Source organism: Hippocampus bargibanti, linkage group LG18, assembly GCF_051943395.1.
Source record: "Hippocampus bargibanti isolate YZ-2025 linkage group LG18, ASM5194339v1, whole genome shotgun sequence".
Lineage (NCBI taxonomy): Eukaryota > Metazoa > Chordata > Actinopteri > Syngnathiformes > Syngnathidae > Hippocampus > Hippocampus bargibanti.
In genome coordinates this window covers 3,120,128-3,367,508 of record NC_142751.1, presented here as the reverse complement: position 1 = coordinate 3,367,508, position 247,381 = coordinate 3,120,128, and the positions used below count along the sequence as shown (strand labels likewise).

The window sequence follows — 247,381 nt, the reverse complement described above, 5'->3', positions numbered from 1 at the left end:
CAATTTCTGCATGGCTACGAACAGGCCTGTCACCTCTTCGCTCACCTTACAAATCAGCCGATTTTCACTCTTACCCGATGTACTTTTGTAAGTTTGTCATCGGGGGGTCAAAGGTCACGCTGAATGATGTCCGCCAACGATCACATGGACAAAAAGATCCTCTGGATTGACTTTGTGTCTTCCGTGCAGGCGAGCGGCAGGTAAGCATTCCAGGAAAGGTAAGCTAACAAAGCTAGCAAAATGTTGCTAAGGTACGCCAGAGGAAAATGGGCGTCGCCGGCCAAGTGGTCCTTTTTTTTCCTCAACTCAATTTCGTTTTTTTTTTTTTTTTTTTGCGAGGAGAAAGTGCCCCCCCCACGCTTAATTTCACTTTGACCGACATCCTTTTCATCATGCGTACAACCTTTAGAGTCAATAAACTGCAGTGTGTTAGGCACATTGCAGGTGTGTGTGTGTGTGGTCTCATAGTGGTGGTGGAGAGGGTTGAAGGGGGGGGGGGTCTTGAAAGCGGCTTTCGTCGGGTTAATATGTGCTTTCCATCTTTTGCACAAGTGGCTCTTGAGGATTTTTTCCCCATTTTGTTCTCGAAATTCCCCACCCCACCCCCTCGACTCTGTGCCCCTCCCCCATTTTATGAAATTACAAGCACTTGAAAAGATCTAATGTGCTCTTAATTGTCTCATGCCGGCCACCGAGGGGGAAGCGGAAGGCCCGTTCCGACTGGGGTACTTCACCGCCCCCCCAGACCACCCCACCCACCTCCCCTTAATGTGTTTCGTATTAACAATGGTGGCTTCCCCACAACGTCAAGCGATCCGTCTTTTTCTCATCTGGGCTAGGCTAACGTTTGCAAAGGCATGTTTGTGAACGCTGTTAATGATGAACTCTGTGGCCCCACCCCAAAAAATGGTCTTTTGCAGGTGGTCGTAATCCTCATTGACTGTGAAAAGCGAAAATACTGTAATCGGAAATGAAGAGAAAAAAATGAGCAAGTCTCAATTCTGGCAGGCAGAACAGCATCGCGCACGGGCTAAAAGGGGAAGCATCCAAATGCTAAGAAGTGTGTGCGTGAGTGTGCATGTGGAGCTGGTCTTGGGTGGGGCGAAGGGGGGGGGGGGTCACAGAGCATCCAAGCGTCTTCCCTAAATGTTTCCAATTGAGCTCTAATGCAGTCGCCCTATGTTTGTTTTCCCAAAAATAAGCGCCCGACCTGCACGATCTTCGCCAAGGTCCATCAAAGCAAACACGTCCCAGCGGAGGGGATGATGGCCTCCCCCCCTGCGCGCACCAACACGGCCACGCTACGTCACGACGCAGCATCGTCTCATTTCAGTCGCTGGTTTCCCATTTTGCCTAACCGCGCCACCTCCAATTCGCGAATTCCAGTTTTCACTGAGGGTTGGGGGCTACAAGCGGCCTGCAAACAGCCTCGCCGCCGGTGGGCGAGACCAGATCAGGGGAGCCAAATTGAAACCAGAAGGACTGGCAGGACCACCGCGTTACTTGCCAGAAGCCACACGGCGAGAACGCGTGTGAAGCGGGCCACTGCTGGATAAACACGCCCCCCCCACCTGCCTGTGCCCCATTACACCGTCATTTTGCCGACGGTAACTGGACGCCAATCAAACGGGCCTGCCTGTATGCTAGCAGACGCCTGCTAATGTGTTTATTTTCCAAATTGGAGGAAATGAGGACACAGGGGGGCCATTGGGGGGGGCAGCTTCACGACATCACAGCGCAGTAAATTCGAATGTGCAATCCATCGGCATTTCCCTTGACAACACGTAGGACGCTTGCAATTGCGCCCTTGTGTTTGTTCAGCTTTTGTCGGGGAGAAGGAGATGTTAAAAAAGAAGCCTTGTGTTGTTTTAGAGGGGGGTGGGCAGGGGAGGCTATTCTCTGAATGCCTGACGGATGTGGCCCAGTAACTCAAAACGAGATGATCCTGGATTATGTTCGAGACTCTGTCAAGTTTTTGATGAGCCCGCAAGAAAAGCTCGGGGGCCGTTGTGCTTTTTGGTCGCAGCTTGGAATTGAAGCGGATTTACGTGGGACAGGAGATGTGAAATAATCTCTTTTGGTCAATGGATGCTGCAACTTCATGTTTGCTTTCAACATTTAGCTCGTAGCAGATGTGCATATTTCACACTGATGTCCCCGATCCACTGGTGAAAAGGACGGTTTGATCCTGTCTTTCATCTAAAACTGTTTCAGACAACAAGGAGGGGGCAGAAAGTGTCTTTTGTGTTGTGTCCCATTATTTTTTGTAGTTGTTGTTTTGACTTCAAGATGGCTGTTGGGAGAGTGGCTGCCTTTACAGCAGCTCCTGTATTTTGTATTGGATGTACAAGTGGTGTTTTCTTGTGTATCTGCTTGCGTTTAACCCACCATTCATCTGGAAACGTTGACTCGCGTTACGGAGGCTTACCAAAAGATCAAATCTGCTTTTTGGGGACTCAACTCAAAGCTAACGTGACCTTAGCGACGCGTGTAAGTCATCTTCACTCCCTCCCCCCCAAAACTCCCCGAGAGGTTCCAAAGGTGCAGTCGGCGGTTTGGCGGCGCCATCTTGTCAACTCAATTCAGTCAAGGCAGCAAATGAAAAGGTCGTCAACGCAAGGTCATGGGACGGCGACGGACCAACGGGTTGACTCGTTGCGTCGGGTTGGCCTTGGAAGTCCAAGACGACACGAGTCTCCGCTGATGTGGGTGTGGAAAGCTCATAATGTCGGTTGAAATATGTCGGTTAAAAGCGCTTTGGAGTCACGTCGATGACTTTTCCAGACTCGACAAGCACTCCAGAAGTTAGCGTGTCACTACACGCGCGCCACCCGCACATCTCGTAAAATAGGAATTATATAGTGTGGCGGAAACCCCGGTGGTCGGTGTCACGCACATTTGTCGCACATGCACGCTGAGGTTTGGCACGCCGCCCTACCAGGCGGCGAACCTTGCAAGATTCTATTTCCAACAGACCGCAACTATTGGATGTCCAACAGAGGGAGACGCATTTAGCTCGCTGTCACGCTAAATCGTTCAACAGATCCAAGGACCAAACTTTGCCTGCTAAAAATGAGCGAGTCTAGTGACCAGTTAGCATGCGTGGCCAGCACCAAATGGGTACGCATAACGAGCTAAAACTTAGCATGAGGTGCCCAGTTACCACTTGAGTAAATGAGCGGTGAGTAAACACGACAGCTGACCGGTCTTGGCTAAATGGCCACTTACATAGCATGGAAGCTAACCAATTCGCGGTTAAGATGCTAGTTACAAAAAAAGCAACAACGCTAGATAGCACGTGAGGCTAGCGAACAGTCAGCGGTGACATCAACAAGTGAGTTCAAACGTGAGGCGACATGACGTCACTCAGCATTTATGTGAACGATTCTCCAATTAGCAACATGGCGGGAGACTCTCAACATGCTAACTGCTACAGTATATAGCCTCCAGGTTAATGTTCACTGCTGTTTGAAGGAATATTCAGAATACATGTGTAATATTGCTTCGAAGCCCCCCCCCCCCTTGCGCCGACATCATCCCATTCCGCCCCCCGCCAAGCCCAATCGGCCTCCGCGATGTCACCGCTGTTCCATCTTTTCGCACGGCGTTGGCGACGTTAGCGACTAAATGTCCATTGTGCCGCCTTGTAATCCGTCTTGCGAAAGGGGGCAATCGTCAGCGATGAGCCCCAGCGCCGATTGGGGTGGGGGGGACGTCTGTCAAGGCCTCATTAAACGCCATCAGAGCCGAGCCACCCACACCAGCGGGACCTACGACCTTTCACCCCTGACACTCGCAACTTTGCTCCAATTGGGGCGGGTTGGCTCATCTTTGGGCAAGAAGACAAAAGAGGGACACGGGGGGAGTAACTACCCACCAAAAACTCAAAATAAATCCAGATCAATCATTGTGGTGATGTCATTGAGAAATGGAAAATCCATTTTTACAATAATGCATTTCATTTATAATCAAGGTCACTTTACAGTCACACGATCAGCCACACGCGCTAGTGTTCACTCAACCCGAAAGTAACTCCAATGGATAGAAAATTAGCTAGCTAGTTAATAAATAAGTAATAGCTAGCTAGCCGTCCGTCCGGCCGGACTTTATTATACACTACAGTTTATTTCTTTCATTACAATCCAATAGCACATTTATTCTTATATAAAATAATATGTGTAGTTTTAAGGCTTATTTAGCAGAAATATATGTTTGATGGGGATCTGGGAACGGATTATTCTCATTTTATTGGTTTCTTATGGGAAATAAATGTTTGGCAGACGAACGTTTCGCCTTACACACACTTTCTGGGAACCAATTAAGTTCGTGAGCTGAGGTATCACTGTAGTTCCATTCTGGGATAGTTTAAAAAAAATCCTATTTACATTCATGGATTAAAAAAAATACAGCACAATTGTCATTTTTTTGTTGGGGGGGCAGGGGGCATTTAAATCGATCTTTTGAAATGGCCCAGCGCGGGCGGAGACTCACCGAGGGACCACCCATCTGTTACACATGTTCAACAGAAACTTTTTTCATTTGGTGAGGAGTGGTGGTGGGGGGGGGTAATATCTTGCAGATGGGGCTGGGGGGGTCTGAGGTTTGGGCAGGGTACGCATCATGGAGGGGTCTTCAATATACTACGCTGCTCAAGCGGTCATTTCGGCCCGCTCATTAAGCACCTGGGAAAGGCGGGGGGTGTCAGCTTTGGCTGAGTTTGGGGTGTTTAATCAGGGCAAAATCAAACAGAGGCAGAGCAGAAAAAAAATGGGGCCGGGGATGTCACGTTGACTTTTTGAAGGGCAAAATGAGCCGTCGCTTGAAAACGAGATGGCCAATATGCTTTCAGGAGACTTTTTTGCTGGCTCAAGTCATGAGCAACACAGCCAACAAACCTCATATGCCAAAGTGCCTTCACTCCAGGTGCTCGAGTTACCCCCCCCCCCCTAAAAAAGCCAAACAATCTTGGGGCAAGGTCGTTTTGGAAGGGAAATAACTCCAAAGCTTCAAATGCCAAATAGTACAAGTGAGTTTTAAAGAGACGATTTTTAAAGATGGCCACCAAGGGGGCTTCAATGTTCAGTGGCTCCATGCCCTCTGAGCCTCCGTTTAGGTTTTGGCACATCGAATCATGTCTGGTCAGCAGACCTGAGGTGCCCGGACAGTCTTTAGGGGTGGAGGAGCTCTGAGGCCATTTCAAGATTTGAAAACAAATCCATCCTGTGTTCTTCCATCACCGTTTGGTTTGGGGTTTCCACCACAAAAATGGACAAAATCCAACTTCAACGGACAGTTAGGACGACAGGAAAAAAAATCATTGGCACCGCCCTACCCACTCTCGAGGACTTGCACACTCCAAGAATCGAAACATGGGTGCGGAAATTCCTAATGGACCCTCCGCACCCTGCCCACCACCTTTTCCAGCGACTCCCCAAATCCAGCAGACACTTAAACAGCTTCTTCCCCGGTCACCATTGTCATGATCTGGTTGGTGACGGGTGGCGCTGTCGGCCCCGCCTGCACCTGCACAGGTGCTGGTCGTCCCGATCAGTGGCGGACTGCCACGTTCGGATTGGCGACCAATGGGTAGCGACGTCAGCCCTGCCTGCAGCCTCGCAGGTGCGGGTCGTTTTAATCAATGACACTTAAAAGGAATCCCGGCACGACCATCCGGTGTCGGTTCATTGTTTGTTGCATGCTTTGTCTGCAATTGCATGCATTGTATGCTGTGCATGTGTTTGTTTTACCTTGGTGGACTTTTACACTTGGTTTTTTGATACTTTTTTCTGTTCAGATCATTTTGATGTTTCACATTTTGTTCCTGCTGACCTTTATTTTAATACAATTTGTCAAACAACCTCCGGCTCCCTCTTGCCTGCTTTTTGGGATTCGCACCCGCCATCACCACCTTGCAAAAGCGTGACAACCATTAACTCTCTATACAGTCACCCAAATAATGATAATAATAAGAATAAGAATAATAAGAATACATTTCATTTCTAAGCGCTTTTCAAAACTCTTAAGGACTCTTTACAGTCACAGGATATTTTTTCTGTGGGTGAGCAGCGGCAGCCACACGCACCAGCGTTCACTCAACCCGGAAGTAACAAAAACATTTAATAGAACTGTATAGTGCCTCCATTTTGCTCAATTTTTCTTTTGATGATACTAGTGCAGCGTGTTCTACATACTTGGCTAATATAGATGATTCTGATTCTGATTCTGAAATAAGAACATTTTGAAAATAATTCTAAAAAAGTAACTGATTGGGAGGCCAGAGTATGAGTGATATGCTCCCTCTTACGAGTACCAGTCAAGAGGTGAGCAGCAGCCAAAAAAGATCTTGTATGTCTGTTCCGGAGATTTGGTAAATTTACAAAAGAGTTCTCCTATTGGCAGGTCAAATTTGAGAGGTCTTATACCAGTGTCTGAAACTCATGAGAAAAGGTTAGCGGACACCAGGGCAGACAACTTAATTTATGGTAAATATCCCTTGCTGAAGATTTTGCACAATGCAATGTTTGCGTTGCGTTGTCTGCTACAAGCCACGTGAACCCCTCTTTCCACGATGTTTATAATAATAATAATAATAATAATAATAATAATAATAATAATAATAATAATAATAATATAGTAAAGTCTCGTTTTATCGATATTCTCGGGAGTCAAAAAAAATGTCGATATAACCGTACTATCGATATATCCGTCCTGCACCGAACTGCATTAAAGGGGGGGGGGGGGGAACGTAAATGGGGGGATCTTTGATATGGCATGTAATTTTATCATTGGGTTCATGCGTATCTAGCATGCTTTTTGTACAGTAGTGAAGTGAAAAATAAACATACACATAAAATAAAAACGTCTTTACACTTTTTTAATGACTATTTCCTTTCAAAAATGTATGTACAAACATGAAAAACAGTGATTGTTGCAAGCGATAAAGATCTCTGAATACAACACAATTAAATACATATATAGAAAACGAAAACTGCAACGTTTACATTACTTACATTGTTGAAGTATTCTGCGGCACGTCGAACTCTTTCGCGATGGAGGATTTGCTCTTGTTGGATTCTCCTCGACAACCACTATTGCCTTGTACTTCGTTCCAAGGTCACAATTTTTACGTTTCTTTTTGGTTTAAATTGGTGTTGAACAACAGTACTTTTTTATTGTGCTCGCGTATGACAGTTCAAAACACGGAAGCTGGTAGAAAATGGCATCTGCTACACTGCGCAAGCTGCTCCCGTGCCTTCGCAGTGTAGCAGATGCCATTTTCTACCACGTGACCAGTCACGTGAACAAGCCACGTGTCACGTCACTTGAGGCTCGAGGGCTGGGCTCGAGTGACGAAAGGAAAGCGGGGAGTGCGGATCCAAAATACACGGCGAGACAGATAGTCGTGAACAAAAGTCTTTACTGAGGCACGCATGAAAAAATGACAGCAGGATGAGGTGAGTGAAGGAGATCGGTGACAGCTGATCTGACGGCACGGAAGTAGCAGGGTAGCTTCCAGAATACTCCAACGGCGACTGTCTAGCGCGATCGGTAGATATAGTCAGAAGGCACAATCAAGGGAATGACAATCAGCTGTGGGGACCCAGGTGCGTGATGATGGGAGGGACCGTCTCCCCGGGAGCAGCGGAGGAGGTGACAGGAGGGGCGGGGCGCGCCCAGGACGGCGACGAGATGTGACAGTGCCCCCCCCTCAACGGACGCCTCTTGGCGGCCCACCAGGTTTGGAGGGGTGAGCCGCATGGAACGCCCGGATGAGAGACGGGTCGAGGATCCAAGCACGTGGGACCCACTGTCGTTCCTCCGGTCCATAGCCCTCCCAGTCGACCAGGTACTGCACTCCTCTGCCCATGCGCCTGGAGTCCAGTATCTCCCGCACGGTGTAGACCGGTCCGTCGGCCAACATCCGGGGGGGAGGTGGGGGGTGGGCGTGGGGGCTAAGGAGCAGGTTTCCACTGGCTTGAGGAGGGAAACGTGGAAAACGGGGTGGATCCTCATGGTGGGTGGCAGCCGGAGCCTCACCGAGACTGGGCTGAGGATGGCCTCGATGGGGAAGGGACCCGTGAAGCGTGGGCCCAGCTTGGCTGAAGAACCTGCCAGCCTAAGGTCCCTCGTCGACAGCCACACCTCCTGCCCGACCTGGTAGTTGGGTGCCTGTCTCCGGTGACGGTCCGCCACCCGCTGGTTCCGGGATGCGGTGCGTGTCAGGGCGTCCCTGGTCTCCTTCCAGACTCGGTGGGCCCGTCTGAGGTGATGTTCAATAGACGGGACCTCCACCTGGCCCTCCTGAGTGGGAAACAAGGGCGGCTGATAGCCACAGGCGGACATAAATGGGGACCGACCTGTGGCTGCGGAGACCAGGGAGTTGTGGGCGTACTCCACCCAGGGTAGGTGCAGGGCCCACGACGCCGGGTTGTGGAGGCACACGCACCGGAGGGCCGCCTCCAGGTCCTGGTTCTTCCTCTCCGTCTCTCCGTTGGTCTGGGGATGGTATCCAGACGACAGGCTCGCCGACGCCCCTAGGGACCGACAGAAACGTTTCCATACCTTGGACACGAACTGCGGTCCCCGGTCCGACACGATGTCCGTCGGAATCCCGTGGAGACGGACGACGTGGTTAACCAGGAGTTGAGCCGTCTCGATGGCGGACGGCAACCTGGCTAACGGGATGAAGTGGGCCGACTTGGAGAATCGGTCCACAACGGTAAGGACGACCGTCTTGCCACGGGAGGGGGGGAGGCCTGTCACGAAGTCGACGGAGATGTGGGACCAGGGTCTGGACGGTACCGGTAGCGGCCGGAGGAGTCCTGCCCGGGGCTGATGGGAGGCTTTCCCACAGGCACAGGTCGGGCAGGCCTTCACGAAGAGGGTGATGTCCCTCCGGAACCCCGGCCACCAGAATCGTTGGGCGATGAGTTGGATCGTCCTGTTGACCCCTGGGTGACAGGCAATCCTGGAGGTGTGCCCCCAGACGAGCACCTCCGTGCGAAGAGGGGGGGGGGACGAACAGGCGATCCTTCGGACAGCCCCTGGGGATGGGGGTCGTCCCCTGGGCTTGCTGGACTTTTCTCTCAACCTCCCACCTCAGGGCACCCAGGATGCGCTGGGCCGGCAGAATGTTGGTGGTGGTCTCCTCCTTTTCTGCCGGCTCATGGATGCGGGATAGGGCATCGGGCTTGGTGTTCTGTGACCCTGGGCAGTAGGAGAGAGAAAAGTTAAAACGGGTGAGAAAGAGTGACCATCGGGCCTGACGGGAGTTCAGTCTCTTGGCCGACCGGATGGCCGCCAGGTTCTTATGGTCAGTGAAGACGGTGAAGGGGTGTTTCGCTCCCTCAAGCCAGTGTCTCCATTCCTGCAGGGCCAGGACGACCGCCAGCAGTTCCCGGTTGCCGACGTCGTAGTTGGCCTCAGCGGGGCTGAGCCGGCGGGAGAAGAAGGCGCATGGGCGTAGCTTCTGGTCTGTGGGAGAACGCTGGGACAAGACGGCCCCTACTCCGGACACGGATGCGTCAACCTCGACCGTGAACGGGAGATCCGGGTCGGGATGACGCAGAACAGGGGGATTGGTGAAGGCTAGACGGAGGCGATTGAATGCCCCCTCAGCATCGGGCGTCCACCTGAAGGGAATCTTGGTGGACGTGAGGTTAGTGAGGGGGAGTGCCTTCTGACTATACCCGCGTATGAAGCGGCGGTAGAAGTTGGCAAACCCCAAAAATCGCTGAAGCTGTTTCCGCGTCTTTGGGATCGGCCATTCCACCACCGCTTTGGTTTTAGTGGGGTCGGCCCTGAGCTGCCCCCGCTCCACGATGAACCCTAGGAAGGACAGAGAGCGGACATGGAACTCACACTTCTCTGCCTTCACGTAGAGCCGGTTTTGCAGGAGCCGCGCCAGGACCCGTCGGACGTGTTGCCGGTGCTCCTCTGCGGAACGAGAAAAGATGAGAATATCGTCAAGATAAACAAAAACAAAAACATTGAGGAAGTCCCTGAGCACATCATTGATCAAATTTTGGAAGACGGCGGGCGCGTTCGTGAGTCCGAACGGCATCACCAGATATTCAAAATGTCCTAACGGTGTCTTAAATGCAGTTTTCCATTCATGCCCCTCCCGGATGCGGACCAAGTGGTACGTGCTACGGAGGTCTAATTTGGAAAAAATGGTTGCTGATTGAAGGGGCGTGAAGGCTGAGTCCATGAGGGGGAGGGGGTATTTGTTACGGATGGTGATGTCGTTCAGACTCCGATAATCGACACACGGACGCAGGGTTCCGTCCTTCTTGTCAATAAAGAAGAACCCTGCGCCCAGCGGAGACCGTGACGGTCGAATGAGTTCCGCCGCGAGGGAGGAGTCTATGTAAGTGCTCAGGGCCTCCCGTTCCGGTTGTGAGATGTGGAAAAGTCTGGAGTCCGGTAATGGAGCCCCTGGCACAGTCATACGGTCGGTGGGGCGGCAGGGATTGGGCGTTGTCCTTGCTGAACACCTCCCGCAGGTCGTGGTAGCAGTGTGGCACGCCCTTTAGGCAGATGGCCTCAGGCGGTCCACCGCGGGAGGCGTCTCGCCCTGCCGTAGCCGACCGTAGGCAGTTGGCGTAGCAGTAGGGGCTCCAGCCCTGAATGGTGGGACCCTCCCAGGAGATTGACGGGTCGTGGGTATTGAGCCAGGGGAGACCCAATACCAACGGCGCATTCCGGGAGGGCATAACTAAAAATTGGCGGTGCTCGACGTGGTTCCCCGCGACCCGGAGTTTGAGCGGGGCCGTGAGGTGGGTGACTCGGGCTAACAGTCTGCCGTCCAGGTCGACCATCTCCTTTGGGGGGTGGAGATCGATCAGCTGGCAGCCCAACGAGTCCGCCAGCTGGGGGTCAATGATGTACCCGTCGGCCCCCGAGTCCACTAGGGCCCGCACGGTTTGGGAGCTGGACGGGCCGATTAATTCGCTGTCCAGCTCCAACCGCGTAACGGGGGTCGTGGATTTGACCTCCAGAGGTCGCTGTGGTCGCCGTCTTGACGGGGACTTGCGTGGACCTGAGGTCTTCGCCTGGGGGCCTTGGGTGCGACGAGCCCCGGGGGTAGTGTGGTCGTTCCTTCCCCCGAGGATCATGGGTTCGGGGGATTCCTCCAGGCGCCGCACACGCTCGCCGCCAGGTGTGGTAGACCTGGACCGGCTTCGGGGCTCGTCGAGGCGCCGACCGCGCTGCTCCCTCTGTCGCTCTCGAAGTCGGTGATCCAGGCCGATGACTATGGCAACCAGGTCGTCGAAGGTGGTGCCAGTGTCGCGGGTAGCCAACTCGTCCTTGAGATCGGTGTTCAATCCGCGACGAAACACCCCCCTCAACGCTCGGTCGCCGTAGCCTCTGCCAGCGGCCTGGATGCGGAAGTCGACGGCGTATTCCGCGGCTGAACGGGCCCCTTGGACGCAGTCCAGTAATCTCCCCTCAGCTTCGGACTCCGTCACCGGATGATGGAAAACCCGGCGTAACTCGGCGACGAAGTCCGTGTACGAGGTGCGCAGCTCCGGTCGGGACTCGGGTCTCGGCTTCTCCCGTGAGCAGGCTGGTGATGAAGGCTACCTTCGCCTCATCGCTAACGCAGGCGTATGGGTGTTGCTCAAACACGAGTGTGCACTGCATTAAAAACTGAGCGCAGCGCCCGGTTTCGCCTGCGTAGCGGGAGGGTAGAGGAAATTGAGGAGCGTGCCTACTCACGGGCGGGGAAGGCTTGGCCGTGAGCGCGGAAATGCGTGCCTCAGCCGCCTCGAAGCGTTGAGCCAGCATGGTGGTAATTTGGCTGATTTCCGCGATGGCTCGGGCCAGCTGGCTCGAACGCTCCGTTTGCTCGGTGAGGGCGGCGAGAAATCTATCTTCGCCGGCGGGATCCATAGTTGGTCGGAGTATTATGTCACGTCACTTGAGGCTCGAGGGCTGGGCTCGAGTGACGAAAGGAAAGCGGGGAGTGCGGATCCAAAATACACGGCGAGACAGATAGTCGTGAACAAAAGTCTTTACTGAGGCACGCATGAAAAAATGACAGCAGGATGAGGTGATCTGACGGCACGGAAGTAGCAGGGTAGCTTCCAGAATACTCCGACGGCGACTGTCTAGCGCGATCGGTAGATATAGTCAGAAGGCATAATCAAGGGAATGACAATCAGCTGTGGGGACCCAGGTGCGTGATGATGGGAGGGGCCGTCTCCCCGGGAGCAGCGGAGGAGGTGACAGGAGGGGCGGGGAGCGCCCAGGACGGCGACGAGATGTGACACCACGTGACCAAAGGCGCGACCGATACAGATTTTGATAATGGTGGTACTGTATAGAAACCCCTAAGCAAATATCGATTCACCTTAAGTATCTTTTGTATCGATATAAACATAGCAAAATGGCCGGCGGGAGATGAAAAAGAGCACCGTAGTAATTACGGATTACGATAACGTAATAACCATGAATCGTACTAAACGGAACTAATTATACATAAAAAGACTAGAAATGTGCACGAGAAATGAAAATAGTATCGTAACAAGCAGTATTATCAATATAACCAATATCGATATAACGAGACTTTACTGTAATAATAATAATAATAAGTAGGCGAAAACTCGGCAGCTGGAAGGACTTTACAGAAAGACCGGCCTCACCACCCACCAGGACATGTACACAGCTCACCTCACCCACTACAAGGACTCTATCACACGCGCAAAATCGGAATACTATTCTGGACTGATTGATGCTAACAGTGGGAATTCACGGACTCTGTTTTCCCTATACAACAAAATCATTCACCCCCCTATCTCTCTCCCCCCACACTTTCACTCCTCAGACACCTGCAACGCACTACTTCTGTTTTTCACTGAAAAGATCAACAAGATCCACCAGCACCTCGGCTCCTCTGTATCCCCCCTCCCCCAACCTTCCTACTCCCTATCAACTGCTGTCGTCTTTTGAACTCCCTCATCCCTCCTTACTTTCTGACCTCATCACCAAGTCCAAGAATTCCACCTGTCAACTTGACCCCCTCCCTACTGTCCTCATCAAATCTTGTCTACCTGCTCTCCTCCCTTTTATTTCAGCTATTATTCACTCCTCACTGTCCACTGGAATTGTTCCTGTCCCTCTTAAAACCGCAGCTGTAACACCAATCCTGAAAAAACTTGGTTCAGATCCCAATGATTTCAATAACCTACGTCCAATTTCGCATCTTCCATTTATCGCTAAAATTCTCGAAAAAACCGTCGCCTGTCAACTCCACTCTCACCTCACTCACAATAACCTCTACGAACAATTCCAGTCTGGTTTCCGTCCCCGCCACAGCACTGAATCAGCCCTCATAAAAATCACGAACGACCTTCTCATAGCAGCAGATACCGGCTCCCTCTCTATTCTCATCCTTCTTGATCTATCTGCGGCCTTTGACACCATTTCTCACCCCATCCTGCTCAACCGACTCTCCACTCTAGGCGTGACACACACCCCACTTAGTTGGTTTCACTCCTACCTCACTGGCCGCTCACAGTTTATCCAAATTACCTCATTCACTTCACGGTCCTCCCCTGTGTCTTCTGGTGTGACCCAAGGTTCTGTCCTGGGGCCCCTTCTCTTTATTATATACCTTCTTCCCCTTGGTGATATCTTCCGCAAATTTGGAATTCATTTTCACTGCTTCGCGGATGACACCCAGCTCTACCTCTCCACTAAACCCGACGCCTCTCTTCCACCTGCATCCCTTACACTTTGCCTCTCAGAAATCAAATCCTGGTTTTCTCATAACTTTCTCAAACTAAACAGCGAAAAAACTGAACTTCTCCTTGTCGGTACAAAATCCACCCTTCACAAAGCTAACAGTTTCTCTCTCACCATTGACAATTCTACCGTGTCCCCCGCCCTTCAGGTTAAGAGCCTGGGTGTCATCCTTGATAGCACACTATCTTTTCACTCGCACATAAATAACATAACCCGGTCTGCATATTTTCACCTCCGCAATATCAATCGTCTCCGTCCCTCTCTCACCCCTCACACCACTGCTATCCTCGTCCACAGTCTCGTCACCTCCCGCATCGATTATTGTAATTCACTTCTTTTCGGGGTCAATCAAAAATGTCTCCATAAACTCCAACTAGTCCAAAATTCCTCAGCCCGGATCATCACAAAAACCCCCTCATTTCACCACATCACTCCTGTCCTCCAACAGCTCCACTGGCTCCCTGTTAAACTCCGTATTGAATTCAAGATACTTCTGTTTACATTTAAAGCCATCCATAACCTTGCCCCCCCTATCTGTCTGACCTAATTCAAATCTCCGTTCCTTCTCGGGCCCTCAGATCCTCTTCCTCCCTCCACCTCTACACGCCCTCTGCCCGTCTCACAACGATGGGGTGCAGAGCTTTCAGCCGCTCCGCTCCTAAACTCTGGAACTCACTTCCACCCAACATCCGTAACATTGGTTCCCTTCCTACTTTCAAATCTTACCTGAAAACCCATCTGTTTAAACTTGCTTACATGGTCTAATTTATTATGCTGTTTTATCATTTATTGTTTTATGCATGATTTTACAGTTTGTGTGCTGTGTTTGTTGTAAAGTGTCCTTGAGTGTTCAGAAAGGCGCTTGTAAATTAAATGTATTATTATTATTATTATTATTATTATTATTATTATTATTATTATTATTATTATTATTATTATTATTATTTCTAAGCGCCTTTCAAAACTCTCAAGGACACTTCACAGTCACGGTATAATGTATGTTTACGTTTTGTAGCGTCATAAATTTTGTTAGCTTCTTATGAATCTTTCCTCTGGGTATGAGTTTCTGGGCGTCAACTTTGGAAAATGATATGCAAATGCACGACCTTGTAACACTCGGGAAAGTCCGAAGCAGGAAGCAGGCTTCTGATTGGCTGCCGTGCCAAGTATGCAAATGGCCAAACAAATCGGTTTGTTTTCTTCCTTCAGCGATAGGTATTCTGTATAACCCGGATCCTTTCACAAAACGGTTCGTACAGCCAACAACCACACACGGTCATGCTAAAACACGAAGACTTTCATTCATCAAAACCGAAAATGAAAGGTATAAGCCAGGGGTGGGCAAACTCTTTGATTCGCGGGCCACAATGGGTTCTAAAATTTGACAGAGGCCAGGAGCATTTGGAGGGAGTGTTTGGGCCGGATATACTAAAGCATTAAATGTAGTGTGTGCAAACCTCATAGCACAGGAAGAACACTACAACCCAATTGATTAACTGTCTTTCAAATGTGAAAAATAGCCCTTATCAGTTAATAATTTTGTCTCAAGGAATATACAAGATATGGCATTTACATACTATTTCGCAGATACTGGGAAGAGGAAATGTAAATAGATTAAAATCAAAGTCAAAGTCAAAGTCAGCTTTATTGTCAAATATGCGAAGATGCATGACATACAGCACAGATGAAATGACTGTCCTCTCTGACCCAGCATGCAAGGCACTTATAATGACTTTAACAAACATAATAAACATGAAAACGCCAATTTTCCGGGAGAGGAGAGCCGCTGCGTGTTCACGCGCCGCCATCTTGGGAAAAAACAAAACAAAAAACACATAATATGACAACATAAAGACACAGAGTGATTCATTATTCAGGACTTGCTGCCCCTTTGCTTGCCTCTTTGTCATGACATGAAGCAGTTCTAGATGAAAGAGGAGAGGATCAAAGCATCCATTTCAGCAGTGGATCAGGGACGTCATGGTGGAATTTGCACGTCTACTACAAGCTAAATGTTGAAAGCAAACACGAAGCTGTAGCATCCATTGACGAAAAGACATTGTCTCACATCTCCTGTCCCACATAAATCCGCTTCAATTCCAAGCCGTGACAATTCCACATATGCATCGGCGCTCTGCGCTGACGCTCCTTTCTTCTTATCGCGGGCTACTCAAGCCATCCAACCGCAGACTGACCAACAGCACCGACCTTTCCGTTGAACAAAGCGGGGCTGTGAAGATGCTGCCCATTACAGGCGCAAAAAAAGCACAATGGCCCCTTTGGTGTCCAGCGATGACAGTCGAATGGCACCGGACATTCCTCCATTCGAAAAGAGTACTGGCATATTCATGCTGCCGAAAAGGCGCAACACCTCAGCAGCCTTGATGATTGTCGTGGCCAAATATGCTGAAAAACAATCCGTATCCATTCCATACGACGCACAACAACACAAAGTGACAAAAGAAAACACAATAACATGACAAAAACAACAAAAAAAGCAAGGCTCATGAGAGCACTTACTGACGGCTGCCTACTCAGGCGCCATCTTGGAAAAAAAAACATATGCACTGTGATTCATCAAGATTGCGTCTGTTTTTAACAAGTTTCAATCGAACTTGCAAAGTTAAAGAAATCAACATTTATTGAAAAATGTAATCACTTTCAACATTCAAAACATATTATTACACAACTAAATACTCAAGCTCAATAATATCTACTTGTGTTAAACTCAGCAAAATCATGGATGGATTGTCCTGACCGCGCGCTCTGCAAACTCGCCACGGATGCCCTCGCCTTCACGTGCTAACAGTACACGTGTATCGTTGCCAAGCACACAGACACATAGGCTGCATTAAATATTCTACTTGCAGCTGAAATTTGCATTATTGGCACGGCAGCCAATCAGAAGCCTGCTTCGTGCTTCCGGACTTTCCCAAGCGTTATAAGGTTGTGCATTGGCATATCATTTTCCAAAGTAGATGCACAGAACCTCAGCCCCAGAAGAAAGATTCAAAAGAAGCTAATAAAATTTATGACGCTACAAAACGTAAACATATATTATACCGTGACTGTTAAGTGTTCTGGAGAGTTTTGAAAGGCGCTTAGTCGCTTGCAGGAGAGAACACAACGCAAACATTGTATGACAACTGGAGCAAAATCTACAGCAAGGGATATTTACTGTAAATTAAGCAGGGGAGCATTTGTGGAAGGTATATCCTTAATTTAAAAAATCCTTTATACTTTGCAAAAATGTTTTTTATTGCGATTTTACTGCTAATTGTGTTTCAAGTTGTGAAAAATGGGGCAGGCAACTTTATGGCCCGGCAGGCAACTTTTTGGATTTGTCTGCCCTGGTGTGCGCTAACTTTTTCTCATGGGTTTCAGACACTGTTTTTACTATAATTTGGACAAGTTCGGCAGGCCGGATAAAAAGCCTATGTGGCCCACGTGCCGTAGTTTGCCCATGTCTGGCATAAACTTACAAATGATCGCACTCGCTGACAACTGTTGTGTTTACTTGGCTATCAGACTCCTGGAAGTTAGCGACCGATCACGTGATCATGACAAACGATGTCACGCTGGCATCACATATCACTCTCGGGAAAGTCCAGAAGCAGAAAGCAGGCTTCTGATTGGCTGCCGTGCCGAGTATGCAAATTGACAAATGAACCGAAATTTCCAAATTTCCAAAACGAACAAAGATGTATTTATTCCGATTTTGAAATTTTTGTTCAAACGTTTGCTTTATTTCATAAAGCAAACGTTTGATTTGAAAAAAAATCTTATTTTTTTGTTGTACGCCAAAGTAAAAGTTGCACGCCCCGGGCACCCGGGCAGTCTTTATTTCAGACACTGCTTATGCAAAATAGAGGCAGCCTTGAGTAAATGGGCAAATGCCAGCGCCACCTGTTGAGCTGGCATGCACATGCTTGATTTTTTTAAACATTTTTTTTAAATAGAGGGCCGACTGCTTGCCTGCCGGTGTGACCCGCTCAAGTGAGTTTTTGCCAATGATGGCGTGAGAGGTGTGGACAGCGGCGAAGTCGAGCGAGCGCGCAACTTAAAGGCCGCCGTCAAGACGCGTCACCTCCCGGCTGAAAGGCTGGCCAGGTCGCCGGGGTTAATTCCCCCTTTCGCTCCGAGTTTCAATCAACTCCTGACTCGCATTGAGATGAAAGCTGCCCGGGGACTCCCGCCCCGGACCCGGCCCAATCGCCCGCCGACCCCGGCGGATTATCGCATGCGGGACCTCCGTCGCGACGGACAAACTCAAAAGAAAAACAAGAATTACACTTAATTGCTTGTGTCCAAACACCACTTTTTCAAGACCCCTCCCTCGCCGGCTCCTTTCGTGAGCTGGAATGAAAGGGACACCCCGTCCCCAAATCGGCAGACCCCTTCACCCACCACTCCCACCCCCCACCCCGGCCTCACACGCTCACTAGACCCCCCTGCCCCCACCCTGTTTTGACAGCTGGGCAGCCAAACATAATTTGTGACAGCTGAACTCAAACGTCTTCAACCGCAACAGCGACAGAGAAGAGCAAGGGAGGCAAGGAGGAGGGGGCGGGTGGTCTTGGCAAGTTGGCTTTTATAATAATAATAATAATAATAATAATAATAATAATAATAATACATTTCATTTTTAAGCGCCTTTCAAAACTCTCAAGGTTACTTTACAGTCACAGGATACGTTTTTCTGTGGGTGAGCAGCAGCAGCCACACGCGCCAGCGTTCACTCAACCCGGAAGTAACTCCAATAGAATAGTAAGACAAATAGATAGAAAGCTAGCTAGCAAGCCAATAGATAGCTAATAGCTAGCCAGCTAGATAGCTAGCCAGCCAGCCAGCCAGATAGCTATTGTACGGTATTACAGAAAAAACAAAGAGAATTGACTTAGCACAATATTTCTTACTAATGTCGACATAAACAAAAGTCAAAAGAACAAAAAAAAAAAATAAATAACAATATGACAACACAAAGACACAGGGTACTTCATTCTTCAGCACTTTCTGTACCCTCTTTGCATGTGACATGACAAAAGAGAGGATCAAAGCGTCATTTTCAGCAGTGGATCAGGGATGTCATGGTAGAATGTGCACGTCTACTACAAGCTAAATGTTTAAAGCAAACACGCAGCTAAACGGACGAAGCGATCCCCATGTGATGGCCTCAAAGCAAAATGGCCGACCGGCCCCATCTATCCAGGCGTGGCTTCTTCACACTTTTGCTTTCCAATTTCAGCATTTTCAACCCGCCCAAAAAAATCCGAGAAAGGGGGGTGAACCGTAATCTGAAAGTTCATTTGCGGCATGTTGTTATACAAAAGCTGTTGTGTGTGTATGTGTGCGTGTGTGTGTGTGTGTGTGTGTGCGTGTGTGTGTGTGTGTGTATGTGCTCTCGTTTATCTGTGGTTATGGGGACAAAAACCTGTTTACACAGTCACTTCCTGGGGACCATTTGACGTATGGGGACAAAAAACCTGGTCCCCATAAAGAAAACATAAAAAAAACGTTTCAGAAATGGTGGTCCCCAGAAGTGATGATCCGAAAAGTGGTCCCCAGAAAGCATAAAAACGCATATATGTGTGTGTGTGTGTGTGTGTGTGTGTGTGTGTGTGTGTGTGTGTGATGTGTGAATCGATTGGGGCTCCGGATGGTGAACATGGTGTCATGGCGCCTTTGACGCATTGGGTTAATTTGCTGCTCCCATAGCGGGCGACCTTTGAACCTCTGGACGGGCGGAATCATGTAATTCCGAGGAGCGGGAGTTCACGGGTCGCCACGGAGATTCGGCCTATCAGGGCCTGAACCTCAAAAAAAAAAAAAAAAAAACAGGACCACATGTGCTGCTAAAGACATTTCGAAATCAAAGCATGTGGCAATTTTCTCTCCTTTCTCATTTTTTTCTTTTCACTCTCTTTTCTTCTTTCTCCTCAGTGCGGCCTGTATTCAATCAAGTTCCAACAGACATCTTCTCCTCCCTCAAATTGGCAGCGACTCGAGTTTTCCCACAGGTCGAATATTTAGACAAAATGTGGCCATTTTGCCTGAGTTTTTCACAATAAGAGCAGTCGGGGAAGCAGTCATCAGTTGCAATTCATTACAAAGTGCTTCAAGTCAACAGAGAAGAATAATCTTATGGCATTTTAGATTTAGTCAAAGACTAAAAAACAGTCAAAATCTCCACATTTTAACAATATTTTAATTAGAAACAAATACAGATATTGATATGAATGACCCCACTTGCTTCTGGGAATGAAACGAAAGCGAAACTAATCAAGGTAAATCCAATCCAATCAAAAATATAATTGCATGTTGAGACCCCCACTGAAAAGTTATTAATATATAAATGTTTTCCAAATATAAGGGACACCACATAGCCGGCTGGCTGGCTATTTAGATAGCTATCTATTAGCTATATAGATATCTAGATAGCTGGCTATCTATGTGGTATCTATTAACTATCTATTAGCTAGCTGGCTAGCTTTCTATTTTGAGTAACTTCCGGGTTGAGTGAACGCTGGCGCGTGCGGCTACCGCTGCTCACCCACAGAAAAAACGATCCCGTGACTGTAAAGTGACCTTGAGAATTTTGAAAGGCACTTATAAATGAAATGTATAATTATTATTGTAATGTATTTGCTATCTATTCGCTATCTAGCTAGCTAGCTGGCTATCCAGCTCGCTATCTATTTGCTGTCTAGCTGGTTAACTAAATGGCTAGCTGGCTATTACTTCCGGGTTGAGTGAACGTTGGCGCATGTGGCTGCCACTGCTCACCGACAGAAAAACTGATCCTGTGACTGTAAAATGACTGTTTTGAAAGGCGCTTATAAATGAAATGTATTATTATTATTATTATTATTATTATTATTATTATTATTATTATTATTATTATTATTTATTATTATTATTATTATTATTAGTGGTAGTAGTAGTAGTAATATTAGTAGTAACTGGCGGGTATATTGTCATTGGTTGCCATGACAACAAAATATAATTTATTTGGACTTGTTCTGTAAAAGTGTTTAACGTTTCTATGCGAACCTTTATATGTGTATTTTTCTTAAAATCGTCTTCAATACTTTATAATGTTTTGTCATTATCACTTCCTCTTCCGTGTCTTGAGTTTCGATGTACGATAGTCATCGCTAGAGACAGAACGCGAGTAACTGCTAGAGAGAGAGAACGACAGTCTAAAGTCTACGTCAAAGTTTATCTACTTTCGGTTAATAAGGTGCACATGGTACGTTATTAATTTGCTTATTTGCTGTATGTCTTGTCGAACTTATTGTAATGTTAATTGTCGTTTTTAAATGTCCTTTATAGTTTTCACGGTGTTCCAGGTGTTCCAAGTGTTCCACAAAAAAGTTGTGACATCACTAGTGTTCCACAATAAACATTGTGATATCAGTACGAAGCGTCATCCTTGACCGGGGCGGATATATTATTATTATTATTATTATTATTATTATTATTATTATTATTATTATTATTATTATTATTATTAATATTATTATTATTATTATTATTATTATCATTATTATTATTATTTAATCCAAATCTGACCCAGGAGGTGGTGATGGTGACGTCACACGCGATGTTACACGGGTGTCAACAAGGTTGTCTTTCCTTGGTGTCACCCCGCCGGAAACCATTTGGGCCCGAAACGGTATATGACGTCATATGACGTCCCTAAATATAAATAACCAGGCTGTTTTTGAAAGGCTGCAAGATTGCCGGGACGGGGTCCTAAAAACCAAGCACACACTTTCTTTCTTTCCCCTCCGCGATCTTATCCCCTTTTGTGCACGCGCACGTGTCAAATGAAGGGCGACACCGGACAAGACGTGCAGGAAAAAAAGTTACGTCGCGTCTATGGGTGTTTTTTTTAAGTCAAATGTGAAAATGGTCATTTTAAGTTTGGAGTCAAGTGGTCCAAAACTACCTGCGAGTCTTTCCTTATTTACGATTTATCAAAGTCAAAGTCCAAGTCAAAGTCAGCTTTATTGTCAAATATGTTAATATGCATGACATATAGTATATTTATATTTTTGTGCTGGAAAATAATTCTGCTCCGATAATGTATATATGAAAAAAGGTCTTTTTTCGTCGCGTCTCTTCGTTGAAGAGCAAGAGCAATTCTTCACAATGACGATCGCTAAAAGACGTCATTCTTTCTTCACGCTTATATGGTTAGTCTGCTGCACTGTTCCGAATAGTCGTCATTGGATTGATTTCTATATTAAAATGAGAAAGCAAAAAATAACATTTTTTGTGCAAACAGAATTAAATTTAATTGCGATTGCTGAAGATTGAAAGACTCTGTGTCTTTGTGTTGTCATAGCTGTTATTTAGTTTTTTTACTTTATATTACTTCCGGATTGAGTGAAGCAGGCGCGTGTGACTGCTGCTGCGCACCCGCAGAAAAAAAATATCCTGTGACTATAAAGTGTCCTTGAGAGTCTTGAAAGGCGCTTATAAATGAAATGTATTATTATTATTATTATTATTATTAAATTATATCATATTCGAAAACAGGGTCGTCGTTTGCACGCTGGATACAATTGCACAAATCACATTAATGATTATTTAGACTACAATCCAAAGGATAAATATCTGACATATATTGTTGACTCTGTGTGTGTGTGTGTGTGTGTGTGTGTGTGTGTGTGTGTGTGTGTGTGTGTGTGTGTGTGTGTGTGTGTGTGTGTGTGTGTGTGTGTGTGTGTGTCCGCGCGCGTGTGTGTACCTCCATGCTCGTCCCACTCCAAGTTTCCGATATAGGACAATAACTTTCTCCTCCAAGCGAACAAATATTATTGAACCCGACCAGCCAATAATAAACTGAAAAATAAAAATATATTAAAAAACAAATAAAGTAAACGAGTTTTGTTTGGTTATTTGTTTGCAGGGAAGGCGATTGAAAGGCCTATTTCAAGTCAGCTTTCAACATCAGTATTAAAAAAACAAAAAGCAATGAAGTCCTTTTTTGGAAATACAATTTGTGAGTGAGGGACGGGGGCGAATTGAAGGGGAAATGAGTGGGAAAAAAACGTTACGCCGTGCACAGTGCTAGGGGGGTTGCTTTCAATTGCTTTCGAGTATTATGACAACGTGACGTGACAGGATCCTAAATTTTCTTCTGTGGGGATGTACAACGAAAATACGGGCTAAACAAACAGTGTTAACTATTTGGAGGTCGGCAACGGTGCATTTGGTGCAGCGACGAACACATGTGTTCGCATCCCAGAGCGTCCATTTTCAAGGCGGAAACAGAAGAAGCGCGGATTGCTCGCTCGACACTTTGAAGCTGCTCCGAGTGCAACTGCAACAACTGCGAGAGCTACAAGAATTAGTTAGCGCCCGTCGAAAAACAAAGATGTTCACAAACAAATACGTGCTTACTTCTACACATCCATCAAGAACATCGCTAGCATGTGGAAAACTGTTGCTTCTGCCCGTGATGACCGTGGCTATCAACTAAATGTGTCATCATGACAAATATTCCCCAAATAAAGTCGAGGCGTTTTCAAAAAATACATAAAATAAAAACGTAGCTTTTACAACGAAGTACACAAACGCGATAAAAGAAACGGATACCGGTTAAAAAAAAAAAACAAAGCAAAAAATTAATGACAGCCGATCGGTTCAAACCGGATGCTTATCAAAAGCCACAAAAAACGAGAGACAAATCGAAACAAACCTAGTTTGATGTAGAACCACATTGCGCCACAAGGTGCCGCGGCAGCACTGAGGCCTCGTGGAAGCGGTGCAACAAAAATATGCGCGATAAAAGAAGATAAAGGCTCCGCCTACAATGTCCACCCTTGTCCCCGAGACTTCACCTGTATTGACACACCTGCACTTCACGATCGCCTATTTATTTTTTTAAATATTGTGAGATGAAAATTGTTTTGTTATAAACGCGTTGTACATATTTTCAATTCAATCGCAGGAATTATTTTCGGGACGTCTACTTTAGATTGAATCGCTTAACGTTATTTGCGGGCGCCATTTGTTGTTGCAGCTTGATCCACAGCGCGTGCGCTTCTTCCGGTTCCGTTTCCGGCCGTGTTAGCATGAAGCCACAACACTTGAAATGCAAGGACGAAGGACTGCTTTCAATTTTCAAAGTGCTTTTACGACGCGCACGTGTTTTGGAAAACGTTCGCTGCACTTAGAGGACAAAGCGTCGCGAGGGCCCTCTCTCTCTTCCCCTTCAACGCACAATCGCTATCGAGCGATGCCGGCCTGGCACGTCAAGCGACTTGATCACGCAACGCGCCGGCAAGGCGCCCCGGACCTCTACAAATTCCACGCGTGCTCCATTTGCTGCCGGATCTCAACAAATGACGAATGCAAACGACCATCTGCTCTCTGCATGACGCAAGTAGGCGGCCGCCATGGAGTGACATGGAAACACGATGATTACCTGTGCACCATCACACCTACACATACAGTTTACGAACTTAATTGGTGTATAATTGTGTATCTCAAAAGAAACCATTAAAATGAGAATAATCCGTTCCCAGGTCCCCATAAAACATAATTTTTCTACTTTCTAATTTTCTAAGCCTTAAAACTACACAAAATATACCTTATTTTATGTATAATGAATGTGCTACGGTATTATAATGAAAGAAATAAATTGTACTGTATAATAAAGTGGTTTTATTTACCTTTGTGATGGTCATTGATGGCTTGATGGAATGGCGTGGCCAGTTTCATCAGCATAAACACTTGATGAGGAACGTAGCCTTTTTTCACCATCTTGAGGAATGATCCCTTGGAGGTGCTTTCTCTGCGATCATTTTACCTTTTTCCTCATCAATTGTGTTCTGTTTAGCTGGGTTGATAGCTTTTTGCATCAAGTGTACAGATGGCTTGTGCAGGTTATTTGTGGAACTCGATTGATGTAATATTTTAACCTTCCAGTCTACACTCTGCTTTTGAATTATCAAAGTTGAAACGAGTCCAAATTTCACTGTTTTCCATCCATTTTCTCACCATTTCACTTTTGTTTATTTTGTTTCAAGCTCTGTCGTCTCCCTTTGTGTGTGTGTGTGTTTTCTCATTCTCTCTGTCATCTGCCTGTCTCTTTAATGTTTAACCCCCCCCCCCACCTCACTGCTGCGTTCTTGACCAATCACGTGACTTGAACCAAAGACTGGGGCCAGAGAGTAGAAGACCCAAACAGTCGGCTACCATTTTCTTGTTAGGGCAACAGGCTCGTTCGTTAACAGCACATCACTCATTGTGGCAGCTCCGTTTGCATCCCAAAAATAGTTCATATGCAAAGGTAAATTTTTCATAAATTTAACGTTTGTCAACCGAAAAGTTCGTAAAGCCAATGGGTTCGTAAACCGAGGTATCACTGTATACCTAAAAAGTGCACCAAATTCGGTATCAAAAGATGTGATTTGGGTTTCTTGGGCATGTCAATTAAGAAGTAATTCCAATTGATCAAACACAGCGAAAAAACAAAAAAAATGGTCTGAAAGGATGAAGCAAAATAGCTGACTTTGTGTGTGTTTTCAGATGGGACTACTTGAGCCACTCATGGCCTTCTCCTGTTCGATCCTGTTGGCGACACTAAAGGGCAGGGAAAGCCGACTCGAACATCACCCCGGCTGCGCATTGGACATGCGGAACGGTGCTGTCTCTGTGACATCTTTTTCTTTCCAAGTTTTCAGAGGCATTGATCTGGGTGGGTGCGTGTGGCGGTCAGCCCCGCCCCCCTCCAGACAAGCTCACTTACCGTGACGAAATGGTATGTGACACGGCTCTGTGAAGACGGCACGGAAAGGGTCTGCCTCCCCCTTCCCCTGGGAAGATGAGGCGTTGGCGGCGGACCGGAAGCCAGCTCCACATTGGCCCATTTTGTCTCGGCAAGGATGCAGGCCGGATCGGCACGGTTTTGGTCGGTTGCCGGGGTGGCAGATACTCTGTCACTCGATTCAGCGCTCCCTTGGATACTGACGCAGACCGCCGGCTTGCTTCTTTTGTTTCTGTCGAACGGCCATTTTGGGAGAATCGCTCTGCAGCTAGGACGTTGATCTTTACTCGGTTGCTTTTAGGACCAAAACGTGACCCGGTGACGCCGGTATTTCCACCACCGCACCAGCGGAGCGTCACAAATAGTTGCACTAATTTCTCTCGGCGGACGGAGCCTCGCCAATCTTTGGGGAACAAAAAGTCGAACCAAAAACTTGAAATAAAGGACACCAAAGTAAATATTCATCATATATTTTTATATATTCATATATTACACATTTAACACAGGCACAGTGAGAATTCATGACAAATAAGTGGCTAGCGTTTTGAGAACAAAAACTATTAAAATGTTTAACAATCATTGACACAAATTTGCTGAAAAAAATCATCTTAAATACAAACACAAAGAAAATGTGGCCAAAGATGGAGGCTCTTTTTTGTTGTTCAGGACGAGCAAGAACCAGCTTGCTAAAATTAGCCATTCACAACATGGACACTTCAAAAGGTTGATTTCAGATTTCTTTTTTTTTTTTGTCCACGGCAAAAAAAGCTAATCAAAATACAAATATCACGTGACACCAAGGAGCGTCCATTTTAAGTGTTAGGAGAAAATGGCTGAATAATCATTTTGTTGTTGTTTAAAGGACATCTTTCTTTTGGCATCCAAACAAGAAGCGGTGCTATCGATCAAGCGCTTTTTTGTCTCTACTGACAAGGGCACACATTGTTCCCAAAAAATGGGAAAAAATGTTTTGGTGAAAGGCTCCGAGTGAAAATTTTAAAGCATTTTTACAGTTGTTTAAAAAGAGCCCTGAAACCCTAAGGCCCGTTTAAAAAAAACAAAAAGGAGGTCGGTGCATTGTGGGTGGGGGCACTGAAGTCCAGACTGGCTGGCTTTTTTTCCCTTTTCTCTCTTTTTGTGCTACGAGAGCGACTCTCTTCATGGCACGCCATCCACACGTCATTCAAGAACAACAAAATGGTGGCAAAGGTTAATATAGATACAGTGACAGTTGTGAAGGGCGTAGGGGGTGGTGCTACGATTGTTGGCCTTTTTCTGATTTCAAAACTGCCTCTTTCATTCTTTTTTTTGTTGCGCTTAACAGTGTTTGGTACTCAGTGCTGCCTTTTTGTGGTGATTCCCGGCCCGTCCCGGCCCACTTTGGATGAAAGTGACCTTGAAAGTGTTCCTCAGCAATCGGCCATGTAGCGACCTGAAGGCAAACAAAGATCAGGCACAACAATGGTGACAAATCAGGGCGGGGTCTTTGCGCCTTGCCGTTGACGCCGCCATTGGAAAAGCGCTACTCTGCCATCACATACAACTTAGGACAGGTGTTTTTTTTGGTTTCTACAAGGAACTGTAGTGGCTGAGAAAAACTTAGCAAAAGGAGCCATTTTGTCTGGGTGGGCTCTCCGTCATTCAGCCGTCATCTGTACTTCTTTGAAGGTGGCCTATGTTTCTGCTCCCCCAACCTTATAATAATCATAATAAATTTCATTTATAAGCGCCTTTCAAAACTCTCAAGGTCACTTAACAGTCACAGGATCAGTTTTTCTGTGGGTGAGCAGCGGCGGTCACACGCGCCATCGTTCGCTCAACCCGGAAGTAACTCAAGAAGCTCGAAAGCTAGCTAGCTCATAGACGGCTAATAGCTAGTGCTCACTCAGTTGGGCAGGTGGTCAGTTTATTAGCTTTTGGTGGATCCATCAGGTTGTTGGCTAGTAAGTTGGACAGTCAGGTCGTTAGCTATTGATTGACCGGTTAGTTAGAAATACACTCAGCGAGCTTGGTTTTTACAAGCAGTTTGTTAGCTTGTGTCAGAGATGTTCGGTCGGACAAAACTCTCAAGGTCACTTTACAGTCACAGGATTTTGAAGGAGTTTTTGAACGCCGCTTATAAATGAAATGAATTATTATTATAGATATCTAGCTAGAAAATAGATCACTAGCTATCTAGATAGCTCATATGTTTCCTGACGCAAATAGCTATCTAGCTAGCTATATAGCTAATAGATACCTAGAGCCTCAGGACATATCAGTGCAGAGGTCTGGCACCTGGCCCACCTCTGTCCATTAGGGATATATAGGACAAGGGTTACTGGCAGTGACGTGCAGTCAGGGGAGGCAGGTGAGGCCGTGCCTCATCTGTCATCATAGAAATATCAAATGAAAAAATAAATTAAACAGTTATATTTATTTAGTGATTTGTACTTTAAAGTTCTTTTCCATTTAACCACCATTTTTGGATTTTTTTTTTTTCAAAATCGCTGAATTTTCACATTTACCGTTTAAATACTAAGTGGAGATGAGCGGTGAGGCAGCAGCCGGCTGAGCCTCACCATGGATTGCGCAATGACTATGCTAAGTGTGCTGGCTTGCTCTGCAGTGAGACCGCATTGTTGTCCCTCTGCATATCGCTTTTAAAGTGTTCAAACACTTTTAGTATATGAACTAAATTTCTAGTTCAGCTGGTGTATATAATGTATAAGTCACTTTACATGATAAACACTGTCCTACAGTGTTTATTATATTTTTATCAAAACTGTGCATAGGTGAGGCACACAGTTTTCCTGCCTCATGAGAGGGGGCGCTGGTGATTCCAGGAATTCGTCTTGCCTCTTCGGCTGCAGAATAATAGAATTAGTGAGCAAGCTACAGTAATTATTTATTACTTATTTTCAGAATGGAGGATTACATATCTGAAAGAAATAGAGACTTAAAACTGAAGAAAGATAAGGAAGGCTTCTACAAAGAAGGTATAGATGCCTTTCTTCAGAAGGAGCGACTTCATTTATAAGTAAAGGTAACACGATTATAAAGTTTTTTTAATTCTTTTCTTCTATGCTACAGTTTATATAAAGAATGCTGACATGACATTTTAAACAAAACATGTTAACTGTTGCCAATCAAATGGTGAATAAACTACTCTGTAGAGTTCATATGTTTGTAAATCTGACTGTGATGACATCAGTGCCTCACCAGCCATGAACCTCACCGCACGTCACTGGTTACTAGCACAACTTGAGTTCGCTGAGAAGCTCTTCGGATGAGGAGCAAAATATCCGACACCTTCAAAGTAAAGTCCAGATGACGGCTGAAGAAAGCTTTTCCTTGATAAGGGAGCCATGGAGAAGTCAACGGCAGGGTCCTCCTACAGAAGCTTTAGCTCAAACGCGGAGGGACATTTGCCAATGCTGGCCAAGGAAGCAAAATGGCGTCTTTCTTTTGGGGGCAACGTATGAGAAGTGGGCCAGGCCTTACCAGTGGCAAATCTCTTCTTGCTGAGCGACAGCCGGTAGGCGGCGCCCTGCAGCTCCACTTCTACGCCCGAAAGGGTCCCGCCCTCGCTCACAAACTGCACCGCCAGCGTGGACGGGGTCGACGGGCCGTCCGACAATTGGAACTTGGCGCGGAGGGAGCCGGCGCCTGCTCAAAAGCCACGCAAAAATCGGCACGCTCCAAAAAAAAGCCTCCGGATGACTTTTCGGCGCATGGAACCAGGTCGGAAAGGGCAAAACCCACCTTGGTTCTCAGACTTTTCCGAAATGTCGCTCAGCTTCCAAAGACATTTATTCAGCTCGCCGTTCCTGAAAGCAAAACGGGAAAATCTGGCTGGAAATGTTCAACAATGAGGCAAACCAAAACATGTTTTTGGGGACCCGCTGATATTTGTGGGCCCGGAAAATGACAGGATGATGGCAAAGACCCAAGATGGCGGCCGGGATTTGCTGCGATTGCGCGTCTGCTGTACCCACCAGAGGGCGACGGGCAGCGACTGCATGGCGGTGACGCCGCCGTCCACGGGCACCAGGATCTGCAGGCTGCCCAGCGGGCTCGGCGCTGCCATGGACTCCGGGTTGTAGCGGTAGTCCACGCGCAGGTCCGTGGAGTCCGCCGCGCACTTCCAGTACACGGCGAGGTTCAGCGGCGTGGAGCGGATGCCGTCCGACCGCACCTGGGGGAGTCGGGGGGTGGGGGGGGGGGGGGGGGGGGATTTGGTGCGCCTGAGGGAAGTCGCTTGAAAAAAAGGTGGGCAGGGTGCCCTCCGCACCGTGCCCACCACCTTTTCCAGTCTGATTTTCCATGCTCTTATCTTGATTTTCGCAGTGTGCAAGTCCTCGATTTTCTTTCGCAATCCGCCATTTGATGTCGGATTTTGTCCATTTCACCCCCCCCCCCCCCCTCGCAACTTTTGAGACTCGTTCAAGTCAAGTGCAGCAAGGCAACTGACCTGATACTTGAGGACGTCCACATTGAAGTAGGAGGCGGTGGGGTTTTGCTCCAAGGCCTTGCGTAGGAAGGCGGTCAGCGCTTGCATGTTGAACCAGAAGTGCCGGCACTCTGAGTCGCCCTGGGACGGATCGCTGGGTGACAGGAGAAACGCAAGGCGCCGTCAGAACGCCCAGCTCACGTGCGTCCCCATTCAAGACTTTCAGTCACTGCTAACAAACGGGCGCCATCTTACCTGAAGAGCAGCTGCTGGTTGGGGAGGATCTGCTGCAGCCGGCTGCTGTTCTTCAACTTGAAGGTGAGACCGGCGGGGGAGGGGTTGCCCGTGAACACCTTGATGATGCCCGAGGGGAAAGACAGCGTCATGTCGCCCGTGATCTTCACGATGCACCTGGATGGGAGGGTGAAAAAAAGGGTCCATTTTGAATATCCACGAGCAATATTAGAAATTAAGACAAAATGGCTGGGAAAGACACTCACTTGTCGGGGTCGGCGCCTTTGAAGTAGGCATTGACTGCCTCGGTCAAGGCCACGGCCACGGGCAGAGCATCTTGGGACGCCAGCGTCACCGGGCTGGGGCCGCGGGACGTGCCTGGGCGACAACCACAGCGTCAGGGGAGGGGGCGACCGGCGCCGGCCCGTCTGGGAAGGAAGGACGGCGGTACTCTCTTCAAAATGGCGTCAGCGCTCCTTACCCAAAGTGGGAGTGTTGGCGGCGCCCAGGGAGGCGTTGGAGGACAGTGACGACGAGCTCTCGGCGCGGGCCAGCGGTGCGGCAGGAGGCGGGCTGGCGCCGGGCGCCTTGGGCGGACTAAAGGGTCTCGCCTGGAGAATGGGGAGGGGCACAGAGGACGTCATCACGAGCCTTTGAAGCCTTTTGGTTTGGACTCACAATTTGGTGGATGCCACCGAGTTTTCCCAGGGGCGCTTTGGGCCGGGAGGAGGGACGGGGCGGCGGCACCAGCGCGCCCGCCGTCAGAGGGGTGCTGGGCCGCTCGGCCGCTACGGACGCGCACGCCGGATGCGAGGAAGCGGCGCTCAGGAACGGGCCGAGCGGATCCAGCGACAGGAGGTCGTTGTTGCTCAGTCTGGACATGAGGGGGGGTGGACATAGGGTGGGCAATAAAAACAGACATTTTTGAACATTTCAACTCATTTAGTGCATTCTAAAGAATTCATTTCAATAGCGAGGCGATGCAAAAGTTCTTGGCCATTTTTAGACTGAGCATGATCTGTTGCCCCCCCATGGAAGGTAAGTAAAAAAAAACAACTGCATTTAAAATTACAAAAAAAAAAAAAAAAAACGTTTCCTTGTTAAAATGATGCGTCACGCATTCTTTTTAATAAACAAGCAGCTCCTTTTTTGTGCCATTTGGGCTTCCTTCGCTGGCCACCGTCTTCCTCTTCTCTATCACAGAGTAAATTTATGAGTAAATTGAGACATGATTAGCTTGCTATCTAGCTAGGTGGCTATCTATTTGCTATCTGGCTGGCTATACAGCTAGCTGGCTAGCTGTCTATTTACACCAGGGGTGTCAAAATCTGGCCCTCGTGGGCCACCATCCTCCATGTTTTCAAAGTCTCCCTGTTGCAACGCACCTGATTCAAGGGTACAGGCTCAATGGACACACCTGATTATAATGATCAGGTCATCAGCAAGCTCTGCGGAAGTCTGACATGAGCCTGTTCCCTTGAATCCGGTGAGTTGGAATAGGGAGACTTCGTCTGTGTAAGCTCTCAGTCGTACAGGAGTGGTCCATCGATGAGAAGGTTTCTTCAGCCGTCATCTGTACAAAAACTTTTGTACAGATGACGGCTGAAGAAACCTTCTCATCAATAGGGAGACTTGGAAAACATGTAGGACGGCGGCCCTCGAGGACCAGAGCTTGACACCCCTGATCTATACGCTATCATTTCCTCTTCCTTTCATAACTTTGCTGCTGTGTTACCAGTGAACGCTGGTGCGAATGGCTGCCGCTGCTCACCCGCACAAAAAAAGTTCTTATCCCGTGACTGTAAAGTGACCTTGAAAGGCACCTAGAAATAAAATGTATTATTATTATTATTATTCCCAAAGCTACGGGTCTCACGTCGCGCCTCTGGTGGTCAGGTGTGTGCATTGGACGGTGCAGATCAGCAGATCAGGGAGTGCAATACCTTTCTAGCAGACTCTGCAATGATCTCTTCTTGCGCAAGGCATTTTTTTTCGGGGGGGGGCATGACGGGACATGAATAAAGACTAATCTCTCCGCTTATTCTTTTCCTTTCGGCTTTTCCCTTCAAGGGGTCACCACAGCGAATCAGTGTCCTCCGTCTTCAGAGGTTTGATCCGCATGTTTGTTTAGGCCAAGCTTTTACGTCGGATGCCCTTCCTGACACAACCCTCTGTATTTATCCGGGCTTGGGACCGGCACAAGAAGACTTATGTCCTTTTGTGGCTACAGAACAAGCAACTCACTCAGTAAAAGGCTCCCAAACACAAAATGGTCATCGGCGCAGCAACATTCAAAAAAGCAAAAACTATACTCACCATTTGATTAATCTAATCTAATGAAATTCCTTAAAGGACAACCGACGCCTCCGGACAAGTTGTGTCCATAATTTGTGAAATCACTTCAAATGACTTCTACTGAACGTATTTTACAAAGATTCCACGGCATATAGCTATAATTTACATTTTAAAACTTGCACTGAATATTCAGGAAGTCTTGTTTTCGAGTTGATGACGATGCCTGACGTGACGTCACGTCTGGAACGCCCCTGACCGAGAAAGCGACACACAATGCATTTTTTTGCACTTTGTTTGGTCTTAACCCCCCCCGCCCCCGTCCTGAACTCACTCGTATGAAGAAGTCGGAAGTCGCGCTTTGACCAGCTCATCACCTGCGAGGGGGGAAAACAACAAGCATCATCCCAAGCAATGTCAAGAAAGTAAGAGCAAAAGAAATACTCACTGGATTGGTTCCTCCGCATTTGGCCCTGAAAAAAGAAAAGAAAAAAACTGCAGTCAATAAAAGAAGGAAAAGAATAAAAGAGATAGACAAACACAGACTGGCTGAAATACCGCTGCCATCTTTTCCCTTTTGGACAAGAAAAAACTGGACCTTATTGGACTTGAAAATAATTCATTTCGGCAATGGAAAGCAAATGGTCCGCATTTTTTACATGCCAGGCCTTCATTGCCATTTTTGGTGATAAGTGGGGGTGTGCGACATCCCACGCAGGCAATGTTGATTCCCTTGCAAACGTTCCAAAATATCATTGATGCTCTCCAACTTTTTGGATTGGGTCCTTCCTCCTCTTGTCCGTCCACTTTGCACTACAGTACAGTGATACCTCAGCTCACGAACTTAATTGGTTCCCAGAAAGTGTGTGTAAGGCGGAAAGTTCATCTTCTAAACATTTATTTCCCATAAGAAGCCATTAAAATGAGAATAATCAGTTCCCAGTTCCCCATAAAACCTAATTTTCCACGAAATAAGCATAAAAACTACTCAAAATATACCTTATGTAGAATAAATGTGCTTCTCTACTGTCATGAAAGAAATATACAGTACTATATAATAAAGTCAGTTTATTTACCTTTGTGATGGTCGTTGATGTAGTTGCCTTGTGATGATATCCGAGTGACGTTGCCGTGCGTTCTCTGCGATAATACCCTCACTCACAGTCTCCCCTGCTAGCTGTTTTCCATTAAACCAAATCAACAGAAGTTTTTCAACCTCTTCTATTGCCTGAGCCCGTTGCTTAGACAACACAGAAACACCCTGAGCCACACCTAGCAATGGTCGACTTAGCGTACTGGTACTGGGATGCTAAATCACACAAACGCACACCTCGTTGGTGTTTTTCGATGATCTCCTTCTTCTGATCGACCGTCATTTTCTTTTGTGTCCTCTTTTGCTTAACACTAGCCTGTGGTGGGCTCTTTTTCGCTCCCATAATACCATAGGTACTCCACTCGAAAACAAACCACTTCCGCACTCAAAGAAAGGGGTTGTGGAAAACTAGTTCGCCAGCCACCGCGGCGCTGTGTGGTTTGGTTCGTCTGCCGAAAACTAGTTCGTCAGCTGAGACTATATGCTCCCGAATTTAATGTTCGTGAGGCGAAACGTTCGTGAGCTAAAGTGTTTGTAAGCTGAGGTATCACTGTACAATCCAGGCCAAAACAATACCTATTGATTGATATTGCACTTTCAATAATAGCTCAAGCTGGAACAAAGCGCTGAACAAAACAGCTGACAAATTTTAAGTCTGAAAATGTGTGTCTACATTTGATTGGCTCACGCGAGTCACAAGCAGCAACGAGCCGTGATCGTGTGGTCGTCTGCACGTGTACGTGAAAGAAACGACAAAACCAGTCATAAAACGCCGCTAAGTGGCAAATGGCTTCAATTATGGCTCCCCTCAGTGACCACACACACACACACACGTAGAAATTGAAAAATAGGCGTCAGCAGAGCCACACAGGAGGGGGTCGAGGGGGCTCATTTCAATAATTGACACCAGATGACTCAATGGTGTCAAAGATGATGGATGTCATTTCATGAGGAAACCTCCTGTCAATCGCAACAGGAAATGACACACTTGGGAAGGAAAAGAATTTCGCCATGCCGGCGACGGAGCCCAGAAAAGCCGCGTCCAGCCCGCTCACTCCCAAGTGGCAAAGACAACAGAGGACAAAAAAGACGGGTAAAAAAAAAAAAAAGACTGGAGTGCTGTTCCAAGACGCACACGCCAAGTGGCTTCAATATTTGATGACTGCTTACTTTCGGAATGCGCGCGCATATGACAACATCTGCTATAAGTGCACGTATGTAAAGTGATACCTCAGTTTACGAACTTAATTAGTTCCCAGAAAGTGTAAGGTGAAAAGTTCGTCTTCCAAACATTTATTTCCCATACGAAACCATTAAAATGAGAATAATCCATTCCCACATCCCCATAAAACATAATGTTCGACGAAATAATCCTTAAAACTACACAAAATCTTTCCAGCAACTCATGTATTTTGTTTTTCTACTTTCATTGCTTTCATAACTTTGCCGCTGTGAAATGTACATTTCTCCACTGCGAGACTAATAAAGGCAAATCCAAATCCAAAATATACCTTATTTCAGTGCCTGAAATAACGTTCCGGGGCATGCAACTTTTACGTTGGGCATACAACTTACGAAACGTCTCCGCCCGGGTGGCCGACAACTTTTTCAAGAACAAAAGAAACATTTTTTTTTCCATTTCGGTTCGTGTTGTTTTGCCCAACAACACCGCTCAGGCAAAATTTTAGATGTTAATTTGTTATTTGTCATTTGGATGATACCCCCCCAAAAAGGCCCCCAAGTACGATATCATGACTGGATGCTGCCATGATTATTTGAAGATAAAGGCCATTTTTGTCTGAGCTAATTGCAGAAATTTGACATTGGTAAGTGAAAAACTGGAAATTGGGGGGGCGACTTTCTGCCATTGTCCAACGATGGAAATGTCTCTTTTTTTGTCTGATTTTGGAGACAGGAGTTGAAAATCCCCAAGTCAAGGTGAGATGGATCCTGGAAAATGTATGTAAACACTGTATTTAACTTGCCGTTAAGTCGCCACGGGGGCTGGTGGGGTCGGGAGGGTTCAGGGGGGGGGGGGCTAATGCAATGGCGTAAATCCTCATGCGAGTCACGAGCTAATGCTCAGGCTCTCGCTAAGTATAAAAATAAATGCCCAGAAAGGAGGCCAGGAATGTCGGTGGTGCTCAAGCGTGACCAAAAACCGTCCCCCGCTGCCCTCTAGTGTTGCAGGGTGGGAGCATTTTTGCCCCCCTTCCAAAAAGGCTTTTGGACAGCCACTTACTGAGTTTGCCGGCGACAGGACGATGTTGCCCACGGAGGCCTTGAGCTCGTCGATGGCGGCGCGGTTCAGCTGGCGCGCGGCGTCCTCGGGTTGCACCGGCTTGATCTCCACGTGGAACCTGCGAGGCTCCTCCTCGTCCTCCGAGTCACTGGACGAGTAGAAGGAATTCTCTTTGCCATGTACATCCCCGTCCCATTAAGGAGTCCGCAACGGCAAAAAGCGAAAGGCGCCCAAATGACCTCGGACGCGGCGCTCAAAGGATATCGTTCTCCAGGGACGGGGGACGGATGCAGAAGCCCTCGTCGTCCACGCGCGGGACGTTCTGCAAAAAAAAGGAAAACACTTCAAATATGGCGCCTCAGCGGCAAAGGCGTGCGTACACGTGCGTGTTGGCTTGCTTACAGCGTTCTGAATGTCGATGGCCCCGTAGTATCCGGGGGGGGCGCCGTTGGCAGTGTTCTACCGGCATCAACAAAGACAAGTGGAATGAATGAATGAGCAAATGTGCAAAACAAACAAGAGGGAGGGAGGGTGGGAGGGGGGGAGTCACACGTTCGAGTAGTAAGACGCCTCCCCCATCGCTTGACACGGCCAGCGACAACAACACGCCGCCATCACGCCGACTAGGCCGTTTACTCACACTTTCTGCCTCCGTCGATTCCCTGCAAGACCAAAAAAGGGACACGGCAGCATGACAAAACACTCAGAGAACATTGCACGGCACATGACCCACCCCTCCCCTTTTTTTGGGTATTTGTACAAATTATTCGTGAAGTAAAACTTTTGGATGACCCCCCAAAATATGCCTGAATAGACATGATGGTGAACAATTTGCAACGGCGACGATAGGAGGGAGCCATTTTGTAGCTTCCGATGACAGACTTGATTGACAAGGGCGATGACGGCGCGATCTCCAAAGTGTGCCGGCTAAGGAGCCCCCCCCCTACCTTTATGTGAAATGCCCTCGTTTTGAATCAGGCAATTCAATGCTAGAATCGAAGGCTTGAAATAAAAAAATTAAAGAAAAACAACAAACGTATTTTCCAGTGTATTCAATGAATGACAAAGGTTTTCCAAATACAGGTAACATCCGGGTTATGACCGGCGCGCTTTACGACCACTCGTACTTAAAGGACAACCGACGTCTCCAGACAAGTTGTGTCCATAATTTGTATGATGGTTTCAAATGACTTCTACTGAGCGTATTTTACAAAGATTCCACCGCATATAGCTATATTTTACGTTTTAAGACTCGCGCTGAATATTCCGGAAGTCTTGTTTTTGAGTTGGTGACGATTCCTCACCTTACGTCACTGAAAGGACATACCTTGCATCACCTCAATGCATTTTGCAATACTTTGTTTGGTCTGAAAACTTCGTGTTGATGGCGAAATTAGAAGGAAAACACATGAATAACGCGATGGTGAATCCTTCTGTGTGGCACCGAGCATCTATTTGATATTCACTGACAAAAATTGTAAGGAATTAATGAGCCCGTTTCCACGGAGCTTTCCATGGAGCTTTGTCGCCCTCTTCTGCCTCTTTTCGGTGCTACACCCCCCTCCCCAGATGACACACATTCGGTGCTACATTTCCCCCCTCAAAATGACAAAGAATAAATTCTTGAATCGATTGCATGTATGCTTTCCTCTTCAGAACTGTGTGAATCATATTCATAACTGGATGAGTAACAAGAAAGCACATTCACTGAATCTGAAGCCATTGTTTTGATTCTCGAGCAAGGCAAGACATCTCGCCGTGACACCACGAACATGGGGGCGGGACCTTCTGAAACTGGCCACTTCCGATTTCAAATTGAAGTACTTTTTAGACACTAAGTCATTGTTATTGGTGTTTTGCATTTGACTAAAAATATCATCATATCATACTGCGTGTTTTGGGTATTTTAGATGCTATAAAACGTTTAGGAAACAAAAAAGTGACGTCGGTTGTCCCTTAAGACCACGACCACCAGACCCCCTTTTTTCGTTCTACGCCTGGCACCGCTCCGCGCACTACAATTTTAGCCAACCAGCATGTTACACACTCGCACATCAATCGACCGGGTGACTACACTCAATACAGTAGTTATACAGTATAGATACGGTTGGCAACATCTCCTGTAGTACTGTACACTGCTTTTTTCCGAGCGTGTGTGTCGGGCGACCTCTTCTGGCCGTTAGCATGGAGAGCCATTTTTCAACAGCTGTATTATTTATATGTAAGTGTTTTCTTTAACCCACTATATCAAATCTAAATATAAATCGATAACATGAAATTTAAAATGATAAAAACGACACTAAAAGGTAAGTATAAAATGTATAAATGAACTGTACAGTAAACAGTTTTGTCTACATTACAAGTACAGTTATACAGTAATAAAAATCGCTAATACGAAATATAAAATGACACTAGAAGTGATAAAATTTATAAATGAACTGTAAACAGTTTGGTATATAATAGTATCCAATAGAAAACGTTGCTTAATAACAACAGATTGACATCATATACTATCCTGTCGTGTAAATGTCAAGTCGGCCATTTTGAAGAGATTTCGACTTAGGACCGTTTGACTTATGATCGTTTTGTTGGAACGGAACCCGGTCGTAACTTGGATGTTACCTGTATAATATATCAATCCATATTTTTTTTCCAAATATAAGGCACATCACATTGTAAGATACTACAGGAGAGGCTGGGGTTGTGCAATACTTCTTCTAAGTGGGGGGTCACTGGCTGCTGAAAGTTATTGTGAGACTGATTGTGGCTCAAATGACTTCTCATATAAGGCACAGGGTCATTTGAAGCAAATTTTGGGTGTGCCTTATACACCAGAAAATACGGTAATGTGCTTGTGCGGCTTTTGGTGTTTGGAGACGCCTTTTGTGGGCTTCAACGCGGCACATGGAGCGACACGCGGTTTCTCGTTCCAAGTACTTACGTGGAGTCGGCGTCTTTGTCTTTCCGGCGTCCCGGGATGCCAAATGGCTTTCTCCTTCTGGCTTTGGTACCTTTGGGCGAAACCAAACAAAAGCGGATTCAACCATTTGTTGACACTGAGGATGGAGGAGAGATGGGAAGCCAAGCGCCCACTCGCTACCTTCGGCGGCGACGGCGGTGTTGCACTCCTCAAACTCGATGGGCCCTGATGAGACAACATCAAATTGATGATGGCCACGCTGATTGATGAATAACTAGTTTTCAAATTTTAAGTCAAGAATAATGACTGTTATTGTGGTTTACATACGACAATTTGAAATTTTGGTTTGGACATTAGCAGGAATCATGAAATTTCACACGTATGATTTCCTTTCACAGCCTGAATAAAATGATGTGGCGGGCCAGATTTGGCCCCCTGGCCTTAACTTTGACACATGTGATGTCAGGGAGTAGCCAGCTATCTGAATAGAAAGAGAGCTTGTAAGCTCGCTCGCTAGCTAGCCAGCTCAATAGATGAGCATTGGAATTTCTCAAGTTTGATTCACTTTCACGGGCCGAATAGAACAATGTGGCGGGCCAGATTAGCCGCCCGGGCTTTGACTTTGACACCTGTGATTTAAAGATTAGCTAGCTCAGTCGCTAGCTAGCTCGATAGGTGAGCATGGAATTTCCCAAGTGTTTATAAAAAAAAGATCACCTGAAAGTAAAGTGCACATATGGCAGTAGAAAAGTGAAAGTCAAGCGCCGAGGTCTTTGGGCATGACAGTCATCAAAGCGGCTAGCGCAAGCGGTGACGGCCGGCGGCGGCATGATATGCTAATGTGCTTTGACCTGAAGAGAACAAAAACCGCCACATCGGCTACATTAGCCACGTCGGTGGCGGGCGGGCTAGCAAGCAAGCGGCTTCCTCCGGGGCCAGTGGGGCGGGGCCACCACGGATGCATTGTTTGGCGTGCGCCGGCGCCCCCGCGTGAAGCGCAGGCAAGCGGCGAGTCACGAGAGGCGCCCCCCGTCACGCCAAGTCGAGTGGATAAAGGACACCCATGACCCATCCACTCGACTGTGCTCTATCGGCCCTGAACCGCACGCACGCACGCAGAGGTTGGCTGCACCTAGCTACTCCACTAGCCCCCCCCCCCCCTGCCCCTCTGTGATGCCAATCAAAAGACAATTGGCATCCAAGAAGAGGTCATCACACGGGATCGGACCAAACCAAACCTCCGATGTCATTAGAAGGGGAAAAAAAGTCAGGCGTGTGCGTTTAAGCATCCCTGAAGCCGACGCGTCTTTATGGAGGGGAAGATGTTTCCTTTCTTTTGGATTGGGGCAAGCAGTCATGCGTGAGTAGCGGATCCCCCCCCCCCCCATTTTTTTCCCTTGCCGTGGCACCGAGTTTGCGTGTCTGGCCCACCGCCAGTTGACAGCTCAGCTGGATATCGTTGAACACTCCAAACGCAAGCCCCCTCGCTCCTCTCAGCGTGTCACTTTGGGATCGTTTCCGCAATAAAAAGTTGATTCAACCTCGGTGGCGCGCTCACTAAAGCGAAAACACGGTTGGGGGGATTGAAAGACAGTGATACCTCAGCTTACAAATTTAATTTGTTCCTAGAAAGTGTGTGTAAGGCGAAAAGTTCATCTGCCAAACATTTATTTCCCAAAAGAAAGCATTAAAATGAGAATAATCCGTTCCCAGGTCCACATAAAACATAATTTTTTACTAACTAAGCCTTAAAACTACACAAAATATACCATATTTTATGTATAATAAAGGTGCTATTGGATTGTAATTAAAGAAATAAACTGTACCGACTAAAAGTAAAGTAAGATGAGGTATCACTCTGTACATTTCAGATGCATTCACAAAGACTCCTGGAGACTATTGTTATTATTATTTTTTTTTAATGTGAGGCTGTAAAAAAAGGTAATTGCCTCAATTTTTTTCTGATGGCTGCCACCAAATCGTGAATGAAAGGCTCCGTGCGGGCAAGACTTTTCTGGGGGGTGGGGTTGTTTGTTTATGTTTTAGCCTCCATTAATTCTGCTGTCCAAACAAATGAGGGCCAGCACTCGGCTCGGCTACGCTGGGCGCCGGTTTTCAGGCATTGTTTACACACACTCAGCGCCGAGGTGAGCCGCTCACATGCCTGACGTCATGTTGCGCTTGAGTGGAGACGAGCAGGAAGATGGGGCGGCGAGGGGGTGGTGCCATCCCACCCCCCCGGAGGCTTGAAATATTCTCACGCTTGGCATGCTTGGGGGAATGGAGGGGGGGGGGGGTTCAGGCCATGACCATTTGGGTGCGCCTTCAATAAATAGCGAGATGAAAACGGCTGCCGACGAGGCAGGCAAAGTGTACACTACAAGAGTCATTGTTGAGCTTTGACCTGGCGGAAAAGCTCGCTGGTGCCCGCTTAAGTCAAACCCCCCCCCACGTGACACACGCTGACTGGAATGCCGAGGCCGGCCTACCTTGACGGCAGATTACCATGATGAACCGCGACGGCCACTCTGCCCCGGTCTAATTGCCCCCTTCGCCGCCGCCAAAGGCAGCGCCTTTGTTCTGATGATTTAAGCGCGTCGTGAGGTGAATTCAGACTGCGACTGGGCTACAAAATCAACACTGGCCATTGAAATGAAGCAAAACGCTTTTTTTTGCCGTGGCTTTTCAAGCAGCGTTGGTGTCTAAACGCAGTCAAGCTAAATTGTACAGTAATCCCCTGTTTATCTCGGTTAATGGGGACCAGAACCACCCGCGATGTGTGAAAATCTGAAAAGTGGGGATGCTACAGCCATGCACAAAACCTCAGTCTTCGCCATTTTTTTCTTGAACCTTTTTTTTCCTGAAAAAGAAAAATCAGTGATGCACTGAAAGTAGCGGGGATCACTGTATTTGCGACTGTCAATCGGTAGCCCCTCGTGACCTCATTTTGTATTTGCTTCGGACTCCAACCAAAAAAAAGGCTTACCTGGTCTCTCCTTGCCCGTTCCTTTGCTTTCGGCCAGTTTTTGTATCAAGCTCTCCACTGAGGTGTTCTCCACGTTGCTCACAAATTCATCGTGAACCTGCACAATCCCCAAAACCGCAAATACACAAAAATGTTGCTAATAAAAACTGGCTTCATGTATCTGGCTGGTTATCTTGCTGGCTATCTATCTAATCTAGATGGCTGTTAACTAGCTATTAGCTAACTAGCTAGCTTTCTATCTATTTGAGTTATTCCGGGTTGAGTGAACTCTGGCGCGTGTGGCTGCCGCTGCTCACCCACAGAAAAAAACTTATCCTGTGACTGTAAAGTGACCTTGAGAGTTTTGAAAGGCGATTATAAATGAAATGTATTATTATTGTAATTATTATTATTATGATAGAGGCTTTTTTTAAATTGGAAAAATAAGAGTAAGAACCAAAATTTGTCGAGATGATTTTGGTGATGGTTCACAACAAAATGATCACGTTAATTGGTGGCTGGTAGAATATTACCTGAAATACGTCAACCTCTGTTAGTCGATTTGCTTTGATGAAAGTGTGCTACACTAAAGCTAACGAAGAATGCAATAAACATTTTGGGACGTAGCGGACACGCACCCGCCGCCAGTTAAAGGGCCTCAAATAAAGCTCATCATTTGTCTCAATTTTTTAGTGATACTAGTGCAGCGTGTTCTACTGGAGACAAATTCCTTGTGTGTTCTACATACTTGGTAATAAAGATGATTCTGATTCTGATCTGTTCCAGTGGGCGTTTCTGTTTGTCATTTGGACTTGATCACCAACTGATGCTCGCACAGGTTTGAAATGGGTGAGGTGTGGGGGCAAGGCATCGAATGGGGGCAGGAGGTTGCTCACGCGAGCTGTCAGGTGCTGTTGCCATGAGAAGGGCGCATGCACACACACACGCTGAGGCTTTGGGCCGCATGCATCTCCCTCAGAGGCATGGCGACTCTGGCACACAAGCTCACTTAGATAAACAAACAGAGCACGCAGACTGACATATACGCTCACCACACACTCACACACCAAGTGCATTTCTTCACACTCTCGCCCTTTCAAACGGTATATCCCCCACCCCAACCCACTGTCATCTTGTCACGCTTTTACTCTCTGAATTGGACATTGACTCCAGCGCTAAGCTGGGTTTCAAATCCATCATCATCGTGTGCGTGAGTTAGTCGTCAATGACCGCCGCAGGAAGGGCAAGTAAATATATACAGTGATACCTCAGCTTACGAACTTCATTGGTTCCCAGAAAGTGTGTGTAAGGTGAAAAGTTCGTCTTCCGAACATTTATTCCCCATAATAAAACTTAAAATAAAATGAGATTAATCCGTTCCCAGATCTCCATACAACATAATTTTCTACTAAATAAGCCTAAAACTACACAAAATATACCTTATTTCATGTATAATCAATGTGCTATTGTATTGCCATTAAAGAAATAAACTGTACTGTATAATCAAGTCGTTTTATTGAACTTTGTGATGGTCGATGTAGTTGTCTCTTGATGATATCCGAGGGAAGTTGCCGCGCTTTCTTGGCAATAATACACCCACTCACACTGTCCCCTGCTAGCTGCTTTTCGGTAATCCAAATCAACAGAAGTTTTTCAACCTCTTCTATTGCCTGAGACCGTTGCTTGGACAACAGAGAAACACCCTTAGCCACACGTAGCAATGGTCGATTTAGCGTACTGGTACTGGGACGCTAAGTCACACAAACACACGCCTCGTTGGTCTTTTTCGATGATCTCTTTCTTCTGCTCGACCGTCATTTTCTTTTGTGTCCTCTTCGGCTTAACACTAGCCTGTGGTGGGGTCTTTTTTGGTTCCATAATAGCAAAAGTACTCCACTCCATAACAAACCATGTTCGCACTCAAAGAGAAGTGGTGACGAAAACTAGTCTCCCAGCCACCGTGGCGCTGTGTGGTTTGGTTTGTCTGCCGAAAACTAGTTTGTCAGCCAAGACTATATGCTCGCGAATTTAATGTTCGTAAGGCGAAAAGTTTGGGAGCTAAAGTGTTAGTGAGCTGAGGTGTCATTATAATTAGTGTCAATATTTTTCCAGGGAAAAAAAATCATCTTAAAATAAACGCTCATATAAATTAGCTATGCTTTCATTCCTGAAAAAAAGACATTTGAAATAATAAACTTGTGAGCTTTTAAGAATCTTAGAGGGAAAAAAAGAAAAGAGCTATTTGCAAAAAACACTTAAATATTTGTTGTACTCATGAAATGATAAACGGTGCCCCCCCCCCCCCTCCGTAATTTGTTTCGTGATTTGGTTGTTTGGCCTCCAGACAATCTGGAAGGAAGGCTTTTTTCACGGAGTTGAGCGCCCTCCGGTGGACCTCGCGAGAAGTGCAGCAGAACGGGCGTCCGGACGAGTTGGCAAACGAGTGGCGAGAATGCGAGGAGGGCGAAGCGGCGCGTTTTAACGGGGTGGGGGGGGGTGTCGTGGGTGCACTTACCTCTCCTATTTGGACGTGCGTTTCGTCCACGGACTGTGAGTAGGACCGGATGATGTCCTTCATGTGGAGGACGTGGCTTTCTTCCATGGCCTGGAATTTCTGTGATCCAAGTGGACAAAAAATGTCAAGCCAAGCGCCACTTTGGCGATGAGCGGCCATTTTATTTTTCTCGCTGTGCGGTTCTCTGACTTTCACACAGAATATGGCAAAAATACGGGGGCCTTACCTGTGCCGTTTCCTCCATCTTGAGTTCAAAGTCCGACTTGGCGTAGGCGTATTTCTCCACCAACGATTTGTACGTCTCGGTGGCTTTTTTGGCTTTCAGTCCGGCCTGAAGAGCCACAAAGCACGAATTAGCGTCAAAAGGGCGAGACGAGGCCTGCGCGTCCCGTCCTACCTTGTCCACGTCTCTTTGGGCGGCCCCTTCCTTGCGGAGGCGCTCCTGCTCCACGCTTTTGGCGTTGTAGCTCTCCTTGGCCTTGTGCAGGGCCTGCCCCGTGCTCTGGATGTTCTGCACCGCCTCCAAGGTAGACGCTACCTCTTCTTTTGTCTGAGCGCAATGGCAAGAGTGAGCCGGGCGACGGCGGAGGGGGAGCCCCGGAGGGCCGTGTGAGCTACAAAAGACTCCAGGGGCGCTCGATTTCCACCAAATCCATCGTTGTCGGATTTTTGTTCAAAATTCTTGTCAAATCAAGATAACGGACAAGGGCTGCCCCCTTTCAACGAAGGGGTGCCGCGAACAGAGCATGGCAACATGGGAACAGGCAAAAGCATCAAGTGGGATGGGCGCTTACCTTCTTGTGCGCTTTAGCCTGCTCGTCCACGTATTTGTGCACATCTTTGATGAGCTCCTGCAGCTTGCGCACCAGCTCCATGTGGCAGGCGGCCAGCTTCTCCGTGGAACCCTTGAACAGGTCCCAGGCCGGCGCAAAAGTCCTGCGGTGGAGAAGGAACGCCGCCGCCATATGTTGCGTTGGGATCGGCTCGGCGTGGCTCAAAAGTGTGTGCGACTCACCCCAGCAGTGAAAAGTTGCCCGCCGTCTTGGCCAGCTTGCTCATGGACCTGGCATAGGCCTCTTCGATCACACTCCTGACGCGGCGGCGGCCAATGGAGGGGGGGACAAAAATCAAACAGTCTTTATTGTCAAACTTGGGCTCATTTCCCATTTCGTAATTTTGACCTCCATTGTTATTTTACATGTCAGTGACTCTTTGCATGGAATTTGATTTGTTTCCCATTCATTTATTTGTACGATGACTTGCTGATGCGAAAAACACGCCTTTTGTGCACATTTCTCATTGAGAATTCCACCTCTTTCGGCTCCCAAATGGCTCCTCAGTTTTTTTAAGGAAATTTATTTACAACCAAAAATAATATAGATTACATGTAAAACGAATTTCTAATGTAAAAAAAGTACAAAATATCATTTTATTTATTTATATGGCTCCCTATTGGGAATCAGCTCCAGTCATTCACTTCCAAGAGCCGGTTCATCCGCGAACAATACATCACTATTTCTCAATGCATTGCTGACAAAGAGCTGTGACACCCCCCTCCCCCCAATTAGCTTTTTGGGGACATTTTAGATAGCGGCCAGCTCTGGCTTGCCAATGTTGCAGCCTGTGAAGGAACCTAAGAAGAGCTCAAGGAAAACTTCTGGCTCGACTGACTAGGAGATTGTTGTTGACCTTTTTTTTACCTTTCCCTGATGAAGTCGGTCAGCTCCTTGGATGAAATTTGTCCATGCTTCATGTTGTGGTACAGCACATCAAAGCCATTGTTCTTGTCACCCTGTCGAGAAAATGGCGGCAACGGAAGACTGTCAGTGCGTGCGCTCGGCGCATGTTAAACACACAGCTGATCTTTGCCATCACTGGATTCTCTTGTGGCCGAGGCACAAAGGGCAGACTGACAAGAGTCTCCAGCTCGCCTCCTTTCCGCTCAGCCAATTTGCACCTTCACTTGACGACGGAGAAGTCAACGACAGGGATCATGCAGTCTCTGAACCGACCCGTGACAAGGAACCAAACCCATTCAAACTGATGTTGAAGGGCAGTCACCATAGAAAGTGCCTCCGCATCAAAATGAGACGTTCCAGGAGGCTCTGCATTGAGGCCTTGTCAAATTTCTGTTCGTTGCAACTCACAAACTAAAGTCATGTAAAAATTACAGTTGCATTTCTATGTCTGAACTTTGTTTTCATAAGATTTGGACTATGTGCTTTGTCAATATTGAGTTTTGTCTCTTCAAATGACAAATTTATATACAGTGATATCTTAGCTTACGAACACTTTAGCTTACGAACTTTTCACCTTACAAACATTAAATTCGCGAGAATATAATATCCGCGTACGAAGTTTAGTTTTCGGCGGACGAACCAAACCACACGGTCGAACAGCGCCACGGTGGCTGGAGGACTAGTTTTCGGTGGAAGAACACCAAACCACGTGGTCGAAAAGCGCCACAGTGGCTGACGGACTGTCACCCCCTTTCTTTGGGTGCGGACGTTGTTTGTTATCGAGTGGAGTGCTTTTGCTATAATGGGAGCGAAAAAGACCCCACCACAGGTTAGTGTTAAGCAAAAGAGGACACAAAAGAAAAACAGAAGATTATCGAAAAATACGAACAAGGTGTGTGTTTGTGTGACTTAGCGTCCCTGTACCAGAACGCTAAATCAACCATTGCTACCATCCATTGACAACTACCATCACAAAGGTAAATACAACGACTTTATTATATAGTACTGTTTATTTCTTTAATGACGATACAATATCACATTGATTATACATAAAATAAGGTATATTTTGTGTAGTTTTAAGGCTTATGTAGTAGAAAATTATGTTTTATCTGGATCTGGGAACGGGTTATCCCCATTTTAATGGTTTGTTATGGGAAATAAATGTTTTGAAGACGAAGTTTTCGCCACACACACTTTCTAGAAACCAATTAAGCTCGTAAACTGAGGAATCACGGTAGTCATTTTATTCCCATACCCAAAAAAAGATTATTGTCAAATGACACCTGGCAAAATGTCACTCGCAATTAGCTCGAATCCAATTAGTTTTTTTACGACAAATAAATGTGACATTGTCTAAAGATATTGTTGTGACTTGGTAGGTAATAAGTGTCAGGCCTCTTGTTTGAAGCTAGCACAGCCACGTCAAATCATGTAAGTGGGGAAACGAATTTTGTTCGGGACAAGCACGCCATAAAACAGTGGCTTTAAGACTAAACAGTGTCATTTATAATATTGTAAAAGACGTACAAATTGTGGGATTTCAAAAGCTTCGGGAAATTTCTAAACATCTGGCCTCTTACCGAAACTTCACGGAAGGAAGAAATATGACGCGGAAAAAAAACAGAACAAGCATGTGAGTGACAATCGCGGCAGCCAATAGCGACCTCGAAAGGAAATGCAAGCGCGCCCACACGAGTCGTGGCGGCCAATCGCAAACCGCATAAGGAAACTCATGGTGGGGCGTATAACTTTCGGATTTTCACGCTCGGTCGACTCTCGTTTCTCTTCAAAGGCCCGACCAAATTCCGGAATTAGTGAAATAACACATAATGGCGATAATGGCAATTAGTCATCTAACGACGGCGGGTGGTTTTAATATCATTTCCAAACCCATTTGACGAGAAGGCCCAGGTGTAAATAGCTCTGCAAGTGAACACAACCTACCCAGAAATTGTCCACGAAGTAGGGTGTAATCATCTTGCTCTCGTCGTCGTCTTCTTTGTCGCCAACACTTTTGGAGAAACTTTTGGTTTTTCGTTTTATACAATGGCCAAATTCATCCACAAGGAGCTGGCGCTGAGTTCATGCCGTACACCGCTTCGTTTCTTTCTTCCGCTCGCCCAGTCGGAGTTCGCCTTCCTTTCCTCTTTTGCCCCAACTCCTCCCCTCCTCCTTCCTCACCCCACAAAACCCCACCTCTCGGCCCCGGTTCTAGTCCTAAATCGACTAGCGCTACCCCCGGGTCGACCGGCAAACAACGAGTCGAGCCTTTCGGCGGAACGTCCGCGACCGGACGAAGCAGAGATGCCAGCTGCAGACGAGAAAGCGACTAAACAAGGCAAGGGCGAACTCGAAAGGTGCGTTCAATGGCGTCCAGGAAACTCCCGAGAGGCGTCCTTGGACTCTGCGAAAAGCGTAAAACTGAAAACGCGACTCTCGTAAAACGATTTGAACAATTTATAAGAACGACAATTTTACAGTCCAAATTAGCTTTACTCACCCTGAAACCTGCATTAGTCCACCTAAAATATTGTAAAACGAATTGTCTTATATACTCGTTAATAAAAGTCATATATTGTAAGGCGTTTTAGCCGAAAAAAAAACACACAATGGTGAAGGTATAGTGTGCAATTCAGCATTTTATTTAGGCAGTTGTGTATACAAAAGATTCCAACACTATTTTATATATATATATATATATATATATATATATATATATATATATATATATATATATATATATATATATATATATATATATATATCATGTATGTATGTACAAACTTCCCAAAACTCCCTGGTTCTCACCATAAACCACAAACATATTTCAACAAAAATATTCAGTCGGAATTAATTGTGCCAATCAACAAATGTTCTAAAGCTGTCAAAATCACCAACATCTGCTACTGCTTCATCAAAACAATGGATTGTGTCAAAACAAGCAAACAAAGAAAAAAACATCTCCAACTGTCGTCGAGGATCAGAGGTCTGCAGTAGTTTGGCAACAATTGTTTCAAGTTTATCATTTTTTTTGCCCCGACCAAAATAAAAAACTAACAAAAAAAAAAGATTACGATAATGATAAGGCGGCGGTGGCAGCCCTCCAAAAAAATTACCAGAATGTGAAAATCACAAGGATTTCCATTTTCGGGCCATACAGTTATACCTCAGTTTACGAACTTAAATGGTTCCCAGAAAGTCTGTGTGGCAGTTAATCTGCCGAACATTTATTTCCCATTAAGAAACCATTAAAAATGAGAATAATGCATTCCCACATCCCCATAAAACAAGTTTCTACTAAATAAGTCTTAAAACTACACAAAATATACCTTCTTTTATGTATAATAAATGTGCTATTGTGTTGTCATTAAATAAAGTACTGGATAATAAGTCATTTTATTGACCTTTGTGATGGTCGTTCATGCCTCTTGATATCCGAGAGGTTGCTGTGGTTTCTCGGCGATAATACCCTCACCGACACTGTCCCCTGCTAGCTGCTTTTCGGTAATCCAAATCAACAGAAGTTATTCTACCTCTTCTATTGCCTGTGACCGTTGCTTAGCAATGGTCAACTTAGCGTACTGGTACAGGGACGCTAAGTCACACAAATGCACACCGTGTTCATGTTTTTCGATGATCTCCTGCTCGACGATCATTTTCTTTTGTGTCCTCTTCGACTTAACACTAGCCTGTGGTGGGGTCTTTTTCGCTCCCATAATGGCAAAAGTACTCCACTCTAACAAACCACGTCCACACTCAAAAAAAAAAACGGGGGTTAGGGGGGAGACGAAAACTAGTCCGCTAGCCACCGTGGCGCTGTGTGGTTTGGTTCGTCCGCCGAAAACTAGTTTTTTAATGTTCGTGGGGCGAAAAGTATGTGAGCTAAAGCGTTCGTAAACTGAGGTATCACTGTATTAAGTTGCTGTAGGCCCCCCCCATTCATTACATAAGGCAACGAGACAGTCGATGGTATGGAGATTTCCATCACGAGTGACACATTCAGAAGATCGTCGCATCTGGAAATGGGTGACGCCGTATGAGGAAATATGATTTGGGAATAGGGGGGGGGGGGTGACACTTTTTGAACAACAGACAGAAACGCAACGCTCTCATCTTGATCCACATCATTTCAAATGATTGACAATTGAGGGTTGAGGCAGGTGGGGGGAGGCGACATTGTTCAGCATTCAGTACAGTACTGAAGGGCACAGAAATGAGAATCTTGGACTGCTTCAAACACCTGTTGTGAATTTTGCTGCTCAGCGACTTGTTGTCCAGATGGAGGAAACGACAATGTCAGAAAAAAGACACATTTGGATGACGAAACGGTGACACTGAGGGGGTGAGGGGGGGTCAACTGCATTAGCTGACGCCTTGAACCAACCCCCAAAACCACAACAAGAGGAATGAAAAGAAGCTGCTGCTTCCTTCTCTCGCACACGATAAACACACAAAAGTAAAAAATGGCCCGTTTTTGTTTGCAGCGGAAGATGGCTGACCTCAACGGGCGGGACAGTCAATTCAGTGTCATCACTTGACATGGTGTTAAGGTACTGATCCAAAAAGACGCTCTTCCTTTTCTCTCTCGGCTCATCCCAGCGTTGCCGGCCGTCGCGCGCCCAAGCGCCAAAGGATGGCCCACTTATTGCTAAAAACACTCTCAGAGCAAACAAGATGATTAGCGATGGAGGCTAGCTATCGCGCTAGCAGTTTGATGAGGTTAGCGCACATCTCAAAAAACTCGATGGTGTGGCTGCCGGGGCGCGGCGCCGAAGGCCCTGAAAGCGCATCAACGCCTGCCGCGGAGTCGACGGACGAGGTGAGGGAGGATGCCAGCGAGCCCTCGCCGGTCGTCGTCGTCTTGGGCGAGTCGGCGCCATCCACCTCGCTCTTGATGGCGTTGCGGTAGTTGCTGACCGACCCGGAGCGGAGGGGTGTTGCCGTGCCTGATTTGTTTTCCGAGCTCTCGTCTGCAAGGGAAAAAAAGCAGAAGACGTCAGGCAAAAGGTGTGTCTATTTTGTTTGTGTCTCCACTGGGGTGGTCAACGGAAGCCAGCGCGAGACGCGAGCAAGCGTCTGGAGGAGCTCCGGACGTACCGTCAATACTTCGGAAGTCGAGGAGGTACGTCCGGCTGTCCACTTGGTACAGTTGAAGGCTCATCTTGGTCTGCATGCCAGTCACCGTGTTTTTCCTCTTCACGCGTAAATAATACGGATTCACAACCTGGGGGGGGAGCAATGGCCGTCAGGATTTGGTCGGAGGAGGGGAGGGGGGAATTTTTCTTGCTCGCTCGACCTTCCACTCGTAGTCCAGCTGCTTCATGGCCCGACACACTTCGCTCATGATGTCGTTGGGTCTGCTCTGGCTGCGGATGCCGAGGTGCCACTTGGCCCGCCGCACGCCCTGGTGCTTGGACTTTTGCGGGTTCAGCTCGTCCAGTGTGTGGCGTGGCCGCGGCGGAGTCTCAGCCACCAGGAAGGGCACGCGCTCCGGGTGGGGCTTCACGGGGGTTGCTGCCGCCGAGGCGCCCGACCAGCCCAGCTGCTGCTCGTCCAGGAAGGAGTCGGGCGGGCTGGACGCCAGGTAGAAGTCCTTGGCCTCGTTCATGATGCGGCGGTTGTCAATGATCAGGTGGTAGGCCACGGCCAGCGGGTCCTGGTGGTTGCGGCCGTAGATGCAGGCCAGCACCTCGTCCTCGCTGCACTCAAACTTGTCGCACACCTCCTTCAGGGCCTCGTCGTCGATCATGTTGTTGCTGTACGACGGGTCCTCGGGGAACAAGTACTTGGGGAGGTCCTGCTTGAACCAGTCGTCCTCTCTGACGGAGGAAACAAAGATCATCAGGCGCAGCCCCGGTCATGCCTCAAAAGCAATAGCTAAACCAGGGCGGGCAAAATTTGCTCACACCCTGTGGATCTTGGTCACCACCTCTTCCGGGTACGCCCGGGCAGACTCAAAACCTACCGCAACCCCAGGAAAATTGTCTTCCCGTTCCCGGTTTTTGGCATAATGGATGGTTTGAGCCGCCGCGGATCACCTGATCTCTTTGATGGTGGCTCTCTTCATGGGGTCCACCTGCAGCATGTGCTTGAGTAGGCTGGTGACAGCGGGGTTGAGGTACGGCGGCGTGAAGAAGACGCCATCGCAGATCTTCTTGAAGAGCGTCGGCACGTGGTCATCGTCGAACGGCAGGGTGCCGCACAGCAAGGCGTAGAGGATCACGCCGCTGCTCCAGATGTCCACCTCGGGACCGGCGTATAACCTCGCCGCAAAAGGCAAAAACATTCAAACAAAGCTTACGGGCAACGCCGCCACAAACCGACGCTGCTCACCTTCCCGAAATCACTTCCGGGGCGGCGTAATTGGGGGAACCGCAGCTCGTACGCAGGAATTCTCCGTCTGACATCATGTTCGATAACCCTGTTCAGGCGACAAAGGACGTAGCTGTGTACCGTCAACTACAAGAAGCGGCCATTTGCCGCCGCCTGCGTCATCCCCGCTCACCGAAATCGGCTATCTTGGCATTCTTGTGGGCGTCCAGCAGGACGTTTTCGGGCTTGAGGTCCCGATGCACCACCATGTGGCGGTGGCAGTAATCCACTGCCGAGATGATCTGCTGGAACAGTCGCCGACTCTCCTTCTCGTCCAACTGCCGGGAGAAAAAGACGCAAATCCAAACGCTTGCATAATCATCTGCTGTCTCAGTCAAAGAACACAAGGCTGACGACATAGCTCAAAATGACTGTTTGTAAAACATTAACAACAAAAAGCTCCGCGGCTGGAACAGAAATTCAGAGAATGGAAGGAATTTAACCATTTGTGCACCACAAGTTAGTTTTTCGTTGGCCATTCTGCTGTTTAAGTGAGCGACACCGGATGAGATTTCTCATTATACCTCAGCTTATGAACTTAATTGGTTCCCAGAAAGGGTGCTTAAGGCGAAAAGTTCGTCTTTCAAAGATTTATTTCCCATAAGAAACCATTAAAATGAGAATAGTCCGTTCACAGGTCCCCAGAAAACGGAATTTTTGACTAAATAAGCCTAAAAACTACACAAAATATACCTTAGCTTATGTATAATAAATATGCTCTTGTATTGTCATTAAAGAAATAAACAGTACTTTATTATACAGTCGTCTGAATATCTGAGTGAAGTTGCCGTGCTTTCTCTGTGATAATACCCTCATTCACACTGTCCCCTGCTAGCTGCTTTTCATTCATCCAAATCAACAGAATTTGTTCTTTAGTGTCTTCTTCGGCTTAATACTAGGCTGTGGTGGGGTCGTTTTCGGTGCCATAATAGCAAAAGTACTCCACTCGATAACAAACCACATCCGCACTCAAAGAAAGGGGGTGACGAGAACTAGTCCGCCAGCCACCGTGGTGCTGTTTCACCGTGTGGTTTGGTTCGTCCGCCGACAACTAGTTGGTCTGCCAAGATTATATTCTTGCGAATTTAATGTTCGTAAGGCGAAAGGTTTGTGAGCTAAAGCGTTCGTAAGCTAAGGTATCACTGTATTATGATATTGTCTGGTGACAAGTGTTGCTTAAAAGTTAGAACGCCACAGTGTTGCTGCTAAATATGTTAGCTTGTCAATGGAAATTGGCAAAGCGTGTTAGCATTAAGCTATCTGACGCTCAGGTCATGTGTTTTTATCAATACAGCGCGTTATTCTCTTTGTCGTCAGTCGGAAAAGACAAACGGTGGGGCAAAGATCACCTTTCCATTCTTGAGGATGTAGTCAAAGAGCTCCCCTCCTGAGACGTACTCCATGACCATGAAGATGTCCGTCGGGGTGCTGATGACCTGGTACCTGCAAGGAACGCCGTGGGATCGGCAGGTTAAAAGGGTTGAACGGAGTACAGCAAAAGTTCACCATTAAAATGGTCGCTCTGCATCTGTCTGGTCCTCATGGGAGGGGGACTCCAGCCCCGTCCCAAAAGGGTTTTTGCTCAGATGGGTGGCTTTTTCTCCCCCATTTAGTTTTTCCGTGGGGAGGGCCTAGGGTGACACATCGCAACTTCGGGGGACATGCGCACGGGACACCGTCAATGACTTACAATTTGATGATGTGAGGGTGTCTGAAAAGTTTGAGGTTCTGGATTTCTCGCCGGATCTTGCCCACCACGTCCAAACTGCGGATTTTCTGCCGGTTGAGGATTTTCACGGCCACTTGGTGCTTGGTCAGCTCGTGTTGGCCCACTGCGATGAAGACACAAGGAAAACAATCAAATGACATCTTGCCATGTTTTCAAGATTAGCAAAAAGAGACTGAAAAAGGGGAACGCAAGGTGGTAAAACAAAGATTACTCAACGCACGCAGCGAATAAACCGTTTTTTAGAACTAGAACACTGCTTGCCAACCTTTGTAAACATTTTACAACTGGAAAATGGGACAAAAAGATTATGGGCGGAGGAACACATTACAAATGGTACAAATTAGGCCAAAATAGATCCTGTTTCACCCAGCTCAATTTGTTCTTTTGTTGTGCCTCTAATTTTTTTGTCAATACTGTACAGTGATTTCATCCACGATGTAAGGGGTTGGGAACCTTTGTGACAAAGAGAGCCATAAAAGTAAAATACTGTACAGTGACCTCAGCTTACAAACGCTTTGGAACTTTTTGCCTTAGTAAATTTGCGAGAATATTATGTTGGCAGACAAACTAGTTTTCGGCAAGCGAACCAAACCACACGGAGCGCCACGGTGGCTGGCGGACTAGTTTTCGTCACCCACTTTCTTGAATGCGGACGTGGTTTGCTATCAAGTGGAGTACTTTTGCTATTAAGGGACTGAAAAAGACCCCGCCACAGGCTAGTGTTACGCCGAAGAGGACACAAAAGAAAATGACGGTTGAGCAGAAGAAGATCATTGAAAAACACCAAGGAGGTGTGCGTTTTTGTGACTTAGCTGTCCTAGTACCATTATGCTGTCCTAGTACCATTATGCTAAGTCGACCATTGAACCATCCATTAACAAGTACCATCACAAAGGTAAATAAAACGGCTTTATTACATAGTACAGTTTATTTATTCAATTACAATACAATAGCACATTTATTATACATAAAATAAGGTATATTTAGTGTGGTTTTAAGGCTTATTCCGTAGAAATGTATGTTTTATGGGAACCTGGCAACGGATTATGCTCATTTCAATGGTTTCTTATGGGAGATAAATATTCAGAAGACGAACTTTAGACCTTACACACACTTTCTGGGAACCAATTGAGTTCGCAAGCTGAGGTATCACTGTAATTTGAAAACGCATTTCGTCATATTTAGGTAAAAGACATTTAATGACTTGACTGTGCGTCCTTATAGCCAGTGTGATTTAAGAAGAGCAAGAGGAATGGCAAAAGTGCAACCCCATTTTGTCATCGATGGAAAGGCAAAGTTTAGATCAAGATCAACTTAATGGCGGAACTTTTTTTATTAAAGACGACAAAAGAAAACAAAGACAACAAAATAATAATGGCAAAGGGCTAAATTAAACTCGGTCACTTGACAACCCCCCCCCCACTACCGCCAAATGACCAAACTTTACAGTAGCCTCCCTCGCCGAAATGACGCTTGAAAATAATATAATGAAATAAGCAAGATGACAACCTAAGACGTTGACGCCAAACAAGTTCCCCGGCGGCGTGGTCAATAGCTCTCGATCGGTTTTAGCTGGCGTTAGCGTCCGGATCGACGCTAGCGATCCGCAGCTCCACTTCCCGGTGGCTACCCTGACGAGCGACTAGTGGCTCTCTAAGGCTCCCCGCCCCCAACCCAACCGACCCCCGCGCCGCCAAATCAACCGCCCTGAACAAAACCGGCGCCGTGGAACGTCCTTGCGTCACCGTTAACAAGTCGAGCAAACGGGGGGCAGGAAGAGACAGCGAGCGCAATGCCTTTCCCCAGTTGACAAGTTAGCTTGGGGAATTAGCCGCAATGCTAAAACGCTTTGCCGGCCACCATCTTTCAGTCGAAGTAAGTGGGGAGGCGGGGGTTGGCTTGTCTCGCGGCTTCTTACCTTTAACCTTCCCGAACGTGCCCACTCCGAGCGTGTCGCCGAGGATGTAGTGTCCGATTTTGACTCTGCCCTCGTGTTTGTTTTTCTCCGTCGACATCTTCCCGCTGTGGCTTCGGGGACCCGAGTAGCAAGCGGCGGGCAGACGGATGAGAGCCTCCCCGCAGCACGTAGTGGGAGGGGTCGGCACCGCTCGCCCGACGTTGTCTTGTCCAACGTAAATGACGTCACAAGGTGCATTCAGCGTACTCTCGGAAACTTCACGGTCGAGCCGGCCGATTCGCTTTCAGTTTACTCGCATGAATCTTTTGGATGGTTTTAAGACTTATTTGGCACGTCGACATGACATAAAATCGGCTTTTGAACACCGTGACGATCTCCAGTCGAGTCTGTTCAAAACGTGTAGACCACTAAAGCTCGGGGGACAACCTCGAGTCCTTATCTTCTGTTGACATTCAATGTGCACTTCCCAGTAATCTAAACAAAACAAGGTCCGTCCACTTGACCACATTTGGCAGTCAGACTAAACCAGAAAAGGCGTTGCTCCTCAGACTGTGCTCGTGTTTGGCGGCGTTTGAGATCGATCAAGTAGTTGATTGCATGTTCAAGCCGAAAATACATAACTGATTTTAAAAAATCCAAGCGTGACAACTTGTTAGCGCCGCCGCCGACTACTCAACGCCATTATATAAACTTGATTTGGTTCTTTTCGAGGTCTTATGTTTCGGAGCACATCCTCGGTCCCAATGTATGAATAAAACGATCAGTAGGTGGTAGCAGTGATGCATAACCTAAAACACTCATAGCTCGACACCAGTGCCGTGCGGTTTTTTTTTAATTAATTCAAATGGCATGCAAACATACAAAGTAACAGAAACAAACAACACGGCAAACAAAACACAACAAAAGTAGACAAAACCATTGGTTTTGAATAGCTTGTGGAGCTTCTAAAAGTACATCTGAGGTGTGTCTCAGCAAATCCTTCTGTATACTTGATATTTTCTAAATAGTTGGCAACATACATTAGGTGACATAATCGCGTATGAGACAGTACCTGATCGCACAGGAAATAGGAGTTCCTGACAGGTAATCATTTTACAAGAAAAAAGAGGAGAGAAGAACAAAATAGAAGAGAGAGAGCGGGGGGAAGGGGGGTGCCAGGGGTTTTAATATTCCATCGAGTCGGTGAGGTTCATGGCTGGTGAGGCACTGACGTCATCAGTCAGATTTACAAACATGAACTCTACAGAGTAGTTTATTCACCATTTGATTGACAACATTTAACGTGTTTTGCTTAAAATGTCATGTCAGCACTCTTTATATACTATACACAAACTGTAGCATGGAAAAAAAGAATTAAAAAAACATTATTATCGTGTTACCTTTACTTATAAATGAAGTCCAAGTCTCTCTGTCTCAATGGAGATCACTGCCAGTGAAGAAAGTCGTCCTTGATCAGTCCTATTCCGACTATGTTTTCAGTCTTTTGTGCTGAGAATGACTGCTCCATTGATGCTGTAGTAGGTGGACCAGTGAGCACAACCTGGAGCAACTTTGTCGCTTCAGGAATAGTTTCAGTGAGATCCATCTTGGCCAAAAAGCTGAGAAGCTGTCCAGGAGATTTACATCCATCCCTTACCATTTGTGAGCTATATACTCCGGTGTTGGTCTTCCTTTAATTATTACCTCCTGCTTCGATTGAAAGTTCAGTTTAGAAAATTCTTTCAATTTAGATATGTAATCCACCATTCTGAAAATATGGCCAAGCAACACGAAAAAAATGACTGGATGGTTGCACTTAACTTTCTAATTTTTTACTGTAGCTTGCTGTCACTAATTCTATTATTCTGCAGCCGAGGAGTCGCAAGAAGAATCTCTGGAATCACCAGCGCCCCCTGTCATGAGGCAGGAGTACTGTGTGCCTCACCTATGCACAGTTTTGATAAAAATAAAATAAACACTGTAGTACAGTTTTTATAATGTACAGTGACGTACATTATATACACCAGCTAAACTGTAGAAATTTAGTTCATACACTAAAAGCTTTTGAACACTTTAATAGCGATATGCAGAGGGACAGCAATGCGGTCTCACTGCAGAGCAAGCCAGCACAGTTAGCTTTGTGATTGCGCAATCCATGATGAGGCTCAGCCGGCTGCTGCCTCACCGCTCGTCTCCACTTAGTATTTGAATGTAAATCTGAAAATTCAGCAATTTAGAAAAAAAATCCCAAAATGGTGAAGTTAAATGGAAAAGCACATTAAAGTACAAATGACTAAATAAATATAACTGCTTAATTTATTTTGTCATTTGATATTTCCATGATGACAGGTGAGGCACAGCATCACCAGCCTCCCCTGGCTGCATGTCACTGCTAGACAGGAATCAACGCAACCGAAGATGGTGTTCTCAAGAAACAAGCACGTTTTCACAGATAAAGTGAGATGCTTATTTGCAGAAGCACGACACTAAACATTCCACTGTCAACGCCGTGAGTAGAAATGTTTAATTCCTTTGGTGTCTGAAAAATAACCGAACAACAACTATGTGCATCTTTTTAATCAACAACACACCACAAAAAATGCTAGCATGCTGTAAAACGGCAACAGCTCCCAGTCAAAAAAATGCATAAGATGGGCCTAAAAATGGCACGTTCACAGTTACACAGACAAATCATAGCCCATATCCACAGAGGACAAGTAAAGTGAGAATTGAGTGGTACACCCAAGATCCTGGCACTGGTAAAATTTGGGGAAAAAATCCTTTGAATCACCCAAAGAGTTGGCGAGCAAGGTCATCGGCCATGCGCTAGCTTTTCGCGCTAGCTTTTCTCTGCCACTCGTGTCACTTTTTGTCTCTTTGACGGTGGCAAAGTTCATATAAAACGTTTGTATTCAGTACTCGCGGGGTCTTAGAGTTCTATACACACCAAAGAGTCAGGCATGTTCTGGTAAAATTCAGAAAGAGCTGATAACAAACCCGAACGATTTCATGGGGCCATTTGCGGCCCGCCGTCCATTTTCAGCGGCCGAAAGGTTTGTTGAGTAAAATGTGACGGTGGGCAGAGCCAATCGGAAGGGTGCCAAAAAAAACAAGTGCCGTTACTGCTACTAAATTGTTTTACATACTATGTCAAAACGGAAATGTTAAGTAAACATATTTTACAATAACATTGAACAAGTTCAAAAAAGAAGACAGGAGGAAGGGGTAACACTCCCCGTTGTCTCCGCGTGGAGGCACTTGGAAAGAAGAACGCGATTGTACTCTTGTTCTTTTTGCCTCTTCACATTTGTTCCACTTTGTCACAATTCTCCGACACGTGCGCTTGGCTTCAAATCAGGCCGCCAGAAGGAGTCAAAGTCCAAAACGCAAGCATGACAAACTAGTTACTGATTCTAGATCAGTGTTCCGGCGTTGCTGGGAGTGGGGGCAGCAGTGGAGGTGGGAGGCTGCTCCGGAAAGGGCGGAAAAAAGCCGCTTGTGCTTGGCTAACAAATACAGTGATAACTCAGCTTAATTGGTTCCCAGAAAGTGTGTGGAAAGCAAAAAGTTCGTCTACCGAACATTTAGTTCACATAAGAAACCACTAAAAATGAGAATAATCCATTCCCCCGTCCCCATAAAACATAATTTTCTACTAAATAAGCCTTAAAACTACACAAAATATACCTAATTTTATGTATAATAAATGTGCTATTGGATTGTAATGAAATAAATAAACTGTACTTTATAAAAGTCGTTTTATTTACCCCTGTGATGGTCTTTGATGTATTTGCCTCTTGATGATATCCGAGTGAAGTTGCCGTGCTTTCTCTGAGATAATACCCTCACTCACTGTCCCATGCTAGCTGCTTTTCGTTAAGCCAAATCAACAGAAGTTTTTCAACCTTTTCTATTGCCTGAGGCCGTTGCTTAGACAACACAGAAACACCCTTAGCCACACGTAGCAATGGTCGACTTAGCGTAATGGCACTGGGACAGCTAAGTCGCACAAATACACACCTTGTTGGTGTTTTTCGATGCTCAACCGTCATTATCTTTTGTGTCCTCTTTGGCTTTACACTAGCCTGGGCTGGGTCTTTTTCAGTCCCATAATAGCAAAAGTACTCCACTCAATACCAAACAACGTCTGCACTTAAAGAGAGAGGGTGACGAAAAGTAGTCCGCCAGCCACCGTTGTTCGACCGTGTGGTTTGGTGTTCATCTGCCGAAAACTAGTCCCCTGTGCCAAGACTATATGCTCGCAAATTTAATGTTTGCGAGGCGAAAGCGTTCGTAAGCTGAGGTATCACTGTAAAATCATTTTCCCTTAAAGGACAACCGACGTCTCTGGACAAGTTGTGTCCATAATTTGTAAAATGGCTTCAAATGACTTCTACTGAGCGTATTTTACAAAGATTCCACCGCATATTGCTATATTTTACATTTTAAGACTCACACTGAATATTCTGGAAGTCTTGTTTATGAGTTGGTGACGAGTCCTCACCCGACGTCACTGAAGGAACGCCCCTAACCGAAAAAAGGACAGATTGTAGCAGTCCTTCCATCACGTCAATGCATTTTACTGTACTTGTTTGGTCTGAAAATGTTGTGTTGCACCAAAAAGAGAGCGACAAAGCTCCATGTAAGGAATTTATCAGCCTGTGGAAACGGGTTGATGAATTCCTCACACAGAGCTTGGTCGCCATTTTCTGCCTCTTTTTTGGTGATACATTTCCCCCCAATGTTGCCTCAAAATGGCAGGGAATAAATTCTATAATCGATTGCAAACATGTATGATTTCCTCTTCAGAACTATTTGAATCATATTCATAACTGGATGAGTAACAAGAAAGCATATTCTCAGAATCTGAAGCCATTGTTTTGATTATCGAGCAAAGCAAGACGTATTGGCGTGACGTCACGAACTGGGGGCGGGACATTCTGAAAATGCCCAATTCGCAGCTCAATTTTTTGCAGATTTTGGACACTATAAGTCATTTTTATCGGTGTTTTGCATTTCACTAAAAATATCATACTGTGCGTTTTGGGTATTTTAGATGCTCTAAAACATTTTTCTGATGTCAGTTAGGAAACAAAAAAGTGATGTCGGTTGTCCTTTAATACACAACAACACTCCACTATTTGGAATTAAAAAATACATACACACACGACGGCTGCTACTAAAAGAGAATATTCAGTCAAACATGGTTTAGCGACGATAGCCACCTTTCACGCAAAAGATACCCTCATTGGTCCATCAGTGGTCCACCGGGGTCAGAAAATTGGAAAGCAGCCAGTGAAGGCAGGGAGGGGTTCCAATTGGGGGTTTCTCTGGGTTGGGGGTTGGGGGGGGGCTCAAGGCAGGCTGGCGATGTCCCGCTTGGGAGGCGGGCCGTCCGGTTTGCAGGGCGCCGCCCCGTTGGCTTTGTCCTCGAATAGCAAGACGCTGTGGAAGTCAAGGGGAAAAAAAAGTCAGAAGAAAAATTGCCGTTTTCCACCCCGAGTGGATATTTTTGTGCCAACAGGGGTCACGGGCCAGTGCCCAGGTTAGCAACAGGTTAGCAACAAGTTAGCAACAGCTCTTTTTTTTTGTGCGCTTAAGCCAGCCGGCAGCAACCAGGCAGGCCTTGATGTGCCAAAGCTCTCCCAACGCTCTTCAGTGACTCAGCGCTAATCACTTCCCTATAATCACATGATCCCATGGCTAAGAATAACGACGGGTCAGTGCGGTGCGGGACGGGCGTTGGTTGCCACTCACAGCTTGAGCACGGCCGAGCGTTTGCCCAGCATCATCTTGACAAAGTCGCCGTAGTGGATGCTGTTGCTGCTAGCGCCGCCCGTCACCTCCACAATCATCTTCTTCAGCTCCAGGTGGGTCTTGGGAACGCCCAGCTTCTCCATCATGCGCTTCAGGCCCATCAGATCTGAGGCGACATCGTCACTCAGTGTGGGAAAACATTCCCTGTGCCCCCCGCCCCTTCCCCCGCCATCAAATGAGGCGCTTTGACCTCGCACGACGTCACGTTAGCATTTGCTGACTTTCCATATTGGAGTGACTCACCTATTTCACCTTGGTCGTTCAGGTCAAATTCAGCATATTTATCTGTTAGAAAAGCAAAAGAGGAGATGAGGGGCACGTCTGAGGGGAGTGGGGACAATGATCAGCCTGTTTCCCAACTCGGGACGGGGGGGAACGGGGGGGAGCCTCCCCTCTCCCACACAGCCGAGTGGGGGGAAGGGGTATTTTCTCTGAGCCAGAGCCTTCACTGACACCCGCAATTTGGCAACACGCCACATTCTATCCCAACTTGAGCCCTTTGGCGAATGCCGCTCTCGTCGCCCGATGAGAAAGAAAACGTACGCCATGACGGCCTCGTGCCAACTAACTTGGTTGAAGGGAGTTGAGGAGCTTCACTTGGTGGTCTTGTTCTGCAGTGTAAAATGTCCACCTCGGCTCAGTGTGAGTGGGAAAGGAATGGTTGAGACAATTGTCCGTCTTTGCAAGAATCCAAAAGAGGGCGCGGAAAATCCGACTGGAACCTCCGCACCCTGCCCACCACCTTTTCCAGTGAAACCCTCAGGCAGGCGCTATCAAATCGAGCAGACATTTAAACAGCTTCTTCCCCCGTCGCCATTAATTCTCTCAACAGTAACCCAAATAGAAATACCTAGTGCAGGGGTGTCAAACATACAGCCGGCAGGCCGGAACCGGCCCCCAAGGAGGTTTGATCAGGCCCACAGGATAATTTAAAAGTGGAAAAGATGCACGAACGACATGGAATTCGTTTTTTAAATGAGGTGCAATTCAAGGATTGTCCAATAGGGGCACAGTGGTGCTTTTTCAACCGCGGTTTCAACACCCTCATTCGCCAAAATGTCATTATCCAAATGGAGAAAAGTAGATCAGTAGTGTAGAATTTTTAATGAAAAATTGACCACGTCATATTTTTTACAGACATGCTTTTGTGCTTGGTGTGTTTTGAACAAGTTTCTGTATTTTGGTTAATCATAGCATATATGGTATTATTTTAATGGTCCGGCCCACTTGACATCTACCGAGGCCATATGTGGCCCACCATGTCAAATGAGTTTGCCACCCCTGGTCTAGTGCCTCCATTTTTCTTAGGATGATACTAGTGCAGCGTCTTCTACTGGAGACAAATTCCATGTGTGTTCTACATATACTAGGCAATACAGATGATTCTGATTCTGAATCTGAATCTGATTCTTTGGGCATCTGCTTACTTTTGAAACCCTCCAGCTTCTCCGCGAGGTCATCTTCATCCCGGTACTTTTGGTCCTCCAGGAATTCCTGATTGGGGGAGAAGGGGTGGAAAAAACGGAAAGATTAAAAGTCAATTCTTGCTGTCAAAACGGGGTTACGAAACACGCAGGCGGCAATGACACTCGTCAGAGTTGATTTGTCGCAACCTTCTAAAAGTAGAACATCTCGCCAGGGAGCGAAAGAGGGCCGATTACGAGGAAATTAAATGGGGAAATAATACACGCAAAAGTGGAATTTTATGCGCATGAGCGCGCGTATCGGCTCAAAGCAGCGATGAGACAGTTGGGAGTGAAAAGCGTCCTTGCAGACCGACCAACCAAGCAACCCCAACGACACAATAAACTCAGACATTTCGTGGTGACGCCACCAACCACGTCACACTGTCAAGTGCACGAGCGTAATTCCCGAGCCGAACACGTTCGGCGTCAAATGTACAAAGAAAGGACGGCGTTTACCTGGTTCACCTCGTCCAGTTTTTGCCTTTGTTGCTCTTTTAACAGCCCGAAGGCTTTTCCTCCTTAAATGGAAAACAGACGGCACGGAAAGACGTCAAAATCGACGCGACCTAGCTTCGACCAGCCATTGCAATGGCTGGAATTGAAACTCGTCATCGGCACGAAAGGGGGGAAATAACATGTGATCTTACCTTGTACGTTTTTACTCGCGGGCATGCCAGCGGTTTGCGGGTTTCAATCCAGTTTACGGGTGAAGTTAGACGGCCGAGGAAAACGACCGCAAGCGTGCGGGCGATGCTGCGACCTCGCTCGGTCCAAGGCTTTCCTCTAGTCGTGTGTCGTTCGCGAACGAACTGGCTCATAGACCCGGACCCAAAGAGGGAGCCGCTTCCCAGAGCCGACCCTCCCCACGCTCCCTCCATTTAAAGCCGCCCGTGATTGGTCAATATCCGCGGTAGAAGACAGTGAGACGGTTTTATAGGCATGCACGTTGCACTGAGAGGGGGGAAGGGTTAGAGACACAGCAGCACTTTTTTTACATTCGTAATTTGTTTTACACTAATTGTACATTATTTTTGTAGTAAATTCGTTGAACTAAAAAACCAGCCAATTGAGAGCCTAAACAGCCGGCTTCTCGTGATAAGAACCAAAAGAACCGTCTCTAAAAATCACTAGCAGGAAGCGTATCAACTTCAAGTGATAATAGCCAAAGTACTTTTCAGTTGTCTTTTTAATCATTTACACCACGATAGACGACGTTTTCTTGACGTTTCCATGCAGAGGAGTGGTGTAGTTGTTCGATAATATAACGTGGGAATTATCAAGGAGATAGCGGAAGCACGAAAAGGAGGCAGCACTTCCGCCCGGAAGTGGGGACAACGATCAAATCAGAGCGAAGAACTGAGGCTAAGCGTGTCGTTAAATAGTGTCCATTATTCTTTCGACTGCCACAAAGTTCCTTTTCACCCGCCCAAGTCAACTTTATGACGTAAAACACCAAATGGCTGTAGAGTCACGCACAGTCATCTTTTCGAACGTCGCTTCCGCAGCAGCTGTATCCACTTGGCGGAGATTTCCCGCAACACAAATGTCAACGATTTCAAAAATGCAAAGATTCAACACCACCTTGATGTGCCTTTGTCAACAGATGAATTAATTTTAGCAGCGTTTGGGGTATCGGCGATGCTGTTATATGCAGTCATACTGCAGCATTGAGAAAAACAAAACAGTATAAAGTAGCAATCATTAAGATAAGACCCTCAAGAATTTGGTGGATTTACTGCAACACCGCAGTACATTTATGCTCGTTGTTTTTGTACGGCAAAGACGGCAGTTCCCCTCACGGTATACATGGATACCTCAGCTTACGAATTGGTTCCCAGAAAGTGTGTGGAAGGCAAAAGGTTCATCTGCCATACATTTCTTTCTCATAAGAAACCATTAAAAATGAGAATAATCCGTTCGTCGGTCCCCATAAAACAATTTTCTACTAAACAAGCCTTAAAACTACATAAAATATATACCTTATTTTATGTATACTATATGTACTATTGGATTGAAATGAAATAAACCGGTCTGTCTAATCAAGTCATTTTATTTACCTTTGTGATGGTTGTTGATGGGCGGCCCGGTAGTCGAGTGGTTAGCACACTGGCTTCACAATGCAATGCACAATGGTTGCTGGTTCGCATTCCGGTCCGGCCTCCCTGTGTGGAGCCTGCATGGGCTTTCTCCGGGTCCTCCGGTTTCCTCCCACACTCCAAAAACATGCATGGCAGGCAGACTGGCAACTCCAAATTGTCCCTAGGTGTGAGTGTTGTATGTCTTAGTGTACCCTCACTCACACTGTCCCGTGCTAGATGCTTTTCGTTCATCCAAATAAACAGAAGTTTTTCAACCTCTTCTATTGTCCGAGACCGTTGCTTAGACAAAACAGAAACACCCTTAGCCACACATGCACCCTTAATAGTGTCCTTGTTCTTAAGGATGGTAGCAATGATTGCCTCAGCGTACTGGGGAGCTAGGTCTCACAAACGCACACCTCGGTGTTTTTCGATGATCTTCTGCTCGACCGTTTTTCTTTTGTGTCTTCAGCTTAACACTAGCCTGTGGTGGGGTCTTTTTCGGTCCCATAATAGCAAAAGTACTCCACTCGATAACAAACCACATCTGCACTTAAATAAAGGGGTTGTGGAAAAGTAGTCCGCCAGCCACTGTGGCGCCGTGTGGCTTGGTTCGTCCGCAAATACTGCTTGTGAATTTAACGTTTGTGAGGCGAAAAGTTCATGAGCTAAAGCGTTCGTAAGCTGAGGTATCACTGTTCTTCAATCGGCCAAATGTAATAATACATTTCATTTATAAGCGCCTTTCAAAATTCTCTAGGACACTTTACAGTCACAGGATATTTTTTCTGCAGGTGAGCAGCGGCAGCCACACGCACGTTAAATATGATTGTGGTGCAATCTTTTTCCCCTTATGACTGTTTAAAAAAAAAGGCAAATTGCAACAATTCACATTCTATCTTTTGCCTTATTTCTTGTGGTATCCCTTTGTCTTTGTGTAATACTCCTTTAAAGGCCTCACTATTGACATCTTGTGCGTTTTAGTCTGAGAAGCTCGGGCAAACCGTCCCGAAAAAAAAAGGTGCTCAACTCTTGCACAAATTGAAAGCAAAGCATTTCTTTTCCAAACTTGAACGTCTTAGCGAGAAGCAACAAATATCCAGCGTGACTGCAACAAGGGCATCCACGCTTGTTTTTGTTTGAGTGCGGGGTGGGGAGAAGGGGGGAGGACGCATGGCAAATGGAAAGTAGCATTGTCACATGGAGCGCTGCATCCAAAACTGTATTGGAGGCAAACCGGAACTGCTCCCAGTCAGATTTGCTCAAGTTCCGTCCGCAAAGGCACAGGCAAATCGATGCCTCGGATGCATCTATTTAGCCGCTATGAAAATGGCAGGTGACATCAAGTAATTTTAAATTTATTGTATCCGGCAAGCGGGAGATGATTTAGAGTGTCAATCAGGGTCAAACGGCCGCCCGGATTTTGACCTTGGCACAGTTGTCGCCGCAGATGCCGGGTCAGGCACTTGGGAGGCTTTTCCTATTTGCGGGGGCATCGGGAGAAGGAAACGAGAATCGTTTCTGCTCTGGCAACAGCTTCCAGGATGGCGCCTCGGCATCGTTTGTGTACATTGCGAGCCAACGAGCGTCCTAGCAAGCGAGTGGCATTACCCCGCTTGCCCTGATAAGCTCGAGTTGAAAACCCATTGGGGCCTCATTTCAAAACATTTTCCCAAATGGAAACAAGAGTTTATATTGCATACATACAGCCGAGAAAGAGTTGATGAGCCAGGTTGGAACAAGAAGGTATTTCTGTGCAAAAACTACAAGATCGCTGAAAAGAGAAAAGAACAAAAGAAAAAAGGAGCACGGCATTTATCTGTCCTTGGTGGTTAGCTTCTCGATCAGCTCCTGAAGCGGCGCCAACTCTTTCCTGTCGATCAAGTTGAACTCCTGACGAGACAAAGCGTGACAACGTTTGACAAAGGGGGACGAAAAAGAGACTGGACGGAGGGACGCCTTTGTCCACCTGCACAAAGAAGATAAAGTGCTTGAAGGACGTGTTCAGGTGGGCCTCCTCCTGCAGCTGCATGACCGAGTCAAAGTGCTGGTGGTAGATGTGCGCATAGACGCGGAAAAGACGCTTCAGGATGGTCTTGGCCACTGACATGAAGTTGCGCTTGAACGGGACGCCTGCAAGGGGGGGGGGGGCAGCGCCGTTACGTAACGCGCTCGCCCGGCAATCGCGAGGCTCAAGCCGCCCGTAGCCGTACCGATCTTGGAGGGGAAAAGCGTCTCGTCATCCAGCTGGTCTTGCACCCACGTCATCAAGTAATCGATGTACTTGGGGGCCGAGCACTTGATGGGCTTCTTGATGTTGGTGCCGTCCGCCCAGTGATACTCGTACCTGAAAAAGAGCCGCAAAGCTACGTCAGCTATTTCCAGCCCGAGGCGGTCGATCGACCAAAGCCTCTGCGTTTCGGGACATGTCAGAGCGCATCTAAAAGAAAAACCCAAGGCGCCAGCGTTTTTTTGGGTGCTGACTCACTTGGGACCGGCAGACATGACGGGACAACTCTCCTCCGTGCAAAAGTCCGTGATGGTCCCGTACAGCATGTTGATCTGGTTGAAGAAGTCCACCGCTGTGACGCCATCCACCCAAAAGGAAAAAGGAGCATTGAACGGGAGTTGCAAGCGGCGGCGCGGCTCCGTTGCAAAGTGTGCTTTGGCGCTTGCTTACTGTTGACCGCAACCCACTCGTTGAGGTCCTCGCCCTCAGGCAACATGACGGCCATGCGCAGGTTGCCGCTCCCCAGCGTGGCCTCCGCATGTTTCAACAGCTCGTACTGGTGTGAGCCCTCCGGGATGTTCTTCTTAGGCTTGAACGTCTTGGACGAGCGACTTCCACTGTGTGTGTTGTAGCCGAAGCAACAAATTGATTCAATCGTTGATATTTAAAAAAAAAAAAAAAAAAAAAACTGGACACTTGTACTGTAAATATGGGTTGATGCAATACAGCTACATATATCAATATGCCTTTCTTGATACTTGCACTATGTACAGCTTTTTTATGAAACGTTTTTCCACATTTACAGTATACAGCTGACATTTTTATTTAACTATGCTTAGAATGTCGTGTTTTTCACCCCCCTCACCCACTCCATCCCCTTTCAAATTGCTGCTGTGGACTGCGAATTTCCCAATTTTGGGACGAATAAAGGTTATCTGATTCTGATTTACCAGTGCCTTTTGTTCTCATCCATTGGCTGAAAGTACAGTTTTATCAAGTGGCAAGTGAAATGTGGAGTTTTCTTTTAATCGTAGTCCTACAGCATCTCAGTCGGGATCATTTGACATTCAGGCCACTGCCATAAATTGGCTGATGCCAAAACAGGCCTTCATGTTGGAGCCTGCAAGCCTTAGCTGGAAATTGAGCATTTTTTTGCACTGTCAGACGGATTTTCGACTTCAAGATGGCACCGTGAGAGTGGCTGCCTTTCTAGCAGCTCCTGTATTTTTTTCCACTTCTTTCTTTCCTTTCCTCTTCCAGTCATCACTTTGCTATAAAGGTACATTGGATTGGATTGGATGTACCTTTATTTGTCTCGCAGTAGAGAAATTAACATTTCACAGCAGCAAAGTGGTGAAAGGAAGAGGAAAAGAAAGAAGTAAGAAAACAAAACACAGGAGCTGCTGGAAAGGCAGCCACTCTCACGGCGCCATCTTGAAGTAAAAAAAACATCCAATCCAGGTTTTCTTCTACGTGTTCTTATGTGACGTTAATGTTTCGAGAGAAAGAAAGAATGAAAGAAAGACACCATCCGTGGAATCCTATCAACGCCTTTGAGTTCGCACGGAAACTTCATGAAAGCAAAGTGACGCGACTTTCTGTAGGTGACAACACAGACGGCAAATATTAGGACGTGATTGACGATCACTCGACACTGATTGCCGATGACACTTCCAAGAAGACAACGTCTACAAGTCGCTTGTTAGCTTTTGGCCCACGATATGTTACAACTAGCATGGCGCTTCTTCCAAGTGCGCCAACTTAAACTAATACAAATCCCCGTAGCTTTGACAATACGCACAAAGTGACATAAAACAACTTACAACAGAAAGCTCATGTTTGCTCGGGCGGTGTTTCCTTGTCGCTTTCTCGCAGCAAATAACGAACGAAGTGTTTGCGCAAGTCTCTCAAGTCCTCGTCGTGACTTCTCGGCTTTTCTCGCGGTCCTCTCTCTCGCTATGTTTCGGACAAAATTACAATCAGGGTGGTGGCGGCTGTTACGGTCGTCCAAACATAAAAAGCTTCAATTAAACGTGGAGGCTTCTTAAAGACAAAAAGGGCAGCCGGTCAAGTGAAACATGGTCTGTTCCCCGCTAATGATTTGATTGCACTGAAGGGGTTGACAGACTAAACGTACACCGACGAGACTCAAAACGTCTCGACTTCTTCTCGGGACGGCACAAAGGCTGACTTGGGCAAAGTTCTGTACTGTGCTGACACCTGCTGGGCAACGCTGTTTTGCACCGAGGAAGGAATACAACTCAAAACTGGATCATATCATCCATTTTCCAATCGGCTTTATCTGCACAATCATAATAACAATCGTTTATTTCATTTATAAGCGCCATCAAAACTCTGAACGACACTTTACAGTCACACAGTCAGTTTTTCTGCGGGTGAGCAACGACAGGCAGATGCGCCGGCGTTCACTCAACCCGGAAGTAAGGGTCGAGGTGGAATCAAATGCTGTAAAAAAACAATTAAAACGCCTTACTACACATGGTCGATTTTTTACGGATTAAAAACATCTTAATAATAATAAAGACAAGTGTAGTCTTGCGTCCACTTTTTAGCGCTTTTATTAACAATCAGTCTGACAAATATTACAAAAATTGATCCAGATCAGAGAGTCTGTGTGTTTCGGCGTGCATTCCAAAAAATAATGATTGATGCCTTGATGACACGCAGCCACGCTGGATTTTCCTGGCCTTCCTCAGATTCCGTCAAACTCGCGGGGGCAGTAGCTGGAGAAGAGCGGCTCGGCGGGAATCCCGCGCCTGTCGCACAAAATCTTTCCGTTCTTTTGCGGGCCAAAGTTGGAAAAGGGGGGCGGGTACTCACTGGAGCATGCGACAGCGATGCGAGGACAGCCTGTCGTACGCATCGTCCACGTCCGTCACGTTTTTGGCGCTCCACAGACGCTCAGCCACAGCGCTGGCGCGAGGCCTGTTGCGGCAACGTCACAATCGTCAAACTGGCTCCGGTGAGTTGAGGAGCTTCACTGAGAAGCGTCCTACCAGAGTCGCGGCGTGAGGTTGGTGGCATCCACGTACTCCCCCCACAAGCAGGCTTCGCCGCCCATCACCAGCTTCTTCTGCGCCGCCGTTCCTGATTTGGGGAAAAGGAGGTCACGATTGGCGACGCTCAAGTTCCATTCTTGGTTTGGCTTGGCTCAACAGGCTTACACTTCCTGGCGCGCCACATTTTGCTTTTGACAATCCAAATTTTTTTGCGCCATGTTCGGGTCTGAGGGTATCGCGTGCAACGACACGTAGCAGGTTGCATGGCGAGGGACTTTGGAATTTGGGTCCATTTTGATGACCCGTCTCCACTCCAAACAACCAGAAGGCGATTGCGCTTTTGTTTTTTTTTGTGGGTGCTGCGAGGAGGATTTTGAGGAGACCAACCCTGAAAGTCGTGCGGGTCCACCTTGTAATGGCCTCGCCAGTCCTGTCCGTAGGCGATACGGTTGAGGTACCAGGGGCTGGACAGCAGGGCCCGGTGACCCGCCGCCGTGACGGCGGCCATCTCCTTCCGGTATGGCCGCCCGCCGTCTTTCCACACGTGGATCAGTGCGTCCGCTTTTAGCTACATAACACAAATAAGACAAGTGACCGTGTCAAATGGGTGTGTGGGGTGTGGTATTGGCGGCCCGCTGGACTTTGAACCCGCCAAAGATTTGCTTCCTACGCATTTGGAAGTGTAAGCCTTTTGAGATGCAGCCAGAGCCGAAAGTTCCGGACTGACCGTTGAAGCCGAGCGGTTCCACCTTGTAGTACTTGAGCCAGTCTTGGGTGTAGCTAATGTAATCCAGGTACCAGGGCGCCGACAAAATGGCGGCAAATCCGGCCGCCGTCACCTTGTGCATTTCCGGGCCTGAGTCGGCGCCGCCCATCCAAACGTGCACCACAGTGTCCGGTTTGAGCTGCAACGTGCCCGGTTTAAGCGGCGCCGCTCAGACCCCCACAGCCGCTTCGCTGATTGACAAGCAACACTGGAAAACTTGCAAGGCCGCGCACACGTTTGGGCTTTCGAAGGCCCGATGACGTGGCGGGGGATGCCCCCCCACCTTCTAAGCCAGCCTTTGGTCGTTCTCTTGACATGGCGCCTTTTGGCTCATGGTGTCAATGGCAGCTTTGTTTACCTTGACGCCGTTGTCGAAGACCTCCTGCCAGATGATGGAGCCCTTCTTGGTGGCGCTCACAATGTCCAAAAGCCTACGCGGGGGAGCAAAGGCGTTTGGGAGGGGGTGGGTTAGGCTCAGGGTTGGGTTCACTGACAGAATCTAGGTGGATTTCCTCAACAAATACAGTGATACTTCGGTTTACGAACCCCTTGGCTTACGAACTTTTTGATTTACGAACGTTAAAATTATGAAAATTTTACGTTGGCATACGAACTTTACCTTGGCATACGAACTTTTTTCGTACACAGAGCTGCCTCAATGAGTGATGTGTCTTTCGCAAACAAGCCCGTTTTTCTCACAACAAAATGGCAGCCGACTCTTTTTGTCCTTTATTCCCCGCCCCCAGTCTTTGGTTAAAGCCACATGATTGGTCAAGAGCGAAGCAGTGAGGGGAGGTGGTTTAAACATTAGGGCAGATGACAGTGAGAGTGTTTCAACGTTGATAGTTCAAAGGCAGAGTGTAGACTGCAAGGTTAAAATATACCATCAATCAGGCTCCACAAACAACCCGCACAAGCCATCTGTACACCTGGTGCAAAAAGCTATCAACCCAGCTAAACGGAACATAATTGATGAGGAACTAGATAAAATTATCGCAGAGAAAGCACCTACAAGGGATCATTCCTCAAGATGGTGAAAGAAGGTTAGGTTCCTCATCAAGTGTTTAATGCTGAGGAACCCGGCCACTCCATTGCATCAAGCCATCAACGACCATCACAAAGGTAAATAAAACGACTTTATTATATTGTACAGTTTATTTCTTTAATTATAACACCATAGCACATTTATTATACATAAAATAAGTTATATTTTGTGTAATTTTAAGGCTTAGAAAATTAGAAAGTAGAAAATTATGTTTTATGGGCACCTGGGAACGGATTATTTTCATTTTAATGGTTTCCTATGGGAAATTATTTTTTGGGATACACACTGTTCGCCTTGCACACTCTGCCTGGGAACCAATTAAGTTTGTAAGCCAAGGTAAAGGTCTGGCGGGAAACGCCAGACCTTTTCCGTCACCGTAGCCATCTTGCAGGCTCACCTTTGGATATAAAGTGACTCCAGCTTGCTGTAGTTTTTGCCAAAGCCTTGCTGCTCCATGAACGTCTGGATGTCAGGGTTGGATTTCCTGCAAGGTGGGGGGGGGGGGGGGGTCAACTTTGAAAACAAAAAAACTCGCCGGCCGGGCAGTCACACCAACCAGCAGGTGAAGTCCACCTCGTCCCCGCCGATGTGAAGGTAGTCGTCCGGGAAGACGGCGGCCACCTCCCCGAAGAGGCGGCGCATAAACTCGTAGGTGGCGTCCACAATGGGGTTGATGGGGCCCGAGCTCCCCGACGGTTGGGAGCCGGCGAAGCACGGCGTCAGAAGGCCCGCCTGTCCTGGAGGGGCGTGGGGAGTTTTGGAGACGCTTGCGTCAACAACACGGCGCCGAGTCGGCTGCTCGGCGAGCGACAGCGACCTTTGCCCCAAGACTGCGTGTGGCCCGGCGTGTCGAATTCAGGGATGACGCGGATGCCTCGCCGGCGAGCGAATTCGATGATAGTCTTCACGTCGGAGGGGGTGTAGACGTGGGTGAGCGGGTGGTATGCCCCCTGGAGGAGAAAGAGGCAAAGACACCTTGGACTGGCCAATCGCAGCACGGCAAAAATGGAGGCGGAGCTTTGCTGACCTTGCGGCTGAGGTCCGGGAACGTTCTGCTCATGTACGGGAAGGATTGGTCGTCCACCAGGTGCCAATGGAAGACGTTCAACTTGTTCATGGCCATCGTTTCCTGAAGTTGGGCCAGTGAAAGAGGGACAGGTCATTTTTGTGTTGTTCTCATTCGCTAGCTTGAAAATGTTTGTTTGTTTCCGGCGTACCAAATTGGCAAGAATGACTTTGACCGGTAGGAAGTGTCGCGAGGTGTCCAGCAAAACGCCGCGGTGTGGAAATCGGGGGAAGTCGTCAATTTCCGTCCAGTTGACACGTTTCTGGAAAGACAAACGGCACAAACGAAACTTGTTTAAATCAGCTATTTTGTTATTTTGCGTTTATTTATGGTTTTATTGTTCTTTGTATTGTTCTTTTAATTGTAAAGTGTCCATGGGAGTTCTGAAAGGCGCTTGGAAATTAAAGGACAACCGACGTCTCCGGTCAAGTTGTGTCCATAATTTGTAAAATGGCTTCACTTGACTTCTACTGGGCGTATTTTAATAAGATTCCACCGCATATAGCTATATTTTACATTTTAAGACTCGCGCTGAACATTCAGGAAGTCTTGTTTTTGAGTTGGTGACGAGTCCGTACGTGATGTCAGAAAAGGACCGCCTCCTCACCGTAAAAAAGACACATTGTAGCGTCTTTCCATCACGTCAATGTATTTTGCTGTACTGTTTTTTTTAAACCATGTCATGTAGCCACAAGGGGGCACAAGCCAGTGTCTTATTGTGCCGGTCCCAAGCCCGGATAAATACAGAGGGTTGTGTCAGGAAGGGCATCCGACGTAAAAAAAATTGCCAAAACAAATATGCGAATCAAACCTATGAATCCCATACCGGATCGGTCGAGGCCCGGGTTAACAACGGCCGCCATTCGTACTGTTGACCTTCAGGGTGTGTCAGCGATATGACAGACAGACACCGTGGACAGAGACTCAGAACCAGAAAGATTGTCCCCACTGCCGGCAGGAGACGCAGTCATCAGATGACATACGTCTGAATTCTGCACCCCTCTGCGAAGCTATTTATTGAGAGTATATGTAAATTAAAGTGATATATTAGTAAAACATAGTTTTCTTGATTTGCATACCACGCCTCTGGGCGTTCTGAGCAACAACAGATGTAAGTAATAAAACATAGACACTCTAATTGGTTGTCCCCTCCATCAACCGATAAGTCTGTAACCTGGCGCCTGTGCAGGATGTTCAAGCCGTAAATAACTTTGGTGATAAAGGAGTATCCCAAGCCCCAAATTGTGTTCAAGGCCAGACCTCCTAGATGTAGCCGACAGTTCACCCTGCCGTGTCTGTTTCAGAATCAGAATCAGAATCATCTTTATTGCCAAGTATGTAGAACACACAAGGAATTTGTTTCCAGTAGAACACGCTGCACTAGTATCGTTGTCCAAAAAAAAAAAAAAAAAAAAAACTGCTAAGTGGCACTATACAGTTCCATTTTGGCTCAGATTTACTGTGGCCATCTGCGCTTTGACTGTGGGCCCATTGTTTAGTTGGTCAGCAAAGCACGGCACTTTTAAACATGATAAATTATTATTCTCCATCAGGGTGCCAGTGGAAAATGGACTACTGTTGGTCGAAGAAGGAGAGGAGGGAGGTGTGCCCGGAGGAAAAGAGAGAAATGGAACGCCAAGAGTATAGAACTAAGAGTAGGAACTTTGAATGTAGGAACAATGACAGGTAAAGGTCGAGAGCTGGTTGACATGATGCAGAGAAGGAAGGTAGACATACTGTGTGTCCAGGAGACCAGGTGGAAAGGGAGCAAGGCTAGAAGCTTAGGGTCAGGGTTAAAGTTGTTCTATCATGGTGAAGACACAAAGAGAAATGGAGTTGGGGTTATCTTAAAAGAGGAGTTTGTTAGGAATGTCTTAGAAGTAAAAAGAGTATCAGAATGATGAGTTCCTTCCAGATGACTGGCAAACTACAGCAAACATAATCAGAGACACAGGTCGGAAAGTACTTGGTGCATCGAGTGGAAGAAAGGTAGATAAAGACACTTGGTGGTGGGATGGGGAGGTGCAGGAGTGTATACAGAGAAAGAGGTTAGCAAAGAAGACGTGGGACACAGATGACAGACGAGAGTAGACAGCAGTACAAGGAGATGCAGCGCACGGTTAAAGTAAAGGTGGCAAAGGCCAAACAAGAGGCCGATGATGACTTGTATGCCCGGCTTGACAGCAAGGAAGGTGAGACTGATCTTTACAGGCAGGCGAGACAGAGGGACAAATACGGTAAGGACCTGCAGCAGGTTCGGGTGATTAAGGATAGAGATGGCAATGTATTAACAGGTGCCAGTAGTGTGATGGCAAGATGGAAAGAGTACTTTGAAGAATTGATGAATGAGGAAAATGAGAAGGAACAAAGAGTAGAAGACGTGACTGTTGTGGACCAAGACGTAGTAAGCATTAGCAAGGATGAAGTGAGGAGGGCACTGAAGAGGATGAAGGGGGGAAAGGCACTTGGGCCTGATGATTTACCAATCGAGGTATGGAAGTGTCTTGGAGAGGTAGCGGTGGTGTTCCTGACTGGGTTATTCAACAAGATCTTAGATGGTAAACAGATGCCTGAAGAATGGAGACAAAGTGTACTGCCCATTTTTAAGAACAAAGGAGATTTGCAGAGTTGTACTAACTACAGAGGAATAAAGTTGATGAGCCATACAATGAAACTCTGGGAAAGAGTAGTTGAAGCAAGACTTAGAGCAGAAGTCAACATTTGTGAGCAGCAGTATGGCTTCATGCCAAAAAAAAAAAAAAAAAGAGTACGACAGATGCAGTGTTTGCTTTAAGAATGCTGATAGAGAAGTACAGAGAAGGTCAGAAGGAGTTGCATTGTGTCTTTGTAGATCTGGAGAAAGCGTATGACAGGGTGCCCAGAGAAGAGCTGTGGCATTGCATGAGGAAGTCTGGAGTGACTGAAAAGTATGTCAGAGCGGTGCAAGACATGTATCATGACTGTCAGACAGTTGTGAGGTGCGCTGTCGGTATGACTGAGGAATTCAAGGTGGCGGTGGGACTCCACCAGGGGTCAGCTCTGAGCCCCTTCTTGTTTGCTATGGTGATGGACAGGCTGACAGACGATGTTAGACAAGAATCTCCTTGGACCATGATGTTTGCAGATGACATTGTGATCTGTAGCGAGAACAGGGAACAGGTGGTGGAGAAACTAGAGATGTGGAGATATGCCCTGGAAAGGAGAGTAATGAAGATCAGTCGCAGCAAGACAGAATATATGTGTGTGAATGAGAGGGATCCAAGTGCAAGAGTGATGCTACAGGGGGAAGAGATAAAGAAGGTGGAGGATTTTAAGTACTTGGGGTCAACTGTCCAGAGCAATGGAGAGTGTGGAAAAGAGTTGAAGAAGCGTGTCCAGGCAGGCTGGAGCGGCTGGAGAAAAATGTCAGGTATGATGTGCGATAGAAGGGTTTCAGCGAGGATGAAAGGAAAAGTGTATAAAACAGTGGTCAGACCAGCCATGATGTTTGGACTGGAGACAGTGCCACTGAAGAAAAGACAAGAAGCAGAGCTGGAGGTAGCAGAGCTGAAGATGTTGAGGTTTTCTTTGGGAGTGACCAGGTTGGACAGGATCAGGAATGAGTACATTAGAGGGACAACTCATATTAGAGGCGTTGGAGAGAAAATCAGAGAGGCCAGACTAAGATGGTTTGGACATGTCCTGAGGAGAGAGAGCGACTATATCGGGAAAAGGATGCTGAGCCTTGAACTGCCAGGCATGAGACCGAGAGGAAGACCGAAGAGGAGGTTTATGGATGTGGTCAAAGAGGACATGAAGGTAGCTGGTGTGAGGGAAGAGGATGCACAAAACCGGGATAGATGGAGGACATTGATTCGCTGTGGCGACCCCTGAGGGGAAAAGTCGAAAGGAAAAGAAGTTTTTTTTAAAACCATGTCTTACACCCAAAAGCCGCCAGCAGAGGGAGGCAAACTCCATGGAAAGAATGCATCAGAGCTGTGGAAACGAGCTGATCCATTCCTCACTGGAGCTGGTCGCCATTTTTCTGCCTCTTTTTGAGACACTCCCCCCCCCACCCGTTTGCCTCAAAATGGCCCAAATAAATGTGAAATGTAAATTTCTCCACTGTGAGACTAATAAAGGCATATCCAATCCAATGCTTTGCTCATCAGGACTATTTGAATCATATTCATTACTGGATGTGTAACAAGAAAGCATATTCTCCGAATCTGAAGCCATTGTTTTGATTCTCCAGCAATGCAAGACGTCTTGACGTGACGTCAAGAAAGGGGGCGGGACTTTCTGAAAATTCTCAGCCCCTTTTTTTGCAGATTTTGGACTTTAAGTCATTTTTATTGGTGTTTTGCATTTGACTAAAAATATCATACTGCGTGTTTTGGGTATTTTAGATGCTATAAAATGTTTTTCTGGTGTCAGTTAAAAAACAAAAAAGTGACGTCGGTTGTCCTTTAAATGTACACTGTAGCTCACGAACATTAAATTACACACACTTTCTGGGAACCAATTAAGTTCATAAGCCAACGTATCACTGTATTATTATTATTATTATTATTATTATTATTATTAATAATAATAGAGCGGCAACGGTAGTGTCGTCATTTGACTTACAGCCCCAAATTCATCCTCGTACACCAACTGACTGAATGTTTCCAGGCCTAAAAATGGATACAAAAATATTGCAGCGTTAATTGTCCACATTGAACCTGTTGACGCAACGGTGACATTGCTGTTAATTGAGAGATTCAACAAGAGAAGATTAAAAAATGACATACCGTGCAAAGCGCCCCAGACTTTGGGCGCCTTGAGGATGGCAAAGGCGCCGTCCACCAACAGTTCATCTGAAGACACAACCAGGTTGCGTTAAATTCACCACTGCGTCACGAAGTTGAAGTGGTCCGAGTCACTTTATAGGACACTCATGGGCTCCAAGACCCCAAGTGGTTCCATCTCGGCTCCATCCAAAGTCGAAACGCGGATACGTTAGCAAGAATTGGGTGTCACGCAATGGCGAGTCAATCATTAATGACCTTACATGACTCGTCGGATGTCACGCTGGGGTAGTGGTCACACTCGGGCTCCGGGTCCGTAATCAAAACCCGCAGTCCCATCAATGCGGGGAAGTCAGTCCTCTTGTGTGGCCGTTTGGGTTCCGCCAGGCCAAAAATGTACTTGTAGTACCTGGAAAGGAACACGTTGAAAAAAACAAAAACACAAGTGACACACAGGACGACGGCGCTGTGGCAACATTTGGGCTTTTTTCTTGTTGTTTGAACACATCACACGAATGGACGAATTGGACAAATCGACAACAAAATTGCAATCCGTGATTTCTCAGCCACCGAAATGAACTTTTCGTCCTCAAGTCGCTGCAGCTTGGCGCGTGCTTTCCATACACAATATACACACATACATTGAAGAATCACCTCCTGTACGCGTCGCGCAGGAGGCCACAGGCCGGCCCCGCCGACGACCCTTCGCCATCCAAGATTTCAAAGCCGGCGGCGGCCAACTGGAAAGACACGTCGAAGGTGTCCACTCTCTGTGGCAGCGGCCACAACGAGCCCCATTTAGAGGGCTGCCGGAGGCGTGCGAGCTCCTCGTCGACCCCGCCGTCGTGCCGAAAACCCCGACAGCAGCACAAGACCCCCCACAGGACCAAAACCTTGGAGGAGAACGACATGACGTGCCGACCGGGGGAACCGTAAAATGTCACGAGACGCCGACCGCAGTCAGCAGCGGGCTAACATCTCGTGGGCGGGGCCAAGTACACGCGGAAGTAACTTTGCGGAACTGGAAGGAAAAAAAAGTTACAAATAAAAATTCGCCGTCGTCGCAGATATTTCGACATGGTTTCTCCACTCAGGCCAGGAGATGGGGCCATACCATCACGACCATCCGCCATCTTTTTTTGTTCTTTTGACTTTAACATGGCGCCGCAAAAGTGGCTGCCTTTCCAGCAACTCCTGTATTTTGTTTTTTCTCATTCTTTCTCTTCCTCTACCTCTCATCACTTTGCTGCTTGAAATGTACATTTCCCTACAGCCCCTACGAGACGAATAAAGTTATATCCAATCAAATTCAAAATATAAAATCTCGCGAGATTACCTCCGATAAAAGGAAACTGTTTACCCGTGCCGATAAGACACATTCACACATTTTTTTTATAAACAGCCGAAGGTCGCTCATAAAATGTTAGCTATAAGTCATTTTTTTCCAACAATTATTGCCGTCAACTCAACTCAAAGTCTGTTTATAGAGCACTTTTAAATCCAAAACGCTGTGCACAGAGCAATTATCAAACAAACCACAAATTGTAACAACGAGGGTACAGAAAGTGCTTAAGAATGAATGACTCTCTTGTCTTTGTTTTGACATATTGTCTTTGTGCTGTCATATTATGTTTAGTTTTTTTTCTTTTGACTTCAAGACGGCGCCGCGAGAGTGGCTGCCTTTCCAGCAGCTCATGTATTTTGTTTTTATACTTTCATTCCTTTCATCACTTTGCTGCTGTGAAATGTAAATTTCTCCACTGTGAGACTAATAAAGGCAAATCCAATCCAATCCAAATTCACAACAAAGACGTTAAAAATTCATAAAAGTCAAACTCAAGTCAAGGTCAAGTCAACAACGTGTGGGGCACTAAACAAGCTAAAGAAGCCAAATCCCCTTTGACATTAGGGTGAGGAGAGTATAAAAAGTTAGCATGGCATATTTTTTTACAGTATTTACAGATCCTTTATACAAAACACACCAAAAACTAACAACATCCAAGTAGGTGCAGCAGCTTGGCGTCCATGCCCTCAATGTCGGATTCGTCGCCCGAGTCGGGACGCTTGTCGGGGCATGGCGAGGAGGGCGAGTCAGCGCCCTCGGCGGTGATGACAGCCTCCAGCCACGAAGACAGTGACGAGGATGACGAGAAGGAAGAGCAGGAGGAGCAGGAGGAGGCGGCTGCCGCGTCGTCGCCGCCGCCACGATGTCTTCCTGTGGGCGTAAGGAAAGCACACGCTGCCGCCACTCGCAAAAAGGGACAATCTCATCGGTACAGGAACCATGATCCCAACAGTTGAAAGGGCAAATGTGACGCGACGTCCTACCGGTGGCGGCATCGCGCGCCCTCTTCTTTTTGGGCCCCCGGGCGTCGGAACCCCGTCGCGCCACATCGTCATCATCGCCGCTGGAGGACATCTGCTCCCGCAGCTTCTTCTCGGCGTAGGCCTGCTCGTAGTATTTGGCCCGCTGCTCCTTGCTCAGCGACGTCCACTGCGGGCATCCCATTCCGGCGCCGTTGGTGAGGGCGTCGCGTTATCCAAGGGGCGGCGAGCGGGGCCCGACGGCGCACTCACCAGCTGTGCCAGGAACTTGTTGACGGCCATGCTGTCCTTGTGCTCCAACTGGCTCCTCAGCGCCATGCGCCGCTCGCGTAGGAAGCACACAAAGGCATCTGGCGGCTTTTTGACAGCCGCCGGCCCGCGTCGCCGCTTGCACTTTCTCTTTCCACTGAACAGCCGCAAACCGGGTGTCAATTGACGCCCGCACGCACCAGGCGGCCAGCGCGCCGGGTCGTGGCCCATCTTACCAGGGCGAGCAGGCGGACGTCGCGGGTGCGGGAGGGGCCGGGGCGGCTTGGGAGGCGTCCACCGCCGCGTACAACACTTCCCCGTTCCTGAGAGGCAAAAAGGAAGTCAAGATCGGCCAGCATTCGGCCCCGGCGGCAGCGTAACTCACAGCATCCCCACGGCGTGCAGCGTGGCGCCTTCAGGCAGCGGCACCACCGGGAGACTTTTTTTCTGCACACACAAAAAATGGCGGTGGCGTTGGTACAAGTCCACTGCGAGCGACTAAAGAAGGCGGGTCAAAATGGTTCTTTAGATTACAGTTGTCAAAATCAAGGCATAGCGGCCAAATCCGGCCCAGCAGATTATCGTTATTATTACTTCCGGGTTGAGTGAACGCTGGCGCGTGTGGCTGCCGCTGCTCACATACAGAAAATGTTATCCTGTGACTGTAAAGTGACCTTGAGAGTTTTGAAAGCTGCTTATAATTGAAATGTATTACAGTGATACCTTGGCTTACGAACTTAATTGGTTCCCAGACAGTATAAGGCAAAAAGTGTGTATCCCAAAAATTAATTTCCCATAGGAAACCATTAAAATGAGAATAATCTGTTCCCAGGTCCCCATAAAACATAATTTTCTACTTTCTAATTTTTTAACCCTTAAAACTACACAAAATATACCTTATTTTATGTATAATAAATGTGCTATGGTATTATAACTGAAGAGATAAACTACTTAATAATAAAGTTGTTTTATTTCCAGTCTTTTTTTATTTATTTATTGGTCGTTGATGGCTTGATGGAATGGAGTGGCTGGTTTCCTCAGTATTAAACACTTGATGAGGAACGTGACCTTCTTCTTTCACTATCTTGAGGAACGATCCCTTGGAGGTGCTTTCTGTCATGATCTGGTTGGCGACCAACGGGGGGCGCTATCGGCCCCGCCTGTACCTGCACAGGTGCTGGTCGTCCCAATCAGATAGGTGACCAACGAGTAGTGACGTCAGCCTTGCCGACAGCCTCGCAGGTGCTGGTCGTTATAATCACTGACACTTAAAAGGACACCCGGCACGACCATCCGGTGTCGGTTCATTGTTTGCGGCATGCTGTGCATGTGTTTGTTTAACCTTGGCGGACTTTTACTTTTGGTCTTCTTTTGCTACTTTATTTTTTCCATTCAGATGATTTTGATGTTTCACATTTTGTTCCAACTGACTTTATTTTAATACAATTTGTCAAACAACCTCCTGCCTGCTTTTTGGGATCCGCACCCGCCATCACCACCTTGCAAACCGTGACACTTTCTCTGTGATAATTTTATCTAGTTCCTCATCAATTGTATTGTTTATCTGGGTTGATAGCTTTTTGCATCAAGGGTACAGATGGTTTGTGGAGCCTGATTGATGGGATATTTTAACCTTGCAGTCTACACTCTGCCTTTCAACTATCAAAGTTGAAACTGTCACTGTCGTCTGCCTCTCTCTTTAATGTTTAAACCACCTCCCCTCACTGCTGCGTCCTTGACCAATCACATGGCTTTAACCGAAGACTGGGTGCGGGGAATAGAGGACCAAAACAGTCTGCTGCCATTTTGTTGTTAGAAGAACGGGCTCTTCCGCGAACGACACATCACTCATTGAGGCAGCTCCGTGTGTATCCCGAAAAAAGTTCATATGCCAAGGTAAAATTGTCATAAATTTAACGTTCGTAAACCGAAAAGTTCATAAGCCAAGGGGTTCGTAAACCGAGGTATCACTGTATTATTATTTGATTGGGCCCGCCTGAGCGAATCAAACTTGGGAAATTCCATGCTCATCTATCGAGTTAGCTAGCGAGCGATCGAGTGTTCCATTCAGCTAGCTGCCTAATCCCTTAGATCACAGGTGTTAAAGTCAAGGCCCGTCGGCGTGCCCTCCGGCTCGCGTTGCCAATGTCACAGCTCTCCTCGATTCCAGCTTTGGACGAGCGCAAAAACATTTTGGACTTGGCATTTCAAGCATTTTTTTTGCCAAAGCTCAAACCTTGGCGGGTCCTGTTTTGATGACACAAGATCTCGCGTGTTCATGAGTTACACGGGTACACGCGGGCCACCGTTTCCCCCCAAGTATTTGTCTATTTGGTTGCAAACACTTCCATCTTGCCGAGGGCTACCGTCTACGACTGTCACTCTTCACACACAAGATGAATGCCGTGAGTGTGTGCGGGTGCGTGTACCGGCGGCGGCGGCGCAGGTGGGAAGCTGAAGGACGGCTGGCTGTGGACAACCTGCGGCGTCATCTGACACGGCAAGTACTGCGAACAGAAGCAGAGGGCGGGAATCAACAGCAGTAAACGCACCCACACTCTCGTAACAAATAAGAGATGCAATTGGAGTTTGGGGGAGCGTTTCACATCCTGTAGTGGCTTGGCTTTTTCTGGGATTGCTACGAGACTTCCATTTGGGGAGGGGGGATTTCTGCGCCTGACTCCTTGTCGCCCATCCGCTTACCTGGAGACGGAAAGGAGCCCCCGCCTGGCGGCTGAGCTGAAAGGGGTGCACGAGGTAGGGGTTGAAGTGCGGCCCGTATCGCACACCGGGAAGCGGCACTAACTGGGCCTGCGGCACAAACGGCAAGCGCGCGGCGAAGCGAGCCGGCTGGGGGCGGGCGTCCAAGGAAAGAGCGGCGTAGGGGGCAGACGGAGGGGGGTTGGAAGGCGGACGCTGGCCTGGAGGGCCGGGAAGGGGCGTGCCGCTGGGGTCGCACATGATGTTGGAACACAACTCTTGCAGTGTGTCCGCCACGTCCTGCCACTCCAGCTCGCCTACGATCTGCTCAAACTCTTCCCTGAGCTTCTCCATCAGCGAGCACCCTGATGCTCTACTTTGCCCTCAATCTGGCCTCCTGCTCTGCTTCTCAAATACACACATACATCAATGGATGCACACACATACACACACACACGAGATCGATTATTCATCCAAAGGGGACATTAAATAAATCAACAAGAAGATCCAAGTTGAAGTAGAAACTACTTGTGGACACAAAAGTGCCAAAGCACTTGTGTCCCTTTCCTTCTCGTTTGAGAGAAGTTGTCCAAAATCCCCAACATGATGCAACGAGGAGCGTGAGATGAATTCCATTGAAAATTCACAGAACGACGAAAGGCTGACATCACATAGACTAGAAACCGGCGGTAGCTTTGCTGTTCAAATGCAAATCGACTTTCTTTCCCACTCTTTGCCGCAAGGTAGAACAGAACGCTCGCTATTTTCCGCACTTGCCCATTAAACTGTACACAAATGCCCACTTTGATAATGATGTTAATTAGAATTATTTCCCCCCCCCTCCCAAAGTTTGATTTGTTGTGTTAAAACTGTTTACGAGTGACACTTTGTCGGGAGGTGTTTAGCTAGCAGTTAGCTAAAACACCCACGTACGCTTTTTTTGTTGTTGTTGAATTGTTGTGTTTTATCGACAGCATCTTACCGAGTTGGTCCACTAAACGCGATTAGTCGGTCGATGGCAATGCTGCAAAATGGGGCCACTCGTGAAAGCGATTAGGGGGGTTGGGGGCGCTCAAACGGTCTCTGGTTCGTACTGACAGAGTCGACTCGGCTCCAAGCTCCGCCCCCACCTTCCCGAGCGGGTCGTCGTGGTAACCGCGCGGCTCGTCACCGATTTACGCTACGACAAAAAGTTTACTCGATAATCTATTTTGGAATCATATTTCCCGATCTTATTTTTATAATAATAATACATTTAATTCATAAGCGTCTTTCAAAACTCTCAAGGTCACTTTACAGTCACAGTATATTTTTTTGCTGCAGGTGAGCAGCGGTAGCGGTAGCCACACGCGCCAGCGTTCACTCAACTCATAAAAACTCAAAATTAAACTCAAATAGATAGAAATTTAGATAGCTAGCTAGATAGATAGCTATTGATAGCCAGCTAGATAGCCAGTCAGGTAGCCAGCTAGATAGCCAACCAGATAGCTAATAGACAGCAAATAGATAGCTAGCTAGGTAGCCAGCTAGATAGCCAGACATATAGCTGGATAGCTAGCCAGATAGCTAATAGCCATCAAATAGATAGCTAGATAGCCAGCCAGCCAGATAGCTAATAGTCAGCAGTTTGTTTTTGTTGTCTTTTGTTGTACTTTCTTCTTCGAGTTGCTTGTTATTCTTCCTTCCTTCCTTAATTCCTTCCTCTCTTCAGTTACAGTTCTATTTGGGTTACTGTTTAAAGAGTTAATGGCTTGGGGGAAGAAGCTGTTTAAATGTCTGCTGGATTTGGTGCGCATGGATCGGTACCGCCGGCCTGAGTGGAGTAGCTGGAAAAGGTGGTGGGCAGGGTGCGGAGGGTCCAGTAGGATTTTCTGCGCCCTTGTTTGGTTTCTTGCAGTGTGCAAGCCCTCGAGAGTGGGTAGGGCGATGATTTTTTCCGCCATCCTAACTCTCCTTTGAAGTCAGATTTTGTCCATTTTTGTTGCGGCCCCCAACCGAACGGTGCTGGAAGAACACATGCAGGATGGATTCAATGACAGCGGTGTAGGAATGTCGCAGCACCTCCTGTGGCAGGCCATGCTTCTTTAGCAGCCTCAGGAAGTACATCCTCTGTTAGGCCTTTCTCAGGATGGAGTTGGTGCTGACCTCCCACTTCATGTCCTGGGAGACTGCGATTCCCAGGAACTTGAAGGTCTTTACGGTTGACACGAGGCAGTTGGATAGTGTGAGGGGCAGCTGTGGTGATGGATGTTTCCTGAAGTCCACGATCATCTCTACCGTCTTGAGCGTGTTCAGCTCTAGGTTGTGACGGCTGCACCAGAGCTCCAGCTGCTCCACTTGTTGTCGGTATACTGTCTTTGATGAGACCGATGGCCGTGGTGTCGTCTGCGAACTTTATGGATTGACAGCTGGGTGCGCTGAGGTCCAGTCGTTTGTAGAGACAAGACCAATGGAGGTCTTGGGGCTCCAGTGCTCGTGGTTCGTGTTGAGGATGATATTTTTCCCAGTCTGCCCTGTTGTGTCTGTCCTGTCAGGAAGCTGAGGATCCACTCGCAGATCATAGGGGACACCCCAAGCTGGAGAAGTTTGGGGATGAGGAGTTCTGGGATGATGGTATTGAACGCAGAGCTGTAGTCCACAAACAGGATCCTTGCGTAGGTTCCTGTGTTGTGGAGGTGCTCGAGGATGTGGTCCAGCCCGATGTTGACTTCCTTCCTTCCTTCTTTCCATCTTTCCTTCCTTCCTTCCTTCTTTCCATCTTTCCTTCCTTCCTTCCTTCCTCCCTCCCTGTCTCCCTTCCTTCCTTCCTTCCTTCCTTCCTTCCTTCCTTCCTTCCTTCCTTCCTTCCTTCCTTCCTTCCTTCCTTCATTCTTTCATTCATTCCTTCTTCCCCTCCTCCCTCCCTCCCTTCATCCCTTCCTTCCTTCTTTCATACCTCCCTTCCTTCTGTCCTTCCTCCCCTCCCAGAGTTTTTCCAAGTTGATGGCGCCACCTCCGATGTAGACCGAACTACGCGGCATTTGTGACAGCGGAGGCAAGTGGACGAAATTCCAGCCACCTGGTCGCAAGTGTGACCTTTGTGGAGGAGGGGGGGGCAAGGAAGGCCGCGTTGGCAATCACGACCTCCTCCCTGTTTGGGGCAGCCACAGGTCGCCCGCCGTGCCGCGCGCCATGAAATATGTCTTGGCCCCGTTGGACACGCCCCATGGGCTCAAGTGGTGGGCCTCCGCTTCAGGTGGCAAAGGCGCCGGCGGGGGTCACGGGGGTCGGGGCGGTCCGGTCTGCAGGATCCAGATAAATGGTCAGAGGAGTGGGCAGGAAGTGCTCTCTCATCACTTCCCGCCTTTGTTTTCTGCCGCTATTTTCCAGGCTTGGAATGTGGCTGCAATGGCGGGAGGGCTTGGCTGCTGGGGGGCCTCAAAACAACTTGATGAAGTTGCCGGAGAGAAGGAGAAAAGGCTCTGGCCACTCCGACTGTGGCATCGCCGCAGGAGTTTCCTTCTGTTTTAAGATGGCTGACCTCATGACCTCAAACATGGCGAAATGCCGGAGACCAGACGGCCTCGAGGGGCAAGTAGCGGCTAGCGTGGACGCGAGACTAGTTTTGCTTCAGGCCTCAAGCAAGATGGTGGCCCGTGATCGAGGGGACTCCATTTCTGCGAAGCGGACCGGCCGGCCAGCTTCACACGGCGTCCGCCTGGGCCCACCTGAGCCCGGCTCCAAGGTCAGCGTGGCTCGCCCTTTAGCCAAATCTGTCTGACGCAGATCCGCTTCCTGTTCCAGGGAGATGGGCTATTGTTCGCGGGGAGCCGGTGCGGCCATCTCGCCGACCAGCCGTTTCCCCTTTCCTGAGGAAGCACATTTTTGTTTTGTTTTTTGTTTTTTTTTTCAATCTGGAATCTTTGTGAAAAGTGAACCGTGTCATCAAATCTGAAGCAAATAATTGACAGTACTTTATATCTGTCGCTGTAGCAGGAAATCTAGAAATGTGTCTCTTGAGAAAGGAGAAATGGCGAGGGCCCAAAATACTGGCCACTAGATTCCGGAACAGATTCACTCCCTTTCCATGATTTGTGACGGAGATTGTGGCAGTGCCGCCATTTGCTCACCAAAAACGCTTTAGGGAAGATGTGGACAAACAGTAAGACAAATTTGCCCAGAGAAATTGCCTCCAAATCACTTTTGGTCTCAGCTCAGGAGCCTGTTTGTGCAGCACAACCGTTTTTTGGGTCTTTTTTTATCAGGGCCCAACAGTAACAGGAAGTCCGCTTTGGGGATTGTCCGTGCACTTCCTGCCCGAGTTGCAACAGGAAGCGCGGCATAAAACCAAGAGGAAAAACGCCCAGGGATCATTTTGGAGCACAGAGGTGGACTGCCACGGCCGCCGGGATCAGGCGGAGCAGCGCCGCTCGACCCACCGACGACTCCGCCATGGCGGCGGCCGCCGCCGGCCTGCGGGGCCCCGGCGCCGGGGGGGCCGAGAGGGCCTCTGACCGCACGCTTCACGGCCTGCGCCCGCACAGGTAAACAAACCATCGTCCAAAACGCATTTCCACAACATTCTTTGTCAAATTTTGTCGTGTCGCTCGGTTGTGGTCGCGCAAGCAGGAATTTTTGGTTACGCAAGCCACTTTTACCCCCAAATTGCGTATTCTTTACAAATACATGCACCAATTTGTAAATGTGAGCAAAAAATAAATGCTCTTAAAATCAGCCAGAATCTGAAAATACACACTCGGTTTCGCAAATCAATTTTAATTAGATGTCAATTATTCTTTAAAAAGTGTCATAAAACGTCTTATTAGAATGACATATGCATTTCTCATGATGTTTTCAGCTGTTTCCCCCCTGCTCTGCATAATAAGGGGAGGAAAAGAAATGACAGGATTTGCTCGAATCGAAAATAACCATACAATTTAAGCAAAATAGAGTTATGTCTTAGGATAGATGTGTTTGCATTACATGATATGCATGTCACAAAATAATATCGCTTTAGTCCACAAAAGACTCATGGCATAAGTATACAATTCGATCATTTGACTCCACATTTTATTGGATGTGACACTGATGGGAAAAGCCGAAAGAAAAAGAAGAAGATATTTGATATGTATATTATATAGAATTATCATTAAAAAATTCAATCGTTCGTCGTGTAAGAGCAACAAAAAGGAGTGCAGTCGATATAACGTCATTGAGAAGCTGGGGGTCTGTCGAGGGGGGGGGGGTGACCCCATCACACCCTGAGCGCATCGCTTGTGTGACAGTTGGACCCGACTGGCCACACCGCGCATACACACGGGCGCGCACACTCAATCATCGGATTTATGCTGATTTTTCATTGGATGGGATTGGACCACTAACCGGAAGCGATCGCTTTGGACTTTGGAGGTTTTCGTCAACTTGTTGGACTTTTCCCACAGCTGAGGTGACTGACTGCTCAATGCGCGCTCGGTGCTTGAGCGCGTCTCGTACGCACCGGTTTGTAGGCTGCGTGCGTGCGCGATACCTTTGCGTCTCGAATGCCTGCGAAATGGCGTCCTCGTGCGGACTTGTTTTTTTGCGCATGACAACAGAAGCGCAAGTCAAGTTAGAACGTTGGTAAATATTTGTCGTCAACTTTTCGAGAGAAAAAAAAACAATCAGGGTGAGAACAAACGTCGTATTTATGAACGTACGTCGTCAATCAATGATCCGTTCAAAAAACAACATCGCTGGTATTTCTACTTTTAAAGTTTATATGTTGGGCTTTGGGGCGGCCCGGTAAGCGAGTGGTTAGCACACCAGCTTCACAGTGCAGAGGTCGCCGGTTCGCGTCCCGGTCTGGCCTCCCTGTGTGGAGTTTGCATGTTCTCCCTGGACCTGTGTGGGTTTTCTCCGGGTCTTCCATAATGAGGAATAAGCGGTACGGAAAATGAGATGAGATGTTGGGCTTCGTGGCATAACAATTGCACTTTTTGGAAACTTTACCTTCGAGACATTTCAACGGAGTCGTGACCGTCAATGCGTAGCCGAGTGCTCATTTTGGAAAATAAAAGGACGGCAGAGCATTAGACTTTGGGTCACATCGTTGGGAATTCGAAAGCAAAGTGCTTCGGGGATTTTAACGAGGTGGAAGATTGGGACCAATTGTTGTGACGTCATCATGAAGGTGCTCTCCCCTGTGTGTGGCTCTCAGGTGGTCCCCCGGTCGGCGGAGCGCATTCCGACCCGCCCAGCGTGTCCCCTGCCCTCCTTCGCTCGGAAGAGCTTGACCGAACCACAGCGAAAGAGAGAGAGAGAGAGAGAGAGAGAGAGAGAGAGAGAGAGAGAGAGAGAGAGAGAGAGAGACACACACGGGTCCAACGTGGTGGGAAAGGGACCCAAACGATGCAAGCGGCCTTGCTCGCCGTCCTCCTCGTCCTCCAGGCGGCAGCCGCGGCCTCGTCCTACGCTCACGACCACCACGGGTAAACCCCAGTCAGCCATTTGCACCAAATAGACCGCCGTGGTCATTTCGTGTCGTTTGCCGAAAGTACTCGGTGGGCCAAATCCCATCAATGCCTCAAACGTCTCCAACACACAGAGTCCAGTCTACAGTGGGAACCATCCATCCAGACACAATTCAAGAAAATAATAATCATTTTGCGTCACTCTCTCTTGCTATAGGAGGAGAGTGTGCGGCGGCCGGGAGCCCCGCCACCAACGGCCGCAAACTCATGTCGTCACAGCGACCGAGTCCTACGTCCTGCCGCTGCATAAGCCTTTCCTGACGCTGTGTCATGGCCGTCGTCTCTGCAGCACCTACAAGTGAGTCTGCGCACGGAAAACCTACCACGTCGATGCCGTGGGATTTCGACGTTGTATCGGTTTCAAATGCTCACAACTCACCGCCACAACGTCAACTTTCAGCTGTCCTGTATCCACGGAAAACCCACCAGTGGCAATGCAAGTGCATGTCACTTGAAAATGACCGTCCAAAGGCTCCGAAAAGGCTCATTGGAACCAAAATGGCCGACTTCTCGCGTGTCTTGACGTCTCCAGACTTTGGAGCGCGACGCTCCAAAGTCTCATCTGTTTGTCTTTGGGTCATTTAAGATATGTCCCGACGTCATCAAATCTTTCTTTGGTCGAGGCTTGAAAACAGGCCTGAAGTGGCTTCTTGGAGCCACAGTGAGTCAGCCATTTTGGTTTCAAGGACATAAAATGGCTGACTCACCACCATTCGCGTGGTGGTGAGTCAGCCATTTTGGCTCCATTTTGTCTCCTTGAAACCAAAATGGCTGACTTGTTACCATACGCGTGGTGGCGAGTCAGTCATTTTGACTCAATTTTGGCTCAATTTTGGCTCAATTTTTCGCTCCCTTTTGGCTCCATTTGGGCTCCATGAAGCAAAAATAGCTGACTCACCACACTACACGTGGTGGCTCATGCCTCGTTGAGACTTTTTTGCGACGGTGATGATGTTTGGGGCAGCTGAGCAAAAGTGGAGGCTTACTGAGAAGTTTGCTGTATGCTTGTGTGCACAGAACGACCTACGCGCTGGCGTACCGGCAGGTGAGCAGAGTGGCGCCTTTCCCCAACTTGTACCCCGAATGTTGTCCAGGGTGGAGACGCTTTCACTCGCTTCACTGTAACCAAGGTAAACATTTAAGGGGGGAGGCATTGGGAGTGAGCAATGTGCCAAGGGCTAAAAGCCTCTTTTTTTGGGGGGGGTCTTCCAGATGTGGATGAGTGCGCGGAGCAGCATCCGTGCTCTCACGATTGCATCAACACGGCGGGTAGTTTCCGCTGTACGTGCCCCCCGGGTTTAGTCCCAACCGACGACGCTCGCTCCTGCCGCCGTTTCGGAGCGTCCGCGTCCACCCCAGCACCGCCGTCAGGTGGGCCGACCGAACGGCAAACCAGCGCGTGTCCGCCTTTCCCTGTCGTGCATTGCCGCCAAGAAGAAGAAGAAGAAGAAGAGCAGATCGCAGCCAGCCTCGCGGCTCATTATTACTTTTGGTACGCGCTATGCCGCTCTCAACTCGTACCGTGAGTAATAATGCACTGCGACTGGCGCCCCGTCGGCTCTGTCGCCACCCTTGCCGCCCTTTGATATCATTCTTTGATTTTTCATCCTTATAAAAAAATCTGCAATAATCATGATGTATTAATTTGTTGACTTTTGGGCTACGCAATGTGAAGATAAGCTAGGCTACATCACAGCGCCTCCATATTTTGGTGTTCTTCCCGCAGAGATGGGCAAAACCTTGCTTGAAACACTTTCAGTCAACGTCTGCTTTGCTCAGAAAATCAAAAACAAGCTAGCACGTTTCAAAGAAGACAGGGAAAGTATACACTGCGCTGAGCTAAACTAAAACTGGAACGCTTCCCCGCTGAAAACGCAGACGGAACGCCGGGGAAAACTCCCGACAACGTGACGGCCGAAATGGAGAACTTGAGGAGCAGACTGGAGCTTTTAGAGAAAGTAGGTCACTGATTGAATTTTTTTTTTGTCTTCTTCCCGCGTCGCATCGTAGCGTCTGATATTTTTGGGCAATCCTCGCAGAAGCTACAGGTGGCGCTAGCGCCGTACAGCAGCGTTTTCCCAGAGGAGGTTTTGTCGCAGGACGGCGCCACCTTGCTGTCGCACTCCTTCCACCAGCTGGATCGCATCGACTCGCTCAGTGAGCAGATCGGGTTCCTCGAGGAGCGCTTGGGAACTTGTAAGTTCAGCAAAAAATAAATAAAGAAGAACCCTGGGATATGCATGTAGCATCAGGCCAAAAAGCAAAGGAAAAATTGGATTGGATTAGCCATTATTAGTCTCACAGTGGAGAAATTGACATTTCGCAGCAGCAAAAACAAAATACAGGAGCTGCTGTAAAGGCAGCCACTCTCACAGCGCCATCTTGAAGTCAAAACAACAACAAAAAACTAAATAATGTGACACAACACAAAACACACATTCAATTTTTAGCACTTTTTGCACCCTCTTTGTTGCATGAAGCAGTTCTAGATGAAAGAGGATCAAAGCCTCCTTTTCACCAGTGGATCAGTGACGTCGTGGTGGAATATGCACACGTCTCCTACAAGCTAAATGTTGAAAGCAAACAAAGCCGTAGCATCCGTTGACCAAAAGAGATTGTCTCACCTCTCCGGTCCCACGTCAATCCGCTTCAATTCCAAGACGCATAATAATATGACACATCGGTTGGGGTCGGCATAGATTAGAAAAAAAAAAATCTGCACAATTTTGAGGGTAGGTTGCGTGACCCAGAATAGCTCGGTGAAGGAGGATCACCTTGTAAAAAAACCTTTTTTTTCTCCTCCTCCTCCTCTGCAGGCTCCTGCAAGGAAAAGTCGCCGGAACTAAAATATGGCCGGCCCACGCGCCCATGGAGACCCGACTTGTCGCTTCGTCGAGCGCAATGGCCGCACAAATAAACAAGGGGATGTTTTCCCAACGATTTGCTTCCACAAAGGCGTCAAATAACTCGCGTTGTGTCTTTAATGCTTCAGACAACACTCAGGTCTTTTTTCCCTATAGAAATTAGAAGAAGAAAAAAAAGAAAGCAGTCATGTCAACAATACATATAGATGTAAATATTTTGGGGAGGGGGTCAATAAAGTTTCTCTGATAGGCCTTGGTTTCATAAAGGACGGTCATATTGTTGATGAATCTGTCATTTGGAAAACAGTGTACAGAGATACCTCAGCTCACGAACTTAATTGGTTCCCAGAAAGTGTAAGGCGAAAAGTTCATCTGCCCATAAGAAACCATTAAAATGAGAATAATCCGTTACCAGGTCCCCATAAGAGAATTTTCTACTAAATAAGCCTTAAAACTGCACAACATATACCTTATTTTATGTCTAATAAATGTGCCATTGGATTGTAATTAAAGAAATAAACTGTACTGTCTAATCAAGTCGTTTTATTGACCTTTGTAATGGTCGTTGATGTAGTTGCCTCTTGATGATATCCAAGTGAAGTTACCGTGCTTTCTCGGCGATAATACCCTCACTCACACTGTCACCTGCTAGCTGTTTTTCGTTAATCCAAATCAAGTTTTTCTATTGCCTGAGACCGTTGCTTAGACAACACAGAACCACCCTTAGCTACACGTAGCAATGATAGACTTAGCGTACTGGTCCTGGGACGCTAAGTCACACAAACACACATTTCTTTGGTGTCTTTCGATGATCTCCTTCTGCTCGATCGTAATTTGATTTAATGTATTCTTCGGCTTAACACTAGCCTGTGGTGGGTTCTTTTATTGGTCCCATAATAGCAAAAGTACCCCACTTGATAACAAACCACATCCGCACTCAAAGAAAGGGGGTGACGAAAACTCCACCAGCCACCGTGGTGCTGTGTGGTTTGGTTCGTCCGCCAAAAACTAGCCTGTCAGCCACTGTGGCGCGTGTGGTTTGGTTCGTCCGCCAAAAAACGAGTTCGTTAACAAAGACTATATGCTCGCCTATTTAATGTTCGTAAGGCGAGACGTTTGTGAGCTAAAGCATTCGTAAACGTTAAGTATCACTGTATACCTGATATTTTTTCTAAACATCAACATTGAGCCTCTTCGATGAGAAGGTTTCTTCAGCCGTCATCTGTACAAAAGTGAAGGTTTCGGACGTTTCGCCTCCTATCCAAGAGGCTTTGTCAGCGAACTAAAGTCTGACTGGTCGTATCGGCCCCATTTATATATCCCTAATGTCCAGACATGGTGGCGCCGGACACAGCTATGATAGGTCCCTACTCTCAGGTTGGGGGGGCAGAGGACCCCTCCCTGTGGCCCCACTGATTGTTCCTACATTCCTGACTAACGACTGGCCTATTACCTCCACTCCCACCGGTATCACCTCATTAGCATAACGACCCTCATCAGCATTACGAAAGTTGCCTAACCTGTTTTGCCTAAGCAGGCTGTTGTATGAACGATCCAAATTGAACCTCACCCCACCAGACTGGTTTAATGAAGGATTTTGTTGTTTTATAAGAATCGCTTCTTTTACCCCCCTTTCGAACCATCTATGTTCTTTCGCTAAGATTTTAACCTCATTGTCGTCAAATGAGTGGTTGCTAGCTTTTAGGTGCAAATGTACTGCCGATTGAGGTCCACTTATATTATCCCTGCGATGTTGATAAAGTCTTTTTTTGAGAATTTGTTGAGTCTCCCCAATGTACTGCTCTTTACAATTTTCATTCTTACAATGTATGGAATAAACTACATTACTTTGTTTTTCATTTGGTAGCCAATCTTTTGGATGCACTAATTTTTGCCTTAACGTGTTTATCGGTTTGAAATAAGTAGGAATTTTATGTTGCCAAAGGACTCTGTAATTTTTCAGAAACTCCTGCAATGTACGGTACTGCTACTCCTCTCCTTTTTGTATCTTGAGAATTATTGGTTTCATTCCCTATTCTTTCTTTCTGACATTTGTTGAATGACCACAGTTAGTGAGTGCTCTCCTGATATGTTTAATCTTTACATGGAAGAGATGGAGAAACAGGCCCTCACATCCTTCCCAGGGACTAAACCTAGACACTGGTTTAGATATGTGGACGATACTTTTGTCATAATTAAGAAACAAGAAATTCAATCATTCACAGATCACCTCAACTCTGTAGACTTCAACATTAAATTTACTCGTGAGGACATTCAAGAGAACCAACTAGCCTTCTTGGATTGTAAAGTAATTATAAAAGAGGACAGAGCGCTAAAAACAGAAGTCTTTAGGAAGGCTACGCACACTGACCAATACTTACTTTTTGACTCTAACCACCCTTTACAACATAAACTAGGAGTTATCAGAACCCTCCAGCATAGGGCTAAACTACTACCAACTAGCACTGAAGGTAGAGAAAAGGAGTCAAAACATATCAGGAGAGCACTCACTAACTGTGGGTACCCTCAGTGGTCATTCAACAAATGTCATAAAGAAAGAATAGGGAATGAAACCAATAATTCTCAAGTTACAAAAAGGAGAGGAGTAGCAGTACCGTACATTGCAGGAGTTTCTGAAAAATTACAGAGTCCTTTGGCAACATAAAATTCCTACTTATTTCAAACCGATAAACACGTTAAGGCAAAAATTAGTGCATCCAAAAGATAGGCTACCAAATGAAAAACAAAGTAATGTAGTTTATTCCATACATTGTAAGAATGAAAATTGTAAAGAGCAGTACATTGGGGAGACTCAACAAATTCTCAAAAAAAGACTTTATCAACATCGCAGGGATAATATAAGTGGACCTCAATCGGCAGTACATTTGCACCTAAAAGCTAGCAACCACTCATTTGACGACAATGAGGTTAAAATCTTAGCGAAAGAACATAGATGGTTTGAAAGGGGGGTAAAAGAAGCGATTCTTATAAAACAACAAAATCCTTCATTAAACCGGTCTGGATTGGATTGGATTGGATATGCCTTTATGGGGTGAGGTTCAATTTGGATCGTTCATACAATAGCCTGCTTAGGCAAAACAGGTTAGGCAACTTTCGTAATGCTGATGAGGGTCGTTATGCTGATGAGGTGATACCGGTGGGAGTGGAGGTAATAGGCCAGTCGTTAGTCAGGAATGTAGGAACAATCAGTGGGGCCACAGGGAGGGGTCCTCTGCCCCCCCCCCCCCCCCCCCCCCCCCCCCCCAACCTGAGAGTAGGGACCTATCATAGCTGTGTCCGGCGCCACCATGTCTGGACATTAGGGATATATAAATGGGGCCGATACGACCAGTCAGACTTTAGTTCGCTGACGAAGCCTCTTGGATAGGAGGCGAAACGTCCGAAACCTTCACTTTTGTACAGATGACGGCTGAAGAAACCTTCTCATCGATGGACCACTCCTGTACGACTGAGAGCTTACACAGACGTATTGAGGCTCTTCATTTCATTTTGCAGCAGCTCATGTATTTTGTTTTTCGACTTTCATCACTTTGCTGCTGCTAGACTAAGAGAGGTAAATCCAATCCAATCTTTGAAAGTACACCGTGTCAAATGTGCAGCCATGCTGGATTGGTCGCCACTCCAATTTCACAACAATCAGCGCGCCTGAGATTCCAAATGGCGGCGCGTGTCTTGGATTTTTTTTTAAACATAAAATGACGCCATTTCAGTTCTGCGAGCATCGCGTCTCATGGATGAAGTGTATTTGTCATCGTGTTGTCATGTTGCAATGACGTCGCAAAAGCTCATCTTATGCTTCACACCACACAAATCTTTGATGTATTCAGACCATCTTTAATAGATTTGTTGAAAATGATTGATCAAATGAATCCAGAGAAAGGAAAGTCAATGTCATCTTCATTTTCCTTTCAGATGAGGAAATAAACAAGACGAGGAAAATCATCCAGAGAAGTTGACTTTTTTGCCATTCGGTACATCAATCACCCTTCATGGGCATCAATGCCATCAAGCCACTGCTTGCTCAAGCAATCAGATGTTTGCCTGGTCAAAAAGAGGGCGGGATTTACCCATCAAAAAACATCTGCAGTTTTTGGTCGGCGCAAATGAACCCCCTCCTCTCAAAAAAAGAAAAATACAAATAAATAAAATGTGAGTTGAATCTTTGAAAGGTCAAAAGGTCAAGAAACACAAGTTTTGCCTTGCGGCATAGCAGATGGACTCAGCGGAGCGTGGACCTCAATCACATTCCAAAACAAAAAGGCAACATGAGATGATTAAAACAAGACCCCATTCTCGCCCCCCACCCCCCCAAAAAAACTGCATCCCATGGGCATGCACGAAACACAACGGTCACCCGTACAGCCGCGGCCGGCGTCCATCATTCCGCTCGCTGGAACGGCGAGGGTCAGGACGGCGCAGCCCGGCCGGCCCGAGAGTCACGTGAGATAAAAAGTGGCGGTGGACGCGGAGGGGAAGCCGGGCAGGCGTTCAAGCGGGCTCAGTCCCCGGCCGGCCCATTGCCGCACACCAAGCCGGAGATGTCCAGGAAGGCCGAGCGCATGGCCTCGTAGGATTTGTCGGTAAGGGACGCCACGTCCTCCGACGTCATGCCCTTGGTCTCCATCTTGGGTAGGATCTTCAAGCGGACGGTCCCTGCGCCACAGGGGGAAAAATTACTCACGCTCTGTACTTGCTTTGGGGTTGGCGGGATCGGGGGTCAACATCAACATTGGTGACGACGCTAGCAACGCTTACCTGATTTGAAGCGCTTTTCTTTTCGGAGGTAAAAGTTACCGTAGGAGGAGAAGACCACTGGTATGATGGGCACCTGCGGACAGATAGGAAGTCACGTGGTGCAGAAAGCCAGGAATACGGGGGCAGGGGGGGGGGGTCATGTGGCACAGACTGCTGCCAATCAAAGGGCAATTCACAAATCCAACCTGGATTCATTTTCGCTTCCACATGTGGGACGAGCGCTAACGTTTAAAGGACAACCGACACAATTTTTTTGTTTCCTAACTGACATCAGAAAAAGATTTTATAGCATCTAAAATACCCAAAACACGCAGGCTGATGTTTTTAGTCAAATTCAAAACACCAATAAAAATGACTTAGTGTCCCAAAATTGCCACAAAATGCACTTGGAAATGGCAAGTCAGAAAGTCCCGCCCCCTTGTTCGTGACATCACGCCAGGATACTCCTCCACAAAATGCCTTGCTCCATGCCTTGCTAAACCACAGGTGTCAAAGTCAAGGCCCGCGGGCCAAATCCGTCCCGCCACATAATTTTTTTCGGCCCGCGAAAGCAAATCACACTTGTTAAATTCCATGATGATTGCTAAAATCTGAGCCAAAATTTCATATTTTTGGATGTCAACCACAATAAAAGTCATTATTGTTGACTTCATATTGAAAACGAGTTATTCATTAATTTGCTGTGTGCTCTATATGTAATATTTGAAGGGATTTAAACATTCTAATGGATTCCCCAAATTCATAACGGCCCTCGAGAGGAAACCATAACTAAAATGTGGCCCGCGGCAAAAAATGATTTTGACACCCCTGATCTAAACAATGGTCTCAGAGAGTTCAGATTCGGAGAAGATGCTTTCTTGTTACTCATCCAGTTATGAATATGATTCAAATAGTTCTGAAGAGGAAGGCATAAACGTTTGTAAATTATTATATGATTAAAGAAGTCCTTCCGTATCAATTCGAGCCGTCTGGACTCCAATGTAGCGCCCAGAAAATGAACAAGATGGCGCACAAGCTCCGTTGGAAATGGGCTGATTTGTCCGCTGGGAATTTGTGTAAACTTACACCTTCTTTATGTGTGTTACCGTAATTGGCTGCGACACACAATGATTCATCATCACATAATTTATGTAGTTTTCCTTATAATTTCGCGATCAACATGGTGTTTTCAGATGAAAAAAAGTACCCAAAATGCATCGTGTGTGTCGCTTTCTCGGTCAGGGGCGTTCCTGACGTGACATCACATCAGGAATCATCACCAACTCAAAAACAAGACTTCCTGAATATTCAGCGCGAGTCTTAAAACGTAAAATAGATGCGGTGGAATCTTTGTAAAATGCGCTCAGTGGAAGTCATTTGAGGTGATTTTACAAATTATGGACATAACTGCTGTGTCGGTTGTCCTTGAAAGGTAAAGTTGATTTCCTTGCGCCTGCCGCCCTCTAGTGCAGGGCTAGCCAACCAATCAGAGATGAGGAGGCATTTTTTATTATGTTGCTGCAAAGAGCCACACACAAGCACGCACACGCACACACTCACACGTGAGCGTGAGTGTGTGCACACACACACACACACACACACACACACACACACACGTGAGCTTGTGCGCACACACACACAGATGCAGACGTACACACAGATGCAGACGTACACACAGATGCTGACGCGCGCGCGCACACACACGCGCGCACACACACACACGACCACACATTCCTGTTTCAATGGTTTTGTGAGGTCCGCATAACCCCAGATAAGGAGTGAGGACCACCGTTGCTGATAAGTTTAGAGAACTAGTGTTACATTTGAACACTAAATGTCACCCCATTTTCCTCTTCAACTTCGTTAAAAACAAAGAAATAAAAAGTGGACTTGAAACTGAAATAACAGCAGGAGTGAGGTTTCTGAATGGGAAAATACAAAGTCCTCACCGCTGTGTGAATTTGGTTACATTTTTTGTGGTATGAACTTTTTCCTCTCATTAACCACGCACATCACACATAAACACACAGTCAGTAAAAAGTGTGTGTATGCAAGTGAAATGAGAATACACACCAAAAAAATCATTTTGGGTGAATTTGTGAGGATCTTTCTGAAACTTTAACAGATGCATATATAGACCCTATAGAAGCCTTTAGAATGAAAAACTTGTGAGAACCGGCCAAAAGGTCATCACTTGTCAAAAATGTCCTCACTGCATACGTATAACATGTTAGTGGTCCTCACAAGACTAGCGATACAAACGCATGCCACATGACCATACAGACACGAACACTGCATGCACGACGAGCAACAGCCGGAGCTCCCGAACATAAATTAAACCTAAAAACACAAACACACAGATGTTTTTTCCCCAATTTCCTCCTCTCACTGTTCGCAGTCCACTTGGGACCAATCTGCTGGCTCTTGGTCGATTGCGATCGATTTAGCATTTACCACTTAGCACCAATTTCTGTGCATGAGTGGTAATCCAGTAATCTGATCGTCTGCCTTATATGTCAATCAAGTAGCGGGACTTATGATAGGCTGATGCGGTTCGTTCTGTGTATTCAGAAACACTTGAATCGCCGCGCCATCGGCGAGGCGTTTTGGTTGTCGTGTGAAAGCCCAGGAGCCACATTGAAAAAGCCAAAGAGCCACATGCGGCTCATGAGCCACGGGGTGACCACTCCGCTCTAGTGGTAAAGCATGTCAGTGCACCATTTTCAAAGAAGTACGGACGGACCTGGGCCTGCACGGCCAAGTGGAATGCGCCTTTTTTGAAGGGCAACAGGTCTCCTCTCTGGTTCCGCGTTCCCTCCGGAAACACCCACAGACGGATCTGGGGAAAGAAAAAACTCAAATGCGTTTGTTTTCTTTCCGGGTCAGGCTGGGGTAGGGGGGTTCCCCGTTACCTGTTGGTCCAACATGGTTTTGGCCGCGGCGGCCATGACGCTCTTGGCGTCGCTGGTCTTCTTGCGGTTGATGAAGACGATGCCGCCCAACCAGCAGAGGACGCCCACCGTGCCGGCGTAGATCAACTCCTTCTTGGCGATCATGGTGCAGCGGTCGGGCAAGATCTCCATCAGGCCTGCGGCGTGGAAGCCGCCACATTACTATGCCGCAACGGACCGACTGCCATTTCCCCCAAGCCTGAGTAAAAATGGGCCCCCCAAAGAAACGGTGACCCACCCAACACGTCCAGTGAGCTCTGGTGGTTGGAGATAATGACGTAGGGGCCCGGCGTCTGCAGGTGCTCCCAACCGCTGACTTGGAAGCGCAGGCCCAGGAAATATTTCACATGCCAAACCAGAGCGCGGATGATCCTGAGAAGCAGGGGTGGGCGCGGTGGGGGTTTTGGATCAAGCTGGACATCCAATAAGCCATACCAAAGCGCATCTTCCGTCTCAGAGAAAATAGCAGTCACTCCATGGGCACCACCGAAAACCTCCAAAAACCTGGTCGCGTGTCGCCAATGGCGTCACTTTGCCGGAACCCGCAACGAGTGACTCTTGCTTTCAAGGGATACAGAAATGGAAGAGCCATACGACTGTCGATATTCAAATTGGAAGAGGATTATTGTCCGCTTGTTCTTGTTCAGATACGACACCAGAGTGAGAAGATGGAGAAATCAGGGAGACAAAAATGAAATCAAAGCGCCTGTAGGATAAACAATGCTGTGTTTCAATGCACTCCATGTTTGCATTGTGCTTATCTGTGCTATATGTTGGAAGTAGAGCAGATTTGACAGTTGAGCTTGACTGAATTACACACATACATAACGCACGCGGGCGCGCACACGCGCACGGCTGGAAAAAAACGGTTTTCGTTTTGTAGCGGCAGCATTGTTTGGGTTGCACACGCGTCAGAATATTCGAGAATTTCCCCTTGTTGTTGTTTGTGACGGTTAGCGTTTGACGGAAGCTAACGCTGCTAGCTTGGTTTCGACGGGAAAAAAACAATTGAAAGTAAGGCGGGAGCGAAAGTTTTTGTCGGGGGCTGAAAGCTAGCCCGTTAGCCTAGCGAGCTAACGGACAGCCGACGGAGCTGTCAAAGCGAGCACAAATCCAAACTCACCTCATGTTCTCGACGTCTCTGCCGCCGCTTTTGAGCACGCACAGCGGCAACGCCAAGAGCGCCAGCACCATCATCCAGGCCACGTAGAAGCACTTTTTGAAATAAAACACAAACGCGTGGCCGCTGCTCCACAGCAGCAACCCCATCACCAGCGGCACCGCCACGGGGGCCACCCACAGCATAGCTGCCATCGCGGCTCGGTGAGTCTCGTCGCTTGGCTGGCTGGCTGGCAGGCTCGCTGGCCCGGACTCCACTTACGCTGCTCGGCGAAGAAGAGGCGCCGCGAGCCGGTCAATCATAACACCGTACTTGGTACTTTCGCTTCCTCTCGATTCTGGTGACCACCGTGTACCCTTATACATCTGTTGCGAGGTGGAGTCGGGCACACCGTCGTCGTCATCCGATGTGTTTTTCCCCCACCCCAATTTCCGGGACGGTTCCTTTCGGACCGCTGTATGTGACGTCATTCGCACGTTGATCTTTGGATTCGCTCGTCAACGAAAATAGGTTTTGCCTTCCAAACCAACATTTTCACACTTGTGGGTTGAAAACGTCTCCTTTTAGAAATGTCTATTTTTGAGTGAATGAATCTGAACGAGATAACCGATGCAACGTGTTTATATCGAATCTTCAAAATAAAAGAATGGTCAGTTTGTTTTAATAAGGCCTCGTCATTCGCTTTACTTGATCCCCAGAAATTAGACTATCATCTACGGAATTGGATTAGCTGTGATAATTTATCTACTTAGCTACTTAATGTGAGGCTGTCTGTCGTTACTGGACTCCATTTGACACGATTAGGGGATTCAGGGATGACCCCAACCGTGCCCCTTTTTTCCTTTTTAGGACAATTTATTCCTCAACAAAGTTAACGTACGTATATAACGTACGTATATATAACGTATATAAAAATCTACATGCCCCTATTTGAATGCACGGTTTATGTGACCCGAATACAACAACAACAACAACAAAACAAACGTAAAAAACAAATGTTCGTTGTTTTTCATGGAATGGCTGTATTTTACGAAGCGGCAAATGAGAGATGGAGATGAGAGATCCGAGAGATGGAACATCTGCACCGCAGTACGAACGACAACACAAGTAAACCCAGATTTATTTTTATCAGCTAATTAGTATATCAATACAAAACACGTTTAAGAAAATAATAATAATTATTATTATGCTGCCACAAGATGGCGGTGTTGTTTCAACAGTTCTGAACGGATTCATTTGACACAATCGACGAAATGTTTGTGCAATTGTTGAGGCAGCTTTTTTTTGTAAACGCCAATAACAGTTTATCAACTTCAGAAAACGTCAAACACGAGCGACTTGCAAAAACGGATTGATGTTTTTGGTTACGTGCCACACCTGATTCGTGTGGTTTTGAAGTGTTTGCATCTTCAACGAACTGAAGGTGCACGTTTTGTGAACTCGTAGAGACGGGGCTCATTCCAACACACTTTGTGAACTCAAAGTAAAAGTTGCCTTTATCGAACCTCACTCGTGTGTTTCGGATAAAACCAAAATATTTGAATATTCAAGGAATCGAACGCGCACGTGTTTGGGAACAATGAAGTCACTTCTTCTTCGACTCGTGATGTGTTCAAGTACTTCAAGGGTCATTTGGATGTTTTTTTTGTAAATAGGCCTCAGTTAATTTTCGATTAAATTGACGATTCTTGTTATTTTTAGCCCCTGCCCCCAGAAAATATAAATTTAATGAGTTGTCCAGTTTGGGGGTCACATTAATAGTGTGAAATGTTTTGCAATCCTCTCCTCTTTCATCTAGAACTGCTTCAGTCATCACAAAGAGGGTACAGCAAGTCCTGAAGAATGAACGTCTCTCTGTGTCTTTGTTTTGTGATATTGTCTCTATGCTGTCATATTATTTTTTATTTACTTTTTTTGGTTCTTTTGACTTCAAGACGGCGCCGCGAGAGTGGCTGCCTTTCCAGCAGCTCATGTATTTTGTTTTTCTACTTTCTTTGCTGCTGTGAAATGTAAATTTCTCCACTGTGAGACTAATAAAGGCATATCTAATCCAATCCAATCCTGATCTCACTTTTCAACAGAACATTCTCATTTGAACAGGGGGTATGCATACTTGTTTTAAACCTTCTGTATGCGCCTTTGAAGCTATCAAAAGAAAGGAACCGACCAGGAGTGGCCACTTGTTGGGAAACTTTGTGGGGTGTCATTTAGCGAAACATCTGCTTGGTCTGTGAGTGGGTGTGCCATTTCGAAGGGTGTGTGTGCGTGTGTGTGTGTGCGTGTGTGTGCGTGTGTGTGTGCGTGTGTGTGCGTGTGTGTGTGTGTGTGTGTGTGTGTGCCGGAGGGGGGGGGGTTGCTCCTCCTCCTTTTGCACCCTCGCTGTCCTCGCTTCCCTTCAAGTTTCACTTCACGTAAAAACAAACGTGAGGACACTTTATACTTGCAGTATTTGCTAAAAAAAGACGACTAACGAAGGCCACTCTGTAGGACCCCCCACCCCCGACTGCCGTCTATCATCCCTGCACGCGCACCCTTCGAGCAGCTGTCATCAAGTCCGGGCGGGAGCGCGCGCGTTGGATTGATCGAGAATCCATCCGCAAGTTGAAGATGAGACGCTGACCAAAACAGAAATAAAAGAGGATTTTTTAAATGGTGATTTTATCAGCCCTTTCCTTATACTATAACAACAAGCAGGCTCGTCGTGGATTAATTCCGAGGACATCGTCCCGAAACCATGAGCTGGGGCTCAGAGCTATGGGTGAGTCTCGTCGTTATTATATTATTCTGATACATAATGTGGTGTTTTTTTGTGTTCGCCAAGTGTTTTGCTTTTTCAACCTGCTCACCGAGGTAAAAACAACGCCCAACGCGCAACATTAGCCTGGCTAGCCCCTTCCTACAATGAAACGCATCCAAGCTAATTTGTCTTATACTGTAGTAGCTAGCTTACTTTGATGGCTTCTATTCGCTTCACGTATTGATGTCACCATCCTTCTTTTATTCGCGGTCTTTTGGACGTCCATTTTGGGATACGCTCCTTTCATCATATAACAATAACGGCCATCATGGGAGTTCCCTCGCATATCTATCTACAATAAAGTGCATATCTATCTATCTATCTATCTATCTATCTATCTATCTATCTATCTATCTATCTATCTATCTATCTATCTATCTATCTATCTATCTATCTGTCTGTCTGTCTGTCTGTCTGTCTGTCTGTCTGTCTGTCTGTCTGTCTGTCTGTCTGTCTGTCTGTCTGTCTGTCTGTCTGTCTGTCTGTCTGTCTGTCTGTCTGTCTGTCTGTCTTTCCGCCCGCCCGCCCACTTTCTATCGAGAGTATATCTACATATACTGTATCTAATTCAGAAAGAATCACAAAGCCTTTAATAGTCCCACAGTGGGGAAAATTGAAAATATATTTTATCTATCATCTAGACCAGGGGTGTCAGTCATTTTTTGCCGTGGGCCACATTGTAGTTATGGTTTCCTCTCGAGGGCCGTTATGAATTTGGGGAACCCATTAGAATGTTTAAATCCCTTCAAATATTACATACAATACAATACAATACAATACTTTGCAATAAAGATGATTCTGATTCTGATTCTGATATAGAGCACACAGCAAATTAATGAATAACTCGTTTTCAAATCTGAAGTCAAGAATAATGACTTTTATTGTGGTTGACATTCAAAAATATGAAATTTTGGCTCAGATTTTAGCAATCATCATGGAATTTAACACGTTTGATTTGCTTTCGCGGACCGAAAAAAATGATGTGGCGGGCCGGATTTGGCCCGCGGGCCTTGACTTTGACGCTTGTGATCTAGACGATACCTATCCGATCTACAGTATATCTGTCTATCTATAGTATCTATCTATACTGTGTCCAGTGTCAAGCACAGGCATTAGTGACTGGGGACAGTGTCGCTAAGTGATCTTGTCCTGCTTGTTACCAAACAGCAACACGGAAGCACGATGACGACGAGCGCAACTTCTTGTAGCGCGTGGGCAGGAAGTTGCGGTGCGCAAAGGCAATTGGGTAACTCGCTTGGCCTCCACGCAAGTCAGGACCCAGCATGAAACACGCGATGCAACGCACACAAATGTGTCAGGAAGGATATTTGGCCTTTTCCTCAGAATGTCATGCTCATCCCATTTTTAACTCCGGTGTCGTTAAAAGTGGGTGAGTTTCATCTCCATGAGAATTGTCATTAGCCGAAATGACAAAAATCATGAGAGCGGTTCCAACGTACTCCTCGCTCGGTTTGATTTCACGCGTGACACGAGTGGGAAACGAGTCGACAGATGTCCGAGAAGACGTCGTCATGTGATCAGGAAATGCGACTCATCTTTCAGGAAGCGATGTCACGGTCAAGCAGGATTTCTCAACGTGGAGGCGCTCCCCTTGCACATGCATTCAAAATTGGGGCTGACTGAACAGAACCTTTGGATAACTGGAACCGGAATAGCTGCGCCAAAGGTCAAAAGGGGGCACCGGAGCGACGGTGGCGTATGAACGTCTGTTGGAAAGGGGCCAAGGTGGAGGCCTTTGATTGAGTCACCAAGTCCAGCTGAAAAACGGGGCCGACCATTGAACGGAATGCCAAAATGGTGACTTCCTTCTGTTTGAGTCTCCAGCTAGTTAGCGCGTCTTAGGTGTCGCCCTAGGCCAGACGCTCTGTTTGTTGCGTAAGAATTTAAAGAGCTTTGTCCCGCGCGCAGATGAAAAAGGGCTCAGTTTGCAACAATGGTCTGCGTGTACTTGAAGGCCAAGCCGCGATAAGCTACGGAGCCGCCGCCGCTCATTGGTTCTACGGTGCTGTCGCAATAAGATTAATTCCTGCTCATTTCGAGTTGCTTGCAACTTGTTTGGCCCTCACAGTTTTCTTTCTTCGTGCCCAGAGATGGACTGACATTTTCCTTGTTTCTTTAAAAAAAAAAAAACATTAACTTTTTACCCTGCTGTCATGTTGCGGCGAAGAAGTGAGTTTTTCCTTTTCCTGGAGAGCCCCCTTGCTAAATCTGAGAAGGACGAGCGAAAGGCGAGTCCCTTTCAAGAGTACCTGCGGGACCTTCTCCAGATGAAGACCACCAGCACCGTGAGTGAAGCGCCGCCGGTGCCTGCGTTTGGTGGCCATCTTGAGGGAGCTTCTCAAAATGTCCGGCCAAACTCCTTTTTTGTCAAGGGTATTGCTTTGCGCAAAATATTCACGGCCCCTTTGAAAAGATTGATTGGTAGAGTGCACTTTTAAAGAAGTGTGGGGGGGGGGGTAAGGTGAGTCGACCAGGCTTCCAGTTAGTGTGAGTCACCAAAGGAAAGAAGGCCCGAGAGTCTCTGAAAATAGCCGCGCGGCAACTCGCGCACTCAACGTCGGCAAACAAAAGATTGTGTCACATGTATAAATCCGCTTCAATTCCAAGCCGCAACCGTTCCGCATTCCATCCCCTGTTGTCTGCAAGGAGGTCGCTCGAGGCGACGAGAACATTATTCCGCCCTGCCAGCTCGGACAAAGCGCCATGTGTGTCGAAGGAGAGGCCGTGGCCTGTCCGCCAAATATTTGTGGCCGCTTGCGTACACCCACGGCCCGTGACACAACTAAACGCAAGCGCTTTGTTGTGCACCCTCTTTCCACTTGAGGGATTTTTTTAATCGGGGGGAGGGCAGGCTAAATAATCTGTGTTGGGAGGGTCCCTAATCCCTGCCATCAAAAAGGGCTTTGGGTCGAATCTTGAACACGTTAGCCTGATATCACTGGGGGTGGCTATATTTAGCTTGGGGCTCATTTTTTGCCCCCCGCCATCCCACCAAACTCTTCATTTCCTGAATAAGAAAAAAACTTGCTTTCCTTCGTGGTCCAGCACAATAGAGCAACCAGCGGTCCGGTCCAAACCTTTGAGGACGGGAGGTTCAAGGCCACCCCCGCCCCACCCCCCATTGTAATCCCTTTCCTGAGTAATCCCGCCCCATCTCTCATCCCGCCCTCACTCCCTCGGTCTGTTGCGCTCGCTCACGGTCCTCCGCCACAACGTCACTTGCGCCTTCTGCCTGATGACAGCCTTGACGCGGTGGGACGCTTCACTTTTTTGATCAGGATTGGACACCCGGGACGCGCGTTGGCGGATGGCCGCCGTCTCGGACTAAACCCACTTTTGGATCTTTTCTGGAGGCAAAGCGGGTGACCATGGTGCCGTTGCAGAAACGGGTAACGCCGCTGGGACAGCATTTGGAGTGCGGGGACACAAAATCTTGCAGATTTGAAAATCCGCCGGCTCAGAAAATGGCTTGAGAATTTCTCGCCAATTTCCAAGATGAGAAGGTTTTGTCGTGTCCAGTCAAGCCGGTCGGCCGAGTGACTCAGTGATTGCCGATTGAAGTGAAGGCGGCAATGTCGACCGGAAACCCCCCCCCCCCCCTGCACTGTTGTTGGCCCGCCAACCTCTCTGAGCCTTTCTGTGGGAAACCACAGCTGCGCGTTGATGGACTTTCAACATCGGGATATCTCGTTGCCGCGTCGTTGTCGGGCCTTATTCGTTGTCAGACGTGAAATTGTCCATCGCCGTGAATTAGTGCCCTGCAAGTGTTTTTTCAGCCAAACTCAAGTTCTCCTACAAAACCAAATGAGACCAATGCGTGGCGGCCCCAATGTTGAGCGTGTGCGTTAGAGTTTTCAGCGCCAGAAACTAGCGTGGCTCAACATAGCCACATATCTGCGAAAAAAACTTATTTTGTTTCCGAATGTTCCTTGGTCAGTCGTGCTGATGAACATGGATCACTAACGTTAGCTCGGCATGTCATCGTCCTTTTCACGTTTGCCCACTTCGGCCGGTCCGATCAAAAGCACAGTCCGAAACGACTGCCGTGTAAAGAGCGCTCTGCCTTGTTTTTGCCGCAGGATCAGTTTGACAACTTGGAGAAACACACGCAGTGGGGCATCGACTTTCTGGAGAGGTACGGCAAATTTGTCAAGGAGAGGTCCGACATCGAAATCAACTATGCCAAACAAATTAGGTGAGTACTTTCACGCCAGTCACTTCCAATGTTAAGACAGACGGGGGGGGGGGTCTGATTGGTTGCCCGCTCGGAGTATCAAACAATTGGAGTCCCGTCAAGGCGCCATCTTGTTTAATGGTTCAACCACAGCTACCTTGGATTGGATCGGATTGGATTGGAAATACCATTATTCGTCTCGCAGTGGGAGAAATTGACATTTCACAGCAGCAAAGTTAAGAAAGGAAGCGGAAAGGAAAGACAGAAGCAGAAAAACAAAATACTCCTAGAGCTACTCTCGCGGAGCCATCTTGTAGTAAAAAAAAACCTTCTTCCCAAAATGGATGACTTTGTTGTCAGAGTTATTGAGAAAGAAAAGACGAATATAAACAATGATTTGGGTAACATTACAATTATAGGTTCAGAAAATTTCACTTTTAGTTTCCCAAAATGGCGGCTTTATTCTGGAAATAGTCATTTTTATTTGCATAACATTACTCATTGGTGCAAGCAGAGCTGCAGTGCTACCTGCACTAAATTCAATAGAAAAGGAATCCTGATGTATTTTTGCCCAAAAATTGTTTGAATTGGAATTTAAAGCACACCGCAAACGTTTTATGAGGACGCAAAATAAGATAAAATGTGCATCTGCTGCAAAAAAAAGGAAATGTTGACTTGAAAAGAGGAAATCACATGCACTCTTGTCTCTTGACTTTTCTGCTTCAAGCGGAGAAAGTGTGTGTGTGTGTGTGTGTGTGTCTGTGTGTGTGAAGGCGGTGCTTGTGCATCACCATGGCGACAGCTTGCCCGCTATCAGCCTTCTATACGCCGGCCCCCAAGGTCTGACCCAGATTTGCCTTCCTCCGAACGCAAGTGTCCCAGACCCCGCCCCCTTTGGGTCCCGACTCTGCACTAAGTAGATGAGGCACCCAACATCATGGGGGATGACATCGACCCCCATATACACACTCATCAATCATATTTAAAAAGGACTGGCAAATGGCTTTAACTCCCCTTCTTCACTACAGTTTTTTGTATTTTTAGTAAAAAGGCAGCCAATCCCTTTGCCTTTAATAATAATAATAATAATAATAATAATAGTAATAATAATAATAATAATCTTCTTTTCCTTTCGGGGTCGCCACAGCCACAGCAAATCAGTGTCCTCCATCTTTAGAGGTTTGATCCGCATGTTTGTTTTGGCCAAGCTTTTACGTCGGATGCCCTTCCTGACACAACCCTCTGTATTTATCCGGGCTTGATAATAATAATAATAATAATAATAATAATACAGTGGTACCTCGGTTCTCAAACGCCTCACAGTTCAAACAAATCGGTGTTCGAACAAAATATTTGAGATATTCTTGCCTCGGCGTTCAAACATCAATCGGTGTTCGAACACCAATACGACGCGTGAGTGCGTACGCGAGGGTGGGGAGCTGAGCTGCACACAGGTGTATCACTCTCTCCGTGACCAACTGTTGTCGCGTGCGGACATGCAACATTTGCATTGTGTTGCCTGCTTAACACTACGAGGACTTCACTTTCTCAGTGGGTTTCAAAACTCTTAAGTACACTTTTGAGTCAGGGTGTAGTCCGAAGCAGGCTTCTGATTGGCCGCCGGTGCCGAGTATGCAAATTGCCAAACGAACGTTCGAAGACGCGAAAAATTCTGACACATAATGTTTGTTAAATTCTCTCGCAAATTGCCAAACGAACGTTCGTTTGGCAATTTGCATACTCGGCACCGGCAGCCAATCAGAAGCATGCTTCGGACTACACCCTGACTCAAAAGTGTACTTCAGAGTTTTGAAACCCGCTGAGAAAGTGGAGTCAACATCTTGTAGTGATTTGTTACACACTTACTCCGGCAAAAAGCAAATGGCACACGAGGGTGCAAAATGATGCAGTCCCACCTCGGACCGGATACACTTGCGCATCGAAGGAAGAGTCCAGGTACGGTGGTGAATTGAGTCAATCATCCGGCATTGGCGAGGTTGAGGTGATCATGAACCGTATAAATGCCACGTGTCCGTGATTAGAGAATTGACAGCGGGTGGAGAACGGCTGGGAGAGGCAGCCCCACCACCCCTCCCCTGCTGTCAACTCGCAAGTGACAGGAGCAAAGAGGTGGTTTCGGTGTTCGAAAAAAATCGCTTTTTGAACAGGGTCCTGGAACGAATTATGGTAGAGAACCAAGGTACCACTGTAATAATAATAATAATAAACATACATTTAATTTCTAAGGGCCTTTCAAAACTCTCAAGTTCACTTTGCAGTCACAGGATAAGTTTTTCAGTGGGTGAGCAGCGGCAGCTACACGCGATAGAAAGCTAGCTTGCTAATAGATAGCTAATAGCTAGTTTAGCATGTAAGCCCTCAGACAACTTAGCTCACGGGTTAGTGGGATGTGCAAACCTCTGCATCACAGAAGAAAATAGCCAAAATGGATCTTTTGAACTAGCATTAGCCGCTAATGCTCAAACAGCCGCACAATTCTCGTTCATTTTCCTGCCATAAATCTAGCCTCCCTTCCCTTAATTGTAAGCCGGGTGTTGTTCCTCCATCAATTACCACCGGTGGATAAAGATGGCGGCAAGGATGCAAATGCGCAGCTCCCAAGGTGTTTAGTTTAACGCTGCGTGAAATGGTGTCGTTGTTAGCACTATGTATCCTTAGTAACAAAATCTTCTTGCTGTCTTTCGGGGGTGTAATGAAGTCAGATAGAAATAATGGCCGTGAGGCGAGGACTTGTTTTCCTTCTCTTTTAAGCAGTGGATTAATTTTCCACCATGACATTTGCAGACATGGACGATGAGCTGCAGAGACAAATCCAAAACAATATGAAGACCCCCCCCACACCCATACGTCCGTTCCCTCCCGTGGCCAGCGCATGCGTTGCTCTGCGAATGCGCGTCTAATCCTCTTCCAGTCGTGTTGGTGTAAACAGATTCAATGCTGCCTGTGGTCCAAGCGATCCATTGGCGCCCCCCCCCCCAATTGCAGTCCAACTTTAACCACGGTGGCATGGGTGACAAGAAAGACGATGCCCTCCCCCCCACCACCTTCTTCCTAAATGCGTGCGTGATATCGGTGTGTGGAGTTGAGCAATCTGGACACGTGACACCTAAGAACCCTCGGGCCGCTAGAATTAGGGGCAGCGGAGGTGGAGATGCTTTCATCTGCCTAGCAACAGTGCAAAGGGAGAAGGGCAGATTAAGCAGGATGGAGTGGCGACACGTGGAAGGGGGGCTTCCTTCCTCCCACTCTGCCCCCATAACGTGTCATCGATGCATATTTTATCTTTCCATGCAATCAATTGGGTTGCGAGTGAGCGCAGGTTTCTGTTTTCTTGAATTCTTCTTGTAAATGACCTTGATTATATATTTTATGCTGACATGACTATTTCTCTCGGTGTAAAAAAATGTTAATTTGATAGGCACCTGATTTTTTTTTTGATATTGGATTGGGTATTGGATATGCCTTTATTAGTCTCACAGTGGAGAAATTTACATTTCACATACATTTCATACATTTCATATACAGTGGTACCTCAGCTCACGAACCCAGAAAGTGTATTTCAGGTGAAAAGTTTGTCTTCTGAACATTTATTTCCCATAAGAAACCATTCAAATGACAATAAACCATTCCCAGGTCCCCATAAAACATAAGTTTCTACTAAATAAGCCTTAAAACAACACAATTGTATCGTAATTAAAGAAATAAACTGGACTGTATAATCAAGTCGTTTTATTTACCTTTGTGATGGTAGTTGACAAACATCCAGGTTGCCTCTTGATGATATCCGAGTGAAGTTGCTGTGCTTTCTCGCCGATAATACCCTCACTCACACTCTCCCCTGCTAGCTGATTTTCGTTAATCCAAATCAACAGACGTTTTTCAACCTCTCCTATTGCCTGAGACCGTTGCTTAGAACACACAGAAACACCCTGAGCCACACGTAGCAATGGTCGATTTAGCTTACTGGTACTGGGACGCTAACTCACACAAAAGCACACCTCGTTGGTGTTTTTCGATGATCACCTTGTTTTGTGTCGTCTTCGGTTTAACACTAGCGTGTGGTGGGGTCATTTTTGGTCCCATAATAGCAAAAGTACTCCACTCGATAACAAACCACGTCCGCACTCAAAGAAAGGGGTTGACGAAAACTAGTCCACCAGCCACAGTGGTGCTGTTTGTGGTTTGGTGTTCTTCCGCCGAAAACTAGTCCGCCAGCCACCGTGGCGCCGTTCGGTTTGGTTCGTCCGCCAAAAACTCGTTTATCAGCCACGACTATATGCTCGCCAATTTAATGTTCGTGAGATGAAGAGTTCGGGAGCTGAAGCGTTCGTATGCAGAGGTATCACTGTAACTCTTTGTTTCCTACAGGAATTTATCAAAGAAGTACCAACCAAAGAAGAATTCGCGGGAAGAGGAGGAGAGCAAGTAAGCCGAGCAGAGCTTGACGCTGGCTTCCTGTCTGGACGGAAATGTCAACGAGGCGGCCTTTGGCCTTTGTTCAGGTACACCTTCTGCCGGGCCTTCGTGACGACGCTCAACGAGCTCAACGATTACGCCGGGCAACACGAGGTGATCGCCGAGAACCTGACGTCGCAGATCATCAGCGAGCTGTCGTGCTACCTGCAGGATCTCAAAAGCGAGAGGAAAGCGGTGAGTTGCCTCTTCAGTCTCCAGAAAACACACACACCAAAAAAAAAAAAAAACAGGTGGATTTTATTTTTTGGCTTCCTCTTTCACGCTCCCCCCCTGCCGCCGCCCCATTTGGTTAGTCAGCACGCTTGACAGAGCCTGTGCTGAGGTCACGGCAGGGGTAAATATAGCTTTGCCCCGAGGCACGTCAGCGCCTGGCAGAGCCTCGGCTGACTTTGAAGGCGTATGGCAGAAAACGGAATCCGCCTGGCGGCTCTCCGGTCAAAACGAGTCGGCGCTCATTAAGGGGTAAAATCTGACCAGCTGGAAAATGGTGAAAAATAAAATACAATCCTGAATGTGCTATCACGGAAGACCACACGCCGCCGAGGCAATTGGAGCGGAAACAAAAGCCAAAGCAGAGGCTCTCTTTCAAAGCGACACTGAACCCCCCCCCCCCCTTTTTTTTTTAACGATAACATGTCGCTCAATGGCTGAAAGTCAAGGAATCCTAAAAGGACATTGGCTCCGAGAAAAAGATGTTGGCAATGGCAGCCTGCGCAAATTCCTTCTTCTTTTGGGCCTTATCTCCTCGGCTTGCGGCTCTTGCTGCTGATTAGCCGTGATCGTGTGTGGCGGGTGACCAGCGCGCAGCTGTGCTTGCATGCGCGCTGAATGAGGGGCTGCATTCCTGTGAAGCATGTCATGCCCGTCAACGACTTCGGTCTTGTTCCACGCCGACAGAGCGGGGGCTCGTTTCAAGCCGTGACCCCACCCCCCTCCCACCCCCTGCCATGGCAAGGCGGCCTCCTCGCTGTTGGCGGGATCCACACGCACAAAAAGGCCATTTTGGCCAATCGCAAACATTTTTGGACGGGTGACTTTTACTGACGACCTTGATGCCAATAACACACGTCTTCCGCCAGCACTTCCACGATGGCCGCAAAGCGCAGCAGCAGATGGAGAGCTCGTGGAAACAGCTGGAGTCGGTGAGTCATGCCGCTGTTTCCCGTCTGTCTGTTTATCGTATTTTCAGGTGTATGCGGCGAACCCAAAACCCTTGCACCTTATACGCAGGTGCGCCTTATATTTGGGGAAAGATTTTTAATTATATATTCATCCGTCCGTTTCCAGACTTCTTAATCGTCACTATCGTCGCAAGGGTGCGTCTTTGTGCACTAGGCATGGGGCCACCCTGAACCGCTTTCCAGCCAATTGCAGGGCACACAGAGACAAACAACCATTCACACTCACACTTAGGTGAATGTTCGATCAGCCTGCCAGAAAACCCATTCGGGCGCGGGTAGGACGTGCAAACTCCACACAGGGGGGGCCAGACTGGGTCTTGAACTCACGACCTCTGCACGGTGGAACCGGCGTGCTAACCACTCGACGACTGGGCTGCCATATTTCTAGATTATATATAAACTTTTTTCATTCATTGAAAGGTGCACCTTATACACCGGAAAATGTTGTCCTTTTCCTTTCGGCTTTTCCCTTCAAGAGGACGCCACAGCGAATCAGTGTCCTCCATCTTCAGAGGTGTGATTCGCATGTTTGTTTTGGCCAAGCTTTTACGTCTGATGCCCTTCCTGACAACCCTCTGTATTTATCCGGGCTTGGGACTGACACAATCAGACACTGACTTGTGTCCCCTTGTGGCTACAGAACAAGCAACTCTATGAATGTAATAAAGATGAAGAGGCTCCCACACACAAAATGGTCATCGGCACAGCAGCATTCAAGCAAAGCTAAACTATACTCACCATACCAGTTACCATATATGGCAATATATTCATTTATTTGTTGGATTGGGGTGGGGTCCTTTTATATGGAAGTGCGTGGAAGCGCATGTCCAATTGCACGGGAGCAGATGAGCGTTGGATGTATTTGTTTTAGCGAGCAGAGAAATCAGAGCCCCCACCCCCTTCCATAACCAATGCGACCTTGAATGATCCCTTTGTGAGACTTATGGGCAGAGTTTGCGGCGCACGCGGGGCCCAGACAAACGCCCCATTGTTGCCCATGGGGGGGGACGCGGGCTCGGACGAACGCTCGTGACGACGGGCGGATGATGCGAACTTTGTCCCCGTGTCATCGTGTGAAAGGCTGCGATGACGGCCCCCCCCATGTTTTTGCAAAGGCGGCCTCGGCGCCGTCTCTTATTCAACCTGCCATCGGCGTTTTTGTTCTTGTTTTTCCTCAGTGTAAGAGAAAATTTGAACGGGATTGCAAAGAGGCCGACAAAGCCAAGCAGTACTTTGACAAGATGGACGCCGACATCAACGTGACAAAGGCTGACGTGGAAAAGGTACTACCCCACAAGCCACTTCCTCTTTTCACATCCCATCCCATCCCAATCGGCAGATCAATTCCAAATCATTTTCCAAAATAGCCCCGATGGCGTTGGAGCGAGCGCCAAGTCTTTGTTTTCCAACTTTGCGGAACGGTCACGAATTTGGCGCCTTGTCGTGGCGACTTTGCCGACGGGGACGCTCCCCCCTTTGCGCGTCAACAGAGGATTGATCGCCGTGGGTCGACATCTCGTTTCGCTGGTGGGCCTAACCCCTTTTTTGTGTTTATATCTGACTTTTTGTTGTTTGAAATGGCTCACCTTGAAGCGCCGTTCCCTGAAGGTAGGTGCGGCGGGCACGAGGCGCTTCACCTTGTGCGTCTGGTCGTCCGTGGCTTGCCTCACTTTGTTGTATTTGTTTGTTTTTTCGACGCGTCACAAAAAGGATGGCGGAAAGTCAAACCGGATGTGATTTGGTCTCCATGGCAACGTGCAGCAACTACCCCCTCTTAGGTCAGCGCACATGCTGTCTGGGGGCGCTGAGCTCCATCTGCCGAGATTAGGGTGGCTCCTTCCTGACGCACTTGAGAATCACTAATGTCAAATTAGCCAAATTGACTTAACCCCCCCCCCCCGCAAGCCCCTCATATACACGCCCTCCTGTTTGATTGCCGAGCCACAAATTTCAGGGCATAAACCTCCCAAAAAAATAATGGCGGCCAAACAGTTGGTTTACTCATTTCCGACTCGTTTTTCTCTTCAAAGCGCCAACTGCTGAAAAAATGGAGCCTTTGAACAAGTGAAACTTGTACAATGAAATGAAGATGAAAGGCCAGAGTGACTCATTTCGCGTTGTCCTTTGAGATCATGTTTGATTCTTTTTAGACATGGGGAAAAAAAGCGCCCGCCCGCTGAGGCCTGCATGTGCTTGAATGTACGTGCAAAAAAAAAGTACAGGTAACATCCGCAATTTACGGCTACCCATACTTGCGACCACGACCACCAGATCCTTTTTCTTTACTACGCCTGCCACCGCAACGCGCAAGCAGCCGGCAATGCGTACTACAATTTTGGCCAGCGAATATGTCACACACTTGCACAGCAATCTACTGTGTGACTACACTCAATACACTAGTTATAGAGTGCAGATATGTCTCCGGTAGTACTGTACACTGCTTTTTTCCTTCGGCGTCCGCCTGAGTCCGGGCGACGTCTTCTGGCCGTTAGCAGCGAGAGCCATTTTTCAACAGCTGTATTCTTCACCCCTAAGTGTTTTCTTTAACCCACTTTATAAAATCTAAATATAAAATATTAATCGATAATATGAAATATAAAATGATACATAACGACACTAAAAGCTAAGTATAACATTTATAAATGAACTGTACAGTAAACAGTTTTGTATACATTAGATGTACAGTTATACAGTAATAAAAATTGATAATACGAAGTATAAAATGAAGTATAAAATGATAAAAATGACAGTAAAAGTTATCAAATTAACAAATGAACTGTAAACAGTTTTGTATAGATTACAGGTACAGTTATACAGTAATAAAAATCAATAATATGAAATAGAAAATTATAAAAACGACACTAAAGGGTAAGTACATATAACATTTTAAATGAACTGTACAGTAAACTGTTGTGTATACATTAGAGGTAGTTATACTGTAAAACAATAGCTAATACGAAGTATAACATGATAAAAATGACACTAAAAGTGATCACATTTATAAGTGAACTGTAAACAGTTTGGTATGCAATAGTATTGAATACAAAATGTTGCTTAAAAACAACAGATTGACATTGTATACTATCCTGTCGTGTAAACGTCACCTCGGCCATTTTGAATGCCTTTTAACTTACGACCGTTTTGTCGGAACGGAACCCGGTCGTAACTCGGATGTTACCTGTATACTGTTTGTGTTTGTTGTGAAGCCACTCGCCCCATTGTTGTGACACTTCACCCCCACCCCTCTGGTGCTCAGGCGCGGCAGCAAGCCCTGGCCAGGCAGCAGATGGCATCTGACAGCAAGAGCGATTATTCATCCTACCTGCAAAAGTTCAACCAGGAGCAGAATGAGCACTATTACACCGTCATCCCCAATATCTTCCAGGTGAGCAGCGGGACTTTAGGAGCTGCCAAACGCAAACCTTTTTTTTCAGGACCTTGTTTGGAAGATCAGTGTTTTTTGGGGGCGTGGGGACAGAAACTCCAAGACATGGAGGAGAAACGCATCGTGCGAATGGGCGTGTGCATGAAGGCCTTTGCCGACGTGGAGCGCCAGGTGATCCCCATCGTGGGAAAATGTCTGGACGGCATGACCAAGGCGGCCGATGCCATCCAGGCCAAGACGGTGAGCTGGCCTATGCGAAACAACCCCCCCCCCCCCTCCCAAAAAAAACAGCGTGAGTCTCCTCCACCGGCATTGCTTTGGCCGCCATCCACAGCTTTCACGGCTTGTCCCCGGCCGTAAAAGGCGTCGGATGGCGGGACCCTGACTCATTGGCGAACTGCTGGTGAGCCAGAGAATGATAGGAAGCAGACGGCGCCGTGTTCCGATCCACTTTGACTGAGACTGAATGGGAGTTTTTCCTCATTTGTCGGCTCTGCTGCTGTTTTTTTGGGTGGGTGGAGGTCACTGTCAGAATTTGTGATCTCATCCAAGTTTTTTCCTTGGTTTTGCCTTTTTTTGTTGTTGTTGACCCCAAATGAAAGCCATCCCCTTCCCAAATGGCTCATCGGACTGGCCACAGAGTCCACCATCATTGTTTGGGGCAGATGGGGGATCAGGGGGGTCAAATGCCAGAAAGAGTGAAGAAAGAGTGTGACGGGTACTTTGTTTCCAGGACTCGGAGCAGGCAGTAGAGTCGTACAAGTCGGGCTTCGAGCCGCCTGGCGACGTGGACTTTGAGGACTTTGGGGAGGCCATGAAGAGGGCGGTGTCGGAATGCAGCTTGACCAATTCGCGCGAGAGGCCCCCCGCCAAAGGCAAAGCCAAACTTTGGCCCTTCCTCAAGAGCAAAAACAAGGTAAGGCCAACAAAGGGTGGTCCGCAGACGGCCATTTTGATAGATCCAATGACCGGCTGTGAGCGGGCGATATAGCCATCCCCAAGCATCTGCGAGATTCGCTTGCTCCAAGGCACCTGCGCTTTCTTTTTGATTCGTGCTCACCGCGATTCCACGGAATCCCCCTCACACGTTGTGTTGGATTTCTTTTTTGGCAAGGTGTCCATGAGGCTGATTGATTTTGTCTTCCCTCCTCCTTTTCTTTCCGTTGGGATCCCCCCTCACCCCACTTCTTCTTTTCTGCTAGTTTATGTCCCTGTTAACGCCCCCCCGCCAGCCCCCGCCCGCCCCCCCGGTTCCCAACGACTCCCCATCTCCCAAGCAGCGCAAGGAGCCCCTCTCGCAGCGCCTCAACGACTTGATGGCATCCAAGCCCAAAATGCACTGCCTACGGAGCCTCAGGCGAGGGGTAAGTGGGCCTCGGCATGCGCCTGGGGGGGTTCGGGGCTCGCTGCATGCGCGTGGGGCTCTCTGACGCACTGTATGGACCCACAAGGACCTCGCAGGGCCCCCCATCGGGGCCCGATCTCGCTGGCGTTCGAGCATGCAAAATGCTCACATTATCAATGAGAGCAGGTGACAGAAGGAGGTGTTCATATAAGGGTGTTCTTTTTTAAGGGTGTTCTCTTACCCCCCCCCCCCATGTGGATTGCCTTGACTCACACATACAGTGCGTGCAGGTCTTTTTCTTTTTTTTCACAACTTTATTTGCCTCCGACGTCTTCATCTTTTCCTCAATCCTAACTCCTTCACGAACCCCTCTCACGCCACACGTCCCCTTCAGCTCTTGAATGGATGCTGACCCCTTCGATGGCCTGCCCCAACTTTAGAGTAATAATAATAATACATTTTATTTCTAAGCGCCTTTCAAAACTCTCAAGGTTTAATTTTACAGTCACAGGATCAGTTTTTCTGTGGGTGAGCAGTGGCATAGTGCATAGTGCTTTGTATTTTCCATGGGCTCCCAATTGGAGGGCCCAATCGGCATTCCTGCTGCTAAAGTGTCATGAGCGGTCCTGGTGTCATTGCCAGAGGTGGCGGAAGGAGTCTGTCCGTCCTTTTGGGCTAAAAGATGTCGAACCGGCCGGCGTTTTCACGCTTTGACGTTTTTTTTGGCCGTGTGGCAGCGCCTTTGGCTGCCAGAGGCCAACCGGTCCCATTATGATGTCCAGGAGAGAAAAGTCGCAGACTGACTGTCACGCACAAAGTCGTCCCAAAAAGCTACAAGCTAGCAAGCAGAGCGTCCGCAGGAGAGCACACTTGCACGCTTGCTGCTCTGGAGGAAATGAAATATTGAAGTTGGAAAGGCCGCTCTCAGACTGATAAACGGCCCGAGAAGCCATTTTGTGACTTTTGTGTCGCTAACATGCCAACTTTAGCCATCACTTGAAAATGTCCAAGTGGCCCGGATGCTATTGGCTCCCACCTTTGGACTCTTGGGCCAACCCGGTGCCGGCGACGCTTGGGGGGCCGTCATGGACCCCCGCGGCCTCCCCCATCGACGTGTGATATACTATACGTGTTTGTCTGGCTGCTTTACGTGTCCTGCTAAGGCGGGGCGGACGTCCAGCGAAGCCCAATGCGCCGAGCCGTTTTTCGTCAGATTTCGGGAATTGCACCTTCCCAAGCGTACGAGAGGCCAGAGGAAGGGGGGCCGTCTTGCACCTCCTCTGGAATCTGCTTGCACGCTTTCAGCGCCCCCTGCTGCCGGGGGTGCGTTATGGCAGTGGGGTCCCATCTTCACACGTTCTCCTGCTTTGAGCGCGGCGCTTCTCAAACTTTGAGGGTCCCCACTCGAACGGCATGCCATCGTTTTGACCCCGGCCGGCAAAGGCCGGAGAGCGAGCCCGTGAATTTGATTGGCGTCCTCGGCGGCCATTTCCTTCCTGTCCGCCCCGCTGGCTCCTTTCATCCACTGTGGGTCCAAATGCGCCGTGAAAATGATGGCGTCCCGAGGCTTGCGGACAATTTGCGGACCCCGCGCTTTGAGAAGCGCCGTCTTGCGGCCGGGCGGGAAATGTCTTTTTTGGGGGTGGTGGTGGTGGGGGGGGGGGTAAATAAATCAAGCCGCCATGTCCTTCCTCTTCCCCTCTTGATGTTGTGTGTTGTTTCTCTCTCTCTCTCTCTCTCTCTCTCTCTCTCTCTCTCTCTCTTTTCTTTCCTACCTCCCCCTTGGCCCTTTTTCCTTCCTCCCCCGCCGTGAAGCTTTCGCTCAAGCTGGTAAGCATTTCATTGGCATCCTCGCCTCACCCGGCCTCACCCCTGCCCCTCGCCGCCGCATGCCCACCCGGCCGGGGACACGTGGTCCATCCACAAATGTCCATAACCCGAGTTGCCGTGCTTTTGTGGTGTTGTAACGCCGGATTGTCCTTTCATTTGTCTTTTGTTGTGTTTGTCCCTGGATGCCCCCACCCCTCCCATTCCCCGCTCCGTGGTGCAGCTCACGCTCCATTCCCGCGTCCGGAATCTCATTGAGGTGATCACGTTTTACTCTTACTGTTTTTGTTTTGTGGCCGCTCCCCAAGATGGCAACTTTGAGCCGGTCGTTGCCGACCGATGTCCCCGCATCGCATGATTCTTCCACCTTGCGGAAAGTGTGAAAGACTTCCATTGTAAAGCTTTCCAGAGTGTCGCGGGTTTCCTGCCTGCCTGCTTGCTTGCTTCACTGTAATTTGTTGGGAGAAAACAATAAAGTAGGAAGGCGAAAATTGGGCCCAATCATTTCAAATCGAATCAAATTGGGATTTTCGTTCACTTGAGTGTCACAATTGCCACTCGTGCAATTGTTAAGGCGAGCAATCAATTGGTCTGCGTTGCAAAAAAACCATCAGATTTAGCATTTGTGCTTTGTTTTTTGAATGGCTCCAGTTGTCATTGGGTGCTCCCGGTTTTTGCCCGAAAATAAACCGCCAAAATCTCCTCGTTGCTCGCTGAAGCTTGCTTTCTTGTTACTCATCCAGTTATGAATATGATTCAAATAGTTCTGAAGAGGAAAGCATACATGTTTGCAATCGATTAAAGAATTTATTTGTGCCATTTTGAGGCAACATTGGGGGGAAATCTCTCACCCAAAAAAAGGGGCACAAAATGGCGACCTCCTGTGTCCACCGCCGTTTCCACAGGCTGATAAATTCCTTATACGACGCTTCGACGCCCTCTTCTGGCCTTTTGGCAGCTTTTGGGTGCAACACGAGGTCCCCAGACCAAATAAGTACAGCAAAATACATTGACGTGATGGAAGGACCGCTACAATGCGTCTTTTTTACGGTCAGGGGGCGGTCCTTCAGTGACGTCACGTACGGATTCTTCACCAACTCAAAAACAAGACTTCCTGAATATTCAGCGCGAGTCTTAAAACGTAAAATATAGCTATATGCGGAATCTTTGTAAAATACGCTCAATAGAAGTCATTTGAAGCAAGTTTACAAATTATGCACACAACTTGTCCGGAGACATCGGTTATCCTTTAAAGTAACAAATTTGCTAGATTTAAGGTCACAAATTTGCTAGATTTAAAGTCACAAATTTGTTACATTTAAAGTCACAAATTTTCTCAATTTAAATTGCTCGATTTAAACGTCAAAAAAAACTTTTCGGAGTTTGAGATACATCATTCGGTCGTGCGGTGGGTTAGCGTTAGCAGCCTTGTGAGACGAGATAATTTGCAGAACAGAAGTGGGTACCTGTGGAGTTGCACTCATGGCGTAATTACATACAAAATGTCAATACATTTGGCCGCGACCGAGTTCACGACACCGCCTCTTCAAACTCCGGATATAAATCACAATATTGTGAAGACTTGAAGGATCTCTTTGTTACTAAACCCGATCTCAAAGTAACAACTGATCAAGACCGTATCCGTCAGCTCGGGTAGAGCATTAGACTGCCACCGCACTACCAAATGATTTATCTCAAACTCCAATAGTTTTTTTAAACGTTTAAATCTAGCAAATTTGTGACTTTAAATCTATCAAATTTGCGTGTTTGAAACTCGTTAAAAAAAAATATATATATATATATATATATATATATATATATATATATATATATATATATATATATATATATATATATATATATATATATATATATATATATATATATATATATATATATATACAGTAAAGTCTCGTTATATCGATATTCAAGGGAGTCTGAAAAAATATCGATATAACCGAGACTATCGATATATCCGATCCTGCGCCGAACTGCATTAAACAAAAGCCGCCAAAAGAGGGCAGCCAAGCACCATATAAGAAATGGAGCTGGCCATTAGCTCCCTTTTTTTTGGGTGAGAGATGTTCCCCCAATGTTGCCTCAAAATGGCACATATAATTCTTTAATGATTGTAAACATGTATGCTTTAATCTTCAGAACTACAGTGTATTTCAAACATATTCATAACTGGATGTGTAACAAGAAAGCATATTATCCGAATCTGAAGCCATTGTTTGGATTCACAAGCAATGCAAGACGTCTTGGCGTGAAGTCATTTTTATTTGCATTTGAATAAAAAGTGACATCGGCTGTCCTTTAATACACAGTATGGAATGTTAATAATTTTCAAAATCATCGCGCTTCAGCAGACAAAACAAGAAACATTGTTGCAAAAAACGATTGCATTCATATACAGTACAGTGGGCATGTACATAACACAACAGGGAAACTGCAACGCTTACATCTTACTGTATTATGTATACAATTTAAAAAAGTCATCAATCTTCTTCTGCTTCCCATTTTTACCTTTTAACACAAACACTTCAATCTCGTCTGCTACACACGAGCTAGCGTCTGAAAATGAAAATGGCTCTGCTACACGGGTGCTGGGCACGTAACCAAGTCACCTGACCAAGTCGACCAATGGCGCGACTGATGGCGTGACACGTAACCAAGACACGTGACCAAGTTGACCAATGGCGCGACCGATGGCGGCTCATGTGACCAAGTCGACCAATGGTGCGACCGATGGCGGCCACGTAACAAAACACGTGACCAAGTTGACCAATGGCGCGACGGATATATCGATATAAACAACAAAAATGGCCGGCGGGGGATGAAAAGGAGCACCGTAATAACCGGATTATCGTAATAACCGGGTATCGTACTAAACGGTACTAATTATACATAAAAAGACTAGAAATGTGCAAGGGAAATGAAAATAGTATCGTAATAAGCGGTACTATCGATATAACCGATATCGATATAACGAGACTTTACTGTATATATGTATTTAAACCTGGCCCTACTGCTCTTCGGTACCAATTTGGTTCTGCCCATAACTGTTTTTTTTTTTTTTTTTTTTTTTTTTAGGGTTCGGGACCCGAGGACTACAGCCACCTGCCACCGGAGCAGCGCAGGAAGAAGCTGCAGGCCAAGCTGGACGAGCTCCACAAAGACATTCAAAAGGAGTGCGAGCAAAGGTGCGCCGCAACCCCCCCCCCCCCCAAAAAAAAAAAAAAGCCGCTCCCACATTGTCTTGGCGACGCTCACCCCGGCCGCCCCCCTGTAGGGACGCCTTGACCAAGATGAAAGAGGTTTACGCCAAGAACCCTCAAATGGGCGACGCGGCTAGCGTAGACCCGCGCCTCGCCGAGCTGGGCCGCAACATCCAGAGGCTGCAGTCCCAAGTGGGCAAATTCGAGGCCAGTAAGCCCCAAAACCGCAACCTCACTCGTCCGAGCCGCTGATGACTTTGGCTTTTGAACTTCAGGGCTGGCTGGTCGAGGCGGAAGAGCAGATGCCGTCCAAGAGCGACCGGCGAAGCGCCCTCTTCGAGAGCACCGGCGGCGGTGGTGGCGGCAACTGCGTTCAGGACCGAGAAAGGTAAGCCAGTGACGGCTCGCCGGAAGCCTCCCGGGCGGTACCTGACGCTGCCCGTCCCTTCGTCGGCCCGGAGTAGCCCGGACGGCAGCTACACGGAGGAGCAAAACTTGGAGGTTGCCGCCAAGACCGATGCGCCGCCCCCGGCGGCCGGCGCGCCTGACTTTGACGACGACTTTGACGACGACGAGTCGCTGCCCACCATCGGCAACTGCAAGGCCCTCTATCCCTTTGACGGTAACCGCCGATGGACGCTAGGGGGGGCTTGCAAAGGTTGCGGCGTTGACAACGCTGGCCCCCTTTTTTTATTTTTTTGTTGCGGCAGGCCACAACGAGGGCACCATCTCAGTGGCCGAGGGCGAGCTGCTGTCCGTCATCGAGGAGGACAAAGGTGACGGCTGGACGCGGGTGCGCCGCAACCACGACGAGGAGGGCTACGTGCCTACGTCCTATGTGGAGCTCCTGTCGGGGACCCCCGCCAAAGGTGCCGTCACCTACATTTGAGCCCGGAACCAAAGTCACCGTCCAGTGGCGCCCGCAGGCCCGTAAAGGGAATGCCGCCGTCATCGTAGCCCCCAAAAACGCTTTGTTTTGGATATTTTTTTTATTATTGCCGTTCGGCAACCTGAGCGCCATCTAACCTTTGTGTCTTTTCTTCTTCTGTGTTGCTTGTTTTCGTTCTTTGTTGATGTCCTACCCGTCCGTCCCCCTTGCATTGCAGATTCCTAAACCGGAGGCTGGCTGAGGAAGCGGCAGGGCAAGCAGCCGGACTAATGGCCCTGCCCCCTTTCAAAAAAAGCAAACAAATCCCCTAAAGGCACACTTTTGGAAGCACTGTTCTGGGCCGCCCGACTATCCCGCGTCTCCTAAATTGGCCTTTTTAATATGGTGGTTGTCTCTCATTGGCTTATAACTTATTCTTGTTGTTTTATTGTTGTTTTTGGATTGATGGGTTGCCAGCCCTCGTCGCTCGAGCAACTTTTTGAAAAGTAATCAAGGCAATTATTTGTTTGTCTAAGAAGAAGAAGAACGGGAAGTTTGGGAATGAAGTTGCCGCGCGAAAATGTTGGACGATAATCACGTCATCGTTTATTTTTTTATGCACAAAAGCTTTAAAAAGGTGACCACTAATCTGCACAGTGTAAGTACAAGATGAGTTTTAATCCCCCCAAAAAAGGACCGTTTGTTGTCATGTTGATGTTAGCAGGAGCGGCCGGGGGGTGTAGACTATTGCAAGGTTAAAAAGAAACGTTGAATTTTATTTATTTTTGAAGAAAAGTTTGAAAAGTTGTCCTTGTATTTGAAGAGGAAATTGTCAGTTGGCGCCATTCTGGTTTTGGGTTGCTTTCTCATCAGCCAAACGAGCGCAAAAGAAAAGGTTCAAATCCGGGCCGTGGGGGGCTTGGTGGCGCTTGGCAAGCCCTCACACCTCCTCCCCGTCCAGCCAATTTGCTCGTACGTCCGCGTGCGTCTTTTCTTCTGTGGATAACCGAAAACTTTGTATTGTGATTCTTGTGCCAATTAAATCTGCCTGAAAGTCACGCCCGGGTGGTGTCGTTTTTGTCCAGCACGTACACACCCGATGAACACCCGATAAACACGACTATGAACCTTTGACTTTGTCACACAATGAAGGGAGGGAATGCCGGTGGGGGTAGGAGAAGGTCCGGACGAACCTCTCAAACAATGTTTGCATCGCACCCCTATCATTCATTGACACTGCGGTTGCCTGGCAACAAGCACAATACACCATTGATGATTACAACAAGCACGACGTGACGTGACACAGACGTGCTTGTTTTGAGGAAGAAATCAACCAAGGGTGATTGGATGGATTCCCCTCCCCCCCCCAAAAAAAAAGGCCTCCGGTCTGCGATGACATCACCTCAGTAACACATCTGGAACCGTCGTGTGCGTGTGAGCGCGCACCCGATGAAAAATAATTTCCGTTGACTGCACATTGACAGTACTGGGGGGATATTTGTTCCCAGGGGCCATTGCTTGTGAATTTCCGCTCATGCGCGAGCCCCTTTTTGGTCGTTTTGTGCGGGCGCGCGCGGCGGTGGCAGTACCCACGAATGGCCATGGGGTGGCAGTCTGACCCGCCTGACGGCTCTCCTTCGAAGGTTCAGCCCAACAAATCGCTCCCAATTCCTTGGAACGCCCCCCCGCCCCACCAGATCTGTTTTCTTCGACGTGCACGCGCGCAATTTGTCATCGTCGTCAAATGTCGAGCGAGAAATCTTTTTCGAATGATCAATTCCGCAATATTGCTAGGACAGTTTGATGACCAATTTGCATGCCGTGGGGGGGCGTCCTACTGCTGCGAAATCAATCGAATCGGATCGTCTCGTCTTTCAATCCGTTCTCCTTTGATTTGAACTTCCACGGGATTGTGTTTTTCTTCAATGGCCAAATGTGGTTAGCCTGCTTTGTCGTGGGGCGTCGTTTCTACTCCTCGCCACCAGGGTGCGACGCCGTACCGGGAGTTCAAGAACAAGCAGGCAAAATCCCGACTTCACGGCTCATTTGCATAACCGATGAAAAAAAAACGATCGTAACAATGAGACTTTGTGTTCGCCGTCGTCGGACTAAACGGAATTACAGAGTGAAAGAGGGGAAGGAAAAAAAACAGTCGAAGAGCTCCGATTTCGAGCTGGAGGAAGGAGGGTCAAAGTGGGGGAGGCGAGCGCAACGAGAGAACTGGGTGACCGAATGTGTTTGCCAGATGTTTGTCTTCCATGTTGAAACAAACAAATATTTCGGGCAACCTCTCACTTTCTTCTCGGTCTGGTTTCCATTTTGACAAAGACAAGATGGCGTTGACAAGATGGAGGTCAAAGCCACGTCGGACCTGATGCATCCGGCTGTGCTGCGCCGGGCTCTCCGGCGGCTCCCGCAGACCGCTCTCGTCATTCTGCTGACTGATGGGCTTCTTCCTCTCCCACGATTCGCCTCTATGTTTTTTTGTGTGTGTCGGGGGGGGGGGGGTATGTGCCTTGAATGCATGACTCAGCGCCTACTAACGCTTGATTCAGAAAAGAACCCCCCCCCCATTTCCTCGCCAGTGGGGTTTCCCTCCCCACAGCGAGAAAATGAAGTTGACTCACGAGTGGCAAATTTCTTTTGCGATGTGGACGGCGGCCGCAACGAGATGAGAGACCACAATGCCGTCAGATTTAAGATGCGCTCTCAATCCATCAAATTGGTGATTATTGTGGGGTGGGGGCTTGGGATTTGGCTTGTAGGGCACACTGTTTTTCTTTACATTCGCAGGAAATCATTTCACCCTATTGAAATGAATGCAAACACCATTAAAGTGTTCCATTTTGTTTTTCTACTTCTTCCTTTCCCTTGGTCACTTTGCTGCTGTGAAATGTCAATTTGTCCAATGAGGATGAAGGGGCGGGGGGTGTGGCTGCTCCAGCCTTCCATTGCCTGCGAGGACTTTTTGGAGGTCTCATCGCGTGTTAGCATTGAAGCTCGCAGACTTTTGTGCTTGTTGAACACAACAGCTGTGGAGCGGCCGGTCAGAATGTGCAATGTGTTCCAGCGCTCATCCCGTCGCTTTGGCTCGAAGAAGACAAAACATTTTTGGCCATTCCCTTTACGGCCCCCCCACCCTTTTTTATGTGGCGATCAGCTGTTAGCGATTAACACATAAACTGAGCAATGCTGGGAGACTGCAACGTGTCCAAATGCATCCCGTCACACTTGGGAATGCTTGTTCTGCTTCTTGTTTGGTGACCTGGCGCTATTATATACCCCTCCTCTCACTCCCCATCCCCGAGGATGGCTTCGGCTTTGGGAAGCCTTTGGAGAGGAGGCGCCTGGCCCATGAGGGCACATGGGCCTATCCCCTTTACCTCTTCATCTTCATCGTCATGGTGGTTTGCCTGGCAGACAACGATGGAACTCCAGCAATGGAAAGACTCACGCGACCGCTTGCGAGGAGGGGGGTGGGCACACGTGTTTACGTTTCACGCATTTGGCTTCAAATCTTTGGCCAGAACACCTGACGGAAGACAAACGGGAGGAAAGAAGGAAGAGGCTGGAAAGAATGATTCAAAGCCCCCCAAATCCAGCAGGCTGCCACTGCATTGTCACCGTCCACTCCTTTTGGGGGCCAGGCGGGGGCGGGGGTCTAGTTCTGCCTGACCCGGGAAGCCAGCACAGGCGGAAAGAATGTGCAGTCCAGACGGTGAACAGGTTAACGCAGGAGACAAAGTTCCTTACAAGAGATTTTCCCACCATTCCAAAAACGACCCCCCCACCAGCCAGACAGAATTTGCCATGAAGCATCATGGAAAAGCTTGCAAACACAGTTGGGCTAAAACACAGAGAAGAGGAAGCGTGAGCGGCCCGTTGTCCACGGTCGGGGACTTCGTCTGGTTCACGTCCCGAACGCCAAGCCGGAGTACCCATGCAGAGAAAACACACACGAACCCGGGGAGAACATGCAAACTCCACACAGGGAGGCAGGACTGGGTCTTGAACTCACAACCTCTGCACTGTAAAGCCGGCGTGCTTACCACTCAACCACCGGGCCACCGATATACATCTATTTTTTTTTTAAGTTAAAGCCATCAAAAGAATGAAAGCGTTGTCATGGCCTGCCGCCGCTAAACCACAGAAAAACTGATCATGTGACTGTAAAGTGACCTTGAGAGTTTTGAAAGGCGCTTTTAAATGAAATGTATTATTATTATTATTATTATTATTATTATTATTATTATTATTATTATCGTCATTTTTGTGTCAACCAAGGCGATCTTGGACCAAACAAAAAACACTTAAAAAAAAAACAAAAAAACAACGACTTGACTCTCTTCACTTTATTCGAAACATAAGATTACGGTTTAGATTAAAGATTAATGATTATCATTTGATATTATTTTCGAAATGATCTTCTGTCGTTGAAAATGACTTGGCGGTACTTTTGATGTGACTCGCGTGTGATTGGCTGAAGAAAAGGAAAAAGCAGGAAGTGATTTGGCTTGCAGTTCGGACGTTCTTTCATGGTCGGTTCCTCAAACGGAATCCGTCTCTCCTTTTTCCGTTTCGTCAAGTCGAGCCAGCCACCGAAAAAAAACGACGAAGCCCCCGATTCCCGCTGTTGTCGGTATGTTTTTGAGGCCTTTTTGGGCTATTTTGTGGCTTGCTAATTGGCATCTCGCGAGCCAGGTTCATTTTTGCGCCCTCCCGAATGGCCGCGGCTCGTCACGCTTTTCGATTGCGTTTTGAGGTTTCCGGACAATATTTTAAAAACCGAGCACCATCTTTTGTCACCTTCAGTATTGTGATAAACTTCTGAAGGCAATGGAACGACTGACACTTAAAGCGCGTAACCCGAATAGTGACGTTCGCCGGCTAGCAGCGCCTTTGATCTTCGAGCGGGCCATTCTTGGCAAAACAAACATGCGGATCAAACCTCTGAAGATGGAGGACACTGATTTGCTGTGGCGACCCCTTGAAGGGAAAAGCCGAAAGGAAAAGAAGATTTACTATTTGGAATGGCTGTAAGTTAATGTCTCAACAAAAACTTGAAATGAAATGCTGTTGTACGTTCTTGAAATGGCTTATATTGATGTGGTGAAGATATTTTCTCAACAAAAACAATGAACTTCGTTACTATCGGAGATGCCTGTTGTTTACGGAGGTGACGTCACGAATCACATGTTTTTTTTCTCGCTGGTAGGCAAAAGCAACAATGGCGAGTATTGACAAGGCGAATTACTGTAGCATGAAATCTGAACAATGCTCCGATTATGTGTGAAAGCTACCGTTAGAAGTACGAGAGTGATACTTTGAGAAGCTGGGATATTGTGACAGTACTTGTAACTTGCCGGATCCTTTCAATTTGAAGAATGGATATGTTGACGATCCATCATTGTGGCCATTACTTTCACCGATATTTATTTTTACCTCGTCGATACTTCATTGTCCCCCCGGTCCCCCTGGTCCCCTTCTTCTTAATCAATGTTACTGGTACAGTTAGATAGTCCCAGGAGAATTGAGACAGCGTTGTTCGTTTCTTGATTGGTCCTTGCGGTCGTCTGCCTGTCATCTTCCCGACGCTGTGCTCGTTGATACCTTTTCTTTGAATTATCAGGAGTTAACTTGGCTGAAGTTTTATACAACCACACACAATATCACCATTGTACTAAAATGCAAAGACTTTCATTAATCTAAACTGAAAATAAAACGCTTAAGCTGACAAAGCAATTATAGCACCCGCTAACAACTGTTGTGTTGGTAGGCTTTCTGCCTACTGGAATTTATCAGAATTCATCCCACAATGGGGAAATTTTGGGATTGGATTGGATATGCCTTTATTAGTCTCACAGTGGAGAAATGTACATTTCACAGCAGCAAAGTGATGAAAGGAATGAAAGTAGAAAAACAAAATACATGAGCTGCTGGAAAGGCAGCCACTCTCGCGGCGCCGTCTTGAAGTCAAAAGAACAAAAAAAAACCCTAAATAACAAATAATATGACAGCACAAAGACAATATGACAACACAAAGACACAGAGTCATTCATTCTTCAGGACTTGCTGTACCCTCTTTGTGATGACATGAAGCAGTTCTAGTTGAAAGAGGAGAGGATCCAAGCATCCATGTCAGCAGTGGATCAGGGACGTCATGGTGGAATTTGTATGTCTACTACAAGCTAAATGTTGAAAGCAAACACGAAGCTGTAGCATCTTGACGAAAAGACATTGTCTCACATCTCCTGTCCCACATAAATCTGCTTCAATTCCAAGCCGCAACAGTTCCACATAGGCATCGGCGCTCTGCGCTGACGCTCCTTTCTTCTTATCTCGGGCTCCTCAAGCCATGCATCCATCCAGCCGCAGACTGTCCAACAGCACCGACCTTGCCGCTGAACAAAGCGGGACTGTGAAGATGCTGCCCATGACAGGCTCAAAAAAGCACAATGGCCCCTTTGGTGTCCAGCAATGACAGTCGAATGGCACCGACATTCCTCCCATTCAAAAACAGTACTGGCATATTCATACTCCCGAAAAGACGCAACCGCTCAGCACAGTCTCCTTCTTGATTAACGTCGTGGTCAAAAATGCTGAAAAACAATCCGTATCCATTCCACACGACGCACAACACAAAGTGACAAAAGAAAACACAAAACAAGACAAAAACAACCAAAAAAAAACCAAGGCTCATGAGAGCACTTGCTGACGGCTGCCTACTCGGCCGCCATCTTGGACTTCATGATGAAAGGATAGAAAACAAGATATTCTAAGCATAACAAAATAAAAATGTCAACTGTATACTGTGCAAATGTAAATGTGCAAAATCGTTTCACGTGATCGGCCGCTAACAGGGTTCGGACATTGAGAGGGTGACCTCCTACAAGTACCTGGGTGTAACTCTCAACAATAAACTGGACTGGTCTACAAACACGGATGCCCTAATCAAAAAGGGACAGAGTCGCCTCTTCCTACTCAGGAAACTGAGGTCTTTTGGAGTTCAGGGGTCACTCCTTAAGACTTTCTATGACTCTGTGGTGGCTCCAGCCATCCACTATGGAATTGTCTGCTGGTCAGGCAGCATCAACACCCGGGACAGGAAAAGACTGGAGCGCCTTGTCAAGAGGGCAAGTTATGTCCTGGGCTGCTCGCTGGACTCTCTGGAGGAGGTGGGCAACAGACGGACGCTAGCTAAACTAAAGGCTATGATGAACAGCCCCTCCCACCCCCTTCTGCCCACCCTGACAGCACTGGGTAGCTCCTTCAGCCAGAGACTATTACACCCGCGCTGCAAGAAGGAAAGGTACCGCCGCTCGTTCCTACCGACTGCTGTCAGGCTTTGCAACTCTCAATGATCACATGTGAAAAAAAAAAAACTGGACACTTGTAAATATGGGTTGATGTAATATATCAAAATGCATTTCTTATTCTTGCACTATGTACAGTTTTTTTTGGGAACGGTTTTGCACATTTACATTTGCACAGTATACAGTTGACATTCTTATTTTGTTATGCTTAGAATATCTTGTTTTCTATCCTTTCACCACCAAATTAATGTTTGGAATACACACTTTTTGCATGACATACACTTTCTGGGAACCAATTAAGTTCGTAAGCCAAGGTATGACTGTATTTAGAAATGTTTTTCAGTGAGAGCCATTCAAACACGCGCGCACGCACGGCCACTTTTGAACAAAATGTCAGTGTATAATTTCAAATAACTTTGTGATAGTAGGCAGCATTAACATGAATGGTTTTCCGTTCCTCATGATTGGTAAAAAAATCCAGCCGAGTGATCGGAATGAAAGTCAACTTTCCAGGTCCATAGGCGAAGTTACTGCTAGCTAGCCTGCACACGGCTCATTTGCTTCCACACTTGCTTTCTGCTGTCTCTCGCAGAGTATATTGATGCTAACGTTAACATGGATTCCTCATATTGCACTCGCAAAAATGACTCGAACTCGCCTGTGTATCGCTTTCTCGCTGAGGGGGGTCGTCAATTCACGTCACTTCCGGCATCGCCATCAACTCGAAAACAAGACTCCTTGAATATTCAGCCCGAATTTTAAAAAGTAAAAACAGAGCTATATGTGGTGGAATCTTTGTAAAATGCGGTTAGTAGAAGTCATTTGAAGTGATTTTACAAATTATGCATGCAACTATGTCGGGAGCTGTCTGTTGTCCTTTAAATTTACATATTTTATATATATATATATATATATATATACAGTAAAGTCTCGTTATATCGATATTCAAGGGAGTCCGAAAATATATCGATATAACCGGGACTATCGATATATCCGACCCTGTTTGCATGTAATTTTCTCCGTGCGTGCATAGAAATAGTATCGATATAACCGGGACTATCGATATATCCGATATCGATATAACGAGACTTTACTGTATATATATATATATATATATATGGATTGGATTTGCCTTTATTAGTCTCACAATTTACATTTCACAGCAGCAAAGTTATGAAAGAAATGAAAGTAGAAAAGCAAAACACAGGAGCTGCTGGTAAGGCAGCCACTCTCGCGGCGCCGTCTTGAAGTCAAAAGAACAAAAAAAAACTAAATAACAAATAACATGACAACACAAAGACAAGAGATAAGATATAAAAAGATAAAGATATATATATTTATTGTAATGTCATGAGAGGCTAGCTCTCAGCGGGACAGGACAAGGAGCGCAATGGGCGACAGGTTTGAATACAAACAAAGGTTTTAATAAAGGGTTTCAGGGGGAATTCACAAGTAACAAAGGCAAGAATAGTGTCTCTTCCAATACTTAAATCATAATAAAGTCTCTTCTGAGGTGAAACTGAAAATAGTTCTTTTCCATGGGTTTCTAGGCCTCACCCCTCTTGATGTCCTTCTCAAGTAGCCTAGCCACCTTTAGCAAGGGTCCAAACCCAGTGTTCTGTCGTCTGGTACCAACTGGCGATGAGTTCCATGCAGCAATCAGTTTCTCCGCAGCGCACAGCAATGGAGCTTGTCTTCCCCCTCCCGCACACTCAGAGGCTCTCCGCCTTAAAAGCCTTGCCTGCCAATCAAGCCGTGATCAGCCACAGGTGTGGGTTTGAATTGCTGCCTTCCACCAGATAGGGCCAAAACTCTCTCATCTTAGGGGGATGTATTTGCACTCCAGAACCCAGCCTCTCGTGACATCACAATATATATATAATATATAATATATATATATATATATATATATATATATATATATATATATATATACAGTATAAGTCTTGATATATCGATAGTCCCGGTTATATCGATATTTTTTCGGACTCCCTAGAATATCGATATAACGAGACTTTACTGTATATATATATATAATGTGTGTGTGTGTCAAAGTCAAAGTCAGCTTTATGCTAATATGTGACATTCATGCTAATATGTATGACATACAGCACAGATGAAATTACCCAGCATGCAAGGCACTTATTACTAATTACTTTAACAAACATAATAAACATGAAAACGCCAATTTGCCGGGAGAGGGGAGCCGCCATCTTGGGAAAAACAAAAAAAAACAAATATGACAACACAAAGACACAGAGTCATTCATTCTTCAGGACTTGCTGTACCGTCTTTGTGATGACATGAAGCAGTTCTAGTTGAAAGAGGAGAGGATCCAAGCATCCATGTCAGCAGTGGATCAGGGACGTCATGGTGGAATTTGTACGTCTACTACATGCTAAATGTTGAAAGCAAACACGAACATCCATTGACGAAAAGACATTGTCTCACATCTCCTGTCCCACATAAATCCGCTTCAATTCCAAGCCGCGACAGTTCCACATACGCATTGGCGCTCTGCGCTGACGCTGCTTTCTTCTTATCGCGGGCTCCTGAAGCCATGCATCCATCCAACCGCAGACTCTCCAACAGCACTGACCTTTCCGCTGAACAAAGCGGGGCTGTGAAGATGCTGCCCATTACAGGCGCAAAAAAGCACAATGGCTCCAGAGCTGTCCAGCGATGGCAGTCAAATGGCTCCGACATTACTCCCATTCAAACACAGTACTGGCATATCATGCTGCTGCCTTGATGAATGTCGTGGCCAAAAATGCTGAAAAACAATCTGTATCCATTCCACGTGACGCACAACAACATAAAGTGACAAAAGAAAACACAATAACAAGACAAAAATCCAGGCAAATCAAGGCAAATCCAATCCAATCCAATCCAAAACTACAAAAAAGCAAGGGTCGTGAGAGCACTTGCTGATGGCGCCATCTTGGAAAAAAAATAATACATTATATTTTATATATATATATACACACACACAGTAAAGTCTCGTTATATCGATATTCTCGGGAGTCGGAAAAAATATCGATATAACCGGCATGTAAATTTTCTCCTTGCGTTCATAGAAATAGTATCGTAATAAGCATATATATATATATTCTCGGGAGTTAGAAAAAATGTCGATATAACCGTACTGTCGATATATCCGTCCTGCGCCGAACTGCATTAACACAAGCCGCCAAAAGAGGGCATTCAAGCGCCATGTAAGAAACGGAGCTGGCCATTTTGTGCCTCTTTTTTTCTTTTTTTTGGGGGGGTTAGAGATGTTCCCCCAATGTTGCCTCAAAATGGCACATATAATTATTTAATCGATTGCAAACATGTATGCTTTCCTCTTCAGAACTACAGTGTATTTGAATCATATTCATAACTGGATGTGTAACAAGTAAGCATATTATCCGAATCTGAAGCCATTGTTTGGATTCACAAGCAATGCAAGACGTCTTGCCGTGAAGTCATTTTTATTGGTGTTTTCCTTCGATGCGCGAGTGTATCCGGTCCGAGGTATTTTCCCTGCGTCCCCTGCATAAATTTATGTCATCTTCCGGGATTGCGTAATTTTGCACCCTCGTGTGCCATTTGCTTTTTGGCGTAGTAAGCGGGTCGGATCACCCCCTGCCTTCTTACTCGCTGTGTTTTCTTTGATTTTTGAATAAACATCCTGCTTGGGTAGTACGTCTCTGCTTTGGGATCCCAAACATTCCACTACGTTCCGACGAGTCAGCTGCCGTCACTCTTGCTCGGAACGTGACAGCTACGGTTGACTCAGCTACAGGATGTTCTTTTCTCTTAAAATATCTACCCAATGACACTTGCTCTCACTGCCACAGTCACATCACTAGATTTCACAGCCTATTCTTTAATATCGTACTGATCGTAGATTTCGCCATGGTGTATTCCCTCGCCAGATCAGACACTCGCACACCTCCTTCATATTTTGCGATTATTTCTTTCTTAAATGCAATAGTTGTACGCACTACTTTTATTTGTCACTTTAAGCAGCACTTACTTTCTTTGGAGGCATGATTAGGGGCTAAAACTCTTCGTACACCTATATTAAATGCTAGAGCAAAACGTAGCACGTCCACTAGCGACAACAGTTGGTCACGGAGAGAGCGACACACCCGTGCACCGCTCAGCCCCCCCCCCCCCCCCATCGCGTACGCACTCACGCGTCGAATTGGCGTTCGAACACCGATTGATGTTCGAACGCCGAAGCAAGAATATCTCGAATATTTTGTTCGAACACGGATTTGTTCGAACTGTGAGGCGTTCGAGAACCGAGGTACCACTGTATATAAAAACAAATCCTCGTCTCACCCCTCATGGGTGGTGTCTGTCCCCCATTTTTAGCTCGGGTCCTCTACCAGAGGCCAGGAAGCTTGAGGGTTCTGCGCAGTATCCGTGCTGTTGCTAGCACTGCGCTTTTCTGGACCGAGATTCCTGATGATGTTCCCGGGATCTGTTGCAACCACTCGTGGAGTTTGGAGGTCACTGCCCCGAGTGCTCCGACCACCACAGGCACGACTGTCACCTTTACCTTCCAGGCTCTCTCCAGCTCCTCTCTGACCCCTTGGTAATTCTCGATTTTCTCATGTGCCTTCTTTCTGATGTTTCCATCACTCGGGACCGCTACATCCACGACAACGGCTTTCCTTTGCCCTTTATCTATGACCACGATATCTGGTTGGTTGGCCATTACCATCTTGTCAGTCTGTATCTGGAAGTCCCACAGGATCTTTGCTCGGTCATTCTCTACTACCTTGGGAGGTGTTTCCCATTTTGACCTTGGGGTTTCCAGTCCATACTCCGCACAGATGTTTCGGTAGACTATGCCAGCCACCTGGTTATGGCGCTCCATGTAGGCTTTCCCTGCCAGCATCTTACACCCTGCAGTTATGTGTTGGATTGTCTCAGGTGCCTCTTTGCACAACCAACACCTTGGGTCTTGCCTGGTGTGGTATATCCATGCCTCTATGGCTCTGGTGTTCAGGGCCTGCTCTTGAGCAGCCAGGATGAGTTCCTCTGTGCTGTCCTTTAGGCCAGCCCTCTCTAGCCACTGATAGGACTTCTTGAGATCAGCCACTTCTGTTATGGTTCGGTGGTACGTCCCATGTAGGGGCTTTTCCTCCCATGATTGTCCCTCTTCCAGCACCTCATCCTCTGTTCCCCATTGTCTGAGACATTCTCTGAGTACATCATCCGTTGGAGCCTTCTATTTGATGTATTCATTGAGCCTGGATGTTTCATCCTGGACAGTGGCTCTCACACTCACTAGTCACTCACGGCTTGTGTACAGTCTCAGGGTGCTGGACTTGGGATGGAACACTCCATGCATGGTGAGGAGTTTTCGGGTCTTAACATCCGTCGTCTGAATCTCTTCCTTTGGCCACCTTATTATTCCTGCAGGGTATCTGATCACTGGCAGGGCATAGCTGTTTATTGCCCGGCTCTTGTTCTTGCCATTGAGCTTGCTTCTGAGGACTTGCCTCACCCGCTGGAGGTATTTGGTCATAGCCGCTTTTCTTGTTGCTAGTTCGAGGTTGCCATTGGCCTGTGGTATTCCAAGGTACTTGTAGCTTTTTTCAATGTCTGCTATTGTTCCTTCAGGGAGTGAGACCCCATCAGTGTGGACTACCTTGCCCCTCTTAGTCACCATCCGACTACATTTCTCCAGCCCGAATGACATCCCGATATCACTGCTGTATATCCTGGTTGTGTGGATCAGGGAGTCTATGTCCCTTTCGCTCTTAGCATACAGCTTTATGTCATCCATGTAGAGGAGGTGACTGATCGTAGCTCCATTTCTGAGGCGTATCCATAGCCTGTCTTTGAGATTATCTGGTTGAGGGGGTTCAGTCCTATGCAGAACAGCAGTGGGGAGAGTGCATCACCTTGGTATATGCCACGTTTGATGGACACTTGCGTTAGTCGCTTGCCATTGGCTTCAAGTGTGGTTTTCCACATCCTCATCGAGTTTGCAACGAAGGCTCTCAGGGTCCTGTTGACCTTATACAACTCAAAGCATTCAGTGATCCATGTGTGTGGCATCGAGTCATATGCGTTCTTGTAATCAATCCAGGCTGTGCACAGGTTGGTATGTCGGGACCTGCAGTCTTGTGCGACTGTTCTGTTAACCAGCAGCTGATGTTTGGCACCTCTAGTATCTCTACCAATGCCTTTCTGTGCTTTGCTCATGTATTGATCCATGTGTCCACTTATCTTAGCCGCAATGATGCCTGACATGAGCTTCCATGTTGTGGAGAGACATGTGATTGGCCGATAGTTGGAAGGAACTGCACCCTTTGAGGAATCCTTCATGATCAGGATTGTTCGCCCTTCGGTTAGCCATCCTGGGTGAGTCCCATCCATCAGCAACTGGTTCATTTGTGCTGCTGCGCTCGTGGAGTACTGTGCGTTTCTTTAGCCAGTAGGTGTGGACCATATCCGGGCCTGGTGCCGTCCAGTTTTTCATACCTGAGACTCTTTCTTGTATGTCTGCCGCTGTGATGGTAACTGGGTTCTGTTCAGGGAGGTTGCTGTGCTCCTCTTTCAGAGTCACCAGCCATTGTGCACTGCTGTTATGTGCGACCTCCTTCTCCCATATGCCTTTCCAGTATCTTTCAGTTTCCAGCCTTGGAGGGTCTGCTCTGCTGTTAGAACCCTGCCACTGAGCATACACTTTCACAGGTTGTGTTGCGAACAGCCTGTTTATTCTTCTGGCCTCATTCTCCTTTGTGTACCTCTTTAGCCGACTGGACAATGCCTGGAGCTTTTGTTTGGCAGTTTCGAGTGCTTCGGGTATGGTTATCTGCATGTACCTCTTGGGGATTGGCCTTTTATTCACACCTCTCTGGGTCTCCGTCAATTGACTCACATCTTTCCGAGCCGCCTTGATCTTAGCCTCCAACCGTCTTTTCCATGGTGGGTAATGAATTTCGTGGATCTCATGGTTGCTCTTGTAGCCAAGCATTTCTAGGATCACTGATGCTGAAGTGTATATCAGCTCATTGGTTTCCGTGATCGTTCCGGTCGGGATCGTTCTCAGTGCTGCATTCACAGTTTTCATCAGACTTTCAGGTGGTACTTCACATAGCCGTTGTAATCGGTTTCTTAGTTGCCCAGTATTCATTCTTGCCATGATCTTATCTTTCAGGTCAGTTGCTGCTTCACTCAGCATTTCATTCATTGGGGCTGGCTTCCCAATCTCATCATTCATTGGAGCTTGCCTCCCAATCTCTGGTTGAACCTCTTCCTCTGATGTGGCAGCCTGGGGCCCTTCACCTCGGAATTTGTGTTGTACCTCATCAATCTCAAGATGTGATAGCAATATATATATATATATATATATATATATATATATATATATATATATATATATATATATATATATATATATATATATGTATATATATATATGTATGGCAAACTGTCATCATCAAGCGTTTGCTACTGGAAATGGGAGTCGCGACATAGTCATTCAAGCTCGGCGAGCTAACTGCCAAACTCCAAAATTGTTGGAAGGGGGGTGACCAGCGGTAAGATCAATCGCAAGTCGATGGTCTCGCTGTCCTCTAGTGAGCCGTTGCCGACATTTTCCATTTTCGTCTTGATTTGTTTCCTGTTTAAAGGCTCAACGTGAACGATCCCGAGTTGACACATCTCCTCCTCCTCCTGGGCGAGGAGTCGTTTTGCGAGGTGGGCAGGGAGGGGGGGGGGCGACAACGGAGAACAAGCTCCAACCAAAAAGGATAGAAAACGTGCAGGCTGAGCTGTGAGAACACGAGGCGGGCCGAGCAGGGGTAGGGGCGCCTCGCCAATGGAATTTACTGGAAAGTCACAACGCTCAAAAAAAGAAAAAAAGAACACCCATTTTGCTCAGCTTGTTTCGAGAAAAATCCAACAAAAAAGGGTGTTGAAGATAACGTTTTTGCCATAGGTGGACGGGCGGCAGCGGGGATTTGCTCGCCGCACCACGCGGCCCTTGACCTCCCTGCGTACCCCCACGTGAACATATGTCGCCGCGACGACATGACTATAAGCGGGGCGGGAGGGGCGCCAATGAGGGAGACGCCTCCTTATTCCACCATTTCTTCCGCCTTTTTGACAGCACTTTTTTTTGGGGGGGGTCAAGTTGGGTCTTCATCTGCATCTCATCCGTGATGCTGCACGGGTGTTCTACCCCATGCCCCCTGGTGACCAAGCCATGCACAGCACATCGCCCTGAGCGGAGCAATGTCCACCAAGCGATGGTGGTGCGTGTGCAACGCGTATAATCTTGAATTCATTGCATGAAATGTCGCGGCCTATTGTATTGTTGTACCAAGAATTTCAACGGGTAAGACGTCACAAATCTTTTGGCGTCGCAAACGTGCTCACGGAGACAATTAAAGTCCTGTGGCCAGGCCGTCCTGCATTTCCCGTGCCGACTCGCGATAGCACAAAGGCTAACCGATCTGGAGCCGCCCCGGCTAGCTTCTGCTCCCCTTTTTGACGTGAGCGGCGGCGTCTTTGCCTTTGAGAGCGTCATCTCCGCATTTATTGGCTCCTTCGGTGTCCCTCGTTGTCTTTTCCATTCATACTCCCCTCACCAGAGATCCCACCCCCAAGCCCTTTGGAACACGTGTGGAAATTGAAGCAACATCGCTGAATCAGGGAGGAGACCAACTGCACCACTTTGCTGCTCAAACATTGAAGAGAAAAAAAGGTTGTCTTGTGTTCAGACCAAATGTTTAAGAAACATTTTTTTAATGTTCTCAAAAAACTCATTAAAGACAAGTGAACAATCTGAAGAAAAAAAACAACATTGACTCAAATGACATTCCCGCAAAGCTTTCTTCACATAGCATGGGAATCTAATGGCTTGGCCGAATAATGAGGCCACGTTTCCAAACTGAGCCCGCGGACGTCATCCGGACGGAGATTGCGGAGTCGTCATAGATTACCTCTCCCGGGGGATGGCGGGCTGTGCAGGAAACTTTGAGCAATCAGCGGCGTTCTCCCTGCGCTCACCGGCCCGAGACGATTGCCTGTCGTGGACGCAGGCTGTGGTTATTCCCCCCCCCAAAAAAAACAAAAAACAAAACACTTATTTGTTACAATGATTTGACCAATTAGCATATAGCATATTCATCCATCCATTTTCCGTACCGCTTATTCCTCATTAGGGTCGCGGGGAATGCTGGAGCCTATCTCAGCTGTCTTCGGGCACGAGGCGGGGGACACCCTGAATTGGTTGCCAGCCAATCGCAGGGCACACAAAGACGAACAACAGTCACTCTCACACTCACACCTAGGGACAATTTGGACTTGTCAATCTGCCTGCCATGAATGTTTTTGGAGTGTGGGAGGAAACCAGAGGACCCGGAGAAAACCCACGCGGGTCCGGGGAGAACATGCAAACTCCACACAGGGAGGCCGGACCAGGACACGAACCGGTGACCTCTGCACTGAGAAGCCGTTGTGCTAACCACTGAACTACCGGGCCGCCCATATAGCATATATATTTAAAATTTCTTTTTTTCCCTAATTCCACAACCCCCCGATGGTGTCGAAACGTTCACCCGACCCGAGATGAGACACCGCAGGATCAAACCAGAGCACGTCAAGTCCGAAAGCGATGTCCCGCGGCTCGGTGAGAGTAAGTCGTGATGTTCATTTCTTGGCACAACGCCTATCGCGGTTATCGGCGATTGACAATCCGACGCGCCGTATCCAAGTCCTTTTCGTCCCCATAGCTCGCTATTTCACCTGCAGACATCCAATAATTGCACACCATCAATCTTGTGGATTTTGTTCGCGAATGCATTCGTTCCGTTGCTGGCGAGCACGCGCATATTGCTATGGCAGCTAACGTCAGCGTCAGCGCTGCTTTGAGCTTCTTTCTTGGATAGCGTTGACAAGGCTCTCAAAAAATGTGAGCCTGTTGATTCTTGACACACGATCACAAGGCTTTCGAGAGCCAAAAAGAGGATTTTACTCGCTGTGTAAGACAATGAGGCCATGCGACGTGTTTAATAATAAAAAAAAAGAGGACACACTTTTTTTGGAAGGGAGTGAAAAAAGGGATTTCACCAGTCGTCGGCTTTTTGTGATGTTTTCAAAGGGGGATTTGGCAAAGGCAACTTGGTCAGTCACAACATTTGAAATGTGGAGCATCAGGGATGCATGTGGGCCACGCCCTTGCGCCATTGACGCATTTTAACGGCCACTGGCGCAACTTTGTAACTTCACTGCGCCAGCACCAGCGCACGTCTATTACGATATCCGCATATTGTTGCATCATCCGCGCCACATATGACATAGAGTGATACCTCGGTTTACGAACCCCTTAGCTTACGAACTTTTCTGTTTACAAACGTTACATTTATGAAAACTTTTTCCTTGGCATACGAACTATTTTTCGGGATACACACGGAGCGTCACAATGAGTGATGTGTCGTTGGCGAACGAGCCCGTTCTCCTAACAGGAAAATGGCAGCCGACTGTTTTTGTCATCTATTCCTAGCCCCTAGTCTTCGGTTAAAGCCACATAATTGGTCAAGAACGCAGCAGTAAGGGCCGGGGGGTTCCAGACAGAGAGAGAGTGAGTAGGCCGTTCTCCATAAAAGAAAATTGCACCGACTTTTTTTTTTGGTCCTCTATTCCCCGCAGCAGTGATGGGGGGGGGGTTAAACATTGAAAAGACAGGCAGACGACAGAGAAAGAGTGACAAAATGGATAGAAAACAGTCACATTTGGACTCGTTTGAACTTCGATAGTTCAAAAGCAGAGTGTAGACTGCAAATTAAAATATCGCATCAATCAGGCTCCACAAATAACCCACACAAGCCATCTGTACATTTGATGCAAAAAGCGATCAACACAGCTAAACAGAACACAATTGATGAGGAACAAGGTAAAAGTATCGCAGAGAAAGCACCTACAAGGGATCATTCCTCATGATGGTGAAAGAAGGCTATGTTCCTCATCAAGTGTTTAATGCTGATGAAACCGGTCACTCTATTCCATCAAGCCATCAACGACCATCACAAAGGTAAATAAAATGACTTTATTATACAGTTTATTTCTTTAATTATAATACCATAGCACATTTATTAAACATAAAATTGATATATTTTGTGTAGTTTTAAGGCTTACAAAATTATGTTTTATGGGGGCCTGGGAACGGATTATTCTCATTTTAATAGTTTCCTATGGGAAATTAATTTTGAGGACACACACTTTTTGCCTTACACACTCTGTCTGGGAACCAATTAAGTTCGTAAGACAAGGTATCACTGTACTTCTGTTAAAATAGCTAAAGAAACATCAACAACTCTTCGTTTTCCTTCCATCTTCCTGAAACTGCCGAAAGAGATCATCGAATATTCATTTACCCAGAGTGAATTGCAGTATTTTCATCGAACGACATCGACATAGTTGGTTGCAATATGGAGCGAGACAACAGGAGTAAAACTCTAAAAGACGTTAAAAACAAGCAGCAAACAAACATATTTTCGTTTTTTAAGAAACAACAGAGGCTAGTGGCAATTCGTCTAAGCAAATTGATGTTAATTATTCAAATTTAGTGGCTAATCGGAGTGATTTCAGAGCTGGTAATCTTAAAACCAAAAAAATTTGTTCAAATAGACACCAGTCAGAAATATTGTGCTAAGTCTGTTCTCCGTCTTTTCTGTAAACCGTCGAATACCAAAATACCACGGGATTGATTGTCTAGTAACGAAAGAAAATGGAAAAAGTTTACTTATTTGATGTATGAATAAATGATTTGACTTGAATTAAAATTGTTTATAAGATCAGAGCATTGTCATCAAATGGTGAGTATAGTTTTTGCTTTTTTGAATGTTGCTGTACCGATGACCATTTTGTGTTTGGGAGCCTTTTACTGAGCGCGTTGCTTGTTCTGTAGCCACAAAAGGACATAAGTCTTCTTGTGCCGGTCCCAAGCCCGGATAAATACAGAGGGTTGTGTCAGGAAGGGCATCCAACGTAAAAGCTTGGCCAAAACAAACATGCGAATCAAACCTCTAAAGATGGAGGACACTGATTTGCTGTGGCGATCCCTTGAAGGGAAAAGCCGAAAGGGAAAGAAGATCTATTAGGAAATTAGATTTTTGCCAAATAATGTTTTTTTTTATTTTCAATTAAGACATATGCTCCGATGAATGTATTTTGCTTTATTTCAATGAGTTTTGTATACTTCGGCAATCTTGTTATATTGGGCCCATCCATTTTAGAATTCGGCCCCCTTTTCAGACACATGGAGACCATATGGCCCCCTTTTTAAATCTCCCAGATGTATCCCTGGAGCACGTCCGAAAGCGCCGAAGCCGCGCCATCTTGGACAAACCTGGTCATTCGCCAACCAATCTAAAGGAAAGCCGCTGTTGCTTGTCGAATGGCAACGTGGTTTTGTCACCAAGGGACTTTGCTCATTTGTCACCAATGCACTTTGAGGCCTTCAACCTCAAAGTTAGCCTGCATTTATTTTAACTCTGCCCATTTTCTCTTTTTTTGGGGGGGCCGGGTGTCATGTCGCGGGCCGCTTGAAAGTGGATAGTAGGTTACAATTGGCCCACGGGTCATAGTTTGGACAAATGCGTTTTTTTTTGATTTGGTTATTTTGTGTCCAAAACCTTCTTTTCACCTTCCAGGAATGTTAAAGGCCTTATGAATGATGGCCACTGTTGAATTCCTTTGTGGAAGGGGTGTAGGCGGGTGGGGGATACCTTTTTTTCTGATTAACTTTGGTCACCTCTTTTTTGGGTGCACGCTTAATGTTGCCTTTGACTCAATTTCTCCTTCAGAATACTTTTTTTTCCTGCTAGGCACACTTTTCCCTTTGCTTTTTTGTTCTTGTCTGGAATTCCAAGTGCAGCACACTTTCCCCTCCAAAGGGGGCCGGCTCCATCGCTGCCGGCCCCCTTTGCGCAATAGCAGGCTCCCATTTGCCCCGAGCTTGCTGGCGGCCTGCTGATTGACAGCCCGCGGAGGGAGGGGGACTTTTTCAAGGGGTGGGGGGGTCGATAGGGCGAGGGGTGCCAAGTGAGAGCTCCAGGCGCCTCAGAGGAGCGCAGCATCTAAGCGGGACAGACGGCGTGTGTGTCCGGTCCGGAGGATTTATCCCCCCCTCCCGCCCCACGAAAAGCTCGGGACCCTTATGGCTGCTTGAGAGCCCCCCTCTCCAGTCCTCAACGCGATTCCTCCCCCATTCCCCTTCTTTGTTTCCCCCCTCCCGCCCCTCCTGCCTTCTTTTATTTTGCTCGTCAAGCCATCACACGCGGCCGCGGGTCCGACTTGAGTTGAGCTGCGAAGAGCCGTGGTGCGCTCAAGGCAGGCGGCCATCATGGATCGCCCCGTCCTGTGGAAAGTGAAACGGAGGTTAAGGGAGGCACCGCTCTCCTTGCTCGCCCTCGGCCTGCTTTTGGTCACGTCGACGGCCAGCGCAGGTAGGCTGCAAAACTTTCAGCTTACACCTCCTGCCTTTCCGGGCCTTCAAAACCTGCACGGACGCTACGCGGACTCCCACTGTGACACTGGGAAAGGTTTGGCAGCTTAGCGTTAGTAGCGGGAGGAAACGTGTCAAAAAATTGCCCAGATAAGAAATATCAAGACGCCGCGGGCGTAGTGGTTGACATTTTCGTGCAAGAGCGCAACAGAGTGCTGAGCGGGCAAAAAGTGCCCATCGCTTCACCTCAAGCGGAGCGCGAGGGGCGCTAACTGACGACATCTGCCGCCCAGGCTCTTGCTTTCCTGAGGTTTCAAACAATCTTCCAAGTTTGGCAAATGGCATCATTGCTCATGCAGCGCTTGGCGTCAGTCAAACATGGCTGTTGGCTTTGGGATGCGGTCCGATCGGCTGCGACATTGGCCTCTTTTCCCCAAACGCCGGGCGAAGAAGCTCGCGGTCCGCCGGGACAAGCGTGTCAGAAGGTCACTGGCCCTTGGTGAGGGATCTGCAAAAAAGGAAGGGCTATTCGTTGAGCGACCGGTCGGCCAGGATGGGCGCACGCCAGAATGGCCACAGAAAGCCATTTGTCGTGCGGGGTCAAGCGGGGGTTTCGGCCCGCATGTATTATTAGCCACATTATTAGGCCACTCTTGGTGGTCCAAACAGGTGAAGCCTCGCCCTGTTGCACCCGCGGGGTCACCACTCCCGTTGTTTTCATTGGCGCCGAAGCGCAGATGCTTCGATTGATCGCAAAATGAGTACTGGACATTATTTGAGCCAAAAATCGCAACCCGTGTTCTGAAAGTACTCTCATCTTTGGTACAAAAGCATCCCCCTGGCGTCAAGTTTTCGGCATAGTGCCTAGCATGCTAACACTGCACCATTTGTTGCAGCTGAAGCAAACTCGTTGATTTATTGATTTGATTTTTCTTTGCCTCTCCAAACCAACTGTTGGTTTATTGTTTATCGTGACCATGAAAAGCAATTTAGCAGACAGTGCCAGAATCAGCAGGCGTCCGAAAGGTTAATATACTTTCGACAAGACTGCTAACGTTCTTATTTCTATATTTTGTCTGCTCGTGGAGCTCATTGTGACCCAACATTGCTGTCGATGGCGTCAAAGACCAATTTCGTCTTCAATTTCAGCATCTCTGGAAAGTTTTCCTGAATGTGGCAAACAACCTTACGAGTGAAAAAGTAGAGTCATTTCCAAAAGTCGCTAAGCGTTAGCATGTTAACATCTTTTCGGGTGAGCGGCTAATCTCCTGCTGCCGCCGCCGCCGTTGTTGTTTACTCCAATTTTTGTCTTTATGGCCGTGGCGACACAGGGCGATATAAGAACATCCGGTCCAAGATCCATCAATACCTTATTTTGTTTCATCCTAAGAAAGAGAAAAAAATTGGACATCAGAAAAGCTGGCCGCCACATCTGGATTTGATACGCTTGCACTCCGTCGTCGGCTAAAGCCTTGGAAAAGCCAGGAAAAATCTCTTCCAGATGTTTTCTTCCTGATTCTCGGAGGGGGAAAAAATTGCGCACCCCGTCCCCCCCACCCAAACTGAAAAGAAAATACACCATTCTTGCGGAGACTTTTTTTCCTTCATCCGAGAAAATTCCAAATGGAATAACATCTGCAGCCTCTCATTGCACGTCCTCCATCAAGGGCATCAAACGATGCTTTTTTTTTTTCATTCAGGCAGCCATCACGAGTGAAGAATTTCAAACCATTACTGCTGTTTTTTGCACCTTTAAGTTGTTTAAAAGTGATTGACTCTGGACCTATTGAACAAGTTGCCTTGCTGTCGACCGACTTCCTGACGAGGCTAACGCTAACTCGACATGTTTTTGCTCAATGCCACGCGCAATGGGTGGCATTTGCCGCTTATGTCTGGAACCAACTAAAAAGATCCACATAGGACATGCCGTTTTCAAAAAACAAGTCCATTAACACTTGTAGAATGAGTTGTTGTTGCTCAATTCTTCCGCCAAGCTAATCGTGAAAAATTCCACCACATGGAATCCATCAATGAAATGATCTGCTTGGACGTTGGAAGCGGCACGGGCAAAAAAAAAATCCTCACTTGGGCCTTTGCACTCCCTCAGTTTTTAACAACGAATGTGTTTTGGGGAGCTTCGGTTGACAGTTTTTGGGCAATGGGAGGAAGCTTTTCAAAGCCATTGTATCCTCTTCACACTGGAAAATGGAGCCCAAAGCGTTGGATGGTCTTGTGCTTGTTTTTTAGCTCGTGATCACAAATGCCAAATTAGTTTGAGAAAAACAAAGACTTTTGGCTGCTTGTTGTTTTCATGATCGTTTTGGGGAAATGCAGAAGAGTTCAAATTCACTCCATTGCAATCTGCGTGTCAATGTGATTGACAGGTTAGAGACACCCCCCTGGATCACGATGACCTCATCCAACGAGGCTCTTCTTAAAAAGATGGCTCGCATGCAAAAAGAGACATGGATGGCGGCCCGCAAATGCTTCATTCTGCACTGTTTATTTCGCCGATGACATCCCGTCATAATTAAGGCCGATTGTTTAAAAGTGCTGAATGGCGCTCTGTGTGTAATACTAGCCTCCTCACCCCCACCCCACCCTGATCAGGTTGAGATGTGTTGTCATCTTGGTTTCGGGTTGCACTTTCACAGGGACGGGAATGTTCTGGGCGACCTCTTGGCTGATTTGGGAATTGTAGTCAGCTCGTAAGAAAACCGTTGTTGTTGTGTGTGTGTTTTTTAAGTGTAATGAGGGTATTAGCAAGGAGTACATGACTCACCCTTTCCAAGCTTATCCCCCCTCACCCCCTCCCGCCCGGGTTTAGCCACATTTTGGCTCCAGGAACACTCCGGTGAAGCACTTTTTCTCCCTTTTTGGTTTCCGACCAGACGAAATACTCTCAGCGCTGAAGTTGGCGGGGGCCACCATGGGAAAAAAAAAACAGGCCAGGCTTGAAAGTGGCTTTGGATCTTCAGCCAGCCCAGAGAATATGTGGAGCTTTCATCATTTCAGAAAAATTGATGATTATTTGATGGTATATATTTTTTTCTAAACCACAATATTTTTGACTTCTGGTTCTATAAATGCAAAAACCAATAAAAAGGCTATCCGGGTAACATTTGAGGCGACATTTGTACTTAAAAAAAAAAAAAGAAATGTAATTTTGAGATGTATAAAACCTAATTAACAGCAGTTGAAGATCTCTTTTCTCTGATGACGTCACCCTGACACATCAACCATGAACCATTTAAAAATGGTCCAATGGGTTATTTCTCACTGTATAATAATAGAGTACACAAGTATTTAAAAAAATCAGCAAACTGAGTGGTCTTATTTAAAATGCAAACGCGTCGTGAAATGTAAACGATGAAGGCTTCCGTGTGCTTCGTACAGTCGAGACAAGGGGGAAAAAGCCCAGCAGAGTATTGAGTCAGTTTTTCCGTTCTGGTTCGGGCTGGATTGATTTATACCACGGGCGCCATCAAGCGAAGCATCTGCAGCTCTGCTGAAGCAACACAGAGAGACAGCAAGCCGGACTTTATCAGTCCAAGCTGACAAGGTTCGAGTTGATATTTGGGCCTCCCTGGCCTTAGCGTTTGAGTTTGGGGGTGAAGGCGAGAGGCTTTGTTTGCATTTGGCTTCTTGGAGAGGTTGATGGAGCTTCCGGCCGTGTCCGGCATCGGCTCGCCATCCCTTCATACTGGCGTCATGATCCGCCGATGGTCGCAAACATGGTATCCGGAGACCCCGGGAGAGAACTGCGTGCCGCGGTGTCGTTTGGTGGGAAGGCGAAGCTTTGCTTGGGCTTTCTTGTGCTTGGCTGCTCATTACCGCTTGTTGTCCTCGCAGCCAGGTCAAGCATGTGCGCCCGGACGGACGGATCGCACTCACTTCCACGAGGCTCCGTGCCCGTCGGAGGAAGGAGGAGGAAGAGGAATGTTAATCTCCTCCCCCCACCATGACATTTCACGATTGTAGCCCCCCCCCCATACCCCGCCCCTGTCAAACAAACTGTGCCGTTGAAAGAATCAGAAAGGACTCTTCCCGACTGTGTGTGTGTTCGGGGTGGAAAAAAGGCGAGGATTGGGATCTGCCACACACTTGGCTGAGAGCCGAGACCTGGATTATGGATCCCGAGCTACTGTTCAAATTAACTAATTCACTGCCAGACAATGTGCCAAAATGTGTCCACTCCAGTGCCAGGGTTTTTGTCATTGTCACTCCAATTGCAGGACCCACTGAATATTGAGGTTTAGGACTACATCAACATTCAATGCAGCGTAAGAAACCTTCGAATCTCTTCTTTCGTCAGAAAAAAGGTAATTCCTAAATTATATGGGTCTGGAGTTATCTGAGCTTGGAATGGGGGAAGCTGTACAAAAGACAAATGCTGCTTCTTTGTGGAAAGAAAAAAAGACATTGCCAGAGGTCTAACCAGTGCTTAATCGGGACCCATCGCAAGAAAAACCAAAACCCGAATAAATTCGGGAATGGCGCTCCACGTCCTATTTTCAATTTCTGAATATATACGGGAACGCAATGAATGTGTTAACTCGTTCTCAAATCTGAAGTCAAGAATAATGACTGAATAGTAAAGAATAATGGGTTGGGACTTTAGGAAGTATCATGGCACTTGACATACTTGATTTTGCTTTCGCGGGGTGAATAAAATGATGTGGTGGGTCAGATTTGGCCCCCGGGCCTTCACTTTGACACCAGTGATGGAATGGTTTAGCTAACTAGATGAATAGAAAGAGACGTAGCTCGTGAGCCAGCTAGCTAGCTCGATAAATGAGCATGGAATTTCACAAGTTTGATTTTGCTTTCGCGGGACGAATAAAATTATGTGGCGGGCCAGATTTGGCCCCTGGGCCTTAACCTTGACACCTGTGATGGTTTAGCTAACTTTGCCACCTGTGATGGAATGGTTTAGCTAAGTAGCTGAATAGAAAGAGACATATCTTGTGAGCCAGCTAGCTAGCTCGATAAATGAGCATAGAATTTCACAAGTTTGCTTTCGCGGGCCGAATAAAATGATGTGTCAGGCCAGATTTGGCCCCCGGGCCTTGACTTTGACACCATGATGGAATGGTTTAGCTAACTAGCTGAGTAGAAAGAGACGTAGCTAGTGAGCCAGCTCGATAAATGAGCATGGAGTATCACAAGTTTGATTTTGCTTTGGAGGGGCCGAATAATGTGGTGGGCCTAAGCGCTTTTCAAATGAACCGGCAAAAAAGAGCAAGCGCTAGTTTCGCGTCTGCTCGGGGGGAAAACCCTTCTGGAGGCGAGGCCTGGCTCCAGCGGGTGGTCCCCACGGCACTCGCTAAGTGGGTAAACATCGCTGGCGGCCTAACAAGGTGGCGACTGACCGCGCCGGAAGCGGTGCTACCGTGGCCCCGGTGGCCGATGAATGATGCCGTCTGTCTCGCCTATGTTTGCCTGCTGCTGCGTACGTCCACCGGACGCTTCAGCTTCTTTTTGGCGCTCACCTCACTCTGACCTCCACGACGGCTCCCAGATCCGTGGGGAAGACTTGAAACAAAAAAGGCCAGATTGTGCGCCGAAGAAACGGGCGGGTGGAAGTCAGCGGTGGTTAAAATCACACGAACAGTGTTCAAGCTCGGTTCCCTACCCCCACACATAGAGATGGTGCCCTTGCGGGACACGAAAGTCGCCGTCCACGTGCGCCGACGTGATTTTACGAGGGCTATCCACAAGACTTGGTCTTGTTTTTTTTTTTTTGAAAAAAAAAAAAAAAAAAAAAAAAAAAAACGCCACGGAAAATTTCAAAGGCCATTTTCTTCATCCGGGTTGGCGATCTGCATACCGACCAGAACCCCGGCGGGATGAACGCAATAGTCCCCCCAATCCCGCGGCCGCCTTGTATTGTGCCCAATTATCTAGCGAGGACAGGATGCGCCAGAGAGCCAGAGATGAGAACGTCTTGATTAGGAAGTCCCCGCTGAACGCTCGCCCTCGGAATGCTCAACGACGACCCCGCCCCCAATCCTGCGTGACTTCTTGTCTAAAGTGGAGCTCACGAGACGCGAGTTGTGACCTTTGCTGCTGACCTGGCCCATTTCATAACGGACTGTCTTCCCATACTTATTTGTCGTGTCCTTATCGATCGTCGTTGATTGCAATTGATGATACTGACGTAGCTCGTTCTGGACCAATACCTCGTGCGCTCTCCATAAAGACGATTCCCATTGTGATTCTGACTCAACACCCCCCATTGTGTGCAGCGGAACCAGCCAACCTCTTGAAGATTTTCGATTTTCCCAGTTTACCCGAAGGCGTCACAAAAACAACGGGCTTCTGCTCGAATCGGCGGTCGGCGCAAGGACCCGACATGGCCTACCGGGTCTCCAAAGAGGCGCAGCTCAGCGCCCCCACCAAACAGCTCTACACAGGTGAGTGTCGCTGGGGTGGTCTCCCCGGCCGTCCCGTTCGACTGCGCGCCGGTTAAGCGGCACATCGTGAGCAAACATGGCTGGGGAAGCAAGTTCCTTTTTTTCAGTCTTGCCCCTGCGGGTGGCACTTTTATTGGCTCCCGGAACTTGATTATTTATGTTAGCTTACGACCATGAACTTGGAATGCGGATGTCTTCACCATTTTAAAAATGTAACACCCCCCCCTTTCTTTTAATCCTCTGACGAACGCTCTCGCTCACAAACTTTTCGCCTTACAAACATTAAATTCGTGAGAATATAATCTTGGCATACGAACTTGTTTTCGGCGAACGAACCAAACCACACAGCGCCACAGTGGCTGGTGGACTAGTTTTTGGCGGATGAACACCAAACCACATGGTCGAACAGCACCATGGTGGCTGGCGGACTAGTTTTCTTTGAGCTCAGACGTGGTATGTTATCGAATGGAGTACTTATGCTATTATTATTACCGAAAAGACCGCACCACAGGCTAGTGCTAAGACACAAAAGAAAATTACGGTCGAGCAGAAGAAGGACATCATCGAAAAACACGAACGAGTTGTGCGTTTGTGTGACTTAGCATCCCAATACCCGTACACTAAGTTGCTACGTGTGGCTAAGGGTGAAAAAAGTATGCTCCCTATGACATGAACCCTTGTGGTATTAGCTTTGCTAGCCCGAAGTGCTAAATTGCGCATAGCCTCAGAGGACATTCCGCAGTGTGGGAAATTAGCGTGCCCTAGTGTGAGACAGACGTGTCGATTAAAAAAACAGACGTGGGTTTCTGGCGAATCATCCTTTCCCTACATTTGATGAGCGAAAGTCTGCTCTTTTCCACAACTTCGCCACAAGAGCTTAACCACATAGTCCAACAGCATTTGCCATTACTTTGTCGGTCATTTATGGACATTTTTTTATGAGCATCGGGTGGCAGAAAGCTGAGCTTCACGGTCTAAAAAGTCTTACGTGGGATGGAAAAGCCAACAGGATGGATGGGGTGACGTCACTGGCTAGACTCTCGGTGGAGCTACAGTGTTTTCGCCGTCAACACAGCTTGACGCTACGTTCACACTGGAGGACGCCATGATCAATTGGGATATGTTGTTTCCGACATGAGAAAATGAATGTGAGATACGTGTGTGTGTCTGTACAGTGATACCTCAGTTTTCGAACTTAATCGGTTCCCAGAAAGTGTGTGTAAGGCGAAAAGTATGTCTTCCAAACATTTATTTCCCATAAGAAACCATTAAAATGAGAATTATCCGTTCACAGGTCCCCATAAAACATTTTTTTTACTAAATAAGCCTTAAAACTACACAAAATATACCTTATTTTATGTATAATAAATGTACTATTGTATTGTCATTAAAGAAATAAACTGTACTGAATAATCAAGCCCCGTTTTATTGACCTTTGTGATGGTCGATATAGTTGCCTCTTGATTATATATGAGTGAAGATGCCATGCTTTCTTGGCGATAATTCCCCTCACTCACACTGTCCCCTGCTTGCTGCGTTTCGTTAATTCAAATCAACAGTAGTTTTTCAACCTCTTCTATTGCCTGAGACCGTTGTTTAGACAACACAGAAACACCCTTGGCCACACGAAGCAATGGTCGACTTAGTGTACTGGTACTTAGACGCTAAGTCACACAAACGCAGACCTCGTTGGTGTTTTTCGATGATCTCATTCTTCTGCTCGACCGTCATTTTCTTTTGTCCTCTTCGGCTTAACACTAGCCCGTGCTAGGGTATTTTTTCCAGTCCCATAATAGCAAAAGTACTCCACTCGATAACAAACCACGTCTGCACTCAAACGGGGTGTGGACAACTAGTCCGCCAGCCACAGTGGCGCTGTTTCACCGTGTGGTTTGGTGTTCATTCGCCAAAAACTAGTCCGCCAGCCGAAAACTAGTTTGTCAGCCAAGACTATATGCTCACGCATTTAATGTTCGTGCGGCGAAAAGTTCATGAGCTAAACCGTTCGTAAGCTGAGGTATCACTGTATCTGTATTATTTGGTAGTTGGCTTTTTAGTAGTAGCATATTTTTTTAATGGGCTCTCTCATACACGTTTTATTGAGGGTGACGCCATCGCCCGAGCATTCCATATCCCTCGCAAGTCAGGCTAATGACTGTTACCGTGGGATAGTTGATGAGAGCAGTGTTTTTCAACCACTCTGCCGCGGCACGCTAGTGTGCCGTGAGAGGTCGTCAGGTGTGCCGTGAGAAACTATCCAATGCCCCTTTCTCAAATTAAAATTTTACAATCATTTATTAATCTTTTCTGCCAATATTATGACATTGTCCTGTGTCCGTGCTTAAAGACTGAAGGGTAATTTAATATTCGTCCGTGTGGCAACACGTCACTGATTACCTCTTTCCTGCGAGATGGTTCGTGGTATGCCGCAAAAAAAATAATCCAATGTAAAAAAAACGTGCCCTGGTTCAAAAAAAGGTTGAAAAACACTGGATTAGAGCGTTAAAGCAATTGTGCTGTTAGCTTCTCCAGCCATTTGCTTTTTTCATGATGATCGCGTCCTTCCCTCCACTTGGGTCGTCTGCTGCCTTTGCCAAACGAGACCTTTGTCCTGAAGTCTTTGGTCCCCTCGGCCAGGTGATGCGTTCCCCGAGGACTTTTCCATCATGGCCACCGTCAAGCCCAAAAAGGGCAGCCAGTCGTTCCTGATGTCGCTGTACAACGAGCAGGGAATCCAGCAACTGGGTCTGGAAATGGGACGCTCGCCTGTCTTCCTTTACGAGGACCACACGGGGAAGCCTGGCCCGGAGGACTATCCGCTCTTTCGGGGGATCAACCTGGCCGACGGAAAGTAGGTTCACGGCGTGCCTGTGGGGTCGGGGGGGATTCTAGGCGGCAGCGCACCTCCCTTCTTCTTCTTCTCCAGGTGGCATCGGGTGGCCATCAGCGTGCACAAGCAGACCATCACCCTCATTCTGGACTGTAAAAAGAAGACCACCCAGAAGCTGCTGCGATCGGCACACCCCGTTATCGACACTAAAGGAATTATCGTGTTCGGAACCAGAATACTTGATGAGGAAGTCTTTGAGGTCAGTCTTACAAGGCCCCAGAGTGGCTTGTTGCCGTTGCTTTATTGAGGGTGACGCCATCTCCTGAGCATTCCAAATCCCTCGCAAGTCAGACTATCGACTGTTACCGTGGGAAGGGCCCATATGTTTTTTTTGCCTTTTGTTTTCTTGGCTTGAAAAGACTCCCCCCGCTGATCATCTGCCAGTGTGCAGGCGGGGCAGACCAGACTCTGCGGGGCAAAAAAAAACGCAAAACTACACAGCATATTTTCCAAACTGTTCTCCCCTTGCCCACTTCACCCCGCCGCCGTTTAGTCTGATTACATTGTCGTCCCCCCCTTCCGGCATCAGACGTGCTGGATTCCACGCAGAAACCAGTCGAAGCCTTCAAACTCAAGTCCCAAAGATTTGTGTGTGTGTGTGGGGGGGGGGGGGGGGGGGGGGGGGGGCAGACATATTCATCAAATGTCTTGCCATTCAATAGAAACTAACCAAATGAATCATAACCTTGACCAAAAACAAAGCCGTGATTAAAATGCAACCACAAGTCGAATGTAGTCGCCGTCTGAAATGTATATTGGGGAGGGGTCTCAAAAACGACTCCCCCACCAATGATATGAAAGACGCACCGCAAACGATGGAGCAAAAAAAAACTTGGTAAAATCTTTGCTGCATCAGCACCTTTGGAAACGGCAGAAAAGACCCGGCGCTTGGCGTCAGCGTACATGCGGGCCTAGCTGTGGTCGGGCAGCGGTGGGGGACTGCCACTTAGTTTCTCAAGTTGATGTCGTGGTCAACGGGGCAAAGATCCACAACGAAGGAAGTGGCGGCGCGGCGGCTTGTCTTGGTTACCGCGCAGAGTGCGCGGTATACCAAGGGGGGCGTTATCGCCAGGCCGCTAGCAAGCGCGGAAAATGTCAGAAGCTCGCCACTGAGCAATGCTTTGAATCATCACGTCATATGGCGCACACCCGTCCCAGATGGATGTTGTGCCGCCATCCCAGAGGCCTCGCGCCTTTCCAGAGCGCCCGCAACGGAAAGCCAGCCTCATATTGGCCCGCCCGCGCCGGCAAACTCGCTAAAAACGCACTCTTTGTCCCTTGACGCATCATCCGTTCGTCACACTCTTCCAGGCTTTTGGCTTAGGGGGGTGAGGAGGGCCAATATTCGCTGCGCCAATCAAGACGACTTCAACTACAATGATACCTCAGCTTACGAACGCTTTAGCTCCCGAACTTTTCGCCTCACCAACATTAAATTCACAAGCATATAGTCTTGGCTAACAAACTAGTTTTCGGCGGACGAACCAAACCACACAGCGCAACGGTGGCTGGGGGACTAGTTTTCGTCACCCCCTTTAAGTGCAGACATGGTTTGTTATTGAGTGGAGTGCTTTTGCTATTATGGGACCGAAAAAGACCCCACCACAGGATAGTGTTAAGACACAAAAGAAAATTACGGTCGAGCAGAAGGAGATCATCGAAAAACACGAGTGAAGTATGCGTTTGTGTGACTTGTCATTGAAACGCGATTCTGATGTTGGAGTCGTCCGGTGAAGACACTTCCTCCATCTCAGCATTTTTTTTCCGGAAAATCCAACACACAATCGGCGTCTGCTATCGGAGGCAAGCTGATCTCTTTTCCGGCCACCTTTTCTCACTCCCTCAGAAAAAAGGAGCAGGAAATAGCAATATGGTCCACAGAGAGATGCCGGATGATCAAGTCCAGCCCAAAAAAAAGCAGACATTTTGGCTCTGTGGCACTTTTAGAATGCATTTCCTTGTTTTTTTCCTTCCAATTATGATAACGACAGTGTCGCTTAAAAACACAAAATCTGGAGGGGCCTTAACCCCCCAAACTCGAGAATTGAATCCTCCTGCGCTTCTAGCAAGATAACTTTGCCTCAATTCATTTTTTTCCCTTTTTGAGCTAATTTGACTCCATATTGGAATGATGTGTGATGACATCATTGCATTCGGAGGTGCGATGAGAACATGTTTGGACAGAAGCGATAGAGTGCCTTGACGCTCCCAAACTTGGAGGAGGCACACACACACAGACCCAGCTCCCCGTGTAGCCTGGGGATCCGGCGGAGCCATGGCCTTTTTTTTCCTCTCGTGCTCGCCTTCCCATCCATCTCAGCCCATTTGTCAGCCCCTTTTTTTTGTCTCGCTTCAATAAGCCATTTGCCGCCCTGGTTCCACTTTGTCCTTGTTTGTTGAAATGCATAACTCGGTCGTCTGGCTCACTTCCCGTTTGCGGCCGTTTCCAGGGAGACATCCAGCAGCTAATGATTGTAGCAGACCACCGGGCCGCCTACGACTATTGCGAGCACTACAGCCCCGACTGCGAGGTGGCCATCCCCGACCAGCCGCAGAACCAGGACCCCAACACCGACGACTACGTGAGTTGTCCCCATTTCCAATGCGCCTTCTGCTTTTCCCATCGACGGCCACTGGGCAGACCTCCTCCATTTCAAAGATGTCAGTCTTGAACGTCCGGGGTTCAGAGAGACCTGATGACCCGAGAAGGACTTGCGTCCACTTGATGCTAGGAAAAAACACACCCACTTTAAACACATCTTGAAAGCGCAACTGGATTATTCGTCCCACTAAAAATTCCAAAGTGCCTCCATGTGTCAAAAGATGTCGACGCGGAGCTCCTCCACTCATTTCAGCATAGTTTCTTGCCGCAAAAAAGCCTCCAAAGAAACCGCTTAGATTAGACAAGGGTTTGGCTCGAGGACAAAATGTACCGGTAGGTGAGTGGTGCACCCCGCCCTCCTCCTTATACAAGTGGAATGCATTCCTGTCTTGATTAATGATAAGCCTATAGCATAAATCCTTCGCCTCCACAAGGAAGTGCCCTTCTGAATAGTTTACCCCCAAATTTCTTTAAAAATGGTTGGTGTCACTGGTGATTCCGTTTGCTTCAAGCTCCCTTGTTTAGTGGGCCCAGAAACAGCAACAAAGGGCGTAGAGGCACTTCTTTGACACCAATTGTGACTTCACGGGGACTTTGGCGCCATCTGGTGGCCTTTTAGCGCATCAAGCACTTTGCGGCGGCTCAGCTCTCATTGTTCCCGTTGGTTCTCCAGAACACAGAGGAGGACAGCTACTACTACGAGTACCCCTACTACGAGGACGTGGACGGAAAACCTCAGGAGTCAACTTCTGATGCCGACCAGACAGCCAAGCAAGTCAAGGTAATCCGTCGCTCAACGGGGGGCGGGGCGATGAAACATTGAAACGATGCCGTTGCAAGGATGCGCTGCCTTCCAGGTGACGGACGTTGGTGGCTCGACGTCCAAAGTGGAGGAAGTGGTGCGAGGCGCTGGTGCGGCCGCAAAAGTCGTCACCTCTTCGTCCTCCAGTTCGGGTTCGTCTGCCAGCAGCTCTTCGGCAGGCGCAGCGGACGTCGGCGCCTACGACGGTTACGACAGCTACGGGACCTACGACAACTATTACGACGAGTCGACGCTGCCGCCCGAGGTCGACCCATCCGGGGTCACCGGCACCGGTACCGGCGGGAAACTGCACCTGGTCACAGGAGGGAAGACGGACCTAGGCGCAGGAAGTGCCGTGGAAACCAGGGTCGTCGCTGGTGGCGCCAGCAGTGCTGGCGGCGGTTCCTCAATCACCATTAATAAAACCACGGTAGGTCAACCAACCGCTTCCCTCACGCCGGGACTTCTGACCTCACTCTCTTGGGGTCTCCTAGCTCGGAACTTCTTATGGCGACTATGGCGATGGGGATTATGGCGTGGACGGCAGCAGGTATGGGACTCCCGTCACATGACATTCCCGGATTTTTGCCACACCAACTCGGTCCCGCTTTCCAACTCAGTGACCGACTCTCCCCCCTGTAAAAATCACAGCCGAACAGTTCACATCGGCGGCGTCAGCAGTAGCGGCACCAGTAGCGGCACCCTCAACCTTGGTGGCGGCGGCAGTAGTGGCACCATCCACCTCGGTGGCGGGGGCAGCAGTAGTGGCACCGTCAACCTTGGCGGTGGGGGCAGCAGTAGCGGCACCATCAACCTTGGCGGCGGCGGCAGCGCCGTCGACCTTGGGGTCATCGACCTGGGCGGCGGTACCATTGACCTTGCCGGCGGAGGTAGCAGTACCATCAGGCTCGGCGGTGGAAGCGGAAGCGCCAACATGGACCTCGGCCTAACCCTGGGTGGGGGCGGAGCGGGCGGCGGCACCACCGTCACCCACGGGGGCCACGGAAGCGACTCCTCTGTCACCCTTGGCGGCGGTTCCATTTCGGTCTCGGGCGGCTCTGTGTTGGCGGGAGGCTCTTCCGCGGCGGGCGCGGAAACCGACGGGGCTTCGGTCGCCACCGGAACCGGCCTGGGCCTGGGAGTCGAGGGCGAAGGGGACTACTCCGACCTGGACACCTTCAAAGAGGAACACATTAATAACTACGACGACTTAGATCTCAATCTCTACGACGACAACTACGATGATCTGGATTACCCCGACAAAGGCTCCAAAGTGCTTCCCGCCGAGACCAACGAGTATTACGGACAGGTGAGGGAAGACCCGCTCGCGTGCATTTTGGTGTTCAAGAGGAGAAAGAAAGTAAAAGAAACGAATGGCCGCCTTTTTGCCTTGCAGGTCGATGGCATCCACGGCGAGAAAGGACAGAAGGGCGAACCCGCTGTCATCGAGCCCGTGAGTATCGCCGGCCAAAGGAGCGCCATTATCCAATTTCTTCGGGTTTTGGTTTTTCTCGCGGTTTTTTTCCCCTCCACCAGGTGGCAGCATTTCCCCTTTTACCATCTTTGCGCTTTGTTCCATCTTTCGGGTTATATAAATCGATAGCGATGGATTATATTTTGTACAGCCGCCTCCATTTCAAGCTCAGACCCATATAATTTAGGAATTAACTTTTTTTCTGATAAAAGAAAATAGTCTAAGGTTTGTTACGTTGCATTGAATGTTCATGTAGTCCTAAAACTCAATATTCTGTGGGTCCTGTAATTGGAGTGAAAATGTCGCCTTGAGAAGGAGGCGCGAATGGGACCCGACCGGCGCCTCCGTTCGTCCCTACGCATTTTTTGCATCTGCCGCTCGCCGGCACTCATCCGGACCACAATGTAAACATTTGGAGAAGAGCCATGCGGGGCTCGTCACTGGCACGTAAACATGGAGTGCGCTGCCATTAAACACTGTGAAGGCGCATGGGCGGCAAATTCCCTCCAAACAAACGTCAAGCAGTGTGTACACTGCGGCGCGACCGAGCCTCTTTGTATTTATGTCTTTGGCTTCTTTTTTTTGGGGGGCTGCGCCAATGACAAACACATGTACAGTGATACCTCGGCTTACAAACGCTTTAGCTCACGAACTTTACGCCTTACAAACATTACATTCGCGAGAGTATAATCCTGGCATCCGAACTATTTTTCGGCAGACGAACCTAATCACACAGCGCCACGGTGGCTGACGGACTAGTTTTCGGCGGATGAACACTAAAACTACACAGTCGAACAGCACCACGGTGGCTGGTGGGCTAGGTTTCTTTGAGTGGAGACGTGGTTTGTTATCCAGTGGAGTACTTTTGCTATTATTGGACCGAAAAAGACCCCACCACAGGCTACTGTTAAGACGGAGAGGACACAAAAGAAAATTGCGATCGAGCAAAAGAAAGAGATCATCGAAAAACACAGAAGTATGCGTTTGTGTGACTTAGCGTCCCAGTACCAGTACACTAAGTCGACCATTGCTACGTGGTGACAACACGGTGTTTCCGTGTTGTCTAAGCAGCGGTCTCAGGCAATAGAAGAGGTTGAAACACTTTTTGGGATGAACGAAAAGCAGCTAGCAGGGGACAGTGTGAGTGAGGGTATTAAAGCACGGTAACTTCACTCGGGTATCATCAAGAGGCAACTACATTGACCATCACAAAGGTCAATAAAACGACTTGTTTATACAGTACAGTTTATTTCTTTAATTACAATTCAATAGCACGTATTATACATAAAATAAGGTCTATTTCGTGTAGTTTTAGGCTTATTTAGTAGAAAATGATGTTTTATGGGGGCGGCCCGGTAGTTTAGTGGTTAGCACGCCGGCTTCACAGTGCAGGGGTCGCCGATTCGCGTCCCGCTGCGGCCTCCCTGTGTGGAGTTTGCATGTTCTCTCCGGGCCCGCGTGGGCTTTCTTCAGGTCGTCTGCTTTCCTCCCACATTCCAAAAACATGCATGGCAGATTGAACATTCCAAATTGTCCCTCGGTGTGAGAGTGATTGTTGTTTGTCTTTGTGTGCCCTGCGATTGGCTGGCAAACAATTCAGGGTGTTCCACTGCCTCGTCCCCGAAGACAGCTGGTATAGGCTCCAGCAACCCCCGCGACCCTAATGAGGAATAAGCGGTACGGAAAATGGATGGATGGATGTTTTATGGGGACCTGGGAACAGATTATTCTCATTTTTAATGGTTTCTTATGTGAAATAAATGTTTGGTAGACAAACTTTTCACCTTAAACACACTTTCATGGAACCAATTAAGTTCGTAAACCGAGGTATCACTGTACTGGATTTTCCCACTTGCGCAAGCCAATGTTTCCTTTCCTCAGCGACAACTCTGACTAATCGCTTTGTGAGCTAAACATCGACAGAGGGTTACAACACTTCCAAGAACAGCACTCCAAAACGTTTGATTCAGCACTCCAAAAACGTTTGATTCCAACTCACCCCTCCACAGTGACGACGGCCCAAAAGGGCGGGCATGCCAGCGCTTATCACCTCGCTCTGTATTAGGATGGCGGAAAAAAAAAATCATTGGCACCGCCCTAGCCACTCTTAAGGACTTGCACACTCCAAGAATCCAAACAAGTGTGTGGAAAATCCTACTGGACCCTCTGCACCCTGCCCGCCACCTTTTCCAGCTACTCCCCTCAGGCAGGCACTACCAATCCATACTCACCAAATCCAGCTTCTTCCCCCGTCGCCATTATCTCAACAGTAACCCAAATAGAACTGTATTTTCTACAGTTCTCTTTGGTTCTAGGAGGTCTACGGCCTCCATTTTTCTTATGATGATACTAGTGCAGCGTGTTCGACCGCAGACAAATTACTTGTGTGTTCTACATACTTGGCAATAAAGATTATTGTGATTTGTCCCCGGTAGAACACGCTGCGCTAGTATCATCATAATAAAAATGGAGGCACTATACAGTTCTATTTGGGTTTCTGTTTAGATGTCTGCTGGATTTGTGCGCATGGATTGGTAGCACCTGCCTGCCTGAGGGGAGTCGCTGGAAAAGGTGGTGGGCAAGGTGCGGAGGGTCCAGTAGGTTTTTCCGCAAATGTGCATTTGGTGTTCGAATCCACCCAAAATGCATCCTTGGAATCAAGCTGACATACATGCTTGCCTTTTCATGCAGCGACATGGCACACCACGCTTTGCGCTGCACCGCAGGGCTTCCCCCTCCGATTTCCGATTAATCATTGGCTCAGGTGATGGAATGACAGGCAGGAATGCGCGTCATGGCCCGACCGACCTTGTCTTTGGAACAGATTTTTCAAACGGCGCGCCTTCTCACAGTCATATGCTTTTGTGCCTTGCAGGGAATGCTGATGGAGGGTCCGCCCGGGCCTGAGGGGCCAGCGGTAAGTCAAGCCACCTGAACGTTGTCCTGCGCCTGGTTGCTGCGGGTTTCCCATCCCTTCCCGCTCCGGCCTGTTTATGTTAGCGCTGCGCACAGAAAGACATACCTCGAGTTCCCCCTTTAAAAAAGGGAGCGGTCGCGTTCCCACATGAGATATGGACTTGCCCAGCTGTCCATATCCCAGTCAAGCCACAAACACAGACAGCAGAATGGAAGCCCCGTCTTCCTTTTCCGACACCCACCCGTGACCGCTTTTCAAATGAAGAATGAAAAACAATTCCGATGTATTGAATATCATGTTTTTGTGCTTGTCTTAATCAGGGTCTTCCCGGCCCTTCGGGTTCCCCTGGCTCACCAGGCATTGCTGGAGATACCGGCGACAGGGTGAGTACACGGCAAACACCATTGCCCCTTCATTAAGATGTGAACGCTAGCCATCTATCCGCACTGCAATAACAGCAATGAAATAACAAGAAAGCTGGCAATGGCAGGAAATATTTCTATCTAGCGAGCTAGTGAGCCAACGAGCCATCCACACTGCACTGAACTCGTGTCACAAGAGCTGAAGCAATTTGTCTTATGGACCAATAGGAGGCTGATGATTGGATCTATACTGGCAGAAAAAGAACATCTGTATTTCTGTACTGCCTAAAATGAACAAGATGGAATGAATTACTTGCTTGATACAAAATTTATTGGCCAATTGAAGACAAACTTTGGACTTGGGCAAGATTCCTCCAAACCTGAGCATCATTTGCTTTGATGTTGAGATATAATCCCCCTGTCCACTCTCACTTTTGGTGACTTGATACTGATTGTTTTCTCACCTATCAGGGTCTTCCGGGTCGCCCTGGTCTTCCTGGTGCCGATGGTCTCCCCGGACCCCCAGGCACTGTCCTCATGCTGCCCGTAAGTAAGAAACCACAAGACGTAGTCATGATAAATGAATCCGTACCACATTCGCCCCTTTTTCAGGGGCGTCTGTACGCTTTCCCTTTCCAGTTGGACGTTCCATACTTTTTCTGTGTGTTTTGAACGCTTTTTTGGGGGATTCAAGCTGTGCTTTGGCACCCTCTTGTGGCTCTTGTTGCAACAACATCAACCCTGGGCTCCAATTCCAAATGTGAATAGAGGACAGCCAGCGTGTATAATAATAATAATAATAATAATAATAATAATAATAATAATACGTGATCAGTTTTTCTGTGGGGGAGCAGCGGCAGCCACACGCGGCAGCCACACGCGCCAGCGTTCTCTCAACCCAGAAGTAACTCAAATAGATAGAAAGATAGCTAGCCAATAGATAGCCAATATCTATCCAGCTAGATAGCCATATAGTAAATAGATAGCTAGCTAGATAGCCGGCCAGCCAGATAGGTAGCAAATAGCTAGCTAACGAGATAGCCACCTAGATAGCTAGATAAATAAATCAAGAAATATTCACACAAAATGCTGATTTCATACCATCGCCCTCCTATGAAGCGACCATGTCACCAGACATCTCTCGTATCAATATTTTTTCCTCATGTCGAGTAAACACCAAATAAACACGATTCTGGAACTGTACATTTTTGAGGATTGATTCGGGTCAAAATGACCCCAAAAGAATCATCTTGTGGACACTGCAAATGAATCATTATTGTGCTCATTTGAGTGAATTTTTATCCCCATGAAATGAGTAAAGTGAAGCAAGAAATCAGTCGCCCATTGAGATGCGTAAAATACCGAAGTGATTCCAAATGTGAGCCTCTGATGAGTTTCCCAGATTCAAACAAGTTTTGGTTTGTTGCAAGTGGCGTCTGGACAGGAAGTCTGTCATTCTGATGGAAGAATAAGTGAAAAAAAAGAAACAACAAGTGAGCACATTGCCTTCATTTGTATTTGTGATTTTGGAGCGCAGCACTGGGTCAGATGAATCTTCCCCTGTGGTGCAATATCTCCCGGTGGCCACCAGGTGGCAAGTGAATCATTTGTAGAAACTGCCTCTGGGTGCAAAATTCGGTTGCCTAGTGGGGGCAGGGGAGGTACTCAAGACCGGTCGCCGGCCCATATTGAGCCACATAAAGTCCAAAGCGTTCCGATTTGTCCAAAGCCGGCGAAGGCATGCCGCTTGTGGAGCAGCAGATTCTCGCTGCCTCAACGCATCTCTTCTCTTGCCGTCATAGTTCCGATTCAGCGCCGGAGGAGGGGACTCCGGGCAGAAGGGGCCTGCCATGTCGGCTCAGGAAGCCCAGATGCAGGCCATCATGCAGCAGGCTCGGGTGAGCGACCGCACGCACGCACGTACGCACGCTTTCACGCCTTCACATCTTCAATGATGCTTTGGGTTCTCCCGCGTGCAGCTTGCCATGCGCGGTTCCACCGGCCCGATGGGTTTGACCGGAAGAACCGGCCCGCTGGTGTGTAGAAAAAAAGAAGTCGCCCGAGGTGGACGTGACGGATGAGCTGACACCATGATGTGGCCCACGTGGCTTGTCGTTTCAGGGTCCTCCTGGCATCGCGGGCCTGAAGGGAGAGTCCGGGGAGGCCGGTCCTCAGGTAAAACGCTTGGGGAGGGAGGCCCTTCCACATATTCGCCTTCCCTGTGCGCAATGATTTCTTTTCGCCACATTTCTTCTTGTACACCTTTGTATTTCAGTGACATTTTTCACTTCCTTCCTCATTATTATTTCATCATTTTTGGACAGATTTTTAAAGCATTATCTTATTTTCATCATTTTCTTATTTATATGGGTCTGTACATTTTTGATGACCCACTTGTATCTTCATTGAAATTGATTTATTCTTATTCTATTTCATATTGAGAATTTGTGAGATGTCATACGTCATAAAAATAATGTCCCATTTTTAAAGTAATCATTCAGGAAAGTTAAATTGTGTTCTTTTAATGGATGTATTTTTGTGATGCTGTATTTTTCATGGTACAGTGATATGTCAGCTTATGAACTTTTCACCTCACGAACATTAAATTGGTGAGCATACAGTCTCGGCGGACGAACCAAACCACACGGTCGAACAGCGCCAAGGTGACTGGCGGACAAGTTTTCATCACCCCATTTCTTTAAGTGCGGATGTGGTTTGTTATCGAGTGGAGTACTTTTGCTAATATTTGACCGAAAAAGACCCCACCACAGGCGAGTGTTAAGCCGAAGAAGACACAAAAGAAAATTACGGTCAAGCAGAAGAGGGAGATCATCGAAAAACACCAACGAGGTGTGCGTTTGTGTGACTTGGCTGTCCCAGTACCATTAAACTAAGTCGACCATTGCTGCCATCCATTGACAACTACCATCACAAAGGTAAATAAAACGATTTTATTATATAGTACAGTTTATTTCTTTAATGACGATACAATAGCACATTGATTATACATAAAATAATGTATATTGTGTGTAGTTTTAAGGCTTATTTAGTAGAAAATCTGAAAACCCTAATTCATCCCACAATGGGGAAATTTGCAGTCCACAGCAGCAATTTGAAAGGGGATGGGGTGGGGGAGGGTGAAAGGATAGAAAAACAATATATTCGAAAAAAAAAGATGTTTTATGGGGACCGGGGAACAGATTATTCTCATTTTAATGCTTTCAGAATCAGAAAACCTTCATTTGTCCCACAATGGGGAAATTTGCAGTCCACAGCAGCAATTTGAAAGGGGCTGGGGTGGGGGGTGAAAGGATAGAAAACAAGTATTCTAAGCATAACACAATAAAAATGTCAACTGTATACTTTGCAAATATGAATGTGCAAAACTGCTTCATAAAAAAACCACATAGTGCAAGTATCAAGAAAGGCATATTGATAGATTGCATCAACCCATATTCACAAGTCGGTTTTTTTTTGTTTTTTTTTGTTGAGAATTTCAAAGCCTGACAGCAGTCAGGCAGGCAGCTAGGAACGAGCGGCGGTACCTCTCCTTGCAGCGTGGGTGTAATAGTCTCTGGCTGAAGGAGCTACCCAGTGCCGTCAGGGTGGGCAGGAGGAGGTGGGAGGGGCTGTCCATCATAGCTTTTAGTTTAGCTAGCGTCCGTCTGTTGCCCACCTCCTCCAGAGAGTCCAGCGAGCAGCCCAGGACAGAACTGGCCTTCTTGACAAGGCGCTCCAGTCTTTTCCTGTCCCGGGTGGTGATGCTGCCTGACCAGCAGACAATTCCATAGTGGATGGCTGAAGCCACCACAGAGTCATCGAAAGTCTTTAGGAGTGACTCCTGAACTCCCAACAAAAGACCTGGGAAATAAATGTTTGGAAGACGAACTTTTCGCCTTTCACACACTTTCTGGGACCTAATTAAGTTCATAAGCTGAGGTATCACTGTATTACAAAATGTCATCTTCTTTTCTTCTTTCTACTTTTCGTGTTGCATCTTCTTCGCCACGCGTTCCCACGTTTCCTTCTCGATTGTCTTTGTCTTGGATTGTGTTGACGTTGAAGGTAGTTGATTGCGTTGCTGCCGATTGTGGCTGAAATGAGAATGTCTTCGCAGGGTCCGCGAGGACCGATGGGATCGACCGGACCTTCCGGAAAGCCCGGCAGAAGGGTACGCGCGTCGCCAAGTCCGGCCCGAAACATGCCGCACACGCTCCAAAAAAATCATCCTCTTGACAAAAACTTTACCTTGACAGGGTCGCGCCGGATCTGACGGGGCAAGGGGAATGCCGGGTCAATCTGGACCGAAGGTGGGCGGGCCCCGTCGGGACTTGACTTGTCACGTGACATTCCCACAACCTGGTTTCTTTGCCGTGTTTTCGTTTCCCGCCAGGGAGATCGCGGCTTTGACGGTTTGGCCGGACTTCCCGGAGAAAAAGGACACAGAGTGAGTATCTGATGGCTTTTGACCCCGTTCCCGTTTTCCTGACACCAACATGCTCGGTTCCAGGGTGAAGCGGGACCCCATGGGCCGCCTGGTGCACCCGGCGAGGATGGAGAGAGGGTAAAGCCTGCGCGCACAATAAAAAACTGAAAAATAAAACCTCTACTCGGCACGTTAACTCGATGGCTTTCTCGCCTCCAGGGAGAAGACGGAGAGATCGGACCAAGGGGACTTCCCGGGGACCCCGTGAGTCTTCCCATTTCTCCCAAACACGTCTCTTGCCCAGAAAAGCCCTCCGCTGCCTCCTGCTGGCGACAAAACAGAACACAACAGAACCATGACAACCCTCATTTTATTTGAAGTCTTAATGATCTCTTCTCCTCTGACGCCAGGGACCCCGCGGCTTGCTGGGACCCAAAGGACCCCAGGGCCCTTCCGGACCTCCCGTGAGTCCACCCCCCCCATTCTCCCGTCAGCCCTGCTTGCCCTTAGCAGTTCGAGCTACTTGCGACGTGGAACATTTGCAGAGTGTGAAGGTTTATGGCGTAATATCCTATCTTGCAGGGTGTCACCGGAGCGGATGGCCACCCCGGACCCAAAGGCAACATTGTAAGTGGCGAGGGGGGTCTCCATTTCACCTGCCAGCGAGGACACTTTGATTTGAACTTGTTCAACTTTTGGTAAGAGTCAGCAAAGTCTTCCTTGGAAATAACGGCTTGCTTTTTGTTTTGTTTTTCTCCACCCCCACCCAAAGGGACCTCAAGGAGAACCCGGACCTCCGGGTCAGCAAGGCAACCCCGGTGCGCAGGTGAGAATTCACTCACAAAATCTGGTTGACGTTCTTTCAGGGGGGAAAGGCATCATTTTTGTTTCGCTGTGTTTTGTTCGTTTTCTCCCACTCGCTCCCGGCAGGGACTCGCTGGCCCCCAAGGTGCCATCGGACCTCCCGGAGAGAAGGTGACGTCTCCGTTTTTGTCGCCGCCTAACTCTGCTAGCTCAACAATCCGACTTTGCCATTTCACTTTTGCCATCCTCGCAGGGTCCCACCGGTAAGCCCGGCTTGCCCGGAATGCCAGGCGCCGACGGACCGCCCGTGAGTCCCCTTTTCACCCACCACCTTCCCCCAAAGCACATTTGCCACGCTCACACCAAGTCGCCCTGAAAACGGCTGATTTTTCTTAGGGTCACCCTGGAAAAGAAGGACCTCACGGAGAAAAGGGTCACATGGTAACTCGCCGCGCCAACGCCATTCTGCGTGAGTGTGCGTGTTCACTCTATTAACCTTCGCTTTGGTGTCCAGGGACCCGCCGGCCCTCAAGGACCCATCGGTTATCCTGGCCCGCGAGGCGTCAAGGTGAGTTACTGACTTGCAGCAGGCTGAGCGGGGAAGATTCTTTATTATGATTATTTTTTAGCTCACAGCTTAAATGAAGAAAGTCAAAATCTCACCTTTGTACAAATGTTGTTTGTCAGGGCGCGGACGGCGTCCGTGGCCTGAAGGGGACCAAAGGAGAGAAGGTAAGGGCACCCCCCCGGCCTGCCGTCGCCTCGATTCCCATTGACGCCAGCCTCACTTTCGTTGCCAGGGCGAAGACGGCTTCCCGGGCTTCAAGGGAGATATGGGCATCAAGGGCGACAGGGTGAGGCCATTTTCACACCCCCCCCCCCCCCCCCCACTTCTGACCTTTGACCTTCCGTTTCGTGGAGTCGGTCGGAGCTTTTTATGCTGTAATTGGCAGCCCGAAGCTCAAGTCAGCGCCTTGATCGCAGCTTTCTTGGCGAAGTCCGTCCAAGTCGTTGAGACTTTGCAATTCGTGGCCTTCAACCACAAATTGCAGCCTTGAATCTCGAGTCAGAAACTCTCGCCTAACGACGCCGTTGATGCAGTCACAACTTCGCATCGTGGCCTTTATTAACCGCCAATTATTGGATTGGATTGGTTTGGATGGACCTTTACTCGTCTTGCAGGGGAGAAATTGACATTTCACAGCAGCAAAGTGATGAAAGGAAAGAAAGAAGTAGAAAAACAAAATAGAGAAAAAGAGCTCCTGGAAAGGCAGCCACTCTCACGGTGCCATCTTGAAGTAAAAAACAAAAAAATTTACAAATAATATGGCATAACGTATCATCATGACCTTGCCCCTCCTGCTAACCTCGACCTTTAGCCTTTTTGGTAGTCACTTGCGTTTTTTTTCCCACCTTTAGTCAGCCTTTTGCCATGAGTCATCCACTCGACCCGACCCCAAAAGAGACGCTCGAAATCCTGCGGTCCATTGCGTTTTTCGTTCTGAAATTTGGACAGTGTTCCCACATCATCGATGCTAACACGCGCCCTGGCGCTTTCCCCTCAGGGCGAGCTCGGATCAGCGGGACCAAGAGGAGAAGACGGTCCCGAGGGGCCGAAGGGTCGCTCGGGTCTCCCCGGGGACGCCGGCCCCCTTGGCCCATCCGGCGAGAAGGCAAGAGACCGCTCGCTGTCGCACGATGCAAACGCCGCCGCCGCTGCCGCTGACATCATCACTTACGTCTCGTCTCACAGGGTAAACTCGGAGTGCCCGGCTTGCCCGGATACCCGGGAAGACAAGGACCAAAGGTAACATTTGGGGACACTCATCCGTTCCCTTTTTGCCCCGAATGAGCCCAAAAGTTCACTTTGAAAGCCAGTCTGCTAACGTTGTGTTGCGTGAATCAATTTTGCTCTCGTAAAAACAATTGAGGTGGGAATATACACAATTGTTGTTTTTCCATAGGGCTCACAAGGTTTCCAAGGCTTCCCCGGCGCAAACGGAGAGAAAGGAACTCGGGTGGGTAACTATCTGTGACTCTGGTGGCATAACATCAAAAGAGAGTGCCGCGTAGGCAAGCGGTTTTAATATAACAAGCTCACAAGGCAACAAAGTGTTGCGCGACACAGCGCTGCATCATGCGAACGATACAAAATAGTCTCCGCATGGCATACCGAAACATCAGCCCACGTCCAAGACAACAGCTACTTGAAGACAGCTGGAATCGCGGATCCAAGCATAAAACATGCAAACTAAATGAATAAAAAATCCCAAATACAATGATACCTCATCTTACAAACTTAATTTGTTCCCAGAAAGTATGTAAGGCAAAAAGTTCGTCTTCCGAACATTTATTTCCCATAAGAAACCATTAAAATGACAATAATCCGTTCCCAGGTCCCCATAAAACATAATTTTCGACGGAATAAGCCTTAAAGGACAACGACACCATTTTTTGTTTCCTAAATGACATCAAAAAAACGTTTTTTAGCATCTAAAATACCCAAAACACGCAGGCTGATATTTTTAGTCAAATGCAAAACACCAATAAAAATGACTAAACGTGTCCAAAAACTGGCACAAATCAGCTTGAAACTGGGGATTTTCAGAACGTCCCGCCCCCAGTTCGTGACATCACACCAGGTCATCTTGCCTTGCTCAAGAAACAAAACAATGGGCTCACGGAGTTCACATTCTGAGAAGATGCTTTCTTGTTACTCATCCAGTTATGAATATGATTGAAATAGTTGTGAAGAGGAAAGCATAAATGTTTGCAATCGATTAAAGGAGTCCTCCCATATCAATTCGAGCCATCAATGACACCAATGTAGTCTCATCTCATCTCTCATCTCATTTTCCGTACCGCTTATTCCTCATTAGGGTCGCGGTGGTTGCTGGAGCCTATCTCAGCTGTCTTCGGGCACGAGGCGGGGGACACCCTGAATTGGTTGCCAGCCAATCGCAGGGCACACAAAGCCATACAACAGTCACTCTCACACTCACACCTAGGGACAATTTGGAGAGGTCAATCTGCCTGCCATGCATGTTTTTGTAGTGTCCCAGAAAATGCACAAGATGACGCCCAAGCTCCGTTGGAAATGGGCTGATTTGTCTGCTCGGAATTTGTGTCAAATAGTATCAAATTTGTGTCAAAAAGTAGTCTTGGTACAAGACACAACGATTTACCATCGCGTTATTTATGTGTTTTCCTTCTAATTTCGCCATTAACACGAAGTTTTCAGACCAAACAAAGTACCCAAAATGCATTGTGTGTCGCTTTCTCAAACAAGACTTCCGAATATTCAGCGCGAGTCTTAAAACATAAAATATAGCTATATCCGGTGGAATCTTTGTAAAATATGCTCAGTCGAAGTCATTTGAAGTCATTTTAGAAATTATGGACACAAGTTGTGCGGAGGTGTCGGTTGTCCTTTTAAACTATACAAAATGTACCTTATTTTCTGTATAATAAATGTGCTATTTAATTGTAATTAAAGAAATAAACTGTACTGTATAATAGTCGTTTTGTTGACCTTTGTGATGTCTGTCAATGGATGGTATCAATGGTCGACTTGGCGTACTAGTACTGGGACAGCTAAGTCACACAAACGCACACCTCGTTGGTGTTTTTCGATGATCTTCTTCCGCTCGACCGTCATTCTCTTTTGTGTCCTCTTCGGCTTAACACTAACCTGTGGGTGGGATCTTTTTTGGTCCCATAATAGCAAAAGTACTCCACTCCATAACAAACCACGTCCGCACTCAAAGAAAGGGGGTGATGGAAAGTCCGCGACCCACCGTTAGCCAAGACTATATGCTCGCAAATTCAATGTTCGTGAGGTGAAAAGTTCGTGAGCTAAAGCGTTTGTAAGCTGAAGTATCACTGTATTGTTTTTCACCTTCCTTTTTATTTGTTTTATTTCCGCAGGGAACGGCGGGAAAGCCAGGACCGCGAGGCCAGCGAGGGCCGACGGTGAGTGTTGAGAGCCGCCTTGGCGCCGCTGATCACGATAAGGAATCCTGTCTGGTGACTCGAAGCACTTGCCGCAATCTGTTAACCCTTCCTCCTTTTCCTTAGGGCCCTCGGGGTGAAAGAGGCCCCAGAGGACCCACGGGGAAAGCTGGACCTAAAGTGCGCACAACTTTTGACTTTCCACGTCGACTCGATGCTCTTTTTTTCAAAGCTCATTGGAATTGTTCTATTTCTGCAGGGCAACTCGGGGACCGACGGACCACCGGGACCTGCCGGCGAGAGGGTGAGTTGACTTTGCGAGATCTCTAAGAGCTCTTCCCAATCACTCCATTCACAAAGTGCCCTTGTTTGGGTTTCAGGGTCTGCCCGGACCTCAGGGGCCAACAGGATTCCCTGGACCAAAAGGCCCACCTGTAAGAAATCCCACTGCCATTTCAAAATAAAAAACTCATTCAACTTTGACACGAAATGGGTCCACTTCCTGCATTGTAACGAATGGCTTTGTGTGCTTTCTCAGGGTCCTGCCGGCAAAGACGGACTTCCTGGACACCCTGGCCAGAGAGGAGAGACGGTGAGTGGTCACCTAAAAAAGCAATCCTCTATCATGTCTTCAGACAAGTCCCGTCCGTTTGTCTCATGTGGTTTTCTTCAACACGCAGGGATTTCAAGGAAAGACCGGCCCTCCCGGTCCCCCGGGCGTTGTTGGACCTCAGGTGAGTACTTGTTTCTACCCACCCGAACCTTTAAATCAACCTGGTTTGTGGGAATTGGGGGGGTGGGGGATTCCCAAATGATGACAGAAAAATGGGGGGCAGAAATCAGTCCCTGGGCCATTAAGATTTTGACACTATGGCTTATCAAAAACAGAACAAAGGAGTCAACCGGTTTTTGTGACAGGGACCAACAGGCGAGACCGGACCAATGGGAGATCGTGGCCACCCAGGACCCCCGGGCCCACCCGGTGAGCAAGGTCTTCCCGGAGCCGCTGGAAAAGAAGGCGCTAAGGTGAGCCCAAAATGTCGGAGAGGGGAGGTAGTCTGCGTTCGACAAGAGTGAAGCCTCGGTTGTTCACTGTGAAGGTTGAACGAATGGGCTCGTCACTGAAATCTTAATGTTTTTGATGCTAAAAGATGTACTATACCTGTAAACCTTTTTATTTTTTTAGGGTGACCCAGGACCCTCTGGCCCCGCCGGTAAGGACGGCCCACCTGGCCCGCGAGGCTTCCCCGGAGAGCGCGGACTGCCCGGCCCCGTGGTCAGTGTCCTCGTCTTTCCGTGTGTTGATTGTGTAACGCTCGCGAAGCTTAGGGAGATCTTGTGTGGCTTCCATAAGACCGCCAATATGATCCCACTATGTCAGTAGCAGGGGTAGTCAGACTTTGAAACGGAGCCAGAAGTCAACATTTTGAAAAGCCAAAGCGAAAGATGTTGTGAAACCTCTGCTTGCGTTTTCAGGGGGCTCACGGTCTGAAAGGCAACGAGGGTCCTCATGGCCCACCCGGCCCAGCTGTAAGTCGTACCTCTGCCGCCCTGTCGCAATTGCTAGCCACACTTAGATATGTGGCCCGGTCCCGTCAAAAGTGGAACGTGACGACGAAGGACCTTTTGTGCAACAGGGATCTCCCGGCGAACGCGGTCCCGCAGGCCCCGCCGGTCCCACCGGCCTACCCGGGCGACCCGGGCCCCAAGGACCCCCAGGCCCTGCAGGAGAGAAAGGTGGCCCGGTAAGGAAGTCTGGAGTGAAGTGACCACTCGAGCCGAATTTTCCGGGCAATGGGAAAGCGTCGCAAGATGGAAAAACTATCCGACCGAGTTTATGCAATCGTGCTTGAAATTGTCCTCAGGGAGAGAAAGGACCTCAAGGCCCAGCCGGAAGAGATGGTATTCAGGGTCCGGTGGGTCTACCGGGACCGGGGGGACCCCCTGGGCCGCCCGGAGAGGACGGGGACAAGGTGAGCTGTTTTACATTCGCATTTTGGTAGGGAAAGTTTCAAATTTGCCCACCTGACAGCTTTTGTTTCTCAGGGAGAACTGGGAGAACCCGGCCAGAAAGGAAGCAAAGGTGACAAAGGCGAGCATGTGAGTTTGGGCCCATCTTTTCCACCATCTTTCATCTTGCATTGTTGTCCAATAACATGCGCCTTGAAATCTAACAGGGTCCACCCGGCCCCACTGGACCCCAAGGACCCGTCGGAGCTCCCGGTCCTGCTGTGAGTGATTTACAGTGATACCTCGGTTTACGAACCCCTTGGCTTACGAACCTTTTGGTTTACGAACATTAAATTTATGAAAAATTTACCTTGGCATACGAACGTTTTTCGTACACGGTGCTGCCTCAATGAGTGATGTGTCGTTCTCGAACAAGCCTGTTCTTCTAACAACAAAATGGCAGCCGACTGTTTTTGTCCTCTATTCCCCGCCCCCAGTCTTCGGTTATAGCCATGTGATTGGTCAAGAACGCAGCAGTGAGGGGAGGTGGTTTAAACATTAAAGAGACAGGCAGACGACAGTGAGTTTCAACTTTGATAGACAGAGTGTAGACTGCAAGGTTAAAATATCCCATCAATCAGGCTCCAAAAACACAAGCCATCTGTACACTTGATGCAAAAAGCTATCAACCCAGCTAAACAGAACACAATAGATGAGGAACTAGATAAAATTATCACAGAAAGCAACTACAAGTCAAGTCGTCAAATGGTGAAAGACGAAGGTTAGTTCCTCATCAAGTGTTTAATGCTGAGGAAACCAGCCACTCCATTCCATCAAGCCATCAATGACCATCACAAAGGTAAATAAAACGACTTTATTATACAGTAAAGCTTATTTCTTTAATTATAATACCATAGCACATTTATTATACATAAAATAAGGTATATTTTGTGTAGTTTTAAAGGACAACCGACGTCTCCGGACAAGTTGTGTCCATAATTTGTAAAATGGCTTCAAATGACTTCTACTCAGCGTATTTTTAAAAGATTCCACCGCATATAGCTATATTTTACATTTTAAGACTCGCACTGAATATTCAGGAAGTCTTGTTTTTGAGTTGGTGACGAGTCCATACGTGACATCACTAAAGGAACGCCCCCTGACCGAAAAAAAGACACATTTTAGCAGTCCTTCCATCACATCAATGTATTTTGCTTTATTGTTTGGTCTGAAAACCTTGTGTTGCACCCAAAAGCCGCCAGAAGAGGGTGTCCAAGCGCCATATAAGAAATTTATCAGCCTGTGGAAACGTAGGTGGCCACAGGAGGTCGCCATTTTGTGCCTCTTTTCTGGTGATCGTTTCTCCCCAATGATGCCTCAAAATGGCATGGAGTAAATTCTTTAATCGATTGCAAACATGTATGCTTTCCTCTTCAGAACTACTTGAATCATATTCATAACAGGAGGTGTAACAAGAAAGCATATTCTCCGAATCTAAAGCCATTGTTTTGATTCTCAAGCAATGCAAGACGTCTTGACGTGATGTCACAGACTGGGGGCGGGACTTTCTGAAAATGCCCAATTCGCAGCTCAATTTTTTGCAGATTTTGGTCACTTTAAGTCATTTTTATTGGTGTTTTGCATTTGAATAAAAATATGATACTGCGTGTTTTGGGTATTTTAGATGCTATAAAAAGTTTTTCTGATGTCAAAAAAGTGACATCGGTTGTCCTTTAAGGCTTGAAAAATTATAAAGTAGAAAATTATGTTTTATGGGCACCTGGGAACGGATTATTCTCATTTTAATGGTTTCCTATGGGAAACTATTTTTTGGGATACACACTTTTCGCCTTACACACTCTGTTTGGGAACCAATTAAGTTCGTAAGCCAAGGTATCACTGTACTTTAGTCTGCGTGAAATTGGCCCTTGACTTGTTTTATCTACTTCGGGCATGTAGGGAGCAGATGGCGAGCCCGGTCCCCGAGGTCAGCAGGGTCTTTTTGGCCAGAAGGGAGACGAGGGATCCCGAGGCTTCCCCGGACCCCCGGGCCCGGTTGGGCTGCAGGTAAGGAAAAGCTAAGATCTGTTCAGGGAAACCGGCGGAATGGATTGATTGATGCACCTCTTATTTTCCGCAGGGATTGCCGGGTCCACCTGGTGAAAAAGGGGAAACGGGCGATGTTGGTCAGATGGTAAGTAAGCTTGACACAGGAGAAAAGCGCATTCAGTGCGTACGTTATGACTCACAATGAGACACGCGCTGCTCCGCTAATGGAGGTCAGTTCCAATGAAGACCACTAAGCTTCATTTGGGGGTTCATCTGGATCACCGCCAGAGCCCATCAAGAGAACGGCTGCTTCAAAGACTGCAACGCAGCAGCCGCTTGCCAGAATATGTTTCAACGTGCCTTTTCTTTCAGGGTCCACCCGGTCCACCCGGACCAAGAGGCCCCTCCGGACCCCCTGGCGCCGACGGCCCTCAGGGACCTCCCGGTGGTATTGGCAACCCCGGTGCCGTTGGGGAGAAAGTAAGGCTTTCTTCTTCTGTTGTCGCTGTGTTTGCAGTTTTTACACACATGGGGTCTTTTATCATCAAAATGGAAATGGACCTTCATTGGGCCTTCAACTTGCGGGTGCTTCTGCCAGAGCTGGCCTCAGTCAATCTCGCCCCCTTTTTTTGACTCTATGCGTCCGGCGACATCTTTCCTGACATGTCTCTCGTCTCCCGTCCGTTTTCTTCCTTTCTTCTCTAGGGAGATGCTGGTGAGACTGGAGAGCCCGGTCTTCAGGGAGATGGCGGTCCACCGGTGAGTAGCCACGGGACATTTCGGTCAGGCCCGTTGCTGCTACACTCGACGTTCATTTGTGCCGCCGTGATTTCAGGGACCTAGAGGAGAGCGAGGGGAGAAGGGAGAGGCCGGTCCAGCGGGCACCGCTGGACCGCCTGGACCCAAGGGTCCGCCTGGAGATGACGGTCCCAAAGGCAGCCCCGTAAGTTCTCATGTCGTTGCCGTTTGTATTGAAAGGTGACCTAAAGCCACTGCGTTGACTTTAAGGGTCCGAGCGGCTTCCCCGGTGATCCAGGTCCGCCCGGAGAGCCCGGTCCGGCCGTACGTATGACATCAAATCCGCCAGCGCGCAAACTCTGAACATGTCGTCGGCTCCCGAATCTCAAAGGCTGGACTGTGGTTGTGTTGCACAGGGATTAGATGGCCCCGCCGGTGACAAAGGAGATGACGGCGAGGCCGGTCAAGCTGTGAGTGTGCCACAATTGCTTCTAAATCGCACTCGAATGGTGATGCCTGTTGTTCATTTGAGAACGTTTCTAACTAGGGTTCCCCTGGACCCACTGGAGAATCTGGTCCCTCTGGACCACCAGGAAAGCGAGTGAGTGTGCTGCTCCCGTGCTCATCGTTTCTACCCGTCGCCCTCCAAGGCAATAATTGAGCCATGTTTCCCCCAAACAGGGACCACCCGGAGTTACGGGACCTGAGGGAAGACAAGGGGAGAAGGGAACCAAGGTAAAAATGCAGAATCGCACACCCCCGACTCCCCCCCAAAAAAACAGAAAACTACCAACATGACATTCGGCCCAAGCTGAAGCCAAAATCATTTGTGTGTGTGTCCGTGGCAAAAAGGGAGAGCCCGGTTTGGAAGGTCCTCAAGGAAAGACCGGACCTGTAGGACCTCAAGGGTCGCCTGGCAAACCCGGTTCTGAAGGCCTGAGAGGAATCCCTGGCCCTGTTGTAAGTTGTAAGACGGTGAAGGGGAAAAAAACAAACCAAGCTCAATTCTGTGTGTGAGCTCAACATTGCTGCTTTTTTGTGCCCAGGGGGAACAAGGTCTACCTGGCGCACCTGGTCCAGATGGACCTCCCGGGCCAATGGTGGTTTTGACTTTGACGGCAACATCTCGGCGTGTTGTTTGTGAGCCGGATACTAATCACGCTCTTATCTCCTCCAAAACCACAGGGTCCCCCAGGTCTACCCGGTTTGAAAGGAGACTCTGGTATCAAAGGAGAGAAGGTGAGGCAACAAACTGCAACCAGAAAGCCCCTCGGCCGAAGCCATCGTGGCGTTAGATCGTCGGCCAAAGCCATCGCGGCGTTAGATCGTCGGCCGAAGCCATCGCGGCGTTCGATCGCCGGTCGGCGCCTTATTGACGAGCCGCCTACTCTCTGCCCCTCTAGGGCCACCCGGGTCTCATCGGTCTTATTGGACCTCCAGGAGAGCAGGGAGAAAAGGGCGACCGGGGTCTTCCCGGCCCGGCGGGAACTGCTGGCCCCAAAGGAGACAACGTGAGTGAATCGAGGGGGGCGGACTGGATCTTCCTCAGTCTTCGCCGACCATTTTAAAGACTGCCTCAGTAAGGGAGAAGAGTTTGGAGCGATTTGGGTCCCTGGGGTGTCGTATATTTGTGCTTGGGTGTACATGGCGCCCCCCATTTGGACCTCTTCACCGAGGATCGCGCTCTCCATATATTGCAGAAGCCCGCAACAAAGGAGCCAAAATGACCACTTTTTTCTTTGTGTAGGGAATCGCCGGTCCTTCGGGTCCTCTCGGCCCCCTTGGCCCGCCCGGATTACCAGTAAGACTTTGCCATTGCTACGTTCCTGAGTGTCGTGTGATGAAATCCCGCTGACATTTTCCACTTTATGTTGGCAGGGTCCCCCCGGTCCAAAAGGCGCTAAAGGCTCATCTGTAAGTATGTCTGCCCAACGCTATCCTTTGCTTCATTTGCGTTTCCAAGCGCCACGCTCGAAGCTTGCTTGCTTCCTTTTCAGGGTCAAACCGGACCAAAGGGAGAGATGGGTTCGCAGGGAATCCCCGGACCTCCGGTAAGACACACCCGACCCAATTCCGACGGACAGTTGGACAAAGTCTTTTCTGTGGCCGTAACAGGGCCCCCCGGGCGACGTGATCCACCCGCTGCCCCTCCAAGCCTCCACTAAGGGCCGCTCGCGCAGGAACATCGACGCCAGCCAGATGCTGGATGACGAGGCGGCCGACGCCACCTACAAGGATTACGACGACGGCATGGAGGAGATCTTTGGCTCCCTCAACTCGCTCAAGCTGGAGATCGAGCAGATGAAACATCCGCTGGGCACCCAGTCCAACCCCGCCCGTACCTGCAAAGACTTGCAGCTGTGCCACCCGGACTTCCCCGACGGTTGGTATCCCCCTGCCGCCGTCCCTTTAGCCCAAGACCCCCGCACACCACGCCTCTTGTGACTCTCCGCAGGCGAGTACTGGATCGATCCCAACCAGGGATGCTCCCGGGACTCCTTCAAGGTTTACTGTAACTTCACGGCGGGTGGCGAGAGTTGCATCTTCCCCGACAAGAAGTCCGAAGGGGTGAGTCGGCGTGCCGCCATTTTGCCACCTCACCTGTTGACGGTGGCGAAGGACGTGGATTTCATGGCTCAGCTTTTCAGCAGTGCTACGTCTGAATCAATCCTGACTGAAAAAAGGGTGGTGTGATTTACTACAAGTCCAATAGAGGGCACCGTTAGCCAGGAAATAACTGTCCAACTTTAATTCTTTAATTATTTTTGAAAAGTCCATCTTGAAAATGGCTAGATTGGTAAATCTTCAGCCATTGTGGCTTGACAAACCCGCTATTAAATCAACACAACAATATTTGCTTATGCAGCTCGCTACTGATACAGTGTGCTAGCTCTGGCCAGTATGCGCTGATCACTAGCTAATCATGCAAAAACACGTGACGTTGCCAGCGCCATCCAGCAGGCCTTGGGTTGATTGGTTCGAGCAACAGTTTAATCGACACATTTGATACTCAAGGGCCTGCAGAACAGATTGTGAAAGCGTCCAGGGGGATTTCTGACCCCGGTAACAAATGATGGCTGGAATGTGATTGGTTGAATGCTGAAGTACGAAAACAAATGTCTGGAAGCAGCGCAACAGGGGAAAAGTCTTGAAAGGAAGCTGGAAGACAATTTGTAATTAATTAAGAAACATTCATGGACAAAATACAGTGATACCTCAGTTTACGAACGCTTCAAACCTTTCGCCTTACGAACATAATTTCGCGAGGATATAATCTTGGCTAAGGAACTAATTTTGGGTGGACGAACCAAACCATACAGCGCCATGGTGGCTGGCGGACTAGTTTTCCACACTCCCTTTCTTTAAGTGCAGATGTGGTTTGTTATCGAGTGGAGTACTTTTGCTATTATGGGAGCGAAAAAGACCCCACCACAGGCTAGTGTTAAGCCGAAGAGGACATTAAAGAAATAGACGGTCAAGCAGAAGGAAATGATCGAAAAACACCTACGAGGTGTGCGTTTGTGTAATTTAGCTGTCCCAATACCATTATGCTAAGTCGACCATTGCTACCATCCATTGACAATTACCATCACAAAGAAAAAAATAAAACGACTTGATTATAAGGTAAAGTTTATTTCTTTAATTACAATCCAATAGCACGTTTATTATACATAAAATAGGGTATGTTTTGTGTACTTTTAAGGCTTATTTGGTAGAAAATTATATTATATGGGGACCTGGGGATGGATTATTCTCATTTTAATGGTTTCTTATGGGAAATAAATGTTTGGCAGACGAACTTTTCGCCTTACACACACTTTCTAGGAACCAATTAAGTTCGTAAGCTGAGGTATCACTGTATCATTCACAACAGTCTATGATTCCTATATTTTTAGGCCAGCAGAGAAGGCTTTGCAGATGCCTGAAGAATGGAGACGGAGTGTACTCGTGCACATTTTTAAGGACATAGGAGATGTGCAGAGTTGTACAACTACAGAGGAATAAAGTTGATGAGCGATACAATGAAACTCTGGGAAAGAGTAGTTGAAGCTAGAGAGAGAGATAAAGAGGTGGAGGATTTTAAGTACTTGGGGTCAACTGTCCAGAGCAATGGAGAGTGTGGAAAAAAAGGTGAAGAAGCGTGTCCAGGCAGGCTGGAGCAGCTGGAGAAAAATATCAGGTGAGATGTGTGATAGAAGGGTTTTAGCTCGAATGAAAGGAAAAGTGTATAAAACAGTGGTGAGACCAGCCATGATGTTTGGACTGGAGACAGTGCCACTGAAGAAAAGACAGGAAGCAGACCTGGAGGTAGCAGAGCTGAAGATGTTGAGGTTTTCTTTGGGAGTGACCAGGTTGGATAGGATCAGGAATGGGTACATTAGAGGGGCAACTCATATTAGAGGCTTTGGAGAGAAAGTCAGAGAAGCCAGACTGAGATGGTTTGGACATGTCCAGAGGAGAGAGAGTGACTATATCGGGAGAAGGCATCTGAGCCTTGAACTGCCAGGCAGGAGACCAAGAGGAGGTTTATGGATGTGGTCAAAGAGGACATGAAGGTCGCTGGTGTGAGAGAAGAGGATGCACAAAACCGGGATAGATGGAGGACATTGATTCGCTGTGCAACCCCTGAGGGGATAAGCCGAAAGGAAAAGAAGAAGAGGAGAGAAGGCTTTGCAGGCCTTGACTGCCCGTTGAGCGCATTCGATCAGCTGGGTGGAAATAATTTCCGCACCACAGTTTTTTTCTCTTTTACTTATACTTCGTGCTCTGACACATTAATCTGATCATTCTTATTTTGGAGCATCCAGATTGTTTTTGGGGTGGTGCCCCAGCTGACAATGAGCAATTTCTCCCCTGTGAGACAAATCCAGCTTTTCTCTTCTTCCCATCTTGACCTAATTTCTGTGAAAACAAAAAAAAAAAACCCAGAGTGAATGATGCACATGACCTTCCGGCACTCTTCCGGTTTGGCACTCTTTAAAGGACAACCGACACCTCCGGACAAGTTGTGTCCATAATTTGTGAATTCACTTGAAATGACTTTGACTGAGCGTATTTTACAAAGATTCCACCGCATATAGCTATATTTTACCTTTTAAGACTCGCGCTGAATATTCAGGAAGTCTTGTTTTCGAGTTGGTGCCCTGACCGAAAAACTGACACACAATGCTTTGTTTGGAGTCCTGACGGCTCGAATTGATCCAAAAGGACTTCTTTCATCGATTGCAAACATTTATGCTTTCCTCTTCAGAACTATTTGAATCATATTCATAACTGGATGAGTAACAAGAAAGCATTGTCTCCGAATCTGAAGTCATTGTTTTGATTCTAGAGCAAGGCAAGACTCGCTGCCGTGACATCACGAACAAGGGGGCGGGACCTTCTGAAACGCTGCATCTCCGGGGTCATTTTGAAATAGTTTTGGGACACTTTAACTCATTTTTATTGTTTTTTTTGCATTTGACTAAAAATATCAGTGTGTGTTTTAGGTATTTTAGATGCTATAAAACGTTTTTCTGATGTCAATTGGGAAACAACAAAAATAGTGTCGGTTGTCCTTTAAATGGCAGCGCAGCGGGCCCAGCCGGCTCACCCTTTTTGACGGCGGCAATCAGCCACCGGCTGCGCTTTGCTCTGGCTAAAGGGGCACCGCCGTATTTTCTCCATTTTGGCAGATGTGGACAGCGACCCCCTCCCCTGCTCCTCTAGAAGGGGTAAACTCGTCATTGTCCTGCCCCCCAACCCCCAGGAGGACAAGACTAAACATTTTTCCTTCCTGCACCCCCCACCCCTCCCCCCAGGCTAGACTCACCTCCTGGTTAAAGGAGAAACCCGGCTCCTGGTTCAGTGAATTCAAACGCGGTAAACTGGTAAGCTGGCCTTTCCCTGAATGGCTCTTATATGGTTTTTACAGAGCAAAATGGCAAAATGGCCCAAAGACTCGCCGGGTACTTGGTATAGTCACTACAAGAGAGGTTCCCTGGTAAGTGCCCCCCCCCCCCCCTCCCCAACCAGGCTGGGATTGGACAGGCCGTGCATGGCTACGGTACAGCACCTAAACTGCAGCGCATCGCTCCAGAAAAAAAGTAAAAGAAGGGATATTTGGCCGAAATGTCGGAGGAGCCTAATTTTGGGGAAGGTCCACCACGACCAGCGTGCATGACCTTTGGCTCCATTCCCAGATTTGTTTTCCGGGAGTCATGTGGCGAGGCAGGAGGGTTGTGCGCGGCACACGCGGGCTGCACTGGTGGCGGTGTATGACTTGGCATGACACGGATGCATGCTCCGTCTGTCCCAAAGCGGAACTGGGACGGACGCATGGACGGGTGGCTTGTCGGAAACTAAAGCTATTTAGATGGGGACGATGAAGAGGTAACATATGCTGGTGGGGGGGCATGGCCACGGAAACTCTTTGAGCTACTTGATGCTGAAACGCTACGTTGGAGTTTTGGTTTTCAAAGGCAAATTCATCACCTTGACTGGAAACCGCTTTTGCGTCGGGCTCTTCTCCTAAATTATGAAGGGAAGCATTTGGGGGGGGGTGGCTCCAACTCCAGCGTACCTTTTAAAGCATTAGCATGGCTCGGGAGGTGCATGTGAGTTAATGGGGGGGGGGGGGGGGGGTGTGAATGCAAAGTGCATGCGGGAGACAAAACCATGCTTTGCTGCTCCGCATGTGCCCCTTTGTCAGGAAAGTGCGGACCTCCACGGATCTCTCTCACGGTTGGTACATGCGCACCGGCTCGTCATTGGCGCCGTGGTGATGGGACAAAATACCAAAAGGCCGGCCGCTGCGATGCCGGCCGGCAAAGCTAAAATCTCTCTCAAATACGTGCGCCTCCGAGACCAAATAGCATGGTGGTCGTGGATCCTCCAGAATTGTGCATCTTCATGATGTCCCGTCATGTAAATGCAGAATTTCGGGTGGTGACGGCGGCAAATGTCGTCCGTCACTGCCGGCGTCTAGTGAAGTGGAAGCAAGCCTGGCGGTTTGTTTTGTGGTGCAGCTCTCTTACGTGGACGCCGAGGGCAACCCCATCGGCGTGGTGCAGATGACCTTCATGCGCCTGCTGAGCGCCGCCGCCCGGCAGAATCTGACGTACAACTGCCACCAGTCGGTCGCCTGGCACGACCAGGAGGGCGACAACTACGACAAGGCCATCCGCCTCCTGGGCTCCAACGACGAGGAGATGTCGTACGACAACAACCCTTACATCCGGGCCGTGTTGGACGGCTGCGCGGTAAGCCAGCGCCGTTTGTTCCGCGCTGGCCAGCCGGCCGGCCATTGGGCTCAGCGTTTGCCGCTTTTTCTCTCCCACAGCTGAAAAAGGGCTACGACAGGACGGTGCTGGAGATCAACACCCCCAAGGTGGAGCAGGTGCCCTTCGTGGACATCATGTTCAACGACTTTGGAGGGCCCACGCAAAAGTTTGGCTTCGAAGTGGGCCCCGTCTGCTTCGCCGGCTGAAGATTGAGCAACAAAGAAAGGAAGAACAACAAACAGCAGCGCTCCATTTGGATTCCAGGACCGTTCTATTTGTAAAAAGGTTTTGCTTTGGGATTTTCTTTGTTCTCCATAAAGCCAAATTCTGTGGGATAAGAGGAAATAACCTTGAAACCTCAGCGTGTCCCCCCCAACCCATCACATGCAACTTTTTGAAACTGGATGATCACACGGCTGTCGTCTGCCGCCGCTGCGGACTCCATTTTGGCTCCTCCTTCCTGTCGCGCTCAATCTTGGCTTTATTGTTGGGAGCTTTCTTTGTGCAGAATTGTCCCACCCCTCCCTTCCCATTCTTTTAATATATAAATATAAATATATATATATATATATATATATAATTTTTATGTTTGTAAGTACATTCTGTATATTGATGCTGGTGTTTGTTTTGTTGCTCTCCTGGCTTCTAATCGTGCATGTGACGCAAACCACTGGCCGGTGGTGCGGCCGTGACGTCATTGTCATCAATGGCGTGTAAAGAAAAAAGGCATCAAATGAGGGACAAAAAAAATTGGGATACTCCTTTGTATGAATGTAAATAAAAAGAAAGAACAATAGAAGTTCAAACGATTTGCAACATACACACTTGACAGAAATAAACATCGGATGACATCACCTGAAAATCGGAAGAACTTGGGTGCTATTTTTCTCTTCTGTGGTGCTACGCTTTGGATCTTTTCACTGCATACTATCCATTTTGTTCTCAAGAGCCAGGAAGGAATCCAAAGAGTTTTTTGTTTTGTTGATGTTCTTTATGAAAAATAAACTGCAAAAAGGCTTTAAAGTTGACATTTCGAATGGGAAAGGTGCTTTTTTTTAAATAACTGTTCAACCTATGCACTCCTTTACGCTTGACCACTAATGTCTTTTCACAGAATTTTGCACGGCCATTGACAGATGCTCCCTGTTGTTTGATCATCATGTGTTAAACATAATAAAAACGGAGAAAGAAATATGTGTCTTGAACAGTTTTCTCCTATGCTTTCTTGTTAAAAACCGGATAACTTTTCCTTTGACTGCCATTGTTTGGATTTCACGGTTTGTTTTTTTGTCAAAACTGTATGTGTGGCGTCACACGTGCGCACAAAATAAACTTTCCCCCTCCACCATTTTTCTACCCAAATGTCAATAAATCCAAATTGACTGTGGCCATCACTCCTTTGTATGTCTTTTGAAGCATTAAAACCCATCTGTATGCATGAAACGGTTACGTTTGCTCTCTTGTCGTTAGTCGCCGTCATTGGAATTGTGGCGGATTCACCGCGAAAGTAGTGCTGTGTCGTTCGCGAACGAGCCGGTTCATAGAGCCGGATTTCTGAAGTGAACGAAGAGAGCGGATCCTAACAAGGAGCTGTAATGGCAGCCGAGTTTTTTCCCTCTATTCCCCACCCCCAGTCTTCGGTTAATGCCACACGTGATTGGTCAAGGTCCGTGGTAGAGGCGGGACGGCAGAATTACAGACACACGCAGCAATGAGGAGAACGAGGAGTGGTTGGAGAAACAAGCACACTGTGAGTAGCACATGAAACAGGAAAGGGCTTTCTGATTCTGAAAAGACTTTCTCAAAGAATCATAGAGTGGGGCCTCGGTTTACTAACACCTTGCCTTACGAACGAACGTTTAATTTATGAAAATTAAACCTTGGCATACGCACTACTTTTGGGGATACACATGGAGCGCCGCCTCACCATGGCTGGCGGAGTAATCTTCGGCGAAAGAACACCAAACCACACGACCGAACAGTGCCCCAGACGGCCTACCTTTCCACACCCCCTTTCTCGGAGTGCTCACGTCGATCGTCTTCAAGGATTTTTTACGGATACTTTTGCTGTTATAGGACTGAAAAATACCTCACCACAGGCTCGTGTTCAGCCGAAGAAGGCACAAAATAAAATTACAGTCGAGGAGAAGAAGGCGGTCATCGAGAAACACAAACAATGTGTGCGTTAGTCTGATTTAACAGCCCAGTACCCATATACTAAGTCCAACATTGCTACCATCCTTCGCAACAAAGAAGCCATTAAAGGTGCGTGTGTTGCTAAAGGTGTTGCCGTGCTGTCAAAGCAACGGTCTCGGGCAATAGAAGTTAAAAAAACTTTTGTTAAAAGCAACTATCCGGCAACAGTGTGAATAAAGCAATCATATGCGAAAAAGCACGGCAAATTCACTCTGATATCACTATGCGGCAACCTGGAAGTTCGGCGCTTATTGATGATTTTAAAGCCAGCAACGGATGGTTCGAGAACTTTAAGCGCCGTACAGGGATTCACTGCGTTACTCGTCCTGGTAAAGCAGCCAGTTCTGACAGTAAAGCTGCCAAAGCTTACAAGGGATCATTCCTCGAACTGGTGAAAGAAGAAGGCTACATTCCTCAGCAAGTATTTAATGCAGATGAGACCGGCCTTTTTTTGGAAAAAAATGCCTAACCGGACTTTTATAACACAGGAAGAAGTCTGAATCCCATTCCATCTAGCCATCAACGACCATCACAAAGGGAAATAAAACGACTTTATTATACAATGCAGTGTATTTCTTTCAGAACAATACAATATCACATTTATTATACATAGAATAAGGGATATTGTTTGTAGTTTTAAGGCTTATTTTGTTGAAAATTATATTTTATGGAGACATGGGAACGGATTATTCTCATTTTCATTCCATGGGAAATTATTTTTTGGGATACACACTTTTCTCCTTACACAGTCTGTCTGGGAACCAATTAAGTGAGTGAGCCAAGGTCCCACTGTATCAGAATCATATATGACAAAGAACGTGCTGCAGTACAAGAACGGGCCAAAAATGCCACAGCTGTTTGTCTAACAAGTGACTGCTGGACATCCCAAACCACGACATCCGAAATGTCAGTTACACGCCACTTTATTGAACATTTCAAAGTGGGGACATGTCTGCTGGATTGTTTTGAGTTCAATAAAAGACACATTTCTGAGAACTTAACAGAGGAGCTGGGGAGGTACTGCAGGATGCATGTACTGATTTGGAGCCATTTGAGCAGGTCAATGGTGACCTGTCTAGACCGGTACAGTGGACAAATGTTATCACATTATGCTGTAATTATTGTTCAATTATTATCAATTTTACTAGTTGGGATTACAATATTATTAATATGAAAAGCAAATTAGTGACAGCTGATCAACAGACCAGAGTAACAACAGGAAAAGTGAACATCCACTAACTCTGTGCACATATAAATAAAGCCATATCAATCAAAATATTTGACAGTGTTTTTTTACATGAGTAATTCGTTTTTTACATAATTGTACATGATTTTTGGTTGTTAATTAATTTAAGCAACAACAAAACTGAGGAGCCATTTGAGAGCCAGAAGAGCCGGATCTTGTAAGTGAGCCGAGCTAAAAGAACCGGCTCTCTGACAGAGCCGGATTTCCCATCACTACACGAAAGTGATTTGGAGATTTTTTTGGACGCACAGACCTTGTATTGCCATCGACTGCACATGCATGAAAATGTTTGCGCCTCTTCCCCATGTTGCTGACGCTACAAACTCACGGTTAAAAAAAAAATATATATATATATATATACAATACAGAAACGCGCGTGTGTGTCTCATCATTCAATAAATCACTGTATCGATTCACAAGTATATATATATATATATACACAATAAAGTCTCGTTATATCGATATTCAAGGGAGTCCGAAAAAATATTGATATAACCGGGACTATCGATATATCCGACCCTGTTTGCATGTAATTTTCTCCGTGCGTGCATAGAAATAGTATCGATATAACCGGGACTATCGATATATCCGATATCGATATAACGAGACTTTACTGTATATATATATATATATATATATATATATATATATATATATATATATATATATATATATATATATATATATATATATATATATATATATGTAACGGAGTTGTGCACTTAGATTATTAAAGTATGAAGGAAGTGACGCAACGGCGCACAGTGTGGCACCATGTCCCGCCCATAGTTTCCAGAACAATCAGGAGGAGATTCATGGTGAGTCGCAATTTTCTGATGGTCTCGATTAACGCGCATTTTCATGACAATATCTTATTTTGTTTCCCCTTTTGTACTGTCTAGTGTTATCTAATTAGTTCTGAAGGAAATAGATACATTTATTTAGATATATTAAACATTGCTCAAGATAAAACCTTAAAATAGTAAGTTTGATCAGTATCAATATTGCGTTGCTTGTAATCGATAGATAACAGAACAAAGAGGTGGTGTTTGGTTGGAGACTTATGTTTCAGGTGCCAGAAGATCTGAGGGGAGCCGGCTGGCAGACATAAAGGAAGTGTGAAATGACAACAGAACCAAATGCTGGACAACGCAGATGAAAGGAACTGACCAAACACTAACTCGGCAGGACGCAACTTGTGATCTACCTTCCACCAACGCCTGGAAGTCGGAGAACTACCTGGGAGCAGACACGTGAACCAGATCCCAGAAGGACCAAATGGGAACTTGATTTCTTTGTGTGGGCCACATTTGAATATGCATGTGATACACCTTTAAATCTGGGCTCCTCAGTCTCAGTCTTCTTCTTTTGTCTCTCTTACTGATTTGGGGCACACGAATATTTTCTGTGTCAGGGAGCTGAGACCCAGAATTCTGCATTAGATCAAATTGTTAGAAATAAATCATCTGTGAGTAACTTGCCGGCTTCTTTGGTGATCTCGCTCACAACGAACATGCCAATTGTTAGGTTATAACGTTGCGCAATAAGGTAAATATTTAATTCCGTTCAAAATTGTTAATAAGATGAAATGTAACTGTTAATGCTAATATTAGCTTGTAATATTTTAACCTAACAATTTTTGGTGACCCCAGACGTGTTGAGAGGGATCACACGTGTCGTTTGTCGTTGGGGCTCACAAGTTACGGCTAGTCAACGCCGCAAGGGAGCTTAGGTAAGAAAAAATAAAAATAAAAAAAGAGGTGAGGGTACAGACCTTCAAGTGCACACAAGTGCGGTTTAATACTAGTTAAAACCGTGGATGGCAGGGAAAATTCAGGACCATCACTTGGATTTATCGCTCCTCTGAGGGATCCCGCAAACAAAAAGGTAAGCAGAATACCTGTTACAATCAAAATTCTGCCATTGAACACATTAAATCAAAGAGGAGTGTTGGGTCCGACTGATCGATGCTTAAAAGTTTATCTTTTCTGTAATAAGTGTGCAAAATAGTTCAGTTGATTGAACTATTGCTTCACCGTAGCGGGAGTAACGTATTGACGAATAGTTACAAAGAAGCTGGAGTTTTGAGATCTCCGGGAGAGTTGGGAGCCTCCTAAAATTATATCAGTCGTAAACGAAGGATCTTCTTTGTGGGATATGACCAAAGACTCACAGTAAATCATCAATTCGAAAAAGTAATTTGGCCTTAGGCTTTTGTGTGTGGGCACGTGTGCTGCGAGTGTGTGTTCGGGTGTTTTTTGGTACGTGCTCGTGTGGGTGTAAACGTATGCGCTTGGGTGTGTTCGTTTGTGTGTGTGTGTGAAAGAATGACAATGGATGCATCCAGAGTGATTGATAAGATGATTGAAATGAGTGGAGAGAAATTGTGGAATGTTTTGAAGAATTGGAGACACAATTTGAGTGGAGTGAATATAAAGAAAATTATTAAGAAAGAAAGAGAACGAAGGTGTTTGGAAATTGGAAAATAATGTGGGACTTGGAGATAATTGGCCGATAAATGTTTTGGCACAGCAATTGCAGAGAAAAGAATTGGATTTGGGCAAAGAAAAACTAGAATTGGAGAGCACTTAGCAGAGGGCGAGAACAGCAGTATTGAAAAACTATTGGAGAAATTGAGGAAATGTGGCATGCATAATTCAGCAACTGCAGCCACTGCATTATGTGCTGTAATGAAAAAATTAAATAAAAAGAAGCAAGAGCCCCAAAAAAACAAAAAAAAAGTTTAGAATGACCAATCATGATAATATGTATGCTGGGACTGATCCCCAGTTAGATAAGATGACACCAACAGGCGCAGATGAGAGACAGTAGACCTCCTGAATATCAAGAGATGATTGTGAAAAGTCAACAGGATGACATTGTGGCACCTGTGGTGACGCTGGGAGACAGAAAGATTACAGAGTGTGAAAGGATCTCAGCTATTAAGACAGTATGACAGAAACGCCAAAGCGTCGCCAATGTCTCATAGTCACATTTATTGGAGGAAAATTGTAAGTTAAAAGAGCATGCGGAGATTGAAAGTCAGAAAGCAGGTACAGGTATGTTGAAATGTAAAAGTTGAAAAGTGGCTGAGAGTCACGGCATGGTCAAGGCATAGAGAAAGTGAAAGAGGAAGATGACATGTTTGATGCAGCAGGAACAGATGCTGAAGTATGTGATTGAGATGACAAGCAGGACAAAGAAAGTGACAAATGTTGAGGATAGGTATGGCTTAGGGAACAAGACACTAGTTTTTGACAGATTGATGAGTGAACTGGAAAGGGTGTGAGAATGACAGAAGACAAACTCAAGACACATCAACTGGTAAGTGATGACAAGGTGAGTAAAATAAACAAATAAATAAATTAATAGACAAATGACTGAATGAACAGATAAATAAGCCAACAAATGAATGAATAACAGAGGCTGAACTGGAGTACATTTGACGGCACAAAAGTAAAGTATTTTTTGTTAGATTGGATCAAGTGTTTTCACTAAAAGAATTGAACATCTTGAAGTCAGGATTCCAATATTTTTGTCTGCGATCGGGGCAAATAATTTTGTGATCCGACTTCAGGCGAACACAAAATGGAATGAAAATGTGCGCTTGTGTGTGTCTGTGGGCGCTGATTTGTTAAGAGAGAATGTGTGAAATAACAGTGAGAGGAATATATATATATAATATATCAGTGTCTGTGTAGAGTTCCGCGACCTCTTTTGGAAGCATTGGTAAATAAGGATTCCGATTGATAATCATAGTTGAAAGAGTTATGTCCGATAACAACATGAACAAATTTGGATGTGAAGTTCCCAAAGAACTATAGACCTCTTATTGATGAGACAATTAAGGAGATATATATAATAAAATGTTGTAATTTGATTTCGCTGACCATCTTAGAGAATAAGAATGTATATATAAAAGTTACCCGCAAGGTTACAATAGAATTATATGTAATTGTGATGATGATTGCTGAATGATTGATTTTTTTTTTTTTTTTTTTTTGCGACATTAATGTTGTGAGTTTGTTTTTTGAGGTACAGGAACGCAGAAGGTGCAATGGAGTGGAGTATGAGTATGAGTGGTTCAGTGTCTTCTTCCAAGGGCCCCCTGCTGAGTGAGTGCCCGAAGTCGGCTGGGATGGGCTCCAGCACCCCTCATGACTCTCGTGAGGACAAATGGGCATGGAAGATGAATGAATGAAATAGAAATTGTATAGGACGACAGAGTGGATTTATAAATTATAGGATTATTGACGTTTAGATTGAGCTAAAATGTGTTTTGTATACGGCTTGATTAAGCCATTTGAAAGAAGCCAGAGTTATTTACGACACCTGTTATCAGGGTTTTTATCACCACAGAATTTCAAAGAGAGGTTTAACACATAGAACCAATGTTCGGTTAAAATTCTTGTTCGTCTTTCCTGGTTCGGTATTGTCAGAAGTTCACTTGATAAAAATATCAGCAACGACGATAGATGGTGAACAAAAAACTACTTTATTCTAATGAGACAGAAAAAGCACTTCTCGTCTCGGTGGGACGAAGACATGAGCACACGGACAAAGATAGAACAAAGAGAACGAGCTCCCGCTCTGACAAGTTTTTAAACATACACAGTGGCGATCTGTTGTCCAATCAGTTGCGGACAAGTCGATATTTCCCGTCCAATCGGTTACGAACAACTCAGTGTTGGGAGGGTCTTAGATTGTCGTTGGAGCTGTTGCTTCTTTGCAACGACTATTGAACTAATAAGACTGATAATTTTATTTAACTAAATTAGACTGAAATTAAACGTGCACTAATCATAATGTATACTAAGCTAAACATGAAATAACATGTGTTTACTAATCTAAACATGAAATAGCGTAATATGTTTACTAATGTGCATAAACACTCTATCATTCCCTCCTGTTGTACATTTAAACATCAGTTCATACATTTCCAAAAGTTTTCATGCATGCACGTCATACTAATTGCACAGGGAACCATTCTAATCTCATCTATCCAACGTCTAATATTATTTAACTAACCATGGAGAAGGCGAAAAACCTCTATCACAATTTTGCTGTCCGTTTCCTTTTTTGCTTTTGTTCTTTTGGAGCAACCACTCTCTGGCCATGGTGTACTATCCCTAGCTACAACACTGGGTCCCCTTCACGCATTTGTTGATACAAAACCTTTGCGTAATTCACCTGAGAATTAGTTATCATATTCATTAGCATTGTTCTTAAGCATGGAATAATACAACCAATGACTAAGAAAATAAGTACAATCACAATTGCGAATGGGATAAACATTCTGAGCAAAGTCTTATACCAAGAGCCCCCAAAGAGCCCGTCAAAGATCCACGGTTGATCAGGCCGGTGATCTTTGGCCATGGCATCTCTGAGATCCCTGACAACAGACAAAGCATCAGTCATGTTTATGGAATTCGCTTCTTCGGGTATGTACGTACAACAAGTGTCACCCACCATAGCACAGACGCCCCCTTGTGGGGCTGTCAAAAGGTCCAAAACCATTCTATTTTGCAGCACCATTTGTCTAATTGCTGCAATTTCAGTGTTTTGCATTTCATCTACTTCCAAACTGGCATTTACAAACACTTGAAACCTGTAGTCAATTGTTTCAATTCGTAGCATGTTTTTAGCCACTCCAATTTGTGGAAAAAGAGCTAACATTACCTTACTTCCTGTGCTACGGTGTTTGAATTGTTCTGGAACATCAGTTCCCCAGATCGAATCATGGGGCTTAAACGACACTCTTCTTTTCACATGATGGTGCGCTGGACGACTGGTAACGATGAAAGTATTGTCAGTTACAGTAACAGGTGCGCACATACCGTAGGCTCTCGGAGGAATAAAAGAATATACTTTCCAACCACTAACCACCAAAGATGTGAAGATACAGGTAAAATGGTGACATTGGTGTTTAACGGTAGCACATATAAACATCTATTCTCATCTTAAAACCTAGATTTTGACCTGTACCGTACATTGCAACGCATACTGGTAATCTCAATCCGCTCTCGGTCATAACCTGATTTTCAGTTTCCAAAATGGTGTCTAAACTTGGAACAATCTCTCCTCTCGAAGCATTGCGAAGAACTGGAAAATGTTGATCAGGTTTATGCGAGGATATTAACATATATGCAGCTCGAGCCATTTTATCTCCAAATACCTTTGAATGCACTCTTTGTTGCGTTACAGAATGTGGCATAAAAGAACAAACGAAGCAATTACTTTTCCTATTTTGTTTAGCAATTAATGTAGCATAACGATACCACGTGTTTGATAACAATGGATTCCAGTCATGTTTTTCTCCTGCAAACGGTTGATATAATGCGTTCATGACACCTGAATTTTGGCCTTTTTTGTCAGGTATTTCAACATAGGCTGTCAGTCTGATGTGCGGTTTGTTTTTGAACGGCGATGTCACGACTGGTGTTGTCAAAGATGACAAGATGCATATAGTTACGGGAAAACCAGTGTGATGTTCACGAGAATCAGGACAGAGTCTCAAGTCCAGGCATCCTGCAACATCATGAGTTATAATAGCAAGTTGGATATCAGTCATTGTACCAGTTCCAGTTCCTGTTCCTAACCAGTTCCCTCGATCTATCTTGACGACGATTCGTTTTGCTTCTTGGGCACAGCTATTTCGAACCCATTCCGTGTTAGGCTTAGAACGGACCACAACGGAATCCCAACCAGTGGTCCAAGCCTTCCCTGACTTGATACGAGCGTACCAAAACTCTTGGGGATAATTGCTTCCATCTTGTCGTTCTTCATTCACGAGGATGCTAAGATGAAATGACACAATTCCTGCAGCTTCTAGTGGAAAGCAGGCTACAGGATGTGTCAAGCTTGGGCACTTTTCTGCCATCGTTGGTTGCAATGGTGGAGTTTGGCAGGCTGATGGAATGGGAGGCTTTACGTGCGTCATCTGGATTGCCTCCACTAATTCATACAGCAAGATGATGTGGACCAAACCCATGGCTATTGAGTAGTTTGGCTCCGTCTCTCTTCCACCTGCTCCGGATCTGGTTGGTGAACGATTTTGCAGTGGCTTTGATGCACCCAGGTGGATCTCTCGGCGATCTTGATGGCAGTTGGCGTGGTTATCAGCACGGTGAATGGCCCCTCCCACTTTGGTGCCGACCAGGACTTTCTCTTAATTGCCTTGATCAGCACGTGGTCTCCGGGCCGAAGCAGTTTCTGCTCCTGTGGAGACAACAGGACAGACTGCGGCAGTACACAGGCTGACTGGACCTCTTTTGTTGTAAACATTTCACACAACCATTTTGCCAACAAAGCGCCTGGATCTGATTCATTTTCTTGCCAGGGCACACCTTCCCATAATGGGAGCATGAAAGGTCTGCCATGCAAGATCTCAAAAGGCGTTAAGCCGTTATTAGTGGGTGTTATTCTCATATATAATTTAACCAAAAACAGACATTCAGGCCATGGTTTGCCTGTTGCCACCATGGTTTTTCTGAGTCGATTTTTTATTGTGCCATTCGTTCTTTCAACCAATCCTGCACTCTGTGGATGATATGCACAGTGGTTCTTTAATTTAATACCCAAATGTTCAGAGATTTTGGTGATTACGTCATTAACAAAATGTGGTCCATTATCACTCCAAATTATTCTTGGTATGCCATGTTCTGGAATGATATGTTTGCATAATGCTTTTGCAACGGATAATGCATCGGATTTCTTTGAAGGCACAATTTCCACCCATTTGGTGAATGAATCAATTAACACCAAACAGTATTTATAAGAATTACTTGTGCTTAGTTCAATGAAATCCATGTGGACCACTTCAAAGGGGTGTGACCCTTGTGGAAATGTTCCTCTTTTTGGTCGCATGTTACCTTGTGGATTGTGTTTACAGCAAATCAAACAACTCCGACAAAAGTTTTTTGCATACGAGTTGAAACCTCTGCTTAAATGAAATACTTTCCCTGCTATAAACACCATGCCCGCTGTTGATATATGTGAACTACCATGGCTCAATCGAGCCACCATAGGGAACATGTTTCTCGGTAAACATGGTTTGTTTTCTATTTTATACAACTCATCAACGAGCTTAGCACCATCGGCAAGCCACAAATCTTTTTCGGATTTTGTAGCTAACGCTTGCATGTCCTTCAAAACTTGTGTAGGCACTAATTCACGCATTTCTTGATTGACCAAATTGAAAGTAGTCTGAGCAGCGTTCTTGGCTGCTGTGTCTGCTCTCTCGTTACCCGAGCTTATTCTGTCTTTAGCTCTCGTGTGCGCTGCACATTTGCATACAGCTACACTTTTTGGAAGGAGGATAGCTTTCAATAAGCCTCTCAATAAATCTGCATGTTCGACAGATTTTCCGTTCGATGTAGTCATTCCTCTGCGGTTCCACTGAGCTGCAAAGCAGTGAAATGTGGAAAACGCATATTGACTGTCTGTAAAAATCGTCACCGTTCTCCCTTCCGCCCATTTACACACTTCAGTCAATGCAATAATTTCTGCTGCTTGTGCTGAATACGTGTTTGGTAATGAGCCATCAGCAACAATTTCAACATCGGTCACAACAGCATAGCCTACCCGGTTAGCCCCTGCATCTGACCTAGACGCAGAGCCATCAACGTACAGGTAGATGCTGTCAGGTAAAGGTATGTCTTTTAAGTCTGGTCGTGGTTTGCAGTTCTCATTTATTCTGTCAACGCATGAATGTGGTTCTCCGTCCACAGGTAGAGGTATAAGTGTCGCTGGGTTAATGCTATTGCACCTCTCAACAGTTATATGTGGTTGTTCCAGCAGGGTTGTCATGATAGACAAATGTCGTGCTGGTGACAAGAAGGTCATTTTTGTGCCTGTAATCAATAAGTCAACTGAGTGTGGTACCATCAGCGTTGTGGGATGAAAAAGTACTAGTTCAGCTGACGACTGAACTGCCAACGCTGCGGCACACACTGCTCTAACACATGCTGGAAGAGCTGCAGCTACTGGATCCAGTCTTTTAGAATAAAATGCAACTGGTCTCAGCTTTTGTCCATGCTTTTGTAACAGGACTGAAGTCATGTATTTGTCTTTGCAGTCAACTGTTTGAACAAAAGGTTTGTCATAGTCAGGTAAAGCTAAAACGCTAGTGTTTGCTATCAAATTTTTTAATTCTGTAAATGCTTTACTGCCCTCTTCAGTCCACTGAATAGAGTCTTTCAGTGCCATTTCGTCTTGGTATATAAGTGTCAATAATGGTTGGGTCACTTGTGCATAATGCGGAATCCAAGTTCTGCAATAATTGCACAGTCCCAAAAACGTCATCATCTGTTTTTTCGTCTTAGGTCGAGGAACCTGCAAAATTGTCTGTTTTCTCTTAGTTGTCAACTCTCTTCCCTTTCTTGACAAAAGATGTCCTAAGAAAACAACTTCTTCTTGGCAAAACTGCAATTTATCCAAAGAAGCTTTGTTACCTGTATTCGCTAAATATTGGAACAAAGCTATTGATACAGTCTTGTTCTCATCTTCAGTCGGTGAAGCAATTAAGATGTCGTCAACATACAAAAGAATCTGAGAAGATTCAGGATGTTTAAAATCAGCAATACACGAAGACATTTCCTGTGAAAAAATTGTAGGACTATCTGTAAACCCTTGTGGTAATCTTGTATATGTATATTTTTTCCCATTAAATGTAAATCCGAACCAATGACGTGAATTTTTGTGTAACGGAATGGAGAAAAAGGCATTGCTCAAATCAATTACTGTGAACCATTTTTTGTCAGGTTTTAAACTGTTCAATAATGTGTGCGGGTCTGGCACACACGGAGCACGTGATTGTATGGATTTATTTATCTGTCGTAAATCATGCACCATTCTCCAAACTCCAGATTCCACTTTTTTTGACAGGAAATATCGGTGTATTACATTCACAAGTTGGGTCTTCAATCAAAATACCAGCTTTCACCATATCCCGTATTACAGGGGTGATGCCAATAATAGCATCCTGTTTTAATGGATATTGTTTAAGTCTTGGTCGATAAGTCGTTTTAGGCAATACTTCAACTGGTTTTGCTGTTTTAAGTAAGCCCACATCAGTTTTTCCCGATGACCAAAGGGTGCAGGGACGTCTGGAAAGTCCTCCGCCCCTAAAGTGGCCATCAGTCATAATTCTAGTGAATCGACCTTTACTGGGTCCCCCATAGCGTCAACTACGAAGGACTCCAGAAATTTCACTTTTTTTGGGTTTATACCCTTCTTCTGTTGGTATTAAAGCTATTTGCAATTGTTGCAACAGGTCTCTTCCCAACAAATTTATTGGACACTCTCCACTCAAGACCATAGTGACCTTTTATGGAGTTAGTCCCTCATCTAAAATTTTTATTGGTTTGGAAATCGGTAACAATGTCACTTTCCCATCTGCAGATACCACAGAAATTTGTTGTCGACTCGGAGTGACACCTGGAATGGTGTCTCTTAACACTGATCTGCATGCACCACTATCGCAAAGAAATTTGACATCCTTTTTCCCGATTTTTAGCCAATAATAAGGTTTTTCGTTTTCCGGTAAGGTCAAGGCAAATACATTAGTCAAATCCAAGATTTCAACTGGTTTAATTGATCCCCATTTCCCACTGTTGTGTTTGTTGTCATCAGTGTTAAAATGGGGTTCCGCGCGTCAATCTGAATGTTTTGTTTTTTGTCCTTCACCATATCGCGTATTATATGGTGGAGGTCTGTAAGATTTCCCATGTTTCCTTTTCGGTATAGGTTTCTTTTTGCAGTGGCGAGCAATATGCCCTACATTGCCACAACTGTAGCATCGATCATTGTGCGGCATCCGTCTCTTCATCCGATCCTGGTATAACACGTTCTCCATTATGTTACCCATGGTAGATGCCATCACATGTTCCATCAGCGAATTTGCACCATTTCCCCACTTTTTTCTCACCACTTCTTGGGCGTGTATTGCCCACTCCATGAGATCAACCAACCTTCCAGTCCGGTGTTGGACATAATGTTTGCGAATGAAATCTCCAATCTCCGGCGTCAAATTCTGCAAAAATGTTTGCTTGAATTGGTTGACATATATGGAATTCTCATCAGCAGATTCAGGAATACAGCAGTGGTTTCGAAAAACATTTTCCAAGCGTCCCCGAAAAATGTTAATATCTTCCCCACGTAACTGTCTACAATTCTGAATCATGCCAAAGTTTGGTGTTTTTTTCCATAATGTTCGGATGTTTTCACAAATCAATCTCCGTTGGGTTGTCGCTTCCTCGTACGACATGTTTGTTCCCGTCGATGTTTTCCCAGTAAAGTCACCTTTCACCCGGTTCCAATGGTGTCCCAAGCATCTCCTGAGAACCTTAAGTGTTTCTTGTCCATTCAACTGGTAAGAAGCACACAATTCCTCAAAATTCTCAGTCCAACTTTCTGCATTTTCAACAACATTACCTAGTCCTTTACACGCCTCTGCGACATCACTGTCGCCCCATGGCCGATAAACCAAGATAGTTTGATCATGTATGTTTGAAGAATTAGGATTTGCTACCTGAATAAGTGGTAAAGCGTCACAGTCGCTTCCATTATTCATTTTAATTCCATTCAACTCTTCAAACGGATACAATTGTCCAGAACAATTTGCTTTGCTCCTTGTACGCGAAGAGACACAATCAGCAGCAATCTGATTTGCCATATCAGGTTGCAATCCTCGTATTCCTCCAGTAGGGGTCATAAGCGCTCCATTCTGCTGGTCTGCCCAACAGACATTTGGAGTCATCACCGGGGGGCCCACCCAGGGGGGCCCACCCGCCCCACAGGGGTTGAACAGATGGCGTCCTCCCCTTTCTTCAGCCCTGCGGAGGAGGGGTAGAAGGAGGAGGGGAAGAGAAGGAGGAGGAGTGGTAGGAGGGGGGTTGAGGCGCCTGCCCGGGGCAGCCCCCCGCCTCTCCCCCTCGCCTCCCGTGGGGGAGCTCTGGGGATTGAAACAATGGCTGCTTTCCATTTTCCACTAACTTTTCATTAGGACGTGCAACAGATGAAGCCACAGTCTCATCGTCAGAGCTCACTTTGGAAGACATCGCAACCATCGCTTTCTCCTCTTTTTTCATTCGTTTGGCTTCCATTTCCCATTCCCTGATTTTTGCTTGCGCAATCCAAGCTTCACAGGCAATTATCTCGGCATGTATCTTTCCAAGAGATTTTTTCATCGCGGATGCTTCCTGAAGTTTTAACCGAAACATGATCCCTCTCAAAGGTTGTAGTTGCAACGCACCAGAGAACGTACTACAGTCCATCCACTTCTTGCAATAAAGTTCGCTTCCTGGGAACTTTTTGGACATAAACTCTACGTCCCTATGAATTGGGGTCTTTTTAGAAAAAATAGCACCCATTTTCACTATTGCGACAACAAATTCCTTCTTTAACTAACACCAGAAAAGAAGCACCTCGCGATGTTGATTCAAACCCAAGAACAAAGGGCGTGATTCGCGCCAATCCTCAGCCAGGATGCGCGTTCACGCACACACACAAGGAATGCTCTTACGCACACACGCACACACACACACACACCAACGGCTCAAATGACTTCGCCCCCACCCTTTTTTTCTCTCCGAGACAAAGAACCTTCTCTGTGCCACTATACTAGCATAGACAAACCAATTTAAGAATGTATTTTTGATCTTTTTTCTTTCCTTTTGACTCCGTAATGTAGCAGCTGCCCTTTATACTTCCGCTTTTCAGAATAAAAGCGATCCACCACACAAACTGAATCCCAGCTATCACCACCTTGTGATCAATATTTTTTTTCGCTGGAAAACTTCTGAATCACAATTCGGCGTGTGGAACCCAAACCGGACACATTTAGTTAATAAAAAACAACTAAACATGCCCCGTGCACATTAATATGCACTTCTCCGCCGGTAGACGTATTCTCATTTGGCCACCTTGCCTAACGAAAATCGCTTCACACCGGTTCGTACGTGAGTCAAGTGGAAAAGACTGCCTCTGGCCAGGAGTAGTCTCACAATGCATTCAAATAATGGCTGCTAGCTAGCGCGGTACTTACTTAGTGAACTTTTGAATACTGCCGTGTTGTCCTCCAGCCAGGGCGATGAGTCTTGCCGCCACAAGAAAAAGAAGTGATTCTTTTCCGTTCTCCTCGTGAAGAAAAGTCACAAGAAGCTATAGCGAAGAGGGGGTTCTGCGCTCTTCCGCTCTTTCTGCGTCAGTCAAGAGGCAGGTCCAGTGAAGGAACGACTTTCCTCCACTCTCGCCCGTTCAAATCTCTTAACGGGCAGACCACCGGGAAGTTCCCGTCTCCCGTTGAAACCGCAGGCAGGTGGCACTACTTAAACGTCCAGGCTGGGAGACTGGCATCGGGTTTGGCACCAATTAATGTTCGGTTAAAATTCTTGTTCGTCTTTCCTGGTTCGGTATTGTCAGAAGTTCACTTGATAAAAATATCAGCAACGACGATAGATGGTGAACAAAAAACTACTTTATTCTAATGAGACAGAAAAAGCACTTCGCGTCTCGGTGGGACGAAGACATGAGCACACGGACAAAGATAGAACAAAGAGAACGAGCTCCCGCTCTGACAAGTTTTTAAACATACACAGTGGCGATCTGTTGTCCAATCAGTTGCGGACAAGTCGATCTTTCCCGTCCAATCGGTTACGAACAACTCAGTGTTGGGAGGGTCTTAGATTGTCGTTGGAGCTGTTGCTTCTTTGCAACGACTATTGAACTAATAAGACTGATAATTTTATTTAACTAAATTAGACTGAAATTAAACGTGCACTAATCATAATGTATACTAAGCCAAACATGAAATAACATGTGTTTACTAATCTAAACATGAAATAGCGTAATATGTTTACTAATGTGCATAAACACTCTATCAACCAATTATTTGGCCCCCACCACATTTCACTGTGTGTTGAACACGACCAATTTACTCAGGACAGGTCAATTGGAAAACATATAATAAGAAGTAAACAAAATAGGCATGAAAATTTGATTGAATGACAGGAACATTTATCTTGAATTGTGTGGAATTGGCAAATCAAAATCGGAAAGCCTTTGATAGTCCCACAATGGGGGTAATGGGCAAGGTAAATGTTGCTAAAATCACTAATAATTGATTACGTAATAGAAATTCAACCGTTGAAATTATGAGCCCATTTCATGAAAGATAGCTTTATAGATTTTCTAAAATGTTGATAGTGTATTAAGCGTATTGATAATTTTTGACCTGACAAATTATTCTGCTGAAGTCAAAGGACAGATGATTCATACATGCGATATATATATTGAAGTTGATGATGAGATGGAATTGGATTTGATTGGATTTATCTTTATTAGTCTGCCAATGGAGAAATTGAATTGAAGAGTACAAGGTTGATTTGCAAAATATGATGACTATTGACTATTTTTTTTCAAAATGCTTTTATGCAGATGATGTAAGCCGCGACAATTCGCAGAGCCAGGATGGTGGTTGAGAAATAATTCACTTTTCAGGACGGCTTCAAACATTTTTAAGAAGACAAGATGAGAACTATTTTTAATTGCATCACACATTGGGAAATTTGTAAAACATGCAAAAGTCTAATTTGGAAAATCTGACCAAAAGCACAAAGGCATAAGTGCTCTGAGGATGTTGATTGTGTGAAAGTGGTAATGTGCAGAGAGGTCATTTGGTGCCAGGCTGGCTGTTCAATTTGTGGTGACACGAAACAATGGACTGTGAGATGCACAAGCCACTTGCATCCACCCATCCTCTGATCAACAAGCTACTCCTCCTCCACAAAGAACTGTCAAGCCAAGCCATCTCCACAAGGATGACACCCGTGGGTGCGAAACTCCCCAATTTCAAAGGCTTGCTGCTGGCCTCACAGAGACATCGTCCACTGAACTGGAGAATGCTGACTCACGATTTGCTGCAGAAATGGACTACTCGAAGTCAAAGTCAAAGAGCCCAAATGAACACTCTCCAAGACTGCAGCTCACAAGGACTGTTGACAAAAGGCTGACTATTGCACAACACACACATTGTGATTTTCTCGGCACAGACGCTGCTGAATCACAATTCAAACATCCGCACTGCATTTTGCTTCTTGATGTCTTTGGAAACAGCTGATGGACACCACTGAACTCTGCCTTGAAACAGTACTGGCTTGGCATCCTGTGATTTTCTCGGCACAGACGCTGCTGAATCACAATTCAAACATCCGCACTGCATTTTGCTTCTTGATGTCTTTGGAAACAAAATTTAATCTCCGTTTCAATTTTCATAGGAGATCCGACACGAGAAGCCGCATAAGCTGGTGAAATACACCTGCACGTCTAGAGTTTGGCACACCCAACTGAGGGTTTGGGATGAATGACAAAGCCCCTATTGATAATAGTATAAATTTCTAAAAGTATAATTTTTTTCCCGTTTTCTCAAATGCACAACAATTTCTATTTTGCACATACAGTAAAGTCTCGTTATATCGATATTCTCGGGAGTAGGAAAAATATTGTTATAACCGGACTATCGATATATCTGATCCTGGGGGGGGGGGGGGGAGATGCGGAGCATCTTTGTTATGGCATGTAATTTCATCATTGGGTTCATGGATTGCGTATCTAACATGTTTTTTGTACAGTAGTGAAGTGAAAAATAAAGTTGTGCATAAAATAAAAAGGTCTTTCCACTTTTTAATGACTATTTCCTTTCAAAAATGCAACCAACCAATGCTAAATCGTCAAGTTTTATTCACACGAAGACACGAACGCCAGCATGTACAAACATATGAAAAACAGTGATTGTTGCAAGCAATAAAGATATCTGGATGCAACACAATTAAATACTGTACATGGATGAAAAACCAAAACTGCAACGTTTACATAACTTACATGACAGTTCGAGAGAGTGCCTGAATAGAATGCCGGCGCGCAGCTGTGACGTAACAACAGCTTTTTGTCTGAGAACCGTGTTGCATCCTGAAGCCGCCAGTAGAGGGCCCCCAGGCTCCATAGGATACAGTATACAGTAAATCTTTAATCGATTGCAAACATGCTTTACTCTTTCTCTTCTGTATTTGAATCATATCCATGAATGGATGTGTAACAAGAAAGCATATTCTCCGAATCTGAAGCCATTGTTTGGATTCTCCAACAATGCAAGACGTCTTGGCGTGACGTGAAGTCATTTTTATTGGTGTTTTATTATACTGCGTGTTTTGGGTATTGTAGATGCTATAAAACCTTTTTCTGATGTCAGTCAAGAAACACAAAAAGTGATGTTGGTTGCCCTTTAATGCACAGTATGGAATGTACAGTCATTTTCAAAATCATCACGCTTCAGCAGACAAAACAACAAACATTGATGCAAAAAACACTTGCATTCATATAACAGTACATGTACACAACACTGCAATTAGTACGTATGTATGCTATTTAAAAAAGTCATCAATCTTCTTCTGCTTCCCATTTTTATATTTTAATATAAACACTTCCAGCTTGTTTAACGTTTCTAAAAAAACGGATGCATTTTCTACGGATTCAAAGAAAGATCGCACGTTCGCAGCACCTTGCAACGCTTTTGTCGATGTTGCAAAAGGTGTGCATTCAGTCGGTTCTTCTTCATCGTCATCATCACGGGAATCTCCTGTGGCATACTTGGCTTGGACCGCTGCTGCGATATCCGCATCTGATGAGCTTGGGAATGTCTTTGTCGACTGCAACATATGATGCAATGTCGGCACCTTGGTTTTTTTGATTTCCCGATAACAATAAGTTGTAATTTATCGGTACCCGTCATGTTAGCGCACGGCATGATTTTAAGTCTTTCTTTTGAACGTTTACCCCCGCGGCAATCCTCATCCTTGTAGACGTAGGATTTCTCTGGCTGCAGCTTGTAAAACAAACCAGTTTCGTCAGCGTTGTATATGTTGTCCGTATATGTTGAAGACACACGAGCTGCCGTCTGAAAATGGCGTCTGCTCGCGAGAGCTGGTCACGTAACCAAGACACGTGACCAAGTCGACCAATGGCGCGACCGATGGCGTGTCACGTGACAAAGTCACACGGCCAAGTCGACCAATAAGCGCGACCGATGGCGGCTCACGTGACCAAGTCGACCAATGGTGCGACCGATGGCGGCCACGTAACCAAGACACGTTACCAAGTCGACCAATGGCGCGACCGATATATCGATATAAACAACAAAAATGGCCGACGGGGGATGAAAAGAAGCACCGTAATAACCGGATTATCGTAATAACCGGGTATTGTAATAAACGGTAGTAATTATACATAAAAAGACTAGAAATGTGCAAGGGAAATGAAAATAGTATTGTAATAAGCGGTACTATCGATATAACTGATATCGATATAACGAGACTTTACTGTACTTTTTCCGCAGAATTTTTTCAGGCAGATTTTTATGCCAGACGTTCAGAACGCTGTAGGAATATTTCTCATCCAGCCATTTCGGGGTTGAATTGTGCTTAATTGCAGCAAGTGTTTAATTTTGTCAATTAGATTGTTATTTTTAATTGGAACTTTGGACAATTGGATTTTTTTCTTTCTTTTTCTGGACACTATAGGTGGCCTTGTACTCGTTCAATTCACTGATGATTCTTTTTTGCTAGATGTGGGCCGCTTGATGGCCCCCTTTTTATGTGGAGTGAACAACACATAAACCAACGACAAATTCCAATGAGATTGGGCTTGATCAAACGAAAATTATTCAACAAGTTGGGGATGCGATAATGAGTGTTTCTTAAAATAGCCAGATCTTTGAAGATCTTCTGGCTGTCTTTTGCAAACAGTGGTGACATTTGTCGGTTGAAAAGAAGTTTATAGTTACGACTTAAGGCAGTGTAACTTATTGTGATTATTTTTATTATTATGGTGCCGTGCACATGTTAGAGGGATTTCTCGGCATACAAGTCGGAAATTGTGTAATTGGCTAGAGCAGGGGTCGGGAACCTTTTTGACTAAGATAGCCATAAAAGTAAAATGCAGTAAAGTCTCGTTATAGTCCGAAAAAATATCGATATAACCGACCCTGTTTGCATGTAATTTTCTCCGTGCATAGAAATAGTATCGATATAACCGGGACTATCGATATATCCGATATCGATATAACGAGACTTTACTGTATTTCTAAATGTTTTTCAGCGAGAGCCACACGCATGCGCGCGCACATACAAACGCTCCTGTGCGTGCGCACACACACACCCACGCGCGGACACTTTAACAAAATATCAGAACGTATTATTTAAAATAACTTTGTGATAGTACTCACCGTTAACATGAATGGTTTTCCGTTAACATGAATGGTTTTCCGTTAACGGTTCCGTTCGTGATTGGTAAAAATCCAGGCAAACGATCGGAATGAAATTCAATTTGCCGGTCCAGAGGCGAAGTTACTGCTAGCTAGCCTTCACATGGCTCATAAACTTGCACACTTGCTATCTGCAAGTGTGCTATCTTGTTAAAATGTCACTGATATTCGACTGTTTCATCGATGGTATTGTTTCGTTGCAAATTAGAATCAGAACATTTTCTCTCCTCTAATGCTCCGTGCATTCACGCTGATGAGCACGAGTTGGGCTCATTTAAAGGGGCGTTTACCTCTTTCAAAATGACGGCCACTATCATCCAATCAAAAGGGCGCTTTCGGCCATTCTAGGTCAGTGTCATCCAATCAAAATTGCGCTTTCCGCCAACTGCAGCCCCGACGGGAAATGAACGGCGAAAAAAATGACAATATGTAATTTGTTTTATCGGCGAGCCATATGCAATCATCAAAATAGCCATATATGGCTCGTGAGCCATAGGTTCCCGACCCCTGGGCTAGAGGGTTAAATTGGCACGCGCAACGGTCAGAGATTCGAGCGGAATTAGAAATTGGATGATATAAGACTTCCGCGCTAACCAGCTTCTTTCAGATCGACGGAAGATATGTCCTTGATTGGCCGGTCTAGCGACCGGGCCAGAGAGGGAGGGTGTACATTCGCCCTGCCCAATACATTTTTTTATGAATGGAAATTATGTTTGTTCGTTTTGTTTTGTTTTTTGTCTGTGGGACCTTTGTTGTTAAACTGTGCAGAATGGGTGACTTCGGACTGACCAGACCAGACAAGACTTTGAAGTGCATGAAAGACACGTGCAAAAATGAGGTAATGTACGAGTCAAGGGACAAATCACCACACCAATGAAGCTGACACAGGGAGAACAAATTTTGCTCAAAGCTCAATGCAAAGAAAAATAATATGGATTTGGAAGTACAACTGTTTAATTGGACACAGGCCAGAGATGGTATGGCTGTTAAAATGCAATGATTTATGATGTTATTGTTTTTCTAGCCACACCAGACAAGCGCAAGCCAAGTTTCGATAAGGTAGTGGCCAGACAAAATTTTACATGTTTGAAATTACAAGTTGTGGGCAATGAAGTCGGAAATGTCACACATGATTGGTGCACGACTATTTTGTCATCATCGGTTGATTCTCCCTTGTCTCGTGCAGATGTGTGCCTGTTGTGGTGATAATAGACGATACGACTGCTTTCCCAAGAATTCATCAAGTGACTGTGATGTTATGTCCCTATTAATGTCTGTCACTGTGGTTTTGTAGTTTCATTCCCAACAACACAGCACCTGGTGGACGATTGTCTAAGGCTTTTGACGGAATGTGGACGTTGACGAGAAAGATGACTCGTCCCTCACACTTCGACTGATTGAAAAGACTGTTGTCCCACTCCCACCTGGAGGCCAGTGTGTGATACTATCACAAAAGGACGTCATGGAGTCAGATGGAAATGTGGATGTTCCGTTGGTTGAGAGGGTATAGAATAGTTGTGATCTCCGGACAGGGGCCAATAGGAAGAATGGAATTTTGTCATATTTCGTTATGTGTTTTTTTGTCATAGTTCATAACATGCTTTTAGCCCACGTTTTTGTTGTTTTCTTTTTATTTTTGGATATTTCATAGTGCCACTTAGCAGTTTTTTTTTGACGACGATACTAGTGCAGCGTGTTCTACCGGAAACAAATTCCTTGTGTGTTCTACATACTTGGCAATAAAGATGATTCTGATTCTGATTCTGATTCTGATTTCATGACGTGTTTTTATGTTCTTATTTTGGTGTTTTCTTTTCAATGATCGCATATTTCATCATTTTTTATTACAGGTTTTTGTTTTTGTGATATCTTCTCTTCATCCACTGATTTTATCGGTATGGGCTACGATTTAGGTTATTATAGTGATGGCCTCTAGGTAAAGGCCATGAGAAGGAATGAAGGAAATAGATACATTTATTTAGATATATTAAACATTGCTCAAGATAAAACCTTAAAATAGTAAGTTTGATCAGTATCAATATTCCCCTCTGTACAAACTACACCACTCTGGATTGCACTACATAACTGTAACACGGTTGGGAAGCCTCTGCCTCTACCAACACACTCATTCAAAGGTGTGCTACTTGTTAGTTGTAAGAAGCTCATTCTTAGACTTAACACACAAAAAAACGTACAGGAAAAAAGCACACTAATTGCAAAACAGCAGTTCAGACAATTAACACACTACATGTATTTTCAAAACGGGGGTCGACACACCGTCCACCGAGTGATGGGACTGCACAGCGTCTTCCTTGTGCAGCATCGCGGTCCCGGTCCGAAGTGGAGAGTCATTTGTGATCGACGGGTCACAGCACCAATGTGACGGGTGTCACAACAGTGACTGTCTTCATCTCCACGATGCTGCCGTCTTAAGAAGACCAGACGCGTGAATGTGTCTTTTTATTTTTTTATTTCTGCAACACAGTATGGCAGAAGGGATGGGTGAAGTCGCATGGGTTTCATCTTGTGATTAACATGAATCTCCTCCAGATTGTTCTCAATATGCAAATATATAAAATATGCAAATATTTAAAATATGCAAAAAGACAGCTAAATAGTTAGCTAGTATACTTAATCAATACAACAGACCAATGTATGAATTCCTAATATTTATATAAAGGGAACTGTACATGCATCCTTAAGTGATATTTTTTGTAATTGGGTGTATAAAAATATATATATATATATATATATATATATATATATATATATATATATATATATATATATATATATATATATATATATATATATATATATTATATAGTTTCGTCATTTAATACACCACTGTATCGATTCTATTCTCCAATAAAACAAATTACCCAAAAATATAAGACGTTTTTTTCGGTCGATCACAAGGCGGAAGTGACGCGAAGAACGGCATCGCGAGTGGGGGGCGTGTCGTGTTTTGTCTCTTCCGGGCGAACTCGGGGAGAGTTGAGAGGGAAGGACCTCACCAAAAATCAGGCTAGCGCCGACGAAAGGCTAGTTTCACTCGTCTCGAGCGACGTCCCCGACCGTGGAAACAACGACGACGACCGCAATGGTGACTGAGAGGTGAGCCAACCTTTTGCGATCGTCGTTGGCTTTCACGCTTACTCTCGTGCGGGCAAACGTTTCCTTTCATCCGCCACCGAGGCCGCTCGGACGAACGAGTAAAGCAAAAGCGGGGCAAAATCCGGCCACTCAAAAATCTGTTTTCTTTTGTGTGTCTACAGGAATTGACCTCCACGACTGCATCAACGATCGCAACACAGAAGAAGAGGCGGACGTCGTGTTTCGCTTGAAATGATCTTTTCACTCCCCATCCTCGACTCAAGTTCCAAAAATGACGCCCGAATAGATTTTGAATCCCCTTTAACCCGTTGGCGGAATTCCAGACGTCGTGTGTGGCTTGTGGCGATGCCAACGAGGGCACTCCAATGACATGACAGGGGCGCACCTAAGCGTGAAATTTAGTCAACGCGAGGAGCCCAAAATACGGAAGAGCATTAGGGCAGGTTGAAATACATATTTTTTTAGAGATGGGGTATTATTCTGAGAAAAAAAGTCGCAGATTTGCGAGTTTTAAACTCGTAAATTTGCTAGATTTAAAATTTACCAGATTTTAAGTCACAAATTTACTAGATTTAAAGTCACAAATTTGCTGGATTTGAGGGCACAAATTTGCTGGATTTGAGGGCACAAATTGGCTAGATTTAAAGTCACAAGTTTGCTCGATTTAAAGTCACAAATTTGCTCGATTTAAAGTCTCAAATTTGCTCGGTTTAAAGTCACAAATTTGTGAGATTTAACGTCACAAATTTGCGAGATTTAAAATCACAAATTTGCTTGATTTAACGTCACAAATTTGCTAGATTTGAAGTCACAAATTTTCTAGATTTAAAGTCATAAATTTGCTAAGATTTAAAGTAAATCATTTATTTGATAAGGTTTTCATGGCCTAACGACGTACAAAATGTCAATACTTTTGGCTACGACCGAGTTCACGACACCGCCTCTTCAAACTCCGGATGGAAATCACAATATTGTGACTCCGTGCCAAGACTTGAATGATCTCTTTGTTACTAAACCCAATCTCAAAGTAACAACTGATTAACTCGTCCATTTCAGCAAGACCGTATCCGTCAGCTATGGAAGAGGATTAGGCTGCTAACCCACCGCATGACAAAATGATGTACGCATCTCAAACTCCGAAAGTTTTTTTTAAACAACAAACTCAAACTTATTATCAGCGATTACAAACTAAATTTACCCACAAAATCTATCAGGAAGTGTGTGAATTTACTAAATCCGGATAAATGAGGCACCACAGCAAAACCAAAGGGAGCCAAAATTTCAAAAATTACTTTGACTGAAACAATCTCAGCTACTGGTAAACACGCGAAAAATTAGGAATGAGCAGATTTCAAGGGAGAATTGGATCAAAAATTTGTCAGACAGAGATCTGTCAGACAGAAACGGCTATACTAACCAAAGGTTTAAATTTCTCAGTAACTCCTAAAACAATACCTACAATAAATTACATCACAGCTACTTGTCATGGTCTGGTTGGCGACCAACAGGGGGCGCTGTCCGCCCTGCCTGCACAGGTGCTGGTCGTCCCGATCAGATTGGCGACCAACGGGTAGCGACGTCAGCCCTGCCTGCAGCCTCGCAGGTGCTAGTCGTTTTAATCACTGACACTTAAAAGGACACTCGGCACGACCATCCGGTGTTGGTTCATTGTTTGCTGCTTGTTTGCTGCATGCGTTGTGTATGTGTTTGTTAACCTTGGCGGATTTACTTTTGGTCTTCTTTTGCGACTTTGTATTTTTTCCATTCAGATGATTTGATGTTTTACATTTTGTTCCTGCTGACTTTATTTTAATACAATTTGTCAAACAACCTCCTGCTCCCTCCTGCCTGCTTTTTGGGATCCGCACCCGCCATCACCACCTCGCAAACCGTGACACTACTGAATCGGCTATTAAAAATAAACTTTCGTATGCATTAAAATATCAGCCCTTCTCAGTAGTGCCAAACTACCTCCGTCCAACATAACATTAGAAGAGAGAAAGGCGTTAACTACTCTACAAAAAGACAAAAATATTACTATTTTGCCAGCAGACAAGGGCAGATGCACAGTGCTTCTCAACACATTCGATTATGAAGACAAAATATATAGGTTAATCAGTGATTCTAACACTTATGAGCAACTAAAAAGGGACCCTTGCAATAGATACAAGAAAGAAATGATAGACTGTCTCCAAAAGTTAGAGAAAGGAAAACATATAGACAAACAGATGTATTTTAGATTATACCTGGGAGAGCCCACGCCATGTATCTATGGCCTGCCAAAGATACATAAAGAAGGCTTCTCCCTCAGACCCATTATTTGTAACATTGACTCCTCTACATACAATCTAGCCAAATATTTAAAAACTATCTTAGCTCTGTTGGTTGGTAACACAGAATATCACGTAGAGAACGCCACAGGGTTTGTAGAGAGGATCAAAGACCTTATATTGGAACCTGAGGAAACTTTGGCATCTTACGATGTGACTTCTCTCTTTACATCTGTCCCAACCCCAGCAGCAGTCTCAGTGGTGAGGACGAGACTGCTGGCGGACGTTTCTCTGCATGAAAGAACCAAATTTAAACCAGATTACATCTGCCAATTATTGGAAATCTGCATTAATACTACGTATTTTCAATTTAGGGAGACATTTTACAAACAAATTCATGGTTGTGCTATGGGCTCACCAGTTTCACCCATAGCGGCTAATCTGTACATGGAAGAGATGGAGAAACAGGCCCTCACATCCTTCCCGGGGACAAAACCTAGAAGAGGGGTGGGCAAACTTTTTGACTCGCGGGCCGCATTGGTTTCTAAAATTTGGAGGGAGTGTTTGGGCCGGAAATACTAAACCTTATTAAAGGACAACCGACGCCTCCGGACAAGGCATAATTTATAAAATCACTTCAAATGACTTTGACTGAGCGTATTTTACAAAGATTCCACAGCATATAACTATAGTTTACGTTCTAAGACTTGCACTGAATATTCACGAAGTCTTGTTTTCGAGTTGATGACGATCCCCATGTGACGTCACGTTTGGACCGCCCCAGACCGAGAAAGCGACACACAATGCATTTTGGGTACTTTGTTTGGTCTGAAAACTTCGTGTTGATGGCGAAATTAGAAGGAAAACACATAAATAACGCCATGGTGAATCGTTGTGTGTTGCACCAAGACAACTATTTGATATTCGCTGACACAAATTCCCAGCTGACAAATCAGCCCATTTCCAACGGAGCTTGGGCGCAATCTGCTGCTTTTTCTGGGTGCTACATTGCTGTCATTGACGGCTCGAATTGATATGGGAGGACTCCTTGAATCAATTGCAAACATTTATGCTTTCCTCTTCAGAACTATTTGAATCATATTCATAACTGGATGAGTAAAGAGAAAGCATATTCTCCGAATCTGAAGCCATTGTTTTGATTCTCGAGCAAGGCAAGACGTCTTGGTGTGACGTCACGAACAAGGGGGTGGGACCTTCGGAAACTGGCCACACGGATTCATTTTGAAGTCATTTTTATTGGTGTTTTTCATTTAACTAAAAATATCAGTCTGCCTGTTTTGGGTATTTTAGATGCTATAAAACGTTTTTCTGATGTCAGTGGGAAACACAAAAAAATGGTGCCGGTTGTCCTTTAAATGTAGTGTGTACAAGCCTCATAGCACAATAAGAACCCAATTTATTAACTGTCTTTCAAATGTGAAAAATATCCCAGATCAGTTAATAAATTTTTCTCAAGGAACATGGCGTTTACATACTATTTCGCAGATACTTGGAGGAGGAAATGGAAATAGATTAAAATAACATATGCACTGTGATTCATCAAGATCTGTTTTTAATAAGTTTTCATTGAAGGGGCAAAGTTAAAGAAATCAACATTAATTGAAAAATGGAATCACTTTCAACATTCAAATCATATTATTCCACAACGAAATATTCAAGCTCAATAATACCTACTTGTGTTAAATTCCGCTAAATCATAGATGGTTTGTCCTGACCGCGCGCTCAACAAACTCCTCACTGACGCCCTCGCCTTCACGCGCAAACAATACACGTGTACCGTCGCCGAGCACACAGACATAGGCTACCTGCAGTGAAATTTGCATACTCGGCACGGCAGCCAATCAGAAGCCTGCTTCTTTCTTCCGGACATTCGCAAGCGTTATAAAGTCGTGCAATTGCATATAATTTTCCAAAATAGATGCACAGAACCTCAGCCCAGAAGAAAGATTCAAAAGAAGCTACAAAACGTAAATTTACATTAAACCGTGACTATAATGTGTACGTGAGACTTATGAAAGGGGCTTAGTGGTTCGTAGGAAGCAATGCAAACGTTGCATTGTGCACCACAATGACAATCAACTACTGCAGCAAAATCTAGCCATGCATATTTACCTTAAATTAAGCAACATACTATTTGTAGTAGGTACATTCTTGATTAAAAAAAAGCTTTATGCTTTGTGATAATGTTTTTTTTATGTGATTAGTTGTCTCATTGTGCTTCAAGTTGTGAAAAATGGTGCAGGCAACTTTTCAGTTACCTGCCCTGTTGTCCGCTAATTTTTTTTTTAGTCATGAGTTTCAGACACTGTTTTTACTATAATTTGGGCAGGTTCGGCGGGCCGGATTAAAAAGCCTAACGGGCCGTAGTTTGCCCATGCCTGACCTAGACACTGGTTTAGATATGTGGACGATACTTTTGTCATAATTAAAAAACAAGAAATTCAATCCTTCACAGATCACCTCAACTCTGTAGACAACATTAAATTTACTCGTGAGGACATTAAAGAGAACCAACTAGCCTTCTTGGATTGTAAAGTAATTATAAAAGAGGACAGAGCGCTAAAAACAGAAGTCTTTAGGAAGGCTACGCACACTGACCAATACTTACTTTTTGACTCTAACCACCCTTTACAACACAAACTAGGAGTTATCAGAACCCTCCAACATAGGGCTAAACTAATACCAACTAGCATTGAAGGTAGAGAAAAGGAGTCAAAACATATCAGGAGAGCACTCACTAACTGTGGGTACCCTGAGCGGTCATTCAACAAATGTCAGAAAGAAGAATAGGGAATGAAACCAAAAATTCTCAAGATACAGAAAGGAGAGCAGTAGCAGTACCTTACGTTGCAGGAGTTTCTGAAAAATTACAGAGTCCTTTGGCAACGCAAAATTCCTACTTATTTCAAACCGATAAACACGTTAAGGCAAAAATTAGTGCATCCAAAAGATAGGCTACCAAATGAAAAACAAAGTAATGTAGTTTATTCAATACATTGTAAGAATGAAAATTGTAAAGAGCAGTACATTGGGGAGACTCAACAAATTCTCAAAAAAAGACTTTATCAACATCGCAGGGATAATACAAGTGGGCCTCAATCGGCAGTACATTTGCACTAAAAGCTAGCAACCACTCATTTGACGACAATGAGGTTAAAATCTTAGCGAAAAACATAGATGGTTTGAAAAGAGGGGTAAAAGAAGCGATTCTTATAAAACAACAAAATCCTTCATTAAACCGGTCTGGTGGGGTGAGGTTCAATTTGGATCATTCATACAATAGCCTGCTTAAGCAAAACAGGTTAGGCAACATTCGTAATGCTGATGAGGTGATACCGGTGGGAGTGGGGCCAGTCATTAGTCAGGAATGTAGGAACAATCAGTGGGGCCACAGGGAGTGGTCCTCTGCTCCCCCCACCCTGAGAGTAGGGACCTATCATAGCTGTGTCCGGCGCCACCATGTCTGGACATTAGGAATATATAAATAGGGCCGATACGACCAGTCAGACTTTAGTTTGCTGACGAAGCCTCTTGGATAGGAGGCGAAACGTCCGAAACCTTCAAATTTGTACAGATGACGGCTGAAGAAACCTTCTCATCGATGGACCACTCCTGTACGACTGAGAGCTTACACAGACACAATGGCGAGACGTTTTCACCAACAGCCAATCTAACAGGTATAAGAGTGGTGCTTCAAAAAGCAGCTCTGGAAAATGAAGAAAAGGATGATGGTCTAGTTTACAAACTAGAAAAATCACTTCACGGTCTCAAACAATCTGGCCGAAACGGGAACAAGGTCTTAACATGATTACAGTAAAGTCTCGTTGTATCGATATCGTTTATATTGATAATACTGCTTATTACGATACTATTTTCATTTCCCGTGCACATTTCTAGTCTTTTTATGTATAATTAGTTCCGTTTAGTACCGGTTTTTACGATAATCCGGTTACTACGGTGCTCTTTTTCATCTCCCGCTGGCCATTTTGCTATGTTTATATTGATGCAAAACCAGTTTAAGGTGAATCGATATTTGCTTAGGGGTTTCTATAAAGTACCACCATTATCAAAATCTGTATCGGTCGCGCGGTTTGGTTGACTTGGTCACCTGACTTGGTCACGTGACTTGGTTACGTGACCAGCTCCCGTGTCTTGCAGTGTAGCAGACACCATTGTGCTACCGTCTTCAACCGTAGCAAAACGAAAGAATTGTGACCTCGGAATGAAATACAAGGCAATCATGGCTGTTGAGGAGAATCTAACACGAAATCAAAGCCAAGTATGCCCCAGAAGATTCCCATAATGACGAGAATGATGAGGATGAAGAACCAACAACGACACAAGCGTTGCAAGGTGCTACGGACGTACAATCTTACTTAGAATCCAGAGAAAATGCATCAGGTTTTCTAGAAATGTTAAAGAAGATTGAATCGTTTGTGTTAAAAGGTGAAAATGGAAAGCAGAAGAAGATTGAAGCGTAAGATGTAAGCGTTGCAGTTTCCCTGTTGCAGTGTTATGTACACTGTACTGTACTGTATATGAAAGCAATCGTTTTTAGCAACAATGTTTATTGTTTTGTCTGCTGAAGCGTGATTATTTTGAAAATTACTGTACATGCCATACTGTATTAAAGATCCCCCAGTCACGTAACCGGCTTCCGTGTTTCTGTCACAATAAAAAAATTCATAGCAGAGCTCACGTCTTTCATTACTGCTGCAATAGCATCTGAAACATACTGTAATGCCCCTCAGCATGGGAAATGATGTGCCCAGTCGCTGCTATAGCGGGTCGGTCTTTTTAATAACAAAGTAGGAGTTATCACATACAGATACAAACAGGAGCTGGTGTTACGCCACAGCTCAGCCATTCTATTCAGACACTCTCGCGAACCCCGTTGTCGGGTCCTCCAAGCCCCAGTCACGTAACCAGCTTCCGTGTTATGACCTGTCGACGCGAGCACAATAAAAAAAAGGTGTAGCAGATCTTATATACAGTACTGTTGTTCAACACCAATTTAAACCATGGTGAAACGTAAGAATCGTGATATCTGAACAATGTACAAGGCAATTGTGGCTGTGGAGGACAATCCAACAGTCAAATCCTTCATCGCGAAAGAGTTTAACGTACAGCAGAATACTTCATCAACGTAAGTAATGTAAACGTTGCAGTTTTGGTTTTTCATCCATGTATTTAATTGTGTTGCATTCCGATATCTTTATCGCTTGCAACAATCACTGTTTTTCATATGTTTGTACATGCTTGGCGTTTGTGGTTTCGTGTGAATAGAACAATGTGAGGGTTTTGCATTGGTTGCATTTTTGAAAGGAAATACGTAGTCATTAAAAAAGTGTAAAGACGTTTTTATTTTATGCATAAGTTTATTTTTCATTTCACTACTATACAAGAGGCATGCTAGATACGCAATCCATGAACCCAATGATACAATTACATACCATATCAGTGATCCTCCATTTACGTATTGCCCCCCCCCCCTTTTTTTAATGCAGTTCGGCGCGGGACGGATATATCGATAGTACGGTTATATCAACATTTTTTTCTGACTCCCGAGAATATCGATATAACGAGACTTTACTGTAGTTTAGCGTGTTGTACCGGAAACAAATTCCGTGTGTGTTTTACATACATAAGATGATTCTGATTCTGAAAGAGATAAAAGGGGGAGGAGCTGTTGCAGAGACAGCTGCACAGAGGGCACCATCTTAATCAGTCCCAAAAATAGACAGGCCAGACTTGACTGGCCAAAAAAAAACACCTCAAAGAGCCACCCCACTTCTAGAAAAGGGTTCTATGGACAGATGAGACAAATATAAACCTGTACTGAATGATGGGAAGAAGAAAGTTTGGCCGAAAAAAGGGAACAGCACATGACACAAAACACACCACATGAAATGAAACATGATGGAGGCAGCATGATGGCATGGGCATGCACGGCTTCCAAGGGCATGACAGATAAAAGTAGCCAGATGAATTCTAAACTATACAGGAATATAATTTCTGCTCAGATTCAGCCAAATGCTGCAGAATTAATCGACGGCACTTCACGGTGCAGATGGACAAAGACCCAAAGTATACCTGTACAGCAAAAGCACCCCAAGAGTTTATTAGGGCAAAGAAGTGGAATATTCTACAATCGCCAGGTCAATTTTCAGATGTCAGCCCAATTGTGATTGCATTTCACTTCGTCAAGACAGGGTTTAAGGCAGAAAGACCTTTAAATAAGCAACAACTCAAGGCTGCTGCTGTAAAGCGTCAAAGAGGAGGAAAGCCAGCGTTTGGTGTTGTCCATGGGTTGCAGACTTCAAGCAGTGATTGCCTCAAAACGATTTGCAACAAAATATTGACAACAAACCTTTTTGGTGAGATTACACTTAATTGTCCAGTTACTTTTGAGCCCCTTAAATCTGGCGTGTTTGGAAAAAAATGTATACAATTCATTCGCCTTCAGTCAGATCAGTGGTGGTACCTTAGTAGAGGTACCGAACCCCACCAGTTTCATATGTGCATTCACCGAACCCCTCTTGATTGAAAAATAAAATGTTATTTCAACTTTAAGACATTGATATGTTTTTTACTGCAACACAAAATGAACCATGCATAATCACCTTGTTCAAAGAACAACACCAACACAATGCATAAACTTTGCTAACAGGTACACATCCAAGTGCAGGCAGAGTGGCCCTTTCATTGAATCTAGCTCTATTCAACTTGAATTCAGCAAGTGTTGTGTTCTTGTATTCCCCGTCTCCATGGAGCTTGAAGAAGTGTTCCGTTAGTTTGTGCTGGTGCTAGACTAGACTTGCTCAACTTGGAGTTGCAAATTATGCAGATACAGGTCACATCCGACTTACGACCGGGTTCCGTTCCAACAAAACGGTCGTAAGTCAAACGGTCGTAAATCGAAATGCATTCAAAATGGCTGACGCAAGGTTTATACGACATGATAATATACGATGTCAATCTGTTGTTTTTAAGCAACATTTTCTATTGATTATGATTATATACCAAAATGCTGACAGTTCATTTATAAATCTTATCACTTTTAGTGTCATTTTAATCATTTTATATTTCGTACTATCGATCTATATTACTGTGTCGGCGCACACGCTTTCTGCTGACCCAAATACGCACGGCTTCCCACGTATCCGAGCTGTCCAAAAATCGCTCTCCCTGCTAACGGAGAAGTCACCCAACACACACGCTGGGACTCAGGCGGACGGCGAAGCAAAAAAGTTCTTCCTGTTGCCTTCTCCGCAGCCGGCGCCGACGAGCGGCCCGACCCAGGAGCCGTCTGCAATGCCGAGTAGCCCAACTCGCCATCTCGCCGCACAGCAGAACGAACTGTCTCAAAGAGGCAGCGGCACCGACCATGAGCCCAATGCGATGTTTGCGTTGGGGCACCGACCGACGCCTCGGCGTCAGTGGACCCCCCCCCCCCCCCCCCTCCCTTCTGATTGCTGTGCGAGTGGGATGCTGTCAGGCTGGAGAAAATTGTCGTATACGTTTGTTAAGAAAAAATTATTTTATATTTTCATTTTGTGCAATGCTGCTCCGGCAAATAAACACCCTACTTGTTCGATATTGTCACATTCGGACTGACAGTTTGGGGCTGGGCCACACCTCCCAGCATCCACCACTTCCTTCATCAGGACAGCGGGTCTGAAAACGGGATGCTGTCAACTTGTATTTGTACTTTGTATTACCCTGGACTTTCTATATCTTTGGGGCTCGGTCCGAGCCCCCCCTCCCACATCCCGTAAGCAGTATTGAGTTGTCTCTTAATAAATCATCCTGCACGGACCTCTGTCTCTGTCGCTTGCTTGCGGTTCCAGACATTTAATTTCGCTCCGACGAGTCGGCTGCTCTCTGCCTCGTTCGGAACGTGACAGATCTAAACAAGAAGGACCATATCGAGTCCTTATTGTACAAAATGCATCGCAAACACGCTGCAGAGTTCAACAGCATTGCCAGCTGTAGCGGTGGCAGCCGTAGAATTAAAAAAAAAAAAAAAAAAAAAAAAAAGGTCTGGTGGTCATGGTCGTAAGTATAGGTGGACTTAACTCGCGCCGGTTGTAAATCGGATGTTACCTGTATCATGCAGCTCACTCCCATCCGGTTACGTGAGACATCAGAATCCATGTTGTACATAGTCATCCGACCACTTTCTTCTTTTGCCCAACATACTTAGTATGGATAAAATATAAAAATGATGTACTATGACAGTCACACATTGATTACTGCTAGCTACTGGCTAGCCCAGACATAGGCAAACTACGGCCCGTTAGGCTTTTTAATCCGGCCCGCCGAACTTGCCCAAAGTATAGTAAAAACAGTGTCTGAAACTCACGACAAAAAGTTAGCAGACAACAGGGCAGGTAAGTGAAAAGTTGCCTGCCCCATTTTTCACAACTTAAACAACAATGAAACAACAAATCACATTAAAAACATTGTCACAAAGTAAAGTTTTTTTAAAATCAAGAATGTACCTACTACAAATGCGACCGTGCTTAATTTACGGTAAATATGCATGGCTGTAGATTTTGCTGCAGTAGTCTTTTGTCATCATGGTGCACAATGCAATGTTTGCATTGCTTGCTGCAAGCCACTAAGCCCCTTTCATAACTCTCAAGTACACTTTACAGTCACGGTTTAATGTAAATTTACGTTTTGTAGCGTCACATATGTTGTTAGCTTCTTTTGAATCTTTCTTCTGGGCTGAGGTTCTGTGCATCTATTTTGGAAAATTATATGCAATTGCACGACTTTATAACGCTTGCGAAAGTCCGGAAGAAAGAAGCAGGCTTCTGATTGGCTGCCGTGCCGAGTATGCAAATTTCACTGCAGGTAGCCTACGTCTGTGTGCTCGGCGACGGTACACGTGTACTGTTTGCGCATGAAAGCGAGAGCGTCAGTGGAGAGTTTGTTGAGCGCGCGGTCAGGACAAACCATCTATGATTTGGCGGAATTTAACACAAGTAGGTATTATTGAGCTTGAATATTTCGTTGTGTAATATGTTTTGAATGTTGAAAGTGATTCCATTTTTCAATAAATATTGATTTCTTTATCTTTGCCCCTTCAATGAAAACTTATTAAAAACAGACGCAATCTTGATAAATCACAGTGCATATGTTATTTTAATCTATTTCCATTTCCTCCTCCAATTATCTGCGAAATAGTATGTAACGCCATATTCCTTGAGACGAATTTATTAACTAATCAGGGATATTTTTCACATTTGAAAGACAGTTAATAAATTGGGTTGTAGTGTTCTTACTGTGCTATGAGGTTTGTACACACTAACCGGCACCCAGCATAATTTTTTTTGTTTCCCACTGACATCAGAAAAACGTTTTATAGCATCTAAAATACCCAAATCAGGCAGGCTAATATTTGTAGTTAAATGAAAAACACCAATAAAAATGACTTCAAAATGAATCCGGAAATGGCGAGTTTCAGAAGGTCCCACCCCCTTGTTCGTGACGTCACGCCAAGACGTCTTGCCTTGCTCGAGAATCAAAAGAATGGCTTCAGATTCGGAGAATATGCTTTCTCTTTACTCATCCAGTTATGAATATGATTCAAATAGTTCTGAAGAGGAAAGCATAAATGTTTGCAATTGATTCAAGGAGTCCTCCCATATCAATTCGAGCCGTCAATGACAGCAATGTAGCACCCAGAAAAAGCAGAAGATTGCGCCCAAGCTCCGTTGGAAATGGGTTGATTTGTCAGCTGGGAATTTGTGTCAGCGAATATCAAATAGTTGTCTTGGTGCAACACACAACGATTTACCATGGCGTTATTTATGTGTTTTCCTTCTAATTTCGCCACCAACACGGATCAACACGAAGTTTTCAGACCAAACAATGTACCCAAAATGCATTGTGTGTCGCTTTCTCGGTCAGGGGCGGTCCAAACGTGACGTCACATGGGGGATCGTCATCAACTCGAAAACAAGACTTTATGATTTTATGAAGAAAACATTTACTTCAGAAAACGTGTTTCTCTTGCTCTGAAAATGCGTTAAGGCGATAAAAAGTTCATATGATCACCAGAGCTAAACAAAAGGCGGAATCTTCGTGTTTTGACTTGTATAAGTGTCAAATTAGCCCTCTGCAGCCTAAATAGATACATCATAAAGTTAAAACAATGCAGAAAACATTTTGTTCAGAAAACATGTATTTCTTGCTTTGAAAATGTGTTTAAGGCAATGAAAAGTTCACATGATCATTACAGCTAAACAGAAGGCTATATCTTCATGTTTTCACTTGTAGACGTGTTAGATTAGAACTCTGTAGCTTAAATAGACACTAACTTCATCATAAAACTTAAAACCATGAAGAAAACATTAAATTCAGAAAACGTGTTTCTCTTTCTCTGAAAATGCGTTTAAGGCGATAAAAAGTTCATATGATCCCCAGAGCTAAACAAAAGGCTTAATCATGTTTTCACTTATATAGGTGTCAGATTAGCACTGTGCAGCCTATTTAGACACTAATTTCATGAAAAAAACATAAAGAAAACATTAAATTCAGAAAACGTGTTTCGTGCTCTGAAAATGCGTTTAAAGCAATAAAAAGCTCAATGATCCTCACAGCTTAACAAAAGGCTGAATCTTCATGTTTTCACTTGTATAAGTGGCAGATTAGCACTCTGCAGCCTAAATACACACAAATTTAATCAGAAAACATAAAACCATGAAGAAAACATTTACTTCAGAAAACGTGTTTCTCTTGCTCTGAAAATGCTTTTAAGGCGATAAAAAAGTTCACATCATCCCCAGAGTTAAACAAAAGGCTTAATCTTCATGTTTTCACTTGTATAAGTGTCAGATTAGCACTGTGCAGCCTATTTAGACACTAATTTTATCTAAAAACTTCAAACCATAAAGAAAACATTAAATTCAGAAAACGTGTTTCTCTTGCTCTGAAAATGCGTTTAAGGCAATAAAACGTTCACATGATCATCACAGCTAAACAGAAGGCTATATCTTCATGTTTTAACTTGTATAAATGCCAAATTAGCCCTCTGCAGCCTAAATAGATACATCATAGTGTCAGATTAGCATTCTGCAGCCTAAATAGATACACCATAAAAATTAAAACAATGCAGAAAATATGTTGTTCAGAAAACGTGTTTCTCCTGCTCGAAAAATGCGTTTAAGGCAATAAAAAGCTCATATGATCCTCACAGCTAAACAGAAGGCTATATTTTCATGTTTTCACTTGTTTAAGTGTCAGATTAGCACTCTGCAGCCTAAATAGACACTAATTTCATCTAAAACTTCAAACCATTAACCATTAAATTCAGAAAACGTGTTTCTCTTGCTCTGAAAATGCGTTTAAGGCAATAAAAAGCTCTATGATCCTCACAGCTAAACAGAAGGCTATATCTTCATGTTTTCACTTGTATAAGTGTTAGATCAGCACTCTGCAGCCCAAATAGATACATATAACAATTAAAAAAATGCAGAAAATATTTTTTGAGAAAACGTGTTTCTCTTGCTCTGAAAATGCGTTTAAGGCAATAAAAAGCTCATATGATCCTCACAGCTAAACAAAAGGCTTAATCTTCATGTTTTCACTTGTATAAGTGTCAGATTAGCACTGTGCAGCCTATTTAGACACTAATGTGGTCAAAAAAATTTCAAACCATAAAGAAAACATTAAATTCAGAAAACGTGTTTCTCTAGCTCTGAAAATCTGTTTAAGGCAATAAAAAGCTCAGATGATCCTCACAGCTAAACCAAAGGCTGAATCTTTGTGTTTTCACTTGTATAAGTGTCAGATTAGCACCGTGCAGCCTATGTAGACATTAATTTCATCTAAAAACTTCAAACCACAAAGAAAACATTAAATTCAGAAAACGTGTTTCTCTTGCTCTGAAAACTCAAGGCAATAAAACGTTCACATGATCATCACAGCTAAACAGAAGGCTATATCTTCATGTTTTCACTTGTATAAGTGTCAGATTAGCACTCTGCAGCCTATATAGATACATCATAAAAATTAAAACAATGCAGAAAACATTTTGTTCAGAAAACGTGTTTCTCTTGCTCTGAATATGCGTTTAAGGCAATAAAAAGTTCACATGATCATCAGAGCTAAACAGAAGGCTGAATCTTCATGTTTTCACTTGTATAAGTGTCAGATTATCACTCTGCAGCCTAAATAAACACAAATTTAATCAGAAAATTTAAAACCATGAAGAAAACAATTACTTCAGAAAACGTGTTTCTCTTGCTCTGAAAATGCGTTTAAGGCAATAAAAAAGTTCATATGATCCCCAAAGCTAAACAAAAGGCTTAATCTTCATGTTTTCACTGGTATAAATGTCAGATTAGCACTGTGCAGCCTATTTAGACACTAATTTCATCTAAAAACTTCAAACCATAAAGAAAACATTAAATTCAGAAAACGTGTTTCTCTTGCTCTGAAAATGTGTTTAAGGCAATAAAAAGTTCATATGATCCTCACAGCTAAATAAAAGGCTGAATCTTCGTGTTTTTCGCTTGTATAAGTGTCAAAATAGCACTCTGCAGCCTAAATAGATACATCATGAAGTTAAAACAATGCAGAAAACATTTTGTTCAGAAAACATGTATTTCTTGCTTTGAAAATGTGTTTAAGGCAATGAAAAGTTCACATGATCATTACAGCTAAACAGAAGGCTATATCTTCATGTTTTCACTTGTAGACGTGTTAGATTAGAACTCTGTAGCCTAAATAGACACTAACTTCATCATAAAACTTAAAACCATGAAGAAAACATTAAATTCAGAAAACGTGTTTCTCTTTCTCTGAAAATGCGTTTAAGGCGATAAAAAGTTCATATGATCCCCAGAGCTAAACAAAAGGCTTAATCATGTTTTCACTTATATAGGTGTCAGATTAGCACTGTGCAGCCTATTTAGACACTAATTTCATGAAAAAAACATAAAGAAAACATTAAATTCAGAAAACGTGTTTCGTGCTCTGAAAATGCGTTTAAAGCAATAAAAAGCTCAATGATCCTCACAGCTTAACAAAAGGCTGAATCTTCATGTTTTCACTTGTATAAGTGGCAGATTAGCACTCTGCAGCCTAAATACACACAAATTTAATCAGAAAACATAAAACCATGAAGAAAACATTTACTTCAGAAAACGTGTTTCTCTTGCTCTGAAAATGCTTTTAAGGCGATAAAAAAGTTCACATCATCCCCAGAGTTAAACAAAAGGCTTAATCTTCATGTTTTCACTTGTATAAGTGTCAGATTAGCACTGTGCAGCCTATTTAGACACTAATTTTATCTAAAAACTTCAAACCATAAAGAAAACATTAAATTCAGAAAACGTGTTTCTCTTGCTCTGAAAATGCGTTTAAGGTAATAAAACGTTCACATGATCATCACAGCTAAACAGAAGGCTATATATTCATGTTTTCACTTGTATAAGTGTCAGATCAGCACTCTGCAGCCAAAATAGATACATCATAACAATTAAAACAATGCAGAAAATATTTTTTTCAGAAAACGTGTTTCTCTTGCTCTGAAAATGCGTTTAAGGCAATAAAAAGCTCACATGATCCTCACAGTTAAACAGAAGGCTATATCTTCATGTTTTCACTTGTTTAAGTGTCAGATTAGCCCTCTGCAGCCTAAAAAGACATTAACTTTATCATAAAATTTAAAACCATGAAGAAAACTTAAATTCAGAAAACGTGTTTCTCTTGCTCTGAAAATGCGTTTAAGGCAATAAAAAGCTCTATAATCCTCACAGCTAAACAGAAGGCTATATCTTCATGTTTTCACTTGTATAAGTGTTAGATCAGCACTCTGCAGCCCAAATAGATACATATAACAATTAAAAAAATGCAGAAAATATTTTTTGAGAAAACGTGTTTCTCTTGCTCTGAAAATGCGTTTAAGGCAATAAAAAGCTCATATGATCCTCACAGCTAAACAAAAGGCTTAATCTTCATGTTTTCACTTGTATAAGTGTCAGATTAGCACTGTGCAGCCTATTTAGACACTAATGTAGTCAAAAAAATTTCAAACCATAAAGAAAACATTAAATTCAGAAAACGTGTTTCTCTAGCTCTGAAAATCTGTTTAAGGCAATAAAAAGCTCAGATGATCCTCACAGCTAAACCAAAGGCTGAATCTTTGTGTTTTCACTTGTATAAGTGTCAGATTAGCACTGTGCAGCCTATGTAGACATTAATTTCATCTAAAAACTTCAAACCACAAAGAAAACATTAAATTCAGAAAACGTGTTTCTCTTGCTCTGAAAACTCAAGGCAATAAAACGTTCACATGATCATCACAGCTAAACAGAAGGCTATATCTTCATGTTTTCACTTGTATAAGTGTCAGATTAGCACTCTGCAGCCTATATAGATACATCATAAAAATTAAAACAATGCAGAAAACATTTTGTTCAGAAAACGTGTTTCTCTTGCTCTGAAAATGCGTTTAAGGCAATAAAAAGTTCACATGATCATCAGAGCTAAACAGAAGGCTGAATCTTCATGTTTTCACTTGTATAAATGTCAGATTATCACTCTGCAGCCTAAATACACACAAATTTAATCAGAAAATTTAAAACCATGAAGAAAACAATTACTTCAGAAAACGTGTTTCTCTTGCTGTGAAAATGCGTTTAAGGCAATAAAAAAGTTCATATGATCCCCAAAGCTAAACAAAAGGCTTAATCTTCATGTTTTCACTGGTATAAATGTCAGATTAGCACTGTGCAGCCTATTTAGACACTAATTTCATCTAAAAACTTAAGGCAATAAAAAACTCATATGATCCTCACAGCTAAACAAAAGGCTGAATCTTCATGTTGTGACATGTATAAGTGCCAAATAAGCCCTCTGCAGCCTAAATAGATACATCATAAAAATTAAAACAATGCAGAAAATATTTTGTTCAGAAAACGTGTTTCTCTTGCTCTGAAAATGCGTTTAAGGCAATAAAAAAGTTCATATGATTCCCAAAGCTAAACAAAAGGTTTTCACTTGTATAAATGTCAGATTAGCACTGTGCAGCCTATTTAGACACTAATTTCATCTAAAAACTTCAAACCATAAAGAAAACATTAAATTCAGAAAACGTGTTTCTCTTGCTCTGAAAATGTGTTTAAGGCAATAAAAAGCTCATATGATCCTCACAGCTAAACAAAAGGCTTAATCTTCATGTTTTCACTTGTATAAATGTCAGATTAGCACTGTGCAGCCTATTTAGAAACTAATTTCATCATAAAACTTCAAACCATGACTAAAATAGTTAGTTCAGAAAACGTGTTTCTCTTGCTCTGAAAATGCGTTTAAGGCTATAAAAGTTCATATGATCCTCACAGCTAAATAAAAGGCTGAATCTTCGTGTTTTTCACTTGTATAAGTGTCAAAATAGCACTCTGCAGCCGAAATACATACACCATAAAAGTGAAAACATTGCAGAAAACATTTTGTTCAGAAAACGCGTTTCTCTTGCTCTGAAAATGCGTTTAAGGCAATAAAAAGTTCACATGATCATCACCGCTAAACAGAAGGCTGAATCTTCATGTTTTTCACTTGAATAAGTGTCAGATTAGCACTCTACAGCCTAAATACACACAAATTTCATCATAAAACTTAAAACCATGAAGAAAAAATTAACTTCAGAAAAAGTGTTTCTCTTGCTCTGAAAATGCGTTTAAGACAATAAAAAATTCATATGATCCCCAGAGCTAAACAAAAGCCTTAATCTTCATGTTTTCACTTGTATAAGTGTCATATTAGCACTGTGCAGCCTATTTAGAAACTAATTTTATCATAAAACTTCAAACCATGAAGAAAATATTTAGTTCAGAAAAAAGTGTTTCTCTTGCTCTGAAAATGCGTTTAAGGCAATAAAAATTCATATGATCCTCACAGCTAAACAAAAGGCTGAATCTTCGTGTTTTGACTTGTATAAGTGTCATATTAGCACTGTGCAGCCTATTTAGAAACTAATTTCATCATAAAACTTCAAACCATGAAGAAAATATTTAGTTCAGAAAACGTGTTTCTCTTGCTCTGAAAATGCGTTTAAGGCAATAAAAAGTTCATATGATCCTCACAGCTAAACAAAAGGCTGAATCTTCGTGTTTTGACTTGTATAAGTGTCATATTAGCACTGTGCAGCCTATTTAGAAACTAATTTCATCATAAAACTTCAAACCATGAAGAAAATAGTTAGTTCAGAAAACGTGTTTCTCTTGCTCTGAAAATGCGTTTAAGGCTATAAAAGTTCATATGATCCTCACAGCTAAATAAAAGGCTGAATCTTCGTGTTTTTCACTTGTATAAGTGTCAAAATAGCACTCTGCAGCCGAAATACATACACCATAAAAGTGAAAACATTGCAGAAAACATTTTGTTCAGAAAACGCGTTTCTCTTGCTCTGAAAATGCGTTTAAGGCAATAAAAAGTTCACATGATCATCACCGCTAAACAGAAGGCTGAATCTTCATGTTTTTCACTTGTATAAGTGTCAGATTAGCACGGTGCAGCCTATTTAGAAACTAATTTCATCATAAAACTTCAAACCATGAAGAAAATATTTAATTCAGAAAACGTGTTTCTCTTGCTCTGAAAATGCGTTTAAGGCAATAAAAAGTTCATATGATCCTCACAGCTAAATAAAAGGCTGAATCTTCGTGTTTTGACTTGTATGTGTTAAATTAGCCCTCTGCAGCCTAAATACATACACCATAAAAGTTAAAACATTGCAGAAAACATTTTGTTCAGAAAACGCGTTTCTCTTGCTCTGAAAATGCGTTTAAGGCAATAAAAAGTTCACATGATCTCCAGAGTTAAACAAAAGCCTTAATCTTCATGTTTTTACTTGTATAAGTGTCATATTAGCACTGTGCAGCCTATTTAGAAACTAATTTCATCATAAAACTTCAAACCATGACTAAAATAGTTAGTTCAGAAAACGTGTTTCTCTTGCTCTGAAAATGCGTTTAAGGCTATAAAAGTTCATATGATCCTCACAGCTAAATAAAAGGCTGAATCTTCGTGTTTTTCACTTGTATAAGTGTCAAAATAGCACTCTGCAGCCGAAATACATACACCATAAAAGTGAAAACATTGCAGAAAACATTTTGTTCAGAAAACGTGTTTCTCTTGCTCTGAAAATGCGTTTAAGGCAATAAAAAGTTCACATGATCATCACCGCTAAACAGAAGGCTGAATCTTCATGTTTTTCACTTGTATAAGTGTCAGATTAGCACTCTGCAGCCTAATACACACAAATTTCATCATAAAACTTAAAACCATGAAGAAAAAATTAACCATGAGAAAAAGTGTTTCTCTTGCTCTGAAAATGCGTTTAAGGCAATAAAAAGTTCACATGATCCCCAGAGTTAAACAAAAGCCTTAATCTTCATGTTTTTACTTGTATAAGTGTCATATTAGCACTGTGCAGCCTATTTAGAAACTAATTTCATCATAAAATTTCAAACCATGAACAAAATATTTAGTTCAGAAAACGTGTTTCTCTTGCTCTGAAAATGCGTTTAAATAAAAAATTCATATGATCCCCAGAGCTAAACAAAAGCCTAATCTTCATGTTTTCACTTGTATAAGTGTCATATTAGCACCGTGCAGCCTATTTAGAAAGTAATTTCATCATATAACTTCAAACCATGAAGAAAATATTTAGTTCAGAAAAAAGTGTTTCTCTTGCTCTGAAAATGCGTTTAAGGCAATAAAAAGTTCATATGATCCTCACAGCTAAACAAAAGGCTGAATCTTCGTGTTTTGACTTGTATAAGTGTCATATTAGCACTGTGCAGCCTATTTAGAAACTAATTTCATCATAAAACTTCAAACCATTAAGAAAATATTTCGTTCAGAAAACGTGTTTCTCTTGCTCTGAAAAAATGCGTTTAAGGCAATAAAAAGTTCATGATCCTCCCAGCTAAATAAAAGGCTGAATCTTCGTGTTTTGACTTGTATGTGTTAAATTAGCCCTCTGCAGCCTAAATACATACACCATAAAAGTTAAAACATTGCAGAAAACATTTTGTCCAGAAAACGCGTTTCTCTTGCTCTGAAAATGCGTTTAAGGCAATAAAAAGTTCACATGATCATCACCGCTAAACAGAAGGATGAATCTTTATGTTTTTCACTTGTATAAGTGTCAGATTAGCACTTTGCAGCCTAAATACACACAAATTTCATCATAAAACTTAAAACCATGAAGAAAACATTTACTTCAGAAAAAGTGTTTCTCTTGCTCTGAAAATGCGTTTAAGGCAATAAAAATTCATATGATCCCCAGAGCTAAACAAAAGCCTTAATCTTCATGTTTTCATTTGTATAAGTGTCATATTAGCACCGTGCAGCCTATTTAGAAACTAATTTCATCATATAACTTCAAACCATGAAGAAAATATTTAGTTCAGAAAAAAGTGTTTCTCTTGCTCTGAAAATGCGTTTAAGGCAATAAAAAGTTCATATGATCCTCACAGCTAAACAAAAGGCTGAATCTTCGTGTTTTGACTTGTATAAGTGTCATATTAGCACTGTGCAGCCTATTTAGAAACTACTTTCATCATAAAACTTCAAACCATGAAGAAAATATTTAGTTCAAAAACGTGTTTCTCTTGCTGAAAATGCGTTTAAGGCAATAAAAAGTTCACATGATCATCACCGCTAAACAGAAGGCTGAATCGTCATGTTTTTCACTTGTATAAGTGTCAGATTAGCACGATGCAGCCTAAATACACACAAATGTCATCATAAAACTTAAAACCATGAAGAAAATATTTAGTTCGGAAAACGTGTTTCTCTTGCTGTGAAAATACGTTTAAGGCAATAAAAAGTTCATATGATCCTCACAGCTAAATAAAAGGCTGAATCTTCGTGTTTTTCACTTGTATAAGTGTCAAATTCGCACTCTGCAGCCTAAATACATACACCATACAAGTTAAAACAATGCAGAAAACATTTTGTTCAGAAAACGCGTTTCTCTTGCTCTGAAAATGCGTTTAAGGCAATAAAAAGTTCACATGATCCCCAGAGCTAAACAAAAGCCCTAATTTTCATGTTTTCACTTGTATAAGTGTCAAATTAGCACTGTGCAGCCTATTTAGAAACTAATTTTATCATAAAATTTCAAACCATGAACAAAATATTTAGTTCAGAAAACGTGTTTCTCTTGCTCTGAAAATGCGTTTAAATAAAAAATTCATATGATCCCCAGAGCTAAACAAAAGCCTAATCTTCATGTTTTCACTGGTATAAGTGTCATATTAGCACTGTGCAGCCTCTTTAGAAACTAATTTCATCGAAAAATTTCAAACCATGAACAAAATATTTAGTTCAGAAAACGTGTTTCTCTTGCTCTGAAAATGCGTTTAAATAAAAAATTCATATGATCCCCAGAGCTAAACAAAAGCCTAATCTTCATGTTTTCACTGGTATAAGTGTCATATTAGCACTGTGCAGCCTCTTTAGAAACTAATTTCATCGAAAAATTTCAAACCATGAACAAAATATTTAGTTCAGAAAACGTGTTTCTCTTGCTCTGAAAATGCGTTTAAATAAAAAATTCATATGATCCCCAGAGCTAAACAAAAGCCTAATCTTCATGTTTTCACTGGTATAAGTGTCATATTAGCACTGTGCAGCCTCTTTAGAAACTAATTTCTTCGAAAAACTTCAAACCCCGAAGAAAATATTTAGTTCAGAAAACGTGTTTGTCTTGCTCTGAAAATGCGTTTAAGGCAATAAAAAGTTTACATGATCACCGCTAAACAGAAGGCTGAACTTCATGTTTTTCACTTGTATAAGTGTCAGATTAGCACTCTGCAGCCTAAATACACACAAATTTAGTCATAAAACTTAAAACCATGAAGAAAACATTTACTTCAGAAAACATGTTTCTCTTGCTCTGAAAATGCGTTTAATGCAATAAAAAGTTCATATGATCATCACAGCTTAACAAAAGGCTGAATCTTCATGTTTTCACCTGTATAAGTGTCAGATTAGTGTGACAGGTTGTAAAGTATCTTATTTCGTATTTTGGTTACATTCGCGTAGTTATATTGGTTTACAAATGATATATATCGAAAATGTTTATTTAAACAAGGAAAGCCTGCTTCGGTTAGTGCTTCGTGTCGGACCGATTTAGATCGTTGGACAGGAAATTGTTGTGCGCATAGGACTGCTTTACATCTGGGCATTCGAAGTAAACCACTGTTGAGTCAAGACGTATCACACTGCTTGTGTTGTGTTTTTTTTTCTGGATCCCACAACACCGTATCTCCTTTACCATAAGGAGAGCGCAACATTTTGGAGGCACCACTGGGATATTTGAGTTCGAGTGTTGTCTACTCGCCGTGGGTAGAAGCTCGCGCCGAATATCCCCAAATGAACCCGGAGTGGCGTCGCCGTTTACTGTTTTTTTTTTCTACATGTGCTCTGGTTGCATCTCTCTGCGTACATCCACCACTAGAGGGCGCTGGAAGACTATGAAGTGAATCCGGCCATTTGAACTGCGTGTACCCTCTCGAAAATGGAGTTAGAGGAATTACAGTTGGACATCAAAGGCAAATTATTTGGACTGAATTTTCAACAGTTGTCAGAGTTATGTGCTGAAATCCAAATATCTGGACTGAAAAGAGAGCAATTTACAGGAAAGACTCGAGGCCAACTAATTAATATTGTGTCAAACTACATTGAAAGAGCTGAATTACAGCTAGAAGAAGGAGGAATGTCAGATTTGCTACGTGTAAAGGACTTGATTGAACGTATAAAAGATTTTGAACTAGGAATACCCAAACCAAGTGAAGAAGGTGAAGATGCAGTGCGGAGAAGCATAGTGCCCCCAGACACTGTCCCCTGGCGCAAATATTTCAATATATCTGGACAAATAGGTGAGCTTGGACAAAAAGATAAACTCACATTTTCTAATTTGGTGAGACAGATAAAAAGTAGGCTCAGTAAAGGCTACCAGGGGGATGAGATCATCATCACAGTATACAGTTGACATTTTTATTTTGTTATGCTTAGAATATCTTGTTTTCTATCCTTTCACTCCCACCCCAACCCCATCCCTCTTCAATTGCTGCTGTGGACTGCAAATTTCCCCATTGCGGGACGAATAAAGGTATTCTGATTCTGATTCTGATTCTGATTGTTAGTGTCCAGAACCCTACTAACCATGACATTAGGTTTCCAGTAAACACTATTATTGGTACAGTGCAGTCAGTAAGGTCTGTCTACCCAGCTAACATATTTAAAAGAGACCTTCCTTCAGCGGTTGTCAATGAGGTCCATGTCCAGGATACCACCATCCCTCTCAGTGAGCTGTGGAACCCCCGAATTGACATTTCTCATCTGGACGAAGATAAAAGAAAGACCGTTCAGCAGATGTTGAGAGAGGAATCAGCATCATTTTCAAAATCGGACGACGTCAAAGGGTTTGTGGAAAACCTACAAATGGACATTTTGTTAAAAGACAATGAGCCCGTTTCAAAGACATATACAGTAAAGTCTCGTTATATCGATATCGGATATATCGATAGTCCCGGTTATATCGATACTATTTCTATGCACACACAGAGAAAATTACATGCAAACAGGGTCGGATATATCGATAGTCCCGGTTTATCGATATTTTTTCGGACTCCCTTGAATATCGATATAACGAGACTTTACTGTATGTCTGTCCCAAAGCCACTGTACAGAGAGGTGAAAGACTCTTTGCAGGAATTGATAGCGCAGGGGTGGGTGGAAAAGTCCACTTCCCCCTACTCATCCCCTGTCGTCTGTGTCAGGAAAAAATATGGTACACCGCGCTTATGTATTGACTACAGAGAGCTGAATCGGAAAACACACCCTGACCGGCACCCCATCCCACGGGTACAGGACGTGGTGGACAACCTTGGGGGTAACACCATCTTCTCGCTGCTGGACCAAGGCAAAGCATACCACCAGGGGTTAATGTCCAAAGGGAGCCGACACCTGACCGCCTTCGTGACCCCTTGGGGCCTTTATGAATGGATTCGAATCCCTCTTGGACTCATGAATGCACCAGCAGCGTTCCAGCGGTGGATGGAACAATGTCTGGAGGGGTTACGGGACGAAATATGTGTCCCCTATCTTGATGACATTCTTGTTTTCAGCGGGACATTTGACAATCACGTTGAGGATGTCAGGCGAGTGTTGCGACGTCTCAGAGAAAATGGAATAAAACTCAAATCCCGAAAGTGTGACCTCTTCAAGCCGGAAGTGAGGTACCTCGGGAGGATTGTCCCTGCTGAGGGGAGCAGAATGGACCCGGCAGATACAGCCGCAGTGCGTGCCCTGAAAAACAAGCAGCCAGGCACTGTCGGTGAGATTCGAGCCATTTTGGGACTATTAAGCTATTATAGGCAATACATCAAATATTTCTCTTGTATTGCTAGTCCCTTGTATGATTTGCTTAAAGCCCCTCTCAATGTTGTGACTCAGCAGCACCAAAGAAAAAAATGGTAAGTGAGACATAACAGTGTGTCTTCCAACACACGTATTGAGTGGAGTGATGAGCAGCAGTCAGTGTTAGAGCAGCTATAGACTGTCTCGTTCAACCACCAGTTTTAGGTTTTCCTGACTTCGCACATCCTTTCATTTTGCATACAGATGCCTCTGACCGGGGTTTAGGTGCTGTGTTGTACCAAAGACAAAATGGCAAACTTCGTGTGATAGCCTATGGCTCTCGGACTTTAACTGCAGCTGAGAAGAATTATAACTTACACTCGGGCAAGTTGAAATTTTTGGCGCTTAAGTGGGCGATCACAGACAACTTTCGTGATTATTTGTACTGTGCACCATTCTTCGCTGTGTTTAGTAACAATAATCCACTCATTTATGTACTGTCGACTGCCAAGTTAAATGCAACTGGGTGCAGGTGGGTCGCAGAACTTTCTGATTTTAATTTTACTGTTAAATATCGTCCTGGTAAGGAAAATGTTGATGCAGACAGTTTATCTAGGATGCCTCTTGATATGGTAACATGTATGGAAGGATGTACAAAAGAAAACTGTGAGTGCTGCCGTACAAGCAGTTGACCAAAAGAACGAGTCTAGTGGAGCTTGGTTGATGGGAATCTCAGCTACGTGTGCCGAGGTGTCACTAAACACACCGATAGCCCCATTTACTGTTGGACAGATCAAGCTAGATCAAGAGACTGACCCCATTATAGGACATATTATTAGATACAAACTGGCAGAGACGAAACCGCTAGGTACTGAACTAAGAAAGCATTGTCCTCAAATTGTTTGTTTTGTGAGGGAATGGGATAAGCTGCACTTTAATGACAGAGGTGTTTTGTACAGAAAAACGGCAAACAGAACCCTACCACTGCTTCCTGAAAAACACAAGACAGTGTTAAAAGAGCTGCATGATGAAATGGGCCACCATGGTGTAGAAAGGACTCTTTCCCTTGTAAGGGATCGTTTTTACTGGCCCTTTATGCAAAAAGAAATAGAGGACTATGTACTGAGAGTGTGTGTGTGCCTAAAACACAAAAAGCCCAACCGCGAGGCCAGAGCCCCTCTCACTAATATGGTGACTACTCAGCCTTTTGAACTTGTCTCTGTTGACTTTTTGCATCTTGACAAATGTAAGGGTGGTTATGAATACGTGTTTGTGCTAGTAGACCATTTTACACGTTTTGCTCAAGTTTATGTGTAACCGGCCTCAGGCCTAGGGGATACCTGGGTCGGACCAAAGGCGTCACAGGCAGGTAGCACTGTGAACGACGAGGAAAAGACGACACGAGACAACCGTGTTAATCAGCTTCACACAGCGGCATTTATGACTAACTCATTTACTCATCAAAACATCAATTCAGCAATTTCAATATCAGAATACATTCATGTGTAGATCTATACATTCAACATCTATACATTGTATATATATCCTCCACATTCGCACATGCTTATGCACGTCCGCACGCTCCTGTGTGTTGTACTGGGAACTACAATTGACATCCAAAAATCCAAATTCATCAAAGCCACAAAACATTCATCAAAACCACAAAACAAGGTTTCATATATAGCATCGCCCAACAAGTCCCCAATTACTTTAACATCTTGAGGATGTCTACACTTATTATTTTGAGTACCTGTGAACGACGAGGAAAAGACGACGAGACAACAAAGTTAATCAGCTTCACACAGCAGCATTTATAACTAACTGCGCATGCGTGAGCTGAGCCTACATCGTCTTCCTCTGTTCCATTCACAGGCGCGTAGCGCCCTCTCCTGACTTGGTAGTCTAATCGAATAACATACATTAACGGAGGTCGTTTCTAACCCCCTACACTCTCCCCTGCTTTAAAAGATGTCCCCCGACATCTTGACTATACCAACAACAAGTAGTCAAGTACCAGTAGAAGCACAGTCATCTGTCTGGTCTCCGTAGGGTGGTGTCAGTCACATTCAAATGCAAGTCTGCTGTCTAATAAGTCTATACTGTCGAGGTAGGGTAGTAATAGGGTTCAGGTCGCACTAGATAATGAGTCGTGGGGTATGCAAGTATACAAGACATTTGCCCCAGGTCTTCAGGGCTGGTATGATGGATGACCCAAGTGTTCATATGTGAATATCTTCTACAACGTCCAAATCTGGCAAAACAGTGGCTAACAAAATATTTAATGACTATGCTATAAAGTTTGGGTTCCCCCTTCGGATTCACCATGATCAGGGTGGTGAATTTGAAAATCAACTTTTTGCTGAACTGAAGTAATATTGTGGGGTTGCGGGTTAAAGGACAACCCCCTACCACCCACAGGGAAATGGACAGGTTGAACGATTTAATCGAACACTGATCCAGATGTTAAAGACACTGACAGAGAAACAAAAGAGTAACTGGAAAGACTCACTAAACAAACTAGTTTATGCTTACAACTGTACCAAAAGTGAGGTGACAGGATTTTCACCTTTTTTACTTACTTTATGGACGTTTACCACGTTTACCAGTTATTATGTTGTTTAGTTTGAATCCAGACTCTAACCAGGGTGACATCAACCAGAAGGACTATGTGAAGAAGTGGAAACAGGGTATGGAGGAAGCGTATGTGATCACGCAAGAAAATAACAACAAAGCTGCTGCCAGGAGTAAGAGACTATATGACAGTAAACTAAAGTATTCTACTCTGTTGCCCGGTGATCATGTTCTAGTTCGAAAGTTAACCCCACGCGGAGGTTCAGGCAAACTGAGAAACCACTGGGAGGATGTTGTTCAGACAGTGGTTCGTCAAGTCAGCAAAGACATTCCAGTTTATGAGCTGAAACCTGAGAGGGGGAAGGGCAGATCTAGGATACTCCACCGCAATCTGTTGCTGCCATGTGAATATTTGCCATTAGACCAGACTCACCAGAACTGCGGGACAGCATCTTCACAGCCCCGCTATGTTCAGCGGACAGGTCGGTGCTGTTGGACAGTCTGCGGTTGGATGGATGCATGGCTTGAGGAGCCCGCGATAAGAAGAAAGCAGCGTCAGCGCAGAGCGCCGATGCGTATGAGGCACTGTTGTGGTTTGGAATTGAAGCAGATTTATGTGGGACAGGAGATGTGAGACAATCTCTTTTCGTCAATGGATGCTACAGCTGTGTGTTTGCTTTCAACATTTAGCTTGTAGTCGACGCGCACGTTCCACCATGATGTCCCTGATCCACTGGTGGAAAGACGCTTTGATTCTCTCCTCTTTCATCTAGAACTGCTTCATGTCATCACAAAGAGGGTACAGCAAGTCCTGAAGAATGAATGACTCTCTGTGTATTTGTTTTGTCATGTTGTCTTTGTGTTGTCATATTATTTGTTAGTTTTTTTTTGTTGTTCTTTTGACTTCAAGACGGCGCTGCGAGAGTGGCTGCCTTTCCAGCAGCTCATGTATTTCTACTTTCATTCCTTTCATCACTTTGCTGCTGTGAAATGTACATTTCTCCACTGCGAGACTAATAAAGGCAAATCCAATCCAACCCAATATATATATATATTGGATTGGATTGGATTGGATTGGATTGGATTTGCCTTTATCTCATATAACTTTAAGAATAATCGTCTTGACGTTTGTCTCCATGATCATCATCCAAGGTCACAGCAAATATGCAGGACAACAATATAACACATGTGTAAAACCTTGATGTGTAAACACTTTAAGAAAAGTTTACTCATTTCCAAAGTGAACAGATTTATTTCCTTTTCCACTGAAGTTTTTCACAGTGACATCACGAGGGATTGCATTGGGTCTAGATCCGTGGTCTCAAACTCGCGGCCCGCGGGCCAACTGTGTCCCCCGAAATAATATTTTGTGGCCCACCTCGACATGAAAGATTAATGTTAGTGCGGCCCGCATGATTGATGTGAATGAAACTTGTGTACAAACTGCTGTACAAACCGCTGAACAAACGATGGAACAAGCCACCATTTTGGAGCTACAGAGGGAATTTAATCACAGATTTGCAGACTTCAAGACGCACAAAGCCACATTTCAATTTTTTGCCGACCCGTTCGCTTTTGATGTGCAGGATGCCCCTCCTGTGTTCCAAATGGAGCTCTGTGACCTACAGTGCCAGGGATGTGAATGGAGAAGCAGACAAGCTTGGGCAATGTTTGAGAGAGTTAACCTCCAGCTTCCCTAAACTTTCCCGAATGTTCAAGCGGACCATGTTTCTCTACCATGTTTCTCCTCCGTCAAGACAAATGTGGCTCGGCTTTGCAAAAAGAAGCGCTGCCACGTCTCTAGCAGCAAGAAGTAGGCAAGAGAAGCCATGTTTAGGACAGTTCATGTTCAATATTTTATTTATGTTCAGAAAGGTAAAAGTTAAAGAACTGTGAATAGACATTTGAAACTTTATTAAAATAATTAGTTTCCTGTGTTTTTTTTTCAGTCGTCTGTATCTGCCTTATGATCATTATAATTATTTTATTTATTTATTCCTGGTTAATTTATTTTTTATTCATTTTTCCAATTAATTATTTAATTCATTTTTTTTGTGTTAAAAATAAAGATTCTGAGAACATTGGAATGTTTTATCTGTGCTTTTCTTGTGAAAATCCTGATGCGGCCCAGCCTCACCCAGACTCTGCCTCCAGCGGCCCCCTGGTAAATTGAGTTTGAGACCCCTGGTCTAAATGAAAGTAACCCAGTAATATACGGTATGTTTGGGGGAAAGGATTCACCCTAGTTTAAGAATGTAGAATTAGCTCTTTGAAAGGAACAATCCCTTTGTTGTTAACTATCACAAAGCCCTCATCTTGTAAACAAGGCAAGTTTGCTCACAAACTTGTTTTTACATACGAGCACGATTCCTACTTAGTTTTGACCTCCAAAGGTTGTTTGCATGTTCAGCTTTTGTCTTTTCTTTGCATGTTTTTGTAAGACTTGTTGTCCCGTTCCATTTTATCTTTCAACTCATTTATTTTGGCAATGTCCTTTGATTTTATTTAGGTATAAATTTTCCTCAGACCCTTAAACTCTTCTTTTCGTTGATGTACATACCATTTACCTCCCGACTTTGTGTCTCTCCACATGGGACCTCGCAAGCGACCGGGTCACACACTCAGCGGTGTGGCTGTTGGCAGCGTGCAGGTAAAAGCAATATATTTCATTGTTTGCTTATCTCTTTTTTCTACATTCGGAATACATAGCACACAACATGGACTCAAAGTATAACAAATGAGCGGGATCACCAGAGAAAGACAACAAATTGAATTCCACAAAATATATCTGCAGCCATATAACGTAACCACAGCAAAAGCAAACACAGTAACAGGACCAAAAACGCTTTGACATATTTAATAAATAAAATAGAATACATTAAGAACAACAATAAAGTATAAAAATAAATACAGTTGTTTAAACGTGTCAGAAAAAAAAACACATTTCAAGTGGGCTTAAAGGTCAACCGACACCAATTTTTTGTTTCCTAACTGACATCAGAAAAACGTTTTATAGCATCTAAAATACCCAAAACTATTTTTAGTCAAATGCAAAACACCAATAAAAATGATGGAAATTGCGAGTTTCAGAAGGTCCTGCCCCCTGTTCATGACATCATGCCAGGACGTCTTCCTTTGCTCTAGAATCGAAACAATGGCTTCAGATTTGGAGAAGATGCTTTCTTGTTACTCATCCAGTTATGAATATTATTCAAATAGTTCTGAAGAGGCAAACATAAATGTTTGCAATCAATAAAAGCATTACTTCCGTATCATTTTGAGGCATCTGGACTCCAATGAGGCTCCCAGAAAATGTACAAGATGGCGCACAAGCTCAGTTGGAAATGGGCTGATTTGTCTGCTGGGAATTTGTGTCAACGAGTATCAAATAGTAGTCTTGGTGCAACACATGATTCACCATCGCATTATTTATGTTTTCCTTCTAATTTCACCATCAACACGATGTTTTCAGACCAAACAAAGTACCCATAATGCATTGTGTGTCGCTTTCTCGGTCAGGGGCAACCGGCATCACTTTGAATGTCAGTTAAGAAACAAAAAAGTGGTTGTCCTTTAACTCTTGAGATACAATGTTTTCCAATGGACAACAAACTCTAACCCCCTCCCCCTCCCGCCCTTCAAACATCATCTTTGCAATTTCAAATGTTAGAAAATGACTTATGGATTCAATGTTTTCTAATAGATGTGTTCCAAATGTGACCAGGCCTTCACTACTGAGAAGAGAACATCTCCAAATTATTCGAAAAACATATCACAACAACAGTTTATGAAGCTACAAAACAACATTTAATTTGTACAACATAAGATAATTAATTTAATGCCGTGCACGTTTGGCCCACATTCGAAACAAATGACCCAAAGATGAGAAGGTTTCTTCAGTGTGTCATATCTCTGACACACGTTCGCTGACGAAGCCTCTTGGATAGGAGGCGAAACGTCCGAAACCTTCACTTTTGTACAGATGACGGCTGAAGAAACCTTCTCATCGATGGACCACTCCTGTACGACTGAGAGCTTACACAGACGAAATGACCCAAAGCTTAAAAATAAAAAGAAAGTGATCTTGAGAAAGAATCTCACCGTCTAACCAACCTCCTCCTGCTTCCTTCCCCTTTCTGTTGTTTGTTAATACATACCACACTTTTGTTTTCTTCACATCTATGTGTTTTCATGTACACATGAGAGGAACTGAAGGAAAAATGAAGTCGAAGATGGGTGCGAATGCACAAACTGTCTTAAGGCTACTATTTCTTTCTTTTTTTCCTCTTACAACTCTTCCAGGAAGAGTTTGGCCTGGGGTGGTGTGGGACTGAAGTGGCAATGGGCTTGCAGAGTGGAAAGTGGAGCCAAGTGAGGGAGGGTGCTCAGAGTTTTCTGCAGATGCTGATGTTGACGGAGGGCCGCAACCAGCCTTGCCGCTGTAGGCCGTTCTCAAGGAGGTGCCGAGGTTAATAGTTACTGTGGATGATCCCTGGTGACAGAGACAAGCGCCGATGCGTATGTAGAATTGAAGTGGATTTATGTGGGACAGGAGATGTGAGACAATCTCTTTTCGTCAATGGATGCTAAAGCTTCCTGTTTGCTTTCAACATTTAGCTTGTAGTAGAACTGCACATTCCACCACGATGTCCCTGTTCCACTCGTGAAAAGGACGCTTTGATCCTCTCCTCTTTCATCTAAAACTGTTTCATGTCACAAAGAGGGTACGAAAGTGCAGAAGAATAAATGACTCTCTGTGTCTCTGTGTTGTCATATTATGTGTTATTTAGTATTTTTTACTTTTTTTTTTTTACTTTGTGCTACTTCCGGGTTGAGTGAACGCTGCTGCGTGTGGCTGCCGCTGCTCACCCCCAGAAAAAATATCATGTGACTGTAAAGTGTCCTTGAGAGTTTTGAATGGTGCTTGTAAATGAAATGTATTGTTATTATCATTATTATTATGATGATGATTATTATTATTATTATTATTATTATTATTATTATTATTATTATTATTATTATTACAGTAAAGTCTCGTTATATCGATATCGTTTATATTTATAATACTGCTTATTACGACACTATTTTCATTTCCCGTGCACATTTCTAGTCTTTTTATGTATAATTCGTTCAGTTTAGTACGATTCGTGGTTTTTACGATAATCCGGTTACAACGGTGCTCTTTTTCATCTCCCGCCGGACATTTTGCTATGTTTTTATCGATACAAAAGATACTTACGGTGAATAGATATTTGCTTAGGGGTTTCTATACAGTACCACAATTATCGAAATCTGTATCGGTCGCTGTATCGGTCGCTGTATCGGTCGTGCCATTGGTCAACTTGGTCACGTGAGTTGGTCACGTGTCTTGGTTACGTGACCAGCTCCCGTGTAGCAGACGCCATTTTATTATTATTATTATTATTATTATTATTATTATTATTATTATTATTATTATTATTATTATTATTATTATTATCAAATATGGGAGGAACACACCACCCAGGGTGAAAGTATGGCAGAAGGCAGAGCCAACACAGCTGTGGTACAATTGCTCCAAATTAATTGAAATAGCCATTCCCATAATCCTGTATAAAATCCAGAGGGAAAGAAAACATATTTGAGTGATGTGTCCCATCTAAAGGGTAACAGAAGCAGCTCTCCATTTTGTTTCCTGACACATTAACAACCTTTCTTTTCTAGACATGCACAGCTACTACTCCTTAAGGTTGCTCCTGTGTCCTGGTAGCCATCTTTGTTTGGTCTTTGCCATTGGGGCATTTTGAGTCATTGGGCGGGGGCTGGTGGGACCTTCTGCCAGGCGCATGCTTGGCGGGGGAGCTAGACTCAACAGGAGCGCCGGGGGAGTGGGATGGTTGGGTGTTCTTGTCGTCTGAAAAAAAAACTGTTTAATTATGTCAAAGAAGTTACTCAACGGGCTGCCTAAAAAGATGGATAAAGAACAGAAAAAAACAGAGAGAGAGAACAAAAAACAGATGAACAATGGGATTATTACATGAGGAGAGGGATGAGAGGAACAGTGGAGCTGGGGAAAATGAGACTCTTGCACATCTGAGAGGGACGTGTGAGTATATTGCATCCGACTGGCTTGTGATGGTCACACATCCGCTCTTGGTTTATTTATTTATTTATTTATGTTTTGCCTACGCAATTCAACTTAAAAAAATCTGCCACCACAATCTACATCCAAAATAATGACACAGAGACAGTGTCACGAAAAATGTGACATTCTGATGGAGAATAAGAATTTATCATGTTTAAAAGTGCCATGCTTTGCTGACCAACTAAACAATGGGCCCGCAGTCAAAGCGCAGATGGCCACAGTAAATCTGAGTGAAACAGACACGGCAAGGTGAACTGTTGGCTCCATCTAGAAGGTCCAGCCAGAATTTAGGGATTGGGATACGACTTTTTCACCAAAGTTATTTACGGCTTAAACATCCTGCACAAGCGCCAGATTACAAATTTAGCAGTTCATGGACTTTAATCATTTTAATTTACATATACTCTCAATAAAAAGCTTGGCAGAGGGGCGCAGAATTCAGACGTATGTCATTTGATGACTGCGTCTCCTGCCGGCAGTGGGGACAATCTTTCTGGTTCCGAGTCTCTGTCCACGGTGTCTGACTGTCATATCTCTGACACATCCTTAAGAAGGCATAAAATATTCTCAAATTTCAGTTTTTCACTGTTAAATTTGAGGCAGTTATGGGTAAACCAGGATTTAATTTCAGAGTCAATCGTCTTCGCCCGTCTCTCACTCCTCACACCACTGCTATCCTCGTTTATAGTCTTGTCACCTCCCGGATTGACTATTGCAATTCACTTCTCTTTGGTGTCCCTCAGAAACTTCTCCACAAACTTCAACTCCTCCAGAATTCTTCAGCACGGATCATCACCAGAACCTCATCCTTTCACCACATCACCCCTGTCCTCCAAGAGCTCTACTGGCTCCCGGTCAAATATAGAATCAACTTTAAAATTCTTCTTTATACATTTAAAGGTATCCATAACCGAGCCCCTCCATACCTATCTGACCTTCTTCGAATTTCTATTCCCTCTCGTTCCCTTAGATCCTATTCCTCCCTCCACCTCTGTGTGCCCCACCACTGCCCGTCTCAGCACGATGGGTGACAGAGCCTTCAACTGCTCTGCCCCCAAACTTTGGAACTTACTTCCTCCCAACATTTGTAACATCGATTGTCTTCCCACCTTCAAGTTCCATCTCAAAACCCACCTATTTAAAATTGCATTTTCTGTGTCGCTCTCTCTCTTGTTTCTATTTATAATTGTATTTTATTTATTGCATTCTATTTGTGATTATATTTTATTTATTATAGTACCTATGTTTGTCCGTGACTGTAAAGTGTCCTTGAGAGCTTTGAAAGGCGCTTAAAATGTAATGTATTATTATTATTATAAGATGCTCTCGGATGAAGCACATCATCAGAATGGTCTGGCTGGTCAATTTTTTTCACTTAAAAAAGGAAATACTGTAAATGACGAAATTTGGACCATATTCAAAAGAAGTATTTTCCATGACGTGTTACGTAGAAATGTCAAAATCATCAACTTAATTGTGAATAATTCATGACATTACATTTTGCTCATTTTGAAGCGCATGAATATAAATCTTAATTTATGAATTTATTGTTTCTGTAGGTGGGTCGTCTTTCTCCTAGCCCTTGTATCAGGAAATTAAAAAAGGCGGCGAATTGCCACCCTTGTGTCTGAAAGGGGGGCCACATTCTAAAATGGATGGGCACACAAAAGTGATTGTAATAAACCAAAATACATTAATTGGAGCATGATATTTCTAAATTGCAAATGAAAAAACAGTATTTCACAAAAATGTATTTTTCTAATATGTCAATGATTTTAATTAAAAAAAAAAATATTCATAAATAAAACAAACACCCATCCATTTTCCAGACCGCTTAATCCTCATTAGGATCGTGGGATAAAACAAACAAACATTTTATATTTTCTTTCGTTACTGCACATGTCACATCTCGCTGCCATCCGGGGCGCGCCCCGCCCCTCCTGTCACCTCCTCCGACATTCTTGGGAGACGGCCCCTCCAATCATCATTCACCTGGGTTCCCACAGCTGATTGTCATTCACTGATTGTGCCTTCTGCCTATATCTGTCTGCCGCTCTCTACCGTCTTCTGTCGGAGTATTCTTGGTCATTGCCATTTCCACGTCCGTGTTGCCAGGTCTGCTATCATTCAGTTATCTTCCTTCACTCATCCCCGTTTGTTATTATTTGATGCTGTTTCCAGTAAAGACTCTTTATCCACCCAAGCCTGTCACGCCGTGTATTTCGGGTCCTTCCCTAACACCAAAAGTCCGTCGCTCGAGGTCTGCCTCCTAGCACTCGAGCGATCGTCACACAATACTCCGACCACCCATGGACCCCGCCGGCGTTGACAGGTATTTTACCGCCCTTGTACAAGAGGCGGAGCGTTCGAGCCAGCTGGCCCAGGCGATTGAGGAAATGCGCCACGCCACTACCTCGCTGGCTCAACGCCTCAAGGAGATGGAAAAGAGCATCGCCACCCTCTCTGTTCCTCCCCCCCCGCCCGTGGGCAGGCGCACGCCCCCGCTACCCCAACCCTCTCGCTACGCAGGCGAAACCGAGCGCTGCGCTCAATTCCTAATGCAGTGTGCGCTCGTGTTTGAACAACATCCTGACGCCTACGTTAGCGATAAGGCTAAGGTAGCCTTCATCACCAGCCTGCTCGCGGGTGAAGCCGAATCATGGGTGCTGGCGGTACGAGAGTCCCGACCGGAGCTGTGCGCCTCGTATCCGGACTTCGTAGCCGAGATTCGCCGGGTGTTTCACCATCCAGTGACGGAGGTCGAGGCGGAAGGGAGAATCCTCGACTGCGTCCAAGGGGCCCGTTCGGCCGCAGAATACTCCGTCGCTTTCCGGATCCAGGCCGCTGGCAGCGGCTACGGCGACCGAGCGTTGAGGGGGGTGTTTCGTCGCGGCTTGAATTCCGACCTAAAGGATGAGTTGGCTACCCGCGACGCCGGCACCACCTTCGACGACCTCGTCGGGATTGTCATCGGCTTGGATCAGCGTCTTCGAGAGCGGCGAAAGGAGCTGAGCGACCGACGGCCCGAGGTACCCCGAAGCCGACCCCGGTCGACCACACCCGGCAGCGACCGCGCGCAGCCCCAGGAGGGACTCTGGGAACCGATGGTGATAGGGGGGGGAGACGACCGCTCCAACCCGAGGGCTCGTCGCACCCGAGGCCCCCAGCCTAGGACCCACGGCCAATGTAAGTCCCCGCCGAAACGGAATCCGTTGGGGGCTAAGTCCACGACACGAGTCACACGGTTGGAGCTGGAGAGTGAACTATTTGGCCCCTCCAGCTCCCAAAGAGTGCGGGCACTAGTGGACTCGGGGGCCGACGGGTGCATTATCGACCCCCACCTGGCCGACCTGCTGGGCTGCCGACTTTTAGATCTCCTTCCCCCTAAGGAGATCGTCGACCTGGATGGCCGATTATTAGCCCGGGTCACCCACCTCACAGCCCCACTTAAGCTCCGAGTGGCAGGCAACCATGTGGAGCACCGTCAATTTCTTGTTATGCCCTCCCGGAACGCGCCATTGGTCTTGGGTCTCCCCTGGCTCAAGGCCCATGACCCATCCATTTCTTGGGAGGGCCCCACCATTCAGGGCTGGAGCCCCTACTGCTACGCTAACTGCCTGCGGTCGGCTACGGCAGGGCGTAACCCCTCCCGCGGTGGCCCGCCCGAGGCCATCTGCCTCAAAGGCGTGCCACATTGCTACCACGACCTGCGGGAGGTGTTCAGCAAAGACAACGCCCAATCCCTGCCGCCCCACCGACCGTATGACTGTGCTATAGACTTGCAGCCAGGGGCTCCATTACCGGACTCCAGACTTTACCATATTTCTCAACCGGAACGGGAAGCCCTGAGCACTTACATAGACTCCTCTCTAGCGGCAGGACTCATTCGGCCGTCGCGTTCCCCGCTGGGCGCAGGGTTTTTCTTTATCGACAAGAAGGACGGATCCCTGCGCCCATGCGTTGACTACCGGGGCCTGAACGACATCACCATCCGCAACAAATACCCTCTCCCCCTCATGGATTCGGCCTTTGCGCCCCTTCAGTCCGCCACCATTTTTTCCAAATTAGATCTTCGCAGCGCCTACCATTTGGTCCGAATCCGTGAGGGGGATGAATGGAAAACAGCCTTCAAGACGCCTTTAGGGCACTTTGAATACCTGGTGATGCCGTTCGGGCTCACGAACGCGCCCGCCGTATTCCAGAATTTAATTAATGATGTGCTCAGGGACTTCCTCAATGTTTTTGTTTTTGTGTACCTCGATGACATTCTTATTTTTTCTCGCTCTGCAGAAGAACACCGGCAACACGTCCGACGGGTCCTGGCGCGGCTCCTGCAAAACCGGCTCTATGTGAAGGCAGAGAAGTGTGACTTCCATGTCCGCTCTCTGTCGTTCCTGGGGTTTGTGGTGGAGCAGGGGCAGCTCAGGGCCGACCCCGCCAAAACCAAGGCGGTGGTGGAATGGCCGATCCCAAAGACGCGCAAGCAGCTTCAGCGGTTTTTGGGGTTTGCCAACTTCTACCGCCGCTTCATTCGCGGGTATAGTCAGAAGGCACTCCCCCTCACTAACCTCACGTCCACCAAGCTCCCTTTCAGGTGGACTCCCGATGCTGAGGGGGCTTTCAACCGCCTCCGTCGTGCCTTCACCAACCCCCCCGTTCTGCGTCATCCCGACCCGGATCTTCCGTTCACGGTCGAGGTTGACGCATCCGAGTCCGGAGTAGGGGCC

General features: G+C 45.8%; 11 protein-coding genes and 2 long non-coding RNA genes across 30 annotated transcripts; 5 read left to right on the top strand and 8 right to left on the bottom strand.

The window, feature by feature from the left end:
* The first annotated feature begins 23,573 nt into the window (after window positions 1-23,573).
* Window positions 23,574-26,279, top strand: LOC148884237 (uncharacterized). Its single transcript, XR_016118202.1, has 2 exons — window positions 23,574-24,145; window positions 25,294-26,279. It is a non-coding gene; the product is annotated as an uncharacterized LOC148884237 (long non-coding RNA).
* On the bottom strand, window positions 25,986-48,251 carry fcho2 (FCH and mu domain containing endocytic adaptor 2). The gene is made up of 25 exons (XM_089019833.1): window positions 47,908-48,251; window positions 45,925-46,016; window positions 45,240-45,314; window positions 45,019-45,160; window positions 44,622-44,774; window positions 44,451-44,555; window positions 44,225-44,323; window positions 41,731-41,827; window positions 38,925-38,969; window positions 38,766-38,835; window positions 36,465-36,486; window positions 36,227-36,283; window positions 36,089-36,146; window positions 35,825-36,003; window positions 32,938-32,962; window positions 32,824-32,866; window positions 30,876-31,071; window positions 30,679-30,808; window positions 30,464-30,575; window positions 30,219-30,374; window positions 29,985-30,117; window positions 29,509-29,708; window positions 29,276-29,340; window positions 29,015-29,179; window positions 25,986-26,963 (listed from the first exon to the last, which is right to left on the bottom strand). Exons 1-25 carry the CDS (start codon window positions 47,938-47,940, stop codon window positions 26,941-26,943), a joined length of 2,475 nt encoding a protein of 824 aa, XP_088875959.1. The 5' UTR covers window positions 47,941-48,251; the 3' UTR covers window positions 25,986-26,940.
* A 781-nt stretch (window positions 48,252-49,032) lies between these two features.
* On the bottom strand, window positions 49,033-56,358 carry prkaa1 (protein kinase, AMP-activated, alpha 1 catalytic subunit). The gene is made up of 9 exons (XM_089019826.1): window positions 55,983-56,358; window positions 54,026-54,167; window positions 53,685-53,778; window positions 52,469-52,613; window positions 52,297-52,384; window positions 52,002-52,226; window positions 51,260-51,782; window positions 51,061-51,187; window positions 49,033-50,933 (listed from the first exon to the last, which is right to left on the bottom strand). Exons 1-9 carry the CDS (start codon window positions 56,077-56,079, stop codon window positions 50,659-50,661), a joined length of 1,716 nt encoding a protein of 571 aa, XP_088875952.1. The 5' UTR covers window positions 56,080-56,358; the 3' UTR covers window positions 49,033-50,658.
* On the top strand, window positions 55,598-59,843 carry LOC148884234 (uncharacterized). The gene is made up of 3 exons (XR_016118203.1): window positions 55,598-55,939; window positions 56,111-56,213; window positions 58,311-59,843. It is a non-coding gene; the product is annotated as an uncharacterized LOC148884234 (long non-coding RNA).
* Window positions 59,844-59,999: 156 nt separating this feature from the next.
* Window positions 60,000-64,105, bottom strand: aif1l (allograft inflammatory factor 1 like). The gene is made up of 6 exons (XM_089019832.1): window positions 63,892-64,105; window positions 63,701-63,762; window positions 63,206-63,272; window positions 62,022-62,063; window positions 61,719-61,884; window positions 60,000-61,406 (listed from the first exon to the last, which is right to left on the bottom strand). Exons 1-6 carry the CDS (start codon window positions 63,914-63,916, stop codon window positions 61,316-61,318), a joined length of 453 nt encoding a protein of 150 aa, XP_088875958.1. The 5' UTR covers window positions 63,917-64,105; the 3' UTR covers window positions 60,000-61,315.
* A 2,247-nt stretch (window positions 64,106-66,352) lies between these two features.
* LOC148884232 (MOB kinase activator 1B) lies at window positions 66,353-69,706 on the bottom strand. Its single transcript, XM_089019829.1, has 6 exons — window positions 69,376-69,706; window positions 68,003-68,169; window positions 67,811-67,904; window positions 67,536-67,669; window positions 67,292-67,455; window positions 66,353-67,215 (listed from the first exon to the last, which is right to left on the bottom strand). Exons 1-6 carry the CDS (start codon window positions 69,387-69,389, stop codon window positions 67,138-67,140), a joined length of 651 nt encoding a protein of 216 aa, XP_088875955.1. The 5' UTR covers window positions 69,390-69,706; the 3' UTR covers window positions 66,353-67,137.
* A 407-nt stretch (window positions 69,707-70,113) lies between these two features.
* On the bottom strand, window positions 70,114-79,224 carry hexb (hexosaminidase B (beta polypeptide)). 3 transcript variants are annotated; one of them, XR_016118201.1, is made up of 15 exons: window positions 78,873-79,224; window positions 78,482-78,627; window positions 78,222-78,287; window positions 78,058-78,104; window positions 73,601-73,711; window positions 73,411-73,512; window positions 73,201-73,333; window positions 72,940-73,120; window positions 72,781-72,867; window positions 71,697-71,769; window positions 71,243-71,477; window positions 70,960-71,140; window positions 70,570-70,660; window positions 70,394-70,498; window positions 70,114-70,329 (listed from the first exon to the last, which is right to left on the bottom strand). XR_016118201.1 is itself a non-coding variant. In XM_089019824.1 (14 exons), the coding sequence occupies exons 1-14, from the start codon at window positions 79,127-79,129 to the stop codon at window positions 70,266-70,268; spliced, it is 1,644 nt and encodes a 547-aa protein (XP_088875950.1). In that variant the 5' UTR covers window positions 79,130-79,222; the 3' UTR covers window positions 70,114-70,265. The 3 variants fall into 3 exon arrangements, 2 of the variants coding, with proteins under 2 accessions (XP_088875950.1, XP_088875951.1); XM_089019824.1 differs by lacking the exon at window positions 71,243-71,477 and having other exon boundaries at window positions 78,873-79,222; XM_089019825.1 differs by lacking the exon at window positions 70,960-71,140 and having other exon boundaries at window positions 71,300-71,477; window positions 78,873-79,221.
* A 145-nt stretch (window positions 79,225-79,369) lies between these two features.
* LOC148884230 (uncharacterized) lies at window positions 79,370-84,297 on the bottom strand. Its single transcript, XM_089019828.1, has 7 exons — window positions 83,496-84,297; window positions 83,222-83,299; window positions 81,178-81,239; window positions 81,029-81,115; window positions 80,796-80,949; window positions 80,547-80,712; window positions 79,370-80,433 (listed from the first exon to the last, which is right to left on the bottom strand). The coding sequence occupies exons 1-7, from the start codon at window positions 83,844-83,846 to the stop codon at window positions 80,207-80,209; spliced, it is 1,125 nt and encodes a 374-aa protein (XP_088875954.1). The 5' UTR covers window positions 83,847-84,297; the 3' UTR covers window positions 79,370-80,206.
* Window positions 84,298-87,850: 3,553 nt separating this feature from the next.
* Window positions 87,851-93,381, top strand: egfl7 (EGF like domain multiple 7). 2 transcript variants are annotated; one of them, XM_089019830.1, is made up of 8 exons: window positions 87,851-88,015; window positions 89,668-89,938; window positions 90,138-90,278; window positions 90,998-91,110; window positions 91,193-91,351; window positions 91,859-91,938; window positions 92,020-92,176; window positions 92,797-93,381. In XM_089019830.1, exons 2-8 carry the CDS (start codon window positions 89,859-89,861, stop codon window positions 92,895-92,897), a joined length of 831 nt encoding a protein of 276 aa, XP_088875956.1. In that variant the 5' UTR covers window positions 87,851-88,015; window positions 89,668-89,858; the 3' UTR covers window positions 92,898-93,381. The 2 variants fall into 2 exon arrangements, with proteins under 2 accessions (XP_088875956.1, XP_088875957.1); XM_089019831.1 differs by lacking the exon at window positions 89,668-89,938 and having other exon boundaries at window positions 87,865-88,015.
* A 3,297-nt stretch (window positions 93,382-96,678) lies between these two features.
* agpat2 (1-acylglycerol-3-phosphate O-acyltransferase 2 (lysophosphatidic acid acyltransferase, beta)) lies at window positions 96,679-102,135 on the bottom strand. The gene is made up of 6 exons (XM_089019812.1): window positions 101,674-102,135; window positions 100,789-100,922; window positions 100,512-100,687; window positions 100,343-100,438; window positions 97,621-97,693; window positions 96,679-97,518 (listed from the first exon to the last, which is right to left on the bottom strand). The coding sequence occupies exons 1-6, from the start codon at window positions 101,862-101,864 to the stop codon at window positions 97,364-97,366; spliced, it is 825 nt and encodes a 274-aa protein (XP_088875938.1). The 5' UTR covers window positions 101,865-102,135; the 3' UTR covers window positions 96,679-97,363.
* A 1,913-nt stretch (window positions 102,136-104,048) lies between these two features.
* Window positions 104,049-126,041, top strand: LOC148884227 (formin-binding protein 1-like). Of its 13 annotated transcripts, XM_089019799.1 has the most exons (18): window positions 106,557-106,773; window positions 108,568-108,683; window positions 113,052-113,108; window positions 113,186-113,333; window positions 114,239-114,301; window positions 115,519-115,623; window positions 117,597-117,725; window positions 117,819-117,965; window positions 118,459-118,641; window positions 118,928-119,089; window positions 120,886-120,900; window positions 121,121-121,156; window positions 123,991-124,100; window positions 124,190-124,322; window positions 124,391-124,503; window positions 124,580-124,737; window positions 124,826-124,984; window positions 125,222-126,041. In XM_089019799.1, the coding sequence occupies exons 1-18, from the start codon at window positions 106,642-106,644 to the stop codon at window positions 125,227-125,229; spliced, it is 1,974 nt and encodes a 657-aa protein (XP_088875925.1). In that variant the 5' UTR covers window positions 106,557-106,641; the 3' UTR covers window positions 125,230-126,041. The 13 variants fall into 13 exon arrangements, with proteins under 13 accessions (XP_088875931.1, XP_088875933.1, XP_088875934.1 ...); XM_089019805.1 differs by lacking the exons at window positions 106,557-106,773; window positions 125,222-126,041 and adding an exon at window positions 104,049-104,428 and having other exon boundaries at window positions 124,826-125,215; XM_089019798.1 differs by lacking the exon at window positions 125,222-126,041 and having other exon boundaries at window positions 106,549-106,773; window positions 124,826-125,215.
* A 12,122-nt stretch (window positions 126,042-138,163) lies between these two features.
* LOC148884226 (uncharacterized) lies at window positions 138,164-139,497 on the bottom strand. The gene is made up of 2 exons (XM_089021172.1): window positions 138,721-139,497; window positions 138,164-138,169 (listed from the first exon to the last, which is right to left on the bottom strand). The coding sequence occupies exons 1-2, from the start codon at window positions 139,495-139,497 to the stop codon at window positions 138,164-138,166; spliced, it is 783 nt and encodes a 260-aa protein (XP_088877298.1).
* A 5,958-nt stretch (window positions 139,498-145,455) lies between these two features.
* On the top strand, window positions 145,456-185,844 carry col5a1 (collagen type V alpha 1 chain). Of its 3 annotated transcripts, none has more exons than XM_089021157.1 (67): window positions 145,457-145,759; window positions 152,007-152,174; window positions 154,812-155,025; window positions 155,101-155,263; window positions 157,515-157,646; window positions 158,340-158,447; window positions 158,524-158,898; window positions 158,963-159,018; window positions 159,120-159,777; window positions 159,865-159,921; window positions 162,818-162,859; window positions 163,180-163,242; window positions 163,693-163,767; window positions 165,024-165,119; window positions 165,201-165,257; window positions 165,343-165,396; window positions 167,339-167,392; window positions 167,478-167,531; window positions 167,615-167,668; window positions 167,732-167,785; window positions 167,867-167,911; window positions 168,058-168,111; window positions 168,230-168,274; window positions 168,420-168,473; window positions 168,578-168,622; window positions 168,705-168,758; window positions 168,848-168,892; window positions 168,966-169,019; window positions 169,139-169,183; window positions 169,252-169,305; window positions 170,017-170,124; window positions 170,205-170,258; window positions 170,416-170,469; window positions 172,379-172,423; window positions 172,529-172,582; window positions 172,662-172,706; window positions 172,783-172,836; window positions 172,941-172,994; window positions 173,083-173,136; window positions 173,321-173,428; window positions 173,589-173,678; window positions 173,879-173,932; window positions 174,040-174,147; window positions 174,268-174,375; window positions 174,449-174,502; window positions 174,580-174,633; window positions 176,312-176,419; window positions 176,493-176,546; window positions 176,774-176,881; window positions 177,107-177,160; window positions 177,237-177,344; window positions 177,410-177,463; window positions 177,556-177,609; window positions 177,687-177,740; window positions 177,821-177,874; window positions 177,992-178,099; window positions 178,186-178,239; window positions 178,325-178,378; window positions 178,543-178,650; window positions 178,887-178,940; window positions 179,018-179,053; window positions 179,137-179,190; window positions 179,255-179,522; window positions 179,595-179,707; window positions 183,054-183,122; window positions 184,147-184,380; window positions 184,461-185,844. In XM_089021157.1, exons 1-67 carry the CDS (start codon window positions 145,657-145,659, stop codon window positions 184,605-184,607), a joined length of 6,177 nt encoding a protein of 2,058 aa, XP_088877283.1. In that variant the 5' UTR covers window positions 145,457-145,656; the 3' UTR covers window positions 184,608-185,844. The 3 variants fall into 3 exon arrangements, with proteins under 3 accessions (XP_088877286.1, XP_088877283.1, XP_088877285.1); XM_089021159.1 differs by lacking the exon at window positions 183,054-183,122 and adding an exon at window positions 182,941-183,009; XM_089021160.1 differs by lacking the exon at window positions 183,054-183,122 and having other exon boundaries at window positions 145,456-145,759.
* The last annotated feature ends 61,537 nt before the right edge of the window (window positions 185,845-247,381 follow it).

Bases quoted from the DNA above. Each gene is read 5' to 3' on its own strand.
- fcho2 (XM_089019833.1), bottom strand. From the start codon at position 47,940: ATGATTACACCCTACTTCGTGGACAATTTCTGG. The intron at 41,828-44,224 runs GTAAGTGCACCC...GGGATTGTGCAG, and splicing joins CGCACGTCCAAATAGGAGAG to GTTCACGATGAATTTGTGAG. The intron at 36,147-36,226 runs GTAAGCAAGCCA...TTTTTTTTGCAG, and splicing joins CCATCGACATTCAGAACGCT to AACGTCCCGCGCGTGGACGA.
- prkaa1 (XM_089019826.1), bottom strand. From the start codon at position 56,079: ATGTCGACGGAGAAAAACAAACACGAGGGCAGAGTCAAAATCGGACAC. The intron at 53,779-54,025 runs GTAAGTCATTGA...CGTTCCTTGCAG, and splicing joins CACCCTCACATCATCAAATT to GTACCAGGTCATCAGCACCC. The intron at 51,188-51,259 runs GTCGAGCGAGCA...CTCCCCCCCCAG, and splicing joins AGCTGGACTACGAGTGGAAG to GTTGTGAATCCGTATTATTT.
- aif1l (XM_089019832.1), bottom strand. From the start codon at position 63,916: ATGCCCGCGAGTAAAAACGTACAAG. The intron at 63,273-63,700 runs GTAAACGCCGTC...TCCCCCAATCAG, and splicing joins AACTGGACGAGGTGAACCAG to GAATTCCTGGAGGACCAAAA. The intron at 62,064-63,205 runs GTAAGCAGATGC...CTTTTCTAACAG, and splicing joins GAAGCTGGAGGGTTTCAAAA to ATAAATATGCTGAATTTGAC.
- LOC148884232 (XM_089019829.1), bottom strand. The intron at 67,670-67,810 runs GTGAGTCAGCAC...GCTCTTTTTCAG, and splicing joins GTCATGTCTGCCGGTCCCAA to GTACGAGTATCACTGGGCGG. The intron at 67,456-67,535 runs GTACGGCTACGG...CCCCCCTTGCAG, and splicing joins GCTTTTCCCCTCCAAGATCG to GCGTCCCGTTCAAGCGCAAC.
- hexb (XM_089019824.1), bottom strand. From the start codon at position 79,129: ATGTCGTTCTCCTCCAAGGTTTTGGTCCTGTGGGGGGTCTTGTGCTGC. The intron at 78,288-78,481 runs GTAAGGTCATTA...TTGTGTCTTCAG, and splicing joins CGTGACATCCGACGAGTCAT to ATGAACTGTTGGTGGACGGC. The intron at 70,661-70,959 runs GTTGGTCTCCTC...TCCCCAAATCAG, and splicing joins GGACCCGCACGACTTTCAGG to GAACGGCGGCGCAGAAGAAG.
- LOC148884230 (XM_089019828.1), bottom strand. From the start codon at position 83,846: ATGGAGAAGCTCAGGGAAGAGTTTGAGCAGATCGTAGGCGAGCTGGAG. The intron at 80,950-81,028 runs GTAAGATGGGCC...GCGGCTGTTCAG, and splicing joins ACGTCCGCCTGCTCGCCCTG to TGGAAAGAGAAAGTGCAAGC. The intron at 80,713-80,795 runs GTGAGTGCGCCG...GGATGCCCGCAG, and splicing joins ACAAGTTCCTGGCACAGCTG to TGGACGTCGCTGAGCAAGGA.
- egfl7 (XM_089019831.1), top strand. From the start codon at position 87,924: ATGGCGGCGGCCGCCGCCGGCCTGCGGGGCCCCGGCGCCGGGGGGGCC. The intron at 91,111-91,192 runs GTAAACATTTAA...GGGGTCTTCCAG, and splicing joins CTCGCTTCACTGTAACCAAG to ATGTGGATGAGTGCGCGGAG. The intron at 91,939-92,019 runs GTAGGTCACTGA...CAATCCTCGCAG, and splicing joins GACTGGAGCTTTTAGAGAAA to AAGCTACAGGTGGCGCTAGC.
- agpat2 (XM_089019812.1), bottom strand. From the start codon at position 101,864: ATGGCAGCTATGCTGTGGGTGGCCCCCGTGGCGGTGCCGCTGGTGATG. The intron at 100,439-100,511 runs GTAACGGGGAAC...TTCTTTCCCCAG, and splicing joins AAACCATGTTGGACCAACAG to ATCCGTCTGTGGGTGTTTCC. The intron at 97,519-97,620 runs GTAAGCGTTGCT...CCTGTGGCGCAG, and splicing joins AGAAAAGCGCTTCAAATCAG to GGACCGTCCGCTTGAAGATC.
- LOC148884227 (XM_089019798.1), top strand. From the start codon at position 106,642: ATGTTGCGGCGAAGAAGTGAGTTTTTCCTTTTCCTGGAGAGCCCCCTT. The intron at 117,966-118,458 runs GTGAGCTGGCCT...CTTTGTTTCCAG, and splicing joins ATGCCATCCAGGCCAAGACG to GACTCGGAGCAGGCAGTAGA. The intron at 118,642-118,927 runs GTAAGGCCAACA...CTTTTCTGCTAG, and splicing joins TCCTCAAGAGCAAAAACAAG to TTTATGTCCCTGTTAACGCC.
- LOC148884226 (XM_089021172.1), bottom strand. From the start codon at position 139,497: ATGAATGAAATGCTGAGTGAAGCAGCAACTGACCTGAAAGATAAGATC.
- col5a1 (XM_089021157.1), top strand. From the start codon at position 145,657: ATGGATCGCCCCGTCCTGTGGAAAGTGAAACGGAGGTTAAGGGAGGCA. The intron at 173,933-174,039 runs GTAAGTCGTACC...TTTGTGCAACAG, and splicing joins ATGGCCCACCCGGCCCAGCT to GGATCTCCCGGCGAACGCGG. The intron at 176,420-176,492 runs GTAAGGAAAAGC...TATTTTCCGCAG, and splicing joins CGGGCCCGGTTGGGCTGCAG to GGATTGCCGGGTCCACCTGG.